Source organism: Mus musculus, chromosome 1, assembly GCF_000001635.26.
Source record: "Mus musculus strain C57BL/6J chromosome 1, GRCm38.p6 C57BL/6J".
NCBI classification, from domain to species: domain Eukaryota; kingdom Metazoa; phylum Chordata; class Mammalia; order Rodentia; family Muridae; genus Mus; species Mus musculus.
This window is the reverse complement of record NC_000067.6, coordinates 171,003,611-171,277,625: the sequence shown is the minus strand read 5'-3', so window position 1 is coordinate 171,277,625 and position 274,015 is coordinate 171,003,611. Positions and strand designations below refer to the sequence as shown.

Sequence of the window (274,015 nt, the reverse complement as noted above, 5' to 3'; positions counted from 1 at the left end):
GGGCTGGTCAGTGCTGCGTCTCCTCGTAGGTGATGTTGGGAGGTTACTGGCTACAGAAGCTAAAAGCTGCGGGCCACCAACTGTCTCCAGAGCTGTTCCAGCAACAAGCCCAGGAGGCAGCCGCCACACAGTTAGGACTGAAAGAACCACCGAGTCACTGCCTGGTCCATCTACACAAGGTGAGTCAAACTTACTCATTCTCCGCTGAAAGCCCTGGAAGTGACGACAGGCATGTTAATCAAGCCAAGGGCTCGGAAGTCACTCATAAACTTTCCCTTGCATCTTCTCTCTCCTTAGAACTGTATCCCTCAGTATACAATAGGCCACTGGCAAAAACTAGGTAAGCTGGGCGAGCTGCTGGACGGACGAGCGGCTGTGCTGAGGGTGTCAGACCTCAGCTAAAACGCTTTCACCCTTACCTTTCAGACTCAGCTATGCAATTCCTGACGGCCCAGAGGTTGCCCCTGACTTTGGCTGGAGCCTCCTATGAGGGGGTTGCTGTCAATGACTGTATAGAGAGTGGGCGCCAGGCAGCAGTTGCTGTCCTGGGCACAGAATCTAACAGCTGACAAGCCCCCTGTCCCGTCCCCACCCCCACTTTCCTACTCATGAAAGTAAAAGTTGGTAGAGCTTGGTTTGCTCTTTACTATTCATCACCCTATAGACTTGTCAGGGGTGAGGGTGGTGGGAGAGGATTAAGTGGCCTGAGATGCAGAAATCACAAGCAAAGGTGAGACAAAGTCCTTTATTAGAAAAGATATCAAAATCCCAGCCCCCGCCCCTCCGGGGCCAAGACCAGAGGAGGAGCAGCCATTCCAGCACTCGCAGGAAATGCCCGGCTAGGGGTTTCCTCCACCAGACAGCTTCTTAGGAACCATAAATAGAATAAATATTCACAGAGGTCCCAGGAGAAGCCAGGTCACTCTTGGAAAAGAGTAATGTCCATGGACGAGGAAGGGACTTGGGGTCCAGCCCTGCTCCTACCCCAGGGGCAGAGGACTCCCAGGATTCGTCACATAAAATGACATCAAAGATTCACAGTCATAAGCCCTGACAGGTGACCCCTAGAAAGAGGAACCTCCAGGTCTAGAGGAGCCCAGCTCCAATCTAGCAGTGAGAAGAGGTCCCTGCCCCCTAGCACAGCACTAGGGTTAATTCCCTCACATCCCTCTGAGAGCAGTGAGGAGCAGAGGTGTGAGGGACACAACCCCTCCAATTCAGTCTCATGATTACAGTGGGCAGAGAATCAGTGTGAGCCACGGGGAGCTGTGTGGTTGGCAGTGGGCAGAGGGCCAGGCCTAGCTGGGGGCCGGCGTTGCAGCATCTCTTGACGGAAGGCCTGGGAGGAACCAGGTGGGTATCGGGGACCAGAGGGAGACCGGGGACCCCGAGGGTCAGTCCCGATGTCTGCGGTGATGTTGGTATAGAGAGGACCCAGCTCTCTTGCCAGCAGTCGGTACGTTAGTGAGTTCATTCCATCTTGTGTCCAAGAATTCTGGGTACGGACCAGGAGGTCAAATCTGAGGGTGAGAAGTTGTAAGATTAAGAGATCTCAAAGGAAGAGTCTAGAATTCAGGGACATGTAGAGTGTCCTAAAGAGACAGGAAACCCGAGACTCCAATAAACATTTCTTTCCTACCTGTGGGGATTTTCCTCATTTCCTTTATCCCCTCTGTGCTTCACCATCTTATAGTGTCCCACAGAGGTAGGTGGTCGAGAGATCTTCATCCCAGCCAGGCGGACCCTGTGAGAAAAGTGAGGGAGTCTTGGAGGTGCTCGAGTGGAAAACTGCTGCTGTCGGGTGAATGGGAAAAGTAGACCCACTAAGGAAGGGATGGCCTAGGCTGGGGCACAGAGTGATGGCATAGGCTGGGACAGAGATTGATGGCATAGGCTGGGGCACACAGAAAGCAATGGCATAGGCTGGCACAGATAGAGTGGTGGCATAGGCTGGGGCACACAGAGAGTGATGGTATAGGCTGGGACACAGAAAGCGATTTTACTTGTCTGGCAAGGAAGAATAAATAAATAAATACTGCCAAGCATGTCAAGGCGGGACAAAAGCAAACAGAAAGAAGGTAAGGCTGGCTGTGTAAGTCCGCAGGGCCTGGTGCCAGGTGCCCTGGGGCTTTACAACAACTGGCAAAGGTAGATTCTTAATTCTTGCATCTTCTTTCTAAATGGCTCCTAGAAACCACCCGTGGAGTCTTGGGAGAATAGAGAAAGGGGCCCTTTTGTCTAAAGTATCTCCGTCTCTTGTTGGCGCTGGGCATTGAAAGTGGGGCTTACGGATGCTAAGCACACACTTGACCACCAAGCTGCCTCCCTAGCCGAGCAATTCTTACTTAGAAATAGTGTCTAAGCTACCCAGCTCCTTCCCAGCTGCTGCCATGTGGGAAAGAGCAGAGCGGCAGCCGAGGGATAACCCGGACCTTAAAACAAGCCAGACCTGAAACACAGAGGCAAGGAGAGGTGACAGTGGTTTGAAATGAAAGAAATACATCTAGGATTTTCACAATATGAAATACCTACACGGAGATGAGAATTCACATAAAGATGTCATTTCAGGGGACATTAAGGGGAGGGAGGCAATGGTTGCAGCATACTAAGCTCAAACGTACTACACACAAAACCAGTTCACTGGAGGCTAAAGGTAAGGAATGTTTCACATGCTAAGAAGTGAGTTGGCATTATGCAAATCAGTCCCCCGCCAAACAACAACAACAACAAAAAGATGGGCAGGCAGCAGTGCTGCATGCTTTAAACCAGCATCTGGAGGCAGAGGCAGGTAGATTCTGTGAGTTCAAGATCAGCCTGGTCTACATTATGAATTCCAGGATACCAAGGGCTACACAGAAACCCTGTCTCATAAAACCAAACAAAACCAAAACCAAACAAGGGTGATCTGGGGCTCTAGGGAGCGGAACCCCTCCCCCCATTCTCACAGAAGTAGTTTCTTTGGAAGTCTAGGAAAACAAAGCACTAACTTGTCTTTTAGACCCCCTCCTGAGATCTAGAATTTCATATCCCATATTTCCAATTGATCTTCCCCCCTTTACCAAGACTATCATCAACCTGATCTACCTAGAAAATGGAAATTTGGCAGAATGGGCAGCGATGGGCAAAGCCTGCCCAGGTCAAAGGCGAGAGTGGGCTTGGTGCAGAACCAAGAGGCTCAGGGGTTGTGTTGAAAACTGTGGTCAGGGTTTGAGAAAGAGATGTGGCAAGAAGTCTGACCTGGTAGCAATGTCGTCATCCTCGCCACCCCAGCCCCAGTACTCGTTGGGGAAGCCGTTCATCTTCAGGTACTGGTCGGGAGTGAGCGCTGAAACTCCGCCAAAGTACTGGGGGTACGGGAGGCTAAGGACAAAAAGATCCCTGCGGTTCACAAATTTGAACAGCCATCCCTACCCACAATCCTCTCTGCTCTCGTTCTACAAAGTTGGTTTCCTTACTTTCTAATGCCCTTCCATGCCCTCTACCTGTATCCAAACTTGTTCATGGCAACAGCAACGTGGCGGGGTCCCCGGGGGTCGCACACATACAGGTTATGGTCGTTTTCTGGAAGGAGGTCCACGTCGTGTAAGAACAAGCAGTCCCATTCTTCATCACGAAGGGCTTCCCTCACCCCTACGTTCAGCAGCTTTGCCCTGTTAAACGTTCCATTTCCAGCCTAGAAGATAGCGAAGGGGGAGCGGGCTATGCACGGAGAAAGCAGACTGCATTTGTGCCAAAGTGAAGAGAGCACCCAAGCAGGAGATGGGGCCCAGAGAAGGAAGAACAAGATCAACCGATGAGCATGGTGGGACCTGACTAATTCTAGCACTCAGGGGGCTGAGACAGGAAGATTCTGAGTAGACTAAAAACCAAACAAGGCCCGGAGGTGGGGCTCATTTGGCAGAGTATTATCCAGCATTCATGAAGCCCTCAGCACAGTCTGACTCGGCACCATGTAAAAGCGAGCAAGGAAGCATGTAGCATGTGCAGTGGGAAGGTAGATACAGGAGGAGCAGAAATTAAAGGTCACCCTCAGAAAACGAAACAAAACCCAACCACTTTTTTGATTTAGTTATTCGAATTAAAACTTTTCTTGCCGGTCGTGGTGGCTCACACCTTTAATCTCAGCACTCGGGAGGCAGAGGCAGGTGGATTTCTGAGTTCGAGGCCAGCCTGGTCTACAGAGTGAGTTCCAAGACAGCCAGGGCTACACAGAGAAACCCTGTCTCGAAAAAACAAAAAAAAAACTTTTCTTACATATCAGCATGTGCCTTACATTCAGTTTCTTCGATTGCTAACAATCATGTGATAACTGTTAATTGGCTTCTGCTGTTTGTCTCATGTCAAAGGAACATCTTCCTCAAGACAATATATGTCAGCAGTTGCAGGGCTGGAGAGATGGGCTCAGCAGTTAAGAGCATTTGTTGTTCTGGTAGAGGACAGGACCCAGGTTCAATTCCCAGCACCCACACAGTTCACATGGCTCACAACCATCAGAAACTCCAGTTTCAGGACACGATGTCCTTTTCTGACCTCCTCAGGTACCAAGCATGCAGGTGGTACACCTACATATATGCCAGCAAAACGCTCGTACACAAAATAAACTTAGTAAAATTTTTTTTTTGATAAAGAACAAGTATTTCAGCTCATCCTTGACCAATTTCAAGTTTGCATAAGCCACTCAACAAAGAAAAAAAAATCATAGAAAAAAATACAGGAAAGTAGGAATACCCTCACAGAATAAGCATGGGTATAACATGGTAAGAAGAGAAAGGCTGGGTGCTTCTCCGTTATCTATTGTCCACTGTCTTACAGTTACCCCACAGACCCACTAGATGAAAGAAGAGACATTTGAGGTGGAGAAGGGGATACCTGGTGGATGACATAAATGCCGTACGCAAGCTGCTGGCGCTGCAGGAAAGGGTGCAGGTGATAGAGCAGCAGCCGAAGGTGGTGCTCCCGGGCACGATGGGGCACAATTATGGCTGTTCGGGAGCGAGGCTCACACCCTGCAGGACGGTACCGGCCCCCTGATTCCACCCGGGGATTCCGCTCCACAATCTCCGCTAGTGACGGCACTGGGCTAAAGGATACTGACACAGGACCCACTGTTGGTAGGGAAAGGCAAGGTCAGAAATCGGAGGCACAGGGATAAAATGGGTAGGTATCAGGACCTGAGAAGAGGTTTGGAGAAAACAGCCTGATTCTGAGCTCAGTTTCCCAGCAGCTCACTCAGAAATCTAACAAGCCTCAGATTTCCCGTCATGAAGACTGTTCCTGGAAGCCAAAAACTGCAGCAGGCAGGCTCTACCTTAGACTAATCATGGTCTTATTTTAGGGAACTATGTAACTTCCTCTTGTCCCACACTGAAGCTACAGCGGAAGACAAAAAAGAACTACCCAATTAAGCCAAGACTCATCTACAGGGGAAATGATTCCCACCCTAGGGTATGAAGAGCCCATACAACAGGCAGGCCATGGGAAGCTTGTGACCCAAGAGCCTACCTCTGAATTCACAACATCGGCCCACCTTAGAGTCCATTAGTCTAAGGCTCGCTGCATGCCTGCCCAAGACTCCCTACCCCCAAACCTTGTTCTCTTCTTCACCGTCTTTCCTTTCTACTCACCTAAGAAGGGTGATCTTTCTGGACAGTAGGGCAATGCTTGAGCCGGAGGAGCCCCTGCAGCTCCAGGGGCTGCGGGCAGGTGACTGAGGTTACTATAGACATCGTGGGGATGAGAATAGTCGAATGTTGGGCCCGGATCTCGACCAAACAGGGCACTAAGACTTCGGAAGCCCCCTAGTGACAGATACATCATCACTGCCAGTTGGGAGCCCACAAGCAGGGCCAATGTACAGGGTCTCTCCAGCAGCCTCCGCAACATCCTGACTTGAGAGCTAGGTAAGGAGTGAAGGGATTTCTGGAAGCAAACAGGAAGAGAGCAAGCCAGAAGAGACATCAGCAGCAGGTAAGGAGATGAAAGCGAGGCCAGGGAAAGGAAAAAAAAAAAAAAAAAAAAAAAAAAGACAGGCAGGGAACAAAGTCACAGAAAGGAACACTGGTGTGATCGATCAACAATGAATAACAATTAAAAAGAAAGGTAAGCAACTACCAGCAAGTTTCACCCACTTCTCCCAAAGCACTCGCAGCAGCTACTCTGTATCTTTACCCTCAAGAAGGCTTACATCATTCAAGTTCCAAGTACACTTCAGAAGTCCTTTCAGGCTTTCTGAGAGAAGAGACGCACACGTACCTGTGTTCACGCTGCCTTGTTCCGGATCGTGGGGGCTCCAGGAGGTCCCCGGGGAGCAGAGATATGAGGCATTATCTCAAATTGGAACTGTCACAGGGGCCAGAAAAAAAGCATTCCAACAGCCAATCTGGGACCAGCGGGAACCAGAAATGAGCAAGGATAACCAGTCACCTGTACAACAGAGTTCGGGAAGAAACAGCTTTGCCATCATGGGAAGTGAGGGAAAGTGATTGATTGGAAAGTGAAAGTTCCTAGGTTCTCAGGTTACCTGCAGCTGGGTTGTGTCAGGTCCGTAACTAACCCTCTATACTCCAACAAAACGAGCTGGTTTGGGCGTGGGGACAGGGAAATGAATGAAGGCACCAAACAACAGCAACCCCAACTATTAGAGAGGCAAGACATACGTAACGGGACTTTGGAGTGGCCAGAAAACAAAACAAAATAGGGAACAGGTTCTTTCTGTTCTTTAGGTACCGGGGAGCGCCTCCGCAGGTATAGGGTGCTTGGTCACTTGGGAGCCGCAGGCAACAGCTCTGGAGCGTGGCCCGGAGAAGGGTGGGGGTGGCGTCCTCTCCCCTTTCCACCTTTCTCTAGCATTAGTGGGGGTGGGGAGGAGCGTTCCAGGTGAAGGGACCAGAGCGGAAGGGCTGGGACAGGATCGGCCCAAGACCTGGGCCGGCTCACCTGGAAGGGCGTGGTCGGTCAGAGCCTTGCACGCGAAGGGAAGGGGATCAGAACCCCATTCTCCTCGAACACGCCCATTCCACCCCGGTCTCTTGCGCTTGCCCCTACTGTGCAATGTGAAAGCAACCGGCCCGCGTCCACATTTCCATCCGAGACCCTGTCCGTGCTCAATCTGATTTTTCAGCCTTGACTCAGAACTTCTTCTCTTCCCGCCCCCGACCTCCCCAACCTTTCTCCGAGGACTCTCTCTCTCCGTGGTCCCCAGCCCACCATACCTGGTCTGCTCCCCGTCGTCACCGCCACCCGGACAACCGGGCAGGTATCGCTGCAGCCATCTTGGAAGCGGGCGCTGGGGCGGGGCCTGACGTCACGGGGCGGAGCCTTGGGAGATTCAGGCGCAGAGGCCCCTCACCTCCAAGCTTGCCAGTCCTTAGTTGGTGGCCCGCACCGCGGAGGTGCACATGGGTGGTGCAGAGAAGTCTCAGGTCCCGGTGCTTCCTCTCGACTTCGCAGTCTCCTAACGGGGTTCCATCGCTCACCTCAGTTTTAAAAACCCAGCAGCTCAAAGCCCTTGTTTTTCAGTAAAGCTAAGAGACACTTTCTACGTTTCGGACTACCTCACCCAGGGATCAGCTGAGCCCTTACCCCAGTGTGTTAATGGCGTCCCCTGTAGTCTAGTGCTACTTAGTATCAAAGTTGTTCCTCACTAAAGCTACTGTAACACGCATTTTGTATCCCCATGGTATCTCACAGACCTTGAAATGGAAGTTAGCTAACAGTGAAACATACAACGTGGAGGGAAAGGCAGCATAGGCTCCGATGTAAATATGTTTTTCTAGATATTAGACTAAAATAGACCCTACAACGATATATTTAATCCTGTGGCTTACTCCAGCCCCTAGCTTACTGTTTCTTAGAAACAAATATTTATTGCTGAGGAAACAATAAGACCAATTACTTGGGGTGTCTGCCTCAAACAGAGCACCATCTCCTGCGGTGTACACCGGTGGCGCTGGGGCTGGGAGAGTGCGGAGGGGCTACACACAAACAATACAACGCAATGATCATAATGACCCAGAAAGGTCACCTCATTCATATATGTTGCGATCCCGGCAGGCTTTTCAGAAATAGTCATGTCTAATGGGAAACCTGAAAGACTTGTCTGCGGCATATCCCGCTTTAAAAATTGTTCTCATGAAAGTTATTTTACGCTGGGCAGTGATGGCGCACGCCCTTAATCCCAGCACTTGGGAGGCAGAAGCAGGTGGATTTCTGAGTTCGAGACCAGCCTGGTCTACAGAGTGAGTTTCAGGACAGCCAGGGCTACACAGAGAAACCCTGTCTTGAAAAAAAAAAAAAGAAAGAAAAAGAAAGAAAAAAGAAAAGAAATTTATTTTACAACACAGTATAGGTAGGTGACTTGCATTCCAATTCTGTCCTGTCTAGTAAATTATCACATGAAGAGAAAAAAAAAGTTTGTCTCGATGTCCTCCTTTGGTTTTATATTTCTCATCTGTAAATGTGTGTTCTGTAAAGCCAGTTCCTTCAGGAGTTAAACACTATAAACATATGTTCCTTTTTTATATTGCTAAAACTAATTCTTTACCAAACATTAGACACACTGTGCTGAGCCCTCTTCTTAACTAGATCGTATCTTTGGCCCTATCTTGGGCCTGCCTTAACAGTTTTTGCCAGAAAGAATCCTACCAAGCCAAACAAGCAAGTGTTGTACCACCAACCCCTTGATATTTGATCACCACCATCTGCCTGCAGTAAGGATCCTGTCAAGTCAGTTTACCAAGCATCCCTCCTTAAAAGTATCTCATTCTCTGCTCAGATTGTCCTCCCTGATGCTTACTGCCTCTGCCTGCTAATCTAGGCCTAGTCCTGGAAACTTCTAGAATCTATAAACCTAATCTAGGCCTAGAATGTTTTCAGCCTCTGAGACTTACTGCTGAATAAGCTCACCCTTTCCTAGTTCTTTCTGAACTCTGTTGGCTGGTGTAACTTCGTGGTTCTGGCTCAAGCTCTGATTTAAATTGGACTGATTTAAATTGGTTTCTCTTCTCAGCTTCTGACTGTATTCATATACAAGCTCTGCCTGGCCTCATATTAACTTTGGCAATATGTTTTGATCTTCTGGCTCCTTCTCATTCTCTGACTCATTCTGTCTTGTGTCTAGCCTGTTCTCTCTCTCTGCATCCTGTCTCTGTACAACTGTCCCAGTCAAACTGCCTCTGTCCTCTGTCCCCACTGTCCCTCAAGTAGCTTCCCTTTCCTCTCTCTTCTTTTTTTTTTTTTTTTTTAAAGATTTATTTATTTATTTATTGTAAGTACACTGTAGCTGTCCTCAGACACTCCAGAAGAGGGAGTCAGATCTCATTACGGATGGTTGTGAGCCACCATGTGGTTGCTGGGATTTGAACTCCTGACCTTCGGAAGAGCAGTCGGGTGCTCTTACCCAATGAGCCATCTCACCAGCCCTCCTCTCTCTTCTTGAGACAATTGGGCATACCCTATTCTGTCAGGTCTTTCTCTAACTTGTCACTTTGTCTGCCACTCAGTTAGACATCACTTTCAATCACAGATACTTCCTTCTACAAAGTAACTTTACCTTCTTTGTTCGGGGATTAAAGGTGTGTACTAAAGGCATGTCCATATCCAGCCAGAGGGGATTAAAGGTGTGTGCTAAGGGTGAGCCACACCACAAATAGGAACAGATATTTGCCGTAAACAACATGATCTTGGGGTTCTCAGTGTGACCAAGTATCCTGCAGTATCCCTCTAGTCCTTGATGTCCTTTTTTTTGGCGGGGGGGGGGGGGTGTTTCGAGACAGGGTTTCTCTGTATAGCCCTGGCTGTCTGGCTGTCCTGGAACTCACTTTGTAGACTAGGCTGGCCTCGAACTCAGAAATCCGCCTGCCTCTGCCTCCCAAGTGCTGGGAAAAGTATTAGTAGGCAGCATATTTTTTATTCTAAACATTAATAGTGAACACAAAATAGGAATTGAGTAGAAGCTCTGGTTTTTTAGCTTAGGGCTTAGTTTTTGGAGGTGGGGCGGTCAGAGAACGACTTTGTGGAGCTGATCCTCTTCCACTTTTACCTGGGTTCCAGGGTTAACTGAGGTTGCCGGGTTGACATCCTCGGTAGCAAGTACCTTTAAGGGACTGAGCCACTTCACTGGCTTCACACTCGTTCTTCTGGCTGGGAGGGGGGGTGGCTGTCGGTTTGTTCGACTTGTTTTTGTTTTTTGGAGGAGCTCACGTTAGCAGAAGAGTCAGACGTACACAGATTATTGGTATGTGGGTTTTTTTCCCCAGAGGATCCTCTCCCGAGACTGCTCCACTGGTGCTTCCTTCTTGTTGTTGGGGCTGCTTCTGTTTCCTTCATTTTGTTCTGAGATGGGGGTCTCCTGTGGTCTAGGCTAGCTTGGAATAACTGGTCCCCTTGCCTCTAACCTTCAGGGCTGACATTACAGACGTGTGTCAGCAGACTCAGCCACTCTGTTTTTCTGTTTCCGGTTTGGTTTGGTTTCATCTACAGGTGATCCCATCTGACCTGGTGTTCTGCCTCAGCCTCTTGATTTCTGGGAATTATAGGCATGAGCCACTATATCTGGCAGGTAGGGTTCTATTCTTGCAAAACTGACTTTCATGCTCTATTATTATTATTGTTAATTATTATTATTATTATTTGCTTGATTTAGGTGTGTGCATAGTGGCACAGGTATGTGCATGCATGTAGATGTAGTGAGAATTTTGGTTTCTTTAAAAAAACACAGAAATATTATGGGAATATGTGTGTTCAGTTTTAATCCCAGGTGTGGGAGAGGAAGGAGAGAAAGGGAAGGGAAGGAGGGGAAGGGAGAGGAAGGGAGCCATTTCACAGCAGGTGACTATGGGTTGCCTTGAGCTCTAACAGGGAAGTGGTCTTGCCAGCTGCAGATGGTTTCTGAGAGTGTGTGACATTTGGAATTCTGGAGGGTCTATAAATGCTAGAGCCCTGATAGACGGGGCTAGTTGCTGTTAGTTTCGGTTTATTAAATCGTCATGCACAAAGAAGAAACAAGAAGAAGAAATTAGATATCTTGACAGCAAAGATCAAACTTGCCCCAAGGACTCCACACCCCTAATCAGCAGGAAGTAGTATAACAATGTTATCACTGCATTTCCCACCCTTGGCTTTATTTGGGGATTTCCTTCTCTCTGTCTCACCTCTATCCTTCTTTCTCTTCTATCTAGTGTTAGGGGGTTAAAAGGGGAGAAGAGGGGTGGGAAAGGGTGGAAGAAAAAAAGGACCCACAAAGTAGTCAAAAGTCTAGTTACATGTGGAGGCTATTTTAGTGACAATTTTGGAGTTTTGGTTCCTTTAAAAGAACACAGAAATATTATAAGAATATATGTTTTTGTTTTAATCCCAAGTGTGGGGATGTGGGGGCTGCTTCAAAGCTGCTGACTATGATTTGCCTTGTGCTCTATCAGAGGTGTTATTTTGCCAGCTGCAGATGGTTTCTGCGATTGTGTGACATTTGGAATTCTGGAGACTTTTCAGAGGGTCTATAAATGCTAGGGCCCTGAAAGGCAGGGTGGGTGGTTGTTGGATATGGTTGTTGGATGTGGCTTGTTAAGTTGTCATGTATAAAGAAGGAAGAAGAAGAAAGAGGAGGAGGAGGGAGAGGGAGAGGAAGAGGAGAGAGGAAGAGGGAGAGGAAGAAGAGGAAGGGAGAGGAAAAGAGAGGAAGGAGAGGAAGGGAGAGGGAGGAAGGGAGAGGGAAGACGGAGAAGAAGGGAGAAGAAGAAGAGGAGAAGGAAGAGGAGGAGGAGGAGGGAGGAGAGGAGGAGGAGGAGGAGGAAGAGGAAGAGGAAGAGGAAGAGGAAGAGGAAGAGGAAGAGGAAGAGGAAGAGGAAGAGGAAGAGGAAGAAGAAGAAGAAGAAGAAGAAGAAGAAGAAGAAGAAGAAGAAGAAGAAGAAGAAGAAGAAGAAGAAGAAGAAGAAGAGATTATATACCCAGAATGTGAAGATCAAACTTACCTCAATGAAACTCAACACCCCTAATAAGCAAGAAGTAGTTTGATGATAGCATCACCCCCTTTCTGACCCCTGACTTTATTCAGGGTACTCTTTCCTTTCTCCTCTATCCTTTTTTCTCTCCTATGTAGTGTTAGGGGGTTGGAAGAGAAGAAAAAGGGTGGAGAAGGGTGGAAGAAAGCAGCACTCACAAAGCAGCTACAGAGGCTGTAAGTCAGCTCTGGGCATTGTTCCTTAGGAGCTATTTACATTGTTTGGTTCTGATTTTTTAAAAATAATTAGGTTTATTTTTCATGTATGAATGTTTTGTCTTCATGTATGTATGCCACATGCATGCCTGGTACCCACAGCAAGCCAGAAGAGGGTCTTGGAGCCCCTGGAATTAGAGTTACAGGTGGCGGTGAGCCACTATATGGGTGCTGGGAATCAAACCCCAGTCTTCCGCAAAAACTGGGCCATCTCTCCAGCTCTCATTAGAATATTTTTATTTTATGTGTGTGTGTTCACTTGCCTATATGCCTGCCTATGTATGCATGCATACTAAGTGGTGCCTAGGGCCTGGAAAAGCCAGAGAGGCCATCAGGTCACCCAGAATCGGAGTTACAGATGCTTGTAAGTTGTGGTCTTCAAGAGCATTTAGTACCACTAAACCATCACACCATCACACACCATCACATTTCTTCTTTCTTTCTTTCTTTCTTTCTTTCTTTCTTTCTTTCTTTCTTTCTTTCTTTCTCTCTTTCTTTTTTTTTTTTTTTTAAAGATTTATTTATTATATGTAAGTACACTGTAGCTGTCTTAAGACACTCCAGAAGAGGGCGCCAGATCTCGTTACGGATGGTTGTGAGCCACCATGTGGTTGCTGGGATTTGAACTCAGGACCTTCAGAAGAGCAGTCAGTGCTCTTACCCGCTGAGCCATCTCGCCAGCCCCCCTTTCCCTCTTTCTTTCTCTCTTTCTTTCTCTCTTTCTTTCTCTCTTTCTTTCTCTCTTTCTTTCTCTCTTTCTTTCTCTCTTTCTTTCTTTCTCTCTTTCTTTCTCTCTTTCTTTCTCTCTTTCTTTCTTTCTTTCTTTCTTTCTTTCTTTCTTTCTTTCTTTCTTTCTTTCTTTCTTTCTTTCTTTCTTTCTTTCTTTCTTTCTTCCTTTCTTTCTTTTGATTAGATCTTTCACTGAAACCTGGGATTTGCTATGTAGGCTAGACTAGCTGGCTAGCTACTTTTAGATCTACCTGCCCCACCCCCAAGTGCTAGGATTCAAGTATATATCTTGTGGGCTGGAAAGATGGCTCAGTGGTTAAGAGCCTTGGCTGCTCTTCCAGAGATCCTGAGTTCAATTCCCAACAACCACATGCTGGCTCACAACCATCTCTCCTGGGATCTGATGCCCTCTCCTGGCATACAGGTGTACATGCAGATAGGTAGAGCACATACAATAAAATCCTAAAACAACAAGTACGTGTGGCATGCACCTTGCCAGCGGAACTGCCTCCTTAGACCCTTCTTTTCTACTTTTTAAGGCAGGGTCTTCTTCATCTTTTTTCTTTTGTTCATTTTGTTGGTTTGGTTTGGTTTGGTTGTTTGTTTGTTCTTTGTTTTGAGACAGAGTTTCTCTGTGTAGCCCTGGCTTTCCTGGAACTCACTTTGTAAACAGGATGGCCTTGAGCTCAGAGATCCACCTGCCTCTGCTGCCTTTTAGTGCTAGATAAAAGCCAGCACACCTGGCTTGAGTCAGAGTCTTCTTACGTAGCTGGGGCTGGTCTTGAGTTCCTGGCAGGTCTCCATCCTCAACTTCCTGAGTGCTGGGATTACAGTAATAGTAATATACCACCACACCCAGCAGGGTTTTTTCTCTTATTCACTTCCCCTGTCCTCTCTCCTCTCTTTCTCCTCTTCTCCTCCACTTCTCCCAGCCCCTGTTCTCTTTCATGAATATTTGTATATGCATTATCAAGAGAATGTGCCTAACATCATGTCTCTATCAGGATGTGTGTGTGTGTGTGTGTGTGTGTGAAAAATGTGTGTCACTGTAAGAGCTTATATGGCTTTTTGTTAGTTAAAGACTATAATAGATGCTTAAATACACTTCCACCCCTCCTCCTTTCCTCCCCAAGGCTAATTAAGAGCTTGGAGCCTGTCCCCATATAAGGTCCTGTCTGGGGATGTTGTTGAACATTGTTGCTCCCCCTCCCCCTCTGACTCCCCTTTTTCTGAGCATATTTTGAGCTGATAGTTTCCTCCAGCTGTCAGCTGGTTGCTCTTGCTGCCAAAGATTTTGGCTTCTCACCCCCCCCCCGCCCTGCGCTGCCCCCACTCCCCTCCCCCCAGCAACAGTCAATGGGGAAGGTATTCAATTGGCTCAGGAACATCATTCTCATAGCCAATAAAATGTTAATCCTTTGAATCCATGCCCTCATCCCTCCCTCCCTGACAAGCTCTGACCAATGAGATACTGCTTCTATCATTGTCAATCTGGTATGTCAGAGAGAGAGAGAGAGAGAGAAGAGAGAGAGAGAGAGAGAGAGAGAGAGAGAGAGAGAGAGAGAGAGAGAGAGAGAGAGAGAGAGAGAGAGAGAGAGAGAGAGAGAGAGAGAGACTGCTGTATGGGAAGGACAGAGAGAAGCGGAGCTAGAGTTCATGTAGAAAAACAAATACCCGTTCTCCAGCACTTTGCAGAAACCCTGGCTCTCCCACCGCCACCACCAAAATAGTGATTGGACGAAAGCCCAGATTTCCTCTGCTCTAACCACAGAAGTGAGAATGTCAGAGGCAGGCAGGCGGGGGTTGAGGAAATTGATCAGAATCCTGCCCTGCTACAGCCGCCTTCCCAGCTCAGCTGAGTCCTCATGCATAGATAGCATTTGCCTCATGAGAGAGTCTGAACTCTACTTAAACTTCTTCAGGGGACACACCCCTTGTCAATCACTGCCTCTTCTTTGTCAAGTCTCTCCCTGTCCCTCCTCTCATCTTTACAGATACCCGAGCAGTTCTGGCACCCTCCCCTCTCTTCTTGTTTGCCCTCTTCCTGCTCTTGCTTCTATACCACATCGTAAGCTCAAAGCTACAGAGGCAGTGCTTAGACGAACTGGAGACTGAGCTCCTCCTGGTCCAAAGACAGAGAGATATATTCCCTCATCTCCACTTCTAGCAAAAACTTGTTGGACTCTTGACTTCAGGATAGCTGTTATGTGGAACTTATATTCTGGCCCTGGAGGGGTGGAACAAGGAAGATCGTTCCTTGAAAAGGTCAGGTGTTGCCCAGCATTGAGAACTGGGATACTCATCTTTTTGAAGAGCTAACTGTCTCTGACCCTCTTTCACTATACAAACCCACCCACTTCATCAACCAACCAACCATTAGTCAATCAATCAATCAGTCAATCATCACAGAAGTGGCCATTAAACTCAATGTTTTTTAATTTTTCTTTATTTATTTACACTTTGTGGATATCAGTGTTCTGTCTGCATGTATGTCTATGCACCACGTGCGTGCCTAAGTACCCACAGAGAACAAAAGGGAGTATTGATTCCCTGGAACTGGAGTTGCAAATGGTTGTGAGCTGCCGTATGGGTGCTGGCACTCAAACTCAGGTTCTCTGGAGGAGCAGCCAGTACTCTTAACGGCTGAGCATCTCTCTAGCCTTCAAAATTCTCTACCTCCTCCTCCTCCTCCTCCTCCTCTTTTTTTTTTTAAAGATTTTATTTATTTATATGAGTACATAGTCACTGTGTTCAGACACACCAGAAGAGGGCGTCAGATCTCATTACAGATGGTTGTGAGCCACCATGTGGTTGCTGGGAATTGAACTCAGGACCTCTGGAAAAGTGGTCAGTGCTCTTAACCTCTGAGCCATCTCTCCAGCCCCCTCCTCTTTTGAGACAAAGTTCCATGTAACCAAACTGGCCTTTATGCTATGATGTTGCCACGGAGGATAGCCTTGAAATTCCGACCCATCTGTTTCTACCTCCCAAGGAGAAAATTTCTTCGTGCCAGTAAGAACCCTACCTGGTGAACAAAGTGGTTTTTCTTTAAAATAACATATGACAGTGACTTACAAAGTAAATTGCCAAGAACCTCAAAGAAATGTGAGAAGCGTTACCATAATGACCCACTTCCCAAAGCCCAAATCACGTTCCTCCTTCCTGAGCCCTGGTGCTCAGGTACAAGGCTCAAGCTTCACAAAGTCCATTTTGCCTTTATCTTATAGCTCCTCAGACTGACCCTTGACTCTCTTTGTGGACATGTGCTGCACAACCTCCCCCCTCCCCCAGGATGCAGTGTGAGCTCTTTAAGGACACGGCCGTATATCATTTGTGTTTTACCTTCACTTCAACAAAGCTCTGCTTGTACCGTGAGTTCATAGTATTAAGTTCCATAAACATACTGTTGGTCCAATCTTACCACTGAGATGAAGCAACTGAAGATGCCACTGTCCTGTTGCTGCCTCCCCCTGCCTGGTTGGTAGAAGCACCACAAGGCCCACATCAGAGAGCAAGCATGGGAGTGAGAGCAATGCACGCTAAAGAGAGGAGTGTAGCCAGCCCTTCCCTCAAGCCTGCAGAGAGAGCAGCCACTGTGCTTGCTGGTGTAAGGCACAGAGCACTCTACAACGCTCTGCCCTGCCTCGTTTAGAACTTGACCAGCCAAGCCTGGTCCCAATGAATACAGCACACAAACAGCCTTGCCCTCTGTGCCTGCCTCTCCCCCTCTCACCCCTACTCTCCTTTGGCAGAGCAAGATGCCTTTAGTGTCTCCACAGTCCACCCTCACCTCAGGGTCTTCCTAACCTACAGCTCCTTCCTACCTCAGCATTCAGTCCCTTCCACAATCCTAGAAGCTCTGCATTTGCCACTTAGCATGTGAAATTCTCCACTGACACTTTCGCCAGTCCCTGACGCACATAAGACTGACTAGGTTACCCCTCAAGGAAGGGAGATCCATTTCAGCCAGTGCTGGTCCTCGCATTCCGCCACCACTGGACAGATTGACAGATGGCTCCACTCTTGTAGGATTTTTTTTTTTTTTTTTGGCTTTGCTTTGCTTTGTTGATTATTAGGCAATACCAGACCACATCCTGTTCCTCTCATTGAATTCCATTCCTAGATGTTGGTTGGGCTTACTTTGATTGATTCTGGAGTCACTGTCCCAGTCTGTCACCACAAAGGTCACCTCTCCTGTTACAACGGCCTTTACTGTTTGAAAATCCTTGAGCACAGAGCAATGCTGTCAGAGCAGTTATTACTGGCCCCATTCCACAGACTTGTACTCCAAGGTCACTTATCAGCACTTGCCCAACATCACCCAGGTAATAAGATGCTGAACCCTAACTCAAGTTCAGATCCACCAGCTCCTGGAATGCCAGGATGCTATTACATCATCCCTTCTCTGCCCCTTCCGCCATTCTTACAACTAAGCTCCTGTTTGTGTCCAGGGAGTTGTTGGGTTCTGTTCTTGTACCTTCATGTTCTTGTTGACTATCTTTGCCAAGTGTTTATTATGTCTGCTGCAGGTGCTTACGTGCCTACAGAAGTAATAGACAAGATGGCCATCTGAGAGTCTGAACTCTCTCCAAATCCTAAACAGGGTCCTGCCAACCGAAGGTCCTGAGCCTGGGACTAAAGATAGGCACAAGTGACATGAATCCTTGTGGACTTCGAGTGCCTGGCAGAGCCTCTGTGGAGGGTGACTGGGAGAACAAGGACCACAGGAGCAGCAGCTGCCATTCCTTGAGCACCTACTGAGTGAGAGGCTCTATGCTAGTTCTTTATTAACATCATTTAATCCTTACAACCAATTTCTAAGGGATTATTATTGGCACATGAGAAAACTAATGCTCAAAGATGCGGGGCCAGAATATAACCCACATTTGTCTGACTCCAAAAAGAGCATATAAATAGCAAACTTCAATTTAAAAACACAATCATCCCTTACTCCCTGAAGGCAGTCCTACCTTTGACTTTCCTTTTCCCAGAAAAAAAAAAAAATTAGGGAGAGGAAAGCAGGGCAGGTTGTACCTCATACATAAACACACACACACACACACACACACACACACACACCACTCATATTTGTCACCAACACCCTGGATTTCATAGCTAGGTTAGGGCTATAATGGGTGAGTTTCCCCAAGACCCTAGTCCCCTTTCCTGGTGCTAAATAAAAATGAATAAATACCAAATAAATACAACTAGGGCCCAGGACCCACCCTGTCTTCCCCCCATTCCTCCTGTGACCTGCAGGGTAGAGGGGGCAGTTTAGTAGATAGGGTACTGTCACCTAGCCCCTTTCCATTCACCAAGACATCACTGCCTCCCAGGGCAGGAAGCCAGGGCAGGGCCAGCCTGCGGTTTGGGGCAGTGAGGCAGGCAGATCTCACCCTCTACACCTCCCTACTGTGTTTTAGCAGGAGGCAGTTGCAGAAGCCTGCTCATTCTCCCAGATGAGTCCGAGGCCCCGGCGCCCAAAAAGGGCAGCCGGGACAGTGAGGTTATTTCCGGCCTGCCCAGGGACGCTTCCGAAGGATCTTCAGTATCTCTGCCCTGCGTTGCAGCCAGTCTTGGGGAGGAGGGCGTGGTGTTGAAGGGACTGGCCGCGGGACAAAGAAACTGTACCGCAGACGTGCATTCTGTGGGTTGCCAGCCACCAGGACTTGCAGCGTCAAGGGCTGGGCCAGCGGCCCATGTCCAGACAGTGTCTCTGAGGCTGCTGTGGCTCCGCTGTAGCGCAAGCTGACTGCCCCAGGAAGAACCACATCTGTTGGGGAGGGCATCAGCGTGTATTCACCATTGAGGGCGTAAGAACCGTCAGAAAGCTTCAGGGCCAGGTAGATGCTCTTGAGACCAGACCCCCCCTGCTGCCGTACAAGGATATGGGTGGCCCCCGCAGGGATCGTGACCACATCGCTGTATCCATACCTGTGAGGAAAAAGTAAATAAAGAACTCAGCATCGCCTGAATCCTTTCAGCTGGCCATACTGTGTTTGTCTGGGTGTGGATGTATGTGTTAGGGGTTTGTACTGGCTGGTTTTGTGTGTCAACTTGACACAGGCTGGCGTTATCACAGAGAAAGGAGCTTCAGTTGAGGAAATGCCTCCATGAGATCCAGCTGTGGGGCATTTTCTCAATTAGTGATCAAGGGTGGGAGGGCCCCTTGTGGGTGGTGCCATCCCTGGGCTGGCAGTCTTGGGTTCTATAAGAAAGCAAGCTGAGCAAGCCAGAGGAAGCAAGCTAGTAAGTAACATTCCCTCCATGGCCTCTGCATTAGCTCCTGCTTCCTGACCTGCTTGAGTTCCAGTCCTGATTTCCTTTGGTGATGAACAGCAACGAGGAAGTGCAAGCTGAATAAACCCTTTCCTTCCCAACTTGTTTCTTGGCCATAATGTTTGTGCAGGAATAGAAACCCTAAGACAAGGTTACTTCTTCAAGCTTTTATGAGGTTATCTGTCCACCCTAGAAAGGAGCTACCAGCAAGTGTACCTTTCTTAACCTTCTCTCTGACTCCCACTACTGCTTACTGAATGTCTTGCCAGTCCTGGCCTCCCTGGGGCCTGTCCAATTCCTACTCTTCGCTCAGAGGTCACCGCCCAAGGGAGCCTTCCCTGATGCCTTCAAGAGCTCTCGTGCCCTCTGTGTTCAACATGTGGAGCGCTGCATTGTAACCACCTACTCATCTGTCTCTCCCTGAGACTACAGAAAGTGCTGAGTGGGCAGGAAAGCAATGGGCCCCAAGACTAGACCAGGAGAACAGAGCAGACAAGAACTACTGAAAGGACCTGAATTTTTTGAAGGAGCCCGACTGCTTGCTGCAGCGAGAGCCATCCCCGCCGCACACCATGCACTTGTCAAATTTCTTTTTGGAGCCAATGATCCGGTCACAGCCAGCATGGATACAGCGGCCCTGGACACAGACAGAGGAGGTGTCTGGGGAGCAGGGAGTCCCATCTGCCACCTGAGGAGCGAAGGAGGGATATTGTTAATTAGAGTTCTTGCTAAGTCAGCAGGGGTTTGTAAGGTAAAACATCTGGAAGGTGAAATCGGAAAATCACAGGAAAGGGAGAGATGTAGGGGAGACTTCCGCTGTATGGGATTACTAGGATAATAATGATACACGTAACCAGTGTTCTTGCGCTGGCTATGCATCAGGTGAAGCACAAAATGCTTTAGGTCTCACAATTTCTAAGGGTGAACTTTTGAGGTTTAGAAATATCACAAATTGAGAGGGCCAGGATTTTTAGTCCCAGCACCAAACTCTAAACTTAATGGTGCAGCTGCCAATGGCCACTAGGGGGCAACAAACTTGCAGGAATAATTTTGTATAGCCTCCTGGAGAAGGCAGGGGCGTCCAAAGATGCTAGGGCTTCTTTCCCCTTGAACCTGCCACTCTGTGATACAAAAGGGGTGTCCACGAGTTAGCGGTCTTCAGGAAGCCTATCCACTGAGGGACTGACTGTCAGGGGACCAATACTTTGACAGAGTCAAAAGTGAAAGAGCGGAGAATCCAGTCAAGGATTTCCTCCCCGAGGTCTCTGGTCCTCACCCGGGGCTCCAATACGTAGTAGTAGCCCAGTGCCCGGGCCTGGCAGGTGAGTTTGCATTGGTCTCGAGGGGCCACACCTGTGTAGCGCGGAACCCAGTCCATGGGCCCTGGAAAGCTCTTGAAGAGGTCGGTTCGGTGGTTGTAGGCAGCACACTGCTCTTCACGGAAGGTCAATGCTACAGGCATAAAGCAAACAGTCTGAGCCTCTCTCTCCTCACACCATCCCACACACCCTTCCACCTAGACCCTCAGAACTTTAGCCATCTTGGCATCTCTCCCTCACAGATTTCCAGGGATAGTTCTAGAAAGATAATTTCCCCGGTAGAAGACACAATCCGCACCTTAGGCCAGGACTCAAGACACAATCCTTCCTGTCCACCACCCCTTCCCAGGGCTCCCATCTTCACACCCCTCACCTGAGCCGTGTGGGCAGTTCTCCGTGTTGCAGGAGCGGAAGCGAGTCCGGCGGCCCTCACAATACTTGCCACCGTTCCGGGGGACGGGCCTCGTGCAATCCCGGGAGGAGAACTGGACACCACCCCCACAAGTCCTGGAGCAGTCACCCCATGGTCCCCAGGGGCCCCAGCCTCCAGCCTGAGGAACCTGCAAGGGCACAGAACGGAGATGGGGTTAGGCCTTGCTTAGGGCCAGTCCTTTCTCTAGGCCTGTTACCCAAGCCATGCCCTGAGGTCTCACATTGAAGTCCTTGAGCTGGTCCACGTGCAGACAGCGGCCACCCATGCAGGCCTGTGAAGACCCGCAGGGAGTGCCATCAGCCCAAGGTGAGTGCTTCGTCTGGCACATGGCATGGCCATTGAGGTGGCCAGAGCACCAGAGGGCAGCACAGGGCGGTGGCAGCTGTGGACAATGGCTTGAGTCAGGACCGAAGGTCAGTTGGCATTGGCGGTCAGCGTCATAGTCCTTGCCAGGAAAAGTCGCTGGTAGATGGAGGGGAGCCTCCGGTTTGTCTAAGAGGCAGTGCCCTGAAAGGGGGTTAACATACAAAGTTACTAATCACACTACTGTGGGGTACTGGCTGCTATTACATCTAAGTTACCTACTAGCTAACTACAAGCACAGAGAAGTGAAGTAACTTATAGCCACATGTCTGCATGTAAACCAAGAACTCAATCGGCGTAGGAACGGAAAGTGCTTCCACCTGGTCTTACCCACTGCAGAATTTATCATCATCATCACCATCACCATCACCACCATCATCACCACCATCATGTCGTCGTGGGTTGTACTACTTGTAGTGGGTTGGCCTGATGCTGTTTGTATTTTAATGCTAATACTGGTTCCTCAAGACCTGGTTGCCCCCAAGTTATTTTTGATTGGTAATAAAGAGGCCTATAGCCAATAACTGTGCAGAAGAGACATAGGTGGGGTTTAGGGTTCTGGGCTTGGGAGCCAGAGGAGAACCAGGAGGGAGAGAAGGTGAAGAATGGAGGAGGATTCATGAGTCATGAAATAATGGCCATGTGGCTTGGCTAAGAGCAGCCCAGACAAACATGGTAAATTATACAGTGGGATTATTGGTTGGGAAACAGGCACATTAGCATAGAGGATAGATATCTGCTCAGCTCTTGTGCTGATTATGACTTATTATAAATATAAAGTTGTATGTGTCATTTACTGGGAACTGAATATTCAAGGTGGGGTGGAAACCCCAGATTGGGTTTGAAAATTTCTACAACTAGTAGAATTTGGGTTTTCTTTTCTTTTCTTTTTTCTTTATTTAATGTATATGAGTACACTATAGCTGTCCTCAAACACACCAGAAGAGGGCATCAGATCCCATTACAGATGGTTGTGAGTCACTATGTGGGTGCTGGGAATTGAACCCAGGTCCTTTAGAAGAGCAGTCACGCTCTTAACTGCTGAGCCATCTCTCCCGCCCCAGAATTTGGGTTTTCAAAACTATTTTTTAAATCACATTCACTTATATATCACATTCAGGAGAAGGGAGTTTGCCCATGTATGGAAGTCAGAGGACAACCTGAAACCTGGTTGTCAGACTCTCAGGCTTGCCAGCAAGTGCCTTAACCTGCTGCACCATCTTGCCAGCCCTACTTGGAGTCTTGAGGGCAGTCTCACTCTATAGCCCCAGATGGCCTGGAGCTCACTGTTACACAGCCCAAGCTTGCCTGAAGCCATGTGGCAATTCTGCTTTCGTTTCCCAAATGCTAGGATTATAGGCATATGCCACCATTCATAGCATCTCTGCACAATCCTTCTCTCTCTCTCTCTCTCTCTCTCTCTCTCTCTCTCTCTCTCTTCCTTCTTTTCTTTCTTTCTTTCTTTCTTTCTTTCTTTCTTTCTTTCTTTCTTTCTTTCTTTCTTTCTTTCTTTCTTTCTCTTGTTCCTCTAGAGATGTGGTCTTCTTATATAGTCCTCGTTGTCCTGGAACTCACTACATAGACCAGGCTGACCTCAAACACTCACAGATGCCTCTGCCTCTGAATACTGGGATTAAAGGGATGTGCCACCATGCCCATCTATAGAATTCCTGAGACTGCTTCTAATCAGCTGCTTTGGGGAGCTGGAGACATGGCTCCACAGTTAAGAGCTCTTGAAGAGGTCTCCAGTTCAGTTCCCAGCACTACATCAAGTGACTCACTAACTGCCTCGAGCTCCAGGGGATCCAAGACCCCCTTTCTGGCCTCCAAGGGCCCCGGCAAGCATGTATGCACACATACAGAAAATAAAATAAGAACTTTTGTCTGGAGATAGTCATTCTGCAGCCTTGCACACTTTATTGAGTGGCAAGATGGTCAACTGATCCATAGCCAGTCCGTTTCAATCTGGGACAGTGCTGGCCCTTAAAGGGTCAGTTCTAATTGTGTGGAGCCAATATAAGCTCCCTCACCCCCTTATCTGTGCTATTTGTTGTCATAGGGAGTGGGAACCACACCAAGGCAGCAGCATTTCTTACCCCATTACATACAGCAGATAGAACACACATGGAGGACTCAGTGTGGCCCACAGAGAATATTCCAGAAATAAGCATCCAGTGAGAGAGGGCAGGAATTAAGTCTCTACTCTGAGAAAGGTGTCACCAGCTTACCATAACCATTGTCCAGGAAGTCAGTGATGAATCGGGCACTGCAGGGCGACCAGGGCTCTTCAGGGTCCACATGGGCCATGACAGGAGCCATGACATGGCGAGAGGAACCCCCCTGCCCATTCAAGTTAGTGCATGGCTTGGAGTTATCATGGAGCATGTTGAAGACATGGCCTATAAGAGAAAAGGTCCTGCTGGCATCTAGAGGGTCCATCCCGTGTCCTCCCAGGGCTCCATCATACACTTGGGTGCAGCTGTCGATGATCAGATCTACCTTCCCTGCCCCGCTCTCAGATCCCCTCGTGGTTCTCTGAAGATTCAATGTGGAGCCCCTATTGCCCTATCTTCTCTTCCCCAAAGGAAAGGCTCCTCTCTGCTTACTTTCCACTGTTGCTAACACTCCCAATCCTCCACTCCTATTCCCTTACTCTCGCCCCTTCCAAACATGAATACTCATGTATGTGCATACAGTTCAAAGTAAGTTTCCACCTGCTATTTTATTTACTAGAAGAATCCATGAGCCGGGCAGTGGTGGCTTATGCCTTTAATCCCAGTCCCTGGGAGGCAGAGGCAGGTGGATTTCTGAGTTAGAGGCCAGCCTGGTGTACAGGGTAAGTTCCAGGACAGCCAGCGCTACACAGAGAAACCCTGTCTTGGGGGGAGGGGGGAAGAATCTATGCTTGTCTGCACCCAGAGCACAGAGGGCTTCTGACCCTGGACTTAGGGCTGGGAAGGAAGATATCTTGGTACCTCAGTTTGTTCTCTAGTGAGCCCCTTATATCATTAGAGTATCCTCAGCCCCCCTCACATCCAGTTCAGGTGCCACACTGCCCCAGAGCTTCCTTACCCAGTTCATGAGCAGCAGTGAAGGCTGACTGGAGCCCATCATCTTCCACAATAGCACAGCTCCTAGCTGGATCACACACTGTGCCCACATCAGCCATACCCAGGGTGTCACAAGTGGAGACCCCACACAGGTCCTGTGGAGAAGGAGCACAGACGATGCTTAGGGCTGATATCCAGGTTAGCAAGGAACTAGACGCTGGGGCCAGCACGGTCAGGGCTCACATAGACACCCCATGGCTGTGCGGCTGGCGCCAGGCTCGTGTGTAACTCCAGGGGCATCTTCTCCATCATGGCCCGTGGAGTGGTTGTGCCTCTCTCTGGGTTGTGGTCCCTTTCCTGTGGTGCTGACTGAGGCCTTACCTGCCGGGTGAACAGAATGGCTGTGTCAAAGTGGTCAGGATCTGAGTCGTTAGGGGTGTTGAGGCCCCGCTGCCAGGTGCAGAAGCTGCGTAGGGTCTGGGCGGCACTTGGCCCCACTTGGGGCCCTTCCTGGCCGGACCCCAGGATCACCAGGCGCGTCACCACCAAGTTGACAGGGTTTCGGATGCTTGGGTGTTTAAAGGCTTTAGCGGCAGCTGCCATAACCGTCAGCAGGTAGCGCTTTAACCCTGTACCATGGAATGCTGCCATCTTGTCATCTGCTACCACCAGTGTCTCCACGAATCTACTCAGAGAAGCGAAGCGCTTGAGGAGAAGAAGAAAAAAAATGAGAGAGAGGAGGGTCCTGAGATCTCTCTCACCTCCCTTCATTCCGGGGTCTAGAATTCAGCCGAGTTAGCTGGCCCTCACGTGTGCCTCAGGATTCCTGAAGTGACTGACTGGTTTGGGCCCTCCCCCTAACCCCAAATCCCAGTGTTTTTGTGGTAATGTTGAAGAATCAGCTGTCGTTCTGGAAGAAGAGGAGGCTTGCCACGTTTCATGGCTAAGTGGGCCCCAGAGGTGAAAAGCAGCTGGGACTGACTCAGGGAGGAGGGGCGCTAGGGTCCCCAAGTGTGGCGGGGCTTGTGGGAGTAGGACTAGAGGCTGAGCTGCGGCGACGTGTCTGCACTGTGTGGTTGGAGGAACAATTCAGTCAGCAGCTAGGGCCACAGCCAGATCTCAGCGTGGCGGGTGTGGAAGGAGTGTCTGGTCTGGATTAAAGCTAGAGGAAGGGTGGGGGGAGAAGAAGGGGGGAGACCAGGAGTGGGAGGGAGGGAGGATAGTGCCTCAGGCAGCCCTGCAGTCAGCCCACAGTGTGGGAAGAAGATTGACCCAGAGGTATGGGATGCCAGCCTCCTCCTGCCCTAGTTTGCAGTTTACCAGAACAATTTTAAACGGAACATCAGAAGCCAAAAACTCAATCCCCCGGGCCTCAAATTTTACTCCTGTAGCTGGGGGTGGGGGTAAAAAATCACTGGGGCAGAGAAAAGAGCCTAGGCCAACAGGCTGTTGGGAGAGCTTTACTGCTGGGAACTGTGTCAGCAGGAGACTCCAGGGCCAGGAAGGGGCGGGGGAGAGAGGGGGAGAGGTCATTCCGGCCCAGAGAATCTGACCTACCTCAGGGAATCCTCAGAGCAAAGCAAAGGACCGAAGCAGGGAGTAGCCAGGATTTTTCAAAGAAAGGGTAGTGGAGATGGGAAAGGCAGAGAGAAGGAGAGAAGTTGGAAAGCTGCAAGTGGAAGTGGGAGGAGAGAGGGTGAATAGGGGTCAGTAGGGCAGACATGGCGGGAGGAATGATACGGGCACGGGGCATGATCTCCAGAGTTGCCTACCTTGGTTCTGCGGGAAATGGGACTCGGGCTCCCAGAAGGAGCCTTGACGGTGCACATGGGACCTTGGCTGCTGGCAGGACTCTTCCGGCGTAGGATGTGAGCCCCCGGTCCCCCAGCAGAGTTAAGGGCGCCTCCTTCCAGAGGCTGGAGGTGGAGTTCGGCCCCACGGTACTGCAGTACCCCTAATAGGGCTCCCCCGTCCCAGTGCAGAGATGCCACCGACTCCGGATCTCCATTGATGGTGCCAGTCAGGTAGGTACCTGGCTCTGCCCCACCCAGCATCTCAGGTGCCTGGCCCAGGTACTGTACAGTCAAACCCTCTACCTGCACCCCAGGGTCCTGTTCTAGTTCTAGTAGCAACATCTCCCCAAAGGCTGGCAATCGGTACAGCAGCCTGGCAGGAACGCCTGATCCAGGTAGGATGCTACTGCCATTGAGCTTCTCTGGAAACACGATCTCCTCCTCCCGGGGGAGGGGGCTGGCGGGCCACGCTAAGGACAGGAGGAAGGCCAGCAGCAGCAGCCTCCGCCACTGCACAGTGTGAAGCGGCAAGCAGGGTTGGAATCTTTGCAGCCAGTGCCCAGTCAAGCCCCTCCTGGGATGCAAGCCCATCTGGGACATGGTACCCGGGCTGCAGCTGGGATGGATTGAGGCCATCTGCGGCACCAAAATGCTCCACACCCTAACTGTGGAAGGCTCCTCGTTAAAGCCAGAAGGGCTTTGGGGCTTGTGCCAAAATCTGAGGCAAAGTTTTTAAATGGGCTAGGGACTTTCAGAGAAGATGAAAAAGAAAACAGCCCCTGGGCTCAGGAAAAGTGCCCACGGGTTCTTTCTGCTCCAAAACTTCCTCCTTTGCCTTTCTGTCCCAGGTCTTTGTCTGTGACTCCTTGGCTTCTCCCTCTGCTCAGCTGTCTGGCTTTGCCTCAGTGCTCGCCCTGTCTTTGCCTCCTCCTCCTCCTCCTCCTGCTGCTGTCTCTTTGTCTCTGTCTCTCTCCTCTTCTGTCTCTCTCGTTTCTGTGTATCTGTGGGTCTTCCCCGGGTTCTCCCCAGCCTCTCTCCCCTCCAGCTCTTTTAAGCATCCAGAACCGCCCTCTGTGTGTGAGTGGCAGATCTGTAAGCCACTCAGCCAGAAGCTTGGTCACTGGGACTCTGAAGGATGGAGGATGTATCATTGCTTCCCAAAGACCTTAGTGGTTTTCTTTTTTCCTTAAAAAAGAAGGGGGGGGGGAGGGAAGGGACTTGCCCAGGGGAAGGGAATCTCTAGCAAGCAGATGCATTTAAGGCACTGAGCCAGCTGATGACACATCTTTTTTCCCAAATCCCACCATCAGCCCTCAGCTGTCTCTTTCCCGGTCTTTTTTTTTTTTTTTTTTTTTTTTTTTTTTTTTTTTTGTGGGACAGAGCCCCAGGGGAGGTCAGGACTGGGGGAAAGGGTCTGGACAGCAGTCACAGATGAGACTCTGTCCTGGGAGAATTCAGGTCCTTCCTATCCAGCCTGGTCTAGCCTATGCTTCCTCACTTCCTTGAGGAAGTCATTTATGCTACCCTTTACCCCAGAGGCTAATCTGTTAGAGCCAAGCTGTCTGGGTTTAAAAGGAAGTGGTGAACAGGTAAGAAAACATTAGGAGAGAAAGAAGAGAGGATGGGACCAAGGCACTGAGAAGAAGAGGTGGTACACACAGGAAGGCAAGGAGACAGCTGTTAGAACTTTGTTAGAATGGAAACAAGAAAGAAACAGACAGAAAAGGAGGAGCTAACTACTTGTCTTTTTATAGGAGGAACATCCAGAGTAGGTCTGTTCTCATTCATTCTCCTTCTCTCCCTCCCTCCCTCTCTGAAGCCCCCCCCCCCCCCCCGAGTTACCCCAGCGTCTAAAGCATAGAACAGCCATTCCACCCTAGGCCTCCTCCTCCCCAACTTCCTGAGTGCCCATTTCCCTGGCTCAGCTCCCAGGAGATTCCCCCAGGCTCTTGGCCCCGTTCCTACCCACACCCAGCTACCCCAGCACACCCCCACTACCTCAAGTCAGCCAGACCCTCACCTAGACAAGACCTGCGCTCTCTCTCTCTCTCTCTCTCTCTCTCTCTCTCTCTCTCTCACCCAGAAGTCATCTCTGCTACTTCCTTGACCCCACCTTTCAAATCCAATAGTTCCTGGAATATCTAGTAATCTTTGACTCCTCATTTCCCATGGGGGGAGGGGAGGAGACACACACACACACACACACACACACACACATCTCAGAGAGAGAGAGAGAGAGTGAGAGAGAGAGAGAGAGAGAGAGAGAACCTGGGATGGGGATAGTGACCAGTATGTGTATGTGTGTGGGTGTTAGAGGAGGGAACTAATGACTCTTCTGCTTCCAGAACTGGGGGGGACTAAGAAACCAAAGCACACTCTCTCAAGGCAAGGAAATGAAGCATTCAGGAGCGGGGCAATTTCTGCTCACTCCACCCTATGGCCACTTGTTTCCCCAGGAAATCCCCAGGAAGGAGAGTACACTCAGCAGTCCCTTCCCTTTCCCAGAGAAGCCCCACCTCCCCTGCCCCTGTCCCCTTATTCATTCTCTGCCTGGTCAGCTCCTGTCCCCCACATCATATTCCTCAGAATGCTTCCTCTTCCCCCTCCCTTCCTGCTCCCGTCACTAATACCTGTCCTGGTGCCTATCACTTCCTGAACTACCCACCCTCTGGTGATTTCCAGTCTCACCTCTTGACCCATCACATGCCCTGACCCTCCCTGGTCCTGAGCAGAGGGGCTGAGGCAGGAGGAGTCAATCACACAAGGGATGAGGGACCAGAAGGGACAGGGGCAAGAGGAGCTGTCACCAGGATACTCTTATTACCCCTTTCCATCCCCCCATCTGAGCTGAGAACAAAGAGTGTGACTAAGCAGTGAAAGACAAAGGGCCACAGAGTGGCAGCTACAGCACGTGGGGAGGGGGGTGCTGGCAGAAGGAGAAGGCACAAAAGATGCAGTGTCCTAGGTAGCCCCCCAAGAGTTCTCATCCCAGTTCCTGCTTGAACTACCCCCAGGGCTAAGCAAGCTAGAGTCTGTCTTGACTTCACATAGGATGGATTAACACAAAAATGAGGAACCCCCCCTCCCATCATCACCACATTTTGTGTTTAAACTATATCTCAGGAAGAAAGGCCCAGAAAAGGAGAGGTGGCTGTAGAGGGTAAGGGGACCAAGCCTCTGCCTTGACTTTCTGGGGACCACCTTGTCTACACCAGGTCTTGGTCAGTTCCCACAGCCAACGGATCTCTGGCCCCACCCTTTGGTATGCTTCCCATTAGGTCAATTTTTAGCCTAGAAATCTGGCTTTCTCCTCTTCCTCTGCAACAAAGAATGCTCGGTGCCACTCCCCTGGTCTGTCTGCTCCACCCAGCTGCACCGCTGGTGGCCTATGTCCCAGGGACCCTGTCTGGGGGAGATGTGGAGGAGGTCTCTTTCCAATGAGAAAATTGGAGAACCTCAAAGAGTGGGTGGCCCAGCTGGAGCCGGGCTTGGAGACAAAAAGACAAAAATCAGTCTCCAGGGCAGGAAAACTCTTTGTCCATACAAAATTAGGCTCAGAGTCCTGGAATTATTACATGTCTATGTTATTAGATACGTCTGAGGAAGACTGTGGCACGTAAGACCGTCCAGGATGGAGGCGGGTTACTAGGTATTGCTAAGGGTGCTCCCTGAGTCTGTGACTTGGGCATCGCAGGGATTGAAGAGTCACTGTCAGAGCATTTCCCCTCCCATTTGTAAATTGCTGCTTCCTTATCTTTGCACCAAGTGCCCCCTTGCTCCACCACCGCTCGTGGCCTTGGCTGTGAATTCCCGTTTGTTGTGACTTGCCCATCTGCACTTGAGTCCCTTCACACAAGCCCGTTTCCGGACCTCTGGAAATGAACACTTTTGGATTTCGTAGTAAAGAGATAGTCATCAAAACTTGGGGGCTTCTGTCGGAAAGCAGGACTACCGCAGGAGACTGACCAAGATGGTAAGATAGTCAAGGAACGCCCATACAGAGAGTGCGTAGGGGACCTAGAGGGAGCGCAGTTTCTAAGGAAAGTTCGAGTGCAGAGCGTGGACCTAGCGGGAAGTGCTGGATTCTGCGCGAAGTTGCCTCAGGAGAGAGCAGTAAATCTCTCACGCCCAGAGAAGCCGTGGGAGGGACGCCCTTACTAAAGATGACGGCAGTCGTCGTTATTGAAACGCAAGTGAAGCTGAGAAGCGGAATCCGGATGTTGTTCCGTTCGCAATTGACCTCCCTGCCAGCTTCCAAGATGGGGACTCCGTTGTGGCGATAAGAAGGGAAGCCCACCAGGGGGCGCGCGGGAGCGACTTCCGCCCGGCTCTCCTTCCTACAGTCTGCAGCCCGGTAAAGATGGCGGCCCTGAGGGCGCTGCGCTGCCTCCGTGGGGTCGGAGCCCCGGTGCTGCGGCCCGGGTCTGGGATCCGCTTGCCAAGTCAGCCCAGCAGGTGAGGAGGAGGCGGTCCCTACATGCGGTCTCTGCAGAACTGCAATGTCTCCACTCTGAGGACATTTCAAGGGCTCTGTGACCCCTGAGGAGAGAATGACCCAGGCCTGTAACCCTCCTCACGCAGACCAGATTTCTTCCTAGGTTCCTAGGTGCAGCCAGCCTCCTGTGGCAAAGGATGGGAAATAAGGGAGATGAATTTTTATTTTTTTGTCAGAAGCGAAATATGTGGGATGAAATATCCTACCCTTCAGATGAATGGCTAGAGAGTACCTCCCATATCCGAAGGAGACCCCCTCTTCTCTGAGCCCTCTTTCCCCAGTTCCCTCTTTTTTGCTCGCCTATGCTCTTTCCCTCTCTCCTCCCGCCTTCCATACTCCCTGTCTCTTAGTAATCTTAGGTTTACCATGCATACATGATGTTCTCAACATTCATATTCAGGAAGCAGCTTCGACCCCAGCTTTGTATGTCCCAGATATATGTGTCAGTGACTTGGCATTGAAGAACACAGCTCTGCCATTCAGGCCATCCTTCTTCGGGCTCACATAAGAGTGGATAGGATGTTTCGGAATATATATGTATATACAAATATATGTATGCCTGCAATAACAACTAGTGAAAAAAAAGCCATGACTTTGAAGGAGAGTGGGGAGGGGCATATGGGGGGCTGGACGGGAAGGGAGAAATGTTGTGATTCCATTATAATCTCCAAAACGTGTTTTGAGAAGTGACTTGGAACAGAAGAACCACACATACTGCTCATGCCCCGTGTATAGAATCTATCTTTAATTCCCCAGAGGTGCTCGGCAGTGGCAGCCAGATATTGAATGGGCAGAGCAGTTTTCGGGAGCTGTCATGTACCCCTCCAAGGAAACAGCCCACTGGAAACCTCCTCCTTGGAATGGTGAGTGCTAAGAGCTGCTGTTTCAAGTTGTCAGAAATCTTTGCTGATGTTTTTTGTTTGTTTGTTTTTTAATTCAACATTTCTCTGTGTAGCCTTGGGAGTCCTGAAACTCACTCTGTAGACCAGGCTGTCCTCGAACTCAGAAATCCACCTGCCTTTGCCTCCCAAATGCTGGAATCAAAGGCCTGCGCCACCGCTGCCTGGCTAGTGTAGCAAGCGGGTCTGCTATTTTGTGGCTTCTCCTTTTCCCTCCTCTTTACCCCTCCCCTATTTCACTCCTTATCACTAGAGAGGAGAGAACGAAAGATAGGGGGGGGAAGAGAGAGAGACCAACCCCTAAATCTAATTTCTTTCCTTTTGTTTCTTCTTTGAGCACAGCTACTAAAAAACTGCAACCAACCCACACCCCCGAGTACCCATCCGCTACCACCCCGCCTCTTGGGGTGTTTATATACCCCTGAAAAGTGTTAAGAATTCCAAGTGTCACACAGAAACTATTTGCAGCTGGGAAAACCACGCCTCTGCTAGAGGCAAATCATAGTCAGCTGCTGCAGACAGTCCGAAGCAGCCCACATCCCACACCTGGGATTAAAACGAAAGCACATTCCTACAATATTTCTGTGGTTTTTTTTTTTTTTTAAAGAAACTCAAATTCTAAAATTGTCACGATAACTTAGCTCTTTTGTTTTTCATACTCTGAAACAGGGTCTTGTGACAGAGATACGGCTCAATGGTTAAGGGCACTTGGTCTTTGAGAGGACCCGAGTTCAGTTTCCAACACCCACATGGCCGCTCACAACCATCTATATAACTCCAGTTCCAGGAGGTCTGCTGCTCTCTTCTGCCCTCCACGGGAACCAGATGTGCATCTCTTTCTCTTTCTCACACACACACACACACACACACAGACACACACACGGGGGTAGGGGGTGGGGGAGGAGGAACAGGGTCTGGCCTCAATCAGGATCCCTGAGCCTTCCATATGCTGGGATTACTTTGGTTTTTATCAGTGGTACCCAGATTGTTTTTCGGTATGGAAACCATTTAGTCATCTTGTTTTTTTTTTCTCTCTCTCTCTTGTCCTCCACATCTGTCCAATAAGTCACCAAACCATGTAGATTTTTCCATCATTTCTCTTTTTTTAATTAAAAACAAGTCTCTTTAGATGTATCTGTCTGTGTCTGGGTGTTTGGCCTGTGTGTGATTATGTACCTACCACATGTGTGTCTGGTGCCCATGGAATTCAGAAGAGGGCGTCAGATCCTCTCTGTAACTAAAGTTATGACTGATTATCAGTCCATCACAGGAGAGTCTCAGCCCGCCAACCACCCGGTAATGACACAGAGACAATTATTATAGCTCAGGCCTTAGCGATGTGATTTCCCAGTTAGCTCATATAATCTAATTAACCCACTTACTCTAATCTAAGTTCTGCTGTGTGTGAGCCGTTAGTTTCCTCTTACTCCGTTCTGTACCCATTCAAGGAATCTCCTACCTCTGGCTCTTTCCCAGAGTTCTATCTCTGCTCAGAACTTCCGCCTGTCCCCTCCTGCTTTGCTATAGGCTGTTCAGCTCTTTATTAAACCAATCAGAAGGCGATGGAGAAGCACTGCGATAGAGAATGCTTCATAAAATGACAACACCAAAGTTGGCTTACACGTAAATCTCTTCTGGGTGCAGAAATACAATGATTACAGTGCAGCACAAGAAATTATCCCAACGTGAGCCACCATGTAGGTGCTGGGAACTGAACCATGAATATCCTGAATGATATTCATTCATTGTGAATATCCTGCATGAGCAGCAAGTGCTCTTACCAACTGAGACATCTTTCTAGCCCTAGATTTTATTTATGTATATATATGTAAATAAATAAAATATTTATTTATATATTTATATATATATGACTTTGCCTGTTCATACATGTACCAGGCAGCTTTTTTTTTTTTTTTTTTTTTTTTTTTTTGGTTTTTCGAGACAGGGTTTCTCTGTGTAGCCCTGGCTGTCCTGGAACTCACTTTGTAGACCAGGCTGGCCTCAAACTCAGAAATCTGCCTGCCTCTACCTCCCAAGTGCTGGGATTAAAGGCATGTACCACCACCGCCCAGCACCAGGCAGCTTTTAAAAAACGATTTGTTTATGTATATGAGTGGTCTGTCTTCATGCATATCTGCACACCAGATTGTGAGCATCATGGGTTGCTGGGAATTGAACTCAGGACCTCTAGAAGATCAGTCAATGCCCTAAACCACTGAGCCATTTCTGCAGCCCAAACCAGGCTGTTTTATAAGGACGGTTGTGTGTGTACAGTTGCCTACAGAGAACAGGAGAGGGCATCACATCCCCCAGAACAGGGTTGTAGGTGGTTGTGAACCACTTGTGTAGGATGCTGGAAACCAAACCTGACTCCTCTACAGGAACAGCAGGTGCTCTCAGCTGTCAGCCATTTCTTCAGCTCTTCCGTTTAAAATCCCATCGTCCTCACTCCTGATGTCCGTTTTCTATTGCTCTTCCAACCCTTTTGAGATACGGTCTCACTCTGTAGTTCTGGATGTCCTGAAATTCACTCTATAGACCAGGTTGGCCTCGAACTCACAGAGATCAGCTTGCATCTGCCTCTCAAGTGCTGGGATCAAAGGTGTATGCCTCCATACCCGGCTATCGTCATCACTCTTGGTTAGCTCTGTCTTGTGTTAGGTCTTGGGCATTTCGAGAGGGTTTACATCACTTGCCTCTACCCTTGCCCCAACTGCTGGGAGTAAAGGCAGCATCATCATGCCTGACCCAGTAAACCCTGCCTGGTAACTTACAAATTTCATCTGTTTCTAGTTTTCACATGTAATTGATTACAAGTTAAAGTCTAATTTTCTTTCTTCTTATTTGTTTATGTAATTTTTTGAGATAGCTTCTCACCATATAGCCATGTAGCCTTGGCTGGTTTGGAGCCTTGCTCACCGTGTAGACCAAGCATGTGCTTGCCTCCACCTCCTGAGCACTAAGAATACAACAACCACGCCTGGCTCAAAAGTGTCGGTTTCTTGAGGGTAAAAACTGCATGCTCTCATATGCCTTTAATCCCGGCACCTGGGAGTCAGAGGCAGGTGGGTCTCTGAGTTTGAGGCCAGGTTGGTACACATAGTGAGTTCCAGGAGAGCCAGAACTCTGTAGAGAGACCCTGTAGCCAAAAACAAAACAAACAAAAACAACCTTGCCTTTTGGGCTGGGAATGTAGTCCAGTTCGTAGAGTGCTGGTTTAGCAGTCACAGGGTCCTGGGTTCGATTCGATACCCAGCATGGCATAACCTGGACTTCTCAGTGCTCAGAAAGCAGAGGCAAAAGGGTCAGAATTTCAAGGTTACCACCTTCAACTGCATAGTGGTAGTGAGTTTGAGGTGGCCCCGGTCTCAAAACAGTGAACAGCCCTGTCATTTAGTAGTAATCTTTCTCTTTCATGCTGTCTTGAACTCACAGATCTACCTGCCGCTGCCTTCTTTGTGCTGACATTAAAGGCATGCACTTCCATGCTGAACTTAAGAGTGTATTTCTCACTGATTGTCCATTTATCAGGTACATTTAGATATATCATGATACTTACAGGTAAGAAGGCAAGGCTCAGTGGTTTAGAGCTCTTGAATAAGACCTAGGTTCAATTCCCAGCACCCATACGTTGGCTCTCAGCCATCTATAACTCCAGTTCTGGGGATCTGATGTCTTCTGGCCTCTGTGGGCTCCTGCTCACACATGGCACACATATGTACACACGCAGGTGTAGCCTCCCATAAGCCTGAAGCAGGCTGAGCCAGGCTTGACTTTGTTGCCACTAAGGAGATCACCTGGGGTGGAGCCTGCCTCCCTGGATCACTCTATTGTTCTGCCACTGCCACTGCTGCCACCTGCTGCCTAGCTGTTCTGAAGCCTACACGTGGTCACTTGCAGCTGGGCTCCAAGAATGATTTGGCGGGAATGGACTTTCCCCTCTCCTTTATAAAGCGTGTCCGCCATTAAAAATTTGAACCTTGATCAGAACACTGTCTTGGTTCTATCTTTCTCTCGTCTCCTAGTTTCCCTCTCTTTCAGCGCCGGCCTGCCATTCAGGTATACCGGTCCTTGTGAGCCGCTGGACGGCTCGCAACACTCAGGCACACACATACCCATTAAAAAATGAAACTAGTAAGTGTTTGTCAGCTGTGGTAGCACATGCCTTTCTAGTCCCAGTGCTTCGGAGGCGAAGGCGGGCAGATCTCTGAATTCATAGCATTGTGGTTTACATAGTGAGTTCCAGGCCAGTTGGGTCTACAGTAGTGAAACCCTATCTCAACAAACAAACAAACAAACACAGAAGAAGAATAGTGTCCACGCCTGGTAACAGGCCTGTAAGCCCAGTTCTTCAGGAGGCCGAGGCACAGTTGTCACTAGTGTAGACAACAGTGAGTTCAAGGCCATCCTGGATAACCTGGTGAGGGCCTGTCTGAGAGAGGAGGAGGTGGGGGATGGCTCAGGGGTGGAGCTTGTGCCCAGGTTCTATCCTCAGCACAACAACAAAGTAAAAGATGTTGTGTGGCAGTGACTCAGCCTTCCTAACACTGCAGCTCTTTATACACTTCCTCAGGTTGTGGTGACCACAGCCGTAAAATTATTTTTGCTATTACTTCATAACTAATTTTGCTACTTTTATACATTGTGATGTAAATATCTGTGTTTTCTGATGGTCTTAGGTGACCATGAAAGCGGTGCTTGACAGGGGTCTCGACCCACAGGTTGAGAACCACCACCCTGGGGCCTGTAACATGAACTTAATGATCAGAGCTTCCTTTCGTTTTTCCACCTGTTAGCCATCTTCCTAGTTATTGGAGTGAAGGTGCTAACAAGGGATGGAACGGTGGGCCAGAGGCTGTACCAGGGGGATCCCCAAGGGAATTATCATTTGGCCCTGACTTATTTTCCACTTCTCAGATGTGGACATTTTGAAGGAAAAAGCGGTGACCAACATGACCCTGAACTTTGGGCCCCAGCACCCAGCAGCCCACGGAGTCCTGAGACTCGTGCTGGAACTGAGTGGAGAGATGGTGCGGAAATGTGACCCTCACATCGGGCTCCTGCACCGAGGCACGGAGAAGCTCATTGAGTACAAGACCTATCTGCAGGTGTGGAGGTGACCAGGGGCCTGCTGATGGCAGCCGGGGAGGGCTGAGACCTGATGGGTTTGCTGCCCCAGAGCTTCAGGGCGGGGAGTGGTGGGGGTTAGTGCTCTGAGGTTAGCAGGGCTGGATGGAGTGTGGAGAAGGTGCTAAAGGATGTGGGGCTGGATGGGTTCTTTCAGCATCCTGACCTTACACCTGGGGGCCCCTGCCAGCTTCTCTCTGTCTGATTTCTGGCTTTTTATCATTGCTCTAGTGCCTCAGTTTCCCTCCTCAACTATGAGTGCGTCAAAGCGAGTGTCCCGGAGGGCAGAGAAGGGGGAATGAGGTGTCAGCTCTTTTAGATTAATGGCTGATTCTCGTGTCTTCCCACTCTCTTGATTTGTTTTCAAAACACTCAGTGAGTCAGAGTGACCGGAGGAGGTTTGTGACAGAGTTTGCCGTCGTAGAAGAACTGTGTGACCTAAATAGTTGAAGGTCGGGTTGGAAGGAGTTGGATCTGGAATAGATTCTAAAGGTGGTTTTTGTTTGCTTGTCGGTTGGTTGGTTTTTTTGTTTTGTTTTGTTTTCTTTTCTTTTTCTTTTTCTTACTGTTATGAAGGAAGGCCCTGGGATAAAGGGCTTAGACCCAGCTCTGTGACTTCAGCTCTGTGACTTCCTCCAGGGAGCCAAAGCAGTGGTGGCTTTAGGTCCCAGCTTTCATGGGTTAACTCCTGTAGCATCGTCCTGCGTCACTAGTGACACCAGGACCAGAACAGGCTGTCCCAGGGAGGATTTTAACCCCGCCTTCTTCCTGGAAGCTGGTCCTGACTTAGTAGGCAGCTGGGACTTAGCTTTCTTGACATTCTGGGCTAAAGTTACTATAAACCTGATTCCCTTTCCCCTTCCAAGTCTCGGATTTAAGGGACCAGGAGGAGAAAGAAGTGTAAGGCGCTCTCTGAAAGGCTTCCGTGCTGAAGTCAACTTACACGGGCTTGGAAGGCTGAGGATGCAATTTTAGGAAATGTTATGACTTAGTTGCTGAAGTTACTATTAGAAATTAGATTATACATTCTCTCTCTGTCTCTCTGTCTCTGTCTCTGTCTCTCTTTCTCTGTATATGTGTAGTTTTGCCATTTTGTTTTGAGAGAAAGTTTTACTATGTAGCTCTGGCTATCCTGGAGTTCACTAAGCAGACTAGGCTGGCCTCAAACCCATAGACACAGTTGATCTGTATCCAGAAGATACTGTATGATTTTGGGCTGTGTGTTTCAAGGGTGTGTTTAGTTACATTTTGATAACTTAAAATTTGGCCATGGTAAGAGTATTTTTACAATGGAAATTGTCAACATGATAAATCAAAGTAATGGTAAATCTCCAATCATTTTAGATAGTCGGTTTGTAAACATTTTACGCTAGTCTTAAATCATCATGGTAGTGATTTTGGGGACATTTCATCCTGCTTAGCTGAAGGCTCTAAAGGTAAGCACTAACTTTGAGTGCCTGTCATGAGGAAGGTTTCTAGCAGCAGTGGACTCCTTGGTCTGTTAGATGTGACCTTGATGCCCTGTTTCCCCAGGCCCTTCCATACTTTGACCGGTTGGACTATGTGTCCATGATGTGTAATGAACAGGCCTATTCGATAGCTGTGGAGAAGTTGCTAAACATCCAACCTCCTCCTCGGGCACAGTGGATCCGAGGTATGTTTATTTCTGCTGTCCACTGTCGAACACGGGCATCTTAAGTGCCCTGGACTCAACTGTGATGTTTAGATTCCAGATTCTACCCAGAATGATCTGTACGATGAGCCCTCGGCTCCCACATACTTCTTTCTTTAAAAGAAAAAGAAAAAAAAAACACCCATGATAATATATATTTGTTTATTTACTGTGTGTGCGTAAATGTGAAACAGTATACATCAAGGCGTGTGTGGGGAGGTCAGAGGTCAGCTTCTGGGGAGTCGGTTCCTTCCTACCTACCATGTGGGCTCCAGACTTGTTAGCAAACGCCTTTCTCTGCAGCCGCTGAGCCATCTTTCCAGCCCCTTCCATCACTCCCCGTCTTTCCGTCTCACAGTGCTCTTTGGAGAGATCACACGGATTTTAAACCATATCATGGCTGTCACCACACATGCCCTGGACATCGGTGCCATGACTCCTTTCTTCTGGATGTTTGAAGAAAGAGAGAAGATGTTCGAGTTCTATGAGCGGGTGTCTGGGGCCCGGATGCACGCGGCGTATATCCGACCTGGAGGAGTGCACCAGGTGAGTGAGCTGCTCTCTGGCCTCTCTCCTCTGCCACCACTGGAGGGCAGTGTGGGCTGCCGGAGCTCTGGCCTTTTGAGAAGCGGTGCTGTGACAGGATCACCACTTGGCTTCTAGGACCTACCTCTTGGGCTTCTGGATGACATTTATGAGTTTTCCAAGAACTTCTCTCTTCGGATTGATGAGGTGGAGGAGGTGAGACAGAACTCGACGCGAGAAAGATACCTTTATCTCCCAGAAAGGCTGGTGGGGTTTTAGTACCCAGCAGAGCGTAAGTACAGAGGCGTTTAGAGATTGTCACGAAGAATATCAGCACACTGGACTTGTCCGTCCATAGATGCTGACCAACAATAGAATCTGGCGAAATAGGACAGTCGACATTGGGGTTGTAACAGCGGAAGACGCACTTAACTATGGATTCAGGTAGGAGAGGCCGTAGAGGTACAGCCCGGTGTACAGCCCAGTGTCTTGTTTCAGGTGTGTTTGGTGCTGTCCTCTCCATGCCTGGAGTTTCTGTTCCATAGCCAGATGTGGGGAGGGAGATGGGAGGCATGCATGTCCTCTGTTGTGGGGGGTGGGAGGGAGGTGGGAGGCATGCGTGTCCTTTCTTGCGGAGGACGGTCCTATGCCCATTATGCCCTATAGTGGGGTGATGCTCCGAGGCTCAGGCATCCAGTGGGACTTGCGGAAGACCCAGCCCTATGACGTTTACGACCAGGTGGAGTTTGATGTTCCTATCGGTTCTCGAGGGGACTGCTACGATAGGTAAGATTCGTATCATGGCTCAGCTCTTCATTCCTGCCTGACTTCTCTGAGCTCTGTTTCCTAGTATCTGTAGGAGCCCGTGGAATGTGTTAGACTTGGTAGAGTGTGTCTTTAGCAGTCACAATCCCCAGTGTGCCCCAGTGTGCCCCTCACCACCACATATACCAAATCAGACCGCCAGTTTCTCCCCAACACCCACACCCCCACCCCGTGTGCCTCCATGCTATCTTAGAACTAGTTTGGACTGCATTTGTAGCCGAGAAGGCTGAAGCATAAGCTAGGGATTAGCCTGTCTGGATTGGAGTCCGAAGCCTTCTGACCCAGCGCTTTTCCTGTTTACTGACCCTGAGTAAGATTTGCTGCTGCCGGTCTCTTTGTTTATCTTTCCATTCAACTCCCTTACTCTGCAGTCCAAACTCTGAGTGAGGGTAAGGAGGGAAAGTACAGACCACCTTCTGAAAGAAAAGAGAGAGAGGTGATTTGGAGAAGGACTTACCAGTAGAATCCAGGCACTTCGGGATGTGTATGGGCAACCATGCCAAGCAGAGAGACTGTGCCAGGGGAAACTGAGGACCATTTACTGACCATGTTTCAGGTCTCCCGAGGCTTCCATCCAGACTCCTGCTCACCCCTCGGTCTGCTTTCTCTTGTTCTGAGTCTGTCTCATCATTTCAGGTACCTGTGTCGTGTGGAGGAGATGCGCCAGTCCCTGCGAATCATTGAGCAGTGTCTGAACAAGATGCCTCCCGGGGAGATCAAGGTTGATGACGCCAAAGTGTCCCCACCGAAGCGAGCAGAGATGAAGGTTGGCCTCAGGGGAGGGAAGAGCAGGGGGGTCTTTGCAAGGGGCCGGTAGCCGCGGAGAATGGAGCTCGGATTAAATCCCACTTTTCTGTTTAACTTGCTAAGACTCAGCCTCTCACAGCGAGCGCTCACCGTATATTCCACCTTTACTCTCCCTGACCTACATGTGGGCTGATAGTCTCTCTGAAGGTAGAGATTGCTGTCTCTCAGGGGAAAGCCCAAGGCTAGAGCTTGGATCTGGTTTCCTTCTGTTGTTTGTTTTGTTTAGATAGGGTTTCTCTGTAGAGCCCAGTCTGTACTGGAACTTACTCTGTAGACCAGGCTGGTTTCAAACTCAGAGGTCTGCCTGCTTCTGCCTCCCAAGTGCTGGGATTAAAGGTGTGCACCACCAGCAGCCAGATGGATCTGGTTTCTTGATGCTTCCTTTTCCTTCCTTCAGACGTCCATGGAGTCACTAATTCATCACTTTAAGCTGTATACAGAGGGCTACCAAGTTCCTCCAGGAGCCACATATACTGCCATTGAAGCTCCTAAGGTGAGGGGGGCGGGGGAGGGAGCCTCTGGGTTGTGGGTGGCCAGAGGCAGACAGGGAACGAAGCACTCCCTCACTGCTCACAGAGGTGTAAAGGGAAGCCAGACAGGGTTTGATAGGAGAGAGCCTTTCCTACTAATGGGGCATCCAACTTTCTTCCTTGGACAGGGAGAGTTTGGGGTATACTTGGTATCCGATGGCAGCAGCCGCCCTTATCGGTGTAAGATCAAGGCTCCCGGTTTTGCCCACCTGGTAAGACAATCCCAGTGATTCTAACTGCAGCACATTAATAATTTACTGACCTTGGTTGAGTATTGTTATTCTTTTTCCGCTATCATTTTAAATTATTTAGGGTTTGTTTGTTTGTTTGTTTGTTTGTTTGTTTGTTTGAGACAGGGTTTCTCTGTGTAGCCCTGGCTGTCCTGGAACTCACTTTGTAGACCAGGCTGGCCTCGAACTCAGAAATCCACCTGCCTCTGTCTCCCAAGTGCTGGGATTAAAGGCATGTGCCACCACTGCCCGACTAGTGTTTATTTTTAACTTACTTGTGTGTCTATTTATATATGTATGCCACATGAGAGCAGGTGCCTGCAGAGATTAAAAGGGGACATCAGATCCCTTGGAGCTAGAGTTATAAGTGACAACCAATTAACTTCCTGCTGTTGGTTTAGGGAGCCAATCCTGGGTCCTCTGCAAGAGCAGTACATGTTCTTAGATGCCGGACCATTTCTCCAGCACCTGGCTCTTTTGAGATAGGACTTTGCTATACAGCCCTATGGTGTCTAGAACTCCCTATGTAGCCAAGGCTGGCGTCAAACTTACTATCTCCTGCCTTAGCCCTCCAGGTGTGAGAATCACAGGTCTGAATCTCCACACCCAACTCCTGGTGAAGCTTTGTTTTGTTTCATTTGTTTGTTTAAGACAGTTTTGCTCCATAACCCAAATTAGCCTGGAACCCTTTGAGAGCTATCCTTGGATTCACGGTCATCCTCCTGCCTTAGACTCTCAAGTGCTACAATAACAGACATGAGCTCTTGTGCCCAGTTTGAGGATTTTGTAGTGGTGGTGTTTGATTTGTTTTGTTTTGAGACAGAAACAAGGTCTGTGGCTGGCTTAGAATTCTCTATGTAGACTAGGCTGGCTTCAAACTCATGAACGCCTTCCCCAGTGCTAAGGTTAACCGTGTATACTCCCACGCCGGCCAGCCTTTGGGTGAGATTTTTAAGAGCTCTTTTCTGCAGACTTGGGTTTACACTGTTGCCACCCCCATTTCTGCAGGCTGGTTTGGACAAGATGTCTAAGGGACACATGTTGGCAGATGTCGTGGCCATCATAGGTATGAGACCTTTTTATTATATAGCAAGATGTTTAAGACAAGGGGTTTGGGATTCTGTATGGGAGCAAAAACCAAACACTTCCTGTTCAGCATAGACTGTGTCCTGGCCTCTGGGCCGGAGTTTCTTGGACATCATAATGTCCTCTGGACCTCTGGTGATAACATTTCATTCTCTAACCTTTTAGGTACCCAGGATATTGTGTTCGGAGAAATAGACCGATGAGCGAAAGCACCACCCTCGAGCTGCCTTGCCTGTCAGCTGCTCCTTCGAGGCCTGTGTCTGGTGGGAGACAAGGCTGTGTGTCTCTGTGTGTGTAAACAAACGTGCACGTGCTCGCACTTAGCTGCGCAGGCTTTCTGTGCATGAACTAGAAAAGGAGACATTATATTAAATTAGCCACCTTTTGGCCCCTAAGCTCAGCTTGTAATGTGTCTTTCTTGGTGTCTTGCTGCCTTTCACTTTGTATTTCTCTGACTTAGATCTTAATTTTCCCAGCTGATCTCCACCCCCCTCTCTGAGTCTTACTCTTTCCACTTCTCCATTCCTCATTTCCCCTTTCCCCTCACTTCCTCCTGCTCCGACCCTCTTGGTATCTATAAAACTGCTAACTCAAATGACAAATGGGTATATAAAGTTCTAGATAGGAAGGTAAGGGTTATGGTGGGTGTCTAGCGGAGTCTCTAGGGGCAGTTTGCTGCCTACATAGCATGCATCTGAGTGGTGGGTGGTTAAATATGGCAGATATAGACAACCTTTCCCCAGCATGAAAGCCTGCTCATTCAGTGGTTTAGGTTGGTCCCTGAAAGGGCTGAGTCTTAGAGGCCAGATCGTCCAGCTCCCCAAAATGGCCCTTCCGGGAGCTGCCTGGTCTGTAGTACAGGAAGGGGAAGGGGCCAAAGTGTGGGCGAAGGCGTGGCAGGAAGGAGGGAACTGTGGTCAGGGAACTGTTCGTGGGCACAGCTGCGCAGTTCTGTCAGCGCAGCGCGATCACCAGCTCCCAGCGCCGCAGCCCCCAGCGCACCCAGGATGATCTCAGCCGTGATCTTGTTCTTGCTCCTTTTGGTGGAACAAGCAGGTAAGGGGAAGGCTTCAGGGAGCGTTAGCTGGGCTTGAGTGGGAATCTAGGGCAGGAATTGGGGATGGGAGAAGGCTGGCCCTGGGCGATGAGAATGGAAGAAGGCCCTGGGTGAGCCAAGCCCGCCAGGGAGGGCTGAAGCAGATTCTGAATTTAGCCCTGTTGGGTCCCCACCCAGGCACAGCCATTCTTTCTTTCCTTGTTATCACTGTGTCTGTCTGTCTGTCTGTCTGTCTCTCTCTCTCTCTCTCTCTCTCTCTCTCTTTCCACCCTGACTTTAGAGCCTATATGAAGGGTGGGTTTGTCAGGGGTCTGGACTGTACAGCACAGAGAACAGCTTTAGGAAAGTTACTTTTCTTGATCAGCAACACCATAGGATGCTCTGTTGGGAGCTGGTATCAGCTAACTAGATAACCCTCTATATAGACAAGGGCCTGTCTGCGCTTGGGAGTAAGGCAGGGGAGTCTAAATACCATTTCTGGGGATGGTGAGGGCCACGCCGTTCCTTGAACTGATAACGTAGGCATCAGAGCACAGAGTCCTGTAGTCTCAGTCGTCAGCTGAGAAGAAAAGCCAAAAGCAGCACGAAGCAGCGGCTCTGAGGTTCTGCTCTGCCTGTGAACCCCCCCTCAGCGTCGCTTACTGTGTGGTCTGTCAATCCTGGTTATTAGGGGGAACTCCTGTAGCCCAAGTTAGCCTTGAAACTCCCTATTTAGCTGAGGGTAACCTTGGTTTCCTGGTCCTCCTGCCTTCTCCTTCCAAATGCTGGGTTTATAGGTCTGTGCCACCATGCCCAGTAAGGAGTTTTGAAAAGCACTGCTGATTGACAGCTGGCTTTTTTTCAGAGGTGGGGTTAAACTTTAGGGAAACAGAGAATGACTGGGAAGGAGGGTCACAGAGAAAAGCACAGACTTTGGGAGCAGAAAACCTAGATTTGAGTTCCAAGTCTGTTGCTCAACTCTGGCCCTGAGTGTTTTCTTAGCTTTTCTGAGTGCCTGGGTTTCATCATCCATAAAATGGTGAAGTTGGTGTATCTTTCACAGGGTAGTTTTGAGATTTATGCAATATCATGAGTGTGAGTGCTGTAGAGCAAAAAGAATTTTACTGATCTTAGTTAACCTGACTTGTGTGGAAGTGGGCAGGGCTACACCATTTTGTCAACCGATAAGAGGACAGGCAATGTGAAGTGCCTGGACTTAGAGTCTTATGTATCAGCTGAGGACTGTAAAAAAAATGTCAAGGTCCCTGCAGCAGGCTGACATCAGATTATCTCTCCTAATAAGACTGGGCGAAGTCTCTGGAGCCCAGATCCTGTGTGAGCATTAGAGGCAGGATCTCATCATATGGCCCAGGCTGGCATCGTGCATAATCGTCCTGCCTTAGCCTTGTGTAGTTAGTTGTATGGGGCTACCATGTTCAGTTCCCGTGTCCTTTGATTTGGGGGTTTTCTTGTTTTTTTTTTGCGTGTTTTTTGTTTTGTTTTGTTTTGTTTTGTTTTGTTTTGTTTTAACCTTGAGACAGGGTTTCTCTGTGTAGCCTTGGCTGTCGTGGAACTTGCTCTGTTGACCAGGCTGGCTTCCAACTCAGAGATCCACCTGCCTGCCTCCCAGGTGCTGGGATCAAAGTTGTGTGTGCCACCACCAGCAGTTTGTTTGATTTCACTCTATCCTAGGCTGGTCTTGGAACTCACTATGTAGCTTGGGCTGACCTCAAACTCATGGCGACGCCTTCCTCAGCCTCCCAAGTGCTGGGATTATACAACCCATCTCTTTCAGCTCCTGTGTGATGCTTTTTAAAATTTTTATTTCTAGTTGCATAAACTTCCCTTCTTAGAAGCCTATCGTGATTAACAGGGCAGAATAGCAGGACGAGGAATCCGTATTTTAAACTTAGTTTGTGGTCCTTCCTTTGAGCTGTCGTCGGTCACCATCCAGCTTCCCGTGCAAAGCCAATGGCATCTCTAGAGCCTCAAAAAGCAGTCGCTTTGGTTTTGGTTTGGTTTTTTGGTATCGTTAAGTGTCTGGTGAGACAAAAAGCAGTGAGGCTGAGAAGATGACCAATAATAGTGTAATTGTCTTGCCTCCCTTCCCCGGCTCACATCCTTCCTGTCCAGCCCTCAGCCACAGGTCACAGGACTTAACAGAGACATACTCTTGTGGTTTCTCTGCTGAAATTTGCCACTATTTTCCTCTCCCCTCCCCCTTTGGGCTGAGGTTTTCTTTTTTCTTTTTTTCTTTCTTTTTTTTTTTTGTCTCAGCCCAGTGAACTCCAATGGGTCCTTGAGGTAGACCAAGTGCTCAATGATGCCAGAGGAACCACAATACTGAAAAGAGAGCTGCCGGGTGGGTAGAGAGGGAAGTCTATAGTAAACCTAAGTCCTAGTACAGCAGAACCCTCCATGCTTCCTGTCCCACTCCTGCCATGGTCTCAGGGGCAAGGGGGGAATAATAGTCTAGAGAGGGAGTTAGTTTCTTCCCTTAGAAGGCTGCCATGGGCTTGGAGAGATGGCTTAGTGGTTAAGAGCACTGACCGCTCTTCCAGAGGTCCTGAGTTCACATCCCAGCAACCACATTGTGGCTCACAACCATCTGTAATGGGATCTGATGCACTCTTCTGGTGTGGACTCATAAAAATAAATAAACCTTAGAAAGAAAGAAAGAGAGAGAGAGAGAGAGAGAGAGAGAGAGAGAGAGAGAGAGAGAGAGAGGGAGAGAGGGAGAAAGAAAGAAGAAAAGAAAGAAAGAAAGAAAGAAAGAAAGAAAAGAAAGAAAGAAAGAAAGAAAGAAAGAAAGAAAGAAAGAAAGAAAGAAAGAAAGAAAGAAAGAAAGAAAGAAAAAAGAAAGGAAGAAGGACCCCTTTCCCTTCCCTGAGGGATGGCCCTTCCCTTCCCTCTACACCGGGTCCCATGGGCACCCTGTATCCCCTCAGCCGCCCTGGGAGAGCCGCAGCTCTGCTATATCCTGGATGCTGTCCTGTTTTTGTATGGTATTGTCCTTACCCTACTCTACTGTCGACTCAAGGTAAGGCAGGGTGGTCTAAGAACCAGACCCAGAAGTGGGGGTGGAGGGACAGCAAGAAGGGGAGCGAGAGGGGTTCCCCATGGTCTGAAGGGAAAAAGATGGGCCCCCAACTTCTCCTTTTCTGATTTCCTTTTCCCCACTCCAGATCCAGGTCCGAAAGGCAGCTATAGCCAGCCGTGAGGTATGGAGTCTCCCACGTCTACATGTCAGCGTTTCTTTTCTGGCTTTCAACCTTTCCCGGGGCCTTAGCCTGAGGTCTGACGCCCCTGGGATGGAGTGTGTCTTAGGTGTTAATCTGTATCCTGCCCCTCTCCTCAGGATGGGTAACAACCTGCTTGCTATCTAGCTGAACTGCAAATAAAATATCCAGGCAGGAAATAATCAAGTAGAAGTGTGTGGGTCTCTCCGCCCTCGTGGATCATTGGCCAATTCGATCCACGCGGGCTAAGGGAGCAGAGATGTTTTTGGAAGCCCTGTGAGTACGTTTGATGAATGACCCTACCGGGACTCACTGTCAGTAGGCAGATCAACTTTATTTAGGGTGATTCAAGACTTATAAAGCTTTGGGGGACTGAGGGCAGGGACAACCAGAAAGGGTAAATGTCATGGCTGGGGTCTTAGGGTGTCTGGAATGCCTCATTAGCATGGGGAAGCATTTCTGGAATCTCAGGTTCTGGCTGAATAGGTTTTCTCAGGAGTAAAGAAATTGGTCCTAAAATCTAATTGAAGCCATGTGACATTCCTCAGTGTGGGCTTAGAACTCCCCAGACAAGGTCAAAAAGGGAAAACCCCTGCTAACAAAGGGAGTCTCCCACGTTGCACCAAGTCCAGAGGCTATACCCCGCTATGGTGGACTTCGACCTTAATTAGCAGTTTTCCTACAGAGGTGACAATTAATACACTGGAGAGTTGCATGTTGCTCTGAAGTGTGTTTGTAGTCACACTGGTAAATGAGCAATCATGGGAGTGCGCCTAGCTTAAGGCAGCTACCATTGCTCTTGACCCAGATACTCCCTGGGTAGGAAGGAAAATGGTGAGGGGCCCTGGAGAAGGTGGGTCTCTAATGCCTTGCTCTTTCCATCTCTGTAGAAAGCAGATGCTGTCTACACGGTGAGTGAACCTCTTTTTATTCCTACCTTAGGGGTCAGAAAAAGAGGCGGGGGTTGGGAATGACCTTGAATGGAGTCTGAGGTGGAAGGGGGCCCTGTGATGCACTCAGATTCCTAAACGTCCTCTGATTCTCCTGCAGGGCCTGAACACCCGGAGCCAGGAGACATATGAGACTCTGAAGCATGAGAAACCACCCCAGTAGCTTCAGAACAGACGTGCTTGGCTGCATTCTTTTCCCACTTCTAATTCTCTCCGAGCCCTCTTGGTCACCTCTGTGCTTTGAAGGTTGGCTGACCTTATTCACATAATGATGCTAGCTAGGCTCTACATCAGTGTACACTGGCAGGTCCCCATCTCCGTTAAAGACTTACTCACTGACATTTCTCTTCTTCCAGCCTCCTTTGCTTCATTTCTTTTTCCTTCCCTGATCCTCGACTCTCACTAAACAATGGAAAGGGATTATCCCCCAATAAAGCTGCCAGAGACCTGACTCAATTCATTTTGTCATTTGTCACATGCTGGTGGAGCTTGGATTAAGTGTTCGGTTGGATAGTGGCGATAGTTTTGAGTAAGGCAAACTCAGCTCCTGAGAACACAGGACTCTAGAGCTACTTTGTTCATTTGGCGTATGAATGCTGACTGTATCTGGGTGAGAGGGGAGACCATCGATCCCTCGGTGTCTGAGGTGTCTGAGATGGAACTGTAGCAGAGAGCATTCTCACACTTCTTTTAATTTTTTTTTTTTTTGATTTTCGAATCAGGGTTTCTCTATATAGCCCTGGCTGTCCTGGAACTCACTCTGTAGACCAGGCTGGCCTCAAACTCAGAAATTCACCTGCCTCTGCCTCCCGAGTGCTGGGATTAAAGGCGTGCGCCACCACGCCTGGCTGCTTTCTCACACTCTTAACTCTGTGTTGGGAGTAGAGATGTATTTGGAGACATTAGAACCTGAGAAATTCCTTCTGTACCCAATGTGGCTGTTTGCATCTGAAAAATGAATCATGATTGGTTTGTGGGGAAGTCTGTATGTCTAACCCAGAATAGTCACCAATCTAGATAGTATCGACCCAGCGTGTGCATGTTTGAGGTAGCAGAGCTGGGAATCTAAACATTCAGAGGGAATGTGATGACAAGGATCGTGACAATATCCTAGTGGAAGACTTTATGAGAACTTTCAGGGGATTTGGGAGCAAGAAGGGCCTTAGAGAGAACCTAGTAGAGAGGTAGGCAAGGCCAGGGGGAGCAAATCGGCTCTAAATGGGAGGTCGTTTTCCACAAGGAATCACCTGCCAGTACCTGTCCTTTCCCCAGAGTCTCCAGGAAACTCTGCTTGGAAACATTTAAGCCTCATTAGGTGCAGCGAGCTCTGTCTCTAACCCTGCCTGCATTTCTTCCTGAAAGGGCCAAAGCGACCAAGCTTTCCCTCCCCTCCCCTCCCCTCCCCTGCNCTNCCCTCCCTGACCCTCCTCCCCCACAACCCTTGTGCGGGACAACACTAAAGTGCATAATGATTTCTATTTTCGAACTGTTTTTCCATTGTATCATTTTATCTGCTTACTGACCTAGATAAGAAATCCAGGCTCTTTGAAATATTAACCTGACTAAGGTTACCTTGAAAGCAGGGATACTGACTTTATTATCTCTGTACATTGTTCTACATAAAACAAAACGTTGTTTTTTTTTATTATCATTTTATTTTATTTTGGTTTCTACATTGGTTGTTCAAACGCTAGAATAAGGACTGTGCCATTAGACTATTTTTTGTTGGTTTTCTTTGCAGTGGGTAGGGGGTTGTTTGTTCTGATTTGAGACAGGGTCTTTCTATTTTGTAGCTCTAGCTGGCCTAGAACTTACTATAAAGATCAGCTTGGACCTGAACTCAGAGATCCAGCTGCCTCTGTCTCCCAAATGCTGGCATCCTTTTCCTTTTGAAAGAGTCTCTCTAAATTTCCCAGGCTGGCCTTGAACTTTCTTTGAGTCTCAGGCAGGCCTTGAAATGGAGAGCTCTGCTTCAGCCTCCTCAGTAGCTACAATTACAGATGTATTTCCATGGGCCCAGAAACACTGAATAAAAAGAGAAGGGAAATGGTTGTGAAAGGTGAAGGTCTTGAAGGAGGTTGATCAATTGGAAGATATTGGAGTCTCAGGCTCAGTCTGTGGTTGCAAGATGACGAGTGAGCCAGGGTAGATATCTAGGGTATTTTAAAGTGGAGGGCTGGGACTGTAGCTCTTGTCTTCTCCCCTTCCTCCTTCATTTCTTTCTTGATAGGGTCTCCTTATACAGCCTAGGTTGGTTTGAAGCTCCTAAGCTCAAGTGAGCCTCCTGTCTCAGCCTCCTGAGTGCTGAGAGCATAGGCATATACCACTGTGCATAGTCACATGAGAGATTTTAAATTTTATTTATTTATTAATAGGAGTGGGAGGTGAAGCCACCATGGCACATGTATGTTCACCACCAAGGGTACCAGAGATCGAATTCAGAACATCCGATTTGTACTGCGAGCATTTTTACCCAGTTGAGCCATGTTGCCAGCCCCCCATCAGAAGGGTTTTTCCCCCTAATTTTTATTAATTTATTTAGTGCAGTGTAGGTGTGTCGTGTCATGTATGTAGAGGTCAGAGGACAACTTAACAGGAGTCTGCTGTCTCCTTTTGCTATATGGGTCCCCAAGAATTGAATCTAGGTTGTCAGGCAAGCAAACACCATTTGTTTGTTTGTTTGTTTGTTCTAAACAAGGTTTCTTGTGTAGCCCTGGATGTCTTGGAACTACACTCTGTAGACCAGGCTGGCCTTGAACTCACAAAGATCCACCTGCCTCTGCCTCCCAAGTGCTGGGATTAAAGGCATACACCACCACACAAGGTTAAATTAGAGGTTCTGAATCAAGAAACTAGAGCACTTTGGGACAAAAGTGTGCCCCCCCCCGTTGCCCCCCCCCCCCCTTGAGTGGATTGAATCAGACCTTGTCTGCCACAGTCAGCTAGTCCACCTAGGGTGGAGTTTTCTGACTTAGGTAAAGTCTATTGAGTGCCACATCTGCTTCCTGCAAGAAGCCACTACCTGCTGAGCAGCTGAGCTCGCTTTCCTGGCATACGGGGGATGGGCCCCCCACCCTTTAAAAATCAGACCCTAGAATTAAAAGATTGAGCCTTGATCAGAGAACTTTGTCTTGGCTCCTTATTTCTCTTGCCATCCCCAGCTTTCCTTTCAGGGACCCCTAGCTGCTGGCGGCTATACAAAAGGATCAGGCCAACCTCTTTATTGTGGGATGGAGGAAACAGTGTCCCCAGGTTCAAAAGGAAAGACAGGGTCTTGAGTCAACTGCTGGGCTCTTTTTTAAAAAAAATGAGACAAAACAACAATAACACCATCTTTTTATAGAAAGATGAAATTCTGAGGGTTACCCTTTTTTCCTATGACCTCAAGTGAAGGGATTTTGTCATTCCTTTCTTGGGTCCATGTTCTTCAGTGACATTACAGAGTCATTCACACAGGACACACCTCGGGTTCGGAAACAAATCAGAGGCACCTACTCTGTCACGTCCATCTCTGGTTTCTTCAGTCCTTTCCCTCCCCATGATACCAAAACTTGTCTCCTTCTCCTTTTTGAAACATAGTTCTTATTCCTTCCTCCTTCTCCTCCCCCACCCTGCTACTTCTCCCAAACACCCAAAGACACAAGAGGCATGAAGTTTAACTCCTTCCGCATTTATTGGAGAAAACAGGCAGAAGGTAGGGAGAGGGGCTCTAGCGGTGGCCAGTGGAGCAGCTGGGGTGGGAAGACTGGGCCTGGCACATCTCACTTAGCCGCAGGAGCCGGTTTCTCCTCAAGGTTCATTAAACTGCTGAAGAAGTTCACCAGACTAGTTCCTGCTGACCTGACAAGGGGTGTCAGCTGCTCGTGTGTCTTCTCAAAGTATGCCCTGGGGAACGGGAGGAGCAGAGGTTAGAGTCTTTGTTGGTGATGAAGGTCAGAGCAGACTGACTAGGGTCCCCAAATAATATACCCTGGTATACCCTGATATAGCAAAGCCTGTTAGAGGCGGAGTGGGTAGGCCGTCCATGCAGCAGAGGATCAGACTCTGCAGACTGGAGTCCAAGGTCCACCTCTTGCTGCCCTCATCTAGGGTAAGGAAGGGATTTTTCTCCCCAAGTTAAGCCTGAGCATCCCTAACTCCAACCCCTGAGTTAAGATTCCTGGGAGACTTCCCTCCCTCCCTCCCTGAAGCAGTCCTGTAGCCCTTTGAGTTCTCTCCCAGAGACTTACTTGGCCTGGCTCTGAATCTCTGAGGTCTTGGCCTTCTCCATCAAATCTTTGCCATAATCAGTCATGCTCTGAAAGTATTGAGTGAACAGGCTCTGCATATCCGGTCCGTCTGCCTGTCTCTTAACCAAAGCTCCTACACAAACATAGATCACAGTCTCTGCATGTAGACTGCCAGCAATGAATCCCGGTCTCCCCTCACACCCCACAGGACCCACCCCAGCTTTTAGCCCCTTCCCCAAATTGGTGGCCTGCTACGTATTTTCTGTTGGTGGTTTTGAGTTGGTTTGGGTTTTTGGACTTTAGAAAGAGAATAATCTTCCTGTTGAGTCCACTGGTTGATGCACTCAACCTATACAAGAAGCACAAGAGAGTTGGGCAGCCAAGACTCTCAGTACCTTCTTTCCTTTGGTTTCCCCCGTATCAAAACCTCACCTTCCAGGCTACAGATGGTGACCAGCAGTGCGACCATTGCGAGCAGCTTCATGATGGCAGACTATGGCCTAGGAACAGTGCTGCTGGTGAGAAAGAACACTGCCGTCAGAGGGGCTTCAGCCCCTTGCAGGGATTCCCCCCCACCCAGATGGATGCTCACTCTAACTTAGCTCCTTCCCTCTCCACAATTAAAGTCCCATGCTCTTTGCACGTTGCCCACCCACAGCTCTGTTCCCTCAGCATACCGATTCTGTGCTGCAGTCCTTCCCGTCTACTCTGGGCTTGACTGGAGGTAGGGGCTATATACACATATACTCCCCCACCCCCACCCCGTCAGGTGATACGGAGAATGGCAAGTCCAGAAGGGCAGAGATCAGGCTGGAGTAAACAAGGGTTAGACATGGACAAAAGGACAAGCAAAAGGGACTCTTGGTGTCACAGTGAACCACAGGGGCATAAACTCTAGTGAAGGCCAATGTCTGCTTATGATTTATCCTTTTGGGATCAGGAGTTGATGGGTTTATATGTATCCATCAGGTAATCAGGATTCTAAGTTATTTTTCTGGAAAGCTCCAACATGCAGCTCTTAGCCCTCGTCATCTTTACCTTATTATGGACAAGTTTCATTTCCCCAACCCTTCACCCCTTCATAGCAATTTGGCAGAGAGGAATTTGGGAACAGAAGGAGAAAGGAGCAAGGCACAGTGGCACAAGCTTTTAATCCCAGCCCCGGGGAGTCAGAGGCAGATTGGTCTTTGTGAACTTGAGAGCAGCCCGATCTATATAGTGAGTCTCAGGACGGCACAGAGAGATTCTGTCTCAAAGGAAGAAAGGAAGAAAGAAAGAAAGAAAGAAAGAAAGAAAGAAAGAAAGAAAGAAAGAAAGAAAGAAAGAAAGAAAGAAAGAGGAAGAAAGAGGAAGAAGGGAAATGAATTGAAATAGGAGGTGGAAAGGAATGGGGGTTATGAAGATATAAGTCAGAACAGGTACAACTGCCTCTGTCCCTTTTTGAGTTAATGTGTAATGAGATAGGAAGGGGGCATGAACACCACACACACAAACACACACACACACACACACACACACACACACACACACACACACACCCCTCACGGACATACAAAAGACACACAGAGAAAATGCTGCATTGGAATTATTGTATTTGATAGGTCTCATGAATGAAATTCCTTTAAAATAATCATGAAATACAAGTCCATTTATGGGTTCTCATCAATGTGTGCTCCCTGCCTCCAAAAAACAAATTCAGAAAAATAGCCTCTGCCCTCCTGCTCCCAACCTCAGTAGTTAAGAGGCTCTGTCCAAATCAAGGTCAAAGGGCCTGGACACTTGATCCCCTTATCAGTTAGGTCCTGGCCCCTGGCCCAGTTCTAACTGTGTGGAAGGACAGAGGTACATTCGCTAGGCCCAGGGCTCTCCAGTGGAGTCAACTCAGTAGCTACTGAAAACATTCCTATCACTCACCTTTTTGCCACCAAGCTTACCCTGTGTGTACTGGAATATTAGTGAGAGATACGGGGGTGGAAGTGTGGAAGCTAGGGAGGGAGAGTGCAACCGAAGACCAAGAAATCTGTTTATTTTAGTTATGTGTTTTGCTTCCACGTGTATCTGTGTAAGAGTGTCAGATTCTCTGGAACTGGAATTAAAGTTGTGGGTGCTAGGATTTGAACCTGGATCCTTTGAAAAGTAGCCAGTTCTCTCTCTCTCTCTCTCTCTCTCTCTCTCTCTCTCTCTCTCTCTCTCTCAAACACACACACACACACACACACACACACGACTCTCTCTCTTTGCATGTATAAATGCAAACAACAGAAGGGTACATCAGATTCCATTACAGATGGTTGTGAGCCACTATGTGATTGCTGGGAAGTGAACTTATGACTTTTGGGGAAGCATCTGAGCCACCTCACCAGCCTCGTCACTGCTCTTACCCACTTCGCCATCTCTTCAACCCTTGCATATGCAATCTTGCATATTTCCAGTTGTCCTCTTGTGGACTTACCTCTAGTGTCACATCACTGCTTGCCCCTGGCCCTGGGGGGAGGAGCGTAACTTCAGGCTGCGGTTGTATTCTTAGATTTTATTTGTCTTTTCTCCATGTAAATAATAACTAGAGAGGGTAGCTGCTTCGGAAGCTAGTTCTGCCCACAACTCTCTCCTCGCCCTCAGAACTCTCACAGTCATTTTTTTTGGGGGGGGGGGGTCGTTGAGACAGGGTTTCTCTGTATAGCCCTGGCTGTCCTGGAACTCACTTTGTAGACCAGGCTGGCCTCGAACTTAGAAATCCGCCTGCGCCACCACGCCGGGAAGGCAAGGCCTGTGAATTCCAGCGGGGGAAGGGGGGACGGCGGGGGGCGGTAGAGGTCTGTTTTGGGGGGTTGGATTGTGAGTAGCAGTCCTTTGGAGGTGGTATAGAGTGGAGAGTTGTGGGGATTCTCCAGCCGGCTTTCAGGAAGGTGGAGGGTAAAGTGAACCACGTCTTCACAACCCCTGAGTGTGATATATTCATAAAATAGGTCTTCAAACTATAGTTTCACTTTTCTCACGTTCCGGTTTAAGGAACTCCATTGGTCTAATAGGCAAAATGCTCCCTCTAGTGTCTTGAATGCTCAAGAGTTTATCTCGACCTTGAGGAGGTTGGGCGGTCTTAAAAGGGGGCCTTCCACTAACGTCTAAAGGGCCACCCACAAACTCCCACTCGCCACTGCACTCGGACTGAAGCCCTGGGGCCTGCAGGCCTGCCACTCTTCTGTTTTCTCCTCTCCTATTGGTCACTAGTAAATTGAGGCACCTTTTTCATCATTGAGTGGGTTGGGTCTTTGGGCGCTTCCTTTGCCCATTTCCAAGATGGCGCCTACGGACATGCTTGGAATACAGGGTGAAGCTGCAGTTCTGCCATTACTCAAGATGGCTGCCCCCATCAAGATGACCGGGTGTGCCTAGGGGGAAAGAGGCTGCAGGATGGTCTGAGATGGTAAGGGCTAGTGTTCCATTGCGGGCAGACCCTTGGGACGTGGGAATGAAGAACAGAGAAACTAGAAAGTCAGCGGAAGCCTGCGGTAGTAGTTAAGACTAGATAATGGGAGAGCAGACGGGGGTGACAGGTGGGGGTGAGGGATCAACGATGGGGCGGGAGTGTGCCCGGGATTCAACTTTAGCATCGGTGTTCTCTCCCCCTACTGTTCCTTATTGCAGGTCTAGCATTGAACCATATGGAAGTTTCTGAAACTGGGGAGCCCGATGATGGGGGGTGGAGCCCGTGGGGGATAGAGGGAGCAATAGATTTTATCCCCAGGCTAACCCCAACCCCTCCCTGTCCTCTGGATTAAAATGGGGAACACCCTGGGCCTGGCACCGATGGGTACTTTACCCCGCCGGAGCCACCGTCGAGAGGAACCGCTGCCCAACCCCGGGAGCTTCGACGAGCTGCACCGGTTGTGCAAAGGTGAGACCGCAGCTTTTGGGTGTCTCAGGATGAAGGGTCATAGAGAAGGGGAGGGTCCTGAATGCTGATGTCCAGTGATGTGAACAGCGAGGGGAGATCACAGCTGGAGCATCCGGCAGTCAAAAAGGACCAGATGTTCAAAGCAGAGCGTTTTGTTGCAGGATTTGAAAGGAGGTCATTTCCTCCAGTGCTTCATATGCAATTGAAAGGGGAGTCCGTCTATGTAGTTAGGGGTCCTTATCTGTGCATGTTCCTTCCCTTCAGATGTATTCCCAGCACAGATGGAAGGCGTGAAGCTGGTTGTCAACAAGGTTCTGAGCAGCCATTTCCAGGTGCTCCCACTGGTCTGGCCCCTACTTACCCCCCTCCTCCCTGCTTGTCTCTGGATCCTCTTTACACCTATTAGTCCTGTCTTGGCTAGGCTATGTGGGACAAATGAGGGGAAGTGTGGGGTCCTCCCCCCCCAATGCCTTTAAGCAACAAGATGTGGGACTTGTTGCTTAAAGTCCAGTGGCCCTCTGCATGCGTTGGAATAGTTGAGGTTTTAAAAAGCCCCCTCTGGATGGAAAAAAAGGTCAAGGGTGGGAGACGGGATTGAAACGAAATAGAATGCTCTGTTCTCCGTTGTCTCCTCTTTCCTCAGGTGGCTCATACTGTGCACATGAGTGCCCTGGGCTTGCCAGGGTACCACCTCCATACCGCCTATGCAGGGGACTGGCAGCTTAGCCCCACAGAGGTGAGGGCTCCCCCACACTCGCGTCAACTGTGTAAAACGCACATGGACGTAGGTCTTGAGAATTTGGAAATGTGTGTGATCAGCAACTATGTTCTCAGTGCCTCTTCTGAACGCGAGCTAGTCCTGTGCAAAGCTGCCCGAGTTTGTCTTTGGCGTCCACCAGGGGGCACTGTGAGATGTTACTGAAATCCCTTCCTGTTCATGTGCCAATGGATAGAGCTACCTACCCATCTCAGCCTTCCTGTCTACGCTCCCTAACAGGTGTTCCCCACTGTGGTGGGGGATATGGACAGCAGTGGCAGTCTCAACGCCCAGGTCTTGCTTCTGTTGGCAGAACGGCTGCGAGCTAAGGCTGTCTTCCAGGTGACCCACAGTTCCTGCCTCCATCCACCGAGGCACCTCTCTTTCTCCTCCATGGGTATCCTGCCTTGGGGGACGCAGGGGGAGGAGGAGCAGAGGCAATACTGAATATAAACAGAGAGAAGGGTATTTTATTTGTTACTCTCCCCACCCAGACACAGCAGGCCAAGTTCCTGACATGGCAGTTTGATGGCGAGTATCGGGGAGATGACTACACAGCCACTCTGACCCTGGGAAATCCGGATCTGATTGGGGAATCAGGTGGGGAACTGGGACGGAGTTCTGGGGGTGGGGGGACCTTTTTGGCTAGGCTAGGGTGGGAATGACCAGATGGTAAGAAACTAAACCTGACTCCCTGACTCTTGCATCCTCTCTCCCTGACAGTGATCATGGTTGCTCACTTCCTGCAGAGCATCACCCATCGGCTTGTGCTAGGAGGAGAGCTAGTTTATCACCGGCGGCCAGGAGAAGAGGGGGCCATCTTGACTCTGGCTGGGAAGTACTCAGGTACGAGATCAAGTGAATGATGGTGAGGAGGAGAGACTCGGGGCTTTTCTGGGGTTCCTTTGCCTGTATCTACGATGGTAACTGCCTTTTCCCTCTGTTCTCCCCCACCCTGCAGCTGTCCACTGGGTAGCTACGTTGAATGTTGGGTCAGGTGGGGCCCATGCAAGTTATTACCACAAGGCCAATGAACAGGTAAGACTACCAAGCTCATCTCTTAGCCTAGTGAGTCAGTCAACCAGAACCTTCTGCCCCTCGAGTCTTCCCAGGCTTCTGGCCTATGATTCTTTCTGGCCTCATCTGGTCTACATTTTCACACATGCATTCCAGCTTGCTTATACCCTGCCAGAACTCCTGTGGGATTCATGGCGACGGGTCCTCCTCTCGTTCTTGTCCCTGCTTCTCAGGTTCAGGTTGGAGTAGAGTTTGAGGCAAATACAAGGCTACAAGATACGACCTTCTCCTTTGGTTACCACCTGACTCTGCCCCAGGCCGATATGGTGTTTAGAGGTGAGGGTTTTGAGACACTTAGAAGTGGTGAGGGATTTGGGGACATGCAGGGAGGGAGGCTCTACCTTACTTCTGTTGACTCCATACTCCAAGTCTGGCTAATCAACCGGGTCAATATACTTTTCCCCGGCAGGCTTGGTGGACAGTAACTGGTGTGTTGGTGCGGTGCTGGAGAAGAAGATGCGTCCCCTGCCTGTCACCCTAGCCCTTGGAGCCTTCCTCAATCACTGGCGAAACAGATTCCATTGCGGCTTCAGCATCACTGTGGGCTGAGGTTGTCCTGGGAGCAGCCTCTGCAGCAGCTGGAACCTTTGAGTCTGATACCCTAGGGCCAGAGACTAACTTGGTCCCTCTCCAGAGCCTACCTTGCCGGATGACTCCTAGGTCCCATGGGCAGAGTGGGGGGGACAGGACGATGTCCTCCTCAGAACCAGAACTGCCGGAGAGTCATTTTTTCCAGTTAGGTAGCGGGTTGAGGTTCCCAATACTGCCATCAGCCCCACTATAATCTCCCATAAGCTGTATGGCTCTGGAGTAAAGGAGAGGGACTACGGGATGTGTCTGGCTTCCCTCACCCTACTTTTTTTGTTATTTTTGTTTGATTGAGATATTACTACTCCTTCTTCAAAGCAGAGAAATCTGCATGGAAAGAGGGAGCAGAAAAAAAAAAGCCTCCTATCCCATTTCTCCTGGTTTCTCCATTCCTCAGTCTTCCACTCCTTCCCTCGGGAAGGGAGGATTAAAGAGTTAAATCTCTGGCCACAGAAAGACCAAAGAATGGGCCCACCCATTCCCAGAAGGAACTCTAGTCACCTCCTAGCCCCGAGGCTTCCATCTTTCCCATCCCCTGTGTTTCCGGAGAACAACTTTGGCCCTGTGGTTGCCCACCTCCCTTCTCTCTGTCCCCCACCCACTCCACGCCCCACTGATGAGTGCACTAAGAGACAGTGACTGTTCAGCATTTCATTGCCACTCCCAAGCTCCTTCCTGCTGGTTCCCGTGTGGGGTCCAGCGCTGTACCCTTTCCAGGCCAGTGTATCCCTGGGGGTCTGGGGAAAGGATGCAAGCCTGGGCCTCAACTGCAAATCTCCCCGAGCAGCGGCGTCATAGCAGACAGTTCCTCCAAGCGCTGAAGTTCATAGGAGTATGCATTGTTTATACTCCGGAGGTCAGCCAGCAGGCCCATCAGCTTTGCATACAGAAACCTTTGGAGGAAGGAGCAGGGTTACCAGGGAAATAAGGCAGCTGGGAGTCCTGTCCTGAGGTTCCTATCCCCTGGACCACTCCTCAGAGAGGCTAAGTCTGAGCAGCAGATGCTCTGGAGCTACATCTTGGAAAATCTCAGACATACCCAAGAAGGGCCTCTATCAACACTGTTCCTTCATTGTGCCTAGTTTTTCCTGAACCCAGGGCTTTGAGGTCAAGTGTAAAAGAAGTTCTTGGCCAAAACGTCAACTGTATAGAATCTGAAGGTGAGGCCTTCTAGATCCAGTTCTAGAAGGCGGTTGTGTTATTCTATAGTATAAAGCATCTCCCTCGTAGCAAACGGATTCATTAGGGAATGAGCAGAGCGAAGGTGGCATAGATGTCTGAGCCTGCACTGTTGAACTAGGCTCTGTCCGTGAAAGTGTGACGGATCCTAATTTCAAGGGGACCTAAAACTTCAAGGAATTGACCCAAAGGAGAGGAGCGGGCCAAAAGAATGAACAAGACTTTGAAATTTTGACTTTAGTTTGGAAAAGTCGGAGAGGTGAGAGGTAAGGAATGTCACCAGTCTCAGGAAAGCTGTCACACCCAGGCCATGAGCTACGACTTTGCATCTCTACTGACTGAAAACAACAACAGGAGCCAACAACTTGGAAAAGGGAGACAACACAGCAGTCTGAGCAATCTGGATACTGTGTGCGATGGATGGGGTGGTCCGAGGGAAGGTCTAGATTCCTAAGTACCTGGTTTCCCAAAGGAAACAACAGTAAAATGCATCCATCCGGAGCTCAGTGTTTCACAGATCCCTTCCTACCCCCGGCGCAGCCTCCGAATCCGCTGCCTCCTTCCTCCCTACCGACTTTGGAGCCGAGACTGTTGTTCCATAATGTGGTTGTTCAGAATCAGCGCCATCTCCTCTTGTAGCTGATCTATCTCTTCTCTTTGGGTAACTCCGGGTCTGTCTGAGAGAGGAGACTGGGAAGGGCAAGGTGGCAGGGGCCACAGATGGGGGCCTCACATTGTATAGGGGCTGGGGATGGTATAGATAGACCCTTGCTTAGGCTTGAAAGCTAGAAGGTCAGGGAAGGATTAAAGGGACCGAGAGTTGGGTAGAGGTGGAAGGGGCCAGAGTTCCTCAGCTTTGGGATGATCCTCACCAGGGGAGAAGAGGGCCGTGGCAGCCATGAGCACATACTCAGGCTCCTGGAGATGCAGTCCTTTCAGGTTTTTATGGAAGTGGAGGATCGACTCCAAAAACTCGTACTGGAACCCTGCTGTGAGAGATGGTAGACTGAGGAGCCTCCTGGCCATTGCTCCACACCTCATACCACTGAGATACATACCCTGGACCGTTCTACCATCTCACCATGGACTGCGTCCTCCATCTTGTAGCAAAGAGGCCCACAGAAGAAATTCTCTGTTTGAAGACAGAACGTAGTGTTGAGTGAGATATGCAATATTTCCACAGCCGCTCCCTTGAGAAGGGAGATCTGGTCCTCCATGGTTAGGGACCTGTGTCGGGTAGAAAACAAGGGCACTTTAGACTTAGGTCTATCCATCAAAAAAAAGGTCCAATCGGCACACTGCAAATGTAAGACCCTAGCACTCAGAAGGCTAAAGGATGTCATACCAGTCTTTAATCGGAGACCGGTCTGACTTACCGAGCGAGCACTTGCTTCCTGAAAGGCCATGTGCTACTCACCGGAAGAGCGGCAGATCCTTGGTGAACTTGATGATCTGTTGCACCATAAACGTGTTGATATCTGCAAAGTGTGTGAGCAGAGGCAACACGGGGCCCCGAGGCTGGAAAGGCCGGTGATGCATGAACAGATAGGCCGGAGGCTGTAGAGTTCAGAGCTTTAGTAAGAGGCCCCAGCCTTGGCTGCCCTTGAGGGCTCACCAGGCTTATCTAAGAAAGGTTTTTTGCTGAGGAACCTGCCCATCGTGGGATTCTGGAGATCTGTTCTCCATCAGGGCATAGCCTTCTTCTGTGGGTTACCTCCTCAGGTACCCAGGTCACATCCTGGTTAAGTTCTCACCTTGAACTGCACAAACTGGTCAAACATGGGGCCCACATGGCGAGTGTGGGCCCCCAGGAGGATCTGGACCAGTTCTTTCTGCTGCTGATTCAGTTGCAAAGATGCTTTCTCTGCCCGCCGCTGTGCCTGTCTGGCTCGCCGCAATGCCAGGGCTTCTGCTGACAGTATCACTGTGTCAGGCAAGAGAGATGACAAAGCTGTTGAGACCAGCAGCGAGCACCTTTCAGCCATCCCTTCAGTTGGGGCCACTCCACCTCCCCAGATAAGGAAGGAGGAAGGAAGAAAGAGTTTCTGAGGCTTCCTTGGGACTTCATTGAATTAATGTTTCCTGATGGCAGGGGAATCCCTGCACACTTTCTGTCGATCTCATATTCATCTGTGATACACTTCAGCAGAAAGCAATGCACCATGGGAAAGAAGGGGAGGGTGGAGAATAAAGTGGGAAGGGTATAGAATGTTTGGCTCCTTGGAAACATTGAAGAAGGGTCTTAATATTGGAAACATCACTTTGTATCTGCATAAATCGTGATTTCAAAGGCTCTGAGGCTAGATGTCAGTGGATCTAGCAACTCTAACTCAGACCTCATGTGTGTGTCAGAAGCCGACTCCAGTAACACTTCCACAGTTGTACAATAAGTGATATAGGTTGGGCAGGGTCATTTGGCTTCTACAGTCTTTTCCACTGCTCTGTGTTGAAAAGCAGTATGGGAGGGAAAGCAGGAGTTTGAGGGGCAGACAGGCTTGATTCCGAAGTGTGATTCTGTTTCCTAGCTGACTGACTCCGACAACTTAAGTTGTGGGAGACCAGCCTTGTTATCTGTTGGAAGCATAGCACAGTTACCTGTCACAGAGAAAGCAGCAATAACTAAGAAGTACCTATGAGGTGACAGGTTGTATGTACTTAAGAGACAGAAGAGAAGAAGCAAGCCATATGAATGTCTAGGGGAAGGGCATTTCAGGCAAGGGGATGGCAAATGGGAAAAGCCTTGGGGAACAGTATGCTTGATACACACGCTCAAGGATAGCACTGAGCCCGTGTGGCTGGGATGTATTGAAGGGAGGTTAAGAGACAAAGTCTGGAAGAGGATATGCATGAAAGCATATACCTTGAAAGAGATTGGGATGGGGAGAGACTGGAGGGATACTTTTAATTCAGGGTTAAAAACACTTGATCTTGCAGAGAACCTGGGTTAAAATCCCAGCACCCATATGGCAACTCATATGGAACTCAAGTTCCAGGCGATCCAACACTCTTCTCTAGCCTTTGTGGGCACCAGGCACACACATGGTACTTAGACATATATGCAGGTGAACACACACATTAAAAATAAGTGCTTTTTAAAACAAGAGATTAGAAGTTTTGAAAACAGGCAGAATCTGATTGGTTTCCAACAGCTCACTTTGCCTGCTGTGGGAACCTGAACAAAAGCAGAGAAGCACCAATGGACTCCTGGAACGGTAGGGACCAACTCACTGTCTTTCCTCATGCCAACATTTAGACACTTCTGCAACCTGCAGGCTGGACAGTGGCGTCTCTGGGCCTTGCTGACCTCACACCTTCCAGCAAACGGACAGATGGGACCAATGGTTTTGCTGACTGTTCGTCTGTGAGATAGAGACAGGCACTGCATGGTTTTAGATGGCAGAGAACATGCAGGTGGGTCTAAGAGCACCCCAAAAGGACACGGCCTAAAAGACGGATCGATTTAACAACAGACTCATCTGAGCTGTGCGCAAAGGTCTTCAGAGGTAGTTGGAGCGTTTTCATGAGAACACAAGGTTACTCAGGAACCCTCGTGTGGCAATGATCTCGGTACTTTGCAGGTAGTGTGTGCTACACAAGTGTTCTTGACTCTTAGGCTCTGTCTCTGGGACAAATGGTTAACCTGCCTTGTCATTAGGTCACCAGTTTCACACTGCGTTGTGGTCAGCAAGATTGAGAGTGCTAGACACTGGGCAGTTCAGCTTAGCTGCAAGAGGATTATAACTTGGAGGTGTACCAGTGTTTAAAGGTGGACTGATAGAAATGTCGGGGTTGTTTCTGTTGGGGAGGAAGCATTCACCTGAAGAAGCCCTTGCAGCCCTCACAAGTCAGGGCGTGGAAATGATAGCCTGTGGCCCGGTCTCCACACACCACACAGTTCCTCGGCCCATATTCTTCTTCACTGGCCATGGTTTCTAGTGTTAGCATAGCTGTCATGGTCTCCTGAATGTGGGAGGAGTTGAGAATCAGCACTGAGCCATAGGACTCTCTTCTCTCTCCTCTACAGAATCTCTTCCCAAGACTGCCCAGCCTGACACCGGGCTCCCCAGCACTGCGGACACTAAAAGCAAAAATGTTGCTTTTTGTCTCTGGCCTCCAACAAATTACCTACCTGTTTCCCTTAGGCAGCAGGCCACAAGATCGGGTGTAGGATGCCTCTCCCCAGGCCTCCTCGCTGACCCTGCTTTCCTTGAGATCTCAGGAACTGCCAGGAATTAGGGACTGCGGTCCTCAGTGCCTGGAAAACAAGGGCCTTCTCTTGCATGGGGCCTCTAGGTATCCTCGGTGCCATATGTAGGTAGGACCCAGACTCTGGACCCAGGGCAAAGACCTGGGTGTGGGTGTGGGGTGGGGTGGGGGTTCCTAGCATGCCCGAGAAGTGTTGGTTGGTGGCAGATGGGGAGGGGCCAGGACCTCATGACTCATTAAAAGCTGCTGCTTACTAGACTCCTGGAGGATTTCCCTGTGGGTGAGCTTTAGGCTAAATCTACACTCCCCTTTTTGCATGGATCCTGAATAAGCCAGGAAACAATGGGAGAGATGGCAAGCTTTTTCACGTGCAGTTTGCAAATGGTAAAAAAAAAAAAAATAGCTATAACAATTATACCAGGCTCCCAAAGGATTTTCTTTCTTTTTCTTTTCTTTTTTTTTATTTTTTATTGATTTTTTTAAAAAAAATAATGTATATACCTAGTACCCACAGAGATCAGAGGACAGTGTCTGATCTTCTGGGACTAGAGTTATAGGCAGTTGTGAGCTGGCAAGTTGAGTACTAGGAATTGAGGTTAAATCCTCTGCAAGGAGCTCTTGCCTTCTGAGCCCCAGAGATCTGTTAAAAAAAGACTTCAGTATCCAACTAAGAACTTAGGTGTAATGCTAGAAGGGATCCCACTTTCTTACGTGGGGAGACTGGGATATGAATAAAAGTGAATTCTAGGTGCTGGCAAGGTGACTCCCTCTGTAAAGTGCTCACTATATAAGCACCGAGAGCCGAGTTTAATTCCTAGAACCTACATTTTTAAAAATGGCACGGTGGAACAACTCATAATTCCAATGCCAAGGAGGCAGAGACAAGAAGGCAAGCCTAGCTTTCTTGCTGAAATCCAGTCCAGTGAGAGACTGTCTCAAAAACCACGGTGGAGCTGGTGTAAAGACTCGGTAGGCAAAGGCACTTGCTGCCAAGCCTGATGACCTCTTTGATCCCTAGAATCCACATGATGGACAGAGAGAATTGGCCCCTGTAAGTTGTTCTCTGACCTTTATACACACTCTGTGGCTTATTGGCACAGAGTGGCTTATTCTCGCTCAAAAAGGAATGTAAAAACAACACAAACCCTCCAGGCTCCAACCCTGATACCTGGTGCCAGATCAGGGGTGGTGGTTTCTTGTTAATCATAGCTTATTATTTAGACCCAATTGACCAAAACTACAAATTCTTAATAAAAATATCACATGAAGAGTCCTGATACATAACTTTAAATTTTAATATATAACCTTATTTCTAATGATGGTTCTTAAACACTTTAACCTCCCTTGCAGCCCACCACCCACCAGAGGGAGTGGGAAAGAAAGGACACAGAGGTAGTGGACCTGTTTAGAAAAGTTCTTTGGAGCAACTCTTGTCTGTGTTGTCTGGAAATCAGCAGTACAGTTCACAGATTAGCAGCAGCAGCTCAAACCACTCAGAAACACCCCAGGGATCTACCAGCAATTCAGTTCGGTAGAGTCTGGATAGCAACAGCAGTGACAGGACCTAGCAGAGACAGCCAGGCCTCAGCCTTGGCTCAAGTCAGCAGAAGTTCTCCAGTGTGCCTCTCTCAGGGGAAGCAAAGATCAGGGAAGATGCAAGACCCACAAGCGTTGCACAGCTAGCTGTACCAGCAAGCCAAGCTCTGTCTCCATCACTCCATGAGTCCTATTGGTACCCTCCAAACATTACATGTCCTCTAGGTGCCTTGTCTCAGCATGTGTTTTGCCTCAGCATGTGCATCCAATCAGCCCCAGTCCACGGAGTCTGGACAAATGTAGCTGAACTATGCAATGTAGGCGGACCAATACATGTGCATCGCTAGCAAAGAATCAATCATGTATCCTTTCACGTGTTTGCTTTAGCAGGACATCCTCTCTCCTGCGTCTGCTTCAGTGAAACACTCCTTCATGAGTCTGCCTTAGTCTTTCACACCTGTATCCACTTCAGGAAAACACTCCTTCAGGTATTTGTCCCAGCAAAACACCATCCCACACAACTGACTCACCAGAGAACTTTCCACTACACTGATAGTCCTTGGTTCCCTCTGTAATTATGGCCTTCATCATCTGCGATGCTCTCACCTTCTAACCTCCCACAACAGCCAATCAGTAAGCTTGGAGCACTCAGTAGCTTTTCTAGCCCAAAGCCATCTTTCTTCATTCCTCTCTCTAACATGGCCAGGCCATTCACAGCAATACCCTACTTCTGGTACCAATTCTATTCTAGTTTGCTTTCTATTGTGATAAACAGCACATGTCTGCTCACAAGACAGCTTCCAGAAAGACATCATGTGACACAACTGAGTTGCTAAAGAAACCGAAATTTTCACTGCATGCTATCTCAAAACAAAAGATCTTCTTCCTCCTCTTCCTCTTTCCTCCTCCTCCTCCTTCTTTTTGAGACAGGGTTTCTCTGTGTAGCCCTGGCTGACCTTGAACCCACTCTGTAGACCAGGCTGGCCTCAAACTCAGAATTCCACCTGCCTCTGCCTCCCAAGTGCTGGGATTAAAGGTGTGTGCCACCACTGCCTGGCTATCAACTTTTAGTAAATAACCAGAAGTAGGTATCCTCATAGCTTGCCCAATGCTACATCACCATGAAGAGTTTTTTTTGAATATATGTTTACATTCAAACAGCTACAACCACAAAAAATAATTTCCAAAGTATTTGGATGTTCTGCAGATAGGAATTACATTAGATAAATCTATGTTGGGTAAATTTTGATCTCTCACAAACTGGAAGAAACTCAAAGATTTGGTTTCCCTAGGTAGAAAGAAGCTCTTTTACTGCAGGTCTCTCTGAGAATTTGCTAATTCTTCACTGAATAATCTTTCCACCTAGAAACAAATACTTCTTTTGTTTTTCTTTCCATTTTTAAAAAGAATTTTAAAATATAAATGTATGCATATGTATGTGTTTGTGTTAATGTATGCCATATTTGTGCCTGCTGAGGTCAGAAGAGGATGCCAGGAATCAGACTTGGATCCTCCTCCAAGAAAAGGAAGTTCTCTTAGCCAGGGAGCCGTCCCTCCACATCCCCTTTCTTCCTTTTCCTCCTCTTCCTTAAATTATTTGTATTTTATGTTTATAATAGTGCTTTGCCTGAATATGTCTCTGTGTAGTGTGTGTGTATGTGTGTGTGTGTGTGTGTGTGTGTGAGAGAGAGAGAGAGAGAGAGAGAGAGAGAGAGCTTAGCCTATAGAAGCCAGAAAAGTTTATTGGATCCCCTAGAACTGGAGCTACAGATGGTCATGAGTTGCCATGTGGGTGCTAGAAATTGAACTTGGGACCTTTGGAACTGCTGAGCGATCTCCCCAGCACATCCTTCTACCCTTCTTCTTTTGTTTTTTATTCTGAGTTGTTGTTCTTTTGTTTGTTTTTCTGTGTGGCCCTGGCTACCCTAGAACTCACTTTGTAGACCAGGCTGGCTTCGAACTCAGAGAACCACTTGCCTTAGCCTTTCAAGTATTGATGTGACAAAGTGATGATCTTTTCCGTTTCCTTCTTGGACAAGTGGCAACTGAGTTTATTTTTTAAAAAGAGAATGAAGAATTAGCCAGGAGAAAATTAAAAAAAAATCTAATTAGACATTGCAACATTCAAGAAGCCAGAAACAGGAAGGCAGATATGGTAGAGCAACGAATAGGACTCTCGCTGTAGCAGAAAACTTTTACTGAGGGTGAAAAGGACCAGGGCTAGAGAGATGAGATATGGGGCTGAGGCTTGGCAGGGCCAGATGCAGACGCCTCATGTGTCAGACTAAGTAGTTTGAATCCATTGGGGAGCTTTATTTATTTATTCATTTGCATTATAGGTCTCAGAGCTTGCTATGTAGCTTTGGCTGGAATTCTTGCAATTTTGCCCTTTCAGCCTTCCCAGTGCTAGGATCATAGGACTATAGCACCACACCAGTTTTCTCGGAGAACTTTAGGTGGTAAACTGGAGACTGGAGAGATGGCGCTAGGTTACAAGGGCTTGCTGCCAAGCCTGATGACTAGAGTTCAACCCAGGGACCCACATGACAAAAGGAAAGAACCAACTTCTGCTGGTTGTCTTCTGACCCCTATGCATGTGCTGCAGGGAACATGCACACACGGATAAGCACATGTAAGAGAAAGTAACGATGGGCTGGAAAATGATGTGGTCGGATCTGTCTGCATCCTGAGTAGCTCACTTGGTAGCTGGTTGGAAGGTAAATGTGAAGATGGAGGGGTGGGAGCAGAAAGCCAGCTATTGCTATGCAGGTGACAGATTAAGCCTGCTCTAGAATGGTAGTGGGACATTTAGGAAGAGGGAGTGTTGAGAACTACACAGGAAGTGAAATCACTGGGTGGAAGAGATTGGAGGATGGCAGTACCGAGGGGAAGAGAGGCAACTGAAGGAGGGCTAATGTCCTTACACTTGGTTCCCGATCCTCCCCCACAGGGCTGCATTTCAGTAACGCGTTATCAAGTGTCTGCTCTGTGGTTAGACTCTGAGGAGGAGGAACAAAAGAGAAAGAGAGAGAGGTCTTATTACAAAGGAATTTAATTATGGAGCTGTTCTAGCTTCTTTATGTTGCTGTGGTAAAATACCCTGGCAGAAAGCAGCAGAAGGGAGGAAAGGATTTACTGAACTCACAATTCCAGGTTCCAATTCATCATTTCAGGGAAGGCAAGACAAGAACTCAAGCAACCAAGTGGTCACAGCGCATCCACCCTGGCTTCCCTTAACAACAGAGTAAATCTCTTCTTTCCCTCCTCAGGCTTCTTCCTTCCTTCCTTCCTTCCTTCCTTCCTTCCTTCCTTCCTTCCTTCCTTCCTTCCTTCCTTCCTTCCTTCCTTCCTTCCTTCCTTCCTTTTTTCTCTTTCTCTCTCTCTCTCCCTTTCTTTCTTTCTTTCTTTCTTTCTCTCTCTCTCTCTCTCTCTCTCTCTCTTTCTTTCTTTCTTTCTTTCTTTCTTTCTTTCTTTCTTTCTTTCTTTCTTTCTTTCTTTCTTTCTTTCTTCCTTAGGAAATAGAAACTCTAAAAGCTGGGCATTCACTACCACTCGGGAGTCCCAGCACTCAGGTGGATCTCTGTGAGTTCAAGGCCAGCCTGTTTTACATAGTAAATTCCAAGACAACCAGAGCTATGCAGAGACTCTGTCAAATCAATCAATCAATCAATCAATCAATCAATCAATCAATCAATCAATCCCTAACTCAGAATTTAAGTTCCAGTTCTGCCCCTAACTCTTGCTAGCTGAATTATTGGTATTGCCCTTTTCTTGATTGTTTGACACAGCTGAGACCCAGTTCAATGGACTGTAGGAATCAGATATTGTCATCCTGAACTCACTACAGACTCTAGGTTTGAACAGGAATGGCCTCCATAGCCTCATCTATGTAGATGTGTGGTCACTAGGGAGTGGCACTACTTGAGAGGGATTATGAGGTGTGGTCATGTTGAAGGAAGTGTGCCACTGAGGGTGGGCTCTGAGGTTTCACACACTCAAGCTAGGCCTAATGACTCTCTCTTCCTGCTGCCTGCAGATCTGATGTAGAACTCTCAAGCTACTTCTCCTGCATCATGTCTGCCTGTGTGGCTGTGTGGATGATAATGGACTAAACCTCTGAAACTGTAAGCCAGCCCCAGTTAAATGCTTTTCTTTATCAGCATTGCCATGGTCATGGTATAGCAGGACTTTCATAACCCACCAGCTATATAAACGATGACAGAGTATTTTTAATATTTTAACGGTGAGGCCTTTTAGCTAGGGCAGTCTCTCAGCCAGATATCTAAAGTTAATGTGACTAACTAGCCTACAACTCACACACATGGCTACCTCTGAACCTATCTGCTCCACTGCAGTCTGTCCTATCCCTTAGAGTCCGATGGTGACTTTCCTGCTTCTAATTTCTTCTCCCAGAGACCTCTTCTCCATCCAAAGATTCTGCCCTCCACTTCCTGCCTATACTTTGTCTGTCAGCTCTTTATTTTATTTTATTTTTTTAAAGATTTATTTATTTATTATATGTAAGTACACTGTAGCTGTCTTCAGACACTCCAGAAGAGAAAGTCAGATCTTGTTACGGATGGTTGTGAGCCCCATGTGGTTGCTGGGACTTGAACTCCTGACCTTCGGAAGAGCAGTCGGGTGCTCTTACCCACTGAGCCATCTCACCAGCCCCCCTGTCAGCTCTTTATTAAAGCCAATCAGCAAATAAGGAAGGATGAAAATTTACAAAATCTGAGGCCGATGATGGGCCGTAGGAATTATTATGCCAAGATCCAGCTAGTAGTGCTTAGCTCTCTGTGAGTACAGTAATCAACAATTGACAATACAGGGACACCTTCACACAATGTATCCTAACAGCCATGGTGTCTCTTCACAGCAATAGAGCACTGATTAAGACAACACTGGATGCTTATTGGTAGGGCAGGTGGAGGGAGCACTTTTGAGTCTGGAGCTGTTCATTCACTGGGGTCTAGGAATTATACTGAGCCTTGTTCTTAGAGTGACCTACTTTGAACTTCTTTTTATTTATTTATTTTTTTTTAAGATTTATTTATTGGTTATATGTAAGTACACTGTAGCTGTCTTCAGACACACCAGAAGAGGGAGTCAGATCTCATTACGGATGGCTGTGAGCCACCATGTGGTTGCTGGGATTTGAACTCAGGACCTTTGGAAGAGAAGTCGGGTGCTCTTACCTGCTGAGCCATCTCACCAGCCCCCTGCTTTGAACTTCTGCTGTTGCTGCTGTTACTGCTGTTTGGGACAGAGTCCCATGTAGACTCAACTTGTCTGGAATTTGTTATGTGGTCAGGGCTGGCATTGAACTCCCTGATCCTTCTGCTTCTGCCTCCTGTGTGCTGAGATTACAGACATGTAGCACCACACCTAGTATATCTTACACTTCTTTGACACACTGGTGCCTTGGAAACAGAGCTCTCTGAGCTTACTTTTCTATGTACAGAGCAACTTCCCAGCCTTAGGGTCTCTTCTGTGGAACAGATCAAGAATGGAATCTTCTGCAATGATCCCTGGTATCCATAGAAAACAGGCTTTCAATTAATTGATATATCACCCTCTCCCAACACCTTCAGCCAGGATCAGAAAACACCTGTGCCGTCTGAGACCTGAGCATTAAGTTTTCTGAATTCTTATTCCTTTTCACCTGGGATCATAGAACCATCAAACAGCTTCATTGTGAAAAATGAGGTAGTAGATGTAAAATTCTTTACATAGTGCTTAAAACATGGGAGAGGTCTATATGTGTTCACGCCCTCACTGTCTTCCACCTTTGCTCTTTCATTCTCACCCTCTCCCAGATGCTGAGCTGGAAGATGGAGTCACCTGGCCTCTTTTCTCTCCCTAAAATTAGCTAGAAGTCATGATTTGTCATTGCTGTCCCCTGACCTCTAAATGCCCACTGCCTGTGAGCTGAGTTCAGGCCGTCATCATTTTTCACCCATCCCGGCGGTAGCCTGCTGAATTATTCTTCGTGTTCCCAGCCTCATCTCCTAACCCATCCTCCATGGTTGCTATTTCTAAAATGCTAATTTGATCATGTCTCTCCCCTGCTTAATATTCTTCATTTGCTTTCCATCACCTTCAGGGGGAAAAAAAATCCAATCTCGTTAGCATGTTACACAAAGCCCTTCGTGATCTGGTCATTATTTATCACGCTGGCCTCTTCTATCCTGTCCTGACTGAGTACATCACACTTGGCAACAGACGCTCAGACACTTAGAGTGCCCTGGACAGGCTGTGCTCACTTTCCTCTGACACTCACCCTGTTGTTCCACTCAGTTGCAGGCACCTCACTTACCCCCTATCCCATCCCTGCCACTTCCAGACTCTCTTCCATTGGTCCTCTTGATCCTGCAGCCCTTGAGAATAGCAGATCACCTCTAGGAGCCTGTAAGTTATTTCTGCATACAAAGTTGTCAAAGCCCTAATGGAAGAACAATTGTATGCTTCTGACTATCAATGAAGTGTAAGTTGCTGGCTTAAAGAACAGCTGTTTTTTAAAGTAGTTTCTTTAAAAATTTTTTTCTTTAAATTTTAAAAAAATTATTGCTCTCTCTCTCTGTGTTTGTGTGTGTGTGCTCATGCACGCGCCTGTGTGTGAGAGCTCATGTAAGAGGAGATCAGAAAGGTATCAGATCCCCTGGAGCTGCAGTTATAGGAAGTTGGAACTGCCTGATGTGGCTACTGGTTATCAAACTGTGGTTTTCTGCAAGGATAATATGTGCTCTGAACCCCTAAGCCATCCCTCCAGCACAAGGATTGCCTTTTCTTGTTTCCTTTCTTTCCTCTTCACTTTAAAATTCTATTTTATGTGCATGGGTGTCTTTCCTGCATGGATGTCTGTCTGTACACCACTAACATGCCTGATACCTATGGAGGTGAGAAGAGGGCATTGTGTCCTGTAGAACAACAGTTGCAGTTGGGTGCGAACTGCCAGGCTGGTGCTGGAGATCAAACCCGGGTCTTCTGGAAGAGCAGTTAAGTGATCGTAACCACTGAGCCATCTCTCCAGCCCCCTTTCCTTTCCCTTTTGAGATTTCTCACTACACAGCTGAGTACTGCCCTTACAAACATTCATGAACCACCAAGCCAGACTACAGTCGGCAGCTTTTATTTATTTATTTATTTATTTATTTATTTATTTATTTATTTATATATTTATTTATTTATTTGATCCAAAGAGCCTTTTTGTTTGTTGGCTTGTTTGCTTGTTTCTTGGGTTGGTTTTGTTTTTTTGAGCTGGTGTCTTGCTCTGTAGTCGAGACCACAAAACAAGCAATCCCTGTGCTGGAGAGATGGCTGAGGGGTTAAGAACATATACTGTCCTTGCAGAGAACCAGAGTCAGATTCCCAGAGCCCACATCTGGCAGCTCCTGGGGCTTTGATCACAAACTCAGGGCCATCTTCTTGCCTCAGCCTCCCAAATGCTAGGATTAGAAACATGAACCATGATGCCTGGGTGGGATGCACAGAGTCTTAAGTACTCTTAGCACATACAATAAATGTTCACGGGCTGAAAAACCTGCCAGGGATATGAATGAAAATGTCACGCCAAGGGCCGACGAGACGGCTCAATAGTTAAAGAGCACTTCTTATTCTTGTAGAGGTTCTAGGTTTGGTTCCCAACACCTACATAGTGGCTGACATCCACCTGTAACTCCAATTTCAGAGGACCCAATACCCCTCTCTGACATCAGGGGGTCCTAGGCAACACAGGGTGGCACATATACATAAATGAAGAAAAAACACTGATACACATAAATGATAGAAAATAAAATATAGTCTCTTTCTAAACAATCTTTCCATGTGATATCAGGTACAACTGTGTGTGTCATTCATTCATTCAGTATTGGTGAATGCCCTCATTCTTCAATAAATGTTTAATGGGTATCTTGTCTGTGTGAGGCACTTGGCTGTATTGGAAGTCCCAAGGTGTCACCTGGAAGCGTTCCTATTTTCCTTTTAGCGGCTGTCTTTCAGGCCTGATTATTCTTTGTTGTTCCGACGCTCCGGCCAGATGCCCATTAGTCTCTCTTGCTCATTCCAACTCCGTTCTGACTTCTGAACTGTTGCTACATCTGTTCCTACCTTCCGTGTTTGCCTTTGATCTTGGCTGACCTCACCCTGTTATCCAATGACCCAACTTTCCAGTCTGGACCTGCTCTGTTCTGTTTGACCTTCCAGGGACACAAACAGGGACACAAACAGTAAGGGAGGCTTTCATTTGAAATCTGTAACCTGATTTTAGTCTTTTCTCTCTTTCCTTCTCTCTCTCTTTCAATTCACCAGTGATCTCTTATAGTCTCTTGAATTCAGTGAGCTTTCTCTTACGCTTTTCTTATCAATATCTTTACTGCTTTTGAACCTCTGATATTGCATTTTCTTCTGTGACACTTTTCTTCTCTAACCTCTATGCTATTATTCTTTCTCCGTGCATCCCGCCCCCCCCCCCCCCCCGTGCTGGGGATTAAACTATCAGAGAAGCCCTGTCCCCGAGCCATACCTCCAGCCCCGCCTCTCCGTGTTCTAACAGCTCTGTTTAGTTCCTCCTTCAAAGATATTTCTTTTCCCAAGACTCTGGGAGCAGCTGAGTCTCAGTCTCCACCTGGGTCCAGCCTCAATTTGCTTCCCTTCACCTTCGATGTTCTTCCTTAATAATTCATCTATTCACAAGGTAGCAGAAAGAAATAAAAATTATCTAACTTTAACATAAAAGTTTGCAAAGTACCTTTATACGCTTTATTTTACTTATTCATATCTTAGCATGTGACCATCTCCAAAACCTATAACTAGTGCCACAGACTCTTGCTGTTTGTTTTGGATCTCACTCCGGATCCTTGTCTGGTTTGGCGCTTGATATGTTCCCTAGGTTGGCCTTGAACTTGTAAAGATCTGTTTATCTCAGCTTCCTGAGGGCTGAGGGCTGGGATTAGAGGTTCATACAGCCACACTTGGCTTTTAACCTTTAAAATATTGCTATTTTTTCTTTTTTTTCTTTTTTTCTGAGACAGGGTTTCTCTGTATAGCCCTGGCTGTCCTGGAACTCACTTTATAGACCAGGCTGGCCTCGAACTCAGAAATCCGCCTGTCTCTGCCTCCCGAGTGATGGGATTAAAGGCATGCGCCACCACACCCGGCAAAATGTTGCTATTCTTAATAGTCATTTCTGGTGCTTTCTCAAGTTAAACTCCCCCAGTCCCCCCCAACCCCCAGAGACAAGGTCTCACTGTGTAGCTGAGTCTGATCTTGAACTCTCACGGCTTTGCCCACCTATGCCTCCTAAATGCTGGGGTCAAAGGCCCCCAGCAAATTGAATCTCCTTTTATTACTTTTACTGGACTCTACCCTTGCCCAGACTTCTACCATAGCACTGTAGCTGGTCTTTGTCTACCTTGAGGGTTCTTTTTTCTTCCATCGTTCTCCACCCCTTTTCTTCCACCCTTTGAACCCCCAATACTAGGTAGGAGAGAAAAGGGATAGAGGGGAGATCCCTGAATTAAGTTAATAAAGTCGATAAAGTCATGGGTCAGAACGGGGTAAACTACTGCCTGCCGATTAAGGGTGTCAAGTTCCTTGGAACCAGTTTGATCTTCATGGTCAGGATATCTAGTTTCTTCTTGTTGCTGTTTCTTCTTTGCACATGACTACTTAACAAACTGCCACCAACAATGACCAACAACAGCCAGCAACAGCCACAACAGCTAACAGTAGCCAATAATAATAGTCAACGATAGCCAACTACAGCTAACAATAGCCAAGAAAACAGCCAACAATAACCAAACAACAGCCTACCCCCTTGCCCTCTGCCCTAGCGTTTATATACCCTCTGAGAAGTCCCCAGAGTTCCATAGTCATACAATCACAGAAACTCCCTGCAGCTGGCAAAAACCATGCTCCTGTTAGAGCATGAGGCAAATCATAGCCAGCTGAAGTAGCCATATCCCACACCTGGTACTAAAACAGAAACATAGTCTTATTAATATCTTAGTATTTTAAAAAAACAAAACAAAACAGAACTCCAAATTTCTCGTTACACAGCACTTATAACAATATGCCTTTCTAGTGCATGCTCCTGTGTTTCCTATTAGGTTACAAGGGCTACATTGCTGCATAGGGATTGCTGTTGTTTGTTTCTTTGTTTTTAAGACAGGGTTTCTCTGTGTAGCCCTGAACCCACTCTGTAGACCAGACTGGCCCTGGAACTGAGAGATCTGCCTGCCTCTGCCTCCCAAGTGCTGGGATTAAAGGTGTGAGCCACTATTGCCAGGTGGAATTTTGGTTTTTGAGAAAAGGTGTTGGGGGCTGGAGAGATGGCTCAGAGGTTAAAAGCACTGATTGTTCTTCCAAAGGTTCTGAGTTCAATTCCCAGCAACCGGTTACATGGTGGCTCACAACCATCCATAATGAGATCTGACTCCCTCTTCTGGAGTGTCTGAAGACAGTTACTACAGTGTACTTACACTTTTTTTTTTTTTTAAGTGTCTAGCCCACATTGGCCTGAGACCCACGGTTCTTGTACCTCCACCTCTCCATTGCTGGAAGCACAGGCATGCACCCCTTCTTGGCCTGTTGTCTTTCTTGATGCTGTCCTTTTTCTCCCAGAACTGTCACCTAGGTCCTTACACTGTGGACAACTGCAGTGCTCTTACCATGGCCTTCTTGCTGTTAATGTTTTTCTTGTAAAAGCAATCCCACTTCCTCCGCAGAAATAATCTAGAAATGGTATTTGTTTGCTTATTTTACTTAATATTGTCATGTGTATGATGGAGGGAACTCATGCCATGAAACATGCATGGGGGTCAGAGGGCAACGTTGTGGGGCCAGTTCTCTCCTTCCACCATGTATAGGTTTCAGGGAGTGAACTCAGGTCATCTGGCTTATGTGGCAGGCACTTCTGGCTTCTGAGCTATTTTCTCAGCCATAGCAGTTGAATTTGTATAGGGGCTAAGTTTGAAAACTTCCTCTGATAGTCAAGACCCTCCTATATATCTTTAACTGTATTTTTCCATATCTTCTTTAATTGTATTTTTCTTGTTATTACCCAGCTTTCCTCCTTCCACTTGTCTATATTCCTTACTGTTTTTGAACCTCTTCCTTTAAGACTCAACTTCAATCTTACCTTCCCCAGGAAGCTTTTGACTCTTTTGGTCCTAACTAATGTCTTTCTTTTACATATTACTATTTGTCATTATATGACTAACTATTATAGCATATTTAGACATACTTATATTATCATGTTATATTATTGTATAAATATAATATCATATATTATCATCTATGTCAGGGATTGGCAGTTATGATTTATGAGCCAAATATAGCTTCCTACAGATAAGAATGGTTTTACTGGGGCTGTAGAGATGGCTCAGGAGTTAAGAGCCTGGGCAGCTCTTCAGAGGAGCTTAGTCTTAGTATCCACACCAGGGTGGCTTACAACTACAGTACAGTAACTACAGTAACTCCAGTTCCCAGCAACTCAGTGACCTCTGGTCTCCAGGAACACCTGCACTACATGTACAGTGTTCCCTCCCCAGGAGCACACATGCACATAATTAAATGTAAGACAAATTAGGGGCTCAGCAATTAAGAGTGCTGGCTGTTCTTTCAGAGGACCCAAGTTCAATTCCTATCACTCACATGGTGACTCATAACTATCTATAACTCCAATCCTAGGGGATCCAATGCCTTCCTCTGGCTTCTGTGGGCACCGGGCACACATATGGTACACAGATATACATACACATATGCACATCAAACAAAAATAAAAATAATTTAAAAAACAAAATAGAATAAATCAGAGTTAGAGGGTGCTACACTGACAGAGGGACCTATATTCAGTTCCCATGGGAGTTCACAAGCACCTGTAACTCTAGCTCCTGGGATCTGACACCCTCTTCTGGCCTCCTTGGGCACCACACACACATACAGTATATGCAGGAAAATACTTACTTACATTTAAAAAAATATATTGTTATTTTGTGGTTTTTTTCTTTTCCTTTTCTTCCTTTTTTCTTTCTTTCTCTTCCTTCCTTCCTTCCTTCCTTCCTTTGTCTCTCTCTCTCTCTCTCTTTCTTTCTTTCTTTCTTTCTTTCTTTCTTTCTTTCTTTCTTTCTTTCTTTCTCTCTTTCTTTCAAAGAAGTTCTCTCTATTATGTAGCTGTGGCTGTCCAGTGGTATACTCATTATGTATACCAGGCTGGCATCAAACTCACAGAAAACCACTTGCCTCTACTGTCCAAGTGTTGGAATTAAAGGTGTGCACCACCATACTCAACAAAAACTAAATTCTAAGAAAATGAAATAATTTTAAAAAATCAGAGTCTATAATTAGATCATCCCCCCCCCCATCATGTAGTATTATTAGTTTCTTTGGGAATATAGCTTATTTTAAAAAAAAAAGAATGTTTTTTACACTGTCTTAGTTAGGGTTTTACCACTGTGAACAGACACCATGACCAAGGCAACTCTTATAGAAGACAACACTTAACTGGGGCTGGCTTACAGGTTCAAGGGTTCAGTCTGTTTCCATCAAGGTGGGAGTATGGTAGTGTCCAGGCAGACATGGAGCAGGTAGAGCTGAGAGTTCTAAAACGTCATCTGAAGGCTGCTAGTGGAAGACTCACTTCCAGGCAGCTAGGATGAGGGTATTAAAACCCAGGTCCACAGTGACTCCCTACTCCAACAAGGTCACACCTTCTAATAGTGCCACTCCCTCCACCAAGCAGATAAAACCACCACATTCCACTCCCTGGCCCCCCATAGGCTTGTTCAAACACACGAGTCTATGGGGGCCATACCTACCACAGCATAATAAAAAATACATTTAGTCTAACTTCCAAAGCCTCCATAGTCTATAGCAGTCTCAACAATGTTAAAAGTACAAAGTTGAAAGTCTCTTCTGAGATTCATCCAGTCACTTAACTGTAATCCCCCAAGCAAGATAGGAAACCAGCTGGGCAAACTCCAAACTCTGCATCTCTATGTCTGATGCCAAAGCACTCTTTCAGATCTCCGACTTCTTTTTTCATCTTTGTTGACTGTAACAAACTTCTTTCTCCTGGGCTGGTTCCACTCCCTGTTAGCAGCTTTCCTCAACAGATAGCCTACAGCTCTGGCATCTTGAAGATCTTAGGGTCTCCTAGGTAATTTCAATGTTATAGCTTCTTGTTTTAATGTCTACAATACATACATGATGTTTTTGACTCCTCCAAAGGGCTAGTGTCACTTCTCCAGCTCTGCCCTCTTGTAGCACTCTCAGGTTTATCTATTCCACTGCTGCTGCTGCTGCTCTTGGTGATCATCCCATGGTACTAGCATCTCCAATACACTGGGGTCTTCTGCTGCAACTAGGCTTCACCAGTAGCCTCTCATAGGCTCTCTTCATGGTGCCAAGCCTCAGCTTCTTTGCATGACCCCTTCAGTCCTGGGCCATCGACTGCAACTGAGGCTGTACCTTCACATGTGCCTTCAATGGCCTCTCACAGAGCCAAGCCTCAGCTGCTCTCCATGACCCCTTCATACCCTCAAAACCAGTACCACCAAGGTGATTCTAACACATTATCAAGTCCAGCTGCAGCATGAGGTATAACCTTGGCTATCTCTTAAACACAGCTTCTTTGTGCTCTCAGAAAACACACTTTCCAGAAAATTTCACCTCACTAATGTTGATCTCTTCTTAATCACCACTAATTACGTAGCTCCAGCTAACCAGCACCAATTGTCCCAATAGACCCTTCTATTTTTCACTCTAAATCCAGAGCCACATGGCTGAAGCTGCCAAGTTCTGCTACTTGCAGGGGCTGGAACATGGCCCCCTTGTTCTATTACTTTATCATTAGCTCTCTGTTTTTCAATTCTTTCACTGCCTAAGCTTGGCAGTCCTGACTCTTGCTCTATAGATTGACCTTGAATTCAGAGATCTGCATGCCTGTATCCTGGGATTAAAACTGTGTACCATTATGCCTGGATCTAAATTTAGCTAGGTTGGATCTTGCCCTAAGGTCCCACTCCCTTAATCTGTTATCTCCTAGAACCTAGGATTCAGCTCCATTTTCCTTCCTGATGTCCCTTTAATACCTGAACCATGTATTTTGTATTTTTCCTTTCCCAGCTTGCTCCTTTTCATTAAAATGCTCTTCATATGAGTGAACTTTAGTAACCACACAACAGAATTTATACCAGGCTGTTTTGAGACTTCTTTTTTCAAAGCAATTAATCTAAATCTTTTCACCTTGGCCTCAGGCAGACTCTTCAGCCAATGGTAAAAAGCAGCCACACTCTTCACCAAAATATTGCAAAAACAGTTTCTATGCCACATACTGAAATTCTTCTCTTGGACCAGGTCCACACCATTCAACTCACTCTCAGCATCAAAGTCTTCCATATTCCTACTAGGATAGCCCATTAAGACCCACTTGAAGAATTCCACTGCTTTCCAAATCCAAAGTTCCAAAATCCACGTTCTTCTAAACAAAAGCATGGTCAGGCCTATCACAGCAATTCCCCAGTCTCTAGTACCAACTTCTTTCTTAGTTAGAGTTTTACTGCTGTGAACAGACACCATGACCAAGACAACTCTTTTTTTTTAATTTATTTATTGTATGTACATGAGTACATTGTAGCTGTCTTCAGACACCAGAAGAGGGTATCAGAACCACTAAAGATGGTTGTGAGCCACCATGTGGCTGCTGGAAATTTAACTCAGGACCTCTGGAAGAGCAGACAGTGCTCTTAACCACTTAGCCATCTCTCCAACCCCACCAAGACAACTCTTAAAAGGACAACATTTAATTGGAGCTGGCTTACAGGTTCAGAGGTTCAGTCCGTTTTCATCAAGGTGGAAGCATGACAGCATCCAGGCAGGCATGGTGCAGAAGGAGCTGAGAGTTCATAGTTTGAAGGCCGCTAGAGGAAGACTCACTTCCAGGCAGCTAGGATGAGGACCTTAAAGCTCAGGCCCATAGTGGCATGCCTATTCCAACAAGGCTACCCCTTCCTGGGCCAAGCATATACAGACCATCATATACACTAAAATTTATTTACTATATGTATGAGTATATGCCATATTCCCATGTTTGTACAGGTGCCTGGAAGTGACTTCTGGAACAGCAGCAAGTGCTCTTAGCTGCTGAGCCACCTCTGCAGCTCCTCCACTAAAATTTAAAAAGAAGACACAGTGTAGCCCATGAAATTTATATGAAATTCAAACTTCAGTGGTCACAAATACATTTATATCAGATGGAGCCATAGCTGTTTGTTGACATAAGTATTTGTGCCCGTATTCAAGTGCAGTAGGAAATGGCTCAGCAAAGAGTACAGCGATCCTACAAAGAAAAAAACATTTATTATTTGATTGTTACCTGGAAAGTTAGCTGATCCCTAACCTACAGGGTGAATTCTCATTATCATCTCAAAGCTCATTTCATAGCAGCAAGAATTAAGGTTTGTTTCACTAAGGACAACCTTTTCAATGCTAATTAATTGTTCATTAGAAAGATTCCAGAGGAGTATGCTGTACAGAGTGAGTAGGAGCCAGCCTAGTTAGAACTTTAGTAACTGAGGCAACCAGATTCCTATTAGAAACAGAATCACAGGATCTCAGATGGATCTTTCCCCCATCTTCCTAATTTCTAACCCAACAGAGGAAATGTATAAACACAAAGAGTCAAGTTAGAAAAAAAGACCGATTGAGGTCTTCCTTGAAGTTGGTTGTTGAGAAGAGACCAAACCACTGAATGGTAGTGACAAGTCACAGTTACAGTTGTTAACAGTCTGTGATGGTACCAACCAAAGAATATATCTATGAAAGCTGCAGTATCCGGGTTTGACTGACTGAAGCTGTAAGAGATTTTTATGAAGTCAATAAGAACTGTAGGCTTGAAAATTAAAGAATTTCCTTAGATGAAAACTAGATAGATAAACAGAACTAAAAGGTCTGTGTGTTTACCTGTGTTCTGTTTATTTTCTTTTTCCTTAAACGATATATACAATGTGAGGTTGAGCTAAGGCTCAAGAGCCTTAGCTGTTCTTCAAGAGGACCAGAGTTCAGTTTCTTCAGTTACTACTTACTACTTCTCTTTCCTTTACCGGTTCCCTACTTCGTTTTCTGTCTTCTCATCCCCCATGGTCTCCCCCCTCCTTCCCGCTCTCTCCGTCTTACCCTAGTTTGGAAATGCAGCAGATTTCTGAGCCTGCCACCACTGGGTTCAAGGAGCTGTCAGTCTGCACTAGGCAGAGTTTCTATTGGTTGGGCTGGAGGCAGGGACCGCAGCTCACTATAAAAGGTGGAGCCGGTCAAGGCGCCCGGAGCTGCTGACAGGACCAGGTCAGAAGGGGCTCCCTGAGCAGCGCTGCAGCCGGAGCATTTGGGGCAGCATTAAGCAACAGCTCGCAGCGTGCACTCTCCCCTCCGAGCCCTCCAGGGCCCCTGCCCCGGAGCCCAGCAACTCTCGGCCGCGGTTCACGCACGCATCTCCGAGGACCCCTTGCCTCACCTGCGCCTGCCACGCCCGTCCGGCCGCCGGGATGAGCGAGGTGAGTGGTGCCACTTGGCATACCCCGTCACCTCCGCGTCCGGGCCAGGGCTGCGGCGGGGAGAAGGCTGCGGCTCCAGGTCCCGGGAAGCTAGAGTTACTCTCTGGATGGACGCCACTGCCCCTCTAGGAAAGCCCCTACCTCCCGGCTCTCGGAAGCCACTGGCAGGGGGTGCTTTTAGCCTAACAATTGCAATAGTGCTTTGGGGAGGGGGTGACTGGAGTCAGCTGTAAGCGGGAACTGAGCTCTCGGGCAGATAAACTCTCTTGGGTGCTATCCTCCGCATCTATATCGTATTGCTCCGAGGTTACCATGGCTTTCTTTGATGCCCTCACTTCAGTTCTCTCCGACCTCCGCTAGGATTGTGTGGTTCTTGCACTCTATAAGTAGCAGCCAACAGCTCCATCCCTGGCCACCTAACTCCCTCCCTTCGGGTGGCAGTTTTCACTTATTCAATGAGGAACGATGTGTGTGTGTGTGTGTGTGGGGGGGTACCTGACGTCCATGAATACTGTAGAAGAGGAAGGCACATCTAGCACCTGGGGAGATGTTCTCTTCCAGAGAAGACCTCCCGTTGCAGTGCAGTGCCTGTTACATCCAAATTTTCGCACAGGTTCTGTGGTGATGGTCATGGGAGCCAACCCGGTCCTGTAACTGGTTGACTCGGTTCAAAGAACACTGTCCATGGTAACACATTAAGAAGAACTGTCCCTGTTATCTGACTTAATTTGTAGCATCCCAGGCAGATCCTCTTATCAGGAGACAAGATTGTCGTTCCTGGATGACGTCGATTTGAACAGTGGCTTAGCATGCCTGCCTTCTGCGGCCCCATTCTTAGTAAGCGCGCCCTTGTGTTCAGTATGTTGCTCAGCTGTATGCCAGTGCCTAGTTGTGCTACTTAGTAGCTCTGTGGCCATGGGAGCATCACTTAATTTGTCTGTGCTTCAGCTTTCTATCTGTAAAATGAAGGTAACACTGGTTGTTCTAAAAGATTAAATTATATATGCCAAGTACTTAGCACTCTACCTGGAGTCTAGTAGGTTCTCAATCTGGAATCTGAGTTAGCTAGTGTGCGTGCGTGCGTGTGTGTGTGTGTGTGTGTGTGTGTGTTTCAAGTTAGTTGGTTACAGAAAAACAGCTTAAGAATTGCCAAGCCTCCTTAGAGCACTTGCTAGCAATGAGTGGGTTCAATCTCTAATACTGAAAGCAGAGAGAGAGAGGGAGAGAGAGGGAGAGAGAGAGGCAAGAGACAAAGAGACAGAGACAAGAGACAGAGAGGATTCCCTGGAGCCCGGGCCTGTTTAGCTAGGAAAGATGAATATTTTCAGTAGTTCTGCTGACTCTTACCAAAAGTTATCACCTAGGGAGTCAATTAGTGCCAGCTGCTGTGTTGTCGTGGTTGCTATGTCCACTGAGTTTATCCTGGAAAATGCAGCTCGCTTGGTGGGCTGCAGAGGAAGGAAAGTTTCCAGTACCTCAGCTCATGGTGACAGTGACCATGGCAATCCTGCAGGAAGAAACTAATAATAAAATGAAAAGGAGTGACCTTCTCTGGCCTTTTCCAGCTCTGACACGAGAAGGGAGACTTTCTTTGCTCTTTTACCCCGCCAAGGTCTAGGGCTCCAAGCACTCTTCCCCAGCATCATGTTTCTAAATCTGACAATTTGAATCCAAGCCATCCCCCACTGGGGAGTTTATCTGAAAAGACTATGCTGACATGGTTTGTGGTTAGTTTGTGCTAACTAACATGAGGAGACACGCATGGCCCCCGGGGCAGGGCACATGTTAGAGCGCTTTTCAAGTGACATTTAGTGATGTGCAATGCTGTTGCATGGTAAGAACAGTTTGGAGTGCGCTTGGGGAAGTCAAAGCTTGGGCTACTCTAGACAGCAGCTGAACTTGACTCGCCTTAACTGGGGGCTCTGCGGAATGATAAGGGTAGGATCCATCAGTGGGGACTCTGTGTACCAGACTGCTCAGCCTCCTAAGCTTTCAGAGCAAACTGGGGCTAGTTAGCAATTTAACCATCCAGGCTGTCTCCTAATACAGAGTGGAGCCTTGCTTCAGGGATGAATATTTATAATATCCAGAGACAGCCACCTGGGTGTTCACATAGACCAGCTGTTTCTAAACCAGAGCCCCAAGGGGGAGATCTCTTTCCCTACAGGCTAAGAACCAGTCTGTTTTCTTCCTCTTGTTAGAAACTCTGATAAAATCGGAAGTGTTGCCTGGAGCTCTGGATCCCTAGGGTTTCATTTCTTTCAGCCCTAGTCCATGGACCCTCTCCTTCAAGTTGATGTGCGCAAGCCAGGAAAGCCATGTACCCCGAATCTTATGTGGGTTTCACCTCCCCCACCCGCTTATTTTCTTGCTTCAGAGACACTGCTTGAAATGAGAAGATTTGGGATATCTTTAAGAGATTCCCAATTCCACTGAGGAACGACTGGGGAGGGGGCTCTGGACCAGGGCAACGGAACGGAACGTGCATGCGAGGAAGGTTCTGGTAGGGCTGCAGAGCAGAATGGCTATCTCTGCTTTCTCTGGGTGGCCGTTTGCTGTCACTCAATACTGCAGCGGTGCATTTCTCAGTGTCTGCATGCTCTTGTGCACAGGAGCTGCAGGGAGGGACTCATCTTCAGCTTGTCTGTGTTCACAGCTGGAGGCAGGACTTGATTGCTGTGAATCACAGTCTGTCTCCGGTCCTTTAATAACTTTCCCCCTGGTTCCAGTGAAGCTTGGGTGTGGGAAATGTTCAGTCCCCGGAGGGCTCTGTCCTATAATCCCTTTTTATGCAGGGCGGCTGGCTGCAGGAAGCAGAACGGCGGGGGGTTTTGTATGAAGCTGTGGCATTTCTCATCTCTGAGGCACTTAGCCGGGGCGAATCCTTTGGGCCAGCAGTCACTCTGCTGAAATGGGAGTCACGGATTACTCAGGCGACAGTTCCCATAGTTCCTCTCCCGGAGTTTTAGCTTGGCAGAGGATAGACCAAGGGACAGATCATGTAGATCATTAGAGAACTTGAAGCTGCTGTTCTCTCCTCTATTTTTCTTCCGAGGTGTTCTTACCTCACGGAAACAAGATATTGCTCTCCAGGGATCCCTTTCTTTCCCTGTGCACATCTGTCTTCATCTGCAATCTTCCCCACAAAGGACATTCGGAATGACGTAGTTCTAGTGAGCCTTCTGTGAGCCAGTTGTTAGGGACCTTGCCCTCCAAGTTCCTCTCTTCCTGATTGATGCTTTATTATTATATTACATTTTATTATTATTTTATTATCTTATTATGCTGTTTGGTTAAATTGAATATAAAACATAGGACTGACAGCTTGTTATTAGAATGTCTTCTATCTCCGGAGATCTGTTTTCTAAAATAGGGAAACCGGAATTTGGTCCACAACCTTCTCTCATGGTTCATCCCTTTCTTGCTCACCCATTTATGTCGCTGGCTTTAGCTGCTTGACTAAGACTTTTCTGGTTGGTGAGAAGCTGACGGTTTTGTCGTCTTGTGATCCGAGCACAGAGATGACTCATTCTCCCAAACGGCAGCTCTGATCAGTTATCTCACGGAATGTCAAGTTTCTGTGGGGCAGGTGATCATAGAGAGTGTTGTGAGTCCGATGCATCTTTCCCGCCTGTCTGTGGTGGGCCCTAACTAGCAGACATGATGGAGACTGTGATCCTGACTGAGGGGAAGAAGATAAATCAACCCCTATCTTTTCAAAGTGTTGGTTCTGTGGATGCGTACCGATTTTTTCATCCTACTTTTCTAAATTTCCAAGTCATTAAAAAAAAAAGATTTATTTTTATGAGCATACTGTAGCTGTCTTCAGACACACCAGTAGAGTGCATCAGATCCCATTACAGGTAATTGTGAACCACCATGTGGAACTGAACTCAGGACCTCTGGAAGAGCAGTCAGTGCTCTTAACCACTGAACCTTCTCTCCGGCTCTCCAAGTCATTTTTTTGTAAGTGTGGTTTATCATAGAAAAACTAAACTTTGTTTCGCAAAATTTCTTCAAGGTTGAAAGTCAGGAGGTATATCTTTTGCCAGGATAACCTTAAAGTGAAATATCAAGCTATTTTAGTGATAGAATTGTAGATTTGCTGAAGAGCTCTAATGATCATTTGGCCCCATTTTCTGATTTTACAGGTGAGGAACCTGAGCCCAAGCCTTATCTGAATCTGTGTCGTACTAAAGGGCAAGGGCGCAGTACTGCTGATGCCTCTTTCCAAATGAATTTTCCTTCAGGACTCTTTTAACTTGTTGCTCCATTGAATATAGTGTAATCTCATTTACATGCAACTTAAAAAAGAATACCTCTGGAGATCGAACCCTAAAATAACCCTTATCACTAAGTTATCTCTTCCCTTTAAATTTTAATTAATTAATTAACTTCTTGAGAGATCTACTTGTACCTTGGCCACCTCCTCTTACTACCTTTACCTCCCAAATGATAGAGTTACAGGCACTCACCACCATGCCCAGCCCCTTTTTATGTTAGGTTGAGACAGGTTTATACTAAGTTGCCCACACTGATCTTCAACTTGTAACTCTCCTACTTCTGCCTCCCAAGGAGTGGAATTAGAGCCCGGTATCACCATGTCTAACTACCTTCAACTCCCACCCCCAAAATGCACAGCTTGGTGTTTAACCTAGGATCCCACAACGTAGCTCAGGGTGCTCTGGAAGTGTCTATACTCTGACTTTCTCTGACTCCCGAAGAATGTTGCCTGAGGCTGTCCTTCCACCACTACTGTACCTACTCACATGTATACATACACCTGCCACATGCATAACACACACACACACACACACACACACACACACACACACACACAAGATAAGGGACTGCTCAGAAGCAGAACAACTTTCTAGCATGTGTAAATCCTTTGGGTTCAACTCCTAGTACAGTACCTGTCCTGCCTCACACACACAAGTAAGCTCCGTCAAAGTAGATTCATCACTCCTTTGTGATGTGCGCGCACATCTGTGGTCTAGGAGGTGGAATCAGGAGGATGAGTTTGAGGCCCCTCAGCTATGTAGCCAGTTCAAGACCAGTCTCGGGTACAAAGGGAGACCCTGCGCCAAAAAATGAACGAATAAGCGAAAGCAAGCGAAGTCTAAGCTCAGGCAAAACTCTTCGTGTGATCCCCAGGACTGCACAGAACAGGATTCTAGAATCCCAGCACTCAGGAGTTGGAGGAAGGCGTTTCAGAAACTGGAAAAGGTCCTTCCCGGGTAGTGAGTCTGAAGCCTGGCTGGGTTACATGAGAGCTTGGGAGAGGGAGAAAGAGAGAGAGAGAATGTGAGAATCAGGAGGAATGAGAGTCAGTGAACAGAACACCGAATGCCCTCCCTCCCTCTCCCTTGCCCCCTCTCTCTCTAAATGAAATCTGCATTCCTTCAAAGTGGCCTTAAATAAAGGCCCAGAGGCCTAGACTTGGTGGCTAGATGTGGTGGTGTGGGCCTATAATCTTAGTATTTAGGAGGTTATAGCAAGAAGATCAGGAATTCAGCCTGAGCTACTTGAGACCCCGTGTCAAAACACCAAAACAAAACTAAACAGGGGACTGGAGAGAGGGCACTCACTGATTCTTCTTCCAGAGATCCTGAGTTCAATTCCCAGCAACCACATGGTGGCTCACAACCATCTGTAATGGGATCTGATGCCCTCTTCTGGTGGGTCTGAAGACAGAAACAGTGTACTCACATACATTAAATACACAGATAAATCTTTAAAAATAAATTAAAAAGATAAATCTTTAAAAACAAAAACCTACAACAAAGGCAAACAATGACTTTAGACCTGGGACATTCTTCTCACCATTCAGACTCACGGAAGCCTGATTTGTCTCCTTCCTTTCTTCCTGCATCGCTAGCCTAGGCTGACGTAGAACTCACTGGCTCAGATTAACCTCTGAGATGTTCATGGCTCGGCCTCCTGACTACTCTGCTGTTACAGGGCTGAGTTGTTACCAAGGGCGGGCGGGCGAGCGAGCTACCTCATACCACAGGGCTGAGCTTTCTTCATCAACCCTGAAGCTTGATTTCTGCTTCCCACTGCGGGCCTCCAGAAGGCATCACCTGGTTCCAACCCCCACCCAGGGAAAAGAGGTGCCGCTTACCATTCTGTTGTGTTTGGTGCCGCCTCCCTCCCACACAAAGGCCTCCAGCTGAGTGTTTGCTCTGTAGGCTGTAGGGGGATTAATACGTTTATTTTAGAACGTTAACACCGCTGGTGGGATGCACATTGAAGATTATAGTAATAAATGAAGCTTTGGCTTTCCTCTCTCCCCCCATCCCCTACTCCTCAGTATGGGGTAAAGGCTCGGCTCCAAGCTGTGTGCTGAGTGCCACAAATAACCACTCATTAAACCGTGGCAGCCCGTGCTGGGGGGAATGGGCAGGGGCTGTTGACTCATTGCATACCATGAGTTGGCAGGGGCACAGAGTTCTGCCCCTGACTCTAGTGGGGGGTACTGCTATTCCAGGAAACAGAGTGAGGGAGAGGGACAAACCAGGGGGGTGGGGGCTAGTCCAGAAAACAGGGTGGGTGGCCAAGGGGAGAGGGACAAACCAGGAAGCTGGTGCTGTTTAAGGTCTAGTCTTGAGGTGAGAGGCATCTAAGATGTCAGGCGTCTGGTCTTATAGTTTCTGTATTAGGAGAGGAATGTGCGTATGGAGAAACTCAGGGAAGGGTTCCTAGTTCTTTTTCTGTTGTTATCTTGAGGGTGACCTTGAGCAAGCCTTTCTGAAGCTGTTTGAGGACTGCAGCTGGTTACTGCGCAGAAAGAGTTGAAACAGTTCCAACAGATCTCCAAAAACAGCAGTCCGGGGTCGCACAGGGGCACGGGATCCCAGAGGCTTCTGTAAGGCGGGTAGCAGTGGCTTCCATTGAACACTGGGGGGGGGGGGTCTCGTCAGCATAGAAACCCCTCATGGGGGATTAAGAACAAAGCCTCTTACCACCCACCACCTGGAAAAATAACTCCGGCTCCCTTTTCTTCCTGAAAATGGAATTTGTGAAACCTTGGATTTATGTCAATATAAAGACAAAGGGGGATTGTTTTGGGGGTGTTGGTTTGGGTTTCGGAGACAGGGTCTTCTCTGTGAAGCCCTGGATGTCCTGGAACTCAGTAGATCAGGCTGACCTAGGGCTCACAAAAAACAAAAAACCAAAAACAAAAAACAAAAAACAAAAACAAAAACAAAAACAAAAACAAAAAAAGCCCGCCTGCCTCTGCTTCCTGAGTGCTGGGATTAAAAGTATGCACCACCACTGCTAGGCATGGTGGTGGTGTGGGGTCTTTTTTAAGGCTTATATTTAGAATTTTTTAGGCTTCGAGCTCTTTTTAGGTTTCCCTGTCCTGGTCTACAGAGAGAACTGGGTATCTGTGGCTGTCCATCAAAGTTAAATAATCGTAGCAGTACTAGAATCTGTGTGTTTTTATCCACACAGCACCCAAGTCGTGTCGTACAAATGCAGTTGGCCCAGGTACCAAGGAATGATCCTCGCTCCTGGTTATTGCTGCTATTAACCATCCCTGATCGCTCTTTAAAGAGCCCGGGGGTGTGAAGAGTGTGCAGAGAGCTGAATAGTTCACCCTTCCCAAAACTGGTTTTGACTTGCGGCTTGGAAAAGAGGAGGGGGAAACACTGTCTTCCTCTTCTGGTGACAATGGTTGCTGTGGTAACACCACTAAAGGGGAAAGCAGCAAAGGGAGAGAAGATGGAACGGAAGGGGGCAGGGGGAGTGAGTTGAGTTTTGGGGCACCTAAGATTGTGGCCAGGGGGAAGGATCAGCTAAGCTGCTCTTACATGGACTGTCTTTAGGTGCTTTGCCAACACCGGGCTGACTCATACAATTATTTTTGCATTTGGATTTTCTTTTATCTTTTTGTGTTTTATTTCCTTTTTTAAAACTAAGGTTTCATTATGTAGCCCATGTTGGCTTTGAACCCATGATCTTGACGGAGAGCCGTATGCTGGACCACGATTGGACACAATTATCTTTTGTTTGCTTTTGTTCTTGCCCCCCTGGGACTCCCATCTGTAGACCAGGCTGACCTTGTAGACCAGGGTGACCTTGAACTCACAGAGATCTGCCTTCTGCCTCCTGAGTGCTGGGGTTAAAGGTGTGCACCACCACTACCCAGGTCTTGTTTTGTTTTGTTTAAGAGAAGGTCTCTCTATTATGTAGTTCTGGCTTATAGATCAGGCTGGCCTCCAACTCAGAGATACTCCTGCCCCTGCCTCCTGAACGCTGGTATTAAAACCACATCTGGCTGATGCCAAGACTCTTAACCATTGAGCAATTTCTTCAGCCTCCCCTGACTTTCTCTGATGTTTAAGGCTTATTTTCACCGGGCAGTGGTTGGCACATGCCTTTAATCCCAGCACTTGGGAGGCAGGGGCAGGATTTCTGAGTTCGAGGCCAGCCTGGTCTACATAAGTTCCAGGACAGCCGAGGCTACACAGAGAAACCCTGTCTCAAAAAAACAAACAACAACAACAACAAAAAGACTTATTTTCATGTGTGCATGAGTGTTTTGCTTGCTTGTGTGAACCGTCAGCTTGCCTGGTGTCTGTGGAGGCCAGAAAAAGATGCTACATAGTCTGAAACTGGAGTTACGGATGGTTGTGAGCCTACGCGTGGACTCCGGGAACAGAACTTCCCTGCTAGAGCAGCCAGACTCCGAGCCACGGAGTCATCTTTCTAGCTCCAGTAAATTTTTAAAAATTTATTGTAAAACGTATTCTATGATGACTCAGGCCTGCAATCTCAGGCCCTCACAAGGTTAATGAGGACTGCATGAGTTTGGTATAAACGAGGGCCATATAGTGACTTCCAGGTCAGCAGGAGTTACACAGTGTAAGACGGTGCTTAAAAAACAAACAAAAAAACAAAAAACCCCAAACACAAACAAACCTCTGGAACACAAGTTCTTTCTGCCTGTAGCTCGGCCTCTCTTCTCTTAGGAGAAGCTTTGGTTTATAATGCTTTTCTGTGGGTTTTGCTTTTGCTACATCTAAGGACTTTTTTTTTTTTTTCTATCTTAAGGTTGCAAAAAGTTTCCCCTGTGCTTTATTCTAAAATCTTAATTGTAGCCGCTGCAGCCGCTGTCCTGAGACAGGGTTTCTTTGCCGTGCGGTAGGCCTGCAGTCCCTTACAGGCCGAGTTAACCTCAAGTTTGCCTCAGTCTCCCCGCCTCCACATCTTCAAAGTTTAGGTTTTGAGTCTGTTTGCAGTTGATTTCTGTAGGGTTCGAGGGGTAGTTTCAAGTGAGCTTCTTTTGTCTGCTTTTGCAAATGACCGACCGACCGACCGTCCAGTTGTTCCCGTTCTGGAAAAGAAGACACCCCTGCCCCCTGCCCCTTCCTGCCCAAGTCTCCCCTTCTGCTTTTAAGTCACATGCATTCCACCGTTTTCTCCTCTTCTTTAATATCTCTTCCTCCCCGTCAAGGTCCCCTGTCTATTTTCATCTCTCTCCTGTGCCCGCACCCCTACCCCCCACATCCAGAGTCTGCATAGAAGAGAAAACCTGCTATTTGTCTTTCTGAGCCTGGTTTATTTCTCTTCCCATAATGATCTTCTTTATTCTTTTAATATTCCTGTTCCTCAGCCCTTGGCCCCAGGTCTGCTTCTTTTCACTCTAATGGCACTTGGAAAAGGAATTTACATCAAAAGGGGAAGAGGGGGGCCAGGTAGAGAGAGAAATGGGGTCAGGAGTCATACTAGAGAGTAAAAGGACGGATTGTGTGGTTTCTAGAAGAGAGAAGGGGGCTGAGCCTGGGAGCTCAGGCCACCTACAATCTGCTCTGACTGTTGCTAAATTGTCTGGGAAGGCAAAGATGGGCAAGCGTGCGATGGTTTCCTGTGCTCTGATTTGGAGGAACTAAAAAGGGCAGATAACTTTTGGGAGGGAAATACTAGGGAAAAAGAACACAGCCCCACCTGCATCTTAAAGCCTAATGGGGGAAAGAAAGCCCTAACCCAGCAGGTCTTTGCCATCCACTTTCCCCACGGAGGGAGCGGAGAGTTTACACCCTTGAGCTGCAGAGAAAACAAGAGCATACTCATAGGAACTGGCACCCACTGCCAAGTGATGGAGCGAACACTGGAATCCATCAGGCCCAGGGGAGGGAGCAGAGGAAAGGAATACAAGAAGGTAGGCAAGGGAAGAGGTTGGGGCTCTCTAGGGAAAGTGAGATGTGATGGGTTTCACAGTTGCTAATTAGTGTTTGGTACTGCGAAGTGGAGACAATTAGTCCTGTGTGGGCAATGGCACTGCGCTGAACCCAGCTCCGAGCTCACTAGGACGGGAAGAGCAGTTCCGGATGTAGGCAAGGGAGTCGTTTGCTCTGGAAAAAGAGTGTGATGGGCTTGTGCGCGGAATTCTCCGACTCTGAAGGGCTAGGATCTGGGCGTGTGAGTGAAGACTCTGAATAGTCCCTGGGGGTCAGTTTGGTGTGTCAGGAACAATCACCCGGAAGCGAACCCCAAATCAAGGTGGTCTGGTCAACAAGCCCAGCAGGAATCTGAGTGGGGATGTGGGGTCTGGCATAAAGTAAATCCTCGAGTAGCATGTAAGCTTGCTCCATAATGAGAGGGCGGGGCCAGCTCCCTATCGTTTCCTGTATATATTGAAGAAGGTGTTTTGGATTATGAATTGAGACGCTTGAGAATCCAAATTAAGCAGAATTTGGACTCAGCTGCTTGGCTGTCGTATGGGATTCAATCATGATTCCAAAGATCTTCCTTCCTATCTAGGGACTGCTCTGCTGTATGGGGTAACTTCTATAGTCAGGTCAATCTCATTAGACCCCTCCCCTCAAGTTTATGAGTGAGCACACAAACACTTTAGTTGAAGATCTAGATATTACATAGTGTAACATTCAAGAGCCTAGACTGACTCTCTTTCTTAAAGATTTATTTATTTATTTACTTATTTATTTACTTATTTACTTATTTAATGTATGTGAGTATACTGACGCTGTCTTTAAACACACCATTACAGATGGTTGTGAGCCACCATGTGGTTGCTGGGAATTGAACTCCTCTGGAAGAGCAGCCAGTGCTCTTGCCTACTGAGCCATCTCTCCAGCCCAAGCCTGGACTCTCAAGCTAGACTGTCTTTCTGGCTTCAAGTCCTGTCCTTGTGACATTAGCATATGACCTCAGGCCAAAAAATTAACCACTGCTGACCTCGGTTCCTGGTTTGGGAAACGAGAATAGCAATACCTGTTTCATGGAGCTGTTAGAAGAAGTCAGTATTTTAGTGGTTTCAAAAGCACATACAGAAGTAACAGACCAATAATATTATCTATGTTATTATAAATAACAAGGCAAGGTAACATTACCAAGTCCTTGATTTCTATCAGTTCTCCTAGCTGGAGCCTGTAAGGAAGTGGTTCTCAACCTGTGACTCGTGACCCCTTGAGGCGGGCAGCTGAATGACATGATCAGGAAACAGATATTTACGTTATGATTCATAACAGTAGCACAATTATAGTTATGCAATAGCAACAGAAATAACTTTATGGCTGGGTCACCACAACACGAGGAACTACTGTATCAAAGGCATAGCGTTAGGAAGGTCGAGAACCACGGCTGTAAGGAGAAGGAAGGTGTTGCTGAACCATTTTATCACTGTTAGAGCTGACCTGAAAACAGCAGAATACCCAAGAGCTTTGTGGTCCACACCTGCCTAGAATGAGGGCCAAGACGAGGCTGAGAAACATGGACCTGTTGCATGGAGCGTTTGAGTTGCTGTTGCTCCTTTGGAGATAGGAGTGTTTGTAAGGGTGTTTTGTTTTTGTTCTGTTTTTTTTGTTTTTATAGAGTATTGGGTGAACTTGAAGGATGGATAGTCTGATAGCCCACAAGTACATGTACCAGACCATCATGGTTCAGCTAAAATTGATTTTCTACAAAAACAACCTAGAACATTGAGGCAGAGGACAGGGACCGGTGAGCCATTGAGTACCATACAGAGGCTAGTCCAATTGTCCCTACCCCCAACAAGTCACAAACAGCTAAATCTAGAAATGCAGTGCCCACAAGTAGCTATTTTGAGAGCTGGCTAGAAAGGATGGAGGGGGAGGGGCAGGAAGAAGACTTCCTAGCATGTTTGCACGGGTGGCGTGAGGGGGATTTCAAGGGGTGTTGTGAGCAGTGGGGACCTTACAGGACTCCTTTCTGGCCTCACCAGTGGAAACTCTTGATCTCGGGTTATGATCCTTCATAAATATAACCCAAATGGAGCTGGGAGCCCCTGGGGAGCCAGATCACAGACACTGCTCTATTCCAGGGTCAGGCCAGGCTCTGGAAAGAGGGAAGCTGGCAGGGCAGAAGGAACATGGCAGTCTGTGTGGTTCAGCTCTGACACATATTCCTGCTAAGGATTTGGCTCCAGATCAGCTGACATGAGAAGGAGCGTTGAGGAAACAGCTTAGTAGTTATTTTTCTATTGCTATGATAAAACACCTTGATCAAGGCAACTTACAGAACAAAGAGTTTACTTGAGTTTATGGTTCCAGGAGATTAGAGTCTATGAGAGCGGGTGGGGGGTGGGGGTGGGGGTGGGGGGTGGGAGGTAGGGGGGTTGGGAGGTGGGATAAGGGGCAGCAGGTGTTAGGAACTGGATGCTGAGAGCAGAGGCTGAGGGCTCACACTCTGAACCAGGAGCACAAAGTAAAGAGAGCAAACGAGAAAATGGTGTAAGTCTTTAAAGTCTCAAAATCAGCCTGCTTCTCCCAACAAGGCCACAGTTCTGGAGCCTCCCGATACAGTGCCACCAGCTGGGGACTGTTGAATGAGAGTATCCCCCAGAGGCTCTTGTGTTTGAATACTTGGTTCTGAGTTGGTGGAACTGTTTGGAAAGGACTAGGAATGTGGCTTCGAAGAGGTTTGTGACTGGGGACAGCTTTGAGGTTTCAAAACTTAGCCATTCCTAATGTCTGCCTTCTGCTTGTGATTTGGTCTGAGATGTGAGCCCTCAGCTGTTCCTGGCGCCATGGCTTCACTCAACCATCATAAACCCTCACCCTCTGGAACCATGAGCCCTGTTAAATGCTTTCTTTGATAACTTGCCTTGGTCACGGTGTCTCATCACAGCAACAACAAAAAAAACCAAAGTAATACAGTGTGTTAGTGTTTCTACTGAGTGATTAAAAAGAAAAATCCACACTGCTGAGTTGCCCACAGGCTAATCTGTTGAGGACATTTTCTCAATTGATGTTTCTCCTTTTAAAAGGTCTCTCCTTTATGTCAAGTTGACATAAAACTAGCCAACACACACAGGGCTAAAGCATTTGAATACCCAACACTAGAGGGAACATTTCATATTAAAAACATCACAAAACTCCCTTGGGGAGATATTTAGTATAGGAGTCAATTTTTTTTTCAAAAGGGAGGAGCTGGGATGTGTTTGATGGGTTAAAGCAATGAGCTTGGAGTAGGAAGGACAGAGGGGTAATGGTTAAAGCCAGGGTAACAGTTTGAGATGTGTTGGCCAATAGAGAAAATAACGTTTGAAGTTCGAGACCATGGCACTATTGAACTTGCCATGACTGTCATGTCTGGACTCTTGGCTGTCCTCTCTCACTGCACATGCTCCGTGTTGTGCTTTTGCAGTGTGAACAAACTTTTTAGGATGACAGTATGGCAGTGAAAGGTGTTACCTACTAGATCACTATACTTTCGTGTGCAGAAAATAAAGTAAGAATTAATTAACTCAAAAGATCAACGAGAAAAAGAATAATGACTGTGGGTCAGTCATTCTGGAGTTTCAAAAATAATCCCTCCTCCGCAGAAGCTCTGCCGGTCTACCAGAGCCCAGCAGGGCTTCCCTGGGGTTTCAGAATCTTGTTTGGTGGGGTTTCAAATCTTTCCCGAGCTCCCCAGCTCTGTAGAATTCTAAGGCTGGCTTAGAATTTGTCATCCTCATGCGGTAGCCTCCCAGATGTTGGGATTATACATTTGTGTCCCCATATCCAGCCTCAGATGCTACAATTTTTAAAAAAGATTTATTGATTATATGTAAGTATACTGTAGCTGTCTTTAGACACTCCAGAAGAGGTCGTCAGATCTCATTACGGATGATTGTGAGCCACCATGTGGTTGCTGGGATTTGAACTCTGGACCTTTAGAAGACCAGTCGGGTGCTCTTACCCACTGAGCCATCTCACCAGCCCGATGCTACAATTTTAATTAATGTTTTATTCACTATGTGTATGTGTACACGCTCCGATGGGTATAGGTTTACCCCTGTGTATGGGTGTGTGGGTGTGCCTGTGTATGGAGGCTACAGACTAATCTTGAGTGCTCTTGTGTGGGTGCTGTCAGGGTCTCTCACTGGCCTCAAGCACACCAATAGGCTATACTGGCTGATGAGAGAGGCCCAGAGATCTACCTATTTCTGTCTCCTGCTGTGTTAGAATTACCTTGTTTCTTTATGTGTTTTTGGGGGGACTGGACTCAACTTTTCAAGCCTACACAGCAAGCACTTTGTAAACTAAACTATCTCTCCAGCCCTAGCCTCAGATTTAAAAAATATGTATGATAGTTAAACACATGCTATCTTTAAAAAATAATGGACTCTATCAAGTGACTTAGGATATCTATTGCCATGAAGAGACACCATGACCATGGCAACTCTTATAAGAGAAAGCATTTAATTGGGGGCTATGTGGTTTGAATATGCTTGGCTATTAGGAGGTGTGGCTTTGTTGGAATAGATGTGGCCTTGTTAGAGAAAGTGTGTCACTGTGTAGGCAGGCTTTGAGGACTCTTATTCTCAGGTTCCACTCAGTGTGGAAGAGAGCCTCCTCTTGGCTGCCTGCAAAAGATAGTCTCCTTCTGGCTGCCTTTGTTCGGAACAAGATGTAGAACTCTTGGCTCTTCTAGCACCAAGTCTGCCTGCATGCTGCCATGCATCCCACCATCATGATAATGGCCTGAATGAACTTCTGAACTGGAAGCCAACCCCAGTTAAATGTTGTCCTTTATAAGAGTTGCCTTGGTCATGGTGTCTGTTCATAGCAGTAAAACTCAAACTAAGACAGGGGCTTATTTACAATTTCAGAGGCTTAGTCCATTATCATCATGGCAGGGAGCATGGCAGCATGCAGGTGGGTATTAGAAGAATAGCTAAGAGCTACATCCTGATCTGTAGGCATAGGGAGGGAGGGAGGGAGAGAGAGAGAGAGAGAGAGAGAGAGAGAGAGAGAGAGAGAGAGACAGAGACAGAGACAGAGACAGAGAGACAGAGAGACAGAGACAGAGAGACAGAGAGAGAGACACACAGAGAGAGAGAGACAGAGAGAGAGAGACAGAGAGAGACACACAGAGAGAGAGACAGAGAGAGAGAGAGAGGGGGGGAGAGAGAGAGAACACCACACTGAACCTAATGTGAGCTTTTTGAAACCTCCAAGCCTAACCCCAGTGATACCCTTCCTCCAACAAGCCCACAGCCCACATCTACTCCAAAGTGGGGGCATTCTTATTCAAAACACTACAATCAGTTTATTATTATTTGTTTGGTTCTCAGAATCAAAACCAGTGCCATGAACATGCTAAGCACCTACTCTCCTACTGAACATCACCCAGATGGTGCCAGTTTATGACCTACATTTTTTTTTTGAGACAAGATCTTACCTCGGTTGGCCTGGGACTCACTATGTAGACCAGGTTGGCTTCAAACTCACAGAGATTCCCCTGCCTCTGTCTCCCAAGTGCTGGAATTAAAGGCATGCACCCCCATATCTGGCTATGACCTACTTTTAAAGATACTTTTCTATGTTAAATAACAGTAGATCACCATTTGAGTGAGTGTGGAAGGGCTTTATATATTGGGGTGTGCATGTACACACGTGTACATGAATATAGAGGCCAGAGTGACCTTGGGTGAGGTGTCATTCCTTAGACACTATCCACCTATTTTGGGATGGGTGGGGAAACAGGGTCTCTTGCTGACTTGGGACTTGCCAAATGGCTTGGCTGGCTGCCCAGCAAGTTCAGAGATCCACCCATCTCTGCCTCCTCAGCACCGGGATTACAGATGTGTGCCCTCCTGCCTCCGTTTTTTTTTTTTTTACCTTGAATCTAAGTCTTGAGCTCAGGTCTTCATGCATGCCAGCTAACCTGTCACTGACTGTGCTGTGTCCTCAGACCATACCTCACTATTTCTTATGTTAATATATATCTTTTTTAAACTTTAGAGTGCTTTCTCATTTTTCTGTGTTTGTTCAGAGGCACAGTTGAAGTTAGCATTTTGTAAGAGCTGGTGAGGCAGCTCAAGAGGGGAACGCGCTTGGCAAGCTGGCCTGACAATCTGACTTCCATCCTCCTGACTGGTGTTTTTTCCTGTGAACATACTCCTGCAAGTTGTCCTCTGACCTCCACAGTGCACCACAGCACACACATCCATACCAACATGCACTTTTAATAATCAGTAAAACTAAATTAAAAAAAAGAAAGAAAGAATATTTGGGCCAGATGTGGTGGTGAATGCCTTTAATCCCAACACTTGGGAGGCAGAGACAGGAGGATTTCTGTGAGTTTGAGGATGAACAAACAAAGTGAGTTCCAGGACAACCAAGACTACACAGAGAAACCCTGTCTCAAAAAAAACAATGATGATGATGACAATGATGACAACAACAAAGTAGATTTTAAGCATTAGGGTTAATCTAAAAATGTTGATGAAGAAAGTAAGACCCACCCAAGATCATGGGCTTGTCAAAAAATTCCTTTTCCCCTATAACTTCCTATATTTTGAATGCTCTCTTGAGCTCCTAATCCTTCTGCCTCTATCTCCCAAGCGCTGGTACTAAAGAGCCTGTGTTTCCACAACTAGATCCTCAGAACTCTTCTCTTTTTTTAAGATTTATTTATTATTATATCTAAGTATACTGTAGCTGTCTTCAGATGCACCAGAAGAGGGCGTCAGATCTCATTACGGATGGTTGTTAGCCACCATGTGGTTGCTGGGACTTGAACTCAGGGCCTTTGGAAGAGCAGTCGGTGTTCTTAACCACTGAGCCATCTCTCCAGCCCCTCAGAACTCTTTACTAGAATAGTTTGCCAGGGTTGAAAGTCAGAGTGCATCTATATATTCTGAATAATGCAGTCATTATTAACATATCAGCATACTTAGTCAGCATATGGAAATACAGAGGAGTGAGGACTTGGTCTTCCTGTGTCCCCAAACTAGATCTCCCATTTTCTCTTTGTATGATTTGACCTTGGATGAGATCTAGAACATTGTTCTAAGCTTGCTTCTTAAGCTATGAAATAGGATGCTATCTCACAGAATTAATTAATAGGCTAGGTTTGACACACAATAATAAATGCCCAGGGATTATTCTTTGGTCACCTGTTTCATCTCCTCACTGTGCTGGCTAGTTTTCAATGTCAGCTTGATACAAGCTACAGTCATTTTGAAAGAGAGAGAGAAGCCATGCAGTGGTGGCTCATGCCTTTAATCCCAGCACTGGGGAGGCAGAGGCAGGCAGATTTCTGAGTTCGAGGCCAGTCTGGTCTACAGAGTGAGTTTCAGGACAGCCAAGGCTACACAGAGAAACCCTGTCTTGAAACAAACAAACAAGCAAAGAGAGAGAGACTCAATTGAGGAAAAAACCTTCATCTGATTGTCCTGTGGGCAAACCTGTACCATATATTCTTGATGGATGCGGGAGGGACTGGCTCACTGTGGTGGTGCCACCTCTGGGCTGGTGGCCCAGGGCACTCTAAGAAGACAGACAGAGCAAGCCACTAAGCAGCACTCCCCCATGGTCTCTGCCTCACTGCCTGCCTTCAGGTTTCTGCCTTGAGTTCCTGCCCTGACAGTGATGGACTGTGATGTGGATGGCTAAGCTGATATTAACCCTTCCCTGTCCAGGTTACTTTTGCTCGTGGCGTTTGTCACAATTCAGACACCAGGACACTTCCCCTGGCAGATAGGACGGTATCTTGCTTGATTTCAATTTAAGTCCTTACTGTTAACCTCGAGGGGCTCTTGCTGCACTCTGCTTATCCCGCTACCCCACACCTGTCTTAGGTGACCGTTTCGCTCATCCCCATCTTCCCTCCAACTGTTAACACTTCTTACCCCTTACCTCTCACATGACAACTGCCCTTCTTGTTTCACTGAGAAAATAGAAACCTTGACTAGAGAGTGTCTGTACACTCCCTGCACACCTGCCACCCCGCTCACTCTGTCCCATGCTTGCAGTCCCATCTGTGAATGCTGTGCCAATAGCCCTGTCTAAGGCCAACCCTTCCACTCATGTACTGTATCTGGTTTTTCTTGCTTACTTAAGCCATAACTCTGCTAAGTATCCTTTCTCTCTTCCATCAATTCTCCCTTCTCTACTAACTCATCCACATCTCCTCCCCTAACAAACACCTTTCTACAACCCATACCCATCCTAAGCCAGTCTCTTTCATAGCATTCTCTGTACTCAAAATTGCACATGCAAATCTAGCTTAGGTTACCATGGAACTCCTTTGAAGTCTGAATACTCTATAGTCACTGTGATTCTAGTCTAAAGCCCTCTCTCTTGTTTACACTGATGTAAGACCCTCCCATTTCCCCCATGTTTTTTTTTCGTTCTCGGTTAAAGTTTTATCTCTGTCAGATAGAACAATCCCTTAGAAGCTAGGCAGTGGTGGTGCACACCTTTAGTCCCAGCACTCAGAAGGCAGAGGCAGGTGGATCTCTGAGTCTGATGCCAGCCTGGTCTACATGTAAATCAAGTTCCAAGACGGCCACGGCTATGCAGAGAAACCCTGTCTTGAAAAACAAAACAACCCTCTCAAAACCAGGATAGAGAGGATGCAACATGACCAGTCTTTTCACACTCCTGTCGTGCCTCCTCAGCCATGATGGGCTGTGTCCTTTCTGAAACTCTTCCGTATCAAAAGCAACAACAATAACAAAACACGTTAGAGAGAGGGGCATCATGGCACACACCTGCCATCCCAGCGCTTGGGAGGCAAAGGACTGGAGGCAGGAGGATTAGTTCAAAGGCTGCCTGCCCTGTCTGCATTGTAACCCCTTGTCAGATGAGCAAGAAACATCTCAGCTGATTAATAGCTATCCCAAACTTTTCCAAAACAAAACAAAACGATTCTGATCTTCTCCCTAACCCCCTCCCTTGGTTGTCTGTTCTGTAGCAGGAAGAGGGAACTTCTTTTTCCTGTTTCTCCTCCTCGGGAGTCATCCGTGACACATCCTTTATCACAATACCACTTATCCAATTAGAATCACTTTGATAACTGTTTGAAAATAATACTCAGAACCTCACCACGTGTGTCCCCTTCATGGCCACTGTTCTCGGATCCAAGCTTCCATCTTCTCTTGCCTGACTGACTGTAAGCCCTCCAACAGGCCCTACATAATCTACTCCCACCCATAGCTAGGCCTGATCTCCTTTCCATCCCTCCTTCTCTCTGTCTCTCCACTTCAGCTCTGCATGGATCCTGCTGCTATTCAAAGAGGCTGGTCATACTTCCACTTGAGGGTCTTGCCACAGATATCCAGCTTTCACCACTTCTTATAGCTTTTTGCTCAAATGCCACCTTTTGAGTATTTGCCTAGCATACACGAAGCCCTGGATTCTATCCCCAATGCCAAAATAGGAAGAAAAAAGAAAGAAGGAGGAGGAGAAAGAAGAGGAGGAGGGAAGGAAGAGGAAGAAGAAGAAGAAGAAGAAGAAGAAGAAGAAGAAGAAGAAGAAAGAGAGAGAGAGAGAGAGAGAGAGAGAGAGAGAGAGAGAATGGAAGAAAGGAAGAAAGGAAGAAGGAAAGAAAGAAAAAAGTCACTTCCATGATTGACCAGATAGCCTTTTCCTGACAACTATATAAAGGCCTGCTCCTCTGGCCATACCTAGCACTCAGCACTCCCAACCTTGCCTTTTTTCTGATACTTTTTTTTTTTAACCATCTCATATCATAGTTGCCTTGTTTGAGTCTCCTTGGAATGGAGCTCTATGAAGGCAGGGTTTCTCTATCTGTTTGTCCCCCATGATGTCTCTACTATCACTTAATATTGAGTTAATTATTTTTGAAATAAGTTTCCATTAAGTAGCTCACTTTGTGGCCCAAGTTGGTCTGGAAGTCACAACACTCCTCTTGCCTGGGTCTCCCGAATGTTAGGTTCACAAGCATTCTCTATAATGCTGGGCTTAATGTATGAGCTTTGATGAGTTTTCACCTGATCTCAAGACCTACTCCTTTAAAAGTCTTGGGAAGTTCGCCTGGTTGTGGGGAAAGCTGGAATGTACAGAAACGATCAGAGGGGGTGGTACCTTCATGCTTCCAGGAGTCTCTCACATCTCATGTTTCTCACGTCTCTCACATTGCCTTTCTTTTCTCCCAGCTTAACACCAAAACACCTCCAGCAGCCAACCAGGCATCTGACCCTGAGGAAAAAGGTAAGGTTGGGCTAGGCTGTTAGCTAGAGCTAATGAAGGTAGAAAACCTGATTAAAGAATTGTAACTCTAGAAGATGCTGAGGTGGATGTCAGAGAATTGGGTGAGGGCAAGTAAAACAAGAGATTACTATAGCGCTAGGCTCTGGCTACTTTTTCCTAAGAAGCAATCATATCAGCATTTTCCTCTTGGTTTTAGCTAGTAAAGTCTGGAATGGTTGGGAAATACATGGTAAAGATGGGCCAGAGAGATGGCTCAGTGGGAAAAGACACTTATTTGTCAAGCCTGATGCCCTCAGCTCAGTCATGTAGGGGACCCACATGATGAAAGGCAAGAAGTGACATTCACAAGTTGACAATCCTCTGACCTCCACACATGGGGCAGGCACATATATAATAATAATAATAATAATAATAATAATTTTAAAAAGTAAATGTTTTAAAAAGATTTACTTACTTTTAAAAAATGTATATGTATGTGTGTGCACCCATTGTGTGAATTTATGTGCATTACATGCATGCAGGTACCCTCAGAGGCCTTGAGGCTGCAGAGCCCTTTAAACTGGAATTATAGGTGGTTATGAGCCACCAGATGTGTAACCTTGGTTCTAACCTGGGTCCTCTGCAGGAGTACTCTGAACTACTGAGCCATTTCTCCAGCTCAACCCAACAGTGAGTGATTAAGGAGAAACTCCTCAGATAAGCCAAGCCTCTGTTGTCCATTAGAAATTGGAGGCCGGAAGCATGCTTTGGGATTTGAACTGTAGGGTTTGGGAGTCAGTGCTGACAGAAGACACTTGTCATTTGATCCAAGAATAGCAAGACTTCTTGAGGCTGCTATGGGGATTACAAGCCTAGCACTCTAACTTTTAGAATCATCATCTGTAGTCCCTGAGAAGATGGGGGTGGGGTGGGGTGGGATGGGGTGAGGGGACGGACCTCAAGTTGTCTAACTGAAAATGGACTGTAAGTGCTGTGTTTGGGGTTTGGAGAGAAGCACTGGAATTGCTTGGGTTGACTCATCCGTCTGTCTCCAACTGTCTATAGGGAAGCCTGGCAGCATCAAGAAGGCCGAGGAGGAGGAAGAAATTGACATTGACCTGACAGCGCCAGAGACAGAGAAGGCCGCCCTTGCAATCCAGGGCAAGTTCCGGCGATTCCAGAAGAGGAAAAAGGATTCCAGCTCCTGAATGGCCAGGCCTCCCCTTAACCCTTCTACTTCCTCTCTCCCCTCCACAGCTCTGACTCTCACGTATCTCATTCCTTCATCCCTCTAGCCTCTCCCCAAGGCAAGCTTAACCTTTATATATTCTTGTCTCAGGCTCTCTTAAGCCATCACAGTAGTAGAGGCACAAGGATGCGAAGGTGAAGACTCTAGCTGGTAGTCACTAGGCTAAGGGTGGATCAGTCCATTTAGGAGAACAAAAGGTTTTGAGATGTGAAATTCTCCCCTTTGCCTAATGCTAAGGGCAGGAGGGGGCAAGCCCTCAGAGTGCAGAGCCTCAAGGTGGGGCACATGTAGGCTTCTGCCAGTTGCACCATTAACACTTCAGGCAACACTTTCAGCTCCCTCTGCACAACTCCTCCCATCTCCCGTGTTTCAGCCCTAGTGCAGCTGCACTTTCTCCCGGGCTGACCTAAATCCAGGAGCTTGCAAAATGTGGGGTGCATGCCTTTAGTCCCAGACCTTGGAAGGCAGAGGCAGGTGGATCTCTGTATGTTCGAGCCAGCCTGGTTGACATCATGAGTCCCAGGTTAGCCAAGGCTACAGAGACCCTGTCTCAAAACAGAACAAAACAAAAACCAAAAAAACCTACCCATGCAAAAATAAATATAAATAAATAAATAAATAAGGCGGCTTACTACACTAGTGCATGCTGAGTAGATTCCTCCCAAGGAAAGAGAACTGGGGCTGGTAGAGGCAAGGGAGGAAGAGCTTCCTTCACCATCCAGACTGAGGTCAGAAGAGCCAGTGATGGCAGAAGGTTCAGGGACGACAGGCCGGGAAATGAAAACTGAGAAACGTTTAGGAAGGAAAGCAGAACGAGATGGTCAAGATGTCTGAAGCTACACACTATTGTTGTTAACCTAATACTCCACGAGGGGCTCTCTGGCCTTTGCTAACCTGCCTACCTCTTTACCCGCCCCCATCTCTAGTCATCCCTAGAGCCATGTGAACCAAGTGACACCCCTATAGCTCTCAGCCACCCCACTGTGGAGTCAGGGCAAACATCGCCACTGTATGTGACTTTAGCATGTTTAATAATGATGACAATAAAAAAAGCCCTCAAATGGGGGCATTGAACCTCTACGAGTGGTTTGTGTGGGTACCTCTACTAATGGCGTGTGTGTGTGTGTGTGTGTGTGTGTGTGTGTCTGTGTGTCTGTGTGTGTGTGTGCGCGCGTGCGTATGTTTCCCACCTTGGGCTGAACATGTAAGCCTAAACTGGCCCAGGGAGGGTGGTAGAGAAACGCATAGATTACATGGTGGTACGGGAAACTAATACGGCCTGAGAACATTCCAGCTGAAGCTAAGCCTGTCTGCCTCCTCCTGCCCTTGCCCTCACCTTGATTCACCGCCCACCACTGTGTCTCTCTGCTGCTGTCACCACCCCCAGGGTACACCTGCAAGGGTGACATCTTCCTGCTCTCCTGCCAGCTATGAGCACACTTGGTACATATCTCTGAAAACAAACCTATTCTCTCCCTTGCTTCTTATCCCCAAATGACCTATTCTAGATTTCCCTCCTACTTGGTCTTCCTCCCAGATTTGCCCCTCCCCTCCTAGCATTTATAAAATTAAGAGATGGAGACGATAACTCTGGACACCAATGAGTACCGCTATCACACTGAAGGTTTTAATGAGGAATCAAATAAAAACAGTGCTTTTCAAGTGAGCAAACATTGCCTAGAAATGGTCTTTGCACATTAAAATGACTGAAAATTGAGCAAAAAAAGAAAAATCATTTCTACTTGCCTTGCTCTTTTTTACTTTTCTGTGGTGAGTGGTTGTTAAGACATTGTCACTATACTTAACCAGGCATGGTGGCGCACACCTTTAATCCCAGCACTCAGGAGGCAGAGGCAGGCAGATCTCTTGAGTTCAAGGCTAGTCTGGTCTACAGAGCAAGTTCCAGGACAGCCAGGGCTACACAGAGAAAGCCTGTCTTGAGAAAAACAATTAAAAATCAAAACAAAACAGACGATTTTACTATGTAGTCCAGGCTAACCTAAAACCTGTTATAGAGCCGAGGCTATCTTTGAACCCACAAGCCTACCTACTGCATTAGCTTCTCAAGTGCTGGGTTTACAGCCTGTACCACTATGTCCACCTAATGACTTTTATTTTGGAAAACTTTGTAAAGCCTCAAGTTTACCATTTTTACCACTTTTTGCTAGTTGTTTTTAGTTTATACTATGGGTCGGGGTTTTGAGATACTTATTTTATATGCATCTGTGTCTTGCTTGCATATGTCTGTATACCATGTGTATGCCTGGTACCCACGGGAGTCAGAAGAAGATATTAAGACCCCTGGAACTGGACATAGATGGTTGGCAGTCATCATGTCGGTTTTGGAAAACAAACCCAGGTTCTCTGAAAGAACAGCCAGTGTTCTTATGGCTAAGCAATCTCTCCAGTCCTGAGTTATTTTTATTTTATGAAATATTATGAAACTGTTTTCCTGCATGTGTGTATGTGCACCATGCACATGCTTAGTATCCGCCGAGGCCAGCAGACAGCGTTGGATCCCTGCAACTGGAGTGAGTCACAGGTGGTTAAACACGGCCATGTGGGTGCTGGGGACTGAATTCAGGTTCTCTGCAAGAGGAACAACCCCCCAGCCCCCAAATTTTCAACAACTCCCATCCTCTCTTTCCCAGCCTCTGTAAACTGTTGTTCTACTGATGTGTCTATGGTTTCCTTTCTTTAAACGACAGGATTTTACCATGCAGCATCCTGAAACTCAAGAGTCTCCTCTGAGGACTGAGGTTAGAGAAGTCTACCACCATGTCTAACTCCCCTCCCTTATTCAGTGTAAGAATATAGAAATCAAAAGCATTCACCAGCCACAAGTAAGAAACAAGCGACAGTAACTCTGAAGGCAGGCTATGCTCCAGAGAGTACATTCATGCCTAGCAAGCCCATGGCTGTGGGATATTAATAGACTTGAACAGTGATTCACAGGAGGGCCCTCTGCTAAAGGAAGTACTGCTTCCCGATGCAAGAGAAAAGGAGGAAGTTTCATTGTTGTGTTTGGAATCTGATAGGAGTGTGGTATAATGGTGATGCTAGCCTTTCATCTTAGCCTCACAGGCAAATAAAAAATAAGCTCATTGCTATACCCAGAATGTGTCCAGTATGCCCTGATAAAATCAGAGTCCTCCCTGGGCTAGCAAAACGGGTGCATTGTAAAAGTTGCTGCTCTTTCAGAGGACCGGAGTTGGGTTTGTAGTATCCCAATTCAGGGATAAGTCCAGCTCCAAGGGATCCAATGCTCTCTTCTAGCCTTTGTGGCCACACACACACACACACACACACACACACACACACACACTCACACACACACACACACACACACCAACTCATTTAAAATTGATGTAAAGAATAACCCCTGTCCCTGTGGTCCATGGGTGAGACGCACTCTACTTTGGCCTGCCCTTATAACACTAAAGCAAGGTGATTTCTCTGTCAACAGCCTATCTCCAATGGACTGCCTCTTGTGGGTCGGCTGAACCATTTAGCCACTCTGATCTGGAGTCTGTTGACGATCCAAACTCTTTGTATATATTCTCCCCACCCCCTACTTTATGGATTCACTTTACATCCCACTTGCAGCATCCCCTCCCCCCTCACATTCATATACATTTTTTAAAAAGACTTCCTTATTTTGTATATGTCTCATTGTCTGCTCTCTTCAGACACACCAGAAGAGGGCATCAGATCCCATTACAGATGGTTGTGAGCCACCATGTTGTTGCTGGGAATTGAACTCAAGACCTCTGGAAGAGCAGTCAGTGCTCCTAACTGCTGAGCCCTCTCTCCACTCCTCATATACATTCTTAATAAGAGGCATGAAAGCGTTGATTTGAGAAAGATAAAATTCTGACCAAAAAGACAGACCTAGTCACCTTCCACTAAATCAGCAATAATTCTCAATAAAGACTCTGCTTTAAGGGGTTGGTTTCTCCCCAGTCTGCTTGTTGTTCCTCATGCTTTGAGCTGAGTTGCTTCTTTATGTCTGCCTGGAACACTCTTGAGGCCCTGGACATTTGATGGGCTCTTCTTCAGGCCCTACAAGAATCAAGAAATGCTTCTTGAATACTAATCACAGACTTTTCTCGAGTGTTTCAACTTGTGGAACAAAACCTGGAAATCTCTGTGTGCAAGGGAGAGGCTGTTATAAATGGATTAGCCGAGAAGATAAGCAGAAGAAAATAAACAGACATGGATCAAGGTTGGGTATGCCTGTAATCTTAGTACTTGGGAGGTGTAGGCAGGAAGAACAAGAGTTCAAGGTCATCCTTTGTAGCTTTTCTTATTTTTTTTTTCACACTTTGTGGGTTCTTCTCCCTGCCGTCTCCTAACAATATCTTTTCTGCCTCAATGGTCTATTTTGACTGCTGCATCTCTTTTCTGCTCTATCTTCTCCTCTCTGGCCCCACTCAGCCTTCTTTCTTCTTGCACATCTTCTCTAACCCTATTCTCATCCTCCTTCAATCTTACTCTCTTCTGCCAGCTGGACCCTACTCTTTCCAGAAGTCTAAGAGGCAACGGAAGGCACAGGGTCAAACAGTTCTAAGGATTAAGCATTCCCAAAGGGCCATTTGACTAGCAACTGGGGATCCTTTAAAGAACCAGGCACATGAAATAATTCATGTGACAATCCTTGGCAACACGTGTAGTTTGATGCCAGCCTGAGCTACATAAAACTCTGTATCAACGTCTACACCCCAAAAAGTTAAAAAAAAAATAGTTGTATGCACATTACTTATGACAACAAATGGGTGAGTCCTCTCACATCATGTGATTCTCCCACTCTCAGGACATCTATCCTATAGTATTGACACCAGGTATCCAGAATTAAAGACGCCTGTGACTTGCACCCCTAGCTAATGAGCTGCTAGTCAGAGAATTTCCTCCCATTCAGTGATGTACTGGAATGGCTCATGGAACTGGGGAAAATTCTTTATGATTATCGTCATTTTCTTCTAAAGGATACCGCTCAGAACCCACTATGGTCATGGGCACTTGTGTGAGGCTGAGGAGCTCTCGGGCAGCCTGGCCTAGATAGCGACATAATGAGAGGTGAAGAGAAACAGGGAGACTCCTCTACCCACCTCCTAAGAAACAGCTACAAAAGTGCAAGAAATAAACAGAGCATGGCACGAGGTGATCAGAACCTTGCGTGCCACCTTTGGGCACAAAGACGTTCCTGGCACACAGACATTCCTGGCACACAGACGTTCATCAATCTGAAAGTCCTCTGAACCTTGAACCCCGGGTTTAGAGCTTTTATAGAATCATCGTTACATAAGCACGATTGGCTGTTGGTGATTAAATCGATCTCCATGCCCTTTCCCCTTCCTGGAGACCAGAGTTGGGCTAAAAGAGCTAATTCTCAAATCACAAAGTCGGCTTCCCGGCAGTCAAGTCACTCTGGTATGGTTAAATTAGGCTTTTGAGCTGAGGTGGTACATGCTTGTAATCCCAGCACTCAGGAGGCTGAGGCAGGTGGATTGCTTTGAGATGAAGACTAACCTGCAGCTACACAGTGAATTTGAATTCAAAGTCACCTGGGGCCACATAGGGAGACCTTGTTAAAGGGCTTAGGAATATAGAAAAATATTCCCATCACACCTGTCACTCAGTAAATGTCAGAGGTTCTAGGATTCCTGTGCCAAGACATGTCCACATTTCTTACTTCATCCAAGAAGATGATCAAACATGCTTCTAGTAGGTACTAGACCAAGGCTTGGGAGTTTACGAATTTACCAGTCTAGAATTAATAGAAAAGTTTAATAAAGAATAGACACTTGAGTAGTTGGGGCTGGAGAGGTGACCCTGTAAGCAGAGGACCCAAGCTTGGCTCCTAGTTTCTACCTGGGGCAGCTCACAACTGCCTATAAGTTCAACTCTGATGGCCTCTCATGGCCTCTGTGAGCACTCTCAAGTGTGTGCCCAAGCGTGTGTGCGCGCACGCGAGAGCACACACACACACAGACAGAGACAGAGAGACAGAGAAAGAGCAACAGAGAGAGACAGAGAGACTCCTGGAAGGTAATGGGATCCTTCAATAGCAGTTAGAAATTACTCAGCCTTACCTCCTGGGCCATTTGTGCAGGGTCAAATTTGAATTGAATTCTGAGGACAGCTCACAATCCTGAGGTAGTAAATTTTAGAACATTTGTCTTCTTTGACACACGCTACTTGGGGTGAGGCACCAGAAGCCACTAGGGGTTGCTCTCTAATTGTCTAAGGAATTACAAGTCAGTGGGTCGGGCTCCAGTGAGTTAGGCTCTGTCAGCTAGAAAGTGGAGTTTGCCTTTTCTGTGTGGCATTTTTTGACTCTTCATTTCTTTACCACATCACTTACCATGTCCCTACTCCAGACTTCCCTCCTGGCGCTTTCTCAGCTCTGCAGGGGTAACAGCTGGGGTTGCAGTCCTGACAAAGCAGAAGAGTCCTGAGATCTTATGAGCCTGGGATATACTTTCCCAAGGCCCAGACAAGGAGAGATCTAGGCCCAGGGGTTGGGGTGGGGCTAAGAATGGAGGGGGTGGGGGTGGTGTGGGATTCAGGCAGTTAAAGAGAAGCTTTTCTCTCTGGTCAGTCTTCGGAGCCTGCTCTCAGAGACTTCATGATATTTCAGGATAGGATTGCACTGATCTTGCCTCAGTGTTCAGCTTGCTCCTTTCACTTCCTGGCTTCTTCTTCTTCAGGAATCTCTGCCTGAGATCCTTCTAGGAGCTGTCTGTCCTTCCAGCCTTAGCATCTCCTTGCTGAGTTTTCCTTATAGTGAGAATTCGGGAATTTTGGATCCTTACCAAAAAAAAAAAAAAAAAACCCACAGAAATATTATAAGAATATGTTTTTGTTTTAACCCCAGGTGTGGGATTTGGGGCTGCTTCAGACTGTCCCCAGCAGCTGACTGTGATTTGCCTTGTGCTTTGGTGGGTGTATGATTTTACCAGCTGCAAATAGTTGTGTGGCATTTGGAATTCTGGGGACTTTTTCAGAGGGTGTATAAATGCTAGGGGCAGAGTGGGTTGTTGGTTGTTCATTGTTGGTCACAGTTTGTTAAGTAGTCATGTGCGAAGAAGAGGAGGAGAAGGAAGAGGAGAAGGAGGGGGAGGGGAGGATTAAGAGGAGAAGGAAGAGGAGAAGGAGAAGAAGAAGATGGAGAGGAAGAAAAAGAAGAAGAAGAAGAAGAAGAAGAAGAAGAAGAAGAAGAAGAAGAAGAAGAAGAAGAAGAAGAAGAAGAAGAAGAAGAAGAAGAAGAAGAAATAATTAGATATCCTGAATTAGACATCCTGATGTCAAATATCAAACTTGCCCCAAGGAACTCAACTCCTCTAATCAGCAGGAAGTAGTCTAATGATAAAATCACCCACTTTCTGCCCCTGACTTTCTTTATTCAGGGAACTCTTTCCTTTTTCCTCTAGCCTTTTTTTTTTCTCCCTTATCTAGTATTCAGAGATTGAAATGGTGGGGGAAAAAAAGGGTGAAGGGTGGAAGAAAGAAGAATCCACAAAGTAGCAAAGACCCACTACAAGTGGCAAGCAGATGTGGAGCTAGAATGAGAAATTTGATTTCAAATGCCAGTAGAGAAAACAGCAGAGGATGGGACTAGAGAGATTGCTCTCAGCAGCTAAGAGCACTGACTGCTCTTCCAGGGGTCCTGAGTTCAATTCCCAGTAACCACATGGTGGCTCACAACCATCTGTAATGGGGTCTGAAGCTCTCTTCTAGTGTGTCTGAAGACAGCTACAGTGTACTCATATACATACAATAAATAGATACACCTTTTTAAAAAACAGCAGGGGATGAAGGGATGTATATTCTTTTTCTTTCAAAATGCCAACTACATTTCTTTATTTCTGATACTGTTGGCAGAGATAGTGGCTCCTGGTGGCTTCCTTGTCCCTGACACATGTTCAACGTCTGCGAATCAGTCCTCATTGGATTCATTCTAATTAGCTGCTGTCAGCTTTGTTTTTCATAAACACTCTAAATGTAGTCCCTGTTGTCTGTGCTTTTCTGGAAATTGAGAGTTTGCGGGTGAGGAGTTTTGCTTTCTATAGTGTTAGGTATCACTGGTGATCTTTTTGGTTAAGTGGCAGCAGGTCTGACTCTTGATCTAAAAAGGCAAGGGACTCGTGGTCCATAGAGAGGCAGAAAGTTATGCTGGTCACAAAGCAAGAGCTTCCTCATTTTCTCCCTTGACATTGGCCCCTAGAAGCCATGCTTAAGAGAGTACTGGCAGCCCGTGTTCCCCCCTCAGGCTTTGAGCTTCCTTTAGAGTCCATTTATCATGAAGACTGTCGATCAGTTTGAGATAGCTGAGACTGTAAAAGTAAAGAGGCTCCATTTGGGGGTCTTAGGAAATGCAGTCAAAGAGCCATATCTGGACAGCATTGCATGTGTATTCTCAAAGACAGGAGGAAAACAGTGGCTTATGTAAGCAAATGGTACTGATTTATTGCAAAGCAGTAAAAATTCCTTTCTAGGAAAAGTCTATAGCATGCTGGGAAATAACTAGGATGATGTGACTAACAGAAGACAAAGGATGTGTATAATAAAAATGTCCACAGAATGGGAATCTGACCTTTAGAAACATAGTTTGAGTCTCCGAGCATGATGTCATTGCTGGTATTTCCAGAAGCCAGCAGTCAAATGGTGAAGGTGGCCAAAAGCTCACACACTTAGAAACCAGTGTGACAGATAGGTGCATGAATCCCGTCCCTCAGTGTCCTCTTAGTGCTAGGTCCTGAGTTCTAGTCTTAGTTCAGTGACCATTGTGCCTTGGCAAAGTTAATAAATGTCTCCATGACTCAGTGTCCTCATTTGTCAAGGGGGGAGGCTGTGTCAGAATCTAAGGATGCAATGGACCAATGACCAGGTCAGCTGTGATTATTCTTTGCTGGGTTGAATTCTGTTGACTTAGAAGGTTTCATAGTTAGGGCCCTCTGAGATCTTCATTCCCTAGGTTGGGGTGATACTTGAGTCTCATGCTACAGATAGGCCATGAGAGGTAAGAGAGACTTGTAAAGTACCCCTGTGGCTCAGTCCCCTTTCCAGGCACTTTCACACATATTAACTCATTTAATTTTTTTTTTTTTCTGAGACAGAGTTTTTCTGTGTAAAAGCCCTGGAACCCATTCTGTAGACTAGGCTGGCCTTGAATTCACAGAGATCCAGTTGCCTTTGCCTCCCATGTGCTGAGACTGAAGGTGTGTACCACCACCATCCTCTAGCTCATTTACATTCTTGTAATGGTCCTGGTATCTCCATTTTACAAGTGAAGAAAGTGAGCCACTGAGATACTAAATAACCAAAGCAAATCAGTAGTTGAAGTAGGGGTAGAACTCAGGTGGTCTGACTCCTGAATTTGTGGTTTTTATATGACACAGATAAACTAAAGGTTGATTGTCAAGGATGCTGTCCAGCCTGATTTAGAAGGCAGAGGGGTGGGGCAGGCCCCTCTTTAACTGAGCTCCGGAATACCTATTTGGTCCTGCATAGCAGACACGTAAGATCTAGACCCTCTTTCTTTCTTCTTGGGAGGACCCCAACCTGGCTTTACCTGACTCCCAGATTTCTAACAATGTCTCAATCTCATCCAGATGCCTCTTCTGCTGCTTTGGGGAGTGTGTGGCTAGGCTCTCTGAAGTTAAAAGTAGTTGTAAGTGAACTAGATAGATAAACGGGGCTCAGAAGAGCTGATGTGGCTAGAGAAAGAGAACCAATAGGAGGCTCGAGACACTGGCTAGATTCTTTCTCCATCCTTATAGGCAGGCCTCAGGCCTTATTTACACTTCTAAGGAGTTCTCTCAAGGCTAGGCTGATCTACAGAGTTCCAGGACAACTAGGGCTCCACAGAGAAACCCTGTCTCTGTGTACCGGACAGTTGTGGGGTGGGGGAAGTTCTCAACAGAAAGGTATACTGCCCTCTAGGGAAAGTTTCAAGAATCTGTGGGAGGTTTTTTGTTTCTTGGTTTGTTTTAGTAATCTTTTTTTTTTAAACAATTATACATAGTAGTTATGTATAACTGGTAGTTATGAGTCCAGAGAAAAGTAAGTATGCTAGACAATAATACAATGACCTAGACAATGCAAAAGAACTATTCTATACCCTTTAAACGTCTCACAGGGGCCATCGCAGCAGTTAAGGGCATTCACCTAGGATGCTAATGACTGAGTTTTAGCTCCTGAAGAGTCTGAAGTCAGCCTAGGCTATAATGTAAGTTCAAGACCAGCCAGGACACAGAGTGGGACCCTGTCTCAGACACACTAATGAATAAACAAAGCTCCATCTAAATTGGGGAAAGAGGCCGGATAGATGGTTCATGGGTAAGAACACGTGTTGATCTCTAACTCTAGTTTTAGGTGATGTGATGCCCCCTTTTAAAGGCATAGGTGGGCAATAGGTACTTGTATGTACATATACATACAAGCAGGCAAAAAAACCTCATACACACAAAATAAATAAGTCTAAAAGCAAAACTTCAAAAATAGCAAGTTAAGGGGAAGAAAATATTCATCTCTAATTGACTGTAACCTTGTGGAAATTTTAGCATTAATATGGGAATAAACCCACAATGTGTGGAATAAACCAAAGAGAATATTGCACTCTCTGCTATAAAGTTAATTCATGGGCTGGAGAGATGGCTCAGCAGTTAGGAGCACTGACTGCTCTTCCGAAGATCCTGAGTTCAAATCTCAGCAACAATATGGTGGCTCACAACCATCCGTAATGAGATCTGATGTCCTCTTCTGGGGTGTCTGAAGACAGCTACAGTGTACTTACATATAATAAACAAATAAATAAATCTTTTTAAAAAGTTAATTCATGCATTTCTCAAATTGATAAAAACAACAAAAAGCAGAAGAATCTATCTCAAGGAAGCCAAGTGGTAAACCATCACCAAAGAGAGGAAATGGTTGATCATGCTGAACACTGCCAAGAGATGGCAAAGACTCAAAAGTGACCACTGAGTTTGAACAACAGGAGCTAGTGCTGTGGCTCAGTGGCAGAGTGCTTGGCTCAAGTGCACAAGACCCTAGGCCAATAATACGCACCACACACAAACAGTACACACACACACACACACACACATACACACACACACTATGCTATTCTACAAGCATACTTAGCATGGACATCACTGATGCCCTTTGAGGAAAGCAATTTTAGTGGAGTGATGGCCATGGTTGTAGTGGGCTGGGAGGAGACCGTGAAACATAGTGCAGATACTCTACCAGATCAGACATGTTCAAATGGCTTTATCAGACAGTGAAGTAGAAAAAAGAGGCTGTAGATAGAGGTGAAGGTATGGGAGCTATTAAAATGCATTATAATTTCCCCATCACTACCAATTCACTTGCAGATTTTGTTTATAATATTTATTATAATGTTTTCTGCCAATGAAGAGGATAAAATCTGAAGTATTTCCTGGGTGAGTTTTAGATTTTCTGTGTTGTTTAAAGGTCTTCTTCTTGTAGAGTTTAAGCAAGTGCCCTCTTAAGAATGTGCCCTCTCTCTTGGCTCCTAGACTGGCCTTGAATTCAAAGCAATCATTCTGCCTCATTCCCCCAAAAGTGATAAAATTGCAGTCATCTGGCAACTTGCCAGACTTTTCATGATGACCTCTTATTTAAGTATTGGTGTGTGTGTGTGTGTGTGTGTGCATGTGCATGTGCGTGTGCGTGTGCGTGTGTGTGTGTGTGTGTGTGTGTGTGTGTGTGTGATGTAGTAACACAGCCTGCTACTGACTCCATTCTCAGTTCTTCTCATGTGTGTTTGTTTAGAGTGACTGCTTGGGGCTATAATTCTGTTTTGTGTTTTAAACAAGGTCTTGTTCTGTAACCCCAGCTAGCCTTGAACTCCTAGAAATCCCTTTACTGTCCAGCTTTCTGAACGCCAGAATTATTGTAATGTACCAACACACATTTTTACATTTTATTTCTTATATCATGTGAAATAAAATCTTAGTTTCCGTCCAGACATTATGTCTGATTCTTTTGAGCAGCTGGAGAGATAGCTCAGCAGTTTGTTAGTGCTCTTGCAGAAAACCCACATTCAGGTCCCAACACCCACATCAGGTAGCTTACTATGACTAATAATAAATCTAATGCTCCCCCACACCTGCCTCCAGAAGAAGCGGTTACATTTTCCCACAATCATCTAAAGATTCCAGGATATATCTAAATTGACGTTATCCACAAACTGGCTAGTCAGGTATTAATAATATATAGTCAGGTATTAATAATATATCTAAAGTAGAGAACAAACGGAAGTTGTTGCTTTTGAAACAGGGTCTCTTGTAAACCTGGCTGGCCTTAAACTGTTATTTACTATTTAGTTAGAACTGGTCTTGGACTTCTGATCTCCCTGACTGTACGTTCTAAGTGCTGAGATTATAGGTATGCATTGCCATGTTCAACATCAAGTTCTCTGCGTGTATATTTGTAAGCAGGAATGAGATTTGTACTAGTTTATAAAAGTGCACTCCTCTTTATTGTATTTGTACGAGTGATTCTCCTACACATAAGTCTGTGTACCACCTGTATGCCTGTTGCCCACAGATGCCAGAAAAGGACATCAGATCCCCTGAAACTGAAGTTACCGATGGTTGTGAGTCTCCGTGTGGGAGCTCTGACCCATCTCTCCATCCCCTAACGTATACCCCCTTAGGCAAGACAAGGACCACTTTTAAGGACCTGACCCTTAATAAGTTAGTCATATGTTATAATATGCACAACTGAGCTTATAGCTTATAAAGGTTTCCATACACTGTCTCTTACTTGATTCTCACGGAAGGTCTGGGAATTGCGCAGGGTAGAGAGAATGGTTGCCTGTATTTATGAAGTGCAAAGCAAGCTTAGCAAAGGCAAGTAAGCTTTCTGGGGCAGACACGGCCCTGAGCGGCTGGCATGCTTTAGGATCCAGGTCTTGGTAAAGAACGCTTTTGTGTTTGCACACATGTAAAAGCAGGGCCCGACACAGATCAGGACCCAGCACAAGCTCACCAGATAGCGTTTAATACATAAATGTGCCTGCGGGCCTATTTCAGAGTTCTCCCTATTATGCCACATGGGCCAATACCATAAAATCCAACCTGAAAAAGAAAACCAGCTGATGAGGAAGAAATGTGGCCTGGGGATGAATGACAGCAGGGGAAGGGATTCTTATGAGGATTTGAAAAAGCAAAACGGAGGCAGCAGCTTCTGGAAATGTCAGTGTTTATTAAACATTTAAGGACATTTGGAGATGGTAGGAGAAATATACAGAATGTAGAAAAGTCCTAACAGTCCACTGTGCCCGGGGGTGTAGCCACTTCCTTTCCTTCCCATTCTCGCTGGCGTTTCCTGTTCTGATTATTTATTTTGAAGACATTTCTTAAAGCCCCCTACTGCACCCCTGACCTGTGAGGATCCATTTTTTTTTCTTTCCTTCCCCAAATCTCGGAGTCCCAGAACTGTGCTCCGTAGTGGTCAGAGGGCATCGATTATGCGCTGCTTGCCTGCCTGGCTCTCCAGTAAAGACTTAGTGGGGAACTGCAAAAGCCACATGACGTCATTGGTCCTCGGTCATGGGGCCGTGGGCTCAGGTAAACAAACGAAAGAATGGATGGGCAAATAAAAAATACTCAGCAACCTAAATAAACCCTGATGGAGAGTCTGCTCTGCACGATGTGGATTTGAGCCCGAGGACAGAGTGTGGAGCTGGGCCACCAGAAGGTAGGAAAGGGAGAGCAGGAAGGAGCCAGGGGATCAGCTGGGGGGGGGGGCGGGGGGGGGAGAGATGGGAAGGCCAAGTGGCCTGGAGTTGGGCAGAGGCTATCAAGGTCCCTTTCTTCTCGGTGTCTGAGAGACAGGCACCAAACACACAGCCCTTGGGGCAGGCGAGGAGTAGGGTTAGTCCCTAGGCTCCTGGAAAGCCGAGGGGTAAAGGCGAAGGAGGAGTACAAGACTTGGAAAGGAAGGTTGGAATGAAACTTTACATCTCATTGGGAGGTAAGGGCAGGGCAGGGCTGAGGAGCAAGAGGAAAGCACCTAGACCCGGGAAAAAGAGGAGCCTAGGTCCCCTGCTCTGACAGGGCCTGGATGTGACGGTCACTTGTCCGAGTCCAGGCCCATCATGTTCTTGAGGGCGTTCTTGAGGCTGGTTCTACTGGGGGACTTGACTGCAGGCCGGAGCTCCGAGCTCTGCTCATCTTTGCGAAGCTCCATCTCGATGACCACCACCTGAGAGCCTTTGGAGGACTCCGTCGCAGACCCCCGACCCCCCGCCCGGCCCGCTAACCGCTATTTCTTATCCTTGCGAGACTCCCCCAGCCCTTTTGATTTCTTCTCACTGGCAGCTTTGGTGCTTCGGCTGTGGTCCAGCATGGCATACAGCACTGGCGTCTGCGGGGATTGTACAGGTCAGCCTTGGGCTTGACCACGCCCACCCGTCCCTCACTGCTGTCCCGGACTTCCCAGCGTTCTCCTCCCCAGTCCCAAGCCCTACTAACCTGCCGCCCTCGCTTCGAGGAGTCCTTCGAAGATTTGTGAAATCTCCCCTTCTCCATGGCACTGTGGCAAGAGAGGTTGCAGCAGGATTGGCCTCCCTGAAACCCAGTACACTCAACTTCCCTCTTTCCTTTGGCCCTCCCACCACTGAAGCAGTCTAGGGGATCCTGGATAAAGGTGGGGAGTCAGGCTCCGCCCCTTACCTGAGCCTTCTCTGCAGGGCAGCCTGCCTGCGCAGCCAGCAGTACCGAATCAGGTAGAAGAGCAACAGCAGCAACAGCACCACCCCGAGGATGCCCCCGATCACTGCTCCCAACACCACCCCATACCTAGTGGGCACTAGGAGGGGAGGGAGAAGAGATACGCGGTTCGCACGCAGTGGGTTGGAAGCAGAAACCTATATCTATGTTGCTTCTCTACACCTATTTCCAATCATTGGAAATGTGAAAATTTTAGCCAGGATGCCTTCTCTTCTCGGCATCTTTGGTTTTCACTTTTTTTTTTTTGGGGGGGGGGGTGTCTCACGTGGCCCAGATTGGTCTTTAAGTAGTCTGGCTAACTTGCTATGTAGCCAAATACGACCTTGAACTTCAGATTACAAAGGTCACTTCCACCTTTGCAGTATTAGGATTACAGCCAACCTTGCTTATCTGCCGGTCTCCCTCATCCTTCAGTTTTGCTATATACCCCAGGCTGCTCTTGACTTCATTATTCGACCCAAGCAAACCCTTCCTTAGCCTCCCCAGCGCTGGGGTTAAAGGCTTGCACCACCTGTTGGTTGAAGCTATTTGCCCTTCTCAGTCTGTCAGCCCTCCCTGACACCCTCTTTGAAATGCCTCCCAGAACCCTGTCCCTTGTTCCTTCTCACACCTTTTTCAAAGACATAGAGCGTGACCTGAGAGGTCTTGCCCACTATGTCCGGTGGGTTTTTGACATCACATGTGAAAGTGCCGTTGTCACTGTAGTCTAGGTTGTGTATGACAATGGAGCCATCCTTCCAGCGAGGGTCCCCTACCCACTGGATGCGCTCTTTGAAGGTCCCCACCTCATCGATGTAAGGTTGTCCCTTGGCATAGTGGAAGATCTATGAGGAATGATGGAAATTGTGTGAAAGAATCCTAGTGTGAAAAGCTCCCAAGACTTGGCTCCAGACTCAGGATCCCAGATTACCTTTCTACAGTTGAGTTTGTGAGCATAAAACATTTTCCCTTCTGTAGCCCAGGTTCTCTTTTCCGTTGTTTTAAGTACCTATCTGTTGTCTAACCCCAGGACACCCCCCTCCTGCGCCCCTCCCCGCCCCCGCACTCACCGAAATGGCATCTCGGCCCCCTTCAGGCTGGTAGCGCCAGGTAAAAGAGATGTCATCTGAGACCCATTCACTGGACCAGAAGGAGCAGTGCAGGGTCACCTGGGAGCCCACGGCACCATAGATTTCCCTGTCCGTGTAAACCACAATGGCCAGGGCTGGAGAGAGCACTGTAAACAGAGGGAAATGAGATGCACACAGTGGGCCCAGCCAGTTATAGAGAACATGAGGCCAACCAGCAGTCAGGGCTAAGGTACTGGAAAGGTCTTAGCAAAGAAACAAATGTTGGGAGGCCTACATCTGTCTGGGACTAACTCAGTTGGTAAATGTAAATGCTTTATCTGCTCAAGGTCTCAGCATAAAGAATGTCCCTCAAGTTCATAGCTATAGCACACTGGATATATCCAATTTTGTCATATCTCTTAAAGCTAAGCAGGGTCAACTCTGGTCAGTACCTGGATGGGCAGTCTGCAGTGTAGAGGAAATGGAATCCATGATTTTCTTTAGGATTCTAGAAGGTGGACTGTATCCAGTCTCATTTTCTGTTTTAGTCTCTTTTTCTTTCCTTCCTTCCTTCCTTCCTTCCTTCCTTCCTTCCTTCCTTCCCTTCTTTCTTTTGAGACAGTCTTCCATTGTAGCCCAAACTCTCCTAGAATTTATGGCCCTCCTGCCCCTGTCTTCTGAATATTGGAATTACCATACTTGCCAACAATTGATATCTAACTCTTAAGCAATTAATTAGATGCAGAGTTTTGAATATTTTAAATAAATCAAGACATACCAAGTTTGTTTGTTTGTTTGTTTGTTTTAAGACAGGGTCTTACTATGTAGCCCTGGCTATCTTGGAACTCAATATATAGACCAGGCTGGCCTGGGACTCACAGAGATCCAGCTGCTACTTCTCCTGAGTGCTGGGATTAAAAACATGCTCCACCATTCCATGCATATGTTCTCATAAACTATTCAACTAATGCAGGCAAAGCTAACTTTGACACTCACTCCAACAACCAATTTCTTTCATTAAGTTTCCACCCAGATAGAACCACCATTACATTTTCTCTATGTATCCAACTCAATATAAATGCAATAAACTCAAGATGTACGGGTACTTACAACAAATGGCTAAATTTGTTTTGTGGAGCACTTTAAAATATAATGTATATACAATATATTGCACTTTTCTTTTTGGCTTTGGATTAAGAACATATGTATCTGAGATAGCTTTCCATGCAGACTCATGGATATAAATCATACTGCTAGCCACTGTACAGTAACTTCAAATTCTTACAAGAAAAAGAGGAAGAGGAGAAAGAGGAAGAAGAGGAAGAGTAGGAGGAAGAAGAAGAAGGAGAAGGAGAGAAGGGGAGAAGGGGGAAGGGGGTAGGGGAGAAGGGGAGGAGAAGAGAAGAAGGAGGAGGAGGAGAAGGAGGAAGAGGAGGAAAACTAGAGAAGTCTCAAGTCCTCTTGCTGGGCACAATTGTCAAGCCTGCCAGCTGTACCCCAGGTTACCATGACTGGGGATCCAGGGGAGGAAGGACTCATTGTCAAGGAGAAGCTAGATATAGGAAAGACCCCGAGTCCAGCACCCAGGTGCCTCTGCATGTGGACCTCTGTGGTCCGACCATCCATCCTCACCCTCTTCTTGGTCATCTTGGCCCAGTGCCACCCCTCTAAGCCACCCACACATGGAGAGTCATCCCAGGCAGTCTATGTGTGTGGGCTGGCTCTGGGTAGGAACAATTATAGACTTTTCTGTTCTTTAGGAGGAGGCAACCAAACAAAATCCCATTGTCTAGCCAATGTTGGGGGCTCATACCACACCCACTCCCCCCTCATTGTCCCGAATCTCCCATCTTAGCATGCCATATCTTTTACTTACCTCCTGGGAATTCTGTTTGAGAGCCTTCTTGGGAATCCCCAGTGTAACACAGAGGGTTACTTATTTCTTTGGATTTCTATTCCTCCTATTATATCGTCAATCTTTGCTCTTCTCAACTCTGCTCAGTGGCTCTAGGATTGGGACAGAGCTCTTTTGCTCCTTAGACTCCCCGGCTCCTTGTTTCCTTTACCAAGGCTTTCTCCAACTCCCTGTCTTCAACATTGCTTTGGGACATCACAATATAATCCAGAACATCCGACATAAAGCAGAAAGGTCTAAGATTTGGGTTTACAACCCAAGGAGTTGAACTTGACCAAGGAAGGAAGCTTGGGCTTTCTAACTGCTCCTCTCTCCTGCTGCCCACCCTCGCTCTTACCCCATCATGCCTACTGCTTACACAGGATGCCAGGTGCTTTGGAAGGCTCTACTTAACTAACCTTGCTTTGATGGTCTCTTGCTCACTTGACACCTGCCAAAGGTAAGGGGAAATGGCTGGCCAGTTTAAAAAGATGGCTCTACTGGGACAAGATCCTAGGGTTCACTCACAGTATAGATGAGAGGCCACAGACAGAAATTCCATCTGAGAAGCTGAAACCACAGAGAGTGAACTCATTCATTAATTCATACTCCCTGACTTGTCTCTTCTGGGTAATCAAGGTTAAGTACTTCTTGTGCCACTAGGGGATGAAAGGGGACCAGAACCCAGGGTGTGATCCCGCTCTTCCCAAGATCTTTTTGCTTCCTGACAGGCTGTTAGCATGGATCTGAGGAGTCACTGACTGGTTTTTCAGGGAGCTCTCTGTGATCTCTTTTACTATGTATCTGCGTGAAATACCTTTCCTGCTTCCCTTGAATGATCTATACCTTCCTTCCCCACACCTAAACAGGACATCATCTTCTCGTTCTCCCTTGCTGGCTCTTAGCAGTGAAGGGTGAGAGGATGGGGGAAGTTGCTGAGAGACCACCGAATCTCAGGTTTCTGGGACTCAGTGGCTTCACTTACCCAAAGAAGAGAAGAGCAGGGCAGCCAGGATAGGGCTGGGGCTGGAGGAGGGAGCCCCGGGAGCCATAGCTGGGGTAGGGCAAAGGCCCAGAGTGTCTGTGGGGTGGAGAGAGCGGGGGACAAGGAACTGAGCTGTGTTTTCTGGAACCTGCTTAAAATCCCCTGGATCCCCAGCATGAGGGGGCTGTCCTGAGCCAGTGACCAATTGCAGCCTGGCATGTGCAATGGAGAGGTGGTGGGGAGGGTGGCAGGGGGCATGGAGCAGAAGGGGCATTGTATACGCTGGGTGGAGGGGTGGGGGGACACATACCACCCCTTACACAGAGGGCTTTGTGTATACTGACCTCCCCCTACCCTAGGTTGGAATGTTGGGGTAGGGTGAGGCAGAGGGACAGAAAAGGGGCATAGACACACTTCTCTGAGGAATAGACAAGCTGAGAAACCTAAATCCAAAAGGCCATGGCAAAGGAATCCTTCTTGGTCTCCTTGCCTGAGAGCCCTAGGACCTAGAGGCAAGTTTCTTTCAGAGCACTCCCAAATTAGGGTGTCTGTTGTTCTGATTGCTACGGCAACACTGTAGACTATAAAGCCCTCTGGGAACAACTTTTTCCACCTCCCTGTATCTGGTAGATTCTACCCAGATAGAAGATTTTCTCTACCAGGAAACTTCCAGGAAGAAGCCCAGATTTCTCCCGTCTGTTAGGGTACCTTATGCAATGCAGCAGTTTAAATGATCAAGACTGCGTATTGGCCTGCCTGGTGGCTATTTGAAACGTTGGGGAATGCGAATGCTCATATTAGAATGGTAATTCAGTTCTTTCTACAAGCTCAAGATCTAGTTGGAGGAGGCAGAGGGGAGAAACAGAGGGCAAACTCATCAACTGCCAATGCACAGAACGGTGGGAATGCCACTTAATACAGGAAGTTCAGAGGAAAGAGGAATCAGGTCTAGGAAGCAGTGTTGTCTAGAGACCTTGAAGGAGCAGCCATTTTGAAAAAGGGAACGGGAGGGGCAATGGCTAGATGGAACAGCAAAGGTAAGAGCTGAGGTGAAAGTGTGTGCACGTGTGACATTTGTGAAGCTCTGTGTAGATTTAGAGCATCCATGTTTGTGCCATCCATGTTTGATTTGGTGTGGGGGCTCTTGAAAGGGTTCACTAGGAAAGAAGTCTGAACAGGAAGTGTGAAGGTCTCAGATGATCGACTGAAGAGGGTGAAGTTAATCTCGTGTGCTGTAAGCATCTCCTGAAGAATTGTGGGGAAGAACTAGAAAGTCAACTGTGGTTTATGCCTCTCTTTCTAGTGCTTGGGAGGTGGAAGCAGGAAGCAGGAAGGTCAGGAGTTCAAAGCTAGCCTGGGCTATCAGAGACCATCTCAACAAACAAAGGGAGATGTTTGGAATGTCTACATAACCAGAGTTAAGCTTTTTAATTTCTTAATGGTTTATTTATTTTTATGTGTAATAAGTGCCTGCCTGCATGTATATATGTGCTTCATGTATGTGCCTGGTGAAGCTCTGCGTAGAAGCCAGAAGAGGGGATCAGATCCCCTGAAACTAGAATGGATGTGAACCCCCATGTGCGTGTTAGGAAGTGAACCCAGAAGAACAGCCAGTGCTCTTAACCCCTGAGCCATCTCTCTAGGCCCCAGTTTTCTGTTTTTTATCCCTTCCCACTACCACAAGTTATGCGGTTGAGCTGAGTTTTAAGACGAATTTAACAAACAAAGTCTTTTGGAGGTATTCAGTTTCCTGCCTCTTTTTCTTGCCTCTTTTGGGATTATCTGAAATGACTGTGCTTTTCACTGAAGGGGTTACTCTCTCCTCTCCTCTTCCTTGTTTCTTACTTTACTGCTTATTTTTAAAGAAACTGTAAAGAGTTTAGCTCTCTGGGTGTGGTAGTGTATGCCTTTCATCCCAAGACTCAGGAGAGAGAGAGAGAGAGAGAGAGAGAGAGAGAGAGAGAGAGAGAGAGAGAGAGAGAGAGAGAGACTTATCCTGAGAGTTTGTGGCCAGCCTGGCCTACATAGTGAGCTCCAGGACAGCCAGGGCTATAGAGAGAGACTCTGTCTCAAACAATAACATAAAAGAGTACAGCTTAATGTTTTAAATAGGAATTTCTGTCTTCTTTCTTTAGATTTATTTATTTTGCTTTATGTCCTCTACTGCTTTGCTTGCGTGTATGTATGTATGTATGTGTATTTGATCCTCTCTGGTGCTGGAGTTATCTATAGCTATAAGCCACTATATGTATACTGGAAACTGAACCTGGGTCCTCTGCAAGAACAGCAAGTACTAAGCCACTGATTCATCGCTCCAGCCCCTATGGTCTGAACTTCAATATCAGCTAATCTGTAGGTTATGGAGGTTGAGTGCAGTGACCATTGTTTGCTTAGAACAGGCTATATCTATCTATCTATCTATCTATCTGTCTATCTGTCTGTCTGTCTATCTATCTATCTATCTATCTATCTATCTATCTATCTATCTAATCTATCTATGTATAAACACACACACACACACACACACACACACATACAGTTTTCAGTTTTGATTGGACTGGCCTGGAGCTTGTGGTGATCTTTTTTCTGCCTTCTGAGTGCTGAGATTATATAGCATCGACTACCCTGCGCAGCTTAGTCTTGCTTGTGAGACGTTATAGGCACATCTGTGTGAAGCCAACAGTCTCTTAATACTTTCCATGTATCTCAGATCATAGTTCTACTGAGTTTCATGGTTCGTGGCAGATTTCACCTCCTTCCACTTTCTCTTTATCTAGCCACTGCTCTTATCTATACCTTTTTTGGAGGCTTGCATATTCTCTCTCTACCTCTCCAGTCCCTACAGCCTGGACTTGCTATGTAGGCAGGGATGCCCTTCACCTTCTGAGCTTTATAGGCCCTGAGTGCTGGGATTACAGGTGTGCATTACTATGTCTGATTTTGTGTAGTGCTGGAACTAGAACCCAGGGCTTAGTGTATGGTAGGCAAGCATTCTACCTGAGCTACATCCCCAAGTTGTTAACTTTTATATTTCTTTCTTTACTGACATTGCAAAGGCTATACAGTTCTTTGGGTGAACAGAGCAGTGTGTTTTTGTATCTTTGAATCTCCCGAAGGGCTTTCACAGACTGGCAAAAAGCCAAAAGTACATTTATGTTCAAGACCTACGTGATGGGGCTGGAGAGATGGCTTAGCAGTTAAGAAAACTAACCACTCCTTCAGAGCATGGAGAGAGATTCCCAGCACCTACCTAGAAGGTCACAGGTCCATAACTCCAGTTCCAGGAGGGAACTGGCATCCTTTTCTGGCCTCTCGGAGCACCAAGCACACACGTGGTATACAGACATACAACCATTTAAATAAAACAAAGAGCTAAATTAAAGGGACATCTGTTACATTTTATTCTTATTTTTGTTTCTGGAATACTGTCTGTGTAGTCCAGGTCACCTGGAACTTGGTATGCTGCCAAGGCTGAGGATGACCTGAGCACCTGACCCACTAAGTACTAGGACTGTAGGCGTGTCAGCAAGCTGGGTTAGAGAGGGTTGGAGCGATGTCTGGGAGGGAGTTCAGGAGCAGAAAGCTGTACTTACTAGAACAATTTTCTACTGATGGACCTTCTTACTAAATTCTAAAAGCTGTTTTCTTTATGTCAGTTTGTTTCTCTTTTACCTGTCTCTGGAGAGTGACTTCAAACTCACGATCCTCTTACCTCAGCCTCCACAGTGCTGGGACTATAGGCACAGCCACTGCTACCAACATGAAACTTATGTTTTGAGGTAGCTGGCACTGAATTGTGTCGCGTCCATCTTGAAGATCAAGAAACACTGCAAAAGAGATTCCTGCACTGAACGGAGGGTTGGATGAGAGAACCTCAAAGGTCCCTAAAAGTCTACAAAGTGCTTTCTTTGTCTAACGTTACAAAAATGCAAAATAATATTATTCATTTGATGAAGGGGGGAAAAAAGCGAATTTGTGCTATTTAAATCCTGAAAGGAAAAAGGCAGGAGAGAGCTAGATTGCTAAATATAAATGGGATCTGAATATTAATACATTCAAAAAGAGATTTGCTACAGAATAAGAGTTGCTCTGGGCTGCCCCCCTTTATTCTTTCTCCCTTTGCCTTGCCACCCCTCAGCGCCCAGGGTCAGGAACTTTGACATTTCATTTCATGTCTTTCTCTCTTTCCTCAGTCGAGAGACTCTGCAACTGATTTCTGTGCTTGGAATCCTCAAAACCGTGGATATACAGTATATATAAATCAAAGCGGGTTCTCCTCCACACCCCTAGGCTCTTGTGGCTGTGGGTGTCACCCACATATCGCTGAAAAAATAAACAAAAGAGCGTTGTCTTTGGCCAGTGGGAGTTTGGTTCGTGCTGCAGCTCAAACCCTGGAATTGCCAGGCCTAAAGGAGGTGGTGAGAAAGGATGCCAACATTGAAAGGGATGGCGGATGGCCCTCTGGCAGCCCACGACACACTCCCTACGGCCCAATTTGGGGTACGGTTTGCTTATCTTGCTGGGGATATGGCTTAAAGGTATAGTGCTTGCCTAACACGGGAGGCACCAAGTTCAGAAGAAGGCCAAACTAGCATTTTTCCTTGGGTGTCTCAGCCAGCTAACTAGGGGATTTTTAAGACAACTTGGAAGGAGGGGGGTGAAGTGAGCCTCTGAAATCCTCAGGGAATAAATAAGCCGGAGAAGTGGCTGCCTGGCAGAGCGAGCCCTACAAAATAAACACTCGGGCAGGTAAACGCACTAACGGTAACCACTCGGCGATTTTGGCCAAAACTTTGACAAACGACGCTAGCTAGAAACTGGCGCGTGAGAGGAAAACCGAAGAACTGAAAAGCAAAGCAAAACAAAAAACTAAAACCAAAAAAAACCAAAAAGAACCCAAAACAAAAAAAGTACCATCCACCAAGCCCGGAACACAAAGGAGGTTCCAGCCTAAAAATTCTGAGGTGTCATATGATAGTCCCCGCCTCCGCCCCGCCGGCTCCGCCCCCAAAGGCAGGGCCACACGGGGGGAGGAGCGATGCGTCATTTCCGTCCAGGCCGGAACTCAAGATGGCTGCGTTCTTGCTGAGGTGACTTTAGCCTGGGGCTAGGAGTCCACGCCCGCGACCGTTGGGGGAACCTGAATTAGTCCCTGAGGGGGTGACAGCGGTGTGTGCCTTGCGGGGACAGGGAAAGGACCTGCGGGTGTGCAGGCCGCGCCCCTGGGATCTTAGCACCCCCTCTTCTCCCCCGGCGGAGAGGCTCGGAAGGGCTTAGAGGTCACACTGTGTGTGGCCGAGTGGCGCGGCTGTCATTGTTTCTGCCTCGCCCACCTCTAAAGCCTCTTCGAAAACTGCTCTTGTGGCCCCAAAAAGCTGCTGTAACTTCGAGATCAGCGGGCCCCTAGGCCTGCAGTTTTGGGGGGACTTAGGGATTGTAGAGGGAGGGGCTCCTTGGAGCACCTACTGGGTGCTTTAACTCCTGGCAATCCTGCTAGCAACCGGTGGAAACTGTCGGGCATCCTAATGCATCCCTCCCAAGCCAAGGTCAATAATAGCATCCACAGTGGGTCTCTTAATGTTGCCCAGGAAATCCACTTTGTTTTGTTTTAATTTTGGTTTTAGCGGGACAATTGGGTGGGTGGGTGTCACCACCTTTCTCTAAAGTGTCCATTTTCTGTCCAGAGAAATAGCTTAGATTTCCCCTTGTTCTGAATTCTTCACTCATTAGCTATCATCCACAGAGCCTTTATAGTTGTAAGGGCTAGTGACATTTCTGGTACAAATCCCAACCCAGTTTTGTGCCAGTCCTATTTTTGGAAATTATTTGTTATGGAAAGTTAGCTTCAGTGCTGTTGAGATTCCAGACCCCGATTCTCCCAAATATGTTTTCATTTCTCTTTCCACTTCTGTCATGCAGTATAAAAATAGAGGGATTCTGTTTAGTCTTTCTTTGTAAAAGTGAGTCTTGGGGAGTTTGGATTGGTTATCTTTATCCTTTATTTTTATCTTGCTGCGCATCCTCATAGCCGAAGGACAGGACCAGGTTTTCCAGAGCTGTATCTTTCATCCCTAATTTTGACCATAATTAAATGCTTTCAAATTCTATGATGTAACACATGCTGGTGAATGTTAGGGCATATCAGGTCAATGGTTTAACATTTAGCTTAAAATGATCATATTGGTTCCAGGCATTTATCTTAGGAGTTTCGGGATTAGTATGTAGAGTCTTCATCTTTGGGTTCTTCCTGGATCTAGCCAGTCTCACATGGAAATTATTTGAAAAGCAAATTCCCAAAGCAGTTTGAGTGTGTTACCTGCCAAGCATTACACTGAGTCCCTGGGAGGGGACTGTGGGTGTGTCCTGCTGTCACCTTCCGTCAGTCAGATATTCTGTCATCCCAGCACTAAGAATTATTTACCTCACCTTCTGTCCTCATGTAGATTGGTTGTGTCTACAAGTAATTTTTTTCCATATTTTTGTGTATGGATTGTACATAAGTAGCTCTCCCCACCCCATTTACCTTAAACCATAGAGTGTAACATACAGAATATTTAAATTATAATAGGCATTATAAGTAATACAGAAATTACTGGAAGTATAAGAGAATGTGCACAGGGCATATGTAAATGCCACACCATTTTACATAAATGACTTAATCAGCTGCTTGTGGAGGCACACCCCACCCTTCTCAGCACTTAGGAGACTGAGGCAGGAGGGCTGCTGTAATATTGAAGCCAGCCTGAGCTATAGAGTGAGTTGCTGGCCAGCCTGGGCTGTAGAATGTGGTACTGTCTCAAAACAAACACTTGCTTCCAGCTATAACTGTTGATAATTTTTTTTTCACTTTTCTTTAGTATGGGTGTAGGTGGCTGCACATGTGCTATATGGCTTGTGTGTAGGGTTCAGAGGACAATTGGGAATTCCAAGGGCCCAACTCAGGTTGCCCCGCTTGGTGGCACGTGCCTTTTCTCTCTGAACTATCCCACTGGCTCCTAGCTGTAACATCTTAAACAACATTCCCAGTGTAGAGAGTCTTTTCAGAGTTTCTGGTTTCACATGAAAGGCAAGGATAGATAACTACTTTCATATTTCCAACAAGGTTGTCGACTCTGTACAGCTTGTTTCTGTAGGGGCCTTGTGCAAAGCTCGCACTGGTATTTGGGAACAATAGCAGCAGACAGATTGTGCGATAGATTCCAACCCACATCTGCAAACTCTTGCTGGGTAGCTGAGTGACTGGGCCTAGCTCGGTGTGAGGAATGTGTGCCCTGCAACTTCAGAGACAATCTAGTCGATTTAAAGAGATTTGTTCCCACTTCTTTCTGAGAGCCCTGGGGACACAATGTCTGCATTCACCTCTTGTCTCAAAGGGAAGGGTGAGAGCTGAAGAAGGGCTGGTTGCATTTTTCCCCTCTCATAATGGGCCTGCTAGTGCTCTGGAGTAGCCTATTAGGCTCTTGAAATGATTGTGTGTGTGTCTAGTATCATGAACCCATGTAGAAGATGGTTGGATTTTTTTGATCCGTTGTTTTTCAAGACAGGGTTTCTCTGTGTAGCCCTGGCTGTACACCAGGCTGCCCTCAAACTCACAGAGATCCTCCTGCCTCTGCCTCTGAGGGCTGGGTTTAAATGTGTGTGTCACCGCCACCAGGCTCAGTTTCTTACACCTTAATGAGTTCTTATATCTCCACAATGCCTTGTACAAAGTGGATAACTAGTTACATAGAATTAACATAGGTAAGTTTTCACTTCTAGAACTTCGTTCTGGTCACTTTCCTAAATGCTTTGGACATGTTGGCTAGAATTATGCGATTAAAGTGTGTGTGTGTGTGTGTTTGTGTGTGTGTGTTTCATTTTCCTTTTTGGACAACATATTGAATATAGCCCAGGCTAGCTGCTGTTCAGACTAGGATGGCCTTGAATTTACAGCAGTCTTCCTGTGACTTGCCTCTTGAGTGCTGGGGTTCCAGGTTTACAAGCCTGATTACCCGAGTTTGATCCCTAGAATCCCCATGGTGGAAGGAGAAAACCAACTCCTTGCAAGTCCTCTGAGCCCCATATGTGTGTTGAGGCATGCCCCATCACATACAAAATAAAATGTCATTTAAGTTATTTTAAATTAATTTTTTGTGTGTATGGGTGTTTTACCTGCATGTATGTCCTGTATCAGGTGCATGCCTGGTACCTTCAGAGTCCAGAAAAGGGCAATGGGTTTGCTGGAACTAATGTTAAAGATGGTGTGAGCACCATGTGGGTGCTGGGAAGCAATCCCTAGGCTCTGGAAAGCAGCTAGTGCTCTTAACTACCGGGCCATCCCTCCATCCAGCCCCTGTAATTTTTTTTTAAATAGCAACTTTGAGGTAGGAAACAATTATCTTTTGTGTGGGGATGATAGAGTCTTTGCTTTTTCCTTTTTTTTTTTTTTTTTTTGTAATATTATATGAGAAGCTTTGTGACTTGAAGTTTATCTCTGTTATCTGGAAATTGGTGGTAACTTTTTAATTTAAAAAAAAAAGATTTATTTATTTATATATATGAGCACACACTGTAGCTGTACAGATGGTTGTGAACCTTCATCTGTTGTTGGGAATTGAATTTAGAACCTTTGCTCCCTCTGTCAGCCGGGTGGTTTGTAAGCCACCATGTGGTTGCTGGGATTTGAACTCAGGACCTTAGAAAGCACAGTCAGTCCTCTTACCTGCTGAGCCATCTCACCAGCCCAACATTTTAATTTTTAAAACATTATTAATTATTATTACTGCATGTGCTTATTTGGGTGTACCTGTGTGCACATGTGTCAGTCAGAGGAGAATTTTGTACAGTTGGTTCTCTTCCTCCACCTTTAAAAAAAAAAGATTTCTTTATTTATTTTATGTATATGAGTACACCGTAGCTGTCTTTAGACACACCAGAAGAAGACATCAGATCCCATTACAGATGGTTGTGAGCCACCATGTGGTTGCTGGGAATTGAACTTAGGACTTCTGGAAGAACAGTCAGTGTTCTTAACCTCTGAGCCAACTCTCCAGCCCTGCCTCCGCGCTCCTCACTCCTTCTTCCACTTTTAAGTACGTTTTTCCAGATTGTACTCAGGTTGTTAAGTTTGTATAAAGTGCTTTTATCCACTGAGCCATCTCCCCAGCTTCAAATTCAGATGGTAGTTTTTGAAATTACTTCATTAATATTAGGCTTTAATTCATCCATTAATTCATAGGTCTCTGCTATACATAAACTTTGTGCCTGAGCTATATAGTAAGTTCTGTTCTCATGTAGGCATGTAGATGGGTTGTATCTACAAGTAATTTTTTTCCATAACTCAGAGTAGCTTAAAACTTTGTATGTTGCTGAAACTGTTCTTGAACTTGTGACCCTTCTGTCTCTGCCTCCCAGTTGCTAGGTGGCAGGTGAACTCGCCCAAGCCTGTCTTCAAGCTGTGGTTTGTCATGTAAGAAACTAGGGGCACTGTTTATGATTTTGATGCTGGAGCTTGACCACAGGGCCCCATGTATGTTAAGCGTACACTCTACACGGAGTTACACTCTCAGCCCTCATTTCATTTTCAGTCAGCCTTTCTGCATCTAATACAGTACAGAGGAGCTGGGCATGGTGATGCACGCCTTTAATTCCAGCACTAGGGACACAGAGGCAGGCGAATCTCTGAGTTCGAGCCCAGCCTGGTCTGCAGAGTGAGTTCCAGGACAGCCAGGGCTACACAGAGAAACCCTTTCTCACAGAATGAAAATATAATTAACAACAACAATAATCTTGTACAAAGGAGCGGAGGCTGATGTACTGGTGTTGACTCTCCATCTGTATTCTTGAATCTCTTGCAGACATGTCAGCCGTCACTGCCTCCGAGCCCACCTGAATGCTCAGCTTTGTATCAGAAAGTAAGTTCCAACATCTGTGAATATTTTATTAACTTTTTTTTTCTCATGAAAAGGCAGTAGAAGGCCAGGTGTGGTGGTGCACACCTGCAGAGGCAGGTGGATCTCTGGCAGTTTGAAGCCAGTCTGGTCTACATAGGGAATTCCAGGACAGCCAGGAATCAAGAATACATAATAAGACCCAGTATCAAAACAAACAAACAAACCCTTAATTTCAAGTAGTTTCAGTATTTAGGGTTGTGTATTTGTTTGTTTGTTTTTTCCTAAAGATTTATTGAATTATTTTATATATGTGAGTATTTTGTAGCTGTCTTCAGACACCACATGAGAAGAGGGCATCAGATCCCATTACAGATGGTTGTGGATGCTGGGACTTGAACTGAGGACCTCTGGAAGAGCAATCAGTGCTCTTAACCTCTGAGCCATCTCTCCAGCCCCCAGGACTTAGTTCTTAAATATATTTTTTCCCTAAAAGTAAATATTTATTCCAAGTTGTTAACATCAACAATTGCCTACAACAGTTTTTTTTAAAGGTTTTATCTTGGAAATATATATCTTATACACAAGAGGTGCTTTTTTTGTTTGGTTGATTATTGTTGTTGTTGTTCTTTGGGTTTGTAGCCCTGATTGTCCTGGAACTTGCTGTGTAAACCAGGCTGGTCTCAAACTCACAGAGATCCTACTGCCTCTGTCTCCAAGGGCTGAGACTGAAGACACTGGCCACCAGTGTCTTTTGTTTTTTATGTTGGTGTCATTGTTGTGTTTTTTGAGATAAGTCTTGGAGTGTTGCACAGCGCGCTATAGAGCGTAAGTGTTCCTTCTCTGTAAGCCTCTGCTGCTGCCGCTGCTGACATTCACTGCCATATATGGCACTGTGCACATTTCATCCTGATCCATCAATTATTAATATTGTTGTTTGCTTGTGTAGCAGTATAATTATACAAGCATAATCATTAAATTTAATAAATTAACTGATGAATGCTTTTCATCAGTTGATTTTCAATTTTTCTCTTTGTTCCAAATAATGTACTTTATAGCACTGCAGCCTTTTTTCCTACAGCAGAACCTAGTTAGGCTCATAAATGTACTTGGCTGTCTTGTCTTGTGTTTCTTTTTATTTTTTTAGGATTGGGTTTTATTTCGGTTTGTTGTATTTTGTTTTGAGACAGTTTTTCATGTAAGCTCAGACTGTCCTTAAACTTGCTATGTGGATCAAGATGATAGAAGATGATAGAAAATTCCTGATCCTCCTGCTTCTATCTCCCAAATGCTACAATCATAGTTTTTACCATCATGAGCTCTTTTGCTTTTTGAGTCAGTTTTTCTGTGTAGTCTATACTGGCCCTGTACTTACTATGTAGCCTTGAGCTTCCAGTCTTCTTGCCTCTCGGTTAGTGTGTGCTACCTTAATCTTTTTCTGTTTTTGTTGTCGTTGTTGTTATGTATATGGGTGTCTTGCTTGCACGTTTGTCTGTGTACCACATTCATTCAGTGCCCATGAGGCCAGTTGGATTCCTGGGAACTAGAATTGCTGTTACAAGCTACTGTGTGGGTCCTGGGAATCCAACTCGGGTCGTTTGCAAGAACAGCCTCTGTTCTCAACTTCTGAGCCATTTCTCCAGCCCTTGTCTTTTTTTTTTTTTAAATATACTTAATTTATTAATGTATATTTGGTGGGGCTCATGGATGTGCAAGTAGAGGTCAGAAGACATCTTATGGGAGTTGTCCAAGAAGATGGAATTAGGTCATCAGATTTGTCAGCAAGCACTGTTATCCACCGAGCAACCTTGCAGAACCAACAATACCTTTTTAAAAAAAGACATTTTAGGTGGCTAGAGAGCACAGCATGAGAGCATGTACTGTTTCTGCAGAGGACTCAGATCAGTTTCTTGTACCCATGTTAGGTAGCTAACAGCTGCTGCCACTCCAGCCACTCTAGGGGCTCTAATATCCTCTTCAGGCCTCAGCACTAAGGTACACACACCCACACATAGACACACATATATACATATAAGTAGAAATAAAATACAACTTTAGAATGCACTGTTTGCTGTGTAAAATCTGTGCCTTAGTCCTTTTTGACCTTTGTTTTATTTTAGTGCTGCTCCTTTGGGAACCACAGCTAAGGAGGAGATGGAGCGGTTCTGGAAGAAGAACACGAGTTCAAACCGTCCTCTGTCTCCCCATTTGACTATCTACAAGTAAGGGCCCTGGAGCCGGATGGGCTGGTGTTGCCTTAATTTTCCTAAATATTGGGAGTGCAGTGCCTGGGAGCAGTGGGTTGGCCAATAGAGATGATGCCATTGCATTCCTGAGTCCGGCTTCTTTTTTTTTTTTTTTTTTTTAAAGATTTATTTATTTATTTATTTATTATATGTAAGTACACTGTAGCTGTCCTCAGACACTCCAGAAGAGGGCGTCAGATCTCGTTACAGATGGTTGTGAGCCACCATGTGGTTGCTGGGATTTGAACTCCTGACCTTTGGAAGAGCAGTCGGGTGCTCTTACCCACTGAGCCATCTCACCAGCCCTGAGTCCGGCTTCTTAACCTGGTAGTTGATGCGAGAGTCTAGGGAAAGCTGCCAACAAGTAGAAGGTTTCTGAGTGCACAGCTGCCAAAACAATCGTTGAAAGGCAAGCAGGCCGTGTGTGCCAGGCGCTTCCCGTATTGCTTACCTGTGTTGCATGGCTCCTGTGCAGCCTGGGTCCTGAGTTCACAGCGTGCACATTTTGTGTTGTACGTTAGCATCACACTACACAACACTGAATGCTGTCTGCGACACTGCTGCTTGGATTTGAGTCTGTGGTATGTTTTTTTTTAATTGAGGTGTTTTCTACGCACATAGAAGCCTAATGCTTTAATTATGGAAAACAGTGACTTCTAGTACTTCTACTGTGATCCCTCAGCATATAAATATCAAGGTCTTACAACATTGGAGTATGCTAGAATGTTTGATCTTAAAAATCACTGTTTGAAGGCACATGCCTTTAATCCCAGCACTTGGGAGGCAGGGGCAGGCAGATCTCTGTGATTTCCGGCCAGTCTACAGAGTGAGTTTCAGGACAGCCAGGGCAATGCACAGGGAGAAATCATTGTTTGTGGTTGACCACAGTGGCAAATGTGTGCACACCTGGAATAGTAGCACTTGGGGTGCTGAGGCAGGAGGATCAAGAGTTTAACGTCATCCTCAGTTAAATAGCAAGTTCAAGGCCAGCCTGAGCTATAAGACAAACACACAGATGTACACTTCTGCACTCCTCATGCTAATGTAAGTTATCAGGCTGAGAAGCTGGTTCAGTGGGCTGAGGTTCCTGGCACTAAGCATGACGACTTGAGTATGACCCTCTGGTGGAAGGAGAGAACTGACCTCCACCCCCCAAGGTTCAGCTCAGACCTGCAGTTTGTGTACCATGGTACTAAATTAATAAATGAAATATTTTAAAATGAATACACATGTTAACCAAGGCTGTATTCTTTTCCTTTGGCTATAGGAAAATCTATAGTTTCTAGCTTCTTGAGGCCACTTACAGTGCTTAGCTTTGTGCCTTACTAGTTTATTTATTGGTGTTTTAGACAAGGCCTTATGTAACTGAGGATGGCCTTAGATTTCTTATCCCCCGACTTCTACCTTTTAAATACTGAGATTACAGGTTGAGCACCGCCATACTTGTCTTCTTGAACATGCTCTTTGGATTTCTTTCTTTCTTCCTGTAGAGCAAACCTTGCTTTCTTTCAAAGATCCCTATTTTGCACAAAAGTTATGCTCTTTTACATTCACTGTTTATTCTGATGCTCAAATTGTTGTAGCTGTGGCTACTAGAAGTTCTCCAGTATGGCACCAGTGTTGGGTGCTATATGTGCTCACTGCTACGAGCACATTAACTGTAGGTCCTCTCCTTGAATAGAGCTGTGTGTGATCACTTCGCCCACATACATGTACATATGGTTATGTATGTATGTATACATACATGTCTTTTTATCTCTTAGTTTTAGAAATAGAAGTGCTAACTGATTTATCTTCTAAGAAAATCCCTGCAGATCTTTTAGAAAATTAAAAGTAAATAAATAAACACTAACTCAGCAAAGTGTCTTGAGCCTTGCTACCCTCTTTGCTTGGCTTCCTGCCATGGGATACTGGCCATTTTTTTAGCCACCTCCACAAATACCACAACCCTTTGGGATTTTTTTTTTCCAACTCAGATTCCAGAAATAATTTTAATTGTAGAAATTGGACATTGTATCCTAAGAGAAGGATGTTAATAGTGAAACCTTTTACAAGATGATTGATGAAACCCTGTCTCAAAAAATGAAGATGTGGGGGAGGGAGGCAGAGGGGGAGGGAGATGGTTTGGGGAGGGGTAGGATCACAGTGTATAGGCATACATTTCTTACAACCTTTAATAAGGGGTCAGCCTCTCCCCAGCCCACCACCCAGCAGAGGTAGTGGAAGAGAACAGTTATTAGGATGTGGGGGAAGTGCACCTGTTCAGCAATAGTTCTTTGTGGGTGAGCTTGATCTTCTTGGACAGCAGTTCAGTCCCAGAGCAAACACCAAATACAACTCTGGACTGTAACTGCAGACACCAGGCACGAGCCTGCAGTTACAGTCCAGTCCTTTCAGCAAGCAGACACCAGGCAGCTGCAGTTCATTCTTGAAGAAACCATCAGGCTCACCAAGTGGCGAGGCCATGAATGGGCAAGCTGCCACAGGAACTTCAGGAGAAGTTCTTTGGCGAGTTCCTCTCAGTGGCGGAGTTAGCAAAAGTTGAGCTCAACAACGCTATGTAAGGTGAACAAACACCTGTTTGCTGTTAGCAAAGAATAATTAGGTGGAGCAAACCAAACCAAGGCTCAGTGCTCATCTCCCACTCTCTGTAGGGTCATATTTATATTCCTTTATCAAGCATCTGTCCTTTCAAGTGTCTGCTATATCCTTTCACCTGTGTCTGCTTCAGAAAGACAGTCTTCCACATGTCTGCTTTTGCAAGACACACCTTCACCTGTGTGCCCCAGTAAAACCTCATTTAACATAACTGACTTTCCAAAGAACCGTAGTTTCCACTTCAACAGTAATGGAGAAATTCCCAAATCACCTTGGCCTTTCTTCACAGTTCATTCAAAGAAAATGACATTAGGTCCATTTATGAATGTTTGCATGAAAAAAAAAAAAGAAATGGCAGGAAACATGAAGATATTTCCCAAGTAATATGTCAAGCAAAGATGTCTGAAGTAGCCGGGCGTGGTGGCGCACACCTTTAATCCCAGCACTCGGGAGGCAGAGGCAGGCGGATTTCTGAGTTCGAGGCCAGCCTGGTCTACAGAGTGAGTTCCAGGACAGCCAGGCTACACAGAGAAACCCTGTCTCGAAAGAACCCCCCCCCAAAAAAAAAAGATGTCTGAAGTAGCCAATATCATACTTTTATTGTTCCTTTTGTTTTCTGAAACAAAGATTCCTACTTGGTCTAGGCTGGTCTTGAACTCTTTTAAGATCTCTCTCTCTCTCTCTCTCTCTCTCTCTCTCTCTCCCTCCTTTTCTCCCTCCTTCCATCCCTCCTTAACCTCCCTCCCTCCCTCCCTCTCTACTTCACTCCTTCTGTCTGTCTGTCTGTCTGTCTATCTCACTGTGTAGCCCAGAGTTTACAGGTGTGAGTCACCACAACCACCTTGATTGCTTTCTAGTTGTACCCCTCTAATTGATACCCAAATGGGGACCCTGGTGAAAGGATTTTGAACTGTGTTGTTTTATTACACATACAGAGTTTTCTGCTCTTACAGAAGCCTAATGATTTAGTCACAGTATTTGTTTTCTCTTCTCAACAGTAGCAGATACTTGGTTTAGTAAAGTCAGGGGTAACTTTTAAAAGGATTTATTTTTATTTTATATGTGTAAGTGTTTTGTCTGCATGTATATATGTACACCACATGCATGCCCTCTGCCCACAGCGGCCAGAAGAGGGGGTTAGATCCCCTGGAGCTGGTTACAGACTGTTGGGAGCCATGCCATGGGTGCTTAGAACTGATCCCCTGCCCTTTGCAAGAGAAGCAAGTGTTCTTAACTGCTGAACAATTTCTGCAGCCCCAAGAAATAGTTTTATTTGTTTGTGTATTTATTTACTTACTTACTTCAGTTTTGTTTTTTGAGATAGAGTTTCTCTGTGTAGCTCTGGATATCCTGGAACTCACTCTGTAGACCAGGTTGGCCTGGATCCTCCTGCCTCTGTCTCTCAACTGCTGGGATTAAAGGAGTGTGCCACCACTCCTGGCTCTTTGAGATACTTTTTAAATAAGTAATTTTTCTTCTTTTTTGCAGTGGAGTGAACCCAGGGCATCATGCATAATATCAATCTCTGAGCTGTGTACTCAGCCAAAAGTTTTACTTTGAAATTAGAAAGTGAAAATAGAAATATGAGCCGGGCAGTGGTGGCATATGCCTTTAATCCCAGCACTTGGGAGGCAGGGGCAGGTGGATTTCTGAGTTCGAGGCCAGCCTGGTCTACAGAGTGAGTTCCAGGACAGCCAGGGCTACACGGAAAAACCCTGTCTCGAAAAACCAAAAAAAAAAATTTAAAAATAAAAATAAAAAACAAAATAAATCTTTAAAAAACAAAACAAAACAAACAAAAAAAGAAAATAGGAATATGAAAGCTAGGTGAGGTTTTCTTGTTTTTGTCTTTAAGGATTTATTTTATGTGTATGAGCATTTTGCCTGAGTTCATTTGTATACGCCAAATGTGTGCCTGTTCTCTTAGAGGTTAGAACAAGTGTGGGCTCCCTAGAACTGCAGTGATAGATGGCTGTGAGCCACCATACAGGTGCTAGGAATTTATCCCAAGTCTTATGCAAGGGTAACAAGTGCTCTTAACCAGGAGGCCATTTCTCCAGCCCCCGCTGGTTTTGATTTTGTTTTTAAATTATGTCATCCTAAAACCAAAACCAGGACAAAACCAGGAAATCCTTGTCATCCTTTCCTTGTTAAAACTTGTCTTGTGTGTTTCTTTGTAGATGGTCTCTTCCTATGGCACTGTCCGTTTGCCACCGAGGCTCTGGAATAGCCTTGAGTGGAGGTATGTATGTATAATATACACACATGGACACACACATACATGCGCACACATATCCTAGAGGAACTGCTGTTACTCTGACTCTCATCCCTACCTTCTTTGCACTCAGTACCTTGATTTAGAATACGTGTGAGTCCTTAGAGCTTTCCTTTTTTTTTCCTTCTATTTTTGGTTTTAATTTTTTGAGACAGGGTTTCTCTGTGTAGCCCTGGCTGTCCTGGAACTCACTCTGTAGACCAAGCTGGCCTTGAACTCACGGAGCTCCATCTGCCTCTGCCTCGTAAGTACTGGGACTAAAGGTGTGTGCCACTACTGCCTGGTTCACTTTAAACGTTTCATTAACTCATTCCTTTAACAAGTAACTGAATCCCTATGTTCTTACTAAATTCAGTAACACTTGCTACTCTTGTAGAGGACTGGGGTTTGGTTTGGTTCCTAGGGTAGCTCACATCCATCAATAATTCTAGTTCCAGGGGATCCACTACCCTCTTCTGGCTTCCATGGACACAAGGCACACAGTTGGTACACATAAGCAGTTGTAACCCCATACACATAAAGCAAAATACAAACAAAGCTTTTAAAAGTATTTAAAAAAAAAAGCCAGGCGTGGTGGCACACGCTTTTAATCCCAGCACTTGGGAGGCAGAGGCAGGCAGATTTCTGAGTTTGAGGCCTGTTGTAAGCCGGCCTGCGGCTGGGAGGCAGGCTGGGGCTGAAAGAGACTTAGAAGGTGAGAAATTAATGGAGCCAAGACATGATTCTGTTCAAGGCCCTCCAGTTTACTACGGGAGTCTACTTATAAAGGGGAAGGCCCATCCCCCACCAGTCCATTCTTGTTGTCTGGAGCCTGCCTGTAGGCGATGTGCAGAATAGGATGTTCCTCTGGAATGTCTCAGAGGCTTCTCAGAGGGTAGCAGTGTCTTGGAGAGAGCAGTGGCAGGTGGCAGAACAAAAGAGCCATCTAGGTCGGAAGGCTCCACCTTAGGTAATTGCCTTCTCAGTGGCAGCAAGGTCTGGATCAGCCTGCTTCAGGGCTGAGGGAGGCTACAGAGGCCAGCCTGGACTACAAAGTGAGCTCCAGGACAGCCAGGGCTATATAGAGAAACCCTGTTTCAAAAAAAAAAAAAAAAGTATTAAAAAAGTAAGCAACAAAAATCAAGACCAGAGAGCCTTTATTCTGTTTTTAAAAAAAAAAAAAAAAAGTACGTCAAGAATTCCCAGCTAGTCAAGGTAGTACATGCTTTTTTTTAGTTATTTATTTTTACTTTATGTGCATTGGTGTTCTTCCTGCTTGTATGTGTGTGTGAGTGTCAGGTCCCCTAGAACTGGAGATGCAGGCAGTCGTGAGCTGCCGGCAGTCGTGAGCTGCCATGTGGGTGCTGGAAATTGAACCCAGGTCCTTTGGAAGAGCAGTCAGTGCTTTTAACTGCTGAGCCATCTCCAGCCTAGTGGTGCGTCCTTTTAATCCCAGCACTCTGGAGGCAAAGGCAGGCCAATCTCCGTGAGGTGAAGGCCAGCCTAGTCTACATAAACAGAGTTGCTGTTTCCTTTGAGATTCCCTAGATCATCATTATTTTCACTTGTAATACCTCCTTATGATGGAGGGTTTAATTAGATACATATACTTTTGAATATAGGCTGTGGTGATTGCTAATTATTAGTAATTTATTAGTAATTGATGTAGTTAGTCTTTGACATCTCAGAAAATGTCTGCTCATTTATAGTTTAAAATCTTGTTCTCAGCCCATTGCACATTGTGAGTACCTTGTTTTGGTGTCTATGTTCCCAAGATGGAAATGCATGGGGAAGTGGTCACCAGGAGAGGACCTGCTGACAAGTGCTTTACTGTACACCAGTGCAAATCCTCCCTCTGTCTTCCACATGCTGGGATGATAAGCATGTATAACCATACAGGTTTTATTTGTTAATTATTTTTACATTTACCTGTATATATATGTATGTACCATGTTCATGCCAATCCCTGAATTGTCCAGAAGATGACATTGGCTCCCCTAGAATTGGAGTTGCAGGTGTGTGAACATTGATACCACTTGGGTGCTGGAAAATGAACCCAGGTCCTCGGAAAGTGAAGCCAGTGCTCTTAACTATTGCGCCTACATGTTTTGTAAAGTATATTTTTATTATTTTTAACTATGTGTATAGATTTGTCGGGTATGTACACATGAGTACAGGTGCTCTCGAAGGCTGGGGGGGGTTATGATTCCCCTGGAGTGGGAGTTACAGGCGGTGCCAGCTTCTCAGTGTGGGTTTCTGGGAACCAAACTCAGGTTCTCTACAACATCAGTGTGCACCTGTAACTGCTGAGCCACCTCCCTGGTCCCTCATGCATGGTTTTATGTGGCCCTAGATTTCAAAACCGGGGCTTATATATTTTGGCAAATGATCTACATCCCTAGATAGCAACAAATTTTCTCTTATTTCAAAGTGGTTTAGGATTATATCAGGTGTCAAGAGCTGTCATAAAACCCAGTTTAATACATTCTGTTCTTTGTAACTGATAGCTGCGTGTCCTCTCTCAGGGGTCTCTCTTTTTGGCCTGTCGGCACTGCTGCTTCCTGGGAACTTTGAGTCATATTTGATGTTTGTGAAGTCCCTGTGTTTGGGGCCAACACTGATCTACTCGGCTAAGTTTGTGCTTGTCTTCCCGCTCATGTACCACTCACTGAATGGGATCCGACACTTGGTAAGTTTCTTGTGGGCGAAGAGCGGGAGGGCTGGGAGGCTCTTTCCTTCATTTCTGAGCATAGTGTTCTTGCACCTTTTCCTACCCTCCCATCCCCCTCTTTTTAATGCTAAGGTCACTGAACCAAGAGCCTTATCAGTGCTGTACCTTTGAGCTACACCTCTAACCTTAGAGCTAGTCTTTGTTTGCTTCTGAGACAGAGTCTATCACTATGTATCCCTGGTGGGCCTGGACCATTCTATATAGATCAGGATGGCCTTGAATTTGGGATTTTCCTCCTGACTCTGCATCCCAGGTGCTGGAATTATAAGCATGAGACACCACATATAGCCTAACCTTATTTGACTATCTGTTTTAATTTTACTTATTTATGTTTTATTCAGTGTGTGTGTGTGTGTTTTGTACATACGCCTGTGCATGTGTGTCAGTGGTCCTGGGCTTGCCTTTTCCTGAGCCGTCCTACCAGAACCATTCTTTTTTTTTTTTCAGGACCATTCTTAAGGCTAATTGTACTGGGTCTTTACTGAAGTCCTTGTGGGGAAAGCTAAACAAGGTCTCTTCTGCATTTCTTTGTGAGTGTGGGTTAGGTCAGAACTGAAAGAGATTAGTGTGAACTTTCCCACTTTCAAGAGGGATATCATTAATACCCCTGAGACCAAGGCTGGCAAAGAAGACATACCGAGGAGTTAATATGAGCTGGTCCCTGTTATTCGTCAGGTAATTTTGACCCTGGGCATTTCATTATGAGCTAGGCAAGCCACTGCTGCCTTCAGCCAAAGTCTTTCTACCCTGAGCGACGAGTCTGATCAGACTCCAGTGTGGAGTTTTGCTTTCCTCTCTTTGGCTGTATTGAGTAACTGGAGAAAATGAGAGCAAGCACAGATTAGGTGCCAAAGACCCTAGGGTGCTGGTGGTTGTTACACTTTGTTACTGTGGTACTGAGAATTGAACCCAGGACCTTGTGCATACTAGACAGGTACTGTACTCCATGTAACACATAGCTGTATCTCCTGTCCTTTTGAAACTTTTTCCATGTTAAAATTTTATTTTTGAATATGTTGTCTGTGTGTGTGTGTGTGTGTGTGTACCATGTACATAGTTGGTCCTCTGTGTGTATACCATGTACATAGTTGGTCCCTGTGGAAGCCAGAAGAGGATGTGGCTATGAGCTACCTTGTATGCTAGGAAGAACACCTGGATCCTCTAGAAGAACAGGCAGTGCTCTTAACACTGAGCTGTCTCCTCCAGCCCCAACCTCTCCCCTTCCCGCCCCCCCCCCCACGCCCTGGCCTCCAAGAAGGTCTTATATAGTCAAGATTGGCTTTAAATTCACTATTTAGACAAGAATGACCTTGAAATTCTTATTCTCCTGCCTCTAACTCAATTGCCAACTGCTGGGATTGTGAGTGAGTACTACCATTTTTGGCTTTTGAGACAGGGTCTCATAAAACCTAGGTTGGCCTTAAATTTGCTGTATACCCATGGCTGGTTTTGAACACACCCACATTACTGCTGTATTTCAGACAGGGCTCACTTCATTGCCCAGGCTTGCCTGGTCCTCACTCTGTAACCAGCTGGGCCTTCCTGCCTTGCCCCCTCAGTAGCTGCCATTGCATTCCTGAGCTTCTACCCAGTCTTGACTAGGATTCTAAATTCAGATCTTGAAGTCAGGAATATGATAGTCAGCTGAAAACTGTTCATGTTACCTCTTACGTTGATCCTAACACTGCATGGCGCTAGTTCAAATTGAGGCTAGGCCTTGGGACTTGTCTCCAGCATCTCATATTAAGTGGGGGGAGGGGAGACGACATGCTGCCATCATTTGGACCCAAACTCTCAAAGGCAGAGGCAGGCAAATCTCTGATTACAAAGCCAGACTGGTCTACTTAGCAAATTTCAGATCAGAAACTCTTTCTTAAACACATCCAAAACCAACAACAGCATCAATAACAGCAACAAATAGAAGTCAGCACTCTGAGAAGAAGATCAAGGCTGTCTTTGGTCTCATAAGTTTCAGGCTAGGCTTGGCTATGCAAAATTCAGTCTCAAAACGAAATAAAATCTGATGTCCTGGATTTTGTTTGGGTTTTTTTGTTTGTTTTTTTTTGTTTTTTTTTGTTTTGTTTTGTTTTTTTGCCTTTCTTTTTTATATTTATTGGTTTCCTAAGACAAGGTTTCTCTGTAGCCCTGGCTGTCCTGGAACTCACTCTGTAGACCAGGCTGGCCTTGAATTCAGAAATCTTCCTGCCTCTGCCTCCTAAGTGCTGGGATTAAAGGCGTGTACCACCACTGCCTGGGTCTTTTTTATGTCTTTAAGGCAGTCTTTCATGGAGGGTTGGCCTTAAACCGGTTGTATGCAGAAGGATGACCTTGAACTCCTGATTCTCCTGCTGCTGCTTCTGGAATTATGCCAACACATCCAGCTCTTAGCTTTAAATACCTATTTTTATTTTATGTACATTGAGTGTTTTGGCTGCATGTGTGTTAGCATGTTGTATATGTTGTGCCTGGTACCCACAGAGGCTAGGAGAGGAGGGTCGATCCCCTGGAGTTGGGTTAGAAATGGTGGTAAGCCACTATGTGGGTGCCAGGAGTCAGTCCCGGATCCTAACCACTGAACCATCTCTCCAACACCAGCTCAAAAGGAATGAAAGCTTGCTCAAGCCTGCCTTGGGGTCAGAGCGTTTTAAGAGTTCATATTTGTGACCCACTAATCTTGTATCCTTCAAGAAGTAATTAAAGTGTATTTTTTCCAGTCTTCATTACTTCTGAACTCAAGCAAGATGTCACTTGGGTGCTTTTGCCTTAGTTTGACCTTTTATAGCCTCCACCTCAGAGCCAGCTTTAGAGACAGACATTCTCTGGATTCCAGTCTGGTCCAATAGACAGTTGAGTGAGGGGAAAAAAAAACCAAGAGCTAAATGATGTATTAAATTAAGTGTATTTATCAAGTGTTCCCCGGAGCAGTGTTCAGTTTGATTTGAAGTGACTCCGATTCCTGAGGGAGAGAGTAGAGAGAAAAGACAGTTTCATTAATGGCTTTTGACTCCACAGAACAAAGCTCTGTAAAGAGAATCAGTTGAAGGCTTGGCATCCTGGCTCAGGCAGGCACTTCTTTCTGTTAGTTTTTGTCTTATACCGAGTTGGACTTGGGGGTAATTTGGCAATTATAGAACTCAGGCTGTTTGCCCTGGTTCCTGCCTGTTATGGTAATCTCTGTTGAGATAAAGTGGGCACCTAAAGGCTTTACTTAAGCCCTAAATCTGCTTTTGTGTTTTTCTTTTGACAAGTACTAGCTCTGGGTATAGGTCAGGTTTTAATGAAATTCTTAGCAGTTGCCTGGCTGAGATCTAATAGGTTAAAGGAAAATGGTATGGTTGGTTATAAAGAAGATGGAGGCTCTCTGCACTATGACCTTCCTCCCCCTCACCTGAGACTGGGGTTCTATTGCAGCTTTGACTGTCGTGGAGCTTACTCTATAGACCAGGATGGCTTCAAATTCCCAGAGTTTCATCTGTCTTGGCTTCCCAAGTGCTGAGAGAGGTAGGGCCTTTGACCTCCCTTCTGGAGGCTTCTCCTGTCACCGCTCCCCAGATGGACTCAGTGTCTCATGAGCACTGAGCAGGGGAGCTCTTTGGGCAGTGTGCACAAAGATGTCATCTGGGTAGAGACTAATGAGGGTATCTTGTTTTTTTCTTCTGAGTTCCCCCCAAATTTCTCTCAGTGATTCCTAATTCAGTCAGTTTTCTAGTTAGATTGTGGAGGTTCATGAGTTTACATATGTGTGATAAGTACAAAACCTGAACACTGCTTTTTGCCCTAAAGTTGTGGTTTTCAATGCTGCAGCCCTTCAGTATGTACGGTTCCTCATGTATTGAGACCCCCAGACATAATACTATTTTTGCTGTTCCTTTATAACTCTATTTTTGCTACTGTTATGAATCATAATATAATATCTGGTATGCAGGACATATGAGATACAACCCCAGAGGTCACAACCCACAAGGTGAGAGCTGCCCTTGAGTATGAATGTCCTTAGAGAGTAAGGAAGAGAGGCTAGTGTTTGGTTTGCTTTGCTTTGTTTTCAGTGCAGGGGATCTAACTTGATACATACAAGGCAAGTTTTTACAGCTCAGTGTATACACGCCCCCAGTTCTTAGTGTTTTTAAAAATGTGCCCTTTGATCCAGTGGGGAGACAGTCCACCTATTGCATTGATACAAAAAAAAAAAAAAAAGAAGACTGAAAAGAAGGAATTTAATAGACTAGAAAATACATAGCAGAGCATGTATTAGTAATAGTAAATTTTTTTAATGTTTCATAAACTTATATATACATTTCTACTAGACTCCAATTTAGAAGTTTTGTTTTTGTTTTTGTTTTTGTTTTTGTTTTTGTTTTTAGTGGGACTGTAGTAAAAAAAAGGGTTTGGCCTAGGTGTGATTGTAAATGCCTGGAGTCCCAGCTCTTTAGGAACCTGTGATGGGAGGATCCTGCGAGCTTAGGAATTTGAATGTGTCCTAAGTCATTATAGTGAAGTCCTGGTTGGGAGAAGATAAAAAGCAAAGAAAGAGAGAAACATGGAAAGTTAGATTCTGCTTGGGGTGGTGGTGCACACCTTTAATCCCAGTTCTCAGGAGGCAGAAGCAGATGAATCTCTGTGAGTTTGAGGTCAGCCTGGTCTACAAAGCAAGTTCCAGGACAGATAGGGCTACATAGGGAAACCCTGTCTTTAAAAAAAAAAAAAAATGGGGCTGAATAGCTCAGCAGTTAAGAGCACTGGATGCTCTCCTAGAGGGCCAAAGTTCAAATCCCAGCAACCACGTGGCAGCTTAAAACTGTAACTTGAGTTCCAGGGATCTGATACCCTCAAACATACATACATGTAAGACACCAATGCACATCAAATAATTAAAGAAATCATTACAAACAAACAAAAAAACTAGGCATGGTGGTGTACAACTTTAATCTCAGTACTTGGGAAGCAGAGGAAGGTGGATCTCTGTGAGTTCAAAGCCAGCCTTGTCTACAAAGCAAGTTCCAGGATACTACATAGAGAAACCCTGTCTCGAAAAACCAACCAACCAAACAAAAAGAGATCTTAGAGGGAGTTATAGCTCAGTTGGTAGAATACTTGCTCAGCATTTACAAAACCCTGGGTTTGATCCCCAGTACCACATGAACTGAGTATTGTAATCCCAGTGTCCAGAAGGTGGAGGCAGGAGGATCAGAAGTTCAAGGTTTTTCTTGGCTACACGATGAATTCAAAACCTGCCAAGATCCTGTCTCCAAGGAGGAGAGGAGGAGTCAGTGCTAGGCCCCAGGAATATCTCCAGTCCATCAGACCTGAAGGACGAGTTCTGTGATTGTCTCTGCTGTGCATCATATTCCCTTTCAGAGATTCACAGGCTGTGTTAGTAAACTGCTTAAGAATCTTGCAGTTATAGCCACAGAATTTTAACCACATCCACATAATGTCCCACACGATGCAGAAGTACATTCGGTCCAGATATGGTGAACACCTGTAACCCCAGCACTTGGGAAATGCTGGCAGGAGGAGCTTGATTTGAGTCCATCCTGGGATACAGGATGAATTCTACACTAATCTGAATCATATAACAAGATCTTCCCCACCCCAGCCGAGAGCTGAGCCCAGGGCCGTTGGCTTCCTAGACAGATACTCTCTTCCAAGTCAAACCCCCAGCCCCAATAACAAGATTCTATCTCAGAAAACAAAACTATGTTTTGAAGGAAGACTTTTCCAGAAACACTGATCTCGATGTGCTGTCAGCTAGAGAGAGGAGATTATGTCTGTACAGTCTGGAAGCTTTTGTGTGGAGGGCCTTTGGCATTCTGAAGAGCAGTCACCCATCAGTACCACATGAGATGACTTGATTTTCATCACTGGGGCTTTCAGAAGTGTGAAACTGGGACATAGGGATATGCTGCTTTTCTCGGAACCCCAAAAAGGGAAGGAAGTACCCGTTCAGTAGGTAGAACATTTCTGAGACAGGAATTGTAAGAGTGACTGGAATTCTAATTGCTGAAAATTAAAATAAAAACTTGTCTTCCCCTCTTTTTTCTACAGCTATGGGACCTAGGAAAAGGCCTGGCAATACCCCAGGTCTGGCTGTCTGGAGTGGCGGTCGTGGTTCTTGCTGTGTTGTCCTCTGGCGGGCTGGCCGCCCTGTGAAGAGCTGGAGTTCCCAGCACCCCTGTACATCATCAAACTGATTTATATTCCTGTTTATCACTATCCCCACCCCTCCCCCCCAGCCTCCCAGGTTCTCCTGATTTGTTTAGATGCCACATGCTTTCAATCCCCTTGGAGTGCAGTAGAGCGGCTTAAAGACCTGTTGTAGTAAGAAAGGGTCATCCTCCCTGGGCCTGGGAGCCCTTGCTCCGGTTCCACATTTGACTGATTTGTGCTGAGGGTCAGCTTTCCGCTGCTTTCTGCTGAGACAGTGGAAACAATGCCAGTTCTGTGACCGCCCCGAGTGCCACTGCCTGTGGGCTGCTGGCTTAAAGGACACTTCTGTCCATTGGTCAGCTTAGGGCCTTTAGCACCCACACCGCGTGACTGAGAGGAGAGAGGTGGAGGAGGAGGGATTGTCCTGCTCAGCTAGAGGGAGATAAAGAGCAGCCTGGGAGCTTGGAGCTCGAGCCTGGGAACAGATACAGCTTTTGATGTATGAGGAAGATCAAAAAAAATTGTATTAAGTTTCTGTTCTGTTTTTCATTTCTAGGAAAATACACCTTTAATGTCATATTTTCTAATCTAAATTCTTGTACCATCTTCTTTGGAAACGATTAAAGTACTACTCATTTTATGCTTGACTCTTTGGAATCTAGTGACAGGTGGGTAGAAAGGGTCTAATCTCTGCCCCTCCCTTTGGATCTTGGACATTTACACCCTCCAGTATGGAGGGAAATAGTTTGCCCAACAACTACCACTGCGAAAAATGAGGTAATCACAACCAAGTAGTGGAGAGATTTTGGTCAAGGAAAGAACATAAGAAGTCAGCTAAGCATGCGGGGAGCTTTTGGGGTGTTGTAGGGCCCAGGCCTGTGGATGGCCAGCTTGGTACTTAAGCAGACCATTTGGTTATGGACACCTAGCACCAGTGGAGGTGGAGGCTAAGGGCTAAATAGATTTGGGGGGAGGTAGGGGAAGTAGAAGAGAATTTTTTAAAAGCAGGGCAGGATTGGAGGCATCAGAGTTCTTGAAGATGGATATACAGTGGGAAACGTTGCTTCTTTACCCCTACTGAGGCCCTGGATCCTTACCAAGGGTGCTTTGTTTGTGGTGCTAGGGGTCAAAGCCAGGTCCTTGTGCGTGTTAGCAAGCGCTGTACCACTACACCAGTTCCCTAGCCAGGAGTGCTATTTTGATAGATTTTTGCCAACTCTGGAGTAAAAGCTCCATCTTGGGACTAGAGATTTGGTTCCATGATCATATGCCCAAGGCCTGTGGTTCAGTCCCCACCACCAAGAAAAACACTACTCCAAGAGATTGGTCAGAGCACTGGATTGGGGAGTGATTGCTGGGTGGCAGTTAGACAGGAAGACAGCATGAACTCAAATCCGTGGCAGCAGAGGTGGGCTGGGCCCAGGTTAGGTTGGGTTGAGGGCTGTTTCATTAGTCTCTTGAAATCTGTAGAAAGGGATTCACCATTTATCCCCAAATGGCCTGGAAGTCTTACCCAGACTACCTTCCAGTTGGTGTGATCTTGCTTCTGCCTCCCGGGTGCATGTTACCACCACCCTCAGCCCTCAGCCTATTCCTGATCCCAAGTAGTGTTTGGCCTCAAGCAACGATCACTACCACTCTCCTCTAGACAGGCCCCGGGAGGTCTGGTGGTGCCAGGAATTCAGCCCAGGGTCCCATCCGTGCTAGGCAAGCACTGAACCTGAGTCAGGCCTTGCCAAGTACCCAGCCCAGCCCAGACAGGCCTCGAACTGACCACCCATCTGCTTCAGCCTCCCAAGTAGCTGGAATTACAGGACCATGCTACCACATGCGACTGCTGGGATGTCCTGTAGATTTCATCCAGCGTCAATCAGGTTGTCCTTAGAGTAGAGTCAGAGTTCATGGGGAAACACTTTTGCTTTAGACTTGGCAAGGGCATTAAATTCAACAACCAGTGCCAGAAAGATGTATAGACAGGGCAAAGGTCAACATATTGGCAGGCTGGGAAATTAATGTGGACATTTTTACTTTTTTTTTTTGATGGCTTCTTAACCAGTGATTGGAGGGAAGTAGGTCGCCTGGCTTCTTTATTTTTCTCTTTGTAAGCCGGTCTGTAGGCTTATATATATATATATATATATTTTTTTTTAAGATTTATTTATTTATTATATGTAAGTACACTATAGTTGTCTTCAGATACCCCAGAAGAGGGCATCAGATCTCATTACAGATGGTTGTGAACCACCATGTTGTTGTTAGGATTTGAACTCAGGACCTTCAGAAGAGCAGACAGTGCTCTTAACTGCTGAGCCATCTCTCCAGCCCTGGCTTATATCTTTTAAAACCTAGTTTAATAAGGGCATTTAAAGGCTTTAACCTCCCTTTCTAACCTACCACCCAGCAGAGGTAGTGGGAAGGAAAGGTTAGTAACCAGACATTTTTACTTCACTGGTCTGTCAAGATAACTCAGCGGGTGCAGGCTCTGGCCCCCAAGCCTGAGGACGCGAGTTTGATCCCAGGATCCACGTGTCAGAAGGATCCACCCTCCGTAAGCTGTCTCTGGCTTCCACGTGCTTGAGGCACACCTCCATGCATACGTAAAGTCAATGAATGCGTGTAATAAAGGCTTGTGTGCTCTACTAAGTGACCATACTTGTGATTCTGAAGATATTGACTATACAAAGTTTGGTTCTGAAGTTTTGCCCTTGTGTGGTGCAAACCAGCTTCCTCTTGGTCATGCTGTGGGAGTCACTGACATTCTTGTTAACCTCACTGTCCCCTCTTCCCCAGCCTTCCTTGTAATTATTGATTTACAAAAGACAGACGTAAACCAGGAGAAAACCCAGGTCAGTAAAAGATTTAACACACAATGTTTATTTCCCTAAATCTGCCTTCACTCCTGGCCCACCATTTCTCTGTTCCACATTTCTGAATACAGGCAGGGTCTCACCTATTTCGGTCAGTCTCTAAAATGTCACCCCAGCATGGCATAGATCTGGACCTCAGCTAGACTAGGACCTACTTGGTGCTCTTACAAGGGCTCGGAGGTGGGTTGTTGGGAGAGTTGACTGGAGTTTGGGGACCTGGAGTGTGACCTGCAGAGGGGTGCGAGCTTTGCGGTTCATCTGGGTTGTCTCCTTGGATAACCGGGGAGCTGGGAATTATGGTTGGATTTGGTGCTTGTTGTACAGTCTTGGTGACAGATTTCTTCTGTTTCGTCTGACTGTCAGGATCGAAGGGCTGTTGGGAAAAGGTATGGTATTGCTCATTAGGCCCAGATTGTTCCCAGTCAGCCTCAGAATCCAACCCCCTTTCTTAATAGCCCCCCCCCCCCCCGGCAGGCAGGAGGAGGTCAGGGTTTGAATAAGAGCAGTTAAATTTAACCTCCCCTTGGAATTCTTTTCTACTGGGGTTAGAGGTGGGGAACAAGGTGGCTTCTTTGTTTTCTTCCTTCAGACCTTAGTGATGAGGGACTGGGCAGCATGAGACAGATTTGGTTAGAGGTCCCCTCCCTTGGCTAGAACAGTGATTGGCAGAACAGTTTTGAGGCTGGAAAGAAATGGGGGTTTTGGTTAAACAGGAAGGATAGATACCTTGCCTGAGATTTCAGGACGCAGCCCATTACAGGCGTTGAGTAGATCAGGATTCTTGTGTATCCATTTGGTGAGGTTGTCGGCAGCTGTAGTTGTACGGGCGGTCAAGGTCACCTTAGCAGGTGGGATCTTCAGGGGCATTTGCCAGGTGCCCATGAAGGAACCCCAAGGACTTGCCTAAAGGAAAAGAGATTGCTCACCAGGTCTTCACGGCTGGTAGTGTCTGCTTGGCAGGGCTGTCTGGCTTCACGGCCACTCTTGTCTTGCCAATGCTTAGTAAGGAAACACCTGAGAGAGGGTCTAAGGCAGTGGCTTACCAAGTAAAAGGGAAGCTTTGATTCCATCGGTTTGTTCAGTTCGGCTGTTTTCCAGTCCCTTTCCTTCCAACTTAAAATTTTCATTCTTAGGCTAAGTGTGATAAAGGAGTCCTGGGCATAAATATTGTCATCTGAAAACATTGCTTACATATTTTCAGGACTTCCATGTGCTAAGCTCAGCTCCGTCCTGGCGGATAGAGGGAGGGGAGGGTGTCACAGACTGGACTTTAGTTTTCTGTGTGACTGGAGCTCTGCTTTTATGCATCAGTTCTTTTTGTTGGTTTTGAGACAACCTCTTTCTCTCTCTCTCTCTCTCTCTCTCTCTCTCTCTCTCTCTCTCTCTCTCTCTCTCTCTCTCTCTCTCTCCTTGGCTATCCTGAAATTCACTGTGTAGACCAGGCTGGCCTCAAACTCACAGATTCTCCTGCCTCTGCCTATTGAATATTAAATCCCCCCTGGGATTAAAGGTGTATGCCACCACAACTAGCTAGCTCCTCCCCACCCTCTCTTTTTTTCTGGTAGAAGGGAGGTGGGGAATCTCACCTTGGAACGGGGCACTGAAGGCAAGAGATGCCCTCGATCGTTGGCGATGATCTGAGTGTAACCTTCATGGGCAGCGATTTTCTGTATTTTGGGGTAGAAAGAGAAGTGCCTGAAGTGAAAGAGGGGCTTGGGGTAAAAGTATGGGAGAGAAACACATGGACTGTTCAAGGGCTAAGGGACTTAGGTCTTAGGGAGAACCAGTGGGGCCAGTCATCGGAAACTGGCCTTGGAGAGGGGCACTGAGCTCAGAATACCTCTTTCGTTGGCCTGGCAGGAGACCAGTTCTGCAGGTACGTGGGTAAGTAAGCTTTTTCATACTGTGGAGAGAAAGAGGAGAGTTCCTGTGAGGCTCCGAGGCTCCCCCGTGAGATGGTGACACTGTTCTCTACAGTTAGGTGAACTCGAACTCACTGTGGCAAGGGTATGTAGGGAGGAAGCTATCATAAGGGAGGTAGGTGCTAAGACAATGGGTTGCAGAGTATAAGGAGAGCTGACCTGGGCACTAAGTCTGGGAAGAAAAGCCTACCAGCTGGAGGGAAGGGTTGAGAACAGTATACTGACTCTTGTGTAGGAAGATGCCCTGACAAAACCCAACAGTTGGTATGCCAACCTACAAGCAACACGAAAAGAAGAGAGCTAAATACAAAGAGAGACGAGATTGTGTCTGGCTTTGCCACGCTGCATATTGAACCCAGGATCTTGTGCGTGCTAGGTAAGTATGAGATTATAATCTGTTTGCTCAAGATGTGTACCAGGGGTGTAGCTCTGAGTTACAGTGCTTATCTAGCATGTACAGAGCTATGGTCCTCAGCGCTAGTGGGGAAAAATGGATTTTAAGGAGCTGGTATAAAATAGGTGTGTGTGTGTGTGTGTGGTTAGACTTTTTAAAAATGCAATTAAATGTTAATGTTTGAGGTTTATTATATTCTACTGAGCATTACAAAATTTAATTTTTAATTTTCACATAGCTGCTAAAACCTTTTAAATTATGTTTGTGACACACTGCTGGAGACTGCTAGATTAGACCAAGGGATGGTAACCAAATCCACATTGCTACCTGCTTTTAGAAGGCCAAGGGGCAGAAAACGCCACTTTCTTTCTTTCTTTCTTTCTTTCTTTCCTCTCTCTCTCTCTCTCTCTCTCTCTCTCTCTCTCTCTCTCTCTCTCTCTCTCTCTCTCTCTCTCTCTCTCTTTTTCTTTCTTTCTTTGAGGCTGGGTTCCACCCTTCTGTCCCTGCCTCCCTGGCAAGAACGTTTTTTATTTGTAAAAATAGACCATTTGTAAAAATATTTGTAGACATAAAACAACCATTTGTGTTGCTTTGACAGAAGGTAGTTGGCCAAGGTGGCACACACCTGTAAGCCTCACGCTTAGCAGAGGAAGGTAGGAGGGTTGTGACTTTGTGGTCCAGTCTGGGATAGGTAGGTAGTAGCAAAACCTTACCTGTCTACCTACTCACACACATACACATAAACGAAGAAAAAGAACAACACTAAACTGGGAATACTAAAGAAGGAAAATATTTTCTCCAAAGGAACTCCAAAAATGTGTAGGCAATATTTTGTTTCTTTTCTTACTACAAGACTCTGGCTGGCCTGGAACTCTCTATGTAGACCAGGCTGGCCTCGAACCATCAGTGACTATTTTGTGTCCTTGTTTTCATTCTCTCTCTCTCTCTCTCTCTCTCTCTCTCTCTCTCTCTCTCTCTCTCTCTCTCTCTCTTTCTCTCTCTCTCTGTGTGTGTGTGGAGGGGGAGGGGTTCTCTTGAAGCTCAGGTTAGCCTTGGACTCAGTATGTAGCCCCAGAATGCCTTGAACACCCATCCTCCTGCCTCGGGGACCACTGGGGAGCATCTCTACCCCTATATTTTGAATTTTTCTGAAACAAATTAGTGCTAACTTTCATATAAATAGATATGACTTTGTCACTTGACTTACAAAGCCTAAACTGCTTACTCTGGCCTGTACAAATAAAATCACTGCTTCCTGGCTTACGGTCTACAGATTTAACCCAGATCCTCTTTGCTTGTTCCTGGGCCCTCCCACCCATGAGATGAAGCACCGCCTCAACCCAGTCAGAGTCTGATGGGAGCGGGCAGTCAAGGGCAGCATCTGGAACATAAACTCAAATGTAAAAGGGTGACGAGCAAGCGCTTACCTGGTTGGCACTGTAGTTAGTGGCCATGATCCAGTGCTGTTTACACTTGTTGCCTGGCAACTGCAGAAGGCCAGCCTTCTGGGAGTTACTCCCGGTCAGCAGGGGTTGGGCTACATTCTGTGGTTTACACTACCCTCTTCCTTTCTCTCTGAAACGTAGGTTCATTTTCATTTTAGAGTATAGAGGCCCAAACAAACATGAGAAAATGAACTGAGAAGTAGCCATGGATACCTTGAACACCCCGTCCTCCTGCCTCTGCTTCCAAAATCCCAGGACCACTGAGCAGGACCGCTGCATTTGCCTCAGTTACTATACTTTGCATGTGTCCAAAACAAATCAGGGATAACTGTCATGTAAATAGCTGTTTCCCCAACATAGTTAAGTCTGCTTCAGAATTTCCAGGTTGTCTTTGAATGACATCTTCAACTATTTAAACAAACTTTGAGACCCCCCAACCCCCGTGAGCTGAGTGTGTGAGACACTGTGGTATAATGAACTAAGCCTAACCCCTCATCCATCACACACTGTAGTGATGGCCTGCTTTGTACACTGAAGAATAAGGTGAATGAAATGTTCACAGTGGGAATTGGGCGCTGCCAAGATGCTGCTCACAGGATAACAAAGGCACACTGCTTAGGAAGCAACCAACTGGTTTGTTCCCAAAAGGAAATATATGTCTTATCCTTGGTCCTTAAGTGACTCCTGTCTCCTCCATCCCCCTACAGTCACAGGACCCAAGATATAGCTTCATAGTGTTGGTTAGGATATGGCAAATCAGAACGTAGGGTGGGAAACTGAGTAGGTACCAGGGCCTGAGCCTATTAGCTATAAAACCAAGGAACCCTGAGAGACTCATTGAAATTTCTGTTAAGTCCATCTACTCATCTATTGGGGTGTTAGAACTAAAGAGGGCTTGTCAGTTACAAAGTCTTAAGTTTTAAAAAAAGGAAAAAACCCAAGTTGTCCAAAGATACTTAAGAGCCAGATATGGCTGTGCACGCCTGTAATCCCAGTATCCAGGAAGTGGAGGCAGGAGGATCTCAAGTTCAAGACCAGCCTTGGCTATGTAGTAGGATCCTGTCTCCAAAAAACAGGGAAGGGACTCATGAGGCCCCCCCTCCTTCCTGGAGCTATGGAGGCGTTAACTGTTGCTGGGGGAGGGGCTCACAAGGCCCCGCCCTTTATGTTAATAGTTCTGGAGAGGGCAGGATCTTCTTTTCAGTGTTGTAACCAGCCACACTGGTAGGTGGTCCATGCTCCTGGGAATAACCTCCCACGTGTGCAAGCATCTCTGAGCTCAGACACACACACACACACACACACACACACACACACACACACTCAAACACGAAAGCATGGTGACGCCTCTAACCTCAGAACTTGGAGGAGTCAGACCTCTAAATGTGAGCCAACCAGGTTTACATAGTAAGTTCCAGGCCAGTCAGGGATGCATAGAAAGGCCTTATCTCAACAACCAAACAACAAGAACAAAAGTCCACGTGAAGTGAGAAGAGGGTATAGGGGGAAGCAGGTGGGGTCCACTGGGAGGGGGAGGGGCATAAGAGGGTGAACGCAATCAGAATCCTACATGAATGAAAATGTCACAATGAAACCCATTATTCTATAGATCATAGGTGCTGGTTTGAAGGAAGGACGTGGGGTGGGGAAGGGATCTGGGGAGATGGCTCAGTGACTGGGAGTGCTCTCTGCTCATCCAGTAGAGCCAAGCTGGCTTTCCCAGTGCCCATGGCTCTCAGCCTCTGTAACCACAGCTATGTGGAATCTGACGCCCTCTTCTGAAACAGCTACCTCAACTCACACATATGATTTAAAAACAAATTGTTTCTTTCAAGAAAGCAAGCTGCATGTGGTTGTTTATACCTGCAATCCAAGCCTTTGGGATGCTGAAGCAGGAGGATGGCTCCAAGTTTGGGTTACTTGAGGCTGCCTCCAAAATTCAGTGGGGAGATAATTGCTAGTTCTTTTTTCCCCTAAAATGTTTCTCCTATCCAACCCAGCATAATGATACTCCTGACCCTTCCAGATAATGGGTTAAGAACAGCTCTTATTACAGGCTCTGACAGTTCACAGCTGGGTAATGTGACATAGGCCAGCAGCCCCGTGTGCTCTGTCCCTGTGGTTCTCATTACTCTCTAGAGTGATGGAGGACACAGGAGTTATTTTAGGATCAAGGGCTGTCTCTGCTCTCGAACATCCATTTTGCCCACAAGAGGCAAAGTGACAGCTCTGTAGCCATGGCTTCTCTGGGAACTGCTGTCTTCGTTAACTATCAAGGCAGTTTTTCCTCAGCTCTGTGGACAGTGTGTGAACTCAGACCTAAGTGAGGACAACCATTAATGTCCATCCTGGAGCCAAATTATCTGGGTGAAATTCTGACTGTGCTTGGAAAATGAGGCCTTAGAAAAGTTCATCAGCCCGGGCTTTAGCGACCTTGCATGAGAAATGTAGACTGTCCTACTTCAGAGCATTAACTGTGCTAACATGGCCTGTAGGCACTTCATGCAAAGAGGGCTCAAGAATTTTACTGGCTTAAGAGTGCCTGGGGTGGGGATGGGAGGTGAATGTGAGGTGCACACTTTTCATCCCAAAAATTGGGAGCCAGAGCTGGTGGATCTCTGAGTTTGAGGTCAGCCTGCTCTACATAGTGAGTTCCCGGTCAGCTGTGGCTACACAGTCTTAATGTGTCTCAAAACAACAACAAAAAGAGAATCCAGAGGTGATCAGCAAGATGGCTCAGTGGGTTAAAAAACTACTTCCCTGAGAAGCCTGATGGCCTGAGTATTGTCCCAGAACCCACGTGACAAAGCCAACTGTACCTGTAAGCCACACACTCCTCTACCTAGACAGATGTGCAAGATAGTGCCCACCTGGGCTGGAGAGATGGCTCAGCTTCATCCTCTCCCTCTCCCTCTCCCTCTCCCTCTCCCTCTCCCTCTCCCTCTCCCTCTCCCTCTCCCTCTCCCTCTCCCTCTCCCTCTCCCTCTCCCTCTCCCTCTCCCTCTCCCTCTCCCTCTCCCTCTCCCTCTCCCTCTCCCTCTCTTCCCCCTCTCTCTCCTCCCTCTCCCTCTCCCTCTCCCTCTCCCTCTCCCTCTCTCTCACTCCCTCTCTCTCACTCCCTCTCTCTCACTCCCTCTCTCTCTCTCTCAACATGTCCAGCAAGCACCTGGATTTCCTCTTGATGTAAATGAAGCATCCCCAGCACCCAGCACCTCAGCCCTAGCCAATAATGTACACTCACCTCAAAAGCCCTACCTACTCTCCAAGATTTATATAACCTTTATTATCCCCAAATAATGAGAGCTGTAACATTGAGGATTTGGGAAGCATACAACACACACACACACACACACACACACACACACACACACACACACACACACACACACACGGCCCTCAAGACAACAGAGTTCCTGTGAACCGACTACAGAGAAAGATTCTGTCTCAAAACAAAACCGTGAAGAAACCATGTATGACGTATGTGTGCTATAGCATGCGCTAGTGTAGAGGACTTCTTTTAATAACCACGTGTGCGCCACTGAAGGTGCGCATCTCATCTGCTCTGCGTGCTGAACACAGAAACTTCTCCCGAAGACACGGCAGCAATGCCTCTGCGCATGCGTCACTTGGCATGTGGGCATGTCTGTAGCATACATTAGGAAATAAGGTTGTGGAATCAAAGAGTCAGATTTGGGAAACTGCTTTTCACAGACATTCATTTCGTCCTTGAACCAGTTCTGAAAGTCTCCTAGCAGATCTGGGATGGAACTTAGTAGAGTAGTTGTGTCGTGTGTTCATGTGGAGCCCTGGTTTCAAATCCAGCACCTCAGAAAACAAAGAAAACAGAACCCACACACTCAGATGAGTCAAGCAAGTTTGGGGCAGACACCAAAAGCTTAGCTCTCCAAATAGCACAAGCATTATGTACTGTGGTTTATCTAATTCACCATCGGACAAAGTGTGAAGCTTAGACCTCTGCCACTAGACAGGGTCTCTAGACCACACTGGCTCAGTCCCCTATGTAGCTGTGGCCTTCAACTTCTGACTCTCCTGCCTCCACTTCCTGAGTTCTGGAGGCCTAGCTGTCTATCACCATACCACACTTGAAACACGAACTTTTCTTTTTTAAATCTAAGGCTTATATTTTGTGTGGCGATTCTGCACAGGGGCTACGCTGATCTCTGTGTTGTTCTGACTTTAACTGTGTGCTGTGGTCCACACCTGTGATCTAAGCACTTAGAGAAAGTGTGGAACGAGCATTCTTTTTTTTTTATTTTTTATTTTTTGGTTTTTGGAGACAGGGCTTCTCTGTGTAGCTCTGGCTGTCCTGGAACTCACTCTGTAGACCAGGCTGGCCTCGAACTCAGAAATCCACCTGCCTCTGCCTCCCAAGGGCTGGGATTAAAGGCGTGTGCCACCACTGCCCGGCCAGCTTGCACTCTTAATGGCGTAAGCGGTTATTACTCAAGATTTAGGCATCTGTTTCCCTTCTTGGGCTGTTTGACACCAGAACCATTAGATCTGGTGATGTTGTCAAGCCTCCAAGATTTCTCCCAAGTAGCTCCAAGGAGCCCTGCTTGTTACTTCACTGGTTCCGGCGGTAAGTAGGTGTTGGAGTGGAGAGCCGGACTTTGTAGATTCCCCCATACAAGCTGAAAGCAGTTGGTGCATAGTAAGGCCAGAAATGATACAGGACTACAAAGGTAAGTGCTTCCTTGCCAAACGCCTGGGTTCTTTTCTGAGACTACAGCACCCCCTAGTGGAAATTGTTATTATCTCTTCCTTTACTCTCTGTGTGTGTGTGTGTGTGTGTGTGTGTGTGTGTGTGTGTGTGTGAGAGAGAGAGAGAGAGAGAGAGAGAGAGAGGGAGAGAGAAGGAGGAGAAGGAGAAGAAGAAGAAAGAAGACGAAGAAGAAGAAGAAGAAGAAGAAGAAGAAGAAGAAGAAGAAGAAGAAGAAGAAGAAGAAGAAGAAGAAGAAGAAGAAGAAGAAGAAAGAACAAACTAGAATTTTTCTTCAAAACAAAACTGGCCTAGATAGTTTCGCCGAGGATGCCATTAAACCTTCTTTTTCTTTATTCTGTAAGGACCAAGGGTTGAACCCAGGTGTACATGGTGAGCAGCACTCTCTCACTGACATACATTCCCTATCCTTTTAAATCCCTTTTAGAAATTGCTTTTCTTGGACTAATAGGGTGGCTACATGAGTAAAGGCACTCGCCACCAAGCCTGACAACGTGAGTTTGATCCCCAGATCCTTATAACGGCAGGCTAGCCAGGCAACAGTGACCTAGGCCTTAACATCTTACCTAGGCCTAAACATTCCATTTAGGCCTTAATATTTGAGATTGGAATATTTGAGGTCAGCTTGGGTTACACAGTGAGACTGTCTCAATGGGACAAAGAGGATGAGTTTATTTTATATATTTTTTTTGTTGTTGATTGGAAGCAAGAAGTATATGTTTCTTTGGTAACTTTCTTTTTTAAATGCTGGGCTCAGTGGAGGAAGCCTGCAATTCTGTCTCCTCAGGAGTCTGAGGCGGGAAGATGGTAAGCTCAAGGTCTTCCAGAACTAGAGCGCGACTCCAAGGACAGCTGGGACATTAGTGAGATCTTGTCTCAAAATAAAAATATAAGATGGAGTTGAAGATGTTGCATAGTGGTGGAGTGCCTGTCTACATGTGAAAAACCAGGGTTTAATCCTTAGTTGTGTTGTGTGTGTGTGTGTGTGTGTGTGTGTGTGTGTGTGTGTACATAGGACCACTCCCTATTACTGGCTAATCTTCATTGTCAACTTGACTAAATTTAAAATCACCTAGGAGACACACTTCGAGGTGTCTGTAAAGGTCCTGTCAGGGTTAACTGTGAAGAGCAGACCTTGCATGCATGTGGATCACATGGACTGAAGGCCTATACTGAATTCAATGGAAAACGCTGCCTGCCTGCCTGCCTGCCTGCCTGCCTGCCTGCCTGTGTTCTTCTCTTCCACTTCCTGACTGAAGATTCAATGTGACCGGCCACCACACACTCCCGATACCATAACTTCCTCAGCACGGTGGACTGTACTCTTGAACTGTGAACCAAAATACACTCTTCATTTCATAAGTTGCGTTTGTCCGGTACTTTGTCACAGTGATGAGAAAAGTGACTAAGACACAAGCCTGGTGGAATCTTGTACTATTCCAGAACATTGATAGCAAGGAGCCCATCTAGCTTTAAAAAGTAAATATAAAACCAAACAGGTCCTCATATGGAGTTCCAGGACATCCAGGACTAAAGAGAGAGAGACCCTCAACAACAACAACAAAACCTAAATAAATAAACAAACAAATGACATTTAAAGAACTCCAAAAGTGGGAGACAAGTGGGAGCCCATCATGTGCCGGCTATGTACTGGGCTTTGTAGCAACACCCTATAGGGATAGCTTGTCTCTACTCCAAAATCAAAATCAGTGACACTTGAGTTAGGAAGACTTGGAGACTCAAGATTGATGATAGCTTGAGGTGCTGGAATTTTCTGGAACTGTTCATTCACGTGACTGGAAATTACACCGGTTGTAAGATATACTTCACTGGTAAATTGTCACATATTGTTTGAGATCTCTAGGGACTGGTTCTGGAGCTGAGATTGTCCATTTCCTCTATTTCAGACCCCAGCATGCTTGTCAAAGTGACCTCCAAGACCCCTTATCTGTGAATGGGCTGCCCCACCCTGATTCTGTGACAGGGGAAAACGGGACATTAACTGCATCTTATCTGAGGTTGCAGGAGCAGTCTCGTGTGGCCTCTCAGAAGATATCTTTTAAAAAAAATGAATTTTACTTAGTTATTTTGCTATCAGGGCATTTTAATTAGCATGTTCAGGATGGTGGGTTCTAAGTGTATCCCAAGACAATGAAGAGGAAGGTGTGTCACCTTGTATAATGAAACCGGTGACATTTCCTCTTTAGTCAGTTTCTCCCAAGGAGGAGATATAGGCTACGTTGCTCAAGTGAGTACACAGAAATAGCATAATAAAGGGTAATGACTGGAAGCTATTCAGTGACTTCAGTTAAGTGTCTGGTCTTACTCTTTTGAGACATCCGTACCCACCCTCAGGTTTGTAATGTGTTTCCTGCATTTTCCTAAGCTGCTCTCTATCTTTCAGTATTTGTCCTTAAATCTGTATTAAACAAGGTGGCATCTACACCTACAATGAAAACCGGTACTCAGGAGGTTAAGTGCCAGTACTTGCCGTCTCTCCGGCTCCTGAAGAACACTTCTGACAAACTTTACACAAGAAGGTTAAGAGAAAGAGAGACTAGGGAAAGAAAAAGGCATACTTAAGTGTGCGTAAGGGCTCCTCGAGGGAGAGCCATAAATGAGTATTTTCACACGAGACATATATACCTAAAGTTGTATCTCAAAAGCTTGCTTAGAAGCACAGGTTTATTGAGTGATTCTAGAGAAATCAATAGGGTTGCTCAGAGGGCATCTGGAGAAAGTCCTGGGAACACTGCCTCTTCACAAATGGAAGGGTTGTAACGCCTTAAGTAAGTGTTGCTAATTGTGCTTTGTAGTCTGATACTTTGTAGTTTCAAGAATAAAAAGGAAAGGGAGCCACATTATGGTTAGACTACTTCCTGTTCATTAGCGGTGTGGAGCTCTTTGGGGCAAGTTTAATCTTTGCCCACAGGATATCTAATTTCTTCTTGTTTCTTCTTTGCAGACAACTACTTAGCAAATACTTAATCTTTCCCGCAACACACCTTGACCAACAGCAACCAACCAACAACCCACCCCATCACTCGGGACCCTAGCATTTATAGACCCTCTGGAAAGTCCTCAAATTCCAAATGTCACACAATTGCAGAAACTATCTGCAGTTGGCAAAAAACGTGCCTCTGCTAGAGCACTAAGCAAATCAGAGTCAGCTGCTGTGGACAGAATGAAGCAGCCCCATATCCCATACGTGGGATTAAACAAAAATATATTCTTATAATATTTCTGTGGTTTTTAAATAAACCAAAATTTCAAAATTGTCACTACACTGCATTATCCTTATTATTATTATTATTATTATTATTATTATTATTAAAGATAGGTTTCTCTATGTAGTCCTGTAGACCAGGCCTTGAACTCAGGCTTGATCCACCTGTCTCAGCCTTCTGAGTGATTGCAGTGGTACACCCCGAGACACACACACACACACACACACACACACACACACACACACACACACACCCCAATCCCCTCCCACAGCTCTGGCTATCTTGGAACTCATTTTATAGACCAAGTTGGCCTCTGCCTCTCAAGTGCTGGGATTAAAGATGTCCACTGGCTCTGTAGAACAGATTTTAAGTCAGTGGTTCTCAGCCTTCCTAATACTGCAATCCTTTAATACAGTCCCTCATGCTGTGATGACCCCTAACCATCAAATTATTTTCATTGCTACTTCATAACTGTGATTTTGCTGTTATGAATAATAATATAAATGAATATCAGATATTCAGAATATCTGATATGAGACTCCTGTGAAAGGGTCATTGGATCTCCAAAGGGGTCTTGACTTACAGGTTGAAAACCACTCTAAGAAAGAATTTGTGACATTGATGTAAATGTTTGGACCTAGGTCCATCACTTAATAGAATGGGATCACAAGCAGGTCTATTCTTTTCTTGATGCATAACATTTTGATGATGGTGGTTATCTCCTAAGGTGATTACAAGGATCTGTAGCCTGCTACAAAATAATGGGAAACGAGCAATTATGATTTCAGAGTTCCCATTAGTGAATTGAAGATTCTGAAAGTTACTTAATGAAAGATAACCTTCCCAAGTTAACTGCTGAACTGTTGAGCTAGGGCGGGATTGAGGAGGGGGAGGGTTAGGCTGGAGCGACGGGAACTCTTGGAAGGAAAGGGAAAGTACCCATTTCCCTTGCGGGGTCTTTGGAGCCTCTTGGCCACAGCCCCTGCTGCAGAGAGGACCTACCCTTTCTCTGCTCCGCTCTCCTCCCGCAAGTGCGTGGCCCGGGAGAGTCACATCCGGTCCCACTGTCCAGAAATGAGCTCAACCCACAACCCCCCTTTCCGTGACTCACGCCTGAGTACCGGGAAAGCGCTACTGGGACCGTGAGACCGGGCATGAAGGCGGGGCGACCAGGAGACGAGGAGGGACAGGCTGCGTCCGGGAGAAGGAACCGGAAGCTGAGGATGGGCCGAGTGGCCTGCAAGTCCCCAGATCCGCACTTTGGTCTCATGCTGTCAAGAAACGCTTCGCAAGCCAGGCCAGCCCCAAACTTGTCTGAGAAACCACTACTACGTACCACGTCCCTCTGTTTTCGATTGGCTCCCTTCATAACCAGTGGTTGTAACCACTAATTTGCTTTCCTTCTGTTAGATGGGTTTATCTGCATAAACCGGCCTCAGTAAATCTCCCATCTCAAGGTCTGTGTTCCATGTTATGTGTATTATTTGTACATTGTACAAAACGAGGATTATTTAGGCCAAAGGTCCAGTATCAGGTGCTGCGGTGTTGTTAGTTCTCTGGAAGGGACCTCGTGGGGATAGAGGAGACATGCAGGGATATCCAGCGATCGGGAAACCAGAAGGAATTCAGGGGCCAAACTTTTTTTATTATTATTATTTTATTTATTTATTTTGTTTTTTCGAGACAGGGTTTCTCTGTGCTCAGTCTGTAGACCAGCCTGGCCTCGAATCCATCTGCCTCTGCCTCCCGAGTGCTAGGATTTAAGGTGTGTGCCACCACTGCCTGACATTTTTTTTTTTAAATAGCAACTTTATCTCAAGAAATACATTCATGATGTAGCTTACTCTGCCCTACTTTTATTTTTTATTTTTAATTTAATGTGTATGGTTGTTTTGCCTGCACGTATATGTCTTTGCACCAAACTGAGTGCCTGGTGCTAGGGAGGCCAGAAGAGGGGGTAGGATAGCTTCCCTGTGGGTGCTGACACCCTCTGGAAGGTAGCCAGTGCTCTTAAACACTAGCCCCATCAGGGCTACTTTTTAATGCTTCTAATATCTAAATACTGAGCCACACGGAGGACCAATCTTCTAGCCCACAAACGTTTGTGTGTGGGGGACACACTTTAAACCATATCCAACACAAAGTCCAATAAGAGGCAACCTAATCATGGCTGAATACGTGAATACACTGGGGGGGGGGGAGGAGGTCAAGGTCAGGGTCTGGTTAGACGTTAGTGTATGATTTATGGTGACAGTCAGATTGCAGCTCAGTCTTCATCCATCCTCAATGGAACATCGGATGATGGCCAGACTCACAGTAACAGCACAGTGCTGACTCCCTCCTGACTCCTAGTATGTGGCTTTCACTCTGTGTTCTGGAGTGTCCTGCCTCGAATTTAAGAATAGGCCATCACAGACTTGGCATTAAATAAATATTACAACAACAACAACAAGAGATTATCTATTATCTTGAGTTCAAGGCCAGTCTGGACGACAGTGTGAGAACCTGTGTTCTATATCATCCTTCACTTTTGGATGAGTGAGTTTATTAAGTATATATCGAGCAAAAGTGAGAATTATCCAGGAAGAGTAGCATATGCCTTTAAATCCCAGCACTAGGGAGGCAGAAACAAGAAGATCTCTGGGGATTTTTTTTTTAAGATTTAATTATTTCTTTTATGTATATGAGTACACTGTAGCTGTCTTCAGACACACCAGAAGAGGACATTGGTTTCCATTATAGATGGTTGTGAGCCACCATGTGGTTGCTGGGAATTGAACTCAGGATCTATAGATGAACAGTCAGTGCTTTTAACCACTGAGCCATCATCTCTCCAGCCCCATAGTGAGTCTTAAAAAAAAAAAAAAAAAAAAGGTACTATATTAGGAGTACTGGATGCCCCTCTAGAGGACTAGGTTCCCAGCACCCACATGGCAGCTCCAATGTCTTTAACTCCAGTTTCAGGAGACTCGATGTTCTCTTCTGGTCTCTGCGCACGCTAGATTGCACGTGATGCACATGCATATATGCAGGCAAAACAACCATATGCATTAAAAATAAGTTAAATAAAGGGACTAAGGAAGCGTTGTTGAGGCAGCCAAAGTTCCCAGTCCAAAGTTGGAAGCACGCTGTCCTCCTGGTGAGGTTTCCAAATGAAAGAGCAAGTGGCGTGCGCAGATACGGGCTAGGGAATGCTTGCAGAAGCAGCTACCCTGGAGCTTCCAGCGGGGAGCGCTGGCTTTCTTAGTGAATGCTAGGAGTCTGAACTTAAGTTTTCATGCTTATGAAGCAAGCATAATAATAGAGATGGGAGCTTTGTAAAACAAGATAATCACGGGGTAGCAGGCGGCGGGATAGCTCTCAGTATAGGTTATAAACTCTGGAGAGGAGGAATATGAGGCAATCCCTGCTGAAAAGATCGGAGCCCTTCTCGGGACAGAAGTATGAACTGACGACTCCACAGTGCCTTCTGGAAGAAGCTGAAGGAAGACATAAATACTTGCGGGTCTCTTTGGGAGGACCAGCTCACTGTCGACAGTCTCCCTTCGTTCGTGTAACTTTAGCTGTGCTGATCCAGCCCTCGAAATGGTCCAGGAGACGTGTAATTTGGTCAGATCCGTTTGTAGGTTCTGACTGTAAACTCTTTAGATCTTTTTATAGGATTGAAAAAACAGGTTGAAAAACAAAGTTGCTGTTTCCGCCCGGTTTCGAACCGGGGACCTTTCGCGTGTGAGGCGAACGTGATAACCACTACACTACGGAAACTGGCTGGCAAGCTGACCTATATGAGCTGCACTTGAAGTGAATTGTTTCTTTTCTGGCTCTTAAATTCTATTTAGTCAACCAACAAGCAGGTTCCTCTCTGAAGCTGTTAAATGATTCTCACGCATGGGACTTAGACGGTGCCCCCAAAGAAAACTGCCAGAAAAGTTAAGACTCCGCCGGGGACCCAGAAGCTCGGGGAAGAGCGCCAGCCAGGCTTCCGTAACCAATAGGCGCAGCTTTCCAGATCCTGCGGCGCTCCAGGAGTGCTTGGCTGATGAGTATAGGGCGCCACCTGGCGGCCAGCATGTGCTGTGCCGCGCGACGGGAGAAAAATGGAGCGAGCCAAGGCGGCCTGAAACAATGAAAAAGCACCCTGAACCTAAATGTAAAAGGCATTTCCCAGGCTTCCTCGTTACGTTTTTGTTTGTTTGTTTTTAATGAGTCAAAATGTTTATTTGTTCGTTTCTTGCATCTGAGGTACTCTTCGCTGACATCCCTGGCCGTATTATTTAACCACTGCATGCGACCGCTTTATCGGGTTTCCCACTGAGTCGGTTCTGCAGAGGCCTGCCCGTTGCCCTAGTTTCTCCTCGTCAGCCTTAGGTTGATTTGGGGGCTTAGCACGAAGGTCTTCCTCCAACTCGACATACACAGGCTCTGCACACTTGGGTGCATGCTCCAAGGACGGACTTGGTGCTTGTCTACGGTTTTGGCAGCTTCACGAATTTCAGTGCTAGGCCATGGTGGACGAGAGTGCTCTTCAGACCCTTCTGTAAGGCAGTATTAATGTCTACTGTATCTCCAGGAGCAATGCCTTTCCAGGCCATGGCAACCAAAGAGAATGAGTCCCTTCCACCCCTTAAAAAACAAAAATAAAAATAAAATAGCCATAATACGTAATGGGAGACGTTTGGGCTTTTTGTTTGCGCAGCGTAACTTTTGAGACCAGCAGGTATTTGTGCTGCCCTACATATTATAAAAGTGAAAGTCAGTGGATGAGTAAATTTCATTCTGCTAAGATAGAGGACAAAGGAAATGAGAACTGGAGCTAAGAGTCATGGATGAAGGATGAGGAAGAAAGGCGAGAACCCTGGGGAAGAGCTGACTGTGCGAGGCTGTGTAAAATGTGAAAAGACCTCAGCTATTTCCAAGGGGTGCCCTAGACCAACACCAAAGAATGTATCACATTAAGCCACTTTTAGTAGGATTAGGGGACATACTTTCTCAGGGAATCTGGTCCAAGCACATGCTGATCCCACTCTTTTGGAAACATTTACACTTTAGAAATCAATACAGAGCCCGATGACGGTAGCACATAGCTCTAATCCCAGCACTCAGGAGGCAGGCACAGGCAGATCTTGGAGTTCGCAGTCAGCCTGGTCTACAGAGCAGGTTCTAGGACAGCCAGGGCTACACGGAGAAACAAACAGAAAAAAAAATCACTTAGAAAGATTGGATTGACATATATAGCTTTAATAGGATAGAGGTCCTCTTCAAATGTCCTGTGACTGTCCTCTGAGTCCTACTTATACAACCTCCAGGCAGCACTGTCCTCTCACAGGTCGTTCCTCAGCAAATCATCCGGTGAATCTGCATCACGTGACACAACCAGACATTTCCACTCCCGTCCTCCCGCCCGTCCTCCTGCCCTTCCTTCCATGGACTTGGTCCCTAAGAGTAGGTGTATTTATTTACTCCCTATTCGTTGGGCTTCAGAGAGCAGGCGCATTACAGAGATTTTGATCACACAGGTGGTTTCACCAGCTCCAGCGCTGTCTTCACAGCTGACTCTTCTCAGGTGTCCCAATTAGGAGGTTCAGTCAGTATACTTTAGTTATTAACATACTTTAAGAATGGAGTCCTTCTCAGTTAATTTGGCCAAAGAGAAAAAAGAGAGGCAGAGAAGAGACAGAGGGAAGAGGACACACTTCTATCCAGTAATATACTTTGTTTGTAGGATGAACTACAACGAGTTAAGCAAAAACAAAGCTCTGAAAAGCGTCAAGGTCCAAGACCAGATGGCAGCTCTTCAGTGAGCTAGACCCACAGCCAGCAAGTGACTTCAGGATGTTTGAGAAGTAGAGCAAAGGACGGAGGTGTGTCTGGCAGTTATAATATTGAGTAGAAAGAACTAAGAGCAAAATGCCCTAACCAAGAATGAAAGGCCACCATGGTGACAGTGATGAACCCTAGACACCAGGCCACCAGGAAGGCATAATGAATGTTTTGGCTGATTGGTTGGTTTGGGTTTTCAAGATAGAGTTTCTCTGTGTAGCACTGGCTGCCCGGGATCTCTCTTTGTAGACCAGGCTGGCGTTGAACTCACAGACATTCACTTGCTTCTGCCTCCTGTGGCCTGGGACCAAAGGTGTGCACCACCACACCCAGCTTATAATGAATGTTTCTACTTGAGCGCTCTGAGAAAACGTTTCAGGATCGGTTTGAATATTTGTGTTAGTGCGTCTGAGAGGAGGTCTCGTGTAGTCTAGGCTGGCCTTCAACTTGATAGGTAGCCAAAGCTAGCTTAGAACTCATGATCCTACTGCCTCTGCATCCCAAATGGGAGGTAGCATTTGTATGCCAAGAGCCATCTAAGAGAGGCTTAAAAACCAGCAGGTGATCTCCCTGGTCTGATTCCACCTTGGATTAAAATCTATGTCGGATTTGCTCTTGCATGAGAATTTTATTGTAGGAAAGATTCCTGCTGTTAATATGCTTTTCCTGTTATTATATATAAACATATATAACAACCACTAGGTGTTAGCCCACCCCTTTCAGCAGATCTCTGCAGACCAACGAAGATGCACTGTCTTGTAGTGATGCTATATAGACAAATGGGTGACTTCTCAATTCTTAATGATGATCCTATAAGAATTCCTAAAACTATAGAATTAATTATTAAGATCTCTTATAATAGGACTGCTATTAAAGCATTTTTTATGTAAAACTGCATTGAGAACTCTGAGAACCGTCTTCAAGTGTCATGAGTTAATTGTTTCTAAAATAGCAAGAAAGCATCTACTACTCAGAGTACATTACAGGAGGTTGTAAAACCATTCACCAAAGGTCATTAAAAGGGAACTAATGATTTACTACGGGTGCAAGGGCAGAAGATAAAATATTGACAGGGTTTATCTACACAAAACTTCACTAATAACATAGTCACAAAAGTTATGGTTTATAACTCTCCACGAACCTGCAGAGCTGGGGACAGGTGATGAATGTTTAGGCAGATAATTACTCCTAATGGATATGTACATATTCTCTGTTGTAGACCTCTTACTCGATTTGTGACTTGAATTCATGTGTAAAATGTGTGAGGAACTTTTTATCATGTGATCATGTGTTCTGAAAGATGGATAAGTGCTGAGGACACAGAGCAGAGACAGCCCTTATCCCTCATTTTTTCTTATAAGCCCTTCCCCCATTTTTCTTACAGAGCTTTCATAGGGAACTTTTTTAGAACTTAGAAATAAAGGCTAAAAATCACTTTTTCTTCTCACGACTTCAACTAGCAGGCTAGGAGACAGAGCCCTGCCCTTCCCGTGGGGAGAAAACAACAGCTACTTTGCTTAATCCTCTGCTGTTTTAGGATGAGGGGCTAAACAGTTTCTTCCATCAGAGGAACTCAGGAGGCAGTCCAGCTACTGAAGGAAAGTGACTTAGACTTAAGATAGGTAAACCTTTTATTATTAAACAGCAACTTTAAATCTCTCTCACACACACCCTGTCGATATTCAGTCTGATGGTAACTGCTCTTTTGGTCCTCATTTTCTATGGAAGGGCCCTGTACTCTGTGAAAGGTGTCTAAAATTCTGTAAATTCCTACAGTTGGCCTATTTTTATGTCAGTTTAGTTCTAAACCTCAAAGAAATGCTAAGAGGTTGAATTTGTGCTGCCCCTAAATCCTTTCCATTGGCAAAACAAAACAACAACAATGACAACTACGACGACAACACACTGGGTTTTATTTGGTTGTTCTGCATCTGCTGTGAAAGATGAATAGGGTTAGCAGAACATGGCAGCCAGCTCTTAGGAAATAGAAACCAGGCGAAGAATAGTTGGGCCTAGACTGTAAGTTCTCATCCAGCCAGGGCCTCACAATGAGTGGGTGTAGGAATCTGAGAGCAATAGAGGAAGCAAATACAAGAAAATAATATATGTTTGTGTGTATATAGTGTGTGTATATTATATGTTGTGTAATAAGATATATCAGAATGTTGTGATGGCTATTTTTGGTTGTCAACTTAGAATTCACTAAAATCTAAGTGGCTGGGTACACCTGTGGGGGATTTTTCTTAATTAAGTCATCTGCAGTGGGAAGATCTTTTAATTCAGATCTATTGAGGTGGGAGGATCTTCCTTAATCTGAACCATGCCTTCTGCTAATGGCCCACATAAGGACATGGAAGAAGGAAACTCTCTCTCCCTCCCCCTCCCCCTCCCCCTGCCCCCTCCCCCTTTCCCCTTCTCAATTTCTCCCCCTCCCCTCTTTCCCTCCCTCTCTCTCCCCCTCCTCCCCCTTTCCTCCTCTCAATTTCTCTCCCTTCCCCTTGCCCCCTCCCTCCCTCCCTCTCTTTCTCTCCCTCTTCCTTTGCCCACTTGGCCCCTTTCTGGCTGTCAAGTCCATTTGTTTACTGTCATTAGAGCCTAATTATTTTCTGACATATACAGAAGACCAGCTGAGACACCCAGCCTCATGGACCAAGCAACTTCTGTATTCTTGGACTTTTCGTTGGTAGACAGTCACTGTAGGAGAAGCGGGATCACAGCTATAAGTCACTCTAATAAACCCCTTTTCTCTATATATAGTGATTTATTCTATAAATTATGCTCCTGTAGAGAACCAATACACAGAGTTAAGATAGGAAGGGAAGAAGAAAGGGGAGTACAAGCCTTGGGTTTGGCCTAGACTCTAAGTATGTGGGGAGGTAGGTCGGAATATCTTCAGTGAGGGACCCAAACTGCAAAATTAGAGCTTATGGATCATAAAACCAGGTGGCGGCACATGTCTTTTCCTCAGCACTTGGGAGGCAGAGGCAGGCAGATCTCTGTGAGTTTGAGGCCAGCCTGGTGAGTTTCAGGACAGCCAGGGCTACACAGAGAACTGGGTCCTAAGAAAGAACAACAACAACAACAACAACAACAACACCCAAAGGCTAGAGAATAAATACTCCCTCTCATGGCCCTGAGGTAATAGCCAAGTAAGCTAACCAATTGTAGCACAGAGGCAAAACCAACACTCATCCTCCTCCTAAAGATTATGTTCACCTTGCAAGTCCTCACCTCTAACCACGAAGCTAATCTCTGTGCACTGTGTGGAAGCATCACCTGCCAATAACAAGCTGATGGCCTATTAGCGAAAGGCTGCAAATAGAAGGTGGGATTCTGAGAGAGAGAGAGAGAGAGAGAATAAATTACAAGCTAGTTGGGGAACGAGCCCTAGCTTACAGCCTGGGGCACGGTTTAAAAAGACTGCTGTTCAACCCTATAGGTGGAACAACATTATGAACTAACCAGTACCCCGGAGCTCTTGTCTCTAGCTGCATATGTATCAAAAGGTGGCCTAGTCGGCCATCACTGGAAAGAGAGGCCCATTGGACTTGCAAACTTTATATGCCCCAGTACAGGGGAACGCCAGAGCCAAAAAGGGGGAGTGGGCGGGTAGGGGAGTGGGGGGGGAGGGTATGGGGGACTTTTGGAATAGCATTGGAAATGTAAATGAGGAAATTAAAGAAAAAAAAAAGCCTTAATGGAAAAAAAAAAAGACTGCTGTTACAGAGCCTATTGGGAGGTGTGGCCATCCAGTCCGGCGACTAAAAGGCAATTAGGGTTCACCTGAATGGGAGGCTGGAAATGAAAGGGCGGAGGGGGGGGGCGAGAGAAGAATGAAGCCAGAGCAAGGTTCTGATCAAAGTTTATAAAGGGAAACCCCACAAAATCCACTCCTGTTTCAGATGGAGTGTGTTGCAGAGCAAGGTCAGCGCAGGCAGCCAAAACAGCTAAGATCCCATGGGAACCTGCAACTGCTGGCAAGGCAGATGCCTCTGTCCAGGTCAGATGTTCAAGGTCTGCTTAGCCTGCTCAAGGCTGGGAACGTTACAGGGAGGGAGAGTCAGTTTTCTTCAAGGCTGGGTTGACCAGGTTCCAATAAAGAGTCCCACACCCAGAAATGTACGGGCAGCACGAATTTGGGCCCAGGTATGTCCAAAAACAAAATTGGAGGGGGTGGGGGGGGAGACAAGGTGGGAGGGTGGAACCAAGAAAAGTGGGGGTGAATATTATTAAAATGTACTGTGTGGAATTCTTAAAGAATTAATAAGAAGCCTTTAAAAATGTTGTATTTATGGATCTCCTGCTTTGTAGCATTCTGCTGCTTTGTCCTGATATTCTTAGAACTCAGTGGCACAAAACTAAGAACACCAAACTGCCTCCACGAATGTCCTCCCCCCAGTCCTGCAGTTTCCCCCTTCCCAGCTAGAAATTAGTGAAAACTAAGCTCACTGCGGTCTGCAGTGGGGGACAGACGTGTTGAGAAGAGAGCTCACTGCCCATTTGAACTAGAATCTGTGCTAGAAGATGTCAGCAGGGTGGGTGTCTCTGTTTCTGTAAATGTCTCCGAAGCCAGGTTTTCTAATTTATTTGTGAATTTTACGCCCAGACACTGAGCCTTACTTCAAAATCAAAGTTAAATCACACGGAAGCAATCTGTGAATGACTCTCAAGCATAAGAAGACAAAGTTTTAAATACTCCATAAAGAGTAAAACCATGTCTGAGAAGGAAAGAGATCGAGCAGGTTGAACACACAATCTACAGACACACACACACACCAGGCCAGTGCCACACAATCATTCAAAAATATCCCTGATGGGTCTGAGGGTATTTGATGAGCATGGACATAATCCTAGCACTTTGGAGGCAAAGGCGGGGCTATCACCAGTTCTAGGCTAGCCTGGGCTACATATGAAGAATTGTCTGGGGAAAAAAAAATTAAACTTTACAACGGGCTGGGATTCCCCAGAGAGGCCCCCAAATTTATAATTACTTTACCTCAATTTAATTTTTAACATTGAAGCACACAGTCGAGCAGACGAAACCCAGAGCTTTGACCGAGCCCCCACCCCCAAAAAAGTGATTTACAGATCAGCTACATCCCCACTCCTCTGCCAGATATTCTGAATCAAGAAAAGGTTTTAGCGATGCATGTAATTTCCCCTTGGCTTTTAAGAGTCCATAGCGGTTCGTCATTTGGAGATTTCTTCCACTGTGGAAAATTCAACAAAGACTTCTGGCTTCTGATATTTCTAGCCCTAGTTCCCACCAATAACTTAGAAGTTCCTGATTAAAGAGACGACATTCATTGTACTTAATAGGTTTGACAAATCTAGATGTCACACCGGATGGGGCTAACTGTTCCAATGATAAAATGATCTTGGAAAATGTCCGTCCTGGGCAGCTGGGAACTGTTACTATATTATATGTTTTCCCACCCTCTTTATTACAACTGCCAAGATCTCCTGTGGTTTTTCAAAAGACCTATAATCATTTAGCTGGAGTTCAAGGATCAAGAGCCCAGAAGATTCAAGCCAATAATCTGCCTGTCCAACTCCCCAACAATGGCCAGCTGTGAATGGAAGTCCAAGGATCTAATAATTGCTCAGTCCCACAAGACAAGCAGGTGAAAAAGAGCGAATCTTCCTTCTTCCAGTGTCCTTAGGTAGGTCTCTAGCAGAAGGTGTGGCCCAGATTAAAGGTGTGTACCACCAGGATTTGTCCCAGATGACCTTGAACTCTGGAGATCTCCTTACCCTAGTCTCCTGGGATCTATAGTCACTATGCCTCAAGATCTCCATGCCAAGATCAGAAACTTGTATCTCCCAGCCTCAAGATCTGGATCACAGGTGAGCCTTCCAGTTCTGGATTGTAGTTCATTCCAGATAGTGTCAAGTTGATAACCAGGAAGAACCATTCCTAGGGGACTTCTTTCTGAGTTAAGGGCCGGTGATGTGTTTGACAAGTCTGGGCGCTCTGCGAGGCTTGTGTGTGTGGGCGTGTGATGGTGGCAGTACTTCCGGCTGGGCGCCAAGGGAAGCAGAAAGCCTGAGATGTGCAAAAGTAAAATACTCCGAAAAGAAAGAGCAGGAACGAGGTGTGCATTTGAGGGCAAATGTGTTTAAATGGACAGGAGTGCAGAGTCATAGAGAAATTCTAAACATACGCATGGTGAGGTGGTGCTGGGCAGCATAAGGACCATTAGAAAACTAGTAGGTAGGAAAACTAAGAACTAGTGGAGTAAATATCTCAGAGTAAGTTTTAAGAAAAAGCACTTCCCTGACCGGGAATCGAACCCGGGCCGCGGCGGTGAGAGCGCCGAATCCTAACCACTAGACCACCAGGGAGTGATAGGAGGTTCCTCTCGCGAAGAATACCTAGATCTGATCTGAAGTTCATTACTATTAACTTAGCTTTTTGATGGGCAACCGTAAACAGAAGATTCCAAAAGACTCCTCCCGCTGGCCACATCCTCAAAATATCTCAAGCCTCTGTTAGGTCACGCAGTCTCGATACAAGCTGAGAGGCACCAGAAAGATCCAGTATTCAACAAAAAATGTTATGCGTTGGCCGGGAATCGAACCCGGGTCAACTGCTTGGAAGGCAGCTATGCTCACCACTATACCACCAACGCAGCGATAACCCCAGGTTGTGGGACAATCTGACCTGTTCGGGCACACCCGGAGCTCACCGCGGTTGGGGTTGGGATGGGAGGGCTCGCTAGGGGCGGCGGGGGGCTGAGGGTAGCGTGTTGGCAGGCGCCAGGGCGCTGGGCCAGCGGCCAGCAAAAGGCTTTGAGGACCCGGGGCGGCTTTGCTGGAGGACATCGTGCGGGGCTGGATTATCTGGGTCTGCGTGTAGGGCGTGAGTATAAGGGAGAGCGCCCATGGGGCCGCCTTATCTGGCTATTTATTTAAAAAAAAAAAAAAAAAAAAAAGCTACTGTATCTCCCCGTCGGGGAATCGAACCCCGGTCTCCCGCGTGACAGGCGGGGATACTCACCACTATACTAACGAGGACGACACCAGTGCCAGCACCTTGTCGCCAGCCACTGTCCGATGTCCGCCAGGATCGCCAGCTTCGGTCTTATCCATCATTTACCTCTGCACTTCACAGCACCTCAACCCTAAATCCTCCGGGACCTGGCGACAACACCCCTCCCTCCAGGACCCGGACCTGCATGCAACCATCCGGTGATCGCCCTCTGCCGTCTTCTCCGGAGAAGAGGCTCGGGATGGCAAGCTTGAGTTGTTGAACTGGTTCATAAACCGAAGATGATGACCCGAAACCCGGGGACTTTGGAGCATCGTGACAATTGTAGTAGAATCCAATTGCCTCTTTTCTGTGGCGAGGTTTACAGCTTGAATCTGGAGTCCAGATGCACTTGTTGCTAGATCCAATCAGCAAAGGATAAATGGGCACGCTCCAACTGTCCCTTCCACCTGAACTGCTTATAGGGATGCAATGTAGTCAGGATGGCCGAGCGGTCTAAGGCGCTGCGTTCAGGTCGCAGTCTCCCCTGGAGGCGTGGGTTCGAATCCCACTCCTGACAAAGTTTTGTACCTTTTAGAAATTCGTGCTAGGTAGCAATTTGCTGCTTTCAAACATCTTTTCTTTTCCTCTCCTGACATGAATAACAAGTACTCAACCATCCACCTCAAGTCACCTTTGCCCCCCTCACCCCAGTCCCTCTCAATCTCGATCACTTTAAGGTGCTGACGTCCCTGCTTCCCCTCACCGTAAATTAATAAATCTAATCTTTCTCCTTATTGCTTCTGCATTTTCAAAACATTATACTTCATGCTGAACCTTTTTCTAGGTCCTTTAGAATTTTATTTCTACATTTGGATTACATAAGTAAATGGTGAGTGTGTGTTCTTCTTCTCCAAGTTAGCTACCCGTGTTCCTACCTTGATTTAGTGTATAGAACTATTTTTTCTTACTGCTTTCTGATACTAGTCCTCACCCCCTAAGTTCCTGATTTTGTACTTAGTTCTGTATCTGTCCTGGGCTTGCTTCTTTGTGGGCTTTCCTGTGCTCTGGACTATGGCCAGGACTGGGGAATGCTGGACAAGAGCTTTACACGTTAGCTGCAACCCCTTGCTCTTCTCAAATTTATGAGATAGGGTCTGTGATAGTTTCTCTATGCTTGGCCGAGGGAGTGGCACTGACAGGAAGTGTGGCCCTGTTGGAGTGGGTGTGGTCTTGTTGGAGTAGGTGTGTCACTATGGGCATGGGCTTTAAGACCCTCACCCTAGCTGCCTGGAAGCCAGTATCCTGCTAGGAACCTTCAGATGAAGATGTAGAGTCTCAGCTCCTCCTGCACCATGCCTGCATGGATGCTGCCATGTTCCTGCCTTGATGATAATGGACTGAACCTCTGAACCTGTAAGCCAGCCTCAACTACATGTTGTCTTTTATAAGACTTGCCTTGGTCATGGTGTCTGTTCACAGCAGAAAAACCCTAACTAAGATTACAGTTAAGTGATTGGATGAATCTCAGAAGAGAGCTTGAACTTTGGACTTTTAACATTGTTGAGACTGCTATAGACTATGAGGACTTTGAAAGTTGAACTAAATGCATTTGGCTTTATGCTATGTTTAAGTATGCCCCCCCATAGACTCCTGTGTTTGAATAAGTCTATGGGGGCCAGGGAGTGGAATGTGATGGTTTGTATATTCTTGGGCCAGGGAGTGGCACCATTTGGAGGTGTGACCTTGTTGAAATAGGTGTGACCTGGTTGGAATGGGTGTGTCACTGTGGGTGTGGGTTTAAGATCCTCACCCCAGTTGCCTGGAAGTCAGCCTTCCACTAGCAGCCTTTGGATGAAGATGTAGAACTCTCAGCTCTGCCTATGTCATGCCTGCCTGGATACTGCCATGCTCCCACCTTGATGATAATGGACTGAACCTCTGAACCTGTAAGCCAGCCCCAGTGAAATGTTGTCCTTTATAAGACTTGCCTTGGTCATGGTGTGTGTTCACAGCAGTAAAAACCTACTACAACCAGGTCACACCTATTCCAACAAGGCCACACCTCCAAATGGTGCCACTCCCTGGCCCAAGAATATACAAACCATCACAGGGTCTTACAGAGTTGTCCAGAGTGGCCTCAAACTGTGTAGCAAAGGCTGGCCACACACTTAAGATCTCCAGTTTTCAAGAATTTGGCTTGAAGATGCTCCAACTATTTTCGCCTCTTGCATCTCCCACTGCTCCCTTTAAATCCTTTTACTATACTTTAAATAGTATTTTTTTTAAGTACGCATGGATGTCTGTATGAGCACCATGTGCATGCAGTGAATACAGGGCCTGAGATGGAGATCAGAACTCCTGGGCTAGAGCTGCAGCTGTTGTGAGCTGCCATATGGGCTCCGGGAACCAAGCCTGAGCCTTCTGTAAGTTGTAGCTGGGTTGACCTTGAGTTTCCTGATAATGAGAGATGGGCTTTGAACTCCTGATCCTCCTGTCTCTACCTCCGAGGATTTGGATCACAGGCCTGCCCCACCACAGTTGTGGTTGATGGTGGTGGGGGGGGGGACAGGACTTGATAGAGTCAGTGATGTCGGGTATTTCTTGAGTCTATTTCTCCCAAGACCAGAGCAAGATTAGGAAGCTTCTTTCTGGTACAAGTTAGGTTGAATGTCACAAGCATAGTCGATGGGGGGGAGGGGAGGAGCCTTTTGACACTCATGATGTAAAGCACAGCTCTATGCTAGAAGACAGTAAGAAGTGGTTTATTCTCAACTGGATATGAATGAACATGGTCAGTTTGTCACAAACAACACATCTCAATATGGAAGCTGTTACATACATTTTTTTTGTTCATCAATATTTTTTTAATTAGGTATTTACCTCATTTACATTTCCAATGCTATCCCAAAAGTCCCCCATACCCTCCCCCCCACTCCCCTACCCACCCACTCCCCCTTTTTGGCCCTGGCGTTCCCCTGTACTGGGGCATATAAAGTTTGCAAGTCCAATGGGCCTCTCTTTCCAGTGATGGCCTACTAGGCCATCTTTTGATACATATGCAGCTAGAGACACGAGCTCAGGGGGTACTGGTTAGTTCATAATGTTGTTCCACCTATAGGGTTTCAGTTCCCTTTAGTTCCTTGGGTGCTTTCTCTAGCTCCTCCATTGGGGGCCCTGTGGTCCATTCAATAGCTGACTGTGAGCATCCACTTCTGTGTTTGCTAGGCCCTGGCATAGTCTCACAAGAGACAGCTATATCTGGGTCCTTTCACATTTTTTTTTATTACAGAGCAAAACAAACCATTAACCAAGGTGTGTTTTAAGTAACCTGGTGTGAACATTGGTAGGGAGGAGCAAGATGAAAAGAACGCTGCTGTGGATTTTGAATGCTATCTGATAGCATTCTTAGTGTTTGGGTTAGAAGCTAGTGATCTGTGAATTGGATTTGATGGTGAAAAGGAGGTTAAGTTGAAAGACCCCCGTTTCCGGGGAGACCCTCAAGTCCCAGGATGAGCCAATACCCCAATAACTCGAGAGAAACCGTTCTTGATGCAATATTGCATGAGGTTTATTCGGACATCAGCATGCTGAGGCCGAGCTCATAACCTGCATGGGGCAGAGGAGATTGACCCCAGCAGTTGCAGTTGAGGGTTTTTAAAGAATAAACCATAAAATGAGGGGAGGATAAGACCACAAAGAATGGGGAAGTTGAGTAAACATCGTAAAAATGAGGATGGTGAATTACAGCTCATCTCTCACGGAAAGGTTACAGGCTATCTTTGGCAAACATTCTTGGTCCCTTACACTATGGGTCAGGCACCTGGGTGGGTCACCCAGTGGTCATCATTCTCTCAGGCTGCAGGCGAAAGAACAAAGAACTCCATGCTGGGCTTCGTTTCTAGGGGTCTAAGAAACACATTGAGTTGGGGTCTTACAAGGTCCGATACAGAAGTGAGCAATGAATGGCTATTAAGGAGACCAAAGACAGCCCAAAATAATTTGGCTGAGTTTGCAACATCCCATCTCCCTACAACCATGATGCCACAATTGGTCAATCTGCCTTGTAGAATGTTTAATCCCCTCCATGCCTTCCTATGAAAACTAATAGTCTGCAGAATTGAGTCTACACAATTTCAGTGTTCCTAAGGTAGAGAATACACACAGCATATGCCTGCATTTGTGAGGTCATTGTTTAATTCTTACACTTGCTCTTTTCTTCCCTTTTTCTTTGTGTTGCTGTTTGGGTTTTCTTTCTTTCTTTCTTTCTTTTTTAAAAAGATAATAACTAACTGTGTAGCTCCGGCTGGCTCTTGGTGCTGTTTCTCAAGAGGTGTGTCATCATGACCTGCATTGTATTTTGAGATAGATTTTGCTGGGTTCCTAAGGTGGTCTTGAACTTATCAGCTCAAGTGATTCTTCCAATTGAGCCTCCTGAGTGCTGGGACAACAGGCATACATTATCCCACTAGCAAAGTGAAGCACTTCTGTCACAGATAGAAAATGTTAAGTTTCAAACCTGAGACCAGCAGCTGAGGTGTCAGTTTAACTTATCAAAGCAGGCCTGGCCCCCAGGCGTTCCCAGCATCCTTCAGTCTCAGGGGCTAGGCTGTCCTTCCCCTTATCTGATCCAGACATTGCTTATCTACTCTCTCTGCCCTTCCTTCTGCCTCTCTTTTGCTCCTTTTGTACTTCTGGTCTTCTGGCTGACATTCTTGGTGATAGGTGATTTGTCCACTGCTGTTGAACTGAGCCAATTTAATCACATTAACTGCAAGCTTATTAGAAAACCGCTCTCAGAAAGTCGAGCTCACTGCCCCCGGGGACTGAAGCCAGGGAAGTCACCATGGGGAAGGGAGAGAGAGAGAGAGGAGGGAGAAAGAGAAAAAAAGCATGTGTACAGAAAGAAAAGAGGAGAGAGAGAGAGAGAGAGAGAGAGAGAGAGAGAGAGAGAGAGAGAGAGAGAGAGAGAGAGAGCAACATGTCTGGATTATATAGGAAAGAACCTCTGGGGGCAGGGGGAGAGCAGTCCAGCCCCAGGGCTGGAAAATTCAAGGTTGGGGACAGGGTTTGTTAGGTAGGGACTAAGGAATGCTGGGAGAACCTGGAGGCCAGGTCTGCTTTGATATTTAAAATATGTGCTCAGTCCCTTTTCCCAAAACCAAACACCTGGTTCCCCTCTCTCACTCTTCTCCCCCTCTCTCCACAAGGTTCAAGGTCATGACCACTCTGGACTTTCCCAGATATATCTGCCCCTGGCTGTACTATTCTGTGTAACTATGTAACTATGTTCTTCTGCATATCTATACTTGATATGTTTTCTAATGTGGCATGATGCTGGGGAGGGGGTGTGCCATACCATGCGGAGGAACCCCACCCCACCCCCCAGGTACCAGCCATATTATGGGTCTAGTATAAAATGAAGTTTATTTTGGGGCAGCAGAGAAGGGGGGTTGAGAACGGAGTAGAGGCAGAGAAAGAGAGAGTGAGAGGCCAAACCTACTCCATCTTGGGACTGACCTCCATCTTAAAGGAAAAAAAAAAAAAAATCCTGAGAACTTGACCTGCAGCGGAACCCAAGTTGCACCCAAGTAGCAGAAAGGACCTCAGGGCTTGTCCTTGACAGAGTTACTCCCTAGCTACTTCCTAGCAACAGTTAGTCAAAGATCAGTCTGATTGTTTCAGATGTACTTTCAGACCTTTGCGACTGTTTATCGTCTTGCTTCAGAGCACTCACTTGTTGGCTTGTAGTCATTCTATTAGATGCCTTGCCAGACTGGACCGCCCCCCCCCTCACCCCTTCACTCGCTCCCATTTTCCTATAAATACTTGTTCTGCTCCGCCTTCCCTCCCCATCCTGCTGTGTCAGGGTTGGGCTGGAGGAGAGTCCAAGCCTGAGCTTGTAGTAAAGAGACCCTAATGCTATTATATCAGAGATGGCTCTTTGGTGGTCTGGGGTTCACAAATGCCTCCTGGCACAAGGGGATAGAGAAGGGGCGGGGGAAGAGAGAGAGAGAGAGAGAGAGAGAGAGAGAGAGAGAGAGAGAGAGAGAAAGTGGAGGTGACTAAACAAACCTTTTATAGCCGGCCAGGCTCAAACCTGGCTGTTGCTAGGTAACTGTTGGGTGGAGCCTAGAAGAAATGCTAACAAAGCTCTCCGGGGCATGCTCTCCCTCTATCTAAAATAAACTTTCTCCAAAACCATGGAAGTCATGTCCTTTCCTTTCCTTTTTATTTCTTTTTTAGTTAATTAAAATGTAGGAAATGAGGACTAAAGACATGGCAAGGAGATTAAGAACATCTATTATTTATGCAGAGAACCCAAGTTTCCTAGCACCCATATTAGATGGCTCGCACCTTCTGTAACTCCAGCTCCAGGGGATCCAACATCCTCTTCTGACCTCCGTGTGCCCTTGAACTCATGTATAAACACCCCAACACATACATTTATTTGGGCTTGCTTTTTTTTTTTTTTCTTTTTTTGATGCAGGGCTTCTCTGAGCAACCCTGGCTGCCCTGGAACTCACTTTGTAGAGCAGGCCAGCCTTGAAACCAGAGATCCACTGGCCTCTGCCTCCACAGTGCTGGAATTAAAGGCATGTACCACCACAACTTACTTTTTAAACAGTAAAAGTCAGCAAATAATAAGTAAATGATTCAAACAACTCATAAGTCTCAAGAAGTCCCTGAATCTTACAATGTTCACAAGGCCACTCTATCCCTGAACTTATATAAGCAATAGGGACACTTGTGGACAGAGCAGTTTCTGAAACATATAAGCTTCCTATAAGTCATTGCAGAGAGCTCCAGGGAATGTAGCTTCCATGAGTCACCAGTCAGATTGGAGTGGGATTTGCAGTAATCCAGCTGTCTTTGCGTCATGTATGCTAATAGTGTGCTTTTTTGCTATGGCAGTAGTTGCATGGGTCTTGCTACAGATAGTGAGACATAACTAAGGATATCCTATGGAGAAGTTGAATGTCCATTGTTGGGATAACCTACCCCCATACGCATAATGTCAGGTGGCTATGGATGTATGCCCCTGTATTGCCATTTCTACAATAAATGTATGTATGCCCACAAGACCTGCTTTCCATATGTAAATGTTCTTGGCTTCCTCACCTACCCCAAAAGATGTAAACAGACTGATTCACAATCCTCTCAGATTATCATGTTTAAAAGCAAGCTGCCAAGGGAGGCCACAAAGCCCTCAATCTGGCCAAAGGGCAGCACTAAGAGGAGGACATCACGCTGCTGATTGGTTCAGAGCAGGTAAGCCGTGGAACCCCTCCCACTATGCTAATAAGCCTTTCATAGAATGAGAAAGAAGAGAGTTTCAGAAGTGGAGGCTGGTGCTGGAAGAACAGAGCCCAGCAATGAGGTAGAGCAGAAAAAGCGGTGAGGATGAGACACCGTGGCATCCAGGTTTAGGTCCAGTCTACATGGTTAGCTGAGGGACTGCCCCCAGCCAAAAGGCTAGCAGGCTTATACTGTACAGATGTCTCCCAGTCTTTATTATTAAACTCCAAGTGAGACCACTTCAAAGTGCCCACAAACGTCCACAGATGGAATCTCGGAGTGGCTCTTGACTCCTATCTGGTATCAAGTGGGGTTCCTTCTTGATGAACTAGTGGGGTTCTCCAGATGAGTGTAGAGATTCCCTGAGACTGGTTAAAGATTTAAGCCAAATTTTATAATCCCTTACAGTAACACATAAGGTTGGAGAACATGGACAGGTTGCTAAAGAGGTCACGTGGTCACTGTTATGTGTAATAAAACATATGACTGGCTAACAGTGATTTCAGCTGCTTTAAGCAATCTCTACTTATCTATAGCCTCTGGAATGTTAGGTATTTTCCTGTTGGTGGCCCGTGTCTAGTGTGGTTCCCTCGTGAAACAGTTTGTGGTTTTTCTAGTAATTAGAGTTTAACCCGAGGACAGGGCCCAGTGTATAAAATGGAGGCCTGCTTACAAAATGGAGTTTTTCAGGTTTAGTTGGGGCCTTTCAATTAGATAAGCTATTAAGGACCAGTGCTTATCACCACCTGAGATCTGAAAGACACTAAAGGAAAAGACCGGTATAACTGAAGGGTAGGTATAAGATGACATTTAATGTCCAGTCCATCAGGCCAGATCCTATTGTCTTTAGGAGAGTCAAAAAAGAAGTTGATTCAACGGAGAAATCAGAAGAGTTTGTGGGACTTTAGTGGCCTTTGCTGACATTTTAGTGGGGCGTGGACCTCGGGCGGTAGAAGGTCTGACAAATCTAAAAGACTCTGAAGGACATGTAAGTAGGGTTTATAAAGTACAGAACAATCAGGAGCAAGTAAACAGGTAAGGTCTCTGTTGGAGTTACTCAAAGGCAAAGCATGGTAAAATTTGTGTTGAGCAACAGATCCTTAAAAAATTACCAGAGAGCCAAATGCTGGTAAGTTTCTGATATGCTTTTTCTTAGTTAGGGTTTTATTGCTGTGAAGAGACACCATGACTAAGGGCAACTCTTTTTTTTTTTTTTTTTAATTTTTCTTTTGTTTTTTTTTCGAGACAGGGTTTTTCTGTGTAGCCCTGGCTGTCCTGGAACTCACTCTGTAGGCCAGGCTGGCCTGGAACTCAGAAATCCTCCTGCCTCTGCTTCCCAAGTGCTGGGATTAAAAGTGTGCGCCACCACTGCCAGGCTAAGGGCAACTCTTACGCAGGTCAACATTTAATTGGGGTTGGCTTACAGGTTCTGAGTTTCAGTCCATTATCATCATGGCAGGAAGCATGGCAGCATCCAAGCAGGCATTGTGCAGGAGGAGCTGAGAGTTCTACATCTTGTTCCAAAGGCAAACAGGAGAAGATTGCCTTCCAGGCAACTAGCAAGGGTGAAGTGGAAACTTCTTTGGAAAGCCAGTTGTGTTGACTGGTGTTTTGCTGGGGCAAACACATGAAGGAGTGTTTTCCTGAAGCAGACATAAGTGCAAGGGTGTCTCACTAAAGCACACTCATTTCGATGAAGCAGACACAGGTCAAAGGACGTTCTGCTAAAGTGAGCCTGTGAAAGGACACGTGATGAAGGATTCTATACGAATGTTTACAAAGTGAGTTCCAGGACAGCCAGGGCTACACAGAGAAACCCTATCTCCAAAAAAAAAAAAAAAAAAAAACCAAAAACCAAAAAACAAACAAACAAACAAACAAACAAACAAACAAAAAAACTCCCTGTTAGCAGCTTTCCTCAACAGATAGCCCAGGGCTCTGAAATCTTGAAATTTTGGGGGTCTCCAAGGCAACTTCAATGTTACAACTTCTTATCCCAATGTCCAGGATCCATACATGATCTTATAGGTTCCTCCAAAGGGCTTGGTTTACATCTCTAGCACTCTAGGGTCTGTTTGACTCCACTCCACTGATGCTGCTGTTCTTGGTGGTCATCCCATTGGTACTGGCATCTCTAATTTGCTGAAGTCTTTTACTGCAACTAGGCTTTACCAATAGCTTCTCATAGGTTCTGTTCATGGTGCCAAGCCTCTACTTTTTTGCATGACCCCCTCACATCTAGGCTGTCAACTGCAATTGAGGTTGCACCTTCACCAATGGCCTTCCTTGGCCTCTCACAGTCCCAAGCCTCAGCTGCTCTCCATGACACCTTCATGCCTTTAAAACCAATACCACTTGGGTAATTCTTATACATTTCCAGGTCCAGCTGTAGCACAAGGTACAATCTTGTTTATCTCTGGAACACAGCTTCTTTGTGCTTTCAGAAAATATTCCCAGAGAATTTCACCTCTGTGATACTGGTCTCTTCATAATCACTGCTAATGTCTTGGCTCCAGCTAACCAGCATCAATTGTCCCAGTAACCCCTTCTATTCTTGACTCTAAAGCCAGAGCCACATGGCCAAAGATGCTGAGTTCTGCTGCTTTCTGGGACTGGAACATAGCCCCCTTGTTCTATTACCTCATCACCAGCTTTCTGTTTTCCAACTCCTTCACTGCCTAAGCTTGGTTGCTATGGAAGTTGCTAGGTAGACTGACTTTGAACCCAGTGATTCACATGGCTCTGTCTTCTAAATGCTGGGATTAAAGGCATGTATCACCATGCCTGGACCTCAGCTTTTCTTCACCTAGAACTTTCTCTGTCCCAGGCTGGCCTTGAACTCAGAGATCTGCTTGCCTTTGTCTCCTTTGAATAAAGGTGTGTACCACCATGCCTGAGCCTAAGCTTTTCATGGCCACTATTACTCAAAATCTAGATCAGAACTCTGTGTCTTCCAGCCTTAAAATCTGGATCACAGGTGGGTCCTTCGTTTCTAGACTGTAGTTCGTTCCGCATGAAAAGTCCAAATGAAAACAATAACCAGGTAATGAAAATGCCTAAATATAACTATCTCTTATTCAACTGCAAAAGCACAAACAGTAAGTTTAGCTGGGTGGGATCTTGCCCTGAGGTCTGTTCCTTGCTTAATCTGTTTATTTCCTTTAATAAAGGATTCAGCTCCAGTCTGCTTCCAGGTGCCTCTTTATTCTTTGTACCATACATTTTTGTATTTTCCTTTCTCAGCTCGCTACTTTTCATAAAAACACTCTTCATAAGAGTGAACTTTAGTAACCACACAACAGAATTTATACCAGGCTGTTTGAGACTTCCTTTGTCAAAGCAAATAAAAAGTCTCTTTACCTTAGCCTCAGGTAGACTCTTCAGACAGGGTCGAAAAGCAGTCACCTTCTTCACCAAAATATCACAAGAACAGTATCTAGGCCCCATATTAAAATTCTCCTCTACTGGGCCAGGTCAACACAGCTCAAATCACCCTCAGCACCAATATCCTTCATATTCCTACTAGGATGGCCCATTAAACCCCACTTAAAGCATTCCACTGCTTTACAAATCCAAAGTCCCCAAATCCACATTCCTCCAAACAAAAACAAGGTCAGGCCTATCACAGCACTACCCTAGTCCTTGGTTCCAACGTCTACCTTATTTAGGGTTTCCATTGCTGTGAAGAGACACCATGACCACGGCAACTCTTATAAAGGACAACATTTAATTGGGACTGGCTTACAGGTTCTGAGGTTCAGTTCATTATCACCATGGCAAGAAGCATGGCAGTGTCTAGGCAGCCCTGGCACTGGAGGAGCTGAGAGTTCTACATCTTGTTCCAAAGGCAAACAGGAGAAGACTAAGCATCCAGGCAGCTAGGAAGGTCTTAAAGCCCACCCTCACAGTGACACAGTTCCTCCAACAAGGCGATATCTACTCCAAGAAGGTCATACCTCCTAATAGGACCTGTCCCTGGGCCAAGCATGTTCAAACCACCACAGACTTTAAAGTCTGAAACACACACACACACCTGTTCTAGAGAATTTGATGATATAAAGGGTTTAAACAATTGAGGTGTGACAGGCACAGAGAAGCAAAAATATACAACCTGGCTCCTCCTTGGACCTGAGCCAGATTGAGCAACATAAGCCAGTCCTGTCAACACTGTTGGGCTACGAGGTGAATAGCAACTCATAATAGATAGCAGTGGCTCAGGACCAAAGGGATGGATAGCTCAAGGAAATGCCTGGATTTATGGGACTAGGTGGAGCAACGTTTCCCATACAAGTGATCATACCCAACATTGCAATTTTAAATATTTTTATTTTTAATTATGTATTTGTATCTGTGCATGTGAGTACAGGTGACAACAAAGGCCAGAGGCAGTGGACCCTCTGAAGTGGGAGTTATACATAGATGCTGTGGATATCATTCGGGTCCTCTGGATTAGCAGTGTGTGCTTCTAACTGCTGAGCTATCTCACCAGATCCTAACAGTGATATTTTATTTTGGGGGTGGGTATTTTTGGGACAGACTTGGTCTGTGTAGCTTTGGCCATCTGGCCTGGAACTCACTTTGTAGACCAGGTTGGCCTTGAATTCAGAGATGTTCATGTCTCTGCTTCCAGAGCATTGGGATAAACAGCATGAGCCACCATTGCCCAGACTATTTTTGTTTTGTTTTGTTTTTGATGAAAGGCTTGATCAAAGTGATGAGGCCTTTTTGTACTGTATTGGCACTACTTATAATTTCTCTTTAAACATTAACTTAGCTATCTAAGACATATTGACACTCATTTGAAACAGATAACTGTGGGCCTCCAGAAAAGCTGCCTGCCCTCTGTAGACAGATTTTGTTACACAATTAGATCCCTTAAGGATCTTACAGATTGGGGAAAACAGTAAAGACAAGTTTAAGAGTTTAAACAAATGTTGTGAATAGCAGATGCTGTTTGTATTTTGATGCTAATTCCACTCTCCTGGGAGGGGTTGTAGACAAGGAGTGAGTCACATACTCAGGTGACTTCTTGTGAACCAATCCTCTTAAAATGAAAGAGTCAATCACTGGGCAAGTAGGAAGGACTTCCAGATTGGACAGAGGAAGAGAGGAAGCAGGAGAGAGTTAAGTCTTTTTGGATAGGGATAGCTTAGGACAAGATGTAATTACTAGTGTCTCCTGGCTTCAGTGGCGGATCTGTAGGATTCACCACCAGAGGATTTAGATTTAATATGGTTTACAAAGTTAGGATTTTAGTTGTTGCGCACAGCAATTGAGTTACTGCTGTTTCTGAACTAAGTGTGTGTTGCATCTTCCTTCACACAGTGGCTTGTCTGGGTTCAAGAGAGAAAGGTACAGCGGCGAAGCATGGTGGGTTTGCTTGATGTGCACCACAAAAGTTTTAAAGCATGGGGCTGGAGTGATAGCGACCGGCCAGTGGGAACCTAGCAAGCTGAGTGGAGAAGTTTTGGGAGCTTCAGGCCAGAGAGTCTCCACGAGATGAAAACAGATCGTCCATTGCCCGCCAGTGCATGGCCATCCAGGCCACCGGGGCACCAAGTTGCTAACACAAGTGCAGGAACAAGCTGGTTCATTCTTTTTAATATTTCTTGCAACAAACAAAGGCAGTCTGAACAGAGGACAGTAACCTGAGCCCATAAGGTTGTAAAATGAAACTTCTCCATCATCTTCTGATTGGTTAAAATAAAAAGCCTATGGCCTATAGCAGAAAAACAAAAACAAAACAAACAAAAAAACAAACCACCACCACCAACAACAACAACAAAAAACCAGAGTAACAAGGTGGGACTTCCAGAGACAGAGGACAACTCTGGAAAGGAGTCAGGCACGGGAGATTGGCCACCCAGACTGGGAGGAAGCTGGACATATGAAACTGATGATAGACAACTAACCAGCCTCGTGACAAAACTTAGATTAGTGTAAATGGGATAATTAGGTTATGAGCCAGAGGGCAACAAGCCTAGCATAAGGCCTAGGCATTCTTAAATAAATATAGATTCCATGCCATTATTTGGGAACTGGGGCAGAAACAGAAGTGCCCACACTTACAAAACCAGGGACTATATTTGGTGACAACTAAAAGAAGTCCATAGAGGAAAAAAAAATCTTGTGTTATTGTAGATGCAACATTTGTCAGTTAAAAAGCCCATGGCTTTAGCAGGAAACAGAAGGTGGATGATCCAGGAGGCAAAAAGAATTCTGGGATAGAGCTGTTGTGTCTGGCCAGTAGATCACAACCTGAGTTCTAGCCTGGAAAGGTATTTTGGAAACCTGGAAGAGAAGAGGGGCTGGGCTGCGCGAGATAAGGAAGGAACCAAGACAAAGGTCTCTCTCTGCTCAAGGTTCAATTTTTACTATTTTGGCACTCCGTTATGAAGGAAGGGGGAGGGGCCCAATTCCCGCCAAATAATCTCGGAATCCAGTAGCAGGGTGACCACGTGTGTAGCTCCAAACAGCAAAGCGGTAGGTTCCAGCAGTGGGCGTGGCAGAACGATTGAGCGGGAAGCTCCACCCCTGAGCAAGCAGGTTTCAGGCTGGGGGAGGGGAGACTACATAGAGCCAGGCACTGAGAGATTTGCCAGGGAAAATGTGAGGAGATGGCTGAAGAGAGAAAATCAAGAAGATCAAACAAAGAAACAAAGAAACAAACAATGTCTTTGCTGTACCCTCCATTTTGGGGCAGCTCTGAAACTGCCTGAGACAAGAAATGTCCCCAGCCAGGACTTCAGCTTGCATGTCTAATAAAGCCTGTAGGCTATGGAATTCTCATAACTTACTGCATACCATCCTTTCATATGGCATGAATGGAGATTCATAGTACAGTTTGTTTATATGATCAAACTATCTTCTGAAGAAAGGCAGTTGTCTTTTACCTGCACTAAGATCAGGAAATCATCCTTAATTGATCTGCTCACCTGTGCATTCCAACCAATCTCTTTATAGAACTGTGTGTTGCTGGTAAGGTTTGTATACTACAGAATGGAGGGCCAGGAGGCAGCCTTGATAGGATTCACTCTGGAGATGCTCAGATGCTGAGCCCTGCTGTTCCAGCTCCCTGCTTGATCCTGCCTCAACGGCATCATAGCTGTTTCCTCTAAAGACCGACTTCTGGGATAACTTCAGAACAGCTAGCTTGCTTGATCCAACCTTTCAGACTGTTCTGTTCCAGTTACGACTTTAATTATACTCCAAGCTTTCTCAACATATAGAGACTAAATAACACATGCTACAGCTGGCTTTCTTAAGACTAACCACGTTTCTAATTTTCTTGGGCCCCACAAAAGGAATTCTTCACCCCAATTAAGCAGGAAGCAATTATCAGAAGACTGTTGTCCCAGTCCCTTAAGTTGGGGGTAGATAGTTTTGGTCATTTTGTGAGTTATATGTTGTCATTTTAGAGGATGGTTACAAATAATTATGGTCTTGGACAAGGAGGAGGCAAAATAGGGAGGTTATATTCATGGGTTTCTTTTTCCTTTCGTTTTCTCTTTTCCCTTCTTTCTTTTTTTAAGGATTTATTTATTTATTTATTTATTTATTTATTTATTTATTTATTTATTATATTCAAGTACACTGTAGCTATCCTCAGATACACCAGAAGAGGGTGTCAGATTTCATTATGGATGGTTGTGAACCACCATGTGCTTGCTGGGATTTGATCTCAGGACCTTTAGAAGAGCAGTCAGTGCTCTTAACCAAAGAGCCAACACTCCAGCCCCTCTTCCCTTCTTTCTTAGTTAGGTAAGAAATAGGGGGATACAGAAATATAAGAAACTAAACAAATAGGGTAGATTATTGAATCTACGCTTAAACCAAAAGAGATTTTATAGCCATAATCTTACATTGATAGAGATCTTTGTATTTTGATGCAAAAATAAGGTTATATTTTATTGTATTGGTAGGTAATTTTGAATATTGATACAAAGTATCACTATAAGCTTAATTTGTTTAGAATTTAAGAAGATATTTTAGGTCTAAGAAGATGTTTTTAGGATGGTAATGCAAATACAATAGAAATTAGGTTAAACCAGGAGTGGTGGCGCATGCCTTTAATCCTACCACTCCGGAGGTAGAGGTAGGCGGATTTCTGAGTTCGAGGCCAGCCTGCTCTACAGAGTGAGTTACAGGACAGCCAGAGTTATACAGAGAAACCCTGTCTCAAAAAACAAAACAAAAAAACACAAAAAGGCTTCTTTTCTTTCAAATATAAATTGAATATAATTATAACAATTATGAAAACTATAAGGTATGATATACATGTACAATGTCCAGGCCATAGTATTTGGCAACTTTAGAAAGTTGCCTCTGCCTCCCGAGTGCTGGGATTAAAGGTGTGTGCCACCACCACGCCCAGCAAAAGGAAGCCTTTTATTGGACTAAATGGGGGAATTGTAGAGTGAATATCTGGAGTATCATGGATGCATCACCTGTCAATTAAAAAGCCTATGGCCTATGGCTTTGGCAGGAACTGAAATGTAAAAGATCAATGAGGCAGAAGAATCCTGGGATAGAGCCAGGCACGGAAAGATTCACACAGGAAGATCTGAGGAAACAGGCACAGGGTACCTGAGCACAGGTAGCCAGCCATGCAGTCAAATGTACGTTAAAATAAACGGGATATTTTAAATTAGGATATAGTCACAAAAGAGCACGTGCAGGCACACACACACACACAGGGACACGCATTAATCTTTTAATATACCCACATATATGAACATATAACCATATATGATATGTATAGGTATATATCTATATGTATCTATCAATACACACACATACAGACACATACACGCACACACACACAACTCTGTGTATTATGTATATTTGGGGTTTTAGTTTTTTTTTTTTTTTTTTTTGAAGGGGGGAATATGTATAGGAGATATCGGAGAATGGAATACGGTGCTGGTGGTGGTCTTGGTGGTGGTGGTGGTGGTGGCACGGAGAGAGGGACGGTTGCAGGGTCGGAAGGGGTTCCAGTGGGCAGTTGTTATTGCGGGGCAGATGTCCGCTGCAGAGGAACAAGCTCATGGTGTGGTTCCCGCGCCCCGACTTCACAGGGACCGCCATTGTGCGCGAGACGAGCCACGATTTCCCAGGCAAGCCCCCAGAGCGGGTTGGGCGAGCAGAGGATAATCGGGGAGTTGTAAAGCCACTGTTTCTCGGGATCCTGGTGTCCTGGCCACAGTGGTGGATGCGAGTCGGAAAAAAAACCTTTGCACAGCGGATGCGTGCCCTGCCCGGTTGCCTCCGTCCTGACCCTGCCAGCACAGTGCCGGATCCTGAGTGCTGAGCGGAGGACTGTGCTCCACCTCAATGGGTAGTATGGTGAGAGGTACCAGCAGAACCTGCGGGCGGAACACACAGTGCTTATTCCGACCCGACTCCACCCCATCCCTGCCACCAAAGGCGATTCCTGGGCGCCATGGGGCACCAGTCCGAAAGGGCATCCAGAAGGGACTGTGCGGCCGGCCTCGGGGCAGCCGTGTAAGGAGAGAAGGCTGTGCGAAACAGACACCGGGGTGTGCGCGTGGGGCGGAGGGTGGAGGTGGGACGGGGGGGGGGGCAGCCTACCCTAGCAGGCTCCCAAACGGGCGGGTGGGGCTGGTGTGGGTGTGGGTGTGGGAATGGGGCACATGCCGCCTGCAAAGATGCACCTTCGGTTCTGTTCTACTTGGGGGTTTGTCAAGTTGACAGCTCAACTTGTGAAGAGGGACTCTGAATTGAGAAAAACTTCCCCAAGGCAGGCAAAGTCTCTGCGGTAGGATCCAGAGCAGTCAGGAATGGCTGTGGAGCAGCTCGCCGAAGGTAGGAATGGTGTTAGGATGGGGGAGTTGCGGCGAGGACGGGACACCCCTGTGCAGGTGGTCTGGAGCAGTGGAATTCCAGTATGCTCCTGACATCTAGAAGAAAGGTAACAGCGAAATCATTGTTTTTCACGGTGTCTTGGGTAGACAACAGAAGGGAGATTTGTTCTCAGAAAGTCCTTTGACTTGGAAACAATCTTTGCAGAAAACCGAGATGGTCTTCTCTCATCTAAGTGGTTCTTTTGGGGAAGAAGCCTTACAGCCTTGGAGCCAGTTCTGGGTCACAAGACAGTCTTGGTGCACCCAGAATGCCTTGCATGATTAAAGAAAGTAATCCGAATAGTCACAAATGAGTGTCCGGTTCAAGCATCCATAGTGATTTCTTTCATTTAACACAGACACACAGACACACAGACACACACACACACACACACACACACACACAACACACACACACACACACACACACACACACATTAATCTTTTATGTATACCCATATATATGAACATATAACCACACATGATATGTATACGTATGTATCTATATCTATCTATTAATACACATACATACAGAAACACACACACACACACACAAACACACATGGGCGCGCACTGATGACTGTACCCAGTAAGGACAAATGTTGCAGGGACCTGCTGTTTTCCTTCATGAACTCTACACACAAGGCTAGGGATTTTGTGACCAGGAGGAAAGTGCTTTAGCCTCCTCTGCCAAGGAAAAAGAAGAAATCCAACGAGTTTTGTGTAGCGATCAAGAAATATGCTGTTGTGTGGGAGGGTTAGGTTCCAGGGAGGGTTAGGTCACTGAGGCACGACTTCTCTGCTGCCTGCAAGGCAGCATATTTGGTATATCCATCTTGGAGTGACCCTCTTTCTCTGCTCAGAACACTGACAGACCTGAGCTGTGAGGAAAGCAGGTGGAGCAAGCCTGTAGGGAGAAGCCCTCTGTTGCTGGTTTCTGCATCACTTCCTTCCTCTGTGCTCCTTACTGGGGATTCCCTCCTGGAGGGACTTCTGAGCCAGCCTTAATTAAGGTGAATGAAACAAGCACTTCCTTGTCAAGGTTGCTTTGGGTTATGGTGTTTGACCCCCAAGAACAGAAACTCTAGCTCAGACAGAAATTGGTACCAGGAGTGGGGTATTGCTGGGACACACCTGGCAGGTACCTCTTTGGGGAGGGTGGAGGGACTTTGAGCTCTGTGCTGGAAAGGCTCAAGCTGGATGCTCCATGTTCCCTGTGCTCTCCCAGGCAGCTTGGAAGGACATCTGGAGAGCAATGGAGCTGACAAGACGGAGGCAGGACTCACTAAGTTGTTTTTATATCGATCCCAACTGCCCCCACCCCAGACACTCAGAGGGCATCTTGGGAGTCCCTGATAGACTCTGCTGAAGCCATTTGGGGTTCTGAGCCAAGAATCTGTGGTCCAGATCAGCCAGGGCTGGAGAATCATCCGTGAGTAATGAGCAGGAGAGCGGATCCACCAAGGTAAGACCTCGCCCGACCGTGCACGGACAAATCATTGATGGTGCTCAGCTGGAGCTGAGAAACAAGCCATGGTCAAACCCCCTGGGACTATTTCCTGAAGTTCAAAAGACAGGTGCCAAGTTGCATGGGTGCCCAGTGTGCATCTCACGCTAGCCAGTCATTTGAGAATGTGCAGGAGCCAGCCAAACTGTGATGGATGGAAGGCATGAGGGGATGGATGCCAGAGAGCAGCTGAGGATTGGGGATGCACGGCAGGCATGGGTCCTGCAGCCTGCTCCCAGGCAGGGGCTGGGGTGCTTCAGCTCCTGTTCTTTCCACGACCCTCATAAAGGACCAGCACACCCAGTAGCAGCAACAGCAGCAGGAAGAGGAGCAGCATCAGAAACAGCATCAGCCATAAGACAACCATCACCACCAGCAGCAGGTGCAAGAAAAAACAAACAAACAAACAAACAAATAAATAAATAAACAAACACCTGACCAACCGAGGCATCCCCATTAACAGCTGGGGCGGCAGCAGATGCAGTGTAACAACCCTGGGTGCGACCATCAGGGATGGTCATTGAGGGACCTGTAAGGGAGGCAGGGCTTGGCATGGAGGACCATGGAATCAATTGTTGGCGCTTGTGCTTCTCATGGCTGTGCTGTGTGTGTGTGTGTGTGTGTGTGTCCCTCTCTCTTACTCTGTCTGTCTATCTGCATGTGGTCTTCGTGTGTCTCTCTTCCTCTCTGTCTCTCTCTTCCTCTGTCTCTCTGTCTCTCTGAGTGGGTGCTCCCAAAGTCATGTGTGGGTATGTATCTTTCTCTGTCTGTCTGTCTCCCTTGTTGGATATGTGTGTGTCCCCCTCCCTCCTTCTCTGTCTCTGACTCTGTCTCTGTCTCTGCCCCTCCCCCTGCCCCTCCCTCTCCCCTTCCCCTCCCCCTTCCCCTCCCTCTCCCCTCCCCTGCCCCTCCCACCCTCTCCCTCCTCTCATCCTCCCCCTGTCCCCTCTCTTCCTCTCCCTTTCCCTCCTCTCTCCCTCTACAACCCCCACCCCATCCTCCTCCCCCTCCCCTCCCCCTCCCCGTCCTCCTCCCACTACCTCTCCCCCTCCCCCTATCCCGCTCTTTTCCCGTGTGTGTCTGTGTGCATGCAGGGTTACTCTCAGAAGCACACCCCACCCATTGGGCAGAGAGGGAGGAGTGGACCGTGGACCGGAAGGATGTGAGGTTGGGCTCTAGCAGGATGAAGACACAGAAGAGAGTTGTCGGGTTAGCCAAGTCCACATCCCAGAGGAGGAAGAGGAGGAGGAGGGGTTATGTCCAGCACTGTAGGGAGGGAGCCTGTAGGTGAAGGTGGTGTCAGGTTTAGATGTCTCAGTGGGTAAGAGCACCAATTGCTCTTACAGAGGTCCTGAGTTTAATTGCCAGCAAGCACATGGTCGCTCCCAACCACATGTAATGGAATCTGATGAATCTGGTGTATGTGGTGTCTTCTGGTGTATCTAAAGAGAGGGAGAGTGTACCTCCAGAAAACAAATATATAACTCCTTGGAGAAGAAGATGGAGAAGGGAAAGCATAAGAGGGTGGTGGAGGCGAGTGGGTAGGCTGAGTGTGTAGTTTCTTGTTGGTGGAGGCGAGTGGGTAGGCTGAGTGTGTCAGGTGATTTGAAGGAGGCTCTAGGTAGTTGTCAGAATGAGGAGAGGCAAGGCTTACAGGCAGGCCAGAGTGTGTGTGCAGTGGCCCAGTGGCCCAGTGGCCCAGTGGCCCAGTGGAGTGTGTCTTTGTATGTGGAGGAGGTGTGGTGTACAGCGCAGGCTGTCCAAGGGCAATGTGGGCGTGAAGACCAAAAGGGACTGGACTCTGCATGGGCCGGGAATCGAACCCGGGCCTCCCGCGTGGCAGGCGAGAATTCTACCACTGAACCACCCATGCCCTGTCTCCTGCCATCACCTGATGAACTCTCAGCCTGTGCTTCCTGCCAGGGCCCAAGACCCATTATTAGAACATGTTTCCCCCCCGACAGAGCCTGGGCCGGAAATGATGCAGGCATGCAGGCATGCATGCATGCATGGAGGTATGGATTCATGGAGGCATGCGTGCATGCATGCGTGGATTCATGGATGCAGAGGTGCATGGATGGATGGAGGCAAACATGGATGGATTCACGGACGGTTGGTTGGGTTGGTGGGTGGGTGGATGGAAGGATGCGTGCATGGAAGGATGCATGGATGCATGGATACATGGTTGGTTGGATGGATGGATGGATGCATGGATGCATGGATGCATGGATAGATGGATGAACCGGTCAGGGGAGGCCGCGCCAGAGGGTAGGAGAGTCCGGGCCCCGAGCTGAGGTCCTGGGGTGAGCCCCGACAGATCCAGATCTGTGGCACCAAGTTTGGGAGGCGAGGAGTGTGGAGGCGCTGGAGAGGTTGAGGATGGAGGCAAGAGATGCGGTGTGTGGGGTGGGGTGCGGTGGCAAAAGGCGAGGCTGTCAGGAGTGGGATTCGAACCCACGCCTCCAGGGGAGACTGCGACCTGAACGCAGCGCCTTAGACCGCTCGGCCATCCTGACGGCGGTTTGGGCTCCATCTCACTCGCCTCGCAGGCGTCCGGCGCCCACGCGCGCGCGCCCGGATGCGGACTTGACGCGCAGGGGCGCCCGGGCTGGCGTGGGGCCGGTCGCGTCTGGGTGCTCAAGCTGCGTGCCTAGCCCGCCCAACTCATGCCTGCTCCGCCTCGCCCGGTGCCAGCGCCAGCGCGTCGACGTGGAGACTCTGCTAGGCGCCAGAGCCCCTCCCGGTCCCGGTCCGGATGCCCGCAGCCCAGCAGGCAGGCCCGCAGGTCCAGGTGTGTGGCGCCAGCCTCTGGTGATGCCGTCGGCGAGTGATGCGGGCAGCCAGTCGTCAGCGCTCAGAGGCCGGGTCTCCAGGCCGGCGGGGTGGCAACGGTCCAGCCGCACGGTCCCCCAGGGCTGCGGGTCGTGGTCCTGCTGTTGTCGCCGGGTCCCGGGGGCTTTTGGGTTGCGGTGGAGTGTAGAAGAAGAGGTGGACGTTGGGTGAGACGGAGGTTGTGGGTCGTGTGTGTCGTCGTAGACGGTCGGGCGACGGTGCGTCGTAGTCGGCGTTGTCCTCGTTAGTATAGTGGTGAGTATCCCCGCCTGTCACGCGGGAGACCGGGGTTCGATTCCCCGACGGGGAGACGTAGCGTCCTTTTTGGAAAGACAAGTGGGTGGCCCGCGGGGTGCTGTCCCTTCCACCCCCGCCCCACACGCAGACCCAGACGATCCAGCCCAGCACGGTGTCCTCCAGCAAAGCCGCCCCGAAGCTCTCAAACCCTTTTTCTGGCCGCTCGCCCAGCGCCTGGGGCCTGCCAACACGCTCCCCGTCCGCCCCTAGCCCTAGCGAGCCCTCCCATCCCGACCCCAACCGCGGTGGGCTCCGGGTGTGCCCGAACGGGCGGCGTGCGCCTGCCTCTCTGGGCTGGAGCGGTGTGCCAGGCCTGTCGGGGTGGTGGCCCCGGGGGCGCTGGCTGGCAGCAGGCAGGAGGCGAGAGCGCCCCAGAGGAAAGGCGTGTGCGTGCGAGTGCGCTAAGCGCGCAGCGCGCGTGAGACGGCGAGGAAAAGCGCGGAGCGGCGGAGCCGTGGGTGTGGTCGGGGTTCGGGTCACCCACCCGGGCGTGCGCAGGGAGGGAAGTCAGCGGTAGGCGTCGTCGTGGAAGGCTCTGGGCTCTGTCCGGAGTCAGTCTGTCAGTCGGCGGCGTCGTGTGGGCGCCGTCCCAGCGGTGCAGCGTTGGTGGTATAGTGGTGAGCATAGCTGCCTTCCAAGCAGTTGACCCGGGTTCGATTCCCGGCCAACGCAGCGTGCCCACGTTTTGCCAAGGTCCCGAGCCCTGGGGCACCCTGCCAGGCGCCTCTGAGCTTGTGCTTGTCGCCTGGCTGCGCTAGCGAGCGAAGCCCAAGTGCCAGACCTTTTTACTTTGGAACGGGCGGGAAGAGAAGAGGCAGGGGCAGCGGTGCCTAGTCCAGGAGGTCGCACCCTGGTTGGCGGCAGAGACAGGGGGCAAGAGGCAGGGCAGGTAGAGGCGCGGATTGCGAAACGCCCAACACCCAACGCCCAACGCCCAACGCCCAACGCCCAACGCCCAACGCCCAACGCCCAACGCCGAACTCCAGCCTCCTAAGGAGGGACTAAGCATTGGGCGGGCCTGTAGTAGTCCGCCGGAGGCCGGAGGCTTCCAGGCGGGCAAGCAGTGTATCTGCCACGGTGGCGGAGAGGCTGTGTGTCTGAGTGTCTCCAGGAGTCGGTAGCCGTGGCCGTCGGGCCGACGCTCCCTGGTGGTCTAGTGGTTAGGATTCGGCGCTCTCACCGCCGCGGCCCGGGTTCGATTCCCGGTCAGGGAAGCCTCTCTTCTTCCTCTCTGCACCCTCACTTCCCCAAACCTCTTCCCTCGCTCACTTTTGCCCAACACCAACGCACACCAACAACACAACTCGACCATTAGCGCGTGGCCCCGTGGCCCTCGCGTGGACACATGCACACACACGCGCGCCCTCCCACGACCACACTCTCCGGGACCCGATACCCCATAGACGTCTTCCCGCTTCACGCTCTCCCTGTCTGCACGCTGCCCATTCCTTTCCCACACTACCACTCCGGCCCAGCCTCTCTGCCCCCACACAACAAATTTGCACCTCTCCACTACAGACTCCCTGCTTACCCTGGAACCAAGACTACGCACCCGCCCCCATCACAAGCGGACCTTCCTCACACGCCGCCCGCATCACAAACACTCGTCCACCCATGCCACTCATGGAGCCTCAACAGGACTCCATCTCCTCCTCATCGCCTGCTCTTAGGTCTGGAACAAACCCTCTAGCTAGCCCGCCCCACCTGCCTCACCTGCCTCAGATGGAGCAACTGCGTCGCGTGCATAGCATCCTTCGCACGCATCCCATGGGCCCAGTCAGCTTTCCCGAATAGTCACAAATGAGCGTCCACTTCAAGCCCCTGTAGCGATTTCTTTCACTTCACACACACACGCACAGGCACACGCATTCATCTTTTATATATACCCATATATATGAACATATAACCATATATGAAAGGTATAGGTATCTATCTATATCTATCTATCAATACACACACATACAGACAACACACGCACACACACACACAACTCTGTGTATTATGTATATTTGTTTGTTTTGTTTTTTTTGTTTTTTGGACTATGAATAGGAGATGTCGGAGAATGGAATACGGTGCTGGTGGTGGTCTTGGTGGTGTTGGTGGTGGTGGCACGGAGAGAGGGACGGTTGCAGGGTCGGAAGGGGTTCCAGTGGGCAATTGTTATTGCGGAGCAGATGTCCGCTGCAGAGCCACAAGCTCATGGTGTGGTTCCCGCGCCTCGACTTCACAGGGACCGCCATTGTGGGCGAGGCGAGCCACGATTTCCCACGCAAGCCCCCGGAGCGGTTTGGGCGAGCAGAGGATATTCGGGGAGTTGTAAAGCCACTGTGGCGGATGTGAGTCGGGAAAGAAACCTTTGCCCAGCGGATGCGTGCCCTGCCCGGTCGCCTCCGTCCTGACCCTGCCAGCACAGTGCCGGATCCTGAGTGCTGAGCGGAGGACTGTGCTCCACCTCAATGGGTAACATGGGGAGAGGTGCCAGCAGATCCTGCGGGCGGCACACACAGTGCTTATTCCGACCCGACTCCACCCCATCCCTGCCACCAAAGGCGATTCCTGGGCGCCAGGGGGCACCAGTCCGAAAGGGCATCCAGAAGGGACTGTGCGGCCGGCCTCGGGGCAGCCGTGTAAGGAGAGAAGGCTGTGCGAAACAGACACCGGGGTGTGCGCGTGGGGCGGAGGGTGGGGGTAGGGGGAGGCGGGGGGGGGTAGCCTACCCTAGCAGGCTCCCAAACGGGCGGGTGGGGCTGGTGTGGGTGTGGGTGTGGGAATGGGGCACATGCCGCCTGCAAAGATGCACCTTCGGTTCTGTTCTACTTGGGGGTTTGTCAAGTTGACAGCTCAACTTGTGAAGAGGGACTCTGAATTGAGAAAAACTTCCCCAAGGCAGGCAAAGTCTCTGCGGTAGGATCCAGAGCAGTCAGGAATGACTGTGGAGCAGCTCGCCGAAGGTAGGAATGGTGTTAGGATGGGGGAGTTGCGGCGAGGACGGGACACCCCTGTGCAGGTGGTCTGGAGCAGTGGAATTCCAGTATGCTCCTGACATCTAGAAGAAAGGTAACAGCGAAATCATTGTTTTTCACGGTGTCTTGGGTAGACAACAGAAGGGAGATTTGTTCTCAGAAAGGCCTTTGACTTGGAAACAATCTTTGCAGAAAACTGAGATGGTCTTCTCTCATCTAAGCGGTTCTTTTGGGGAAGAAGCCTTACAGCCTTGGAGCCAGTTCTGGGTCACAAGACAGTCTTGGTGCACCCAGAATGCCTTGCATGATTAAAGAAAGTAATCCGATTAGTCACAAATGAGTGTCCACTTCAAGCATCCGTAGTGATTTCTTTCATTTAACACAGACACAGACACAGACACAGACACACACACACACACACACACACACACACACACATTAATCTTTTATGTATACCCATATATATGAACATATAACCACACATGATATGTATACGTATGTATCTATATCTATCTATTAATACACATACATACAGAAACACACACACACACACACACAAACACACATGGGCGCGCACTGATGACTGTACCCAGTAAGGACAAATGTTGCAGGGACCTGCTGTTTTCCTTCATGAACTCTACACACAAGGCTAGGGATTTTGTGACCAGGAGGAAAGTGCTTTAGCCTCCTCTGCCAAGGAAAAAGAAGAAATCCAACGAGTTTTGTGTAGCGATCAAGAAATATGCTGTTGTGTGGGAGGGTTAGGTTCCAGGGAGGGTTAGGTCACTGAGGCACGACTTCTCTGCTGCCTGCAAGGCAGCATATTTGGTATATCCATCTTGGAGTGACCCTCTTTCTCTGCTCAGAACACTGACAGACCTGAGCTGTGAGGAAAGCAGGTGGAGCAAGCCTGTAGGGAGAAGCCCTCTGTTGCTGGTTTCTGCATCACTTCCTTCCTCTGTGCTCCTTACTGGGGATTCCCTCCTGGAGGGACTTCTGAGCCAGCCTTAATTAAGGTGAATGAAACAAGCACTTCCTTGTCAAGGTTGCTTTGGGTTATGGTGTTTGACCCCCAAGAACAGAAACTCTAGCTCAGACAGAAATTGGTACCAGGAGTGGGGTATTGCTGGGACACACCTGGCAGGTACCTCTTTGGGGAGGGTGGAGGGACTTTGAGCTCTGTGCTGGAAAGGCTCAAGCTGGATGCTCCAAGTTCCCTGTGCTCTCCCAGGCAGCTTGGAAGGACATCTGGAGAGCAATGGAGCTGACAAGACGGAGGCAGGACTCACTAAGTTGTTTTTATATCGATCCCAACTGCCCCCACCCCAGACACTCAGAGGGCATCTTGGGAGTCCCTGATAGACTCTGCTGAAGCCATTTGGGGTTCTGAGTCAAGAATCTGTGGTCCAGATCAGCCAGGGCTGGAGAATCATCCGTGAGTAATGAGCAGGAGAGCGGATCCACCAAGGTGAGACCTCGCCCGACCGTGCACGGACAAATCATTGATGGTGCTCAGCTGGAGCTGAGAAACAAGCCATGGTCAAACCCCCTGGGACTATTTCCTGAAGTTCAAAAGACAGGTGCCAAGTTGCATGGGTGCCCAGTGTGCATCTCACGCTAGCCAGTCATTTGAGAATGTGCAGGAGCCAGCCAAACTGTGGTGGATGGAAGGCATGAGGGGATGGATGCCAGAGAGCAGCTGAGGATTGGGGATGCACGGCAGGCATGGGTCCTGCAGCCTGCTCCCAGGCAGGGGCTGGGGTGCTTCAGCTCCTGTTCTTTCCACGACCCTCATAAAGGACCAGCACACCCAGTAGCAGCAACAGCAGCAGGAAGAGGAGCAGCATCAGAAACAGCATCAGCCATAAGACAACCATCACCACCAGCAGCAGGTGCAAGAAAAAACAAACAAACAAACAAACAAATAAATAAATAAACAAACACCTGACCAACCGAGGCATCCCCATTAACAGCTGGGGCGGCAGCAGATGCAGTGTAACAACCCTGGGTGCGACCATCAGGGATGGTCATTGAGGGACCTGTAAGGGAGGCAGGGCTTGGCATGGAGGACCATGGAATCAATTGTTGGCGCTTGTGCTTCTCATGGCTGTGCTGTGTGTGTGTGTGTGTGTGTGTGTCCCTCTCTCTTACTCTGTCTGTCTATCTGCATGTGGTCTTCGTGTGTCTCTCTTCCTCTCTGTCTCTCTCTTCCTCTGTCTCTCTGTCTCTCTGAGTGGGTGCTCCCAAAGTCATGTGTGGGTATGTATCTTTCTCTGTCTGTCTGTCTCCCTTGTTGGATATGTGTGTGTCCCCCTCCCTCCTTCTCTGTCTCTGACTCTGTCTCTGTCTCTGCCCCTCCCCCTGCCCCTCCCTCTCCCCTTCCCCTCCCCCTTCCCCTCCCTCTCCCCTCCCCTGCCCCTCCCACCCTCTCCCTCCTCTCATCCTCCCCCTGTCCCCTCTCTTCCTCTCCCTCTCCCTCCTCTCTCCCTCTACAACCCCCACCCCATCCTCCTCCCCCTCCCCTCCCCCTCCCCGTCCTCCTCCCACTACCTCTCCCCCTCCCCCTATCCCGCTCTTTTCCCGTGTGTGTCTGTGTGCATGCAGGGTTACTCTCAGAAGCACACCCCACCCATTGGGCAGAGAGGGAGGAGTGGACCGTGGACCGGAAGGATGTGAGGTTGGGCTCTAGCAGGATGAAGACACAGAAGAGAGTTGTCGGGTTAGCCAAGTCCACATCCCAGAGGAGGAAGAGGAGGAGGAGGGGTTATGTCCAGCACTGTAGGGAGGGAGCCTGTAGGTGAAGGTGGTGTCAGGTTTAGATGTCTCAGTGGGTAAGAGCACCAATTGCTCTTACAGAGGTCCTGAGTTTAATTGCCAGCAAGCACATGGTGGCTCCCAACCACGTGTAATGGAATCTGATGAATCTGGTGTATGTGGTGTCTTCTGGTGTATCTAAAGAGAGGGAGAGTGTACCTCCAGAAAACAAATATATAACTCCTTGGAGAAGAAGATGGAGAAGGGAAAGCATAAGAGGGTGGTGGAGGCGAGTGGGTAGGCTGAGTGTGTAGTTTCTTGTTGGTGGAGGCGAGTGGGTAGGCTGAGTGTGTCAAGTGATTTGAAGGAGGCTCTAGGTAGTTGTCAGAATGAGGAGAGGCAAGGCTTACAGGCCAGAGTGTGTGTGCAGTGGCCCAGTGGAGTGTGTCTGTGTATGTGGAGGAGGTGTGGTGTACAGCGCAGGCTGTCCAAGGGCAATGTGGGCGTGAAGACCAAAAGGGACTGGACTCTGCATGGGCCGGGAATCGAACCCGGGCCTCCCGCGTGGCAGGCGAGAATTCTACCACTGAACCACCCATGCCCTGTCTCCTGCCATCACCTGATGAACTCTCAGCCTGTGCTTCCTGCCAGGGCCCAAGACCCATTATTAGAACATGTTTCCCCCCCGACAGTGCCTGGGCCGGAAATGATGCAGGCATGCAGGCATGCATGGAGGTATGGATTCATGGAGGCATGCGTGCATGCATGCGTGGATTCATGGATGCAGAGGTGCATGGATGGATGGAGGCAAACATGGATGGATTCACGGACGGTTGGTTGGGTTGGTGGGTGGGTGGATGGAAGGATGCGTGCATGGAAGGATGCATGGATACATGGATACATGGTTGGAGGGATGGAGGGATGGATGGATGGATGGATGGATGGATGGATGCATGGATGCATGGATGCATGGATGCATGGATGCATGGATGCATGGATAGATGGATGAACCAGTCAGGGGAGGCCGCGCCAGAGGGTAGGAGAGTCCGGGCCCCGAGCTGAGGTCCTGGGGTGAGCCCCGACAGATCCAGATCTGTGGCACCAAGTTTGGGAGGCGAGGAGTGTGGAGGCGCTGGAGAGGTTGAGGATGGAGGCAAGAGATGCGGTGTGTGGGGTGGGGTGCGGTGGCAAAAGGCGAGGCTGTCAGGAGTGGGATTCGAACCCACGCCTCCAGGGGAGACTGCGACCTGAACGCAGCGCCTTAGACCGCTCGGCCATCCTGACGGCGGTTTGGGCTCCATCTCACTCGCCTCGCAGGCGTCCGGCGCCCACGCGCGCGCGCCCGGATGCGGACTTGACGCGCAGGGGCGCCCGGGCTGGCGTGGGGCCGGTCGCGTCTGGGTGCTCAAGCTGCGTGCCTAGCCCGCCCAACTCATGCCTGCTCCGCCTCGCCCGGTGCCAGCGCCAGCGCGTCGACGTGGAGACTCTGCTAGGCGCCAGAGCCCCTCCCGGTCCCGGTCCGGATGCCCGCAGCCCAGCAGGCAGGCCCGCAGGTCCAGGTGTGTGGCGCCAGCCTCTGGTGATGCCGTCGGCGAGTGATGCGGGCAGCCAGTCGTCAGCGCTCAGAGGCCGGGTCTCCAGGCCGGCGGGGTGGCAACGGTCCAGCCGCACGGTCCCCCAGGGCTGCGGGTCGTGGTCCTGCTGTTGTCGCCGGGTCCCGGGGGCTTTTGGGTTGCGGTGGAGTGTAGAAGAAGAGGTGGACGTTGGGTGAGACGGAGGTTGTGGGTCGTGTGTGTCGTCGTAGACGGTCGGGCGACGGTGCGTCGTAGTCGGCGTTGTCCTCGTTAGTATAGTGGTGAGTATCCCCGCCTGTCACGCGGGAGACCGGGGTTCGATTCCCCGACGGGGAGACGTAGCGTCCTTTTTGGAAAGACAAGTGGGTGGCCCGCGGGGTGCTGTCCCTTCCACCCCCGCCCCACACGCAGACCCAGACGATCCAGCCCAGCACGGTGTCCTCCAGCAAAGCCGCCCCGAAGCTCTCAAACCCTTTTTCTGGCCGCTCGCCCAGCGCCTGGGGCCTGCCAACACGCTCCCCGTCCGCCCCTAGCCCTAGCGAGCCCTCCCATCCCGACCCCAACCGCGGTGGGCTCCGGGTGTGCCCGAACGGGCGGCGTGCGCCTGCCTCTCTGGGCTGGAGCGGTGTGCCAGGCCTGTCGGGGTGGTGGCCCCGGGGGCGCTGGCTGGCAGCAGGCAGGAGGCGAGAGCGCCCCAGAGGAAAGGCGTGTGCGTGCGAGTGCGCTAAGCGCGCAGCGCGCGTGAGACGGCGAGGAAAAGCGCGGAGCGGCGGAGCCGTGGGTGTGGTCGGGGTTCGGGTCACCCACCCGGGCGTGCGCAGGGAGGGAAGTCAGCGGTAGGCGTCGTCGTGGAAGGCTCTGGGCTCTGTCCGGAGTCAGTCTGTCAGTCGGCGGCGTCGTGTGGGCGCCGTCCCAGCGGTGCAGCGTTGGTGGTATAGTGGTGAGCATAGCTGCCTTCCAAGCAGTTGACCCGGGTTCGATTCCCGGCCAACGCAGCGTGCCCACGTTTTGCCAAGGTCCCGAGCCCTGGGGCACCCTGCCAGGCGCCTCTGAGCTTGTGCTTGTCGCCTGGCTGCGCTAGCGAGCGAAGCCCAAGTGCCAGACCTTTTTACTTTGGAACGGGCGGGAAGAGAAGAGGCAGGGGCAGCGGTGCCTAGTCCAGGAGGTCGCACCCTGGTTGGCGGCAGAGACAGGGGGCAAGAGGCAGGGCAGGTAGAGGCGCGGATTGCGAAACGCCCAACACCCAACGCCCAACGCCCAACGCCCAACGCCCAACGCCCAACGCCCAACGCCCAACGCCGAACTCCAGCCTCCTAAGGAGGGACTAAGCATTGGGCGGGCCTGTAGTAGTCCGCCGGAGGCCGGAGGCTTCCAGGCGGGCAAGCAGTGTATCTGCCACGGTGGCGGAGAGGCTGTGTGTCTGAGTGTCTCCAGGAGTCGGTAGCCGTGGCCGTCGGGCCGACGCTCCCTGGTGGTCTAGTGGTTAGGATTCGGCGCTCTCACCGCCGCGGCCCGGGTTCGATTCCCGGTCAGGGAAGCCTCTCTTCTTCCTCTCTGCACCCTCACTTCCCCAAACCTCTTCCCTCGCTCACTTTTGCCCAACACCAACGCACACCAACAACACAACTCGACCATTAGCGCGTGGCCCCGTGGCGCTCGCGTGGACACATGCACACACACTCGCGCCCTCCCACCACCACACTCTCCGGGACCCGATACCCCATAGACGTCTTCCCGCTTCATGCTCTCCCTGTCTGCACGCTGCCCATTCCTTTCCCACACTACCACTCCGGCCCAGCCTCTCTGCCCCCACACAACAAATTTGCACCTCTCCACTACAGACTCCCTGCTTACCCTGGAACCAAGACTACGCACCCGCCCCCATCACAAGCGGACCTTCCTCACACGCCGCCCGCATCACAAACACTCGTCCACCCATGCCACTCATGGAGCCTCAACAGGACTCCATCTCCTCCTCATCGCCTGCTCTTAGGTCTGGAACAAACCCTCTAGCTAGCCCGCCCCACCTGCCTCACCTGCCTCAGATGGAGCAACTGCGTCGCGTGCATAGCATCCTTCGCACGCATCCCATGGGCCCAGTCAGCTTTCCCGAATAGTCACAAATGAGCGTCCACTTCAAGCCCCTGTAGCGATTTCTTTCACTTCACACACACACGCACACGCACACGCACACGCATTAATCTTTTATATATACCCATATATATGAACATATAACCATATATGAAAGGTATAGGTATCTATCTATATCTATCTATCAATACACACACATACAGACAACACACGCACACACACACACACAACTCTGTGTATTATGTATATTTGTTTGTTTTGTTTTTTTGGTTTTTGGACTATGAATAGGAGATGTCGGAGAATGGAATACGGTGCTGGTGGTGGTCTTGGTGGTGGTGGTGGTGGTGGCACGGAGAGAGGGACGGTTGCAGGGTCGGAAGGGGTTCCAGTGGGCAATTGTTATTGCGGAGCAGATGTCCGCTGCAGAGCCACAAGCTCATGGTGTGGTTCCCGCGCCTCGACTTCACAGGGACCGCCATTGTGGGCGAGGCGAGCCACGATTTCCCACGCAAGCCCCCGGAGCGGTTTGGGCGAGCAGAGGATATTCGGGGAGTTGTAAAGCCACTGTGGCGGATGTGAGTCGGGAAAGAAACCTTTGCCCAGCGGATGCGTGCCCTGCCCGGTCGCCTCCGTCCTGACCCTGCCAGCACAGTGCCGGATCCTGAGTGCTGAGCAGAGGACTGTGCTCCACCTCAATGGGTAACATGGGGAGAGGTGCCAGCAGATCCTGCGGGCGGCACACACAGTGCTTATTCCGACCCGACTCCACCCCATCCCTGCCACCAAAGGCGATTCCTGGGCGCCAGGGGGCACCAGTCCGAAAGGGCATCCAGAAGGGACTGTGCGGCCGGCCTCGGGGCAGCCGTGTAAGGAGAGAAGGCTGTGCGAAACAGACACCGGGGTGTGCGCGTGGGGCGGAGGGTGGGGGTGGGGGGAGGCGGGGGGGGGGCAGCCTACCCTAGCAGGCTCCCAAACGGGCGGGTGGGGCTGGGGGGGTGTGGGTGTGGGAATGGGGCACATGCCGCCTGCAAAGATGCACCTTCGGTTCTGTTCTACTTGGGGGTTTGTCAAGTTGACAGCTCAACTTGTGAAGAGGGACTCTGAATTGAGAAAAACTTCCCCAAGGCAGGCAAAGTCTCTGCGGTAGGTAGGATCCAGAGCAGTCAGGAATGGCTGTGGAGCAGCTCGCCGAAGGTAGGAATGGTGTTAGGATGGGGGAGTTGCGGCGAGGACGGGACACCCCTGTGCAGGTGGTCTGGAGCAGTGGAATTCCAGTATGCTCCTGACATCTAGAAGAAAGGTAACAGCGAAATCATTGTTTTTCACGGTGTCTTGGGTAGACAACAGAAGGGAGATTTGTTCTCAGAAAGTCCTTTGACTTGGAAACAATCTTTGCAGAAAACCGAGATGGTCTTCTCTCATCTAAGTGGTTGTTTTGGGGAAGAAGCCTTACAGCCTTGGAGCCAGTTCTGGGTCACAGGACAGTCTTGGTGCACCCAGAATGCCTTGCATGATTAAAGAAAGTAATCTGAGTAGTCACAAATGAGTGTCCAGTTCAAGCATCCGTAGTGATTTCTTTCATTTAACACAGACACAGATTTACACACACACACACACACACACACACACACACACACACACACACACACACACTAATCTTTTATGTATACCCATATATATGAACATATAACCACACATGATATGTATACGTATGTATCTATATCTATCTATTAATACACGCACATACAGAAACACACACACACACACACACAAACACACATGGGCGCGCACTGATGACTGTACCCAGTAAGGACAAATGTTGCAGGGACCTGCTGTTTTCCTTCATGAACTCTACACACAAGGCTAGGGATTTTGTGACCAGGAGGAAAGTGCTTTAGCCTCCTCTGCCAAGGAAAAAGAAGAAATCCAACGAGTTTTGTGTAGCGATCAAGAAATATGCTGTTGTGTGGGAGGGTTAGGTTCCAGGGAGGGTTAGGTCACTGAGGCACGACTTCTCTGCTGCCTGCAAGGCAGCATATTTGGTATATCCATCTTGGAGTGACCCTCTTTCTCTGCTCAGAACACTGACAGACCTGAGCTGTGAGGAAAGCAGGTGGAGCAAGCCTGTAGGGAGAAGCCCTCTGTTGCTGGTTTCTGCATCACTTCCTTCCTCTGTGCTCCTTACTGGGGATTCCCTCCTGGAGGGACTTCTGAGCCAGCCTTAATTAAGGTGAATGAAACAAGCACTTCCTTGTCAAGGTTGCTTTGGGTTATGGTGTTTGACCCCCAAGAACAGAAACTCTAGCTCAGACAGAAATTGGTACCAGGAGTGGGGTATTGCTGGGACACACCTGGCAGGTACCTCTTTGGGGAGGGTGGAGGGACTTTGAGCTCTGTGCTGGAAAGGCTCAAGCTGGATGCTCCAAGTTCCCTGTGCTCTCCCAGGCAGCTTGGAAGGACATCTGGAGAGCAATGGAGCTGATAAGACGGAGGCAGGACTCACTAAGTTGTTTTTATATCGATCCCAACTGCCCCCACCCCAGACACTCAGAGGGCATCTTGGGAGTCCCTGATAGACTCTGCTGAAGCCATTTGGGGTTCTGAGCCAAGAATCTGTGGTCCAGATCAGCCAGGGCTGGAGAATCATCCGTGAGTAATGAGCAGGAGAGCGGATCCACCAAGGTGAGACCTCGCCCGACCGTGCACGGACAAATCATTGATGGTGCTCAGCTGGAGCTGAGAAACAAGCCATGGTCAAACCCCCTGGGACTATTTCCTGAAGTTCAAAAGACAGGTGCCAAGTTGCATGGGTGCCCAGTGTGCATCTCACGCTAGCCAGTCATTTGAGAATGTGCAGGAGCCAGCCAAACTGTGATGGATGGAAGGCATGAGGGGATGGATGCCAGAGAGCAGCTGAGGATTGGGGATGCACGGCAGGCATGGGTCCTGCAGCCTGCTCCCAGGCAGGGACTGGGGTGCTTCAGCTCCTGTTCTTTCCACGACCCTCAGTAAGGACCAGCACACCCAGTAGCAGCAACAGCAGCAGGAAGAGGAGCAGCATCAGAAACAGCATCAGCCATAAGACAACCATCACCAGCAGCAGCAGGTGCAAGAACAAACAAACAAACAAACAAATAAATAAACAAACACCTGACCAACCGAGGCATCCCCATTAACAGCTGGGGCGGCAGAAGATGCAGTGTAACAACCCTGGGTGCGACCATCAGGGATGGTCATTGAGGGACCTGTAAGGGAGGCAGGGCTTGGCATGGAGGACCATGGAATCAATTGTTGGTGCTTGTGCTTCTCATGGCTGTGCTGTGTGTGTGTGTGTGTGTGTGTGTGTGTGTGTGTGTGTGTGTCCCTCTCTCTTACTCTGTCTGTCTATCTGCATGTGGTCTTCGTGTGTCTCTCTTCCTCTCTGTCTCTCTCTTCCTCTGTCTCTCTGTCTCTCTGAGTGGGTGCTCCCAAAGTCATGTGTGGGTATGTATCTTTCTCTGTCTGTCTGTCTCCCTTGTTGGATATGTGTGTGTCCCCCTCCTTCCTTCTCTGTCTCTGACTCTGTCTCTGTCTCTGCCCCTCCCCCTGCCCCTCCCTCTCCCCTTCCCCTCCCCCTTCCCCTCCCTCTCCCCTCCCCTGCCCCTCCCACCCTCTCCCTCCTCTCATCCTCCCCCTGTCCCCTCTCTTCCTCTCCCTCTCCCTCCTCTCTCCCTCTACAACCCCCACCCCATCCTCCTCCCCCTCCCCTCCCCCTCCCCGTCCTCCTCCCACTACCTCTCCCCCTCCCCCTATCCCGCTCTTTTCCCGTGTGTGTCTGTGTGCATGCAGGGTTACTCTCAGAAGCACACCCCACCCATTGGGCAGAGAGGGAGGAGTGGACCGTGGACCGGAAGGATGTGAGGTTGGGCTGTAGCAGGATGAAGACACAGAAGAGAGTTGTCGGGTTAGCCAAGTCCACATCCCAGAGGAGGAAGAGGAGGAGGAGGGGTTATGTCCAGCACTGTAGGGAGGGAGCCTGTAGGTGAAGGTGGTGTCAGGTTTAGATGTCTCAGTGGGTAAGAGCACCAATTGCTCTTACAGAGGTCCTGAGTTTAATTGCCAGCAAGCACATGGTGGCTCCCAACCACGTGTAATGGAATCTGATGAATCTGGTGTATGTGGTGTCTTCTGGTGTATCTAAAGAGAGGGAGAGTGTACCTCCAGAAAACAAATATATAACTCCTTGGAGAAGAAGATGGAGAAGGGAAAGCATAAGAGGGTGGTGGAGGCGAGTGGGTAGGCTGAGTGTGTAGTTTCTTGTTGGTGGAGGCGAGTGGGTAGGCTGAGTGTGTCAGGTGATTTGAAGGAGGCTCTAGGTAGTTGTCAGAATGAGGAGAGGCAAGGCTTACAGGCAGGCCAGAGTGTGTGTGCAGTGGCCCAGTGGCCCAGTGGCCCAGTGGCCAAGTGGAGTGTGTCTGTGTATGTGGAGGAGGTGTGGTGTACAGCGCAGGCTGTCCAAGGGCAATGTGGGCGTGAAGACCAAAAGGGACTGGACTCTGCATGGGCCGGGAATCGAACCCGGGCCTCCCGCGTGGCAGGCGAGAATTCTACCACTGAACCACCCATGCCCTGTCTCCTGCCATCACCTGATGAACTCTCAGCCTGTGCTTCCTGCCAGGGCCCAAGACCCATTATTAGAACATGTTTCCCCCCCGACAGAGCCTGGGCCGGAAATGATGCAGGCATGCAGGCATGCATGGAGGTATGGATTCATGGAGGCATGCGTGCATGCATGCGTGGATTCATGGATGCAGAGGTGCATGGATGGATGGAGGCAAACATGGATGGATTCATGGACGGTTGGTTGGGTTGGTGGGTGGGTGGATGGAAGGATGCGTGCATGGAAGGATGCATGGATGCATGGATACATGGTTGGTTGGATGGATGGATGGATGGATGGATGGATGGATGGATGCATGGATGCATGGATAGATGGATGAACCGGTCAGGGGAGGCCGCGCCAGAGGGTAGGAGAGTCCGGGCCCCGAGCTGAGGTCCTGGGGTGAGCCCCGACAGATCCAGATCTGTGGCACCAAGTTTGGGAGGCGAGGAGTGTGGAGGCGCTGGAGAGGTTGAGGATGGAGGCAAGAGATGCGGTGTGTGGGGTGGGGTGCGGTGGCAAAAGGCGAGGCTGTCAGGAGTGGGATTCGAACCCACGCCTCCAGGGGAGACTGCGACCTGAACGCAGCGCCTTAGACCGCTCGGCCATCCTGACGGCGGTTTGGGCTCCAGCTCACTCGCCTCGCAGGCGTCCGGCGCCCACGCGCGCGCGCCCGGATGCGGACTTGACGCGCAGGGGCGCCCGGGCTGGCGTGGGGCCGGTCGCGTCTGGGTGCTCAAGCTGCGTGCCTAGCCCGCCCAACTCATGCCTGCTCCGCCTCGCCCGGTGCCAGCGCCAGCGCGTCGACGTGGAGACTCTGCTAGGCGCCAGAGCCCCTCCCGGTCCCGGTCCGGATGCCCGCAGCCCAGCAGGCAGGCCCGCAGGTCCAGGTGTGTGGCGCCAGCCTCTGGTGATGCCGTCGGCGAGTGATGCGGGCAGCCAGTCGTCAGCGCTCAGAGGCCGGGTCTCCAGGCCGGCGGGGTGGCAACGGTCCAGCCGCACGGTCCCCCAGGGCTGCGGGTCGTGGTCCTGCTGTTGTCGCCGGGTCCCGGGGGCTTTTGGGTTGCGGTGGAGTGTAGAAGAAGAGGTGGACGTTGGGTGAGACGGAGGTTGTGGGTCGTGTGTGTCGTCGTAGACGGTCGGGCGACGGTGCGTCGTAGTCGGCGTTGTCCTCGTTAGTATAGTGGTGAGTATCCCCGCCTGTCACGCGGGAGACCGGGGTTCGATTCCCCGACGGGGAGGCGTAGCGTCCTTTTTGGAAAGACAAGTGGGTGGCCCGCGGGGTGCTGTCCCTTCCACCCCCGCCCCACACGCAGACCCAGACGATCCAGCCCAGCACGGTGTCCTCCAGCAAAGCCGCCCCGAAGCTCTCAAACCCTTTTTCTGGCCGCTCGCCCAGCGCCTGGGGCCTGCCAACACGCTCCCCGTCCGCCCCTAGCCCTAGCGAGCCCTCCCATCCCGACCCCAACCGCGGTGGGCTCCGGGTGTGCCCGAACGGGCGGCGTGCGCCTGCCTCTCTGGGCTGGAGCGGTGTGCCAGGCCTGTCGGGGTGGTGGCCCCGGGGGCGCTGGCTGGCAGCAGGCAGGAGGCGAGAGCGCCCCAGAGGAAAGGCGTGTGCGTGCGAGTGCGCTAAGCGCGCAGCTCGCGTGAGACGGCGAGGAAAAGCGCGGAGCGGCGGAGCCGTGGGTGTGGTCGGGGTTCGGGTCACCCACCCGGGCGTGCGCAGGGAGGGAAGTCAGCGGTAGGCGTCGTCGTGGAAGGCTCTGGGCTCTGTCCGGAGTCAGTCTGTCAGTCGGCGGCGTCGTGTGGGCGCCGTCCCAGCGGTGCAGCGTTGGTGGTATAGTGGTGAGCATAGCTGCCTTCCAAGCAGTTGACCCGGGTTCGATTCCCGGCCAACGCAGCGTGCCCACGTTTTGCCAAGGTCCCGAGCCCTGGGGCACCCTGCCAGGCGCCTCTGAGCTTGTGCTTGTCGCCAGGCTGCGCTAGCGAGCGAAGCCCAAGCGCCAGACCTTTTTACTTTGGGACGGGCGGGAAGAGAAGAGGCAGGGGCAGCGGTGCCTAGTCCAGGAGGTCGCACCCTGGTTGGCGGCAGAGACAGGGGGCAAGAGGCAGGGCAGGTAGAGGCGCGGATTGCGAAACGCCCAACACCCAACGCCCAACGCCCAACGCCCAACGCCCAACGCCCAACGCCCAACGCCGAACTCCAGCCTCCTAAGGAGGGACTAAGCATTGGGCGGGCCTGTAGTAGTCCGCCGGAGGCCGGAGGCTTCCAGGCGGGCAAGCAGTGTATCTGCCACGGTGGCGGAGAGGCTGTGTGTCTGAGTGTCTCCAGGAGTCGGTAGCCGTGGCCGTCGGGCCGACGCTCCCTGGTGGTCTAGTGGTTAGGATTCGGCGCTCTCACCGCCGCGGCCCGGGTTCGATTCCCGGTCAGGGAAGCCTCTCTTCTTCCTCTCTGCACCCTCACTTCCCCAAACCTCTTCCCTCGCTCACTTTTGCCCAACACCAACGCACACCAACAACACAACTCGACCATTAGCGCGTGGCCCCGTGGCGCTCGCGTGGACACATGCACACACACGCGCGCCCTCCCACGACCACACTCTCCGGGACCCGATACCCCATAGACGTCTTCCCGCTTCACGCTCTCCCTGTCTGCACGCTGCCCATTCCTTTCCCACACTACCACTCCGGCCCAGCCTCTCTGCCCCCACACAACAAATTTGCACCTCTCCACTACAGACTCCCTGCTTACCCTGGAACCAAGACTACGCACCCGCCCCCATCACAAGCGGACCTTCCTCACACGCCGCCCGGATCACAGACACTCGTCCACCCATGCCACTCATGGAGCCTCAACAGGACTCCATCTCCTCCTCATCGCCTGCTCTTAGGTCTGGAACAAACCCTCTAGCTAGGTTATTAGGAGAAGTCCCCTTTAGACCCTCAAATAACTGGACCTGCTAAGTGACCACAGCATTGCTGTCCCCCTACCCCTTCCAGGATGGAGAATAGGCTCTGGGTGTTCACACTGGCTGCTGGCCTTTTTGAAGGCATCACAGCAGGATTGTGGGACCCACCTTGTGGTCCTGGGCCTGCTGAGGTTTATTGATGGGGAAAGTTCTTTGTTACTTGGAAGGCATTGTATGGTAGAGTGACCTTGACTCCCAGGAGTGGTTCGACTTTGATTCCGTTGACAGTCAGTTATGGGCTTTGAGTATTGCAAAGTAAGTATTGGGCAAGAATGCAAAAACCCTCTGTGCCTGGGTTCCTTGAGCGTTTTTCCTGGCTGGTGCCGAGAGAAGAGAGGCACAGTAAGGGAAGTGGTCAGTAGAAGGTTGAGGGCAGATCAGACACATTGTTAGCTTTTACTCTGCAGAGAAGGAGAAAACTGCAAGGGCTTTTCCAGTGTAGGAATGATGTGGCATGGCTTGGGTTTAAGAAGGTGATTCTGCACGTTGTGTTGAGAACAGACTGGAGTATAGCAAGGATAGAAGAGCGAAGAAGAGGGCTATTGCAGTAACCCAGCTTGCCGAAGATATTTGTCTCTGCAAGAATGGCGTGTAGAGACTAAAAGTGTTAGATTCCAGGTTAAATGGCGTGTAGAGGAGATTAAAAGTGTTAGATTCCAGGTTAAATAGAATCACCAGGTATGACAACGTTCCTGACTAACTTGATATGGTAACAAAAATGAAATGGGAGACTGGTTGATTCTACAGTTTTTGTTTTAATTACCAATATTCCAGGTTGGTTTTGTTGTTGATGGTGGTGGTTTTTGTTTGGTTGGTTTGGTTTTTTTTTTTTTTTTTTTTGGTACCATTTAAAAATAAAACACTTAATGTTTTAAAACTGATCAATGCTTTGGGGATAGAGAGACAACATGGGGGTTAAGAGCACTTATTGCTCTTTCAGAGTTCAATTCCCAGCATCTAGTGAAGAGGTTCACAACTGTCTGTAACTCCTGTTATGATCTGAACCCCCACCCACCCACCACCCACCCCACCAGAATAGCTGTAGCCATGTTTATTCCATGTCTACCAGTGCAATAGCTGTAATGAAAGACCCACAACATGAGGACTCCCCCACGTTCTGACTCAGGAGAGGCAACACCCCAAAATCACCAACGAGAAACAGTCTTGCTGCAAACTGCAAGAGGATTTTTATTCAAGAGCGCTCTCGGGCCCACGGTCATACACCAGGGGTAGAGGACTGTGGCACCCCGAGTAGCTGGATAAGGGGGTATTTAAAGGAAGAAACCACAACTCAAGGAAGTGGGGAGGGCGTTGTTGGAAAATACCAAAAATACCAGTTAAGAGTCACAAGGAAGTACAAAGTCACAGGTGTCACAAGGAATACCTGGTAATTGTGAGGGTTATTTCTCAAGACAGTTTCTAAGAGCCCCTAACAATAGCACCTTTGCATAGCGGGTTCCAGCAATGGTCAGGGTGGGTCAGGGTGACTTTCTTTGAATGAACACTCCTTGAACCCAGGAAGCGGGTGGGTGGAGGAATGTCGATATCTGTTTTATGATTAGCATACCTTGGAGCACTGAGTTTACCTACTCTTTCAGTAACATGCCTGCCACGTTGCTGTAACATGCCTACTGGTCACTGACATTGATAAGTACTTGGCTCAAGGCCATGCTGACCACATACCCTGTTTTTGTTCTTAATGTTCTGTATGAGGTTTGCTAATTTTAAGAAATTACACAAAGCTTTATGTAGGACCCCTCAAATCAAAGGTCAATATGAACTGTTATGTCTAAAACCGCTTGAGTCAGAGCTGACCGTCTGGTCCTTTTTGCACCTACATATGAACTCACTGTGGTTTTTGTGGCTGATGCTGAAGAATGCCTACTAATAAGCTAAAAAGTTACAATACTCTGTTATCTCAATGTTTTGAAATTCCCCTGTTCACTACCCATCCATCTTACTCAATACTTTGTCTAGTAAGCCAACTGCTCTCTTCCTTGCAGTTTAAACTTTTGAACCCGTTTTCCTCCTATAAAAAGTCTACTCTGAGAGCAGACTAGTGCCACAATTACGTTTTTCATTCTTGTGGACCTGGAGGTCCAGTATCATGATATGCGTTCAATAAACTCTTCTTGCTTAACTAAGATGGTGCATTTATGGTTTGAGTGAATTCCTTAACCCCAACACTCCAGTTCCAAGGGATCCAACACTCTTCTGGACCTTCAGGTACCTGTAGTCACATACTCACACACAGACACCCATATAAAGATAATTTTAAAATAAGTATTATGAAAACAACCAGTTTCTTATTTTCTCTTTGGAGTTAATTGAGGGTAAATTGAACATTCTAGCTTGGGCTTTCCTGCTTATTCAGTCCGAGTGGAATGTGGAGCCTGTGGAGATTTTAATGTTGGAAGAATAAACGTGAGATTTAAGAGGCTGATGCTTCTTGTGTTGACTGGCATAAAATGAAGAAAGATAAGGTACTATACAGAGATAAGAAAATGCCAGAAAAGTAATAAGACTGTTATAAAGAACACTGTAGTCATCAAGGGTTCCCTCTTGGTGTCTGTAAGAGAGATTAGGCATAACCTATTAGTCCTGAGTTTGTTAACCCCAACTGACAAAGCTAAGGTGGTCCAGAAATCACCCCTTACCCCACACAAGTCGTCTATTATATACTTTACGTCAGAAAAGACTGTAGAAGTGCTGGGGACTTGGAGGTTTTAGCCCAGTGCACAGGAATGAGCTTGCTTATTTCTTTTCGAAACTAGAAGTTTTCTAAATAATTATTTTCCTACACTGTAGCCTCTCCCAGCCTTGAGCAGGCTGGCTCAGACCTGTTCTGCCACTGTGAACCAGACCACCTAGGGTGGAGTCTTCGGACCTAGATAGGTCTATTTGTTCTGCCACTGCACTCTTCTCCAAGACAAGGCTACGCGCAGAGAGGCTGAACCTGTTTGCCTGAGACATTCCTGAGATAAGCTGACAACCTGGCGACCGACCGAGTGCTAACGACTCTGGCAGACCAAGTGCTGACAGGCTGGCGACAAACCTTCAAAGCCTGATGTGGCAGGAGATGGCAGGAAGAAGATCTGTTTATCTCACCTTCCCCCTTTGTAAGCTCAGACTCTTAAGTAAACATTGGGCCTTGATAGGTATCTGTCTTGGTCTCGGTATTTCCGTTTCCTCCCATACAGCTCCAGCCTCCCCCCACCCCCACCCCCCCCAGAAACCTAGTTCCTGTGGCTGAGGGCGGCTACACTACACATTTGATATATTGTATATGTAGTAGCCACTAGCCTTGAAGTACTTAAAATTGAGTCTGAATTGAAATATGTTCAAGGTAAAACAATATGTGAGTGCTTGGAAATTAAAAACTGACAGCCGGGCATGGTGGTGCAGGCCTTTAATCCCAGCATTTGGGAGGCAGAGGCAGAGGCAGGCGGATTTCTGAGTTCGAGGCCAGCCTGATCTACAGAGTGAGTTCCAGGACAGCCAGGGCTACACAGAGAAACCCTGTCTCAAAAACAAACAAAAACAACAAAACAAAACAAACAAACAAAAAACCCAAAACCTTTGCTTTTGCTCTGGGCCTGGTGGCGTGTGCCTTTAACCCCAGTACTCAGGTGCAGAGGCAAGCTGATCTCTTTGAGCTCCAGGGCAGCCTGGCTGATATATGGTTTTCAGGACAGTCTGGGCTACAGAGAGAGACAATGCCTCAAAAATCAAAATAAACCAAAGTCATCCCCCAACAAGTTTGTTATGCGTGTGGAGGCCAAGGTCAGACACTTGCATATAGGATAGAGACCTTCTTGGACTTATTTCTTCAGATGATAATAATAATACTAATCCAGTGTTTCTTTCAATTACCTGTTTAGAAGATCTGTTTATCTCACCTAGGTCAAAGTTTCTTTGCTGAAGCTGCCTTGAGCCTTTCTGCATTGGCCTGTGAGGCAGTCCAGGAGTTTATGAAAACAGCATCGAATCAAGACTCGGGGCAGTAAGTAAATAGAGGCTCTCTCCTCTGCTTTCTAGTGTTTCTCCCAGTTTCTTCACAGCAAACAGTAGCTTGGGGTTTTCCCCAAGGGTACAAGAAGGTGCTGCGTGTAGAAGGGATATCTGTCAGGCTGAGTCCACATCTTGTTTAACTTGTTATTGTTAAGTTAAGAGAAGCAGAGTCTGCTGACCAGTGCGGTTAAGCAAGAGAGTCCATTTCCTTCCTCTTTTTGTAGTTCATCTCCTGAACCTCATCAGACTCTGATCCAGTTCTTGAATGACTTTGGACACCCAGATGTTTCAGAATGCACACTCTGGAAGCCAATGGCTACTTCCACCACTGACAATTCTGCTGCTGTTTGGTGAGTAAGTCTCATTCTGAAATCCAATAAGTTCAGCCTCTCTTACTGTCTAGACTCCAGGGACCAGGGTAGTAAAGAGTGGGACTGGTTTAGAAACCGGGGAGAGATTAACAGGGCCAGAGCCCCATGTCTGGTGGTACCGGATTGTAATCCTAGCACTTGAGTGTGGTCTTGATAGGAGAATCAGGAGTTCAAGGTTAGCTTCAACTATAGTGCGTTCCAATTCCAGGCCAACCTGGCTTTGTGAGACCCTGTGAAAAAAAGAGATTTCTAGAGCTGGGTGTGGTGATCGTGTTTTAGTCTCAGCCCTTAGGATACACAGGCAAGTGGTTAGTCCAGTGATACCCTGTCTCAACAATAACAACGACAGAGGATTCTAACTTCTTATTACTCTAATATCACTTAAGGTCAGAATTCAGAGGTAATTTTACAGTCCCTGAAAAGGCTGTCTTGCGTCAAATAGCTTTGCAGCTGTGCCAAGCACTTGGCATTAGGTGAGAAGGATATTCAAACTAGATAAACGAAAAACAGGTAAGATAAACTAGAGACAGACTCACGGGGGAAGGGGAGCCAAGCCTAGGCTGGCTCCTTGCACACAACTGAATTTGCTTTCATCTTCTGCCGTTCTACACTGACCCCACCCTCTCTCTTCTTCTTTACAGCTTTTGCAGACAGGCAGAGTGGTAAGTCTGAGCTTCCCTTGTTTACAACAGAACGCTATGCTCACCTTGTAGGGAAGGTCTGTTTTACCAAGGGTCTTGCCTGGGTTCAGATGGAGCAGTTCTCTCACAATGGGCCCTGGAGTATAATCCTTGCTAAGACTCCAACTGGGTTCTCCAAAGACAGAAAGGAAAGAGACTAGGGCAAGCATGCTTTTTTTTTTTTTTAAATGGTTTAGAGATTGAACCTAGATAGAACCTGGAGTGTGCCACACAAGCTTCTACCGCTGAGTTACAAGTCTTTTAAAATTTATTTTGGATAGAATTGCTAAGTTGCCCACAGTGGTCTTGAATTGTTATATATCACAATCACAGTCAGATTTTTATTTTATTTTATTTTATTTTATTTTATTTTATTTTATTTTATTTTATTTTATTTTATTTTATTTTATTAAGACAGGGTTTCGGCCGGGCGTGGCCACCACTGCCCAGTACAGTCAGATTTTAAATGCTCCACCCTTCCCATTGCTAGATTTCTGCTGTGAATCATTACCCTCAGACCTTTAACTGGTCTGCGATGGTGGACTCTCTGGCCCCTTGCACCTCTTTGGAATGCACAGTCCCTCAAAGTTGAGTTGTTCATATCTTCTCTCACTCTCAGCAGCTCTTCCGAAGGCTGTGGTGAAACTGGACCCCCCATGGATCCAGGTGCTCAAGGAAGACATGGTGACACTGATGTGCGAAGGGACCCACAACCCTGGGAACTCTTCTACTCAGTGGTTCCACAACTGGAGTTCCATCCGGAGCCAGGTCCAATCCAGCTACACGTTTAAGGCCACAGTCAATGACAGTGGAGAATATCGGTGTCAAATGGAGCAGACCCGCCTCAGCGACCCTGTAGATCTGGGAGTGATTTCTGGTAAGTAAAGGCTGGCCCCGGGAGGAGATGGGATACGAGGACTGGAGAATCTGCTTACAGGGAAGAAGTTTACAAGAAAAAGGATGGTCTGGTTTCTGGGAAGCATCATGGAGAGCTTTTCTGAAAGACATTGGTCCTCTCATTTCCCTTTTCGCTTACTCTGTGTAGTCTTGCGTGGGAGAGGATGGCTGTATTGGCCTCAGTCCCAATTGAGCAAGAGGTTCAAGGCTTCTGCCAGAGAAGCAGAAGGAAGGACCTGCTTTGTAAACATCAGCTCTGCCAGGGCAGTTGGGGGTGGGGGTGGGGAGCACAGAGTCTAGACAGGTATACTCTATAGGAGAGGGGCAGCCTCCACAAGGAGGCAGAAGCAGTCGAATCTCTGAGTTCGAGGCCAGCCTGGTCTACAGAGTGAGTTCCAGGACAGCCGGGGCTATACAGAGAAACCCTGTCTCGAAAAAACAAACAAATAAAACAAAAAGTCGTCACACAGCCTATCTGTTTTCTACACGTTGGACTGGATTCCCTTCCCCTCATTGCTGGCCTCACATGCCAGATTTCAGTTCCACCCTTGGAGATCTTCATATCACCACATCTGACTTTTCAGTAAGATGGTTTTTTTCGAGACAGGGTTTCTCTGTGTAGCCCTGGCTACACAGAAATCCCCCTGCCTCTGCCTCCCGAGTGCTGGGATTAAAGGCGTGCGCCACCACGCCCGGCTGGTTTTTTTTTGTTTTTGTTTGTTTGTTTGTTTGTTTTTTTAAGATTTATTATGTATATAACATTCTACTTACATTTAGGCCTGAAGGCCAGAAGAGGGCGTCCGATCTTATTATAGATGGTTGTGAACCACCATGTTGTTGCTGGGAACTGAACTCAGGACCTCTGGAAGAGCAGATGGTACTCTTAACCTCTGAGCCATCTCTCCCGCCCCCATGAGGTTCTTAAATACATGAGGTCATTTAATTACAGAGCTCCGGACCGACATGCATCCTACACAGGAGATAACGGATGTGGCCACGAGGCTTGAAAGCTAGGGTTTTTTTTATGGGGTAAGGGGCTTAGGGATGTGAAATTTAGCATAGCAACACACTATTGGCTTATTCAAACATCAGCGGAAAAATTACATGTACGTGCAGGGTGTCAGAGTTCTGTGAGTTGTTGACTCAGTTCAGATAGCCCTGTTATGTCCTCACAGTCCCCTTTATCTTATGGTCAAGATGTTCTCAGGAATGTTTTAACTACGGGGCATACCCAGGTTTGTTTTTCTTTTTTCTCAGCCCCAGGCAGCCTCTAGGCTCACAACCAACCAGCAATTTCTGAGTACTTTATATGACTTACAGGTCTTGAAGTTTCATCTTTCTTCCACTAGCATGAATGCCTTCTTTATATTTCACGGAACATCTAGCCATTTTGTTCAGATTCACAAGAGAACACAGAATCAAAAAAGATCTCACCAGCCAAGCAGTGGTAGCTCATGCCTTTAATCCCAGCACTTAGGAGGCAGAAGCAGTCGAATCTCTGAGTTCGAGGCCAGCCTGGTCTACAGAGTGAGTGGGACAACCAGAGCTACTATAAAGAGACCCAACACATCTCAAACCAAGCCAAACCAAACCAACCAACCATATAGCTCACACCTGTATGTAATATCAACTGAGGCACGGAGCTTGCTGCTGGCCTTAGTTACATGATGAGTTCTTGGCCAGCCTGAGCTACAGTCCCCTCAATAAGTCATACATTTCCTTTTTGTTTGTTTGTTTGTTTGTTTGTTTGGTGGTGGAAGATTCCACTAAGGTGTGTCATGCCCTCAAATGCTTATGATCCAAGACTGAGATACTGTAATCTTAACACCAAGAGACCGTATTAGGGGGTGGTATTCAGAGGAGGTAACCAGGTCATAGTTGGAGTCCATATGAGGGAGACCTACAAAAGTTCTGTAGGAATGACAATAAAGCTCACTTCTATAAACTAGGAGGTAAGCTCTCATTCAATGTACACATTTCTGGTCTCTCACTTTAGAGTAATTTGAGAAGTAAGTGTGCATTGTTTATAAGCCACTAAGGTTCCGTTTTGAGCATTTGTTTATTAAGATTGAGTACCACGAAGCCCAGGTTTGAGGGTGACCTTGAACTCTTGATCCTTCTGCTCCACCTTCCACGTTCTGGGATTACAGACACGTTCTACCACATCTGGCTCCTGAGTGCTTAGTTCATGGCACTTTGTCAAAGCAGCCTGAGTAGAGCAGGGCAGAGCCTGGCCTGATTCAGGCTCCTCTCACTCAAACACAGTTCATGACTCCTTGCCTCACTTCCTAAAATTTGTTCAAAAATCATATCATTAAATTAGTAATCCTAAACCATATGCAACACTTATGCTAATAAACCGAAGGCTCTATTCTATAACTCATATAGTTACTGAAGTTAATATATGTTCCACATTTAGTGTTATTGGTTTGTTTGTTTATTTGAGACAGGGTTTCTCTGTGTGGCCTTGGCTGTCCTGGAACTCACTCTTTGAACTCAGAAATCCACCTGCCTCTGCCTCCGGAGTGCTGGGATTAAAGGCGTGCGCCACCCCTGCCCGGCCATTTAGTATTTTAAATGCATAAAACTTTTTCAAAATTGCTTTTAATACCTCATAGATTTAATGGCATGTTTTTCCTGTGTGAGTCTTGTAGCCCTGTATGATAGGCAGTTGTAGAGGCCATGGCATATATGTATATATTTGTGGATTTTGTTTTTTTTTTTTGTTTTTTTTTGGTTTTTTTTTTGTTTTTTTGTTTGTTTTTTTTTGTTTGTTTGTTTTTTGTTTTTTGTTTTTGTTTTTTCGAGACAGGGTTTCTCTATAGCCCTGGCTGTCCTGGAACTCACTTTGTAGACCAGGCTGGCCTCGAACTCAGAAATCCACCTGCCTCTGCCTCCCGTTGTTTTTGTTTTTTAAGATTTACTTATTAAATGTATATGAGTACACAATAGTTGTCCAGACACACCAGAAGAGGGCATCCGATTTCATTACAGATGGTTGTGAGCCACCATGTGGTTGGTGGGAATTGAACTCAGGACCTCTGGAAGAGCAGTCAGTGCTCTTAACCACTGAGCCATCTCTCCAGCCCTGGCTGTTGAGATAGGGTTCATATGGTCCAGGTTTGCTATATAGCAGATGACCTTGAATTTCTGATTGTTCTGCCTCCATCTCTGAGGTGTTGTGATTTTACAACATTCCCTGTCCCTAGGGATTGAACCCGGGCCCTTATGTATTCATTCTGCTGAGAGATAGCTACAGCACTTGGGTATCTTTTTGTTTGTGTGTTGGTTGGTTTTTTGCAACAGGGTTTCTCTGTGTAGTCCCTGCTGGAACTCCTCTGTAGACCAGGCTGGCCTGGAACTCACAGAGCTCCACCTGCCTCTGTCTCCAGAGTGCTGGGATTAAAGGTGTGTGACACTATGGCCCAGCTACCCCTTTGTATCTTACTCTTGGTAAATTTTCTTTATGTCTTTCAGACTGGCTGCTGCTCCAGACCCCTCAGCGGGTGTTTCTGGAAGGGGAAACCATCACGCTAAGGTGCCATAGCTGGAGGAACAAACTACTGAACAGGATCTCGTTCTTCCATAATGAAAAATCCGTGAGGTATCATCACTACAAAAGTAATTTCTCTATCCCAAAAGCCAACCACAGTCACAGTGGGGACTACTACTGCAAAGGAAGTCTAGGAAGTACACAGCACCAGTCCAAGCCTGTCACCATCACTGTCCAAGGTGAGCTGCTATGCCTGGCTTTAAAACATATTACTTTATTTCAAAACATTCTGTCTGGTGTCCTAATGCTAGGATCCTGAGACTGGTGACTATCACCTGACCTCTTTTTTTGTTTGTTTGTTTGTTTGTTTTTTTGAGACAGGGTTTCTCTGTGTAGCTCTGCCTGTCCTGGAACTCAATCTATAGAGCAGGCTGGCCTCGAACTCAGAAATCTGCCTGCCTCTGCCTCCCGAGTGCTGGGATTAAAGGCATGTGCCACCACGCCCGGCTCTCACCTGACCTCTTAAACTCTAGCTTGGGGCAGCCACGTTGCCCTGGGAATCTTTCTCTAATCACAAGGAAACAAGACTCTGTTCTTGAGAAATTTTGTATTGTGAAATCCTAATGATGTCTTTTAGGATTGCAACCTCTTTTGACAGACTAATATTGATTGGTGGACACGTCCCAGTCACAGGACCAGAGGAGGTGGTTGGTGAAGAGCTATTGAGGTAGTTTATGGGTTGCTAGTTCAAGGTTGCCCTAAAGGATGTTTTCCAGCCATGAACGGTACCTACAGGCTTCTCAGAGTGAAGGGCTCTGAGATTCAACTGAGGTAGAATGGTATGCGCAATCTGCTCCTTTCCTTTTGCACTCACAGTGCAGTGAAATACATTTTAAAGATTCCCGTGAATGCATTCCTGTAACTCCAGCACTTGCAAGGTTGAGGCAGGAGCATGATAATTAGAGGTCAGACTGGAGAGGAAAAGATGGCTTCCCTCAAAACCGTGACCAAAAATCCCTGTTTCAAACGGGATGTTGTTTCATGTGGCATTTGCTGAGTCTCAGTGTTGGGGTCCAGCAATCACCTCACAAACCACACGAACACCGATCTCAGTCAGACAGAGATAGATTATTGAGCATATAAGCCCCAGGACTGATCAACCACAGCTATGGGCCAGATTCAGGAACTGAACCCTGACCCAGAGTTAAGATCCCATAGGGGTTTTAAAGCCCCAAATCCACAAACATCTGTGTTGTTATTCCCCCAGCAGGATTGAGGGATAGGGGATTCCTAGGAACATGTCTTTGTTATACATTTATCCTGTTTCTGTTGGTTGGGGTACTCAACTGTGGCAATGGACTTGCCTTATCCAATATTCATGTCTTAGCTTGCTAACTAGGATGTCCGTTACCTGTGGATATGTCTCTTTCTGCAAAGTAGGATGCCAGTTCCCAGGGAGCTCTTGGGAATTTAAACTTTGCTTGACTACTACTCAAAATGGAAGTCTTAGTCCGAATAGTTTTTTTGGTACAGGTGTCTCTTATGTTGGGGTCCATCTCAGAGTCAGCTTATAAAGGCAAAACCAATCAAAGCTCATACACAGGTGTAGGAAGTGCTGTTGGGTGGTTGGTTCAGGTCCAAGCTTATTGTGGCTAACTATATAAAACAGTACTACTGACTTCTATCCTGATTGGTTTCTAGGGGCACAGAACATGGCAGGATATAAAATCAATCTTGGCGATAGAAAGTTTCCTAGTAACAGCAGAGACATATGAGAAAGTTTCCTTATAATGGCAGGCTAGCCAGGTAACAGTTACCTAGGCCTTAACATTTTATCTAGGCCTTAACATTCAACCTAGGCCTTGTAATATTATACCTAGGCCGTAACACTCAGTGACCGCAAAGTCTGCTATAATTTCAGACAGATATGGCCATGGCCTTTAGGAAAGGCAGACTTAGCAACATATTGGAGAAGGTTAAGAGATGACAAACCCACTGAAAGCCAGGCCTGGTGGTGCATGCCTTTAACCTCAGCATTCTGGAAGCAGATGCTGGGACATCTCTGTGAGTCTGAGGCCAGCGTCGTCTACAAAGTGAATCCAGGACAGCCATGAAACCATGTCTCAAAAAAACAAACAAACAAACAAACAAACCCAACCAAACAAAGAAGAAGCCCATTGAAGGCTTCCTGACTTATTGTCTGCTCTTGTCCTTAGTTTAAGACCTTGGTCGCTTTACAAAGGCTCTGCACTAGGGACCTCACCGTTTATTCTGAATTTCTGTATTAATGGCTCACTTCTTCCAATTCTTCCTCCTCCCCTCCAGACCCAGCAACTACATCCTCCATCTCTCTAGTCTGGTACCACACTGCTTTCTCCCTAGTGATGTGCCTCCTGTTTGCAGTGGACACGGGCCTTTATTTCTATGTACGGAGAAATCTTCAAACCCCGAGGGATTACTGGAGGAAGTCCCTGTCAATCAGAAAGCACCAGGCTCCTCAAGACAAGTGACACCCCATCCATCGTATGGCAAAACATCGGTGGCAGCAGCAACTTTTCAGCCACACAGCCTTCCTTTGAAAGCAACTTACAAGCAGGCCGGGATGTTTGGTTCTTCAATCACAACGACTTAGGAGGCTGAGGAAGGAGGATCGCCAGTTCAAGGCCTGCCTGGGTCATACAGAGAGAGTGAGTGCAAGTCTAGCCTGGATAACCCAGTGAGATCCTGGGTTTAGGCGGCTCATCAGGAAAGAGAACCTATTGCTAATCTCACAAACAAGATGCCTACTGCCCATGTGGCCAAAGGAAAGAACAAGGTCCTGGAAGTTGTCCTCTGACCTCCACCATCCACCATGGCAGGTGCACACAATAAATTAAAATGTCATGTATATTTTTAAACAAGAGACAGGGGCAGGCTAAGGGTTGATGGCATAGCTGTTATCCAGTACACATAATGCCCTGGGTTTGACCTCCTATAATAAAGCAAAAAAAATCAACGGTGGGCTAAGGATCTCCTTTTGGTGACTTCTTTGTTCAAAATAATTAAGAGCTTTTCCTTGTACTTGGAAGGAAATCTAGTGCCTTTGCAGTGTTCTCCAAGACGATACCACAGGCTCTTGTCTCTCTGATCTCATTTCCTTCTGCTTTTCCTTCCTTGTTCTTGCTCAGTTTTACTCTTCCTGGAACACAGCCGCCATACTTCTCCAGATCATCGTTTTTTCTGACTCAGGGACGTTCCGGCTGACAGATTCCCACATCCTGTCTCACGTCGCCTTTGCTTAAATATGACTCATGTCAACCTAAACTCATACTAAGGTTTGAGCCTCAGGTGCAGTGCTGCTAGGTGGGAGAGACTAATAGGAGGCATTCAGACCCTAGTGGGTGAGCTTAGGCCTCCTCCACAGATGCGTGATTGATGCTTTTTGGGAGGAATAGCTTGGCCACCTTGCAGCTTAACTGCTTTCTCTCCCACAAGTGCCCGTACTTATTGTATCCTGCCCTGCATAGAGCAACGCAAAGTCCTCCTCAGACGCCCAGCAAATGTGGCCATATGAACTCTGTATCTCTAACTGTGAACTAAATAGCCCTCCCCACGCTCTTACTAAAGTACTAGTTCATATGCTTTACGAGAGCCACAGAAGACAGACTCTGATCATGTCCTTCAGTTTTTATTCAAGGGTTAGCAGCCCATGTTCTTTGATTATTCAATAGTGTAACCTTATTCCTCTATCACCTTCCTAAATCTCCTGAGGTGGAAATTTCTGCTTTCTCTGGGGACTCAGTTGTATCAGGTGATGTTTTCCTGGAAGCTATCTTGTGAAAGAGCACGTGATGTTTTGTTGGAGTAGACTCTTGAGGGGGCTGTGATGTTTAGAAAGACTATAAAGATAACCCCTGCCGGCGGGCGTGGTGGCACATGCCTTTAATCCCAGCAATCGGGAGGCAGAGGCAGGGGGATTTCTGAGTTTGAGGCCAGCCTGGTGTCTACAAAGTGAGTTCCAGGACAGCCAGGGCTATACAGAGAAACCCTGTCTCAAAAAACCAAGATAACTCCACAGTGAGAGGAGGCATGGATTTGCCTTGTAACACTTGACAGGTCTTTGCTGATATATGCTAGCGTGACTTAGAGTGACTTAACGTAGAGAGCAAGCTTCAAAGACTAGTGCCGACTTGGCGGAGGTTTGTGGTTTCTTCTGGATTGAGCTGCTGCTACTGATGCGTGTTGGGTGTTTTTGATTGGACTGATATGTAGCATGAAATATTTAAAAAGCAATCCATGCTACACTGGCCAGGTACCGACAGCCAGGCCGGCCTGTTCTCATCTCAGCAGACTCTGAGCCTGAGCTCCAAAAATCTCTCTCCACCTGGTTGGCTAAATTCCTATGGAGGGTCGTTACCATGCCAGCCCCACACCCCCACAAAATCCCACGGCTTTTGGGGGTGTACTTCTTGCAAACCCACGGTTTGCCGTACCTTTCTCTCTGGAATCCCGTTGAGTCGCCTTGTGAAGGAAAACACCACAAAAATTTAGTTTAGGTAACAGGTAACACAATCGTTGGGCACAGCAACTAGCAACCTAACTAGTGCCATTCTAGGTTAAATCCTCTGAGTCCCAACGGATCTGCTACCTGAACCACGGGCCTCTGCTTCCTACATCTTGGCCTCCATGCTCATCTCCCATTCCCAAGTCCCCAAGCCAAGTCCCTCTCTTCTTCCCCAGTCCTTTTCTCCGACCCGGAAGTCCCGCCTACTTGCCCAGTGATTGGTTCCTTGGAATCTTTATTCATTAGGGGAAGGTTCACAAGAAGTCACCTGAGTACGTCATTCATTACCCTCCTCATTCCAGGCAGCAGTTGGGCCCCCAAGAGCCCAAGTGTAGAGAACGCGACCCCCAAAAACACAGCTTGACGACAGATCAAGAGGCTTTTATTCCAACGCGCGTGGGGCTGCTCAGCCTCGGAGGGAGATTGTCAAAAGCACAGTTTTTTTGAATACTCTTTTGAAAAGGGGGCTTCACAGTAATATCATTATTGGCTAGCAAAGCGATAGTATAATTTTAATTTTAGTGATCAGCTATTTAGTGCCAGAAAACTTCGTCAGCAAGGTTAGGGCAGTATGTGGTTTAGCTCGGAATTCAAACTGAGTCAGGGTTTCCAAGGACTGTTATCTGTGTTATAGCTAATTTTTGAGAACCTTGCTTTGAGAATCTTGCTCCGGCAGCTATGGTCATCATGACCTCTAAGTCAGTCCTCTCAGATGGGGAAGGGGCTGGGTGGTATTGAACTTGCTTATATTGGCAGGGAAAGGGAAAATTCTTCAAGCAGCAGGGATAGGGAAAAGCGTCTGCAAACAGCTTTGGTGCACATTAGCCACGCTAAAAACTATATTTCTTCACAGCCCCTCCTGAGGAAGCAGAATTAGTATCAAAATACAAACAGCACCAGGGCTATCCACAACACTGATACTGCCGCTACTGATTCAGTTTTGGAATTGCTCCAAAGAACTACTTCTAAACAGGTCCACATCCCCTACTTCCTATTAACCTTCTCCCCTACCTTTGGTTGGTGGGCTAGAAGGGAAGTTGAAGCATTTAAGAACCCTTAGTAAGATAGGCAGTGGTGGCACTTGGGAGGCAGAGGCAGGTGGATTACTGAGTTTGAGGCCACCCTGGTCCACAGACTGAGTTCCAGGACAGCCAGGGCTACACAGAGAAACCCTGTCTCAAAACACACACACACACACACACACACACACACACACAAAGATTAACAAAATAACCCATAGTAAGAAGTAGGTTTTGAAGAATCTAGCTTACAATCTCCTCTCCTGATCTATTTTTCTCCTTTGTTTTTTTATCATCAATGTACTGTATGCTTGCTTGTTTAGTGTGTGACTCCCCTCCCCCATCCATTAATTTATGAGCTAGAGGGGTGACTTTTGTTTGCCACCACATAGTCAGACCCTAATTCAGTATTGGGGCATGTGGTAAAACAATAAATATGTGTGGATTAAGTACATTCCTTAATGTTTGAAATCGGAGATCATTAGGCTGCAAAGTCTTTATAGAAAGCGGTCCAGTTGGGTGGATGTGGCCCAAGCCTTTAATCTCAGCACTCAGGAATGCAGAGGCAGGTGAATCTCTGAAAGTTCAAGGCCAGCCTGGTTTACATAGTGGATGTCAGGGCTGCACAGAGAAACCCTGTCTTGAAAAACAAACCAAAAACAAAGAAAATCAAAACCTAAACAAAACAAAACAAAAAACCCCCCCAAACAAAAACAAACAAGCAAGGAAGCAAACAAAAAAAGGTGGCCCAATCTCATTTTAAGATTAGATGTGCCTTAGATGGAGTCACTTGATCAAGAACATCCGGCTAGTTGGTGTGACAGACTTTTATAGTTTGGGGTCACGCTATAAACCATACTGTAGAGCTTGGCTTTACTTTGTACTGAGTGTTGGATCATAGATGTCCCTTCAGTTCACAGTGGTGGAGTACTTTAAGATACCCCACTGGGTTATTATCTTTCTGGGAAGAAAACAGCCATTTACGAAACAGTTTTCTGTTTCTGCAAATTAGAAGTTTCAGCCGGTGCTGGAGGCATGGCCTGTAGTGCCAGTGTTAGGCAGCTAGCCGCGTTTACAGAGCTGGAGGACATGGGGAGTGGACCCCTCTTGTAATCAGTTTTGGGCCTCACCCCTCGTTTACTGGATGTGGAGATGGCGGTACTAGGGTGTGGGTGAAGCCCATTAAAGGAAAGTTATGTCCTCCAGGTCAAAAAAATAAAACCAGAGGCAGATGCTTGTAGAGCTTCACCGCTAACCCCGCTCTCTTCCATAAGTTCTAGTTCAAAAGCATTTCTCTTCCTCTTCCTTCTTTGTTCTGTTTTGAGACAGGGTCTCTCTCTATAGCCTTGCCTGTCCAAGAACTCACTATGAAGACCAGGCTGGCCTACACACATAGATAGATCCTCCTGCCTCTGCCTCCCAAGTGCTGGGATTAAAGACCTGAACCACTATGCCAGGCCCCATCCCCCTTTCTGTCTTCTCTTTAGACGATGACCAGAGTCCCAAGTGTGCTTGCCCTTGATGCTTGTGTTTCTTACTGTTTTCTTGAACACACACACACACACACACACACACACACACACACATGTCTGTTTGCAGACCTCCATTGCTGACCTTGAAAGGCCTGCCTTTCTCTTCTCCCTCCCGGCAGCTTCTGGGATTTGCACTGGGCCTACTCTGTGGTTTCCTCTCAAATTCTAATGAAATGGTCCTTGGCTCTCCTTATGAGTTTACAAAAGGGAACTCAGACTCCATGGTAATAAGCAGGTGTCAGACTCCCTGGTAGACAGACAGACAGGGAGAAAGGCTAGGTAATGAAGGTGGTGAATTTCGAATTTCAAAGGTGGCCTGCTTCTGCCTCACCCCCTCAGGCTTGAGACAAAAGCCTGACAGCTTAAAACAATGGCTTTGTAGGCCTTTGTTTCACCCAGCAGCCCCCTGCTGATGGACTTGCTCAGGATGAGTCACAGAACAGTTCTGGGTGGATCAACCATCCTCAATTTTTTTTCTTTTCTTTCTTTCTTTGACAGGGTTTCCTCTGTGTGGCCCTGGCTGTCCTAGAACTCACTTTGTAGACCAGGCTGGCCTCGAACTCAGAAATCCGCCTGCCTCTGCCTCCCGAGTGCTGGGATTAAAGGTGTGCGCCACCACGCCCGGCCCATCCTCACTTTCTTAAAGCTGACGAACTGTAAAATAGGAAAGAAAAACTCTTCAGGGGCTTACCATCCCACCTCCACCCCCAAGTCTTGAGAAAAGACTGGATTTTCTGGCTTTCTGTAACCTCCCCCTCCCCCACCTGTGCTTTGCAGAGGCCTTTTCTCTCTGTATGTCCTCTGAAGTCTGTCTGTGTCCTCACCTCCAGTAAATCCCTTTCTTATCTGCGGATCCTACCTGTGGTGCTTGGGGTTTCCCCACCTCACCTGCTGAGCTGAGAGTTTTATCTCCTTGTAATTCTTTTTTTTTTTTTTTCTCCCTAGACAGGGTTTCTCTGTATAGCCCTGGCTGTCCTGGAACTCACTCTGTAGACCAGGCTGGCCTGGAACTCAGAAATCCACCTGCCTCTGCCTCTGCCTCCCGAGTGCTGGGATTAAAGGCATGTGCCCCACGACCGGCCTCCTTTTAATTCTTTAACTAGCAGAGAAAACGAACTCAAGCAAGGCCCCTAGACTGTTTTAATTTGGGACACCTAAATTTGTATTCCCTGGTGGGGAGGGGTGTGGGGATGCGGGGGGAGGGGGGAGTGAGACAGTGCCCGTCTTTTCCTCAAGGGGATTAAAAAAAACTTTTGAATTTTAATATAAGTTCAACATCAGGAAGTCAAAATGGAATGTTCTGCATTAAAGAAAATGGGGCATGATAAAAAGACTCATTTTTTTAAAACCTCAGTGGGAAGTAACACAGTCTCACTGGTTTATGAACCCACCTCAGCCTTAAAGACAGCGGTCGTGACCTCTCTGTGGGGGTCAGAGGACCCTTTCACAGGGGTCGCTTATCAAATATCCTGAATATCAGATATTTAAATTACGATTCATAAACAGTAACCAATTTACAGTTATGAAGTAGCAAAGAAAATAATTTTATGGTTGGGGGTAACTAGAACCCAAGGAACTGTATTAAAGGGTCGCGGCATTGGAAGGTTGAGAACCACTGCTTTGGGACGTAAAATCAACTGATGCTACACTAATGTATTCTATATCTGAATCACGGGGTCATTTGCACCCGAGAAAAAACAGGGTCACAGAGAAAAAAACCCGCAACGTCTTTCCAAAACGTTCTGGGGACGATGTTTCTTTGGGAAAGGGACATTTATAGGATTAGTCTCAAAATCAGGAGTGAAATGTGGGCTCTCTCATAAGCAGTGTTCTTGAGTATTGTTCCCGAATTCTACGGCCAGTGTTGTTTGACTTTCTTAGAGGTAAACCGGTAAAAGAATAAGAATAAAATCGAACGAACCCTGAGTTTCGGAGGAAGGCTTGAGAAAGTACCGGGGTCAAGCCTCTGAAAAGGAAAATTAGAAACAAACATATGGAAAACACAGGGTTTGAAAAAGGTACGCATCGTGCATTGGCCGGGAATCGAACCCGGGCCTCCCGCGTGGCAGGCGAGAATTCTACCACTGAACCACCAATGCTAGGCAAACTTCTTGCTTGCAGGACCCTTATTTCAGTTGATCGCTATAACTAGTTCATGTATTACCATTCTCTTTGCGTCAGTCTCGAAAAGCCTACCCTAGTGTTTCAAGAATTCATTCTTTCAAAACAAGCCTCCACCCCCAACTATTTTCATTTCTAGCTTAGAAGCCATGCTTCTGTTTGCATGACAGAACGCGCCGGCCTTCCCGAGGCAGCTGGGCCTGGCCTCGGGATGCGCGTGCGCAGGACTGCCCTCCAAACACTAACGGGAAGAACTTGTCCCCAGTGCTGCTCTCTGACTTGAGGCTGTCACCACTCTACACCTACAGAATCATACAACCTTCCCTTCCGTGTGGTTCTTTGCAGCAGCTCTTAGTTTACGTGGGGCATAGGTGCAGCCACTCTGCAACTTCGCCTCTCTGGGTTGCTGCCAGAGTCAGCGCGGCCGGCCCAGGATGTCAGAGGCTTGGATGGGCGAGGGCAGGAGGAGGCGGGACTCCCACAACAGAATAAAAACCCCATAGCCCCGAACCAGGACTGCAACGCTGAGCAGCTCCAGCTCCCGCCACCTCGAGCATTTGAATCCCCTTCTGATGTGAGAGCGAGAAGCCATGTCAGGAGAGGCCTGATACTGGCCCTATCAATGAGAAAATCGAATGGTCCATCATGATGAGTCCTCTATGCCACAAGGTCTGGATTGATGGGCCTCCTAGACATTTTTATAATCCCACCTTATAACTTCAGAGGTGAGAGGGGGTATCTTGCCCTGGAAACTGGGATTTTTTTTGTCATTATGTTTTGTAATTGAGGTCTGTGTTATTTGATTTTTTTTTTTTTAAGTCCACTTCTTGCTGATGGTGAATGCCTTTAATTCCTGCCTTCAGGAGGCTAAGGCAGGAGGATCTCTGAGTTCGAGGGCAGCCTGGTTTACATAGCAAGTTCCAGGACAGCCAAGACTATGTTGAGGGCCTCTGTCTCAACAAACAAATGAGCAAACAGGCAAACAAGCAAACAAGCAAGCAAAGACACAGATCCTCATCTCCCATTTTTAAAAGTTAAAAACTAGAGGCTGGAGTGGTGGCTCAGAGATTAAGAGCGCTGGTTTTTCTTTCAGAGGTCCTGAGTTCAATTCCCAGCATCCATATGGTGGCTCATAACCACCTATAATGAGATCTGGTGCCCTCTTCTGGCCTGTAGGCATACATGCAGCCAGAAGGCTGTATACATAATAAGTAAGTTTAAAAACAAACAAAACAAAACAAAATCCAGAAAAGCAAAAGCTATTTGTCCTGAGCATTCTCACTGAACGTTGCCACTGCCTTCATCTGTAGTTCATGTGTTTTGTAGTTGTTTTGTTACATGCAATACAATTGTAGATCTAGGTAAACTTTAAAAAAAAATCCCCATTTTGTTTTTACTCCAACAAGCCTATATACAACAATGCTTTCTTTAAAATCAATTTGTTTTCTTAATTATTTACTTTACACGCACTAGTGTTTTATCTGCAAACATGTCTGTGTGAACGTGCCAGGTATTGGAGTTACTGACAGTTGTGAGCTGCCATGTGGGTGCTAGGAATTAAACCTGGGTCCTTGGGAAGAGCAGTCCTTCTCTCAACCACTGAGCCCCTAATTTGCACTTTTAAAAGATTTACTTTTATTATTTTAAACTGTGTGTGCAGGAGACGGGTGAGTGCATATGAGTGTGGGTGCCTTTGGAGACCAGAGGTATGGGATCCCCCAGAGGTGGAGTAACAGGCTCCTGTGATTGTGAGTCACCTGATGTGGGTGTTGAGACCCAAACTCAGGTCCTCTGCAACAGCAGAATTCACCCTTAACTGCACCATCTCTCCAGCCCCTAAAGTAATCCCCCCCCTTTTTTTTCTTTTTTGTTTTTTTCAAGACAGGGTTTCTCTGTGTAGCCCTGGCTGTCCTGGAACTCACTCTGTAGACCAGGTTGGCCTCGAGCTCCTAAAGTAATTTTTTTTCAAAAGATTTTTTTTTTTTAATATAGAAAGTAATGGGCTGGAGAAATGGGTCAGTGGCTAAGAGCACTTGCTGCTCATGCAGAGGACCTAGGTTCGGATCTCAGCACCCACATGACAATTTACACCCCAACTTACACTCTGTCTCTCACTCACTCCAAGACCAGATCTGGGGTCTTTTTCTGGCTTCAACAGGCACCACACACACATGTGGCCCACATACCTACATGAAGGCAAAACCACTCGTATGCACACAATTAAAAAGAAAGAAAGCAATGGCCTTCATTATAGAATCTCCATACATGAGTACCACTCCACTGTCTTCATGGCTTCCTAACTATCCTTCCTCTGCCCCTCTCTCCCCTCCAGCTGGTTCCTTTGCTTCTCATAAGTGGAAGAATTTGAGGCAGGCACATTGAGAGAGTACAGTGCCATGCAGATTGTACTAGAAAAGGGATATGGTTCTCATATGTGATCCTATGGTTAAAAATATATATTGGAAGTTTAGTTTGTTGGCATTGATTGCTCTAATAAGTAGTTTATATTATTGCCTTGTTTGCTTGTTTGTTTTGATGGTTTTGAGATGGCGGGTGGGGGGGGGGTTGTCTTACTATGTTGCCCTGGCTGGTCTAGAACTCACGACGTAGACCAGGTTGGTCTCCATAGATCCTCCTGTCTTTGTCTCCTGAATCTTTGCATGGCTTTAGGAACTGACCTGACAGGAGGCAACAAGGAAATGAAGAAAAGACAAATACACACAGGCACATGGACACCCAGAAAGGCTGTTGTCAGGTGGACTAAACTCTTTGATGGAGAAACCACATCACCAGGCAGTTCAGTGTGTTTATTAATATATACCTGAACAGTGTGAGTAGGGTTATTGCATACAGCTGAACAAGAAGGCAGGTTTAGCGAATCTCGGTAGGAGCAGTCTCTGTAGGGGACAGCCTTCAGGCCATAAACATGCAGGCAGAGAGAGCTGTGGCGTCCATTCTCTTCACACAGTATCACTATCCACACTCAGACCTGAGGAAGGCTTTTCCATCCCTGATCTCTACTCTTCCATGGCTTCTGACATGGCTGTGTCCATGTCAACAGCCCACATTCCTTCATGGCTCCCTCCATGCCCCCCCCCCCCCATTCTTAGTCTGATTATTTTAACCACAACTACGTTTTCCCAGTTCTTCCAAACAGTGAGGACAAATTAAATCATCATAGATGCCCATTACTACGAAATCAAATACTGCTGTCGGTACTTCCTTGCCCAAGTCCCAATTCCTACTCATTGGCAGTTACTTCCAAGTCTTCTTTTCTTTTCAGTAATTTTAGATTAATAGGGGATTTGCAAAGATAATATGGAAAATTACTGCTTGTCTGCCAGCCAGCTTCCCCAGTGTTAAGATGGTACACACGATAACTTACCAAACTTCAGAAAATGTCATTGGATAACTGCTACTAATTAAGCTGTTGACTTTATTCAGGTTTGACATCCTTCCCACTGATGCACCCTTTTTCTGTTACAGAAGTCAATGCTGGATTCCATATTACACTGACATATAATGCGTCCCAAATTCCATATACTCTGTGGCAGTTTCAGTCTTTTTTTTTTTTTTTGTGATCTTAACATTTTAAAAGACAGATTACGTATTTTATAAATAGCCTTTTAATTTTGATTCGTCTGATTTTTTAAAAAGAGTTACTTGTATTTATGTGCTTTTGCGAGCATCAGCCTGAGGAGGCTAGAAGAGGATACTCTTGGAGCCACAGAGCTGCTGGTGAGCTGTCTGATGTGGGTACCGAACAGCGACCAAGAGTACTCTGAACTGCTTAGCCATGTCTGTAGCTCTCATTTGTCTGGTTTAAAACAACATTTTTATTAAGTTTGCTCTGTTATAGGACTGTTATAGTCAACACTCAGAAGCAGAGGAGAGGGTTCCTGTGGTTTTTGAGGCCAGCCTAGTCTACCTAGCAAGTTCTAGGCCAGCTGGAGCTACAGAGTGAGATTCTTTTGTTGTTGTTGTTGTTTTCAAGACAGGGTTTCTCTGTATAGCCCTGGCTGTCCTGGAACTCACTCTGTAGACCAGGCCGGCCTCGAATTCAGAAATCCGCCTGCCTCTGCCTCCCAAGTGCTGGGATTAAAGGTGTGCCCCAATGTCCGGCATTGAGATTCATTTTAAAATAAATAAATAGATAAATGAATGAATTCTTGGACAACTTCACATACATACAGAATGTATTTTGATTATTGCCTCCCACACCATCTCTTATTTTTTTAAGACATCTTTTATCTATCTTCTGAGAATTATATACATGCACAGCCTGTACCTTATTCTATTCCCTCCAAAGGCTCCCCTCCTGCTACCTTTAACAGCCCCCGACACACATCCTCCTCCAGTCTTCATGCTCCCTTCTCCCTGAGTCCACTTAGTACAGTCTGCTGGAATGTCGACTGATCGTGCTGGACTGATCTTGCTCAGGCAACCTTTTGAGGTCATGTCCAACGTCATGTTCAGAAGACAGAGTTTTGCAGCACTCCTCCTTCCTATTCTGTTCCCTATTCTCCAGCCCTTACATTCTGTCCTCTCCCTCCTCCTCAGTGTTCCCTGAATCTTGGGAGGCTGATAAAAATGTTCTGTTTAGGGCTGAACATTCAACAGTCGCATATTTTCAGCATTTTGATCATTTTTGGAGTTTCTGCACTAACTCTTGTTGCCCATTGCTAAAAGAAGCATCTCTGGCCAACGCCGATAGCTCTCAACTGTAAACACAAATATTTAGAAGGCAGTTTGATACATCCACTTAGTAAACAACAGTCGCAGTCCCCCCTAAGGCCTGTCTCCCCTACGTCCATGGGCTTTAACCAGTTTTACAGTACCAATAATGAATTTCCTGTAGAGCAGATCTCACAACTAATCTAAAACTGGCTGGTCGCCCACACTTTTGGTCATGCTGTCGTGATTGTACAATGCACACCCCCGCTTTCTTTCTTTTTTTTTTTTAAACAAAACCTATTTTAAGTGTATAGGCATGTGCATCTGTGTGTCCCTGTGGTCTTAATAACACCTCCTAGCAATATGAAAGCTAGGCAGCAAGGAGTCAATTTCTGGTCACTTCAAAATTGATTTTTTTTTTTTTTAAATTTCCCGAAGCTATAGCATATTGTGTCTTCAGCAATGGAGTCTTACCATATAGCATGGTGGGCAACCAAGATGGGTGGCAATAGCTTCTGGGGCCTCTCTGACTAATAACTCATACAGAGAGAGTCAACCCTGGCATTGAGGCTTTCATTTAATAACACATGTCTTCTCAAACCGTCACATTATAGAACTGGGTGCATCTATCAGAGGTGATGCTACTTTTAATGCTTGCCTCACGTTCCTTTTAAGAATTTTCTGACACGTCTAACATCTTTTTCCTTACATGTCTCTCCTAAGAATGCACCTTGTATTTCTTTAGTTTGAATGCAGTAACTATGTATTCTTTTTTCTTAAGTTATGGTGCCTGACATATTTTAAATGCTTAGATGACACAGAGTGAAAGGTGGCCTCTTGAAAAGACAAAGAAAGAGCACTTCTACATCAGCAGCATCCTGTGAAGAGGATAGGCTAGCTATTCCGAAACTTTAATACACATTCCACTTACCTGGGAATCCTGTAATAGGCGCGTCAGCAGGCGGGAGACACAACTCGAATTCTGAACATCTAATGAGTAGGCTGTCTCACTCTGTTACTTCTTATATCCATTTTACTAGGAAGAAAATAAGCCTCAGAAAGAGCAAATGCTTTTTCAAGAGTCAGAGTCTAGTTGGTCAATGATGGGGAATAGAGCTGTGTCTGACAAACTTTAATTAACCGATCTAAAGCTTCCCAGCCTCACAGTTATGGTCAACTTAACAGCTTTCACTCTTGTCAAAAAGACAATTTCCCCCTCCACCAAGCTTCTCTTAAACTAGAAAGTGTTTCCTTTATGATCTTCTAGAAAGAGGGTGTCATGAAGAGTTTAGGGTGTTTTTTTTTTGTTGTTGTTGTTGTTTTGGCTCGGCTATATGAAATAGCACATTCCCATAAATAGCAAATTACTTAATTAGAATTGGTGGTGGGGTTAGGCAAGGCGATAGAGAGAGAACCTCATGCTTACAAATGTTTGCTAGCATTGGTTCAGCAACGAAAGAGTTGAGATAATTGTAGTAAATTAAGGGATCTTAGGATGGGAATTATTTTATTTATTTTTTTAATTTTCTTTTTTACCAAAAGATACCAATATGAATTATTCAATTATGATGGGAAAAAAAGGAAAAAGTATTTGTCAGAAGTGGGATTCGAACCCACGCCTCCAGGGGAGACTGCGACCTGAACGCAGCGCCTTAGACCGCTCGGCCATCCTGACACATGGTAGTGTGGCTTTCATACATTTTTATAAGGGCTTTAATACCCTTAAATGGCGATGACGCCGCCATCTGTGATTTCTCCAGATAAAAAGAAACACGAACTCTCCGGGAACGTTTTTGCAAAGCAAAACAAGTGAAAGTAGCGGACAGATCTTTCTTATCTCTTACTTCCGCATCTCTTTAAACCTTCCATCATCCATCTCTTCTGGGACCTTTCGGTTTTCTTTTTATCAGAGGGGCCGAGTCAGGCCGCAGATGATCTCTTAGCGACCAGTTCTCCTCCCCACCGGTCGTTCTAAGTCGCTTATGGAACCGGTGCCGGGTGGACTTTGGGAGCTGCCTGGAGGCGCTGAGCGTTTGCGGAGCCTGGAACCGAGAACGTCAGGCGGTGAACAGGGCGAGAAGCGGAGGAAATATTTCCTTCTGGGTTGACGCCGAATTTTCTCACGGAATCCATTTTTAAATTTGCGGAAAACAGATACAAACATGCTCAGTAAATTTCTTCCTTCTATTAAAGAGACGAAACGAAAGCGGTCGCCGTGCTGCGTTGGTGGTATAGTGGTGAGCATAGCTGCCTTCCAAGCAGTTGACCCGGGTTCGATTCCCGGCCAACGCAAAGTTAAAATTTTTTTTATGCTTTCTAATGAAATCAACCCTAAATTTTCCCGTATTAGGTTCTAAAGGTATTTTCATTTCATCTCTTCTGTTTTGGGTTCTTCTGGAATCCAGGATGTTCTGTCAGAATCTCAACCTTGCACAAACAAGGCTCCGTAACTGAGACGCTCAAATTGTAGCCGTCAGTTACTAAACGTTTGAAACTGACCAGTACGTGTAAAAATCGCATTTTAAAATTTTATTTTAATTGAATTAATTAAAAATAAATAATTAATGGAGCCATTAATGAAAAAATTAAATAAAAATGTAAATGGCTACCCATTTCAGCTACTGAAGAACTTAAAGTAGGAAACAGTCATACGTGTATTTTTGATTTATATATTTTTAATGAACTCTATATAGATACTACTTGTTCTTCCTATTAAAATTTGAGTGTAAAATACATTGCCGACTTTGAAGACCAAGAAAAATAATCTAGTTAATAATTTTTTATATTAATTGCATGTTGAAATAATATTTTGGATGTATTAAATTAAATAGGAGTTATTAAACTTATCACGTCTCTCTTTGTTATTGACTAAATTTGTCCTTCGATAATTTCTCACGTGTATATAAAGGACTTGTTTACGTTCACCTGGAGCCCTCTTGCATTTCCTTCCCACTCCTGTGATTCCTCCTTCCAATCTCTTTTTCACTTTCGTGTTTTCTTGGTTTGCTTTGTGACCGGCGGATTTTAACTGGCAACCTGTTCCTTTCTGCTGTTTAAACTGGCTGTTGGAAATTAGCAGATAGATACATTTTTTTTCATGAAAGCAAAATTTTGATAACATCCAAGGACCATGAATAGCTTACAAATATCTTTCTTGAGCAGCTACTTTAGGGAGCCCATCATGGTTGTCCTCGTTAGTATAGTGGTGAGTATCCCCGCCTGTCACGCGGGAGACCGGGGTTCGATTCCCCGACGGGGAGACTAGTGAGTTTTTAATCCATTTTTTATTTTCTATATTTATATCTTTGATTGATCTTCCAATAAAAGAAGGATAATCACTTTTAAAAATAAAGCTCCGAGTTTATATTTCAAGAACCTCTCTCTAACCAAATTAGTGAAAAAGGTGCAGCAGCTATTCAGTATGCGCAGGTTCTTAACCCTACCTGTATCGAGGCTATGGCACTCTCACGCTTTTTAAAACACTGGGCATCACGACGATTCCCATCTTTGCCGCACCATAGGAAAGTGGCTGGACCAAGTTTTCAAGTCTGAATTCTTTTTCACTGCCACACTGCAATTGTGTAGATTTGGGAAACAGCCATCCCTTCTGGCGATGACAGAGAATAACAAAAATGTCCTATCTGAACCTAGCATGGAAAGAGCACTGGTCTGAAGGTCAGGACAGACCCTTTGCAGCACTAAAGTCCGGAGAAGCCAGTTCGGCGCAAGGAAGGATGTGCACTATATAGTCAAAGAATTTGAATCTCAACTCTTTGACCTCAAATTGTTCAATATTCTAAAACTCCAATTTCAGCATTTGTTTTAATCACTTCATTGTGTTAAGCTATATAACGACACCATAATTATCTTAACAAAATTATTCTGACCATTTATTTATTTCCAGTGGATTTTCCCTGTTTTCTATGGTACAGCTCTCTCCTGTCTGTCTCTGTCTGGCCCCCGCCTCTGTGTTGAGACATTATTTTTGAATGGTTCTTTTGAGTGTAAATGACTATATGTGTAAAAGAACCCCACACATAGTATATATTCATTTTGGAGAAAAAAAAAGATATTTGTTTTCCTACACTATGTATTCCTTTCAGAAAAAAATAGAGAATGAATAAATAAATAAAAGGCACCCCACCCTCATCATGAAGGAAACACCTGTTCTCATTTTGCTCAATATTTCTCTGGCATTTATTCTTCCAGTCCAGGGTCTCTTGCATGCTAGGTGAATGCCCTGTTTTGAGCCGCATCTCCAGTTCTCTCGGGTGTTTTGTGTGTGTGTCTGGGGGCGGGGGGGGGAAATGAGTGGAGCACATTTTGAATATAAAGTTGGGATAAAACTGTGCATGTTGCTTGCTATTGATAAGGCTGCGTCTTAGAGCTGCCTCTGCTTCATAGTGAAGTTGAGAGATTACAGAGACTCTGGCTTCCTCCCTCTGCTCACGCACACGTGGCCTCCCCCACTAGAAACACCTGGCACCTGACTGCCGTATTTGTTACAGCGGTGAACTATACTGACGGCATAAGCACCCACAGAACTGCTCGTTCGGTGTTGTACATTTCACGAGTTCCGATGTTAAAACCAAACCAAACCAAACCAACCAAACAAAAACACCTACATGCCTTTTTACTTAGAATTGTTCTATTTCCACAGTTATTGAATGTTAGCTTAAAACATTCCTTCAATCATTTATTTCATTATATGGCTACATTATAGTTTCTTGACTAAGTCTCTCAGTTTCGAACATTTACATTGCTTCCAGTGTTTTTCTGTCCTCTCTGGTGAGAACACTTGTTAATCTCTGCTCATTGCTTAGTCTTTCCTGGATAACGTTCTCTGGCTGTCCTAAAATACTCCTTAGCACAAGCGCAATTCAGATTCATTCTCTCTCTCTCCCCCCCCCCGCCCCCCCCCAAGTTGACTTTCCCTCCTATGACTCTCCTTTCTGGGACTTACTCCTTCAACTTTCAGCCTTTAGAATATTGTATGAAGACTTAGTATCTGTATTTGCTCTACTATATAAAAACCATTTAGAAAGACACCTAATTAATTAGGTGGTACTTAAGTCCTGGTGTACGCTGTGATTCCTGCTATGCTGGCTTTCTTCGGCAGTTTCTTTCTTTGTTGTTTTTGTTCTTTTTAACTGCTTCTTTTCTTTTCCTTTCTTCTCCCTCCTCCTTCTCTTCGATGGCTGTCACACGCAGCCTGGCAGTGGGCAGGCAGGTGCAGCACTGGAGCAATAGCTGAGAGCTTAGATCCAGATTCACAGACATAACCAGAAGAGAGCTAACTGGGAATGGCCTTTTGAAACGACCTGCAAATGACACTCCTCCCTCAACAAGGCTACATCTTCTAATCTTTTCCCAAACATTTCCACCACAATGAGCCTATGGGGCCATTCTCATTCAAACCACCACAAAATCCAAAAAGAAAAAAGAAAAAGAAAAGGTCATGTAGCAAATTATATGTGTGTGTTATATAACAAGTATATAATGCAAAAATACAAAATGTATGCATATGTAATTTCTGCATGTAAGTATCTTTGTTTGTATGAAACCTTTGAAAATGTTGACCTGTGCTTAATCTGTGTTCTTGGAAGAGGCGGCAGAAACAGACTCAAGGAGGTACTAGTGTGTGGAGGCTCCCGAAAGCTCCCGAGACCTGGGCAATACAGAAAATGGCTCATTAGACCGCAGTCCTGATGAGGACCCTTGAACGGAAGGTAGTAGACTAAGGGGAAATGTGCCTTTTGCTATTTGTTTGCAGATGTGTCATCGTTAAGTTACAAGAATTTTAAAATCCCCTGTTTTGCCTGGGTAACCAGTAGACTTCAAGACAGCTGGCATGACTAGTTTTGTTGTAAGAACCCTTAGTACTTTTGTCAGACACGCCTGGAAACGTGGTTGTTACGTTAAAAATAATGAGCTCATGGCTCAGTACTTACGCACGCACATTTGCCTACGTAAATTAACTAGGCCTGCCTGCAACGTTTCTAAACAAATCCAACTTAATTCCCAAACTCTCAGAAATCATTAGTTTTGTATTTCCCAAAGACTATTGGTTCGTTCATCCTCTTATCTCAGATTAAGCGGGTAGAACCTGGACTTGTTCCTTATCAATGTAGGAGATGGTGCCCTTTTTGTTGTTGTTGTTGTTATATTTGCGGTTAGGTTAATTTCTTTGTCAATTCCAACCACAATTCTTGGCAGATAGGCGACCAACATATTCTTTAGTAGGTGACTTGACAGCGTCCTTAAGCATCACCGGTCTCTGTGGCGCAATCGGTTAGCGCGTTCGGCTGTTAACCGAAAGGTTGGTGGTTCGAGCCCACCCAGGGACGGTGGGAATGTTTTGTACCTCGCTATCTCCCCTCCGCTGGCATAGACATAGAAAGCTGATACTCCGTAGGAGTTTGGACGTTCAGCGATACTGATCCGAAGATAACTACTTTTCTTTGTCCCCAGTCACCTTTGCCTGGCTTTCCTTCTTATTTCAGGACTCCTGAATCCGTCCCTGACTGCCGATTCTTGGAGCGTCCATATTGGACCAGGTGCCTCCACTTGCCGCACCTTACTTTCTTCTTAATCTCATCATCACCTACTGGTACCGGAAGAGGTTCCCTTTCTCAGGTCTTTAATTCTCTGCTCCAGAAGCTGCCCCAGAGTCCATCCGTAAACTCCGAACCTGATCAGCGTCTACTCCTTCAATACCTGGTGCTATCTGATCCGTCTTTTTAGCTTGGACAGCGATGTCTTTTTGTAAGTGGCCCCGAGACGGTCCCTTCTCCCTCACTGGCCCTTTTAGACCCAATAGGTCGAACGGCACCTCCTAAACTCACGGTTTGTCTTTTGAATCTTTGTCCTGGACTTGCAGCTCCTTTCTCTTTCTTGCCTAGTAAACTCCCGCTTTCACGCCCTCTCCCGAAATGAACCTCCTCTGCAGGCTTCCAGCCTCCGCTACCTGCCTGTTTTGCCCACGAGAATGAAAGGATGAGAACAACTTGGGATGCGACGGAGTTGTTCACGTGACTTTCTCAGCACCTACTGGCACATTGTAGGTGAGAAAAACAATCACAGAAGACATTTTACTACCCTGGTGTTGTGTTTTATAAAGAGTTAGGAGGGAAGGAATACGTTCGGCGGAGGTGCAGTTAGGTGTCGGGGAAGGGGGTGCCTCCGCGGGCCCATGCCGAGGCATCCCTTCCCCTTGAGGGACCAGCCACACGAAGGTATAGTATAGAATAGAGTTTATTCAGGGCGTAGGGAGGGAAGTTGAGAGGGTAGTAGAGGCAAGAGGAAGGCAGAGAGAAGGAGATAGCAGAGACGTAGAGGCCGGCCCTGAGCACGTGGAGAGAGAATGGGGGAGGGGAATGGAGAGAGGGGGGAGCGGGATGAGAGGATAGAGGAAAAGCAAGAAGGCAAGAGAGACCGGAGGGGGGTGAGCAGCCTCTTTTATAGTGAGTCAGGCATACCTGGGCTGTTGCCAGGTAACTGTGGGGCGGAGCCTAGACAAAATGCTAACACCCGGGACCCCAACTTGGTCTTGGGTTATGTATGCACACACTCTTGCTATAATGCACTAGATGGTCCGGTTCTTACATGTTAGTACTCTGGCACACTTACCTATCTCCAAACAACACTCAGAGAGTAAGCTCAGAACTCTCCCACCCCCAACCCACACTGGGCTCTAATACTCAGTCTGTGAATAATAACGTAAGTCTCCCTAGCCCTGGCAACAATCAATTTTAAATAGTTTCTAATATTCGTGTGTATTTTCAGTGTATCTGGGTATGAAGAGCAGAAGAGTGTACGCAGCTTGAATAGGTTTGGGATATATGCCAATGCCCTTAATAACCTTTTACAGACACTCTGATATTTACCATCTTATGCCTAGGCACAATAGGGAGTACATATGACAAAAATCAGATGCATTATGGGAAGGGACATAGAAACAGAAAAGCTGATTTTTATAGTCCCAGTCCCTCTTCTAATTCTTAATACGATGACTTTGGTCACCAAGTGTCTTCACTCTCTGGCCATTCCTTTCTGTGAACTTGTCGTGGACTCTTAACACATTTTTTTCCCCAATTCAGATGCAGAGCTAGCTATATTTCTTCACTTAGCTTGACACAAGTCATTTGCTATCTTTTCAAACCTCCCCCCCTACCCCCTACCCCAGTGGCCCAGAACTGACCAATGTCCTAGGCAGACACATTAAGATATTTCAATATTACATGATTTCAGACCATCCCAGCTCCGACGGAGCCTTCCCTGAACAACTCAAGCTGATGTCACAGATGCAGCTTCCTATTCATTCCCTTACTTGTAGCTTCTGGTCTAGGAAGATAGTCTTATCTCTGGTCTAAGATGGTGATGCCTCCCTGGTCTGCCCTAGACTCCTCCGTTCTTTCTTTCTCTTTTAGATTTATTGTATTTTATGTATATGAGTATTTTGCCTGTATGTGTATTGTTAGTGCCTAGGTAACTGTTACCTATCTAAGCTTGCCATTTTGTACTGTTGCTTCTCCTGTTACTAGGAAACTTTCTAATGCCAAGTTGATCACATATTTTGCCATGTTCTGTGCCCCTGGAAACCAATCAGGAGAGAAGACGGTAGAACTGCTTTGTATAGTTACCCACAATAAGCTTGAACCTGAACCTGAACCAACCACCCAGCAGCACTTCCTACACCTGTGTATGAGCTTTTATGCTATTAGCCTTTATAAGCTGACCCTGGATGGACCCCAACATAAGAGACACCTGCATCAACATAGGAAACTATTTGGAGTATGGTCTAGTAAAGTTTAAATTCCCAAGACCTCCCTGAAAACTGATATCCCACTTGGCAGAATGAGACATGTATGTGGGTAACTGGCATCCTCGTTGGCAAGTTACAAGTCCTATCCTGGTAAAGAAGTTAAGACATGAATGTTAGACAAAGCAAGTCCCCTGCCACAGCTGAATACCAACCAACGGGAGCAGGATAAGTGTACAACACAGACATGTCCCTAAGGAAGTACGATATCCCTAAATCCTAATAGGTGAAGTAACTTGGCACACAGATGTTTGTAGATTTGGGGCTTAAAAAAATCATGTAAGATCTTAACTAGGGGTCATGGTTCAGTTCCTGAATCAAGACTATGGCCCTGGTCAGCCAGTCTTGAGGCTTATGCTCAATAAGCTACCCTTGTCTGACTGAGATCGGTGTTTGTGTGGCTTGAGAGGCGATTCCTGGACCTCAGCAATATGCATACTACATTTGTGCTTGGAGCCTGGTGCCAATGGAGGTCAGAAGTGGGTACCAGATCCCTTAGAACTGGGGTTATAGATGGTTGTAAACTACTATGTGGGGTCTGGGGATTGAAACCAGAGCCTTCCCAAGAACAGCCAATGCTCTTTGATGGGTCATTTCTCTAGCTTCCTCCCTTACTCTTTGCAATAAAACAAATATTTGACATGGAGCTGGAGAGATTACTCAGTCATTAAGAGCATCTCTTGCAGAGTCATTAGGTTGGGTTCCCAGCATCCACATGGTGGCTACCAACCATCAGTAACACCAGTTCAAGGGCATCTGACTCTCTCTTCTGACCTCTGAAAACACCAGGGCCAAGTGTGATGTGTATGCATACATGAAGGCTAAAAACACTCATACACATAAAAATAAATAAATCTAAAAAAAAGTTATGGTTTCTTACATGTATACAGTATAGTTTGGTCATTCTCTGTAGGAGAAGAGGCAGGCATGACTGACAGACCACTTGGCATACTGTGCCTTTACATTAGAAGCATGGTACACCATGCCCCAGAAGTCAGAACACTGAATTGTGGGTAGCATGAGTAGCCAGTAGCTGGCCTTCAGTGGAGTTTGCACTCTCTAGGGCTTCTTTAATGTACATCTTCTGCATAGAGATCCTGGCAGTAAGCACCCTCACTGTCCAATCCGACGTAAGGTGCTAACCAATCATGCCCAATAGGCTTCCACTATACAAGTGGTTGCTCACGTGCAAAAAAAAGCAGATGCTGTTCTCTGAGACCGGCTTCAAAGTGGATTATCTCTGCACCCTCTACCTACCCGTTGGCACCCTACTCATTGGCATTGCTGTCTTGTCAGGGGATGCCCTGGTAATGACAGCAACCTTCACCCTCCGTTACCCTCTTTTATGGCCTCCCACTCCCACAGAGACCCCTCTTCTTCTGAACAAGTCCCTCTCCTGCTCTCTTTAGAGTCTTGTTTGTTTCCCACTGAGTTTAGTTGAGGTTACTTGCGTGCAAACAGGTGGTGGGTTATGACCACTTACCAGAGCTACAAGTGAAGAAAGGGACTTCCCTCCCCCAGATATTATCAACCGGCTCTGCTCAGGGAGGGGTGCTACCTCCCCTTCCCCAGCTCTTAACTGTTTACTTCATGAGTTCAGCTGCACTGCCTAGGTCCGCAGGACTTCCCACACTCTGGAGGAAATCTGGGGGTTCCCAGAAGGCAACCAGACCCGAGGAAGACACAGAAAAGCTGCTGCACTGGCTCAAGCAGCCATTCCCTTTTCGACAGAAGTTTATTTAGGAGCAATGGCTAAGCACGGAAAGGATCGCCATCGCCACCCAGAGTCCAGGCTGCTGCTTTGCTCTAATGGAATGTTTGGGGCAGAGAAAGTGTAAAATTCTGAAGAATCGCTTCTTGGGAGGGTAGCTGCGTGCGCATTGCTGTATCACTGTTGGTCCTTGAAGACCTCAGGCTTTCCCTTTCCCCTGAGATAGTCCATTGGAGAGAGACAAACAAACAAATGAACATACAACACCAAAAAACAAAACAAAACAAACAAACAAACAAACAAAAAACAGTTGGGGAAGGGGCCTTTGTATTATTTCTGCTGCTCAAAGCATGGTGACCAATGCAGCTGGTGAGGTTGCAAGCTCCCAGGGAGGCTCATGGGTTCTACACCATTGCTCTTATCATCGCATGCGATAAGAGCTCACTTGTCCTGAGGTTCCTTGCTCCATTGAATCTTGGGTTCCTCATAGTCAGCCACAGGACTTTGAAGACCCCTCCGCACAGAGAAATACAGCACTGTGTCTATTGCAAACAAGAGTCCTATCAGCAGGCAGAATGTGATTTGATGCCACGGTGGAAACATGGATGGAGACCCTGGATCTAGGAAGAGAATTGAGAGACAAGAAAGATGGCTGTCATTAAGGCAGGGGTTTGGAGGAAACAGAGAGATCAACACCATCAGATTGCCTCTGACACCCGCTGGGAACCAGGTCCAGGGAATAGAAGGGAGAGCCTGGGAGAATTCTTTGCTCCTCCTCTCACCGATTTCCCACCTCAGTGCAACCTGAGAGGAGCTCAGAAGCTCAGATGCTTAGTCACAACTCCTGCTTGTTTGATGGTGATGCCACAGAGAGGGACTGGCAAGGTATGTTGTCTACAGGAGTCATATGACAGCTGTGCGGTTCTCTCTCTCTCTCTCTCTCTCTCTCTCTCTCTCTCTCTCTCTCTCTCTTTTTAAAAACAGGGTCTCATTATGTAGCTCTGGCTGGTCTGGAACTCACTGTGTAAAGCAGATTGTCTTCCAACTCAAAGATCCACTGCCTCTGCCTCCTGACTGCTACTATTAAAGATGTGGACTATCGCTGGGCGTGGTGGCGCACGCCTTTGATCCCAGCACTTGGGAGGCAGAGGCAGGTGGATTTCTGAGTTCGAGGCCAGCCTGGTCTACAAAATGAGTTCCAGGACAGCCAGGGCTATACACAGAAACCCTGTCTCGAAAAACCAAAAAAAAAAAAAAAAAAAAAAAAAAAAAAGATGTGGACTATCTCAGGGAAAAGGGAAAGCCTGGGGTTTTCAGGACCAACAGTGAAGCAGCAGGGAGCACACAGCTGTCCTCCCAAGAAACAACGTTTCAGTCCAGCTCAATATAGATATTTTTAATTTAACCATTTTTGTTTTGATTTTATGTGTATGGGCATTTTGCCCACATTATATTGGTGCACTAGCTTCATGCCTGGTGCCCACAGAGGCCAGAGAAAGGATGTCAGATTCCCTGGAACTGGAGTTAAAATTGACTGGGAATCAAATCCAGGTCCTCTGGAAGAGCAGCTAGTGCTCTTAACCACTGAGCAATCTCCCCAGGCCTGGGCTTAATTTTTTTTTTTTTAAAGGGGAGAGCACGAACACAGTCCCCCACTACCACAAATTATGCAGTCGAGTTTCCCGCATTTGGGGAAATCGCAGGGGTCAGCACACCCCAAAGTGCAATGGGTGAGCCTCGCCCTGGGAAAGCCACCTTCGTGATCATGGTATCTCTCCTGCCAGGTAAGTATTTAATATTTTTTAATTAAAAATTATATACATGAAGTGTGTGTGTGTGTATGTGTGTGTGTGTGCTTTTGTGCTCATGCACATGTGTGTATATGCGTGCATTTGTGTATCTATGTATGGGTATAAGTGAGTGTGTATGTATGTTTATATGTGTGTGTGTTTGTGTGTGCTTGCATTTGGAGATCAGAGGATAACCTTGGGTGTCATCCTCAGAAATGCCATTCACTTCCTCTAGACAATATTTTGGTTAGATTTTACTGTCAATATAACACAACCTAGGGTCACCAGGGAAGAGGAAACCTCAGTTGAGTCATTGCCCAAGTCAGTGTGTCTGTGAGAAACTGAGATGATGGCTGTGGAGAGGCCAGCCCACTGCGGGCAACACCATTCCTAGGCAGGCAAGCTACAAAGAGAACTAGCTGAGCATGAGCCAGACAGCAAGGCAATGAGCAATGTCCTTCCATAGTTTTTGCTTCAGTTCCTGCTTGAGTTCCTGCCCTGACTTTTCTCAGTGAAGGACTATATGCCCTAGAAGTATAAGATGAAATAAACCCTTCCTCCCCTAAGTTGTTTTTGGCCGTAGCGTTAATTACAACAGAAAGCAAACTAATACAGAAAGGGTCTTTCATTGGCCTAGAGCTCATTACCTAGGTTAAACGGGAATTACCCAGGATCCCTTGTCTCTCCCTTCCCAGGCCTGGGACTACTAATGTGCCACCGAACGCGACATGCTATGTGGCTCTGGGGCTCTGGCTCAGGCCCTCATGCTTGTGAGGTCCTGAGCTAGCTTCGCAGCCCGAGCTGCATTTGTTGTCTGTCTGTTTGAGACAGGGTCTTATATGTGTCCCTGGCTAGTCTGAAACTCATTTATACAGACCTGTCAGGCCTTCAGGTTACAGAGATCCACCTGCCTCTGCCTCATAGTGCTGGGATTAAAGGCGTATGCTACCAAGCCTAGCCCAGTTTTAATTTTAATTTTTACTTTAAAGATATTTATTTATTTATTTATTTATTTATTTATTTATTATTTACTTGTTTATTTATTTTGTTCAGGCATGTGTATGTGCACCGCATTCATGAAGTTCCCTGGCAGGTGAGAAGAGGCATCAGATTCCATGGAACTGGAGATATGGATGGTTGTGAGCCACACTATGGGTGCTTGGTATTGAACTCGGGTCCTCTGCAAGAGCAGCAAGTGCTCTTAACCACTGAGTCATCTCTCCAGTCCTCTAACTTTTAATTTTGATATAATTTTAAACTATGAGCAAACGTACCTGAATACCATAAAGAACTCTCACATGTCTTTTACTTAGATTCTCTAATTGTTTTCATTTGACTTGTTTGCTTTATCATCTGGTCTTTCCTCCTAACTTTTTGTGGTAGTTTGAATGAGAGTGGCCCCCAAAGGCTCATATACTTGAATGAGCCTAGTTGTTCTTCCCTAATTGGTGGAACTGTTTTGGAAGGATTAGTGGGTGTGGTCTTGTTGGAAGAGGTATATCACACGGTTGGGCTTCAAAAGCCCAAACCAGACCGAGTCTCTCATTCTCTCTGCCTGCTATATGAAACATAGCCTGTGGAGAAGATGTAAGCTCTCAGCTACAGCTGTAGTGCCATGCCTGCCTGCTCTGTGTTCCCCACAATGATGATCATGGACTTACTCTCTGAAACGATAAGCAAACCTCCAATTAAATGCTTTCTTTTATAAGTTGCTTTAGTTCAGGTGTCTCTTCATAGCAATATAAAAGTAACAAAGACACCCTTTGAGAGTCCACATCTGTGCCAGATTAAGATTTTTTTTTTTTTTGTTTTTTTTCAAGACAGGGTTTCTCTGTGTAGCCCTGGCTGTCCTGGAACTAGATCTGTAGACCAGGCTGGCCTCGAACTCAGAAATTCGCCTGCCTCTGCCTCCCAAGTGCTGAGATTAAAGGCATGCGCCACCATGCCCTGCTTCAAATTAAGATTTTAAAGACTCTTGCTGCCAATCCTAACCACCTTAGTTAGTTCAATCCCCAGGACTCATGCTGGAAGGAGAGAACTGACTTCTAAAAGTCTTCTGGCCTCCATGAGCTCACTGTGGCACATGCACACAATAAATAAATGTGATGATGATGATGACGATAACATTAAACCCTAGCATATTGTAAAAGGATCTGAAGAACTCTTACCGCCTAGGCTTATACGAAAGGATGCTGAAGATTTGTTGTTGTGTCCAATGAGCCCTCTGCAGAAGTAGGAGCCACTGTCATTGTGTGTAGCTTTTGGAATGAGTAATTCAGAATTTTCATGGAAATACTTCTTGCCTTTGCCGTTCTGTAAATAGGTGACCTTCCGTACAGGTCTGTTTTGCCAACTGTGGCATCTCAGATGAATGGGGTCCCCCTCCTGGAACAGCCACTTAGTGGTCTGAAGCAATAGCCAGCCTAAAAGACAGAGAAATCTCAGTCAGGTAAATGGTATTTTTGTTTTGTTTTTCCAGACAGGTTTTCTCTGTGTAGCCCTGGCTGTCCTAGAACTTTATAGACCAGGCTGGCCTCAAACTCTGGGATCAGCCTGCCTCTGCCTCCCAAGTGCTGGGATTGAAGGCCTGCGCCACCACTGCCCAGCCAAGAAGTCTCAGTCAGGAGGGTGAATTCTGAATGTGGATCTCTTCTGCAGGGCAAGGTTATCACCCCATCCTAGAAGCAATGGAAATCCAGGCTGAGAATTGTCCTACATTCTCAGATCACACATGACCTTTAGTCTAAAGAAGAAGACATGTACACACACCACACACACATACACACACACACACACACACACACACACACACACACACACAGAGACAGAGAGACAGAGAGAGACACACAGAGACACACACATACACACAGAGACAGAGAGACAGAGAGAGACACACAGAGATACACACACACACATACACACAGAGACAGAGAGACAGAGAGAGACACACAGAGACACACACATATACACACAGAGACAGAGAGACAGAGAGAGACACACAGAGACACACACACACACAGACACACACACACACCACACACACACACAGACAGAGAGACAGAGAGAGATACACAGAGAGACAGAGAGAGGCAGAGAGAGACACACAGAGCTACACACACACACATACACACAGAGACAGAGAGAGACAGAGAGAGACACACAGAGAGAGAGAGAGAGAGAGAGAGAGAGAGAATGAGAGAATGAGATCTACAACGAAGGAGAAGAGAAACAAAGTTGAGGATATCTGCAGAATTCCTATATGCTGGGCTTACATTCAGCAGGTAATAAGGACACAGTATTTCCAAACCAATTATATTTAAAAATGGGTTTCTAAGTCAGGTGGTGTAGTGCATGCCTTTAATCCCAGTACTTGGGAGGCAGAAGCAGGCTGAGCTCTGTGAATTCGAGGCCAGTCTGATCTACAGAGTGAGTTCCAGGACAGCCAGGGCTACATAGAGAAACCCTGTCTCTAAAAAACTAAACCAAAGCCAAAATCAAAATAGGCTTTCTACATTTTTTTTTTTAAGTTAGATTTTAAGAGATACAGGGATGTTGAGAGTCCCTGCAGTGGTCAGGATCAGGAGAGTAAGTGTTCATAGGAGTGGCTGCAACAAAGGTATAGGAGGCCTCAGTATGAAAGTCGGAAGGAGAGAAGTGGGGGCGGAGGGCAGGGAGAGAGAAGGGCGAGCTGTTGTCATTTCTGGTTCTGAAAGGTTGTGGGGCCTCAGCCTTTGACCATGACTAAGCAAGGCCTTCACGAGAGAAAGGAAGGCCAGGGTACCATTCCCACAATGATCTCAGGTGATCAGATTTCACACAGTAGGGCTGTGAAGTCAAGTGGGACGGAGCCTGGGGAAATACACGTCAGATAAACACTGATAGCAGGTGACAATATTATCAGGATCATGTTAAGTGCACAGAAAGGAAGGTGTGTGTGAAGATTAATGGGAGTTTACCCTGGGGGGACTGGGAGCAGAGGTTATTAAAATGCTCTTTTCCTATTAATTTTTGAAATATAACCCAAGTGACATTAGTAGTAAGAACAAAGACAAATATACTGTGGGTTTTAAATTTTAGTGCCCAGAGATAAACAAAATTGGTGGACATTTTGGTGGGGATTCTTCACCAGGAAGAGTCGTCAAACTGAGGGAAATTTTCTATTATTTAATGAGTTAGATCATTTATCAGCCAAGGCAGTATACAAGAAGCAGAGGAAAGAACATTAGGAGTTTAAAGGCTAGCTTGGACTATATAGTGAGTTCCAGGCATCTCTGGACTACGTGGTACCTATTACCAAAAAAAAAAAAAAAAAAAAAAGCCCCTAACATAAACTATAAACTATAAACAAGCTATATTGGTTATCAAAAATACCATGCACCTGTTTAGCTGCTTACCTTTTCAGCTAAGGAGTATATTGCAGATATGGATATAGCATAGTTTTGGGGGTGATATTCTTTTATTAAAATAGTGTGATATATTTGTTTCTCTCTCTCTCTCCCTCCCTCTCTCTCTCTCTCTCTCTCTCTCTTTTTGGAATTTTTGAGACAGGGTTTCTCTGTCCTGGAACTCACTTTGTAGACCAGGCTGGCCTCGAACTCAGAAATCCGCCTGCCTCTGCCTCCCAAGTGCTGGGATCAAAGGTGTGTGCCACCACCACCCGGCTATATTTGTTTCCTAAGCTGTGGTCTCCTGATGTCAAGGTTGTCTTGCGCTTGCTTCGTACAGCCAAGGATGGTCCCATGCCCCTTGATCCTCCTTCTCTGCCTCCTAAGAGCTGGGGTCATAGGTGTGTTCCACAGCAAAGGCTGGGGGAACATTCTTGTTTTGTCTGTCTTGCTGCAAACATAACTAATATGCAAACATATATTCATTCAGCAAACACATGACAGACATTTTACACTGGGGATATTCAGATTTCTGCCCTGTATGGTCTCTAACCTTACAGAACCTATAGTCTAGAATGTAGAAATATATTCTGAACATTATACTGCAGTGTGGTATGTTCTACAATGAGCTAAGAGAGAGGGATTATAGAGCCAGTGAGATAATAATAATAATAATTATATTCTATCCAAAGAAGATACAGAGCATAAGCAAAGGTGAATCTGGCCCTAAAGGAAAATCTGGGGTTTCTTGATTGATTTAATGCTCATGGCCACAGCCTCTCGCAGTCCTTGTTAACTAGATAGTCAACGCCCATTTCTAGAGCAAAGTCAAGCCAAACTACTTAGAGTTAAATTTTCTTTTTAGCTTTTTTTTTTTTTTTTTTTTTTTTTGAGACAGGGTCTCACTATGTAGCTTTGGCTGTTCTGGAATTTACTGTGTAGACCAGGCTAGCCTCAATCTCGCAGAGATCCCTCTGTTACCGCCTCACGAGTGCTAGGTTTAAAGGCATAAGCCACCATGCCTGTCTCTTGACTTCTATTATTTTAAAAAAGGTACACGTGTTGGGCTGGAGAGATAGCTCAGTGGTTAAAAGATCCTGAGTTCAATTGCCAGCAACCACATGGTGGCTTACAACCATCTGTAATGGGATCTTATGTCCTCTTCAGGTGTGTCTGAAGACAGCTACACTGTTCTCACATACATAAAGTAAATAAAAATCTTAAAAATAGAAATGTTTATGTGTGTGTGTGTGTGTGCCTGTACTCCTGTACCATGCCGTGTTTGTAGAGATGAAAGAACAATTTACAGGTGTGTGTTCTTTCCTTCTGAGTTCTAGGGACCGAACCCAGGTTTATCTGGGTTTAGCAGTAAGCACCTTTATCCACAGAGCTACCTCCCCTGCCCTAAGACTTGATTTTCCTATTGCCTTCTTTCAGTAATCCCCCGATTTATTCACTCTTAGATAGCTGTCTTTCAGCCAACAAGATAATTGATGTTGAAGCTCTGCACAGTGAGATCTGTGCAGTCTAGGTGGATAGTTAGAGGCAAAGGAGACACAAGAACCTGCTTGGGAGGCCCAGTTCACTGGGACCCTGATGTAGACTCCCTTGTTAGCCCTGCCCCACCCTCTCACACTGTACAAATGGGTCAGTTGTGTAAATAGAGTCAGGCTGACAGTATGTGATGTGATTCCAAGGATGCTAGGAAAGATCTATGCCTGAAAAAGTAGTTCTCTTAACCTGCTCTCAAACTAGGATGCTGTTCATTGACACACACACATGTCCATCCTATGATAAATGTGATTTTCAACCTGTGTGTGGGTCAAGTGCCTATCTGGGTAGATATCAGATATCCTGCATATCAGTTCCATGTTATGAATCATTACAACTCATAACAGTAGCAAAATTACAGTTATGAAGTAGCAATGAAATAATTTTATGCCTGGGGGTCACCACAACACGGGGAACTGTATCAAAGGGTCGCAGCATTAGGAAGGCTGAGAACCACTGATGTAAAGGGTGAGTGTATAGATACCTCCACACTGCCACGTCAAGGACCCAGACCCATAGAAAATGGCGAGGCCCTCTTTGGAGTGAGGCTTAGAGGAATGGTCCAGGTGTGGGTGTTGATAGTACGTGCAGAAAATGTCCACTGTATCTCTCTACCATTGGATGTTTATAGCCTAAAGACTGTCTGTCCCCTACAGAGACTGCTCCTACTGAGATTAGCTAAACCTGCCTCAGTAATCTCTATTTAACAATATACATACATACAGACAGACAGATCCAGATCCAGATATAGATATCTCTGTGTTTAGCTGTATGAAATGACCCCAATTCCTTGTTTAGCTGCATGCAGTAATTCCACTCTCTTTTCAACTGTAGCTAGTAAACGTGCTTAGCTTCCTGGGGCCTGGGGCTTTGTCAGCGAGCTGGACTCTCTGATCCAAGATTTTCTGTGTGTCGGTGTGTATTTATCTTTTCCTTATCACCTTGCCTCCTTAGACAGATCCGTCTCTCATGCTAGAAGGGGCCAAGTGTAAGTTACCACGTAAGTTCCAGCATGGCATCGATGGGAAGATAGTACAGACAGACACTGGGTGACAGGTTATTAAAGATCTGAAACTGAGTATTGCTGGGCTGTCTTGGACCTGCCAACTCCCAAATAAGGACATAGAGATTTATTAATATTTCTGAAAGCCTAGGCAATATAGCTTGGCTGGGTCTCAGCTAGCTCATACAGACTAACCCCGACTATTCCTGGCCCATGTCCTACAACGTGACCAGTTACTTATCACTCAGTCCTGGCACCAGTTCCTTCTACCCCAATGTCAGGCTCCCTGGCCCTAAATCTTCCCACAGTTCCTATCTCTGCCTCCTCTCCTGCTTTGCTTTCGTCCATTGGCTCTTTATTAAGCCAATCAAAGGGAGGGAGTAAGTTTGCAAAGTACTGAGGCCGGTGACGAGCCCTAAGAATAATGGTATCAAAATCCAGGCAGTAATCAGCTCTCTGCGGGTACAGACATCAACATTTGAAGAATACAAAGACAACATTACACAGAGCGCAAAAACATTACCCCAGCAGAGGAGGACCGCTGTTTGGCCTTTTAGATGAGCAGGAGTGTAATATCTTAGGGATAATATATGAGAGGGAAACTGAGGTTCTAGGAACATAGTCTAATGAATGAATATGGAGCATGTCCTGATATCAGAGCGCGTGTTTATGTTGTATGTGTTCTGTGAAAACGCCAATTCCTGGAGTCGTTAGATACCATCCTGAACGCACTGCAGGAGTTTGATGCTCTGCGGACTTATAGCCAGAACTAGAGTTCTACCCCCATCCGAGGCACCGCGTGTCACCCTACCACTATTAATCCAAACCATACTGGCTTCCTCCAAATAATTCAGGCCCCTCTTTCCCTTCAACTCACCCATATGGACCTCTAGTTGCACTGGGTCACTGATCGTGGAGAGGGCTGTCTGGCACCTGTACATTCCACTGTCCTTAACTCTGGCACTTTGGATGACATAGTTGGCATCCTGGTGTGGGATGAGGCTTTCGTTATGGAACCACTTGATAGAATTGTCCTCGGGGGAGAAAGTGCCTTGGCATCTGAGGGTCACGCTGTCTTCCTCAAGCACCCTGACCCACTTGGGGTCTAGGTTCACCACAGCCTTTTGGAGACCTGATGAGGAGTCAAGAGAATGTGGAGTGAGGACACAGGAATGGGCCCTAGCCTGGTACTCCCAGGGTAATACAGGCAGAGGGAACCAACCGCAGTGCTCTCAGCTGGTCTATGACTCATTCTTTGTGTATCTAGGCAGGGAAGCACTTGGCCCCAATTTTGACCTTTTCTGTAGCTGGAGAAAAATTGGCCGAGGTACTAGGGTCGATCCTGACTGTGTTAGGGTATTGCTCCTAGCCCCCAGACCCTGTCTCCACATCAGACACCATACAATAGTCCTTTCCCAACTTCCTGGGGCCTTTGTGTGTATTTCCCTCCATCAATCTAAGACTCGGAGGCAAACTCACCAGCTTGAATGCCAGAGAAAGCTGCAAGAAAAAGAAAGGCATGAGTCAGATGCTAAGCAGCGAGACTCCCTTCCACCTTCCCTCCGGCTGTTCCTTCTCTTCTCTAAGGCCTGGGCCTGTGCTTCAGGAAACTCAAATCCTAGTTTTTGTCATTGTTTCCTTTCTCCTTGTTCCCTGTTAAAACTGTCAGGTTAAAAGTAACCATCGCATTTCCCTAAATCAAGCCACAGAAACCACCTTAACCTAAACCCGGCCTGGAAAGAGATGCTAGGATGTCAGCAAGCATAAACCTTAGGACCACCTAGTTCTTGCTCTTCAATTTACACTTAGGGAAATGGGGACCCAAACCGATGAACTCACAGTCCCCTCCTCACGAAGCACAAATCAGGGCTTATCTCTAACAGTCTGTCTTAGGAGTTAAATCCAGGCCCATAGTGGGGGTTCTATGCCTGACCTGAAACTTGGGAGGTCTCTGCTGAACGAAGGTCACCATAAGTTTGTACCTTCATCTAGACTGAGTCCCACTTACCTGTAAGTACCAGAGCTGTTGGTAGTAGTAGCTGCCACATGCTGCTGAAGCAGATAGAAAATGTCACCACAGATATCCGGAACCCTTAAGGGCCCTATTTGACTAGAAGAGAGGAAGTAAATAGCCTTACCCCCAACCCCCCAGTCCATCTCACCAGTTTCCTTTTCCAGAAACACCATCTGATTCCTGACTGTGGGCTCTGATGGGTGAGCCCTGTGGTAGGGCAGGGACAGGAGGGAGAGCCCCAGGAAAACATACCAAGGGGGATAGAACCACTTGTTCTGTGTAGATCAGAGCTGAGCACCCGGGGACACACAGAGAGTCTATCAGAGGATACTCTTCATAGAATCAAAGCTCCCAGGGCCAAGAATGGAACATGACTCTGTCGATGGCCTTCATAGCAAGGGCCATGTCCCAGGGGTCCCTTGGTTCTATCTCAGAATTTATCACTGTCCTGCCTGGCCCAGACCCATCTGCATGCAGGCAAGGGTCTGACCACATATATAAAATAGTAATTTAAACTTTTCAACCTACTAATATCTCTTTTCAATACTATCTCAACCTACATTTTCTTTCAAAACGTATTGAATTTGTTTTTCTTGTAAAAATCTGGGATATGTAAGAAGTTACCAACTTCTTAGCGTACATTTGATAGCTAAATTCCACTTTTTTTGTGTGTGTTTGGTTGTTTGTTAAGAGAAACCCACACAGGAGGAGAGGAATGCTCTGGGAAGAGAAGAGACCAATGGGAAGCAGAGAGAATCACAGAAAAGCAGGAGTGCCAGGCGAAGACAAGAACGCCTTAAACCTTCTTTGCTCCTCTGTGTAATTCCAATGATTATTGAGAGGAATCAGCAGGGAGCCGAGTATAATCACTTCTTTTGTGGGAAAAAAAACCTAGATGAAGGTTGAGTTGTAGAAACTTGGCAGTCCTGGGTGCTAAGTCCCAAATACTGCTGCTGCTGTCATGGTTTGGCATCCAGCAGGGGACTGAAGGAAATAGAGGAACTCCTATTTGATGTCACCATCATTTTGACACCATCCTTAGAGGATTTCCTTTCTCTGCTGAGCTTCAAAGCAGGTCAGAGGCTCCATTTCACAGTCACTCGGCTCTGTGTGTCAGACCTGTGACACAGCAGGACACCCTGGTAGCAGGATCAGGTAGCAGGGGAAGCCGCTCGCTCTGGAACACAGAAAGCTGGGATGGGAGCTTTATTTTCACCCCAGTGTGGCTGGCACCGTGCTTACCACAGTAGATCAGGTGATCCCTGTAATGATTCTCTGGGCCTGGGCTGGTCTCTGGGTCAAATGGCCAGAGTTCAGGGCTTCTCAACAGAAAACATGGAAGGTGGTGTAACAGGAAGTGGTAAGATTGGTTAACATCTTGTTCCCATCTCTTCCCCAACATATTCACACAGTGTCTTCCCTCCACCTCCCCTTAACAAAGCTAAGGGTTTAGCAGTCATATCAGCTCAACTCCTAGACAAAAGAGATCAGATGACACTATTTGGTAGGGTCGCTTCACCAGTGTGCTCCTAGGAATCTGGTCAGTACTCATCTGACTTGGAGAGGGAGAACTGTAAGGTAGGGAAAGTGAAGCTTAGCAAGGGTTAAGTGAGGGCTGCGGAAGGTTGAGGGCTGCCGAAGGGCACTGCTGACCACTGCTTTGGGCTAATGCTCTCTGTTCCAGAATCCCACGAAGACCATCTCTCGGGCTCCACTTTTGCTTTGCTTATCTGTAGAGCTAGTTGACTGTTGCCCATGGCCGTCCAATCCTCCTGGTGTCCCTGCATCAGCCCCTCCCTAACAGGCCTCTGGTTTGGATGTCTGCTGGAGGTGGACGGTAGGCATGATCCAGACAGCTGTTCTAATGTTGCTCAATAGAGTCACATTGTGTCAAATACAGCTGAGAATCTGGAACCTTAAAGCTCTTTGCTACAGTGCTTTGAGGCTTATCTAGAAAACCTGAAGCAGAAAAAAAGGTGCCTATAGCCCTCTGGGCAGTTTCTAAGGTCAAGGCTGTGTGTTCCAGGCACTTTCTGTTTTTCGATTTTCTGGCGGCATTCTGCTGTTTAACTTGTAGCATAAGGCTACAAGTTCAGTTTGTCTTTCCTTCTTTGAAGTTTCACTTTTGCCTCTGACTCATCTTTTTTCCATGCCCTCAAGGGAGGAAAATGTTGGTAGCAGGAGCAAAGGCTAGATAGGAAAGAGAGGAAGAAGTGCATAGGAAAAGAGAAAGGGGCACAATATGGGTGATATCTTAGTTTGGTTTGTTTGTTTGTTTTTGCTTTTGGGTTTTTTTTGTTTGTTTGTTTTCTTTTCTTTTTGTTTTGTTTTGTTTTTTGGTTTTTGAGACAGGGTTTCTCTGTATAGCCCTGGCTATCCTGGAGCTCATTTTGTAGACCAGGCTGGCCTCGAACTCAGAAATCCACCTGCCTCTGCCTCCCAAGTGCTGGGATCAAAGGTGTGCACCACCACCGCCCGGCCTTAGTTATTTTTTATTGCTGTGATAAGACACCATGACTAAGGCAACTGACAGAAGAAAGAGATTACCGGGACTTGGGGTGGGTAAGTCTATGACCAGCATGGTAGCAGACAGGCAGACATGGCGCTTGAGCAGTAGCTGAGAATTTACATCCTTATCTGCAGGTAGGAGGTAACACAGGGAAAGACATGGGCTTCAAAACCCACCTCCAGTGGCACACCTTCTCCACAAAGCCACACCTCCTAATCCTTCCTAAACAATTCCATCAACTGGAGGCCAAGTATTCAAATATGTGTGCTTCTAGGGGCCATTCTCATTCAAATCAAAACAGGCAAGAAGCGACCAGAGGGATTTTGTGAGTGTTCATTGAGTAGCCCTTAAATAGATTATTATCAGGGTTGTTGGAAGGATGCATTTACAGTGTGGAGGAAGATTAAATTTTTCACAGAGGAGCAGCTGGACTTGGGATGTATTATACAGAATCTGTAAACAAATAATTATCTCCACCTTTTGTTGGGGATTGCCCTGGTGCTGTTGGTATTTTGATATTAATTCTGCTTCCTCAAGAGGGGCTGCCCCGATGAAGAGTGGATCACATACTCAGGTGATGTCATGTGAAACGTCTTCCCATTCTAACTGGTCAAATAAAGGCTAGAGCCTGTGATTGGGCAGTGGAAGGGAAAGGTGGGGCTGGAGGTTTTAGAGAGGGAAAAGAGAGGGATGAGGAAAGTGGAGAAAGAGGCGGTGGAAGGAAGATGGACCACATGGTCTGGAGGAGCCATAAGTAGCAAGGGATCTCATAGATGGGGGAATAGACTAATGTAGTGGTAGATCTAGGTCCAATCTAGGTCCAATCTAGGCGTGCAGCTTATAAATATTATAACTGAGTTATATGTTCTTTGAATGGACTGATTCGGGTTGGAGATTTACTGCAATACCTTTGTTTTCTCTCCTTCCTTTCCCCATTCCTTTTCCCCCTTCTTCCTTTTTTCCGCTATTTTTTCTTTTCCTTCAGTAATGGATTGCAAAGTACAGATTATTGAGATTACACAAGTCAATCAGTTGCCATTCCATAACACTTATAGATTCCTAGAGAAAGACCACCAGGTAAGAATCTGAAGTGCTCTGGGGACTGTGCGAGTGCTTCTGAAATTCTGCCTATGCACAGATAAGGCAATGGCTGGTCCATTTAGGTGAAGGGTCTACACAGAAGAGCATGGGCTAGTTGGACCACAGAAGATGAAGGAGAAGCATAGACATTGTGTTCATATGACATCTGGTCTCAAATGAGCCTGGGATTAAATCTCAACTCCACCACTTATTTATCCCTTACAGGCCTCAGTTTCCTTATCTGTAATACGGGGGGGGGGTCAAGGGGGGCAGGCTAGCAATAATAACACAAAACTCCAGGGAGGTGTTTAAATGAAACAGTTCAGATGGAGCTGTGGGTTTGGAATGTGGAGCCATGCCTGTTGATTAGCAGGAGAGGCAGAAGATGGAAGGTTGAGGCTTTCCTTCATTCAGTGGTGGTATTTTTTTTTTTCTTTTCACTATGACCAAAGGATTTGTTTTGACTTATGGCTTCACAGGACACAGTCCATCATGGTAGAGAAGGCCCATGCACAGACAGCACAATGGTGGTGGGAGGCTGGGACTCTTTACCTACTCATAGTTTATCAGAGAAGAGAACAGAGATCTGAGGGCTTGGGAGCAGGGAGATGCTACAAACCTCAAGGGCTGCCCCGGTGAGCCACTTTCTTCAGCTAGACTTTGCCTCGTAAGGGTTTCACAATCTCCAAAAGGAGTACCACCAGCTAGGGGCCAGGAGCTGAGGGTGACATTTCACATCTTAACAGTTGTGACACAGCTGATCTCTGAAACTCCATTAGGCCCTTATGCTTTGACATTGTGACTCATCACAGAATGAACGGTAAGGCCTTGGAAGGCGTGGGGTCTACTCATTCTGTTTAATGACTTTATTCCCAATATTCACCCTAGGGTCTGGCACCTAGTAGGGACTCAGCTAATACTGGTCAGGTGATCACAAGGGTTTCTGAATGGGCAACAGTGCTGTGTACTCTCCTCTCCTCTCCCCTGGAGCTGACGTTATAGGCAGTTGTGAGCTGCCTGCTGAGGGTTCTAGAAACTAAACTTGGATCCTTTGCCAGGGCAGTAAGTACTTTCAATCACGGTGTTGTCTTTGCTGCCTCACTATAAAGAATTTGTTCTTTTTTTTTTTTTTAAATTTATTTTATATATATGACGAGTACACTGTAGCTGTCTTCAGACACACCAGAAGAGGGCATCAGATCCCATTACAGACGGTTGTGAGCCACCATGTGGTTGCTAGGAATTTAACTCAGGACCTCTGGAAGAGCAGTCAGTGCTCTTAACTACTGAGCCATCTCTCCAGCCCCCATGATTTATTCTTAATATATGTGTAAACAGTGAATTAATCTGGAGGCTGTATTTCGTTCTTTTTTTTTTTTGTTATTTTTATTATTTTTTGAGACAGGGTTTCTTTGCCTCCCAAGTGCTGGGATTAAAGGCGTGCTGCCACCACCGCCTTGCTGTATTTCTTTACCTTATGTTAGTCCCCAATAATCACACAGAGAAACGAAGATTTCTTAAAACTGCACCTTAATAGCTGGACAGTTAAGTGATCTATCTTTACTTTCTATGCTAATCTGGCAACCTCCAGGTCCCATCCCGGGATACTTGCATATTATCATCACCTGGCTCTTTGGGCTTCGGGTGTGTTCCCATGATCTCTCTCTGGACCCCCTTCCTCATGGCTCCAAATCCTCCGTCCTCCTCTGTGATCTGTCTTATTTTTATTTATAAATAAATAAACAAATGGCACGTAGAGCTGAGCGTGGTGGTGCATGCTGGGAATCCTGTCCATGGGAGTTGGAAGCAGGAGGATCGGGAATTGAAGGTCAGCAAAGTTGCATGAGACCCTGCCTCAAAAAAAAAAAAAAAATAATAATAATAATAAAAAGAATAAGGCTAATGGTTAGGCTTGGTGGGGAAAACCTTTACCCGCTTGTTGCGTAAGTCTGATATCCTTTGTTTGGTTCCTTGACCCTGTAGTAAAGTAGAGGGAGAGAACTGGATCCACAAAGTTGTTCTCCGACCTCAGCATGCATACCATGCATAAATACATGCAAAATAAATAAATAAATGCATAATTCTTAATAAATAAATGCATAATTGATTAGAAAAATCGTATTATTTATTTTTATTTTGTGTGTAGGAGTGTTTTCTTTGCAGGTTTACCTGTGCCTCTTGTGTGTCGTGCCAGTAGAGATCAGGGGAGGGGGTTGGGGGTGGGATCCCTTGGAACTGGAGCTAGAAATCGTTGTGAGCTGCCTTGTAGGTGCTGGGAACTAAGCCCAGGTTTTCTGCAAGTGCAGCCAGTGCTCTTAAGCATTGAGCCATCTCTTTAGCTCCCTAACTAAATACATTTTAAAAGAAAAAAAATATATCATCATATTTTTAAAAACAGAAAAACATTTTTCTAGTCTGAAAAGTGAGCTACAGGGCAGAAAAAATTAAAAATAGAGTCCTGTTATCTCAACTATTTAGTTGAAACTCAGGCCTCCTCTGTGTTATATTTTAAAGGTTCTCTGTTTTGTTAAGCATGGGGACACATTCCTTTAGTCCGAGCACTTGGGAGGCAGAGACAAGTGGACCTATGTGAGTTTGAAACCAGCTTGGTCTTCTGCGTAGTGAGTTCCAGGACAGCCAAGGCTACATAGAGAGACCCTGTCTCAACAAGCAAGCAAACAAGCAAACAAACAAGGTCCTTTGTTTTAAAAGTGAAAATGCATTTGTATAACCTAAGAGAGGTGCTAAGAACTGACAAGGCTGGAGTGCATGGTTGTCCATAGGGGTGGTAGAGAAGGAAAGCCCAGGTGAGGCTCAACTCTTCCTTCTTTCTGATTAGGGGGGCGGTAGCATTTTTCATGGACATGAGATATACAAGAGGGGCAGGAAGCTAGGAGAAGGGTGTGTGTGTGTGTGTGTGTGTGTGTGTGTGTGTGTAATGTTCTTGGCTCTTGATGCTGAGTGAAAGGCCATTATGGAGAGTCCAGGTGAAGAGTCGAAGTAATCAGTTAGACACAAAGCCCTGACCCTTGGAAGGCCGATCAGGATGAAGACATGGTTGAGGTGGCCCACATGGTTGATGTTTTAAGCTTTAGATAAGGGAGTAACTTCTCCCAAGAAAACGTGAGAATACACACTCCTTCCCCTCTCACTGAAGAAGCTCCATGCCAACCCCTGCAGAATTCCTAGGAAGGTAACACACGGCTTGCTTGCAGAATGTTGCTAGCCTGGTTGCTTCCTGACTTCATAGCAGAAAGAAGGGCTTACACTAGAGTATGGATAAGGTCTCTATAGCTTATCCCTATATCCAATTATTAAGAGTAGCCGGGTGGGGGGGGTGGGCAGTGAGGAAAAAGGAGGTGGGGTTAAGAAGGAGAGGGGACCAAAGAGAGAAACTTGGCACACATTTTCACATGCTATGAAAAGGAAGAACGACTAACAAACGAGTTTGGGCAGAAGAGGCTCAAAAAGGGAGGGCAGGAAGATCATGAAGAAGGGAGTGGTCACCAGAACTGGAAAGAGCACATGGGGTTCCATCAGTGTTGCAACCAGGAAAATGGCAATAGCCCAATTTCAGAGGTCAGAGCTGGTTTCGATTGAAAATTAAGAGGGGGAACATCTAGGTTCCTACTTCCTTTATGAATTTCTGTCAGGAAGGAATAGTGAATATTTTTCCTGGCTGTTCAAGTTTCCTCTCCTCTCTTGAACATTTCATTTTCTTTGGGGTGGGGGAGTTAGTTCTACTGTGCAGTCCTAAGAGGTGGTTATGGTTTTCTACCACAGAAATGACAGGGGTCAGGGCCTCCTTTGCTCCACCTTGGAGCAATGTCATGGGCTAAATTGTATCGACCCCAAAGCCATATGTCAAAGTTGATGTGCTGAGCCTTTTGTACTAAGAACAGGGCTTTAGAGTGGCCTGACATTAAAGTAAACAAAGTCACTAAGATGTGTTCTAATATAATGACCAGCATAAGAAGAGATTCAGGGGGACTGGAGAGATGCCTCTGTGGTTATGAGCACTGGCTTCTCTTGCAGAGGATCTGAGTTCAAGTCCCATCACTGACTTCAGGAACATCATCCAAGCTAGGGAGTCATGAAGGGACTAGGAGTAAGGTAACTATCTTGGTTGCCTTTGGAATAGGCCAGGTATAGAATTCCAAGAGCTTATTATTTGAAGACTTAAAAATTTATGAATGTGTATGTGGGGGTGTGTTAGGAGCAGGTGTGGCGGCAGTCCTAAAGGCGCCAGGGACTGTAGCTAAGTCATATGACTTGCACCTGACTTCCTCATATAAGACACAAACATCTTGAGTGCTGCGCAGGTGTACCAGGATACAGGTGAATCCAATTTGGTGGAGATTTGCCCCTGCTGCCCTGATTAGCTGAAGCTGCGTGCCTGGTGAAGTGGTGTGGCCTGCTGTGCGTGGATGGGAACTGAGAGTATATAAGAGTGAGAGGCCCGGGTTAGAGGGAGGATTATTATTCGAGAGAGGATTACTATTAGGGGGGAGATATAAAAACAAGGGAGATATAAACAAGGGAGATATATAGAGAAAGAAGAAATAGGACTGAATAAACGTGTGCAGAAGGATCCTGTAGCAGCGTCGTTCTTGCTGGCGAGTTGGGGGCGCGCAACAAGTGGTGCCGAAACCCGGGAAAAGAAACATCTTCAGGCAAGAGCGAAGACCCCCTGCTACAGGGAGGATTCAGAACTGCATCACGGGGAAGGAGTGGTTAATAAAGGTTCCCGTAAAACAGACTGTTGAGAAGGATCCGGTGTGGATTCAGAACTCTTCAGCTGGGGAACGGTACTGATGAAGAGAAAGAAGAAAGATGAAGACTGAATAAACTGCTGTTAGAAGGACTGGTGGTCGCGTCGTTCTTGCTGGTCGAGAGCGGGCGCGACAGGGGTGGGGCGGATTGTCTATATGCTGTGCCTATGGAGGCCAGAAGATTGCATTGGATCCCCCAGAGCTGGAGTTACAGGTGGTTGTGAGACACCCATTGTGGGTACTGGAAACTGAACTGTGTTCCTCTGGAAGGGCAACAAGTTCCATTAACTACTGAGCCATTTCCCCCAACCTCCACTGATCTATTCTTATGTAACAAAACACTTCAGAGGCTTAATGTCTTAGTGCAATAATTCCACTGTTGTGAGAGGCAAAGATCTCTGGGAAATGGGCAGTGAGAACAGTCACAACGGGCAATCAGAGGGTCACTCTTACTGTCGTCCAGGTCTAAGCTCTCCCTCTTTTATTTATATTGTCTTTTTTCTCAACCAAGACCTTGTGTAGGTTCATCTCTACATTTTAAATGCTGTTGCTTTTAAAGCTTATCAGATGCATGACCTCACAGGAAAGCTTGCCTTTTGGAAGCTGGCTATACTTCTGGTTTGAGGAGGGTGGGAAAGGGCCTAGCATCGTTTGAGTGGGGGTTGAAGACTCAGAGGACTCAGACAGCTGGAGGTTGTGATTCCTGGGAAGATTCCTCATAAATATGTCTGGTATCAGAGCAGGAGAGCTCCAAGTCTGCACCCAGCTGTGAACATCAACTGGAGAAGCTACGTGCGACATCTCCAAGTGGTGGTTGCCCAGAGTTCTATAAGTAAAAGTTCCAAAAACAATAACTTTCTAGTACATTCACATGGCCTTTATGATGTGGGGTTGGAAGCAAGATATCTTCACTTTCCACTGTATGATAGTCATCAGAACAGCCGAAGGCCCGAGCAGGAGCTGGTGAGATGGCTTAGTGCTTAAGAGCATTTGCTGCTCTTCCAGAGGACCCAGGCTTAATTCCCAGCACCCACAGGGAAGCCTATGACCATCGAAAACTCCAGTGCCAGGGAAATCCGATGCCCTCTTCTGGCATCCAAGGGTGCTCACCACATGTGTGTGCTGCACAAGAATACATTCAGGCAAATACTCATATACACATCGAATAAAACTAAAATAAATAAAACCTCAAAAAACAAAACGAAGCAAATGCCAGGTGCTGCTGGTGGTGTACACTTTTAATCTCAGCACCTGGGGAGCAAAAACAGATGAATCTCTGGGTTCGAGGCTAGCCTGGTCTACAGAGTGAGTTCCTGGAAGGCCTGGGCTGCATAGAGTAAGCCTGTCTGAAAACCAACAACAACAGAGAGAGAGAGAGAGAGAGAGAGAGAGAGAGAGAGAGAGAGAGAGAGAGAGAGAGAGAGAGAGAAGATCCCACCCATCTCTGATGCAAAGTATGTAAAATAATTTGCAGTTTTGTTTCTTCTCCTTCTTCTCTCCTCCTCCTCCTCCTCTTCTTCTCCTCCTCCTTCTTTTCTCCTCATCTCCTCATCTTCTCCTCTTCCTCCCCCTCCTCCTCCTCCTCTTCCTGCTCCTCCTCCCCCTTCTTTGAGACAGAGTCTAACTGTGTAGCCTTGGCCTGGAAGTCCCAGAGATATGCATGTGACACCTGTAGCTATTTAGGATTGTCATGGTTAATATGAAATTCTTTAGAGTAGGAAAAGGCCTATAGTCATGTATGGGAGGCTGGATTATAAAAGGAAGAAAAGAGCTTTCATTCCATTCCAAGGTAAGTTATAAGAAGAAGACATTAGCTGACACTGACTAGAAAGATGAAAGTTAGACATTGCTCATGTGCTCCCTTCCCCCTCCAGACGATGACCTTGACTTCACTGTGGTCTTTCTTGCCTGAACCTCCCAAGGTCCTACAGGCATTATAAGATACACTCCACTTCATCCAGCCATTTTTTTTTTTTTTTTTGGTTTTTTTGAGACAGGGTTTCTCTGTATAGCCCTGGTTGTCCTGGACCTCACTTTGTAAACCAGGCTGGCCTTGAACTCAGAAATCTGCCTGCCTCTGCCTCCCGAGTGCTGGGATTAAAGGTGTGCGCCACCACACCCGGCACATCCAGCCAATTTTATATCTCAACAAATATCAACTAGAGGAAAGATCTCTTCCACTAGCTCACAAAGAAATTAACAATTAATGTTTACAAAAAGACAGAAAGAAATTTAATTGCCTTGTTTTGTTGAGTTATGAATTTATAAAGGAGTTATACATCTGGTAAGCACCAGCATCACTTAATTAAAAGAATGAGGAAAAGAAATAGGAGACTGGAAATATAGAAGGAAGAGAAGGGTAATTAGAGACATGATGGTATCATTTGTTTTTATATTAGGTGTCTATGGGTGTTTCACATCCACGTATTGTTAATGTACCAGATGCATGTAGTACCCATAGTTCAGAAGGAGGCATCACACCCCCAGAAACTAGAGTTACAGCTATGTGGATCCTGGGAATTGAACCCTGATCTCTGGAAGAACAACCAGTGCTCTTAACTACTGAGCCATCATCTTTCCAGCCCCAGAGATGTGGAGGTATTAAATGGGGCAAAAGTTAGACTGGAATCCTTACAGTGAGAAATTAAAAAGATAGATGTTGCAGGATATGGTGGTGCGTGCCTTTAATCCCAGCACTTAGGAGACAGAAGTAGGGCGAGCCTCTGTGAGGTTGACGTCACCTGGTTCCTATCATGAATTCCTGCCCAACTAAGGTGACATCGCAAGACTCTGTCTCAAAGAGTGGGGGCGCAGGGGGAGACAGATGCTGGAAAAGTGAAAAGCATACATTCATGTACATTGACATCACTTCTTAAAAATGTACATAGAGTCAGGCATACACAGAGATGTCCAGAAATAGTCACACCTAGAGACAGCGTGGGAACCAGCTGAGAGCAAATCCTACAACCAGGAAGAGACAGACAGAAGTAAGAGAAGAAGATGGTAGGAAATTTAAATACACATAGTGGTGTGAACTTAAGTCATAGCTTGTTCACTTTGCCTGTGGGTATTCAAATAATACAGCCTGTTGCCATATGAGAACTTTCCAAACCATGACACCAACTTTTAGACTGACTTATAACTAGCCTATCCACATTAAAGCATAGTTAGACTATGCTCAAATTAGTCATTTAAAAAAATTTTTAAATGTATATTTATTTCTATCATCTTTAATTGTGTGTGCTTGTGAACACATGCATGAGTGGGTGCATGTGTGTGTATGTGTCTAAACACATGAGTGCAGATGTGCTCGGGAGCCAGAGGTGTCCAATACCCTGCAGATGCCACCAGATGTGGGGCTTGGGACTCAGACTTGGGTTTTCTACAAGAAATAATTTTTAATGGTAGTTTTAGGGGGTAGGAGAGATGGTGCAGCCATTAAGAGCACTGGCTGATATTCCAGAGGACCTCGGTTTGATTGCCAACACACACATGGTGGCTCATAACCATCTGCAACTACAGTCCCAGGGGATCTGGTGCCCTCTTCTGGCCTCCACAGGCAGTGCATGCACATGGTCTACATATAGACATGCAGATGAAACACCCATACACATGGTGGCTCACAACCACCCATAATGAGATCTGACACTCTCTTCTGGTGTGTCTGAAGCCAGCTACAGTGTACTTATGGGCTGGAGTGAGCAGGGCCACCCGTCTGTCTGTCTGTCTCTCTGTCTGTCTACATGTCCACTTGTCTGCCTCTATCTCTTTCCAGGTCCTCACTCCTCTCCCCTTCCCTGACTAACCTTTTCACACCAGGTCTGTTGCATGGGGTAATTTCTGGTGGGCATACCTCGGCATGGGCCCCCCTCCGACACATTCTATTTCATAGCAGTATGTACTTAGGGTGTCGTGTGACATTTCCATGCTTATCTATGACTATATAGTTTTTAAACCAAGTGAGACATACTGGTCTCCTGGAGCATTTGCCATTTCTTTGAAACGGCAGAATTTTAAAGTCTCAGAGCAGAAGCCGCTTGTTGCTGTGCTTTGTTATGAGAGAAAATTTGACCTAGAAGGAAGGAAATCCAAGACTTGGTTTCAGTTTCATGGGGCATCAAAACACTTCCCTTCCCTAAGTCTGCTTCCTCATTCATAAAGCTAGGTAATTACGTCAGATGTATCCAGCTTTCTCTGTTTATTGTAAAGTTCTGGATTTGGCTTCCAGTTGATGTAGGTTAGAAAGACAGAAGAAATTGAAGGGATGTATAACCGGAAAAGTTCCCTCACCTGGGAGTCTGATGGAAGCCTTGGAATTCTAGTACAGCGGACATTTGCTGCAAAGAGTGTTAGCATAAACATGATATCCTTTTATGTAGAGATACTTTATTCCCAAATAGCAGTGAACTAGGACTAATGACTGTATGCGCATGCTCTTGGGTCCCAGGACCTCATTCCTTTTCCTGAGAATCTCAACCAAGAGTGCCGGCCTTGTTTATAGTAAAGATGCCTTACTATCATGCATTCAGGTGAGCTAGACGGTTCCTTTATGTGGAAGCCTGTTGTTACCATCTAGGTAAAGTGTTAAGGTCAAACCATCCACCCAGCAGCACTTCCTGAACCTGTGCATAAGCTCTTATGGTATTTGCTTTTATAAGCTGACCCTTAGGATGGATCCCAACATAACAGAGACACCTGCATCAATATAACAAACTATTTGAAATAAGAATTCCATTTTGTTAGGAGTTGAGAAAATTTTCAGTTCCCAAGGCCTCCCTGGAAACTGATATCCTACTTGGCAGAAAGAGACATGCATGTGGGCAACTGACATCCTGGTTGGTGGGTAACTAACACCCTGACTGGCAAGTTAAGACATGAATGTTAGACAAGGCAAGTCCCCTGCCACAGTTGAATACACCAACCAATGGGAGCAGGCTAAGTGTACAAAAATGACATGTTCCAAAGGAAACTCTTTAAACCCTGATTGGTGGAATAACTTGGCACAGATGTTTGTGGATTTTAGGCTTAAAAACCTTGTAGGATCTTATATCAATGGTGCTGTTCAGCTCCTGAGCCTGAATCCTGGTCTCAGTCAGATAGGGATAGTTTATTGAGCATACACTTCAGTCCTGGGGTGTATGCTCAATAAACTACCCCCATCTACTGAGATTGCGTTTGTGTGGTTTGCTAGGTGACTTCTGGACCCCAACACTGTCAGCCCCCTCCCCCTCCCCCCTTGTTTACATCCCTTAGCAGACCTTTCAGATGGTAACTTCAAAATCCACCAAAACGGTGTATTTGAATGTTGTGAAAGTGTGGGAAAACTCTCAGACAACCCATACTCTTGCTTTTAGGTGTGTCTTGTTGCTTCTATGTCTCCCCACTTCCTCTGAACTCTCGTGCTGAAATCTATGCTTTTTTTTTTTTTTTATTAGACTCCGGCTCTGCTTCACACCGACTAGCCCTGAAATTCTTGTCTAGGCCAAAGCACTGAGTACCCAACTGACCTGAGTCAAGGTTTCTAAAAGATTAATCGAGTTTATCAGGGAGCTGTGGATGAGATAGTAGGGAGCTGGGTATACTGTTTCTACCCCACGACACTGTAGAAAGTGGTAGTTTTTCCTTCCTGAAAATCCAAATGAAGGTCTTTAGGGGATGTTGGACAGACAAAACCTTTAACATGTAAAAATTGTTATAAAAGTGGAATTCTTGCTTTTATTATGACACAAAATACCCAGAGACCCTGATAGGGAAATGAAGACTTAGTTTTTGAAAAGGAAGTGGAAACCAGGAGGTGATGGTAGCACTGGAAAGCAGAGACAGGCAGTTCTCTGTGAGTTTGAGGCCAGCCTGGAGTACAGAGGGAGTTCTATCATAGCCAGAGCTAACCCTATCTTGAAGGGGAAAAAAAAGGAAATACTATTTTGTTTTATTTTAATTTTTAATTAGTGCATCCTGAGGCAGATAGAGAGACAGAGAAACTTTAGGGAAGATGAGAAGGGGGAGAAACCTTACCAGCAGAGAAGCAAGAATTTCAGCACAGCTCACAGCTGCCAAAGGTCTCCCCTCTTCCAGCCACAAGACTACGATTCTCTAGGCATTACACCAGAAACCTCACTTATAGGAAAGGACACTTCCAAGTGGCCTCTGGTTTTGTCTTTTCGGGTTATAACTACCTCCATAGCAACCCTAGAATCTCACTTAGCAAGAGAGGGTGTGGGTGGGTGGAATTTTAACCACCTCTTGAGACACAATCTGAGAGCCACCAAACTGGTATATAGGGTTGATCCTAAAACACGTAACTGTGACTCTCCTTTGAGGAACATAGACTCATACTAGGACATGTCTTATATCCTTTATTAAAATATTTTGAGCCAGACACATTTTTTTATCTCAGCACTAGGGAGGCAGAAGCAGGTGGGTCTCTGAGTTTGAGGCCAGCCTATCCTACATAGAGAGTTCCAGCCTAGCCAGGGCTACATAAAGGAGGACCAGTCTCAAACAACAACAACAACAACAGCAACAGCAAACAAACAAAAACAGAGAAATTGAGATGACTCAGCAAATAGGTACCTGTGGCCAGGTCTGTAGATGCAAATGTGAGCACTGGGGCCCCACGTAGCAGAAGGAGAGAATCAATTCCAGCAAGATATCTTCCAGCCGTAGTACAATAAAGCCAGGCCTGGTGGCACATGCCTTAGCACTCCAGAGGCAGAGGTCCACATCGTGAGTTCCAGGTCAACCAGGACTACTTAGATATTCTGTGTAGACTACAAATACTACTACATATTGTGTTTTTAAAAAGCCAATCAACCAATCAATAAATGCATTTTAATAAACTCTCCAACTCTTGATACTAGGAAGGTCGGAAATTCTTTCCTGTGATGAAGGCAAGGACCCTAGTCTGGTCTAGTGGAGGTCACTTAAAGAGGAGGACTCTGCTCAGACTGCTGAAAGAGATAGCTTAGGGCAGTGTCTCTCTCCACCGCAGACTGACTTCAGCATCTTCAGCACTGACTTTCCTTTCTCAGGGAACTTCAGC

At 46.9% G+C, this 274,015-nt stretch overlaps 14 protein-coding genes, 2 long non-coding RNA genes and 27 other non-coding genes across 87 annotated transcripts in view; 23 read left to right on the top strand and 20 right to left on the bottom strand.

Moving 5' to 3' along the window:
• Ppox (protoporphyrinogen oxidase) overlaps positions 1–635 on the top strand; it is a 4,203-nt gene extending 3,568 nt beyond the window's left edge. For 7 of the 8 annotated variants that reach the window (XM_006496707.4, XM_030252290.1, XM_011238773.3 and 4 more), the window contains 3 exons: positions 30–179; positions 298–340; positions 427–635. In XM_006496707.4, coding sequence (XP_006496770.1) covers positions 30–179; positions 298–340; positions 427–569 — 336 coding nt within the window. In that variant the 3' untranslated portion in view covers positions 570–635. The remainder of the gene's footprint in view (positions 1–29; positions 180–297; positions 341–426) is intronic. The other variant, NM_008911.2, reaches the window with a different exon arrangement.
• Positions 636–730: 95 nt separating this feature from the next.
• Positions 731–7,298, bottom strand: B4galt3 (UDP-Gal:betaGlcNAc beta 1,4-galactosyltransferase, polypeptide 3). Its single transcript, NM_020579.2, has 8 exons — positions 7,212–7,298; positions 6,253–6,423; positions 5,625–5,919; positions 4,870–5,105; positions 3,483–3,673; positions 3,238–3,360; positions 1,640–1,744; positions 731–1,520 (listed from the first exon to the last, which is right to left on the bottom strand). The coding sequence occupies exons 3-8, from the start codon at positions 5,881–5,883 to the stop codon at positions 1,247–1,249; spliced, it is 1,188 nt and encodes a 395-aa protein (NP_065604.2). The 5' UTR covers positions 5,884–5,919; positions 6,253–6,423; positions 7,212–7,298; the 3' UTR covers positions 731–1,246.
• Positions 7,299–15,358: 8,060 nt separating this feature from the next.
• On the bottom strand, positions 15,359–27,497 carry Adamts4 (a disintegrin-like and metallopeptidase (reprolysin type) with thrombospondin type 1 motif, 4). The gene is made up of 9 exons (NM_172845.3): positions 26,157–27,497; positions 24,766–25,089; positions 24,407–24,539; positions 23,563–23,733; positions 21,192–21,478; positions 20,912–21,098; positions 20,496–20,671; positions 19,732–19,907; positions 15,359–18,874 (listed from the first exon to the last, which is right to left on the bottom strand). The coding sequence occupies exons 1-9, from the start codon at positions 26,775–26,777 to the stop codon at positions 18,448–18,450; spliced, it is 2,502 nt and encodes an 833-aa protein (NP_766433.2). The 5' UTR covers positions 26,778–27,497; the 3' UTR covers positions 15,359–18,447.
• Positions 25,940–42,773, top strand: Ndufs2 (NADH:ubiquinone oxidoreductase core subunit S2). Of its 3 annotated transcripts, XM_030253424.1 has the most exons (14): positions 26,234–26,408; positions 29,944–30,632; positions 31,429–31,535; positions 36,489–36,679; positions 38,232–38,352; positions 38,729–38,916; positions 39,034–39,111; positions 39,254–39,339; positions 39,562–39,681; positions 40,357–40,486; positions 40,925–41,020; positions 41,186–41,269; positions 42,296–42,353; positions 42,539–42,769. In XM_030253424.1, exons 2-14 carry the CDS (start codon positions 30,538–30,540, stop codon positions 42,574–42,576), a joined length of 1,392 nt encoding a protein of 463 aa, XP_030109284.1. In that variant the 5' UTR covers positions 26,234–26,408; positions 29,944–30,537; the 3' UTR covers positions 42,577–42,769. The 3 variants fall into 3 exon arrangements, with proteins under 3 accessions (XP_030109286.1, XP_030109284.1, NP_694704.1); XM_030253426.1 differs by lacking the exon at positions 29,944–30,632 and having other exon boundaries at positions 25,940–26,408; NM_153064.5 differs by lacking the exon at positions 26,234–26,408 and having other exon boundaries at positions 30,504–30,632; positions 42,539–42,773.
• A 503-nt stretch (positions 42,774–43,276) lies between these two features.
• On the top strand, positions 43,277–48,054 carry Fcer1g (Fc receptor, IgE, high affinity I, gamma polypeptide). The gene is made up of 5 exons (NM_010185.4): positions 43,277–43,429; positions 46,358–46,449; positions 46,595–46,630; positions 47,539–47,559; positions 47,699–48,054. Exons 1-5 carry the CDS (start codon positions 43,381–43,383, stop codon positions 47,759–47,761), a joined length of 261 nt encoding a protein of 86 aa, NP_034315.1. The 5' UTR covers positions 43,277–43,380; the 3' UTR covers positions 47,762–48,054.
• A 3,192-nt stretch (positions 48,055–51,246) lies between these two features.
• Positions 51,247–56,062, bottom strand: Apoa2 (apolipoprotein A-II). Of its 5 annotated transcripts, none has more exons than NM_001305585.1 (4): positions 55,648–56,062; positions 52,260–52,339; positions 51,828–51,960; positions 51,247–51,483 (listed from the first exon to the last, which is right to left on the bottom strand). In NM_001305585.1, the coding sequence occupies exons 2-4, from the start codon at positions 52,309–52,311 to the stop codon at positions 51,360–51,362; spliced, it is 309 nt and encodes a 102-aa protein (NP_001292514.1). In that variant the 5' UTR covers positions 52,312–52,339; positions 55,648–56,062; the 3' UTR covers positions 51,247–51,359. The 5 variants fall into 5 exon arrangements, 4 of the variants coding, with proteins under 4 accessions (NP_001292514.1, NP_038502.2, NP_001292478.1 ...); NM_013474.2 differs by lacking the exon at positions 55,648–56,062 and adding an exon at positions 52,505–52,572 and having other exon boundaries at positions 52,260–52,342; NM_001305549.1 differs by lacking the exon at positions 55,648–56,062 and adding an exon at positions 52,505–52,572.
• Positions 55,112–59,824, top strand: Tomm40l (translocase of outer mitochondrial membrane 40-like). Of its 2 annotated transcripts, none has more exons than NM_001037170.2 (10): positions 55,112–55,251; positions 55,473–55,722; positions 55,987–56,054; positions 56,366–56,458; positions 56,720–56,821; positions 56,974–57,079; positions 57,203–57,325; positions 57,441–57,517; positions 57,730–57,832; positions 57,966–59,823. In NM_001037170.2, exons 2-10 carry the CDS (start codon positions 55,608–55,610, stop codon positions 58,103–58,105), a joined length of 927 nt encoding a protein of 308 aa, NP_001032247.1. In that variant the 5' UTR covers positions 55,112–55,251; positions 55,473–55,607; the 3' UTR covers positions 58,106–59,823. The 2 variants fall into 2 exon arrangements, with proteins under 2 accessions (NP_001032247.1, XP_006497016.1); XM_006496953.4 differs by having other exon boundaries at positions 55,126–55,251; positions 55,573–55,722; positions 57,966–59,824.
• Positions 58,781–63,692, bottom strand: Nr1i3 (nuclear receptor subfamily 1, group I, member 3). 12 transcript variants are annotated; one of them, XR_373594.4, is made up of 9 exons: positions 63,453–63,692; positions 63,141–63,283; positions 62,552–62,682; positions 61,078–61,247; positions 60,741–60,880; positions 60,405–60,550; positions 60,196–60,312; positions 59,895–59,996; positions 58,781–59,037 (listed from the first exon to the last, which is right to left on the bottom strand). XR_373594.4 is itself a non-coding variant. In XM_006496628.2 (9 exons), the coding sequence occupies exons 2-9, from the start codon at positions 63,275–63,277 to the stop codon at positions 59,766–59,768; spliced, it is 963 nt and encodes a 320-aa protein (XP_006496691.1). In that variant the 5' UTR covers positions 63,278–63,283; positions 63,453–63,692; the 3' UTR covers positions 58,781–59,765. The 12 variants fall into 12 exon arrangements, 7 of the variants coding, with proteins under 7 accessions (XP_006496691.1, NP_033933.2, NP_001229992.1 ...); XR_003947935.1 differs by having other exon boundaries at positions 60,196–60,309; XR_373595.3 differs by having other exon boundaries at positions 58,781–59,781; positions 63,453–63,691.
• A 17,665-nt stretch (positions 63,693–81,357) lies between these two features.
• Positions 81,358–104,362, top strand: Pcp4l1 (Purkinje cell protein 4-like 1). The gene is made up of 3 exons (NM_025557.1): positions 81,358–81,615; positions 102,002–102,056; positions 103,101–104,362. Exons 1-3 carry the CDS (start codon positions 81,607–81,609, stop codon positions 103,241–103,243), a joined length of 207 nt encoding a protein of 68 aa, NP_079833.1. The 5' UTR covers positions 81,358–81,606; the 3' UTR covers positions 103,244–104,362.
• A 12,133-nt stretch (positions 104,363–116,495) lies between these two features.
• Positions 116,496–126,913, bottom strand: Mpz (myelin protein zero). Of its 3 annotated transcripts, NM_008623.5 has the most exons (8): positions 126,892–126,913; positions 125,690–125,804; positions 121,978–122,073; positions 119,099–119,265; positions 118,660–118,873; positions 117,993–118,128; positions 117,792–117,852; positions 116,496–117,684 (listed from the first exon to the last, which is right to left on the bottom strand). In NM_008623.5, exons 3-8 carry the CDS (start codon positions 122,042–122,044, stop codon positions 117,583–117,585), a joined length of 747 nt encoding a protein of 248 aa, NP_032649.2. In that variant the 5' UTR covers positions 122,045–122,073; positions 125,690–125,804; positions 126,892–126,913; the 3' UTR covers positions 116,496–117,582. The 3 variants fall into 2 exon arrangements, with proteins under 3 accessions (NP_032649.2, NP_001302428.1, NP_001302429.1); NM_001315499.1 differs by lacking the exons at positions 125,690–125,804; positions 126,892–126,913 and having other exon boundaries at positions 121,978–122,108.
• A 72-nt stretch (positions 126,914–126,985) lies between these two features.
• Sdhc (succinate dehydrogenase complex, subunit C, integral membrane protein) lies at positions 126,986–148,469 on the top strand. 3 transcript variants are annotated; one of them, NM_025321.3, is made up of 6 exons: positions 127,023–127,067; positions 131,814–131,870; positions 133,967–134,068; positions 138,871–138,932; positions 141,470–141,633; positions 147,721–148,469. In NM_025321.3, the coding sequence occupies exons 1-6, from the start codon at positions 127,048–127,050 to the stop codon at positions 147,823–147,825; spliced, it is 510 nt and encodes a 169-aa protein (NP_079597.2). In that variant the 5' UTR covers positions 127,023–127,047; the 3' UTR covers positions 147,826–148,469. The 3 variants fall into 3 exon arrangements, with proteins under 3 accessions (XP_006497018.2, NP_079597.2, XP_030097821.1); XM_030241961.1 differs by having other exon boundaries at positions 127,028–127,146; positions 147,721–148,462; XM_006496955.3 differs by lacking the exon at positions 131,814–131,870 and having other exon boundaries at positions 126,986–127,067; positions 147,721–148,462.
• Gm46172 lies at positions 143,859–145,869 on the top strand. The gene is made up of 2 exons (XR_001779535.1): positions 143,859–144,143; positions 144,225–145,869. It is a non-coding gene; the product is annotated as a predicted gene, 46172 (long non-coding RNA).
• Positions 148,470–150,669: 2,200 nt separating the features above from the next.
• Positions 150,670–163,714, bottom strand: Cfap126 (cilia and flagella associated protein 126). 10 transcript variants are annotated; one of them, NR_166656.1, is made up of 8 exons: positions 155,407–155,582; positions 154,664–154,793; positions 154,433–154,580; positions 152,530–152,592; positions 152,276–152,356; positions 151,616–151,919; positions 151,416–151,501; positions 150,676–151,062 (listed from the first exon to the last, which is right to left on the bottom strand). NR_166656.1 is itself a non-coding variant. In XM_006497020.2 (7 exons), exons 3-7 carry the CDS (start codon positions 154,457–154,459, stop codon positions 150,841–150,843), a joined length of 570 nt encoding a protein of 189 aa, XP_006497083.1. In that variant the 5' UTR covers positions 154,460–154,580; positions 154,664–154,746; positions 155,805–155,999; the 3' UTR covers positions 150,670–150,840.
• A 2,396-nt stretch (positions 163,715–166,110) lies between these two features.
• On the bottom strand, positions 166,111–166,183 carry n-TVcac6. The gene has a single exon. It is a non-coding gene; the product is annotated as a tRNA-Val (tRNA).
• An 8,328-nt stretch (positions 166,184–174,511) lies between these two features.
• n-TEctc6 lies at positions 174,512–174,583 on the bottom strand. Its single transcript has one exon. It is a non-coding gene; the product is annotated as a tRNA-Glu (tRNA).
• Positions 174,584–174,798: 215 nt separating this feature from the next.
• n-TGtcc3 lies at positions 174,799–174,870 on the bottom strand. Its single transcript has one exon. It is a non-coding gene; the product is annotated as a tRNA-Gly (tRNA).
• A 313-nt stretch (positions 174,871–175,183) lies between these two features.
• Positions 175,184–175,255, bottom strand: n-TDgtc5. The gene has a single exon. It is a non-coding gene; the product is annotated as a tRNA-Asp (tRNA).
• A 450-nt stretch (positions 175,256–175,705) lies between these two features.
• On the top strand, positions 175,706–175,788 carry n-TLcag9. The gene has a single exon. It is a non-coding gene; the product is annotated as a tRNA-Leu (tRNA).
• Positions 175,789–195,679: 19,891 nt separating this feature from the next.
• n-TGgcc14 lies at positions 195,680–195,750 on the bottom strand. The gene has a single exon. It is a non-coding gene; the product is annotated as a tRNA-Gly (tRNA).
• Positions 195,751–196,310: 560 nt separating this feature from the next.
• Positions 196,311–196,393, bottom strand: n-TLcag8. Its single transcript has one exon. It is a non-coding gene; the product is annotated as a tRNA-Leu (tRNA).
• A 554-nt stretch (positions 196,394–196,947) lies between these two features.
• n-TDgtc6 lies at positions 196,948–197,019 on the top strand. Its single transcript has one exon. It is a non-coding gene; the product is annotated as a tRNA-Asp (tRNA).
• Positions 197,020–197,606: 587 nt separating this feature from the next.
• On the top strand, positions 197,607–197,678 carry n-TGtcc4. Its single transcript has one exon. It is a non-coding gene; the product is annotated as a tRNA-Gly (tRNA).
• Positions 197,679–198,148: 470 nt separating this feature from the next.
• On the top strand, positions 198,149–198,220 carry n-TEctc7. The gene has a single exon. It is a non-coding gene; the product is annotated as a tRNA-Glu (tRNA).
• Positions 198,221–203,253: 5,033 nt separating this feature from the next.
• n-TGgcc13 lies at positions 203,254–203,324 on the bottom strand. Its single transcript has one exon. It is a non-coding gene; the product is annotated as a tRNA-Gly (tRNA).
• A 600-nt stretch (positions 203,325–203,924) lies between these two features.
• Positions 203,925–204,007, bottom strand: n-TLcag7. The gene has a single exon. It is a non-coding gene; the product is annotated as a tRNA-Leu (tRNA).
• Positions 204,008–204,561: 554 nt separating this feature from the next.
• Positions 204,562–204,633, top strand: n-TDgtc7. Its single transcript has one exon. It is a non-coding gene; the product is annotated as a tRNA-Asp (tRNA).
• Positions 204,634–205,220: 587 nt separating this feature from the next.
• n-TGtcc5 lies at positions 205,221–205,292 on the top strand. The gene has a single exon. It is a non-coding gene; the product is annotated as a tRNA-Gly (tRNA).
• A 470-nt stretch (positions 205,293–205,762) lies between these two features.
• On the top strand, positions 205,763–205,834 carry n-TEctc8. Its single transcript has one exon. It is a non-coding gene; the product is annotated as a tRNA-Glu (tRNA).
• Positions 205,835–210,924: 5,090 nt separating this feature from the next.
• Positions 210,925–210,995, bottom strand: n-TGgcc12. Its single transcript has one exon. It is a non-coding gene; the product is annotated as a tRNA-Gly (tRNA).
• Positions 210,996–211,559: 564 nt separating this feature from the next.
• n-TLcag6 lies at positions 211,560–211,642 on the bottom strand. The gene has a single exon. It is a non-coding gene; the product is annotated as a tRNA-Leu (tRNA).
• A 68-nt stretch (positions 211,643–211,710) lies between these two features.
• On the top strand, positions 211,711–226,457 carry Fcgr3 (Fc receptor, IgG, low affinity III). Of its 7 annotated transcripts, none has more exons than XM_006496659.4 (7): positions 211,711–211,917; positions 217,900–217,999; positions 218,232–218,357; positions 219,020–219,040; positions 219,678–219,935; positions 223,433–223,687; positions 225,774–226,448. In XM_006496659.4, exons 3-7 carry the CDS (start codon positions 218,273–218,275, stop codon positions 225,956–225,958), a joined length of 804 nt encoding a protein of 267 aa, XP_006496722.1. In that variant the 5' UTR covers positions 211,711–211,917; positions 217,900–217,999; positions 218,232–218,272; the 3' UTR covers positions 225,959–226,448. The 7 variants fall into 7 exon arrangements, with proteins under 7 accessions (XP_006496722.1, XP_006496721.1, XP_006496723.1 ...); XM_006496658.3 differs by lacking the exon at positions 211,711–211,917 and adding an exon at positions 212,117–212,213; XM_006496660.2 differs by lacking the exon at positions 211,711–211,917 and adding an exon at positions 212,699–212,872 and having other exon boundaries at positions 219,681–219,935.
• Positions 212,197–212,268, top strand: n-TDgtc3. The gene has a single exon. It is a non-coding gene; the product is annotated as a tRNA-Asp (tRNA).
• On the top strand, positions 212,856–212,927 carry n-TGtcc1. Its single transcript has one exon. It is a non-coding gene; the product is annotated as a tRNA-Gly (tRNA).
• Mir6546 (microRNA 6546) lies at positions 212,974–213,035 on the top strand. Its single transcript, NR_106103.1, has one exon. It is a non-coding gene; the product is annotated as a microRNA 6546 (primary transcript).
• On the top strand, positions 213,391–213,462 carry n-TEctc5. Its single transcript has one exon. It is a non-coding gene; the product is annotated as a tRNA-Glu (tRNA).
• A 6,113-nt stretch (positions 226,458–232,570) lies between the features above and the next one.
• Positions 232,571–232,641, bottom strand: n-TGgcc4. The gene has a single exon. It is a non-coding gene; the product is annotated as a tRNA-Gly (tRNA).
• Positions 232,642–238,929: 6,288 nt separating this feature from the next.
• n-TLcag3 lies at positions 238,930–239,012 on the bottom strand. Its single transcript has one exon. It is a non-coding gene; the product is annotated as a tRNA-Leu (tRNA).
• Positions 239,013–239,557: 545 nt separating this feature from the next.
• On the top strand, positions 239,558–239,629 carry n-TGtcc2. Its single transcript has one exon. It is a non-coding gene; the product is annotated as a tRNA-Gly (tRNA).
• Positions 239,630–240,525: 896 nt separating this feature from the next.
• Positions 240,526–240,597, top strand: n-TDgtc4. Its single transcript has one exon. It is a non-coding gene; the product is annotated as a tRNA-Asp (tRNA).
• Positions 240,598–243,607: 3,010 nt separating this feature from the next.
• On the top strand, positions 243,608–244,396 carry Gm35090. The gene is made up of 3 exons (XR_373703.2): positions 243,608–243,894; positions 243,995–244,102; positions 244,287–244,396. It is a non-coding gene; the product is annotated as a predicted gene, 35090 (long non-coding RNA).
• n-TNgtt6 lies at positions 243,611–243,684 on the top strand. The gene has a single exon. It is a non-coding gene; the product is annotated as a tRNA-Asn (tRNA).
• A 3,468-nt stretch (positions 244,397–247,864) lies between the features above and the next one.
• Fcgr4 (Fc receptor, IgG, low affinity IV) lies at positions 247,865–258,700 on the bottom strand. The gene is made up of 5 exons (NM_144559.2): positions 258,607–258,700; positions 258,078–258,098; positions 257,476–257,730; positions 251,828–252,082; positions 247,865–248,489 (listed from the first exon to the last, which is right to left on the bottom strand). The coding sequence occupies exons 1-5, from the start codon at positions 258,644–258,646 to the stop codon at positions 248,311–248,313; spliced, it is 750 nt and encodes a 249-aa protein (NP_653142.2). The 5' UTR covers positions 258,647–258,700; the 3' UTR covers positions 247,865–248,310.
• Positions 249,497–249,661, bottom strand: Gm26110. Its single transcript, XR_003949236.1, has one exon. It is a non-coding gene; the product is annotated as a U1 spliceosomal RNA (small nuclear RNA).
• Positions 258,701–274,015: the final 15,315 nt, after the last annotated feature.

Bases quoted from the DNA above. Each gene is read 5' to 3' on its own strand.
- B4galt3 (NM_020579.2), bottom strand. From the start codon at position 5,883: ATGTTGCGGAGGCTGCTGGAGAGACCCTGTACATTGGCCCTGCTTGTG. The intron at 5,106-5,624 runs GTGAGTAGAAAG...CCCTACCAACAG, and splicing joins AGAAAGATCACCCTTCTTAG to TGGGTCCTGTGTCAGTATCC. The intron at 3,361-3,482 runs GTAGAGGGCATG...TTTTGTCCTTAG, and splicing joins ATGAACAAGTTTGGATACAG to CCTCCCGTACCCCCAGTACT.
- Adamts4 (NM_172845.3), bottom strand. From the start codon at position 26,777: ATGTCCCAGATGGGCTTGCATCCCAGGAGGGGCTTGACTGGGCACTGG. The intron at 25,090-26,156 runs GTAGGCAACTCT...CTTCTCCTCAAG, and splicing joins CCATTTCCCGCAGAACCAAG to CGCTTCGCTTCTCTGAGTAG. The intron at 18,875-19,731 runs GTCCTTTCAGTA...TTTTCCTCACAG, and splicing joins GGCTCCTTCAAAAAATTCAG to GTATGGATACAGCGATGTGG.
- Ndufs2 (NM_153064.5), top strand. From the start codon at position 30,538: ATGGCGGCCCTGAGGGCGCTGCGCTGCCTCCGTGGGGTCGGAGCCCCG. The intron at 41,021-41,185 runs GTGAGGGGGGCG...TTCCTTGGACAG, and splicing joins CTGCCATTGAAGCTCCTAAG to GGAGAGTTTGGGGTATACTT. The intron at 41,270-42,295 runs GTAAGACAATCC...CCATTTCTGCAG, and splicing joins CTCCCGGTTTTGCCCACCTG to GCTGGTTTGGACAAGATGTC.
- Fcer1g (NM_010185.4), top strand. From the start codon at position 43,381: ATGATCTCAGCCGTGATCTTGTTCTTGCTCCTTTTGGTGGAACAAGCA. The intron at 46,631-47,538 runs GTATGGAGTCTC...CCATCTCTGTAG, and splicing joins CAGCTATAGCCAGCCGTGAG to AAAGCAGATGCTGTCTACAC. The intron at 47,560-47,698 runs GTGAGTGAACCT...ATTCTCCTGCAG, and splicing joins AAGCAGATGCTGTCTACACG to GGCCTGAACACCCGGAGCCA.
- Apoa2 (NM_001305585.1), bottom strand. From the start codon at position 52,311: ATGAAGCTGCTCGCAATGGTCGCACTGCTGGTCACCATCTGTAGCCTG. The intron at 51,961-52,259 runs GTGAGGTTTTGA...ATGTTTGTGTAG, and splicing joins CACCATCTGTAGCCTGGAAG to GAGCTTTGGTTAAGAGACAG. The intron at 51,484-51,827 runs GTAAGTCTCTGG...CCCGTTCCCCAG, and splicing joins GAGATTCAGAGCCAGGCCAA to GGCATACTTTGAGAAGACAC.
- Tomm40l (XM_006496953.4), top strand. From the start codon at position 55,608: ATGGGGAACACCCTGGGCCTGGCACCGATGGGTACTTTACCCCGCCGG. The intron at 56,822-56,973 runs GTGACCCACAGT...CTCCCCACCCAG, and splicing joins GAGCTAAGGCTGTCTTCCAG to ACACAGCAGGCCAAGTTCCT. The intron at 57,080-57,202 runs GTGGGGAACTGG...TCTCCCTGACAG, and splicing joins GGATCTGATTGGGGAATCAG to TGATCATGGTTGCTCACTTC.
- Nr1i3 (NM_009803.5), bottom strand. From the start codon at position 63,277: ATGACAGCTATGCTAACACTAGAAACCATGGCCAGTGAAGAAGAATAT. The intron at 60,881-61,077 runs GTGAGAACTTAA...TGAACTCTACAG, and splicing joins ACCAGTTTGTGCAGTTCAAG to CCTCCGGCCTATCTGTTCAT. The intron at 59,038-59,894 runs GTAGGGAGGAAG...CTTCCTCCAAAG, and splicing joins CAGTCTCGGCTCCAAAGTCG to GTTTCTGTATGCAAAGCTGA.
- Pcp4l1 (NM_025557.1), top strand. The intron at 102,057-103,100 runs GTAAGGTTGGGC...AACTGTCTATAG, and splicing joins ATCTGACCCTGAGGAAAAAG to GGAAGCCTGGCAGCATCAAG.
- Mpz (NM_008623.5), bottom strand. From the start codon at position 122,044: ATGGCTCCCGGGGCTCCCTCCTCCAGCCCCAGCCCTATCCTGGCTGCC. The intron at 119,266-121,977 runs GTAAGTGAAGCC...CTCTGTTTACAG, and splicing joins CCTGCTCTTCTCTTCTTTGG to TGCTCTCTCCAGCCCTGGCC. The intron at 118,129-118,659 runs GTGTGAGAAGGA...CTCCCCTCCTAG, and splicing joins GCTCTATGTCTTTGAAAAAG to TGCCCACTAGGTATGGGGTG.
- Sdhc (NM_025321.3), top strand. From the start codon at position 127,048: ATGGCTGCGTTCTTGCTGAG. The intron at 131,871-133,966 runs GTAAGTTCCAAC...GTTTTATTTTAG, and splicing joins GCTCAGCTTTGTATCAGAAA to TGCTGCTCCTTTGGGAACCA. The intron at 134,069-138,870 runs GTAAGGGCCCTG...GTTTCTTTGTAG, and splicing joins CCCCATTTGACTATCTACAA to ATGGTCTCTTCCTATGGCAC.
- Cfap126 (XM_006497018.3), bottom strand. From the start codon at position 154,459: ATGGCCACTAACTACAGTGCCAACCAG. The intron at 152,593-154,432 runs GTAAGCGCTTGC...TTCTCTCCACAG, and splicing joins CTAACTACAGTGCCAACCAG to TATGAAAAAGCTTACTTACC. The intron at 152,357-152,529 runs GTATTCTGAGCT...CCCAAAATACAG, and splicing joins CTGCCAGGCCAACGAAAGAG to AAAATCGCTGCCCATGAAGG.
- Fcgr3 (NM_010188.5), top strand. From the start codon at position 218,273: ATGACTTTGGACACCCAGATGTTTCAGAATGCACACTCTGGAAGCCAA. The intron at 219,041-219,677 runs GTAAGTCTGAGC...TCTCACTCTCAG, and splicing joins TTTTGCAGACAGGCAGAGTG to CAGCTCTTCCGAAGGCTGTG. The intron at 223,688-225,773 runs GTGAGCTGCTAT...CCTCCCCTCCAG, and splicing joins TGTCACCATCACTGTCCAAG to ACCCAGCAACTACATCCTCC.
- Fcgr4 (NM_144559.2), bottom strand. From the start codon at position 258,646: ATGTGGCAGCTACTACTACCAACAGCTCTGGTACTTACAG. The intron at 258,099-258,606 runs GTAAGTGGGACT...TTTTTCTTGCAG, and splicing joins AACAGCTCTGGTACTTACAG to CTTTCTCTGGCATTCAAGCT. The intron at 257,731-258,077 runs GTGAGTTTGCCT...ACTCCTCATCAG, and splicing joins TTTCTCTGGCATTCAAGCTG to GTCTCCAAAAGGCTGTGGTG.